The sequence below is a fragment of the Salvia hispanica genome, chromosome 2, assembly GCF_029641045.1.
Source record: "Salvia hispanica isolate PSC_SH4W2 chromosome 2, Shi_PSC_v1, whole genome shotgun sequence".
In the NCBI taxonomy this organism is placed as follows: Eukaryota; Viridiplantae; Streptophyta; class Magnoliopsida; order Lamiales; family Lamiaceae; genus Salvia; species Salvia hispanica.
The window spans coordinates 211,272-486,695 of NC_142693.1; the positions used below are offsets into that span (position 1 = coordinate 211,272).

The window sequence follows — 275,424 nt, forward strand, 5'->3', positions numbered from 1 at the left end:
TAACAGGTAAATTAAGTTTAAATATAATCATAACGTGAAGTACTTTAAATTATTAATTAAGCTTTACTTTTATTTTTCGGATTCCTTGTTGTTTTTGCAACTGTTTTAATTTACATCTAATTAGACATGGTTTTTTGAGTTTATTTTCACTATTTATATTTCTTCACCGTGTCACATTACTAAATTGATCTACATGTATAGAATGCATCATCAGTTGCATCAGATTTCTATAATTAGATAACAAAATTAAATATTCAAGATATGATAAATTCTACACATCTATTTCAACATTTTAAATTTACAAATGTTCACTTCTTCTTACATGGTATTCATCATACCCGAGGTGACTGAATGATTAACTGGATATCGATAGTTCCAATAAAATTAGTATTTTTACACAAAATTATGTTTCTTATTCATTTTTATGAACAACCCATGTTACCCGTCTCATAATAATAATATAAATTGGTAATAATAGTTATAGGGTAGTACTTTACATTTTGTCATTGTCATTTTGATATGTTAGCTATTTAAAGACACATTTTTTTCATTCTTAATAAATGGATTACTTTATAAACTCATTCCACACACATTCTACTATTCTTATTAAATTAATAATATATAAAAATGAGATTTATATTATATAAACATTTACCCATTTTCTTTGTAAAATTAAATAATTTTTTAAAATTCGTGCCAAATCAAAATGCGTCTTTAATCGGTAGATGAAGGGAGTAGTAAATAAATAATTCTCCTATAAACGAGACTTTAATCGGCAGACGGAGTAGTACTAATAAAACATTGGGCTTTTTCAGCGTAGTAGGCTTGTAGGGCCTAATTAATTTTGCGTAAAATATAATTTCAAATATAGCTAAAGTTTATATAGGCCCATTGGTGACATGAGGCCTTTTTGATCTATATATTGTATAATTGATACAGGAAAATTAATTCGAATTTATATGATAAACCGAGTACTATCAAATGCATGCTCTTCCCTTTCCTATTCTTATATAGTTTTTACACATTAAAAGTTATTATTATACTCATAATATATAATTGAGATTATTAAAAGGAAATATTTTACTAAGTAAGATTAGAGTCACTTTAAAAGTAGAAGTTATAGTATTAAATTGGAGGTTATGCATTGAAAGAAAAATAAATATTCCTCGGTCTCCTAAAAATAGAAACTCTTATTTTTGGTCCATTCCTAAAAAATAAAAACTTTATATTTTAAGAATTTTTTTAATGAGGTGAAATACATTTTTCACCAATATATTTTTCCATCGATCTCTTTTTTGCTTTACTAATTTTACATTAAAATTCGTACTATTTAAAAAATGAAATTGGATATTTTATTAAAAGTTAATGATTGGGTAAAATTTAAAAAGAGAGTTTTCCAACACATTACTATTTTTCTTTGCTCGAGCGTACTGTTTGTACGGGCATATTCTGCTTCCTTAATCGTGAAGTAAAAATATTTTTGTCTCTTTCTATGCTTTTCGATGTATGGAGTTTCTTTCATCATGTAGAATGGACCATAATACTGTATTTGTTAATGATATAGAAAATCCCCCCTTTTTTCATAGCACTAGCATAGAAATTGAAACTATTAAGCAACAATTAATATACCCTCAATTATCAATAAATTATGTACCCCTTGACTATCTTAATCAATAAAAAGTGTAAATCGACAAAGAATATTGAATCATTTTTACTAAGAAATCTCACATCGTACCACTAACAACAAAATGCTAATAATATGGATTAATAAACAAAATGTCAATAATATGGCATTAATAAGTTTCGAAGTAATAAAGTTCCATTTATCATAATGTATCACTGAACTAAAACATAATTATGATGAAAAATCACAATACTAAGTATAAAAAACTAAATCAAACCAAAAAATGTAAAAGAATGATCAAATGACATTGCTCATACTTCATTTTTCCTGATCTAAATTTATTAAAATAATTTATCCCAAAATTGACTCTTTTGTAGCTTAGTGAAAATTGTCTTATACTCCCTCAGTCCCATAAAAATTGAGTCGTATTCCTTTTTACTCTGTCCCAACAAAGTTGAGTCATTTCCTTTTTTAACAAAAGACAAAACATCTAATTACTCTTACTTTATTTCATTATTTACTTCACTCTCTCTTATATTTCCTATTTTTTTCATCTCTTCTATTTATTTAATATAAATTCTTAATCTCCGTGCCTAAAAATTTTGTCTCAACTTTTATGGGACGGAGGGAGCATGTGCATTCAATAAAATTGTACCGTACGAATCTCACTATCTCTATGCACTTTTAAATAAATAATTTATCCCAAAATTGATTTACCACACCTTAATATTATTTTAATAGTAAAAGTAATAAATATTTATGATCGCGTGTGGAAAAAAGAAGAAATTGAATAGACCCGCCCTTTACATTTTCCAAGACATTTCTCTCACCTTTTCCACAGACTTTTCATTTTCCCAGCTTTTTTTAAATCCATGATCAAAACCCTCCAATTTCTCACACTTGTAGTGGAAGGATCGTGCTCAAGCAACTATACGTACGGAAGATTCTCTGGTTGGTAGCATTTTCCACAAATACATTTTGTTTTCATCTCTGAATTTCGTTCAAAAAACTACCATTCATGCACGTAAATGCGTTATGTTCATGCCTTCTGAGTTAATCTTCATTTTCTGCAGAATCTGTGTGAGAAATTGAAGCTAAAATGGAGGAAAACAGTGCGGGAACTGAAAAGCGCTCATGGCGTAAAGATGATTTTACTGATTTGCTGTTTTCGTGGTCCTTGAAAGACATTTTTGACGAGGATCTGTACAAACATCAGGTGTGTGAGTTTCTGTAGCTGCGGATTGTGAATTTTGCTTTTGTTTTGAGTTGATTTACTTATGTATGAAGTAAGTATTTAGTCTGAGCTGTTTTCTTAGTCAATGCCCTCTCAATAGGTATTCAGCACGGGATAACCGGAATCGGACTTATACTCAGCTAGTGTAGACTTTTGTGCTTGCTTTCTTTGGTTTAATTTTAATCAGCTAGTGCTTAGTGAACGAGATGTTTTTCGATATGTTTTTGGGCTTAAGAAGATACTATGTCTTGCTGATGTTCTCGATATGCTTCTTTCATGGCTGGTTGGCTTAATAAGACTCAACACGTTGTCTGGTGAAGCTCCGGTTCGCACTGTGTATGCTGTACTACGGTACTAGTAATGCATGTATGCTTGGATGAAGAAGAGAGGTTTAACTACTTGCTTTTTTGTCTCTTAGAAGATGATATCACTTTTTGATTGTTGATAAATAGATATAACTCGTGATCGATACTGCTTCTCTACATTCATGAGATGGATGGATATGTTAACTGCTCAGTTTTAACCTCCTTTGATTTCAGTTACTAACTTTCTATTTATGTACAGGTGGAGAAGATTCCAGAGGTATTTGAAAGTGTGGATCATTATCTTTCATCATTTGATTTCCCTCTGTTAGAAGAAATGCGAGCTGCAATCGCTACTTCCTTGGAGACTGTTTACAAAGCTCCTTTTGCTGAAGTGGTTTCTTTCAAAGTGACAAAACCAGACACACTTCTGTATAATGTTAAAGTTGACAGCTGGAGAAACAAGATTAGTGATCGTGGAAAAGAGCCTTACAGAACATTGCCAAATGATCTTGTACTCCTATCGGATTCAAAACCTGAAAGTGTTTCTGACTTGCAACGCATTGGAACAATGTACACCTTTGCATCCGTAGTTAAAATTTCTGAGGATGAGATTGGTGACAGTTCATCCTGTGAATTCAAACTTAAAACCACAGGCATGGCTGATTTAGTTGATCAGAAAAGCAAGTCTCTCTATGTGGTATACTTGACAAACATAACCACTCACAAAAGGATATGGATGGCATTAAGAATGCGCCAAAATCTGAAGATTATTGAGAAAGTATTAGCCAAGAGTGACCTGGTACGCTATTTTACTGATCTAAAAGCTTTATGGATCTCTGAAGTTATTATACCACCGAAAAATTAATTTGCTGTGAAGGATGTATAGTTTCTGTAGACACCACATATGATAGTGATAGCAGTTGTTGTACTTTGGTTTCCTTAACCAATAGTCAGGTCTTTATCTTCATCTCCAAATTATCTTTAATGCTTTGATGTTCTGTTTTTGTATTAGTGTTGTTGCAAATATTTTGTTTTTCAATTGGTTAAACCTGCATTGAATTAATCTACTTGGTAAATCTACATTACTCTACTTCCATCTATTTTAATTAGTTGTATGTTTTTGAACAGGCCAAGGAAAGTTGTGAATTGTGCCCTAAAAAATTTCACAATGAAGTGGAGGAGAAGTTTCGATCAACGTTATTATCCAAGTCAAATGAATCACAACTTGGGGCAATCCGGGCCTCCATATGCAAAATTGGATGCAATCACCATCCATCCGTGGAACTGATATGGGGTCCACCTGGCACTGGCAAGACTTCAACTTTGAGTACCTTGCTGTATATCCTCTTGGAAATGAATGTGAGGACCCTCATATGTGCTCCCACAAATACTGCAATTACAGAGTTGGCTTCTCGTGTGATGACACTTGTGAGAAATTCAGTTAAAACTGAAAGTGGAAAGAGCTTGTTGACTTGTCCTTTAGGAGGCATGCTCCTGTTTGGGAATAATGATCGTCTTAAAGTTGGCTCCGACATCCAGGATATCTTTTTAGATTACCGGGTTGATAGGCTTACGGAAATCTTAGTGCCACTAACTGGCTGGATGCATTGCATTTCGTCCATGCTTGATTTTCTTGAGAACTGTGTCTCTCATCATAGAATCTTTGTGGAAAATGACAAGATCCACTCCGTAGAACATTGTGGTGGTGAAGCTGTGCAGTCTGGAACAAAGTCACTTTTGGATTATGCCAGAGATCGATTTAAAACTTTAGCGTCGCCATTGAGAAATTGCATGCTGACAGTTGTCACTCATTTACCAAGAAGTTTTGTTGATAACGGGAACTACCAAAGCATAATGCAACTTATTTCTCTTCTTGACTCGCTAGAAAAGTTGCTGTTTGAGAACAATGACATTACATCTAAGGATTTGGAGACTATCTTCACGGAACAAATACTGACCAGTTCTGAATCCTTTATTGACACAACATCCTTACAATGTGTCAGAAGCCAGTGTCTGTTCAGTATAAAATCTCTTCAGACTTCTCTTAGTAATCTTGGCTTTCCAAAAGTATTTGGTAAAAGTTCAACTGAAGAGTTTTGCTTCCAGAAAGCTTCTCTGGTATTTTGCACTATATCATCCGCATTTAAGCTACATTCGGTTAATATGGAGCCCTTCCAGTTACTGGTCATTGATGAAGCAGCTCAGGTAAAGGAGTGTGAAACAACCATTGCGTTTCAGATCAAAGATGTGAGGCATGCTATCCTGGTAGGGGACGAGATTCAATTGCCAGCAACTGTATCAAGCAAGGTTTTCTATTCAGTTCTTATTTTTATTAATTGCATATTTTGTACTACTTCTGACAGATTTCTTTTTCAGTAGAAGTTTATCAATAATGACAATGATTTGGTTATACGCAGCTGTCTGAAGAAGCTGGCTTTGGGAGAAGTTTGTTTGAAAGATTAAGCTCGATGGGACATCCCAAACATCTACTTAACGTGCAGTACAGAATGCATCCGTCAATAAGCTGGTTTCCAAATTCAAATTTTTATCAACACCAGATATTGGATGGACCTAATGTGCAGAGCAAAAGCTACGAACGATCATATCTTCCAGGGAAAATGTTTGGTCCCTATTCGTTCATAAATGTCCGTGGTGGAAGAGAGGAGTTGGATGATGTGGGGGTTAGTAAAAGAAACATGGTTGAGGTCGCAGTGGTTGTGAAGCTTGTCCAGAAACTCCTCAAAGGTACACTTTATATGTCAGTCTATTTCAGGCCAATCAATTGATGACAATATAGGCTACAAAAAATTTAGGCGATTCATTAAAGTGTTGTTGTGTTTCACGAACAACTATAGTAACATATGTTTGCAGCTCATTTGCTTTTTCTTTAAAGCATTTTCCCTATTTCCTCATTAACTGATTTAGTTAATTCAACCTCATAATATTTTTGACACATTTCTCTAATTTATATCAGATGTTTCCATGATTATGGATTACCAACTTATTTATGTTAGTGACATGAAACCCTTTTTAACTTTTTTGTTTTCCCAGCTCACCTGTCTCATGTAAGTGGACATCCTTGTTTCTTATCAATTTGTTTTTGACATGTATCATGAGCAGCATGGAATAGCTCAAAGGAAAATCTCAGTATCGGTTTGATTTCTCCATATGCTGCCCAAGTTGCTGCTATTCAAGATAAGCTTAGATCTAGATATGATAACCTTGAAAGGATTACAGTTAAGGTGAAGTCAATTGATGGATTTCAAGGTGGCGAGGAAGATGTCATAATTATATCAACTGTAAGGTCTCACAAAGGTGGTTCCATTGGTTTCTTGTGTAGTCCTAAAAGAACCAATGTTGCATTGACACGAGCTCGGTAAGGATTATAGTGGTTTCTACATCTTATTTTGTGTCACTTTGTGTTTTGTTTAAAATAGATTATGATCAATCTTTCTCTTTCTTCTAGTCATTGTCTATGGATATTAGGCAATGAGAGAACTTTGTGTAAAAGTGATTCAGTGTGGGAAGAAATAGTATCTGATGCCAAGAATCGGCGATGTTTCTTCAGTGCTGATGAAGATAGCGACATTGGAAAAACTATTATAGATGTCAAAAAGGAGTTGGATCAGCTTGATGACCTTTTAAGTGGCGAGAGTACACTTTTCGAAAATTTAAGGTGGCAGGTACTGGATTATTTATGTTATCTTTAGTATCTTACATTACTCGTTATGTCAGTCTCTTTCAGAAATTGCGCATGTCAGCATCATTGCATCAATAAACAGCTTCCTTACTTTAAGTTGAATTGTTTCAGATATGTCATACTTTCACACCATGCTACCAAACTCTTCTCTGTATATTAATATTTGTGGTGTTTATTACTTGGTTAAGCATTGATCTTCAAACTCTTCCTTTCCTATGATATGTTTTTTAATGTGAATAATGGTTTTGATATTGAGCCATTGACTGTTCTGTTCCCATGTTATAGCCTTTGATTTTTCATGCTGTTGTGCATTACTCCAGGTTTTGTTCAGTGAGAACTTCAGGAAATCATTTCAGAAACTGAGATTTTCAAATACAAGGAAGTTGGTGATAAATTTGTTACTAAAACTCGGAAGAGGTTGGCGGCCTCGGAAATTAAATGTGGACTGGAAATGTGACAACTCTTCATACATCATAAAACAGTTTAAGGTTGATATATACTATGTTGTTTGCTCCATTGACATGATGAAGGACTCCATCTATAAGCAAGTTTTGAAAGTGTGGGACATATTGCCTATGACAGACACCACAAAATTGTTGAAAAGAATTGACAGTATAGCTTCTATGTACACTGATGTTTTCATCAACCACTGCAATGACAAGTTATTTGAGAGGTATGTCAGTCTGTTATGTTATGTTGGATTCCATCGTGATATTTAATGATGTGCACTGTGCATAAATAACTCATCATGTAGTGCATATACATAATACTCCCTTTGGCCTATTAAAAATGAAATGTTTCCTAAAATGGAAACAACATCATCTCTAATTTTGCCTCTCTTCATAAACTCACAAAATAACACTACATAAAATCCCGTGTCGGAAACCAAGTGTTTCATATTTATTGGGACGGAGGGAGTATCTTGGCGCATTACATTTCTGCTTATGAGCATATTGTTGTTAGAGACCGATTTAAGTTATTTTAATTTTTTTTAGGAATTTGGAGGTACCAATGAGTTGGCTGCGCTCTCATGACATACCACGTTTTAAGAATCCTAGTAGCACAAAATCAGCCTCTGGTGAAAGTACTGGCTCTGTTGAATGCAGAACTTATGTTGAAAACTCAAAAGTTAGTGAAAGCCTGTTGCTGATGAAATTCTACTCCTTGTCATGTGGTACTGTAAACCATTTGCTTTCGGATAATGAGGGTAAATGTGTTGATCTCCCATTTGAAGTTACCGATGAGGAGAGGGAAATAGTGCATTTTACTAGAAGCAGTTTCATATTAGGTCGTTCTGGCACTGGGAAGACGACTATTCTAACTATGAAACTGTACAAAACATTTCAGCAGTACTGTGTTGCTTCACGGTATTCTGTGGCAGCTGATGACAATGTGAGTACCACAGATGAAGAGGAAGGGGAAGATGAAGATGATGATGGCAATATGAGTATCAGTGATGAAGTTGATGTTGAACCGTGCCATGGTAGATCCACAGATCCTGTATTACACCAGCTATTTGTCACCGTTAGCCCAAAACTGTGTCACGCTGTTAAAAAGAATGTAGCTCAGATGAAAAGGTGTGTTCATCCCACCCTGTCATCATATCATCTAGTTGCAATTCTACAATCCGTTTACAGCACTCATGTGATGAATATTTTGTACAAAAGCATTTAACTGTCAGCATATTTTTTTTGCGGTATGAAGAAAGGAGCTGTTACACACCCCATTTGGAAGAGCCATTTGCAGTGTTTCTTATATATATTCATCTCCCTATATATATAATGTATATATATTTAGAGTTTAATTTTATCACTAGATTCACTACCCTATCTCTCTCTACATATATCTGGACTTGTATGTTTTTCTAAAAGAGAAGTAGTCATTTACATTACACATCCTCCTAATTTTGAAGTTAAACTTGTTTGAAACTGACCTCCTTGTTCAAGCACCCCGCACTTTGTCTGAAAGACTATTTTTTTATAGCACTGCAACAGCATATGCTTCATTCTTAATAAAAGACTCGACTCATGAGAGATTTACACATGTCTAACTTTTTGCAGCATTGCTACTGAAAACAACTCTGGAGATGACAGCTTCACTGGTATGGATGATGTTGATGAAGTTTCTGAATTTAAAGAAATCCCAGATACTTTTGTTGGCATTCAACAGGAAAAATACCCTCTTATCGTTACATTTCACAAGTTTTTGATGATGCTCGATGGCAGTCTGGGAAAGTCATACTTTCAGAGGTTTCCTTTGGTAAGAGATTCCCCTCAATTCAGAGACAGAAGATCAGTGGCACTACAATCTTTCTTGAGGAATAACGAGGTCAATTATGATCGATTTTCCTCCATATATTGGCCCCGTTTCAATGCCAAGCTGAAAAAGAGTCTTGATGCTTCAAGAGTTTATACTGAGATAATCTCACATATTAAAGGAGGTCCTCTGGAAGGTGGAGCATCTGATTACAAGCGAAGCAGACAGGATTACATATCTTTATCTGAGAGTAGGATATCCACTTTATATGTGGAACAGAGAGAAGCAATTTATCATATTTTTGAGGACTACGAGAAAATGAAGTTAGAACGCGGTGAATTTGATCTAGCTGATTTTGTGAGTGACATTCATCTCAGACTCAACAAAGAAGATCTTGCAGGTGATAAAATGGACTTCGTCTACATTGATGAAGTCCAAGACCTTACAACAAGGCAAATTTCCCTTTTCAGATACATCTGTTACAATGTTGAGGAAGGGTTTATGTTTTCTGGTGATACCGCACAGACTATTGCCAGAGGGATTGACTTCAGGTTTGAGGATATTAGATCCTTGTTCTATAAAGAGTTTGTTATGGGATCTCAAAATCGTGATTTGTCAGGGAAGAAAGAGAAAGGACTTATATCCGATATGTTTAATCTGTCCTACAATTTCCGTACCCATACTGGAGTACTTAGGTTAGCTCAAAGTGTTGTAAATCTTATATGTCATTTCTTCCCAAATTCTATTGATGAACTGCCCCCTGAAACGAGTCGTATATATGGTGAGTCCCCGATTGTTCTCGAGCCTGGAAGTGATGATAACTTGATCATTTCAATTTTTGGACATAGCGGAAAGAGTAGTGGAAAATGGGTGGGCTTTGGTGCTGACCAGGTAATTTTAGTACGGGATGATTTAGCAAAGAAGGAAATTTCCGAGTACATTGGACATCAAGCTCTCATTCTGACTATAGTGGAGTGCAAGGGCCTTGAGTTTCAGGTTAGCAATTTGTTTTATCTTTATTTTGTCATAATACAATCACCTTTAGTTTTACTGATGTTATGATGGATGTAGGATGTTCTACTGTATAACTTCTTTGGCTCCTCGCCGTTGAGTAACCAATGGAGAGTCGTGTACGGATTCTTGAATGAAAAAGATCTTCTTTCTGGGGATTCTGGGAATTCCTTCCCGAGCTTTAGCCAGTCAAAGCACAATCTCCTATGCTCTGAGTTGAAGCAATTATATGTTGCGATTACTCGAACAAGGCAAAGATTATGGATTTGTGAAAACGATGTAGAGGTTTCCAAGCCAATGCTTGATTATTGGAGGAAGCTGTCTCTTGTGCAAGTGAAGAAAGTAGATGATTCTCTAGCGGAGGCCATGAAGAGGGCTAGCACTCCGAAAGAGTGGAAATCACAGGGTATCAAGGTTAGTACATTACCTTTTTTCATCTATTGTTTCTTCCTTCACCATTCAGTATTGGTGTATTTGAGTGTTTTTTTTCTTCTCTCTTTTTATTTTTTGGTACTAGCTCTTTTGGGAGAAGAACTATGAGATGGCGACAATGTGCTTTGAAAAAGCAGGTGATGAGACTTGGGAGAAAAGGGCTAAGGCCTCTGGTCTTCGAGCTGTTGCTGATAGTCTACGCGGTTCAAATTCTGAAGAGGCAGCTACAGTGCTTCGAGAGGCTGCAGAAATATTTGATTCAATTGACCGAGTTGAATCTGCAGCTGAATGTTTCTACGAACTGGGGGAGTTTGAAAGAGCAGGTATTTTACAGATGACATTCATAATGAGCATGTTATTTTTTCATTTTTTTTAGGTTATGCAATATGTTTTCTTGCTGTTAAATTCTCTAGAAAGTAGTTTGGAACCAGGCTGTTCTGGATAAACAGAAAACCAAAATAAAATACCTGTTTTGCCTCTTGGTGGAGTATGGAACCAGGACGTTCTGTACAAATTTAATATTCAACGAGGATATATTGCTATTTGTTTGGCATGATAAATATTTGCTTATTCATCCATGCAGGAAGGATCTATTGGGACAAATGTGGTAAGTCAGAACTAAGAAAAGCTGGTGAATGCTTCTCATTAGCTGGAAAATATGAACTTGCTGCAAAAGTTTATGAGAGTGGGAACTTCTTAAGAGACTGCTTATCAGCTTGCTCCAGGGGGAAACATTTTAGCCTCGGTTTGCAGTATATTGAGCAGTGGAAGCAGGACGCACTGTCAAACAGCATAATAATGGCTAAATTTACGGAGATTGATAGAATTGTGCAAGAGTTTTTGGAAAATTGTGCTTTAGAGTGCCACAAGGCAAAGGATGCATCACTGATGAGGTTTGTTCGAGCCTTCTGTTCCACAGATTCCAAACGAAACTTTCTAAGGTCATTGGATCGCCTTGAAGATCTTCTGGTTCTGGAAGAAGAGTTAGGAAACTTCAATGAGGCTTCTGAGATTGCGAAGAGTCTGGGACATACTCTGCGTGAGGTTGATCTGCTGGAAAAGGCAGGGAAATTTAATAATGCTTGTTCGTTAGCCTTTTCTTATGTTATTTCTTGTGTTCTGTGGGGATATGGAAATCGAGGGTGGCCATTAAAATCATTTCCTCAGAAAGTGGAACTTCTAAACAGAATGAGGTCAGTTGCACAAAAGGTTTCTGGAACCTATCATGCATCAATTTGCGCACAGTCCAGCTTTTTGTCTTATGATAACAAGAATTTGTCTGAATTGCTGCATTTTTACAATGCTTCAAAGCAATATGGAACTCCAATTATTGAAATTCTTGTCGTTCGAAAACTTCTAGAAGTACATTTTCAAGTGAATGCTACCAAGTATGAGTGGGAACATGAACTTCTGCTGGATCCAAGGTCGTTTTCTCAGAGAATAGGGGTGAACCAAGTCTCCGGCGGATCACTTGTTTACCTTTGGAACTTGTGGAAGGTACATAGTTTAGAGATATTAGAATGTCTCAACAGACTTGAAAAGAGTGATTCCATCGAATTACTAGGTGTTGTTGGCTTCTGTTTTCATTACTTTGGACTGAGGTTGCTTGATAATTCCAGCTTTGCCTTTCACTTGCTGAATCCTGATGCTGCTTGGGTAAAACCTGTTGAGGGTTTCATTCGTTGGAACAAGAATGTGGCGACTTTAGAAGTTCGTCATTGTGCATCAGCGGCTTGTAAATTCTGGGTACAAGAATTAGTTTTTGTTGGACTTAAAGTGTTGGAGGCTCTTCATCGACTTTATGATTCCACGATGAAGCGCTTGTCTATGCACTGCAAAAGTATGTGTCTACTATACATTTTTGACATTGCAAAGTTCTTCCTGGATTCCAAGTTCTTTCATTTGAACTTTGGAGATAGCAAGAAGCTGCAGGGTTTTGTGGAGCAATGCACTGAGTACTATTTTAATTTCCCTTTGGACCCTCGAGAGTCCTTATCAGAAAACATGATATCTTTGAGAGAAACTGAACTTTGCAGGAATTTACTTGAAGAGAGTGTTATCAGAAATATTGCTGGAGGGGGGGAACTTACAAGTGGGCAGATTGGACGGGTAGTGAAGATAATGCTGGGTAATGACAAGCTGAAGCATGGTTTCTATGATAAAATTTCTGAAAGGCTTTCAAACGGAACGCCTTGGAAGTCATTCACTGAGAATATCAGGGAGCCTATCGAGTACGATTCTGCCAAGGAATCTAAATCTGGCGAGTCTTTTGGAAATGCATCACATTCACAGCGTGTGCAAGAATCTCCACTTAGGTGCTCAAGGGAAGCTTTGGGTCAAGTGCTGCTTAGAGCTTTGGTAGAAACTTATAAAATCAGTTGGAGGGTGTATGACTATATATCTCCACACTGTTTCATTTATCTTGTGGAAAGAATGTTGATCCTGGCTCCTCTTCCAAGCGGCTTCTTTTTCACAACGAAATCCTCATTTGTTGAATATTTGTTAGGTATGCCACCGGATGCCAATCCAAAAACTAGCTTCGCCACACACAGCAATTCTCGTCCTGGTATCATGATCGACTTTGTTGGCCAAGTGGTTGATCAATTTCTTTGTAACAGAATTGAAACAGTAGAATGGATAACGAAATCTGGCATCAATTGCAATTCTTATCTTCCTGTTCTCCTTCTGAGATCGCTCATGATTCTGTGCGTGTTGTCTATAAATTGGGGCTTAAACTTTGATATATTCAATCAGAAGATGTCTCGACCTGATATTACAAGGCATCTGCCAAAGGTGTTCTATGATGCTCTTCGACCTAGAAGGCGAGGTTATATTCAATTTGTTTCAGCAGTTTCTACTGCTTTCAAGCTTATTGGTGATCCTCTTGTCATTGTGGTTTCGGACGACATCACTCGCAGCTTCAGTTATCCTGGTGCGGTCCTACTCGACTTGAGGTCATTCTCTTGCAGAGCTGATATCATGAAGACACTGTTTCCTAGGAGTACAGCAGCATCTGATCAACCTACTATGGTTGAAGGAAATGTGACTGAGCCTAGCGGTATAGTCACGTCTCCTGTAGTTAGCAATGAAGATAAGAACACTGTCATGAAATCTTCAGAAATGGTCTCAGCGACTGCTTCAAGCTCAGGGAATGGATATGGGAATTCGCTAATAAACTGGGAGAAGGTAATATGAATTTCATTTTGATCTCATAGTTCTTGGCTAATGTGGATCATGTAGCTGATTTGTAGTCTACTTTTCAGGTGGAACTGGAGGGGCATACAAGCTTGATCACTCATGCTATTGAAAGTGCAGGTGTCGACTCCAAGGAGAAGGGCGATGACAAAAACTGTGACGGCGATGCTGAAGATGAAGATAGTGAAACAGAGGATTCAGCAGCAGTGGAGGTTGAATCTGATCCCAGCAACACGGGGAAAGGAAAGAAGAAGCAGACAAAGAAAGGGAATTCAGCAGCTGAGGAAGTAAAGCCCAATCACAGCAACAACAAGGGTAAAGCAAAGGGTAAGAATAAAGGCAAGTCAAAGAAAGGAAAAAGGAGGTAAAAAGAAGTAGCCCACTTTTTTTTTCATTTCCTTATGAATGAATGTCTTAATATTGTGACAGACTGCTGTAACTAATCGGATATATCAGTAGCTTTTGTGGCTTGCATTTGATATAAGTGGTTTTTGGTGCTGTGTAATGATCAACATTTTGTTTAGTTGTCCATATTGATATTGTCATTGTTCAGTGCTTTGTTATTATCTTATTCTAGTTGAGTTTTCAAGTACTGCAAGGTGGGGAAAAATGCATAATAAAGAGGTATTATGCTTAAATTTTTATGTAAATTATGCATAAAGAAACTTTATTTATATACATTTTCATTTATGTCATAGTTAAAGTAGTAAAATATCCAATTAAATAAAATGTAAGCACGCACTGAAATACTCCTTCTGTCTCAGATAATTCGTCCCAGTTTTCTATTTCGGTTCGTCTCACGTAATTTGTTTCATTTCACTTTTACCATTTTTTATAGTGGATCCCATATTCCACTAACTCATTACTACTCACATTTTATTATAAAACTAATATATAAAGGTAGGACCCACGTTCCATTAATTTTTTCTAACTCATTTTTCGTTACAATTCTTAAAACTCGTGCCCAGTGACCCGAATTATCCGGGACGAAGGGAGTATATAGCACTCCTAGTAAAACGAAAATTAATCTCTCTCTCTTCAAACCCAACAAAGGATTGATTTCCAGAAACAAACTGAAAAAAGTTCGTTTCCCTCTTGATCCTGTTACTGTAAGGTTTGACTCAAATTTCGCCTTTAAGCTCTAATCTTAACATGGTTTGTATTGATTAATGTTTCTGCTGATTCAAATTCCAGTTATTTTGGGATTGCGTAATGCAATTCAATACGCTCGAAAATGGAAAATTTCGATTTGTTGAAGTTCAGTACGTTTAGAAAAGCAGTAGCATAATTTCAAAATGATGTGTCTCGGGCACCAACTGTTTGATGAAATGCTTGTTAGAATGCCCTGGCTACTAAGTTACTCCACAGTTTTTTATTTGAGTTCAAGATGTTGGGATCCATATCTTCTGTAGCACGAGCTGCTTGTCCTATTTAAAGAACTCTTGAAAATTTATATCCATAGCTACTAAAGTAAGTATTCTGTGATGAAAAAGATTTTGTAAGCTGCAGGTAGGCATAAAGCTTAATGTCTCTGTCAAATGGCAATACCAGTGCTCCGGTCTTTCGTCAGAGCGTCTTCACTTCTCCGTTGTTCTATCTCTTTCAGGTATATTTCTCTTTCCACCAATCTATGTATACGAATTATAATCTGCGATTATTGTAGCTTAGTTTTCTTTGGGGGCGTTTACTATGAGTGATAGGATAATTCGATGGAATGTAGGATTGATCATTTGAGGATTAGATGGTAGAACAAGTGCAAGATTAATCAATCCATCAACTCATTCATTCCATCACTAAAAGTAAAAGCTCTCTCAATGTATTATGTTATCGCTGTTTAACCATCAGGCAAATCCTTCGGAGACAAGAACCCATATTTACTCTCTTGAGGCAACCATCTCAACTGCATTCACACTCAATTAGTTCCCAACAAGTAGTTTGGTGCTGGCAACGGAGGTGCATCACTCATGGGTCAGTAAACGTGGTAATATCACCAGAAGGAAAGCCTAAGTTTGAGACCCACGAAACTGATCCCCCCAAAAAGGAGAAATGGAAGAACAAGAAGAGACTTAAGCTTCAAAGGATGAAAGAGAAGCAAAAGAGAAAGGCTGCCAATAAGAGAGACCCGAGACGGCTTGGAGTCAAAGGAGACAAAAAACGAAAATTTGCCACTGCTGAGGAAAGGATTAAGTACAAGCTTGAACAAGTATATGCCCATCATTTCTTAAAGAATCAAAATTTTGGTTGTTATATTTGATTTTAGCAATTTAGTGTTTCTATTTTGATTTATTGTTCAAAATAAGTTTCAATGATGATAAGCTCAGGCAAACACCCTCTAAGTCTTCTTGTTTATCTCATAACATGAAAAATTGGTTTCAGGCTAGAACCAAGGAAGCCTTGTTGATTGAAAGGCTGAAAAGGTATGAAGTTGCCAAAGCTCAGGGACCTATGGTTAAACCCGAGGTATTGACTGGCGAGGAGCGCTTTTATATGAAGAAAATGGCCCAGAAAAGGTCCAACTATGTTGAAGTAGGAAGACGAGGAGTCTATGGAGGAGTGATCCTAAATATGCACATGCATTGGAAGAGACATGAAACTGTTGAAGTCATCTGCAAGCCTTGCAAGCCAGGCGAAGTGCACGAGTATGCAGATGAAATCGCTAGGCTAAGTGGTGGAATCCCAATCCAAATCATCAAAGATAACACCATAATCTTCTATCGTGGCAAAAACTATGTGCAGCCGAAGGTCATGTCACCAATTGACACACTCTCAAAAAAACGGGTATGCTGCTCAAAACTACTTGCTTTAGTAAGTCCTTGTTTGCAGAATAATACATTAAGATGTTCAACAGGCACTGGAGAAATCAAAATACGAACAATCACTCGAGTCTGTGAGACAGTTCATTGCTATTGCTGAGAAGGAGCTAGAACTGTACTACCGGCATGTTGCACTCTACGGTGGTCCAAATGACAGAGATCCCAAATCAATCTTGGATCCTCCAAAGGTCATAGGTTGTCCTAATAAAACTACTTCATTGACTTCACGAGAACTATCGGAGGACGAAGAGTCTTCACATTATTTGAATTGTGAAGGTGATGCCATGCTAAGTGAAGATTTGACTTCTTGTGATGAAGGTGCAGATGAGAACTGATTTTCAATTCAAGAAAAGTGTTTTGATCTATGACTTTGAGGTCATCACCATCAGATTATCAGCTTGAACATGAAATGAATTAGCATGGTGATAGAAATATTTATGATAATTTTTTGAATCATGGATTGCTTCTTTTGTTTAGTTTAAGTAGGTAATTGATGTTTGGGTATATATAACCTCTTTAGATCAAAGTTTCTCTGTTTTTTTGAAAACAAGATCACACACAGTCACAATTATTACTAGTATTATTTAGATTTTGTTTTCAAATCTTAACTGGACCCTCTTTTTGGGTATCTAATCCTTCAACTTTTATTCTATGTTTGCTTATAGTATATGCTATCACATCACTGATTGATAGTACTAGTTAAATAATCAACCAATAAAATTATATTACTCCATGGGTTATTCGTTTCAAGCAGACATCAAAGTATTTTTAAAATCATTGTTGTTAGAATACTGTCTAACCAATAAAACCATTGGCTTCTTCTATCAGCCAACAGAAACAGCTCATGCTATAATACTACTAGAATATATCAAATGCTATAAAGTGGACATAAAAAACTCCATTGTCAATCAACTAGGATATTCGTACAATTTTTATTCATAAAAATAGAGCAAGTTGAAAAGGACTAGGCAGTTTTTCTAATCTTTCAAATTCAAACGAGTATATAGAAAAAATTATATGGAGTAGAAACAACCCGTGCGTATTTTATTATTGTAAATATTACGTGTATTTATAGATGTTATCTCCGGAGATTGATCAATACAAAAATGCATCTGAATACAAGATTCCGACCAAATCTGACTATGAGATTTGACAATCTTATGGTCAATAATTAATCAAAAACGCGGAGGGTCATTATAAAGCAGTTTTAGGTCATATTATAAATTTCAGATTTGAGATCATGTTAAGATAATTTTAGGTCATCCTTACTATAATCACCAAAAAATACACTAGCGATGACCTATCTGCATGATTGGTTCTACATTTTCGTATTAAGATTGATTTTTGCAAAGATCAAAGCCATGTTATCTCCGCCATAAATGGTATGTATAAAATCCTGTCACCATTTAAGTATATGATTTGTTCATGTGATACAAAAATATACAGTAAGATATTACGTAGTTGGTAGTTGGTACTTCTTGTTAGATTTTCAAATTATATTCATAAAATAAGAAGCATTATTACTTCAGTTCAACCTAATAACCTATTCCTTTACGAAATCCATATTTTTATCGAATATCTTCGCATCCAATATTTCTAAATGCCAATCCCATAAATAATAGAAAGTGATTAAACTAAATATCCAATTATCCAAAGTTATCCGATATGGTATAACCGTATAACTATAAGTTATAATGATATCTTTTTTTCTTCTTCCATAAATTGTTATTCTACAATTATTAATGTTTATATTATATTTGTTTGTGTTAAAATGACAACTCCTCTTAAAATGACACTGTGACATTACTTATACATCAATATTATAAACGCTACACAACAAATATAATAGTGTGTCGGATATTGCTGGACAAGAAAAATTGCTGGCCGTCTTTTTTGGGATTTTTTTTTTTTGCCATGTGACAGCTTATTATTCGTCCACATGTACAAATGATTGGCTAGGAATGATGGTATTGTGTTATTTTAAGGGGTGGTGACACTCTAACATGCCCCTTGTAAGGAGTCTAACGTAATGACAAAATAATATTTTCAAAAACGGAAAAACAGGTATACTAAAACTCATAGTTATATCTTTTTATCCAAATCATCCAACAAGTCAATGACAACACACCCAATTAAAAGGAATTTTCCAATCCAACCAACTACCCAACTATATTAACCTTCGTCAACATTTAATCACAAAAATATCTCCACCAAAAATGAAAATAAAATTGGGGAAATGTAACACAAAAAATCACCCCACAAATTTACATTCCATTATTAAATATTTAGTGGATTATCCATGTTTTTCGCCACCCAATCAATTAACAACCAAAAATCTAAATAAATAAATAATCCATTCTCCTACTCTATATAAACAACCATTTCTCTTCCTCCATTTTCCTGTCTCAAACACACACACTCCAGCGTGAAATTACACACACTTACGTACACTACATATTCATTTTTTCTCTCTCACTTCAACAATGGCGAATTCAGGTGCCGGCCAGGGATTGATCGTGAGCTTCGGCGAGATGCTGATCGACTTCGTTCCGACGGTCTCCGGCGTGTCGCTGGCGGACGCGCCGGGCTTCCTCAAGGCTCCCGGCGGCGCCCCCGCCAACGTCGCCATCGCCATCACCAGGCTCGGCGGGAAGGCCGCGTTCGTCGGAAAGCTCGGAGACGACGAGTTCGGCCAAATGCTCGCCGGGATCCTCAAGGAGAACAAGGTCTGCACCGAGGGCATCAATTTCGACAAGGGCGCGCGCACCGCTCTCGCGTTCGTCACCCTCCGCGACGACGGCGAGCGCGAGTTCATGTTCTACCGGAATCCCAGCGCTGACATGCTCCTCAAGCCGGAGGAGTTGAATCTCAATCTCATCAAATCTGTGAGTCTATTTGATTTGATTTTGATCTGATCCAAATTACCTGCAACACGATATATGTGTGATTTGATCTCAATCTCAGAAGGATCTGATTGATTGGATCATCCATCCTATATGTGCATACGTGTTTCTGCTATGATCTTAGCTGAATTTGATTTTTCATGGTTGTTTGGATCAATAGATCTCATTTTCCAGCAATTTTTGTTTGCATTTGCTATTGGATTTGGATTGTGACGGTGGTAGGTGAATCTCACGCGCATCACGGTGTATAATTTTGACTAATTGCTTTTTAGGTTCCAAAATAGCATTCGTTTTAATTAATTGTGCCATGAATGGTTGGATTAGTTACCCACATTAAGATTGGGGCCCACATTTGGTTGCTGAAATTGAGATCTCTTCAATTTTCTTTGCCGTGAACCTCTCTAGTTTTCTCCATTGACCAATTTGATTCTAATATATCCACTTATCCATTAGTTGTAATTTGTAAATACAAACTATAAATTTGATACTAAAATTAGCTTAATCCATGATTTTTTTTTTTTGGTATGTGCAGTCATAAGCTTCTTTTATTCATTTTATAGAGTTTATGATTAGAGCATGATGGATACAAGTAACAAAATGTCCAAGAGTGATGTGATTATGTGAGCTCTTTCTCACACACATAAAATTGCCTCAAGAAAATAACTATTTTGTTGTCATCTGTTTTTGTTCAAATCTGATTGCTACACACACAAAATATCTGATTTCAATGATATAGATAAGCACCGAGTTCATTGTATTTGTGAGTCACACTGCTACCAGTATTTATCAGAATGGGCACTATCTTGGACAATGAAATTCTTCTGGAATATCTTTATATGTGGCGTTAGAATATTGCTCAACCTTTTGTCCTTTTATGCATAGCATTGAAAAGGGCAATAGACTTTAAATTTTTCCCTCAGATAACGTTGGTGACTGTGGAACTGCCATATTCCACCAATTAGGCCGCCCTAATCATTCATTTATAAGTCATTGATTGATGCACTAGCTAATTAATTGCAAGTGGTGACATGTGTTTGATTTGTATAGGGCAAGATTTTCCATTATGGATCAATCAGCTTGATTGTGGAGCCATGCAGATCAGCCCACATGAAGGCCATGGATGAGGCAAAGAAAGCTGGGGCCTTTCTCTCATATGATCCCAACCTCCGCCTGCCACTGTGGCCGTCGGCCGAGTATGCCAAGGAGCAGATATTGAGCATCTGGAACAAGGCCGATTTGATCAAGGTCAGCGACAACGAGCTTGAGTTCCTCACTGGAAACAGCAAGATTGATGATGAATCTGCAATGTCTTTGTGGCACCCCAACTTGAAGCTCCTTTTGGTCACACTTGGAGACAAGGGATGCAAATACTATGCAAAGGTATGCTCTCACCTAACCTTCTTCATAATGTAGTTGGTAGGCTGAATTAATTAGTCATAATGACCACACCAAATAGAGTGTCTTATCAGTGGAGACAAGTAGTAGGTGTTTTCTTTTGCGGCAATTTAAAAAGGACATGAAAAGCAGCTCATGAAATTTTATAATTATTGAGAAAATGGCCCCTAATAATGCCCTTAATTTGCTGATGCAAGAAGCCATGTTTTTTTCTTTGTATTGGTCCCACTCGGCACCCTGTTTCTGAACAGTTGTTTTTGAAACTTATTTATGAAGGTTTACTGTAAACTGTAGTATAATATTTCTTCTCGTTTACTCATATCTTGGAAGGTGTGAATCATGTGATTTTATGTCCCAATACCCAGTTCTTGATTTCAACCTTTTAAACAAAGACTATTACTACTCCTGTACTCCCTATGAGAAGGTGAAGGGCCAATTAATAGGGTTTGATATTGGAAATATTATGATTTATTTATCTAGTTCTTGATTATTATTCGCTGGCTATAATTAATTCTTAATCTTTTTTATGGGAATTAGAACTTCAAAGGATCTGTGCCTGGCTTTGGTGTCAAGGCAGTTGACACCACTGGCGCTGGTGATTCTTTCGTCGGATCCCTCCTCGCAAAGATAGTTGATGATCTTTCCATCATTCAGGTAAATCCCCGCTACATAATCCTATTTCTATATATTGTGCTTGCACGATATGTACGAGTATAACAGGTCCGTCTCTCATCTGAAGTTAGATCCGACCCTAATCATCCCTCGTGCAACATGTGCAGGATGAAGCAAAGCTGCGGGAAGTGTTGAAATATGCATGTGCGTGTGGCGCCATAACCACAACCAAGAAGGGTGCGATCCCAGCTCTCCCCAACCACTCTGAGGTGCTTGAAGTGCTCAAAACTGGACCAAAATAGGCACCAGAATATCTGTCTGTTTATTACAGTTTCATTTTGGTTTATTAGAGTTTCGAAATGGTGGTTTAACCATAAACCATATTTTTCTCTTTTGCAATTTTACTTTCTTTTCCTGAGTTTAGATTTCGCACATTGTAGTGAATGCTGAGGCAATTCCTAAACTGTGAGTAGTTATAAATAAAATGTAGCAACCTATATATTTCAGCCTTTTTCTTTAATAAAAGGTACACTGTCAACAATTTTGATACCATTAATTTAAAGTTAGAAGATTTTACATAAAGAATATGACTGCGTTTAGCCTACAATGATTTGATTATAAAACAAAATGCTTCATTGATCATGTGATGTTTAGTCTACAATTATTTGATTATAACAAACTAACATCAAAGTGATCAAGGGAGGGGAAAAGGGTCTAGCTCAAATCCTCCTTGTTATCAAGCTGAATTTTATGAATAGGCAAAACTTCGCATGTAATTCAATTGAGACAAAAGTGATGTCCTTGTCAATATGTATGAGTATATTATTTTATCCAAAGTTTCAGCCATCACTATCATCTGAAATATTTCTATGTTATCTTGATATACCAGAATATTCTAATCCAGGATATACCTATACAGATAATATGGCATGAAGCAGCCATTAAATGTCACAAGTCACAACCAAACTTCACCAGATTGATAAAACTATACAAGTACAGTAATTAAAGACTGTTAAACAATAGGATTAACAAATACTCCTAGTATTAACTACATCATTATGAGCACATCCAATGCCGATATAGTGGCAGAACACGTCTCTAAAAGTCAGTGCTATAATTCGGAGGCAGATAAGAGACTAAGATTACTTCTTTGCACAAAATAGAGAGTAGCAGAAGGCAATCACTAGGCAGGAAACAAAAGCTCATCAGTTTCATTATTGCGTTTTATGTGTCTCAACAAGATCTGTTTTAATTGGATCTCATATAAGTAGCCAACCTTGGTAGATGCAATAGGCGATTTAAAAAATCTAGATTATCATAACATTGCACAAGTAAATAGTAATTGAAACTCTTCCTATCTTCTGCAAAATACGTACACAATGGTGTGATATTGTCACAGAGCAATTGCCTGCGGATAACAACCACTAACCTCCATATGTAGAGATCCCCAGATGTGCTTGCACTTCTCCCACCTTTCCTTCAAGGCAGCCAGAAATGACTTTGCCCATGGTTCATTGCTTCCCTCCAGGCTCAAGTCATAAGGCACTGTAAAACTGAAACAGGAAATTTGTTGAAGCGATTATTGAACGTTAGAGAAACTCCAGTTTGAGGCCGTTATGAATCAGAGACGTGCTGGCCCATAAAGAAAAGATCATAAGAACCTCTCTCTCTGGAGCTATGAAGAACTCATTTTTAGCATCTTTTGCATCATGAGAATTGGCTTATGTGATGCTACAATAGAACAAAAGTAAAATGGGCAATAAAAAAATGTTGATTTGCAAAGGGATTGTATTAAAATAATCTGTCAGAGGTTCATGCAACGGGCAATAAAACAAAATGTCGATTAGCAAAGTAAAACGCCCACCTCATCAGTTCTTCTTTCTGATTTACTTTGCTTGATGAGTTAGACCTATGTCAAAATTTCCATAATGGAAACAACATAACATTAGCTCTCACTATATTTGCAAAAGTCAGAACTAGCTATTATCAAAGTGGGAACAACGATACCTGGTGACATATATTTGATAGATGTGAAGAGACTTGGAAGAGAGATTATAAACAGCACGCTCAATGTGGTCCTTCCCAAACAAATAAACAACAGGGTAACCAAGCAGCCATCTGTAGTAGCATTAAAATCTCCATGAAACTCACGGGGAGGTAGGCAAACCCAAAAAAAAAAGCAATGTGTATGCTAATCATGCTAAACTTACATCCTAAACAGGAAAATGTCAAGTACTTTAAAAATAATTTTTTAATAATATGATGAATATGAATCACCAATAAACCAAAAACAGAAGCATTATCGGATAAAAATCAGATAAAATGTACATTAGGGATAAAAGTAAAGAGTTACCTACCCGTTAAGCGTTGGGATGGTTACATCACTTTCCTGAAGGCAGTAGCTTAGATCGACCATCACAGGAGATTCAAAATCAAGAGAGGACCCAATGTTGTGAGTTTCTCGTCTTTGAAAGTGATCACCGTTTACTCCATCCGTGTGAAAAACAGAGGAGAACAACTTTTGAGCTGACAGAAACTGCATCATTGCAGGGCTTTCCTCCGCCTGTGTCATCATCTGGAATCAACCATCGAGGCGTTATGCTATATCCACAAAAGATACACCCAAAAAAATGACAGTTTGTCAGAAGATAATATTACCTTCGGAGGATCAGTTTCGAGGTCCACAAAAAGCACCGCAGTTTCCAAACTTGATTTGACGAAGTCTGCAAGTGCTCTGGCCTCGACCAGATACACCATGTCATCTACTACCAAGACGTGCAAAAGCTTACATATCGAGGACTCCTGCGAGTTCAGCATATACATGAAATAAACGATATAGAACATCACAGTTCGTAAACACATGGATGAACCAATTATATCAAGCTGGTAGAACACTGAATTACCTTCTTGCAGTGTTCAACAAATGCACAAAGATTATTCCCCAATTCAGGCATCTTCCCACCATAATCTACCATGATGCAAGGTCTCATTCTTGAACACAATGCCAAAATATCTGCATATAGAAGTTATATCAACCAATCAGCCACTCACATGCCCTAATATCCCATTCTCCAAATAATACTCAAAAAGCCAACATATCTGCATCTATTCCACAAAATTGCACCAATTCAAACCAAAAAAACAACGAAGGACCAATAACGAAACCGTAACTTTGAGTTTCCCCAAACCAACTAAATAAATAGATGAAAAGCGAGCAAGCCATCAATCGATCAATTCAATAAAACAAGGAGCTTCAAACGGCAATCAACTTGAGAAGAAAATCAACAAAAAACAAGGCAATTACCGATTTGAAGCCGAGATTTAGAAGAAGGCTTAAGCCTCCATTTAATTTGAGAGAGAGATTTATCAAAAACCCTCAACACTTCTTCCAGTTTTGCTGCGTCCATTTCCAGTTTTCCGAAACAGAATAACTAACAGTGTTTTAGTTAGTGCAATATTCTTGATTTTTTTTTATTTTACATATAATTAACTCTAGTGTGAAATTCTTTAGTTTTATACAATATGATTATTTATGTATTGCGTGGTCTATATTCTTTAGATAATGAATGGTCTTAATATGAAATTAAATAATCAATAGTTTAACCATTGCTAGAATAATTTTATTAGGTAGAATTATCCTAAATTATTCATTTAAGACTAACTTAAGGTGACAAACACTTTAATATTAGTTGATCATAATTTTTATGAAACATTAATAAACAAATGAAAATATAAAAAAATTACATTAATAGCAATTAAAGATAATTGTTCATATTAAAATATCCACATCATAATTTGTCCTATTTAAAAAGCACTACAACCTATTTTTAGTCTCACTTTCCTCCCATAACAAAGTTAATCTCAGATAATTTTGGATCCAATCTAAAGTAACTGAAACAATTAAAAGAAGGAAAGAAAAAGGGTGCATCAAGAAAACTAATGTAAAAGAAAAAAACTCATCTACAAAGTAAGAGTCACAAATAACATCATTTAGCTACATTATGCCCTAACTAAATAGTATACATGAGCTCCTTTTTATGACATTCTTGTGATCATCAAGATTTCAACCAAGATCAGGAACTCTGAAGAACTCCTCCTCATCATCATCTTCAACTTCAGTCCTCTGCTTCTTGAAAGGATTGTACGATTTCGGCTGTCTGAAAGAGATCATGTGAGAACTCGGAAGCTGAGGCACCTCTGCTGCTGATAAAACCTCCGGACATACTTGCTCGTCAAAGTAGCTAATGTCCGTGAGCCAGTCGATCTCGTTGAATTCCTTCTGATCAACACAAACATTTGGCCAATATGAGTGAACGTTCGTGATCCAGGATTAGTACTAGTGTCGAGGACATTCGGTTCTTACCTTGTTTGGTGAAGAGTAGTCAGAAAGCTGCAGCAGATCATCAACACCCCACGACGAAGATGTGATTCCAGAAGCATGGATTGGGGCAGTATGTTGTGAGGTTGATTTTGGGGGCTTTGGATCCAAGTCACTCTTGACATTAGCCTCGTTGCAAGCGTTGGCTAGAGCCACTCTGATCCCGGTTGCTAAGAAGCGTTGGTGGTTTGCAGCGTGGCTGTTGGCTGAATGGATGGGCTCGTCACAGTCCTTGCAGAAGAGTGCCCTGTCCTCGACACAGAATATGAAGGCCGGCTTGTCCTACATTGTGCTCAAAGTTAGCACGCGGAGTAGCAGATAAGACTTATAGTCTTGTTATATCCAAGAAACAAGAACTAATCAAAAGAGTTTTGATATAGCAAAGAAGTTAATTCTCTTCATCCAAACTTTAAACTCCAATGATCAAATCATGCTATTCTTATTATTCCTGTTGCATCAGAGTTTATGCAAAGGGATCATAAGCTACATAATTGATGTATTCATTAATGAATCTTGGCATATTTCTTATGTTGGCGATCTAAATAGCATAGCATCTTGGTGTAATACTATTTTAGATTCAATTGAAAGAGGTGTGTAACTATAACATCAAATAAACAAAGCATGGCATATATGCAAATCCAACCCAAAAATGAATCTTTAACATCTTTAACATCTTAAAACCCAAAAATGAATCTTTAACATCCTAAACCATCCTAAACCCTAAACCCAACCCAAAAATGAATCTTTAACATCTTAAAACGACACAAAAAAATTAAGGTTATCAACCATGAAAACAACCAAAAAATTGAATCTTGAAACCAGCAACAACACAATCAAATCTCACAAATCAAAACAACTCTCAAACCTCATAAGTAGTTATATGACTAAAAGAAAAGGATTATGAGATTGCCATACTTGGCAAATATCACAGCGAGGGAGCTTGTTGGAGAGGCAGTGAAGAAGAAGCCTCTGGTGCTTGCTAGCAAGCTTGTTCGCCGCGTGAACTTCGACGTCGCATTTCGCACACAGCGCCGCCTCGTCGGCGCAGCAGATCACCGTCGCCGCCGCCTTCTCACACGCATCGCACTGAATCTTCATCTTCTACTCGACCCTCAAAGATCAAATTTTTACAAACAAAAAACAATCTTTTTTCAAAAATTTAACAGATATTTGATGAGAGATAGATAATAGATTAAAGGGTTGTTGTCAAAACTCAAAGGGGTCTATTATTCAACAAAATATATGCTGAAATCAAGAAGTGAGACAAAGAAAAGCTCAAGTAAGTGAAGTAGTGTTTTCTACTTTTCTTGGATGAAAAAGAGCATAAAATGAGTGATGAAAAAAAAGCACAAGAATGTTTGATTGGAGGAGAAGTGAAGAGGGAGATAAGGGTTTAGATTTTGTGTATCAAATGCTAGAACATAGTTGAGACACCGCGGCAATGCATGGGAAAAAGGGAGAGAAAATGCATTTTTTTTTTGCATGTATGGCTATGGTTGAAGGAGTTTCTATTAGTGGCCATATTTATTTTGATGTTATTTTAATGAAGTCATTATTAATACTGGTAGTTTATTATTTGGTGACCAATTTGCATGGTCATTAAATGGCTCAAGCCTACTTGCATCACATTTATTTATTCAAGGGGACAGGGTTGATTGCAGGATCTGGAGAATGTGAATTTTCTCACTATGGGATGATGAAGGCATATAGTAATATATATTGAGGCAAGATATAAAGTAATTTGAATTGAGCAAGAGTTCAGTTATTTTATTATAAGAATAATTTAATGGAAAATTAGTTTCTATAGTTATATATCTCATATCATTTCTAGTTATAATCTAGAACTCATATGATAAAAAAAAGTTGCTCTCTGTGTTTGCTGTTAGTTGACACAAGTTAATATATTTTACTAGTACTATATTAGTAGTAGTTTATTGTAATAATAAAATATGAGGGAGATGAATTACTAAAATGTGAGATTCGTTGTCAAAATTAAACAAAAGAAAGTAAATATGATATATGAATGGACGAACTGAAAAGGAAACTTGTCTAAAAAAATGGCGAACAAGGGAATATTTACAAGCAAAAAAAATCAAACTATTGATTTGTGATTAATGTACATGTAGATATACCTTTTTAATTTACTTATGTAAAATACACTAATTACAATGAAACATATATAGACAATCCCAATATTTTTAGGTCTCTCAATGTGATGAGAAGCTACATAGGCAGCATCATGCAATTTCAAGTCACCGTGCAAATTTCAAGTAACTATCGTGCAAGTTTCAAGTCACCGTGCAAATTTCAAGTAACTATCGTGCAAGTTTCAAGTCACCGTGCAAATTTCAAGTCACTTGAAAAAATAAAAAATTCTTGACTTAACAATCTGTTTTTATACACATTAATTATATACTCCCTCCGTCCGCCATTAGAAGTCCCGATCACTTTTGCGTACTCGTTTTATAAAAATGATAATAAATAGTTAAAGTGAAGAAATGGTAAAGTAAGAGAGAGAATAATGTTGAGAAGAACATTTGCATAAACTAATACGCATTCTGCAAATATAAAGTTGTTGAGAAAGATTTCTACCAAGGGATCGAAATGACCGGAGATGGTCCAATTTCTCTATCACCAAACAATCATCATATCTGTATCTACTCTAATATCCCCGAATTTCTTCCTAGTAAACCAAAGGAATGCCATCTGCGTCCTATTCTATGTTTCAAGGAGGAAGTATTTGGTGAGCTCAGAAAGTGCCCCGAGATGCTGAAATCTAAAGGGGAGTGTATAGCCCGAAATTGTGATGGACTGCCACTTGCAATTGCAGTAGCTGGAAATAGTTTGGTTGTCTCATCCTCAACAGAAGCAGCCAATAGTCTGACAGTGAAGTGGTGGAAGGCAGTGTCTGAGAATGTGATAATGCATGTTACAGATTATGGGGATGGACTACGTGTTCTTGAGCGACTTGAGTCAAGTTACAGTGAACTGACTCCACGTATGCAAGAATGCTTCCTTTATTTGGGAGTGTTTCCTGAAGGCCATGAGATCCGTGTTCAGACATTGGTTCGCTTGTGGATCGCAAAAGGACTTCTACACGACCTGGCAGAGATCTTGAAGAATATGCAATGCATATTTTGGGTGAAACTGAGGTTTAAGGATTTGCAAAGTTTGGAGGAAACTGTGGAAAAATATTTGCATGATCTTGTTGACAGGAACTTAGTCATGGTTGTTAAAAGATACACAGACAGCCATATTAAGACACGTCGTTTGCATAAAGTAGTATATGCATTCTACAAATACAAAGCTGGTGAGAAAGATTTCAAACAAGGGATTGAAATGACCGGAGATGGTCCAGTTTCTCTATCACCAAACAACCATCGTCTCTGTATCTACTCGATATCCCCGACTTCCTCTCTAGTAAACCAAGGGAATGCCAACTACGTTCCATTCTATGTTTCAAGGAGGGAGAGAAGGTTGTCCTGGGTCGTAAGAGAAGTTCCGGGATCCACAAATGGTTCAAGTTTCTCAGGGTTCTGGAGTGCAGATGCGTCACTTTCAAAAGCTTTCCCTACGAGCTGAACTTGCTTATCCACTTGAGGTACTTGTCTCTATCTGGTGATGAGATTGATTCCATCCCAAAAGCTATATCTAGGTTGTGCTACCTTGAGACTCTGGTTGTGGACACCAAGTCATCCTCTCTTCAATTCCACCGCATTATATGGAAGATCAATCAGCTGCGGCATTTGTTGACAAAAGCAGCCATCGTTGTTCACACCCCACGGGAAGTTGAAGTAGCCAGATACCTTAGGACACTCAACAGATTGGCACCTTCATGTTGCACAAAAATGTTGCACAAAGGATGTGTTCGGAGGGACATATTGGGTTTACCAACTCTCAAAAGGCTCGCACTCTCAGTTACATTCTTAAAATAGAGTCAGTGAACATATTGGGAAAGATTGATAGGCTTGAAATTCTTAAGTTGAGAACAATGCGTTCGTTGGAGACTCAGCCACAGCCATACATGCAAAAAAAATGCATTTTCTCTCTCTTTTTCCCATGCATTGCCGGTTAGTATAACTAAGTAGCATAATAAAACACGTTTTCAAGTCACCGTGCAAATTTCAAGTATCGTGCAACTTTCAAGTCATCATGCAAGTTTCAAGTCACTGTGCATTAAAGGATGTTAAACATAAATCGGCAGCTTTGTTATCCTCATGTCGTGATTTGAGTTTGAAAAACTCCGGATACTCAAGGTTCGAGATCTATTTGTCGATAGCCTTTAATTGTTATGCCATTGTCACAGGTTTGGATGAACTAGACATGCAAGACAATTCGAGTTTTCGGATGTTAAATAGTGTATGTAATTCTCCTTAGCGATAGTGATCTACAAGTGCATAAAATCATCACCTTAAAAGTGTATAAAATGAATAAGACTACAATTTAATTTGCAATCTATAAATAGAGCTTATATTTCCTCAACAAGCCCTATACATATTGCGCTCGTTAATTTGGTTTTTTGATTAGTTTCAACTCACATTATTGTTCAAATACATTACAATCTATAAATAGGGCTTATATTTTACGCATTGGCATCACACACACACACACTAGCAATATATTGATGTCTGATTTGTCTATAGCCTTAGTTGTCCTATGTATAGTAGCTATTTCAAATATATTGTTCTATATCCTGATAAAATGGAAAAGAGACTGTTTCGTCTAAACAATCATGTGAAATCAGTACAAAATGATGCACTTAGAGAAATTTCAAAGGTAGACTAGTTTATGATTGAAATCCAAAAACAATAAATGTGATATTTGGATATACTATGTTTTAATATTTGAGAATATGATATTGTCATTCTATGATAAAATCACCATTTCATTTTTTATATTATAACCAGGATGTTGTATGAAATTTTGAATATGAGGAGCCATTTTATTTAAAACTAGTATCAACCCATGCGTATTTTCATCAACCAAGAATTGAAGAAGTCATCAATTTCAAGAAGAAATCATCAATTTCCTTTTCCTCTTCTCAACTATAAATGAGACGAACAAGATAAGCATGACATTATTAGTGATTTATCATAAAACCTACTCCCAAACCACATAATTCCACACACCAATCTCATGATCAATTCCCCCATCCCTCTCTTATGGAGTAATACTTATACAACACTCTAATCCTACCACAATCAATTTACACTAACCAATAAAAAATCTCGATCATCATCATTTCATGGAGAAGAGAATACATCTCTTGCAGCACCCCTACATTATTCTCTTTTTACTAGCATTGAGTTTTATAATGATGGACCCTTTCGGGCTGAGCCCGATCGCGGGCCGTGACTTCCAGCCCTTGAGAAACGACATTGCTCCTTACAAACAAGTGATGAAGAGCTGGCCTTGGGACGACCGGAGCCGTCTAGGGCTAGGCAATCTGCTCTTCAAGAACGAGACTTTCGGGCCCGAGTCCCTCGAGTTTGACCCTTCGGGCCGAGGCCCGTATTCGGGTCTGGCCGACGGGCGCATTGTGCGATGGATGGGCGAAGGTGTGGGTTGGGAGACATTCGCCCTCGTCTCACCTAACTGGTAAGCCGGCCCGGCCCGGCCTGGCCCAATCGAGTCCGGTTCGGTATTGGGCCGGATAATTTTAAATTTTTGACATGTCTAATTAGTCAAAATTGTTGACCATTAGCATTGCACATACTATTTTCTAGGACGGAGAAAGTGTGTGCGCAAGGAGTGGACTCAACGACAAAGAAGCAGTGGAAGGTGGAGGCGGAGTGTGGACGGCCTCTCGGGCTGAGATTCGACGTGAAAAGCGGGGATTTGTACATCGCGGATGCTTATTATGGGCTCATGGTGGTGGGAGCCCAAGGTGGCCTAGCAACACCACTAGCAACACATGTGGATGGCCAACCAATTCTTTTTGCTAATGATCTTGATATTCATCAAAATGGTTCCATTTTCTTCACGGATTCGAGCACAAGATACAATAGAGTGTAAGTTCTTAAGATCAAGATATATTTATTTATGTGTACATATATTTTGGTGATGAAATTGGAAGATTAATTAATGTAGGGATCATTTCTTCATACTTTTGGAAGGGGAATCAACAGGGAGAATCTTGAGATATGATCCTCCTACAAAAACTACACACGTAGTTCACCGAGGATTGGCTTTTCCTAATGGGGTGCAGTTGTCTAAGGACCAATCTTTCCTTCTCTACGCCGAAACTACCAACTGCAGGTGATTCCGAGATCAAACTCCATTATTTGCGTCCATTTTAAAACTCATGTGACTATAAAAATATTGATTAAACACCACTACCTAAATTCTCTTATCGAAATAGAAACATCTCAATTGCATTTTAAGTTTTTTTTTTATGTTTTATGTAGTTATTTGTCGCAAAAATATTGGATACACTATTGCACGCTGTAACCACTTAAAAGTGTAGGATCATGAAATATTTCTTGGAGGGGCCAAAGTCCGGCACGGTAGAGTTGGCCGCAAACCTTCCCGGGTTCCCGGATAACGTGCGGATGAGCGAGAGAGGGGATTTCTGGGTGGCGATAGATTGTTGCAGAACGGTGGTGCAAGAGATTCTAATCCACTATCCGTGGATGCGGAGCCTCTATTTCCGGCTGCCGGTTCCAATGAAATACCTAGCGCAATCGGCCGGAAAGCCGATGTACACGATGGTGGCAAGATTGAATGGAGAAGGAGAGATCTTGGACGTTCTTGATGATAGGAAAGGGGAAGTGATGAAGCTTGTGAGTGAGGTTAGAGAGAGAGATGGGAAATTGTGGATTGGAACTGTGGCTCATAACCACATTGCCATGGTGCATTACACTTTGTAGAACCATTCTAGTATCTTAATTAGATTATTTTGTGTTTTTTCCTTTTTTTTTCTTAATTTTTGTGTATCATGTATTCATGTTTTGATATTCATGATCATGGTGGTAGCTAGGCATTATTTATGGAATAATCAACTCAATTTACATGAGCACTACTAGCATCTGAATTACTACTAATTATTTAAAACTAAAAAGAAAAATTACATAGACAAAAATTCGAAGCTTATCCTAATATATTTAAATAAAACAAATCGTATCTCCACGTGTTTCCACATCCTATTCTATTTATCCAACTTCTATTTAACTTCGATTTCTAGATTTAATTTTTTTTAATCATATGGATTAGTATTCAAATATAATCCTAATATAATCCAAAATCAATAAGATTGAAGTGTACACGATTCTATGCTGAAAAAATTCATTTGTTTCTATACTGATAAAGATTTTCTCCCTCGAATTTTCCATGTAAATAGCTGCAAAGCTAACATTTTTGACAGCAAAATCAATTCTTTGAATCATGCTCAAGCTCATCTCTTCCAAATTCAAACCATCGAAATCCCTAACCGGAATTCAAATTTCTCTGTTTCACCATCTCTCCAGCACCTCTGCTCACTCGACTTCATCAAAGACTGCACCTTTCAGTCGAAATTATTCTGGGTTTTGGCTGTCTAGGTTTTTCAGTCGAGTGAGGAGCTTTTGCAGCGAATCGGTGGGGAGAGAGTGTTTGAATTATGACGTGGTGATTGTTGGGGCGGGACCTGCTGGTTTGTCAGCTGCAATTAGATTGAAGCAATTGTGCAAGGAAAATGATGTTGATTTGTCTGTTTGTGTTGTGGAGAAGGGGGCTGAAGTAGGTATGAAACTAGCCATTTGCTCATTCAAAATTTTAAATTTAAAGAAATATTGAAGCAGTTATAGATTATGCTGGGGATTGAGAAAGGTAGAGAATTGCTAACAAATTGAACCTCTAAGCAATCTGATTAAATGGAGGTTATATATATGAAGTGTGTTTCTAATCAGTAACGATTTGTTATGGGATATGCTCAAGCACAGGCAGCCTCTGCTTTTCTGTTCTTCTTTGTCATTAATTCCCTCTGTTTTGTACACTAGGTGCTCATATACTATCGGGGAATGTTTTCGAGCCTCGAGCGTTGGATGAGCTTCTGCCAAATTGGAAACAAGAGGAGGTTTGTGTGTTTTTCTATTTAAAAAATATGTTTTGGAATGTAGCTTTTCAAGATTATAAAAATTCTTTAGTTGGGATATGAATTTTATGACTTGGCTTGTGAACATTGTCTTCCTAGCTAGTGGGAAAACTACAATCCAGTTTGCATGAATTGCATTAGCATTTAGATAACATCTTCCACACTGGAGAGGAAAAATGAATTCAAGTAACTTCTGACAATTTTTGCTTCTTCTATTTCAGTTGACAAACTTTCAATCTTACTGATAAAATCTGACCTTATTGTGTGACAATGATAGAAAAGAATATTCTTTTGGTTTTTTGAATGATATTGCTACATATTAATGGTCTTCGTTGCAATGTTTTAATTCTAATTATCAACACAACTTCCAGGCACCCATCTATGTCCCTGTTTCGTCTGATAAATTTTGGTTGCTTTCTAAGACTCGAGCTTTTTCCTTACCATCTCCATTCGATAACCGAGGAAATTATGTCATAAGGTAATAACCTTTGAAGCCTCTCCCTTAAACAAAGTCTTTTTTACTGTATCTTCTCATGATCTTGTTTATGGTAATATGAATCATTGGAACCATGTACCATCCAATGAGAAAATAAAAGTTCATGATCATCAGCTCTACAATCAGGGGAGACGTGATCAGACTGAATTTATATTTCAATATGTAGACTAATTTAGGAACTGTTGCTTGTGACGCATATATTAATGTGAAGCTAGTTCTGCAGTTTGAGTCAGCTGGTGCGTTGGTTGGGTTTGAAGGCTGAAGAATTAGGAGTTGAGATATACCCTGGCTTCGCAGCTAGCGAGGTACTTATTGGTTGGGGCTCATCAATGTTATGTTCGTTAGTTTATACTCTCACTCTATCAATTTATTCTTCAGATCCTATATGACTCAACTGATAAGGTAGTTGGCATTGCTACCAATGATATGGGAGTGGCTAAAGATGGCTCTAAAAAAGACATTTTTCAGCCGGGTGTGGAATTAAAAGGCAAGTCATGTTGTGTACACATTCTTCTTCATGGATATGGATCTTTGGGTGCGGGGTACCATACTGTGGATATTGCAATTTTTAGATATAGCATATGTATTGTGCAATAGTACTGCTTCTTATAGTATAGTAGTAATAAACACTGATATCATATCACAATTTGCTCCGTCTTAAAATGAACAAGTAAATGGTTGTCTCTGGCACTAAGCATCTCGTTGTCTTGTGCTTGATGCAGGCCATGTGACTCTATTTGCAGAAGGCTGTCGAGGGTCTCTATCAGAGGTAATTCTAAACGAGCTGTTATCTGTATCATTACCAAGAATATCTTGGCAGACATATGGGGATGTAAATTGATTTGAGATCATATGATACACGCAGAAAGTGATAAGTAAGTACAACTTGCGAGAAAAAGGGCACGGGCAACATCAGACTTATGCTTTAGGAATTAAAGAGGTATATATGCAGCATTCTACGCGAGAGAGCTCCATTTTCCTGCTGAACCTTGCACATTAGAAGGTCTATTATTTTCTGGTTGTGAGCTTCTCATTATCTTCTTACATGCACCTCATCTTTGTATGCTTGTTGCTACGAGCCTCCATAAAAATGTTCTCTAAGGACAGTTCAACAGTATGGAAACATTGACACTGATAAAATTCTTTTGTATATACGAAAACGAGATGTATTATTGCATGCCTTCTAACTAGTAATCCTCCAGTATGACACTAAAACATCTAGTTTAAGAGCTGTGAACCAACAATTTTGCTTCCATTGTATCCATGAAACGAACCTTGTTCCTTAGATTATTAATTTGTCAGGTTTGGGAGATTAATGAAGACAAGCATCATCCTGGCTCTGTGCTCCACACCATAGGCTGGCCCCTGGATCCCAAGACCTATGGGGGATCTTTCTTGTATCATATGAAAGATAAACAGGTAGTTCTTAAGCATCAACATTTCATACAGACAGAGAAATTGTAAATTCCAATATATCAATAGCTTTTATTTGCTAGCATTTATTTTAGTTCCAAGTTTCCCATGATTACTGCATGCCACTTGCGTTAATCGTATCCTCCAAATTTGGGTTTCTCTATATTTTTCCTCTCCATAGGTTGCTCTTGGATTTGTGGTTGCCTTGAACTATAGCAATCCCTACTTGAATCCTTATGAAGAGTTTCAGGTAAATCTTTACCAGCTCGTTCGTATTTATTATTATAGTGCTTCACACTGGATTCATCAACATACAAAAATTTTTGCTTAAAGCATGCTTACTGATCTTTCATGAGAGTTCCGAATATGGTACTGATCTATCTTTATTCTCTCTTTCTCTTTCTCTTCAGAAATTTAAGCATCACCCTGCAATCCAGCCTCTCCTTGAAGGAGGTACTGTCCTTGAGTATGGTGCTCGAACGTTGAACGAAGGAGGCTACCAGGTGAATCAGGAAGTTCATTCTTCTCTAACTTTCAATGAAACTGGACATGAAAAACAAAAGAAATAACAAATAACTGAAGAATTGAAACAATCAATTGTATTGTAGTTTTATATGGTCATTAGAAGAAAAGTTCTAATGTTCAGAAAATAAACATTATGTGTTTCCAATCAGGTTCAATTAAAATATGATGTTAGTTATATTGCAGTCCATACCATATCCAGTTTTCCCTGGTGGAGCAATCATCGGATGTTCGGCTGGTTTCCTGAATGTACCAAAAATAAAAGGATCCCACACTGCTATGAAATCAGGTATTGATCTATTATTTATTTTTAAAGCTTCATCTGATGGACTTTGCTGGAAGAGAAATCATAATAAAAAATCTTTCATATTTTTCGTTAAATTATTACTCCTATATTCCAAATTTAAAGATAATGAAAAGCTTCCCACTGTATATGCTTTGCTCTTTACCTTAGAGCGCAACTATATATGTCAATCTAAATCTCTCTCTTCTTCATCAGGAATGCTAGCTGCGGAATCTGCATTCCGAGCACTTCGCGAAGGCTCATCATTAGAAGCCTTCTGGGACAGTTTAAAAAGTTCTTGGATATGGAAAGAGCTTCACAGTGCAAGAAATTATCGACCGGTGAGTGTAATGATTTGTTTAAAAATAATTATTTGAGGGAACTAAAATATCTCTTACTATTTGCAGGCATTTGATTATGGTCTTTATCCTGGTCTAGCACTAAGTGCTTTGGAACAGTAAGATTAACTATTCCTTTATTTCATCAAAAGCTTCTTTGTGAAACGTTGTTCTAGACTTGTCGTCATGTTTTATCTGGTACGTTACCATCTGTTTGGTGCTTCCTTATCCAGTTATATAATGAAGGGTAGATCTCCATGGACACTGAAGCATGGAAAACCTGATCATGAGGCAACAGATGTAAGGTCTTTTCTGACGAGATGTAAAATTTCATGGGGCTAATAATCATGAATCCATGATTTATATACCTATTTTTCCTTACCTATTAAGTGAAGGCGGCGACTATGCTCTTTACTTATTCTCGTCATACTTGAAACTGCAGGAAGCGCAGAAGTGGAACCCGATTGAATACCCAAAGCCTGATGGCGTTATATCTTTTGACGTACCAACATCTTTGTACAGGTACCCTCTCTCTCTCTCTCTTTCTGTCATATTATATCAGTCATGTTTGAACTCTGCTATGACATGGTTTCCAATTTCTATTTTCAATTTCTTTCAGGAGCAGTACAAATCATGACCACGACCAACCAGCTCACCTTCGCCTGAGGGACCCAAAAATTCCTGAACTTGTAAACTTGCCCGTATACGCTGCACCTGAATCAAGATATTGCCCAGCTCGTGTGTATGAGTAAGTACACTTAATAACAAAATCATCCAATCCGACCCGTTTTATCTCCAGTCCTCGTTGATGATCCTTGCACGAATCATAGGTACACCGCAGATGAAAATGGCCGTCAGAAGCTACAGATCAATGCTCAAAACTGCCTGCATTGCAAGGTACAGTCGTTACTAATTCGTATGCTCCATACATCGTTAGAGCGTATCAAGAATCTTCCAGAAACAACTCAACGTGAAGTTGCTACCATGAAAAAGATGCACCGATGATGCTATCATAATGTTGTGATTCTTTGATAAAGTCGTTCTAGTTGATGAGTTCGATTATTCTTTACGTTCTGCAGGCCTGTGATATTAAGGACCCGAAACAGAATATCGAGTGGACAGTACCGGAAGGCGGCGGAGGTCCCGGATATACAGTCATGTAGGCAGTTTGCTGTTTAATTTATGGTACAATTAGATCCCTAACAAGGTTGTGTGAACTAGTGTTCAATTGAACTTACATGATGTAATAAACTGTTAATTTGGAATTTGATCAGTGAACCACAATTTACATCACATCTGGTTTCCCATGTGAGAAATTTTATTGCAATTTTTGTATTCTATGTTGCACGTTAGTTAGTGTGTTCACTGTGTGTTTCCATATTTGCAATGCATTTTTTTGTTTTATTCAAGTATGGAATATGAAATATTTGATTCAGTTTTGATGTGACACATGCACATGTAGTTAGGCATATTGTAGGTCAAGCAACGCATATATTCTACCTACTATAAAAATAAAAATTAATGATTTTAACTGACTATACCTAAAAAGGTGCTGAAATATTGTTGTTTACTAAAAATAAAAAAATTGAACAGAGTCATGTGAAGTAAATAAGTTTTACTACTAAACATAATACTCGAAACTCAATACACTAGGTGAGAGTAATGAAACAAATATGGAGCAACTCAAATTGAATAAACTGCCTACTGAAACCAATATTGTGCATTTTTACCTAAACAAGACTAACAAAGTAACTGAGCTAAGAGATGACAACAGAGATTCATGACATATGCGGCCTTCTGCCCAAAAAGCGTGCTTGTTTCCATGTCTAGTCCTTCGATGATGAGTCTGGGGCACGGTCCTTTTCCATAGAAGATTGCATAGAATTTCTAAGCTTCATATCGGCCGTCTGCGATTGCTGCTGCTCCTGCTGGTGCTGCATCTGTTGCTGCTGAAACTGATGAAGTTGACGCTGCTGAAATTGGTGCTGCTGCTGCTTCTGTGAATGTAGCTGGAGTTGCTGAAGTTGTTGAGCCGTCAGCAATGTGTTCATTGTGTGACTGTTGGAGAAATATTGCTGATTAGCTCCGTAGGATGCAGGAAAGTTCATCATAGCTCCGCCATTAGACATTGGCTGACCAGTTAGAACCTTGAGATGCTGAATCTCTTCTTTCAAAGCGTCGTTCAAAGCTGAAGTTCAAGTGAAGGAGAATATCTGTTAGCTTTTATTGTGTAGGATGTGAATTACATATCAACTCGGTTATTCAATCTTCAAATAATATAAGCATTAAACCAAAATTCTTCCCTCATCAATCCTATGACAGTTCATGCCAAAGAGTAACATCAATCTATTCTTCATTTTTTATTTTTCACCTGATTCATGTTTACTTCTATGACATTAGTAGTAAAGAAATCCAAATAGATTTTATACTTTGGAAGATCAACAAATTCTCTAGAGCAAGCACTTAGAAAAAGATTTCTTAAGAAAATTAAATTCAGCAATGATTTGATGCATAGATGACGAAATGGTCAAATAATCTAACCACTCAAACCAACATACTAAGATTAGCAAGAGTAAATTATCTTAGATTTTAAAGCCAATACTCTACTTCCTTCCCAGCCCCATTCTGCATCTTCTTATTTCAATTATTTCAAGAAAGCTAGATAGGAACGAGTGTGCAAGAAACAAAAGGATAAAATGTACTATTGAATATAGTTAAGCGTAGATATTTTTACCATCTTGTAAGTGCACTTGTTGTTCCATTGTCTGCAACCTCAGTTTGAGTTCACTATTTTCAGCTGTAAGACCATTGGTATCTCTCTGCTTAAAAATGTAAGACACAATTAACATTCTATAGATATACTGATTACACGGGCAACAATATTAGAAAGAAAAAACACAGAAACATGCATGATTGCACGAGCAATGAATATAATAACCAAAGAGAAGAACTGTGCAATTCTGTCATTTCAGCTAAGCCAAATCCCATTCATTTCCAGATAACACATTGCATACCCAAACATAAAACCCTAACCAATTTCTGACACAGCAAATTATTCATTAAACTCTTCCTTTCAGTCCTCTTATTTACATAATCCATCTATTGTCTAGAGGTGAAGTTTCAGTCAACAAGCATATGCCTCAGAAGATGTACCAAGTTGTTTCTTTTTTTCAAGGGAGCAGGAAAGTGGGATTGATTATTGGAGCTCGCAGCCAGAATGAACTAATAATTGATGCAGTAAAGAGGCTAAAGTCACCTGCAGTAGAGTTAACTGTGCGGACAATGAAGTTGCTTCTGTTTGCAGAGTCTGTACTTTCCTTTCAAGTTCAGCTATGTATCTCATTTTACGTTCCTTTGATCTTGCTGCTGACTGCCTATTTGCCCAAATCCTGTTAGAAGAAAGCATAAGACATGCTGGTCAGATAAAATAGCACAAGGATATTAAGGCTATCTCCTCGTAATGGCATATTCTTATGAAACTTAACTGTTAACATTCCTATAGTAACTGACACGCTAACTGCACTGTAAGACATAAATAGATGGCTACTGGCAATTCAGACAATGAATTGAATTGGCAATATTCTTCACATTCTTAATGTTGAAGGCATGATGTTATCTTCAACTAAACACAAACAGTGATGTACATAACTGTAATACAAATTGACTAAACCTGAGAAAGTACGAACAAAAAATTAACATGGACATGCAGGATGCAAATGGCATATTCAAAATTTGCAAATTTACCATGCAAAAAAGTAATGGAGTCAGAATGAAAATGCTACCTCTTAGCACGCTTTGGATCAATAAGAGCAAGCTCAGCGAGCTTAGCAGCAGACATGGCCTTCTTAGCATCAGCAGAAACGGGATCTTCTGAACCAGACATGAGCATCTCTGACTTAATAGTAGTCGACCCATCCATGGACTGGCTATGCTGATGCCTAATCCTCGGTTTTTCAGATAAAGATTGACCAGCTGCTCCCAAGGGACCAGATGAAAGACCTTGCTCCGCTGTCATTGCATTAGACGACTCGCCAACTTGGAATGATGAAGTTGCAGATGTAGAATTGAACTTATCCATGTCAAGATACATGGAAAGCAAGTCATCCTCCGTGTCATCAGAAAAAGAAGGCCCATCCAAGCCACCAACAACCCCCAAATCACTGTCAAAGCTAATATCATCCGGAAGTGTAAGAATCTCAGAGTGAGCACGACGATGACCAATATTCTTCGGTGGATTGTCGGGCATGCGGCTTATATCATGACTAAATTGCCTAGAATCCGACTGCATACCATGACCAAAATGACCCTGCTCTGATGAACTACCTGGTCCCAACGGAGGTAAACTCGACGTACCAGATTGCTCCAACTTTGCACTGTAACTACTCCCAGGTGGAGAGAAAACAGGGTATCTCCCCGACGGCGGAAGTGCGTGAGATTTATCCTTATCCATCATCCACAATCTCTAAAATGCACAATCTCCAAAACCAAACAATTTTACTTTGAAAGCCAACAAGCTCAGAAGACTAAAGACGAAGCAAATGCCTAACAATCTAACTCTTCGAATTTCTCGGAAATGACTGCCCCAATTTGAAAATCTCCTAAACTGGAACCAGCCAAGTAAAAACCCTAAACAAGTAAAATTTCTATGTTAACAATAATACTTGAAAAAAAATCACCAGAGCAGCTCTAAATTGCAAATCCTAATCACAAATACAACCAAATCACATGAACTCAGCTAAAGATCTGCTTACTCAATGAGCTTCAAACACACTTTTTTACACAATTAAATAGAGAAAGCTCACAGCATTAAAACATGGAATGCGTACATGAACCACAGAAAGCACATCCATATATTAATAGAAAAAGCAAGGAAATCCGGAAAAAAACCAAAAGACATAAGAAAGTGCTTACGACAGAATAATTTTCTAATTCGTTTTTCTCTCTCCGTGTTTTTTCTTCGAGATTAGATCTCCAAAAGAGGTGAAGTGAGGGGAATCCAGAACAGCTTTATCACATGAGAAATAGAGAAGAGGAATCACATCTCACATGGTGAGGAGAAGATTAGGAAGCTTCAGAGAGACGATGAGTATATACATACAGAATATATACACACACACGGAAAGACACACAATTATGTGTCTATCAGTGTGTGTTTGTGTGTGTATAATGAAAATGGATCGATTATTTTATAGTGACGTGCTGATATGGGCAATGGGTATGGACAATCGGCCCGATAAAATACTCCCTCCGTCCCGATTAAAAGTCGCATTTTTTTTATTTCAGTTCGTCCTCAATTAAGAATCACACTTCATTTTTACCATAAATACTTCCTCTGTTTCATAATAATGGAAGCGTTTCTTTTCGGCACGGAAGTTGAGAAAAATTGTGTAAGGTGAGTTAAGTAAAGGAAGAATAAAATAGAAAATGAAAAAGATAGAGAGATGAAGAGAGAAAAACGTAAGACAGAGTAAAATAAGTATGGAAAAATGTGTTGACTTTTACTAAAGGGAAATGACTTTATTACTATGGAATGTACCAAAATGGCAAAATGACTCTATTACTATGGAACGGATGGAGTAGTAAGTAGGTCTCATATTCCACTAACTTAATTCACTCACATTTTATTAACAAACCAATATAAAATAAATGGATCTCGCGTTCTAGTAACTTTTTCAATCAACTTTTCTTTATTGTTACATTGTTTTCAACCAACTTTTCTTTACATTTCTTAAAACTCGTGCCCAGTCAAAGTGTGACTCTTAATCAGAGACGAAGAGAGTATTTCTTATTTCATTTTTTAATTTTTATTATTAAAATACTATAGTATTTCCTCTATTCAAAAAATACAAATGTTATTAGTATTTAAAAGAAAGTATTACATTTTACATATATTAATGGTGTTATATTTTCTTAAAAAGAGTGAGTAATTGCTTAAAAAAGATGTCATAATATGGGTTAGTTGAAAAAAATTGAAGAAGAAAAACACAATAATTGATTGACCTTATTTTGTTGTTGGAAATTTTTTATAATTGTTAACGGTTATAATATGATTTTTTTTTATTTTGTATCCATATATTCACACCCCAATATTAACAAGGAATCAAAATAAATGATGTACCTTACTTCTTTTACAAAATAAATGAGTATCTCGGGATTAAGATTATGTTGTTATATCGTTCTACTTTGCTACTATAAAACAAAATTTTGAATTGCTATTATGATAGTACAGTATAGTAAATTGCAACAAGGTTAGTAAATTTGAAAGTGGTTCTAATAATTATTGGTTTCGAATTGTTTTCATGTGGAATAAATTAATAAACTATATTTAATGATTATGAGTTGTAAATTAGGAATGTAGTTAAATGATTTCAAGGGGTGGATACAATCATACGACGAGAACAAGATGGAATATTAACGCATGCCTATTTTACGGCATTATTTTTTAAATTTGAATTAGCTATTTGGGTAGGTTAATCATGAGTGATTTAAGACATGATTGTTTGGTATTATCCAATCTAATTCAAAGGATTTCAAAGGTATAGTATTAGTTATGTTCTTAAAAAGTTATGCCAATCTTTATCAATGTCATACTGGTGGTTAGTAGACAGAATTAAAGGTATAGTATTAGTTATGTTCTTAAAAAGTTATGCCAATCTTTATCAATGTCATACTGGTGGTCAGTTGTCAGAATTCTGTCTGAGAAATTAGTCTGATTCCTTAAATTTTAAATTTTTGTGTTTGTTTTGGTTTTTAATTAAATTAGGAAAATGATCAGAATCCGAGAACAAGGAAAATTAGTACAACTTTCTATGATTCTGAATCCTAACTATTCTTAGATATTCTTTTTTCCAATATTAGAACCCATATTTAAACTATCCATCATAATAATAAATATAATAACATAATTATTATTATTTGTAATTAATAATATATTAAAAAATTTATATTATTAAATTTTTTTTATAAATAAAAAATAATAAGTATATTTTTAGTTTGACGTTTAAATTAAACGTAATTTAAAATCTTGATATTTTTTCCAAACACAAGAAAATAAAGTTATTAGAAATCATATTCTCAGGAAATCATTTTCATTGTCAACTCTACTTTCGTTAACCAAACATGGCCTATTGAGTAAAATTCAGATTCTTAGTATTATACTTAAAAATTTGGTATATCATTTATAAATTTTAACTAGTTTGTTTGCTTATGACATTTATAATGTCGTCCACAGCAATTATAGAATGATTTAATTAGAACCAACTGGATATATACATTAGACCTTAGTTAGTTAGAAATAATAAAGTAAACATTAGTAAATTGCATCTTAGTTAGATACTACTATAAATTATTTTAATCAAATATTTTATTTTAGATGATTGAGTGACGTAGTCACGTAGGGTCGCGTATATATAATCTTTAATATCCTTTTTCATTCTAACCCTTTTATATTGAATTTATTGGACCCATGTTTACTTTGTTGTATCTTACTTATTTTATTGGGTCTATGAATTAATATTTCATTGTTAAAAGGAGATTTTTAATCAAAAAGTTATTCAACGTTAATTCTTGCCTATATTATAGTAAAAAATGAAATATTCGTTCTTGGCTTCTGAATGCAATTTTAAAAGTTACATATAAATTATTACTATACTATTAAGTTGCTACAAAAGCATTTTAATTCATTAATAACACGTTTGAAAATACAGAGTGAACCGAAATATTATTATAGGGAATGGTTTTTTATTTAGTTCATCATAAGTGCATTGTAAACTTGTAGTTCACTATACAAACATTTTAGTTCACTGTGAAATCGTTTAGTTCATAACACGAATTTGAGAACATAGAGTGAATCACAAATATGCTAAAGTATGGATGCATACCGGTGAAATAAACCGATTCCACAATAACAAATGCATACCGGTGAAATTAACCGATTCCACAATAACAAATGCATATCGGTGAAATAAACCGATTTCAAAGTTGAATTTTTTTTACCCCTTCCTTCAATTGTACATATTTCTTAGTACACATTGATTATTTTAAAACTGATGCACGAGGTATGGATGAACTGCTCTATCTCCAAGAATTATTGTGGCATAGCATGAAAGTTGCACGATCTTATCTCTAGTTATTGCAGACAATGTAGCGACTCTTCCTCTGTTTCGAAGCTTGTGAGGCTTTCTACATTTCGAATCTACTGAAATTTTAACTTATGATTACTCCACCGACACTGTTTCGCTGCAAACAACAAAATATCCAACTAGGCTTCACAAATTGTCTCACACATTTGTCCATTTCCTAGCATTTTCAAATACTCTGCAAGTCGACAAACATCAAAGAGGAGAGATTTGCTTGCATCCCCTTTCACGTCAGACGGCTTGAACCGAGCTCTCACTCATCTCACAAGCGCTTTTTTCTCCTAATCTTATTCGATGATCGAAGAATTCAACAGCTTCAAAACATGTGTCTAGGAAACGACTCTGTCCAATCCCACTGGGAAGCAGGAAAGGAGAGGTAACCATCAGATGTAACATATAATTAGACAACAATCTGCATCTTTCACGTTTAATCTCATCGTCTGCAGATGTCTCTGTGGTATGAAAACATATATCTGTAGCCATGTGCCACAAGAGAATGCTCTCGTCTAATTCCACATCATTCTCGTTGAAAGTATTTGTTTCTCTCAAACCTTTGGTCGACCCAGTTCTTATGCATCCAATCTTCTTCCTTAGCATTTTCTCTTATCATCTTACCAAAAATCAATTCTTTTAAATCAGCATCCACAAACCACAGGTTCACTCTTCCAAATGAAGTACTTGTCGATAAACTGATGAATCCACTTGACTTTACTAGACATCGGCATGTAATGAAGACAGTGTTTTAAGAGGTTGCACTGTCCCACTGAATTAGACCATCGCTTCATTGTCGGCCCCACGTGCACCATAAAACTGTATATTTTTTATAAAAATCTGGACTACTTTAAATACGGCTTCTTTGTCAAGCATCGCTCCAAGAGAATCATCATTCTATCAGATAGGGAAATCCTAATAAGCGCATAGACTTCAAGAAAAACGGCACTCGCCAACAAGGTAAAAGTGATGATGACATCTGGTAATGCATCATGTTCTTGAAGAATAAGGCCAAGAAGGCGAAGAATGTAGCAATGGTGATTGCAAAACTGAGATGGCGAAGTATGATTTCAAATAAGGAGAAAGCCAAAGGCAACTTAGTATAGAACAAGTCGAATGCCAAGCCTAGTTCAACCTCAACTATGAGGAAAACATCATCCCATCGCAAGTCCTTGAAGTAAGAAACACTGATTTCCCATCTTGAATGCTAAGAGTCGTGTCCCCAAACAACTTTTTGAATGTTTTGAAGAAAGAATACGCCACAGATAAGATGTTAGCAATTCTTTCATAATCCTCATTGACTCCATCAGGAAGATCCTGTGACTCGATAACCGATGACGAAGGGATGGTCTCAATATCTCCACCAGCACCCCCTGCGACAATAATGGGATAATGTTGATAACTGACGACAACGAGGCACCTCTTGTGACGTCAATGGAATGAGGTCAGTTTTCTCAATCGATACTCTGTAACTGTATTTCTCACTAAAAACAGCATCATCAACAAGTTTCGCGAGGTTGGACCCAAGATCCGACTCATCCGATTGAGAACCACGAATCTAATCTTTACTCGTGGCGAAGAGAGCCAACTTCTCTAGCCGAATTTGATGAGCCCGACAATGAGAATCAACAACTATAAAATGTTAAGGCTGAAGTTGGAGAGTGACTTCATAAATTTGTAGAGCGTGGTGATAACTTGGAGGGTTAGACCGAGTAAGTGTCGAGGCCAAAGCTCGTTGTCGGCCATAGCATAGACAAAGATGCTGTCGGGGCCGCCGAGGTGCATCAGGAGGAAAGGAGCCACATACTCAAGTTGTCGAGCATTTCTCTTGACCTATTATTTTGATCGAGAATGGCTTTAGACCTTTCCAAATGAGGTACAATCCTCCCATACTCAAGCATCCACCTTGTTACATTTTTCCTGTCGGTAAATTGTTTTACATGCCACAATATACGGAGAGAGAACTGTTCAACTATGCCTCGTGCATCAGTTTTAAAGATGATCAGTGTGTACTAAGAAATAGTACAACAAAATGAAGGGGTAAAAACACTCAACTTTGAAATGGGTTTATTTCACCGGTATGTGTTTCTACAGTGTTAATAATTCTCATTATTTTGAAACCATATTTCCTTAGCATGTTTTTAATTAGTTCAGTCCTAATGACATTGTCTAACTTAGAACGTTTTTTGTGATATTTAAGATTGACATGATTATGTATATTAAGGCTTCCATTGACGATTGTGCTAGAGGTCGACTACCTTCTATGGATTTAGTTGAATTTTGAGGTCCCTAGATCAAACAATGACATCAACGTGTTCAACCACTCCGATGACTTCAACAATATTTTATATGGTAAAACACCAATAATATTCTTCACGGCCAACGACCGACTCTAAAACATGACGTAGTATGTCGACCTTCGTGAAGATGCTTTACATGCCGCAGGACCTCAAACGTGTTCTTTTTGCGGTTAAGCACGAGTTTAGGCAAAAAAAAAGTAAGAGTTTAGGACATTTGGTCAAGATTTGACAACAATTTAGTGGCTACTTTTCCACTAAAATTCTATTGTTGGCTTCTTTTACTGTTTGAATTTTAAGATTATATGTATTTTATCGTTTATAACAAGTATGATTTTAAGATTTCAATTATGTAATTTTTATTGAGTAAAGGTCATTTTGGTTATAAACGCATGATACGAATTTGGTCCAAAATATTCACTTTTTGAAAAACATATCCATAACAAATGCAATCCTTGTCGGAGTGGTTCTTTTTAAAATTCCGTAAAAGAACTAACGGTTATTCTATTGTGCAATTAGCGTCGACAGTTAGTTTTTTTACGGAACCGTGAACAAACTGACTACTTCGGCGATATTTTCATTTGTTAAGGACCTGTTTTTCAAAAGGTAAATGTTTTGAGCTAAATTCGTATTTTGATCATATATTTAGTACCAAAATTGACCTTAACTAAAATTTATTAAAACTTCATTTTACAAAATCAAATAAAAAAACTATTTTCACATTAAAATATGCATTTCCTTCAAAATTTGAAAACCATTTCACTCTACAATTTTATATAAAACCAAATGAAAGTATTTTTATAATAAAAATATGCAATTTATTTGGAAAATAGAAGGCCATTTCACACTTCAACTTTTAAGACTATATTTTTAGGATATTGAGCTAGAAACACAATGTATTTGATTATTTACTTATTTGTATTATATATTCAAGATTACTTTTAATTGGTATGACCATTGTGCAATTAACTATAATTTCGAGGCTATTAAGTTAGAATATCAATAAATTTTGTCTAAAGTCAACTGACTATGCAAAAAAAAGTAGACTCATGAGTTGACTTCACTCCAATAATTTAAACTACAGTTAACACTTCACAAACAAACATTGCCAAATTGAGGCTAGAATTGATGACAGTGCTCCGAAATTATTGGTGATTAAATATGGAAATTCGCATGAATCAGTTTCTTCTGCTGTTGTTAACTTTCCAGATTGCTATCGACTTCGCTGTATCGGAAATCTTTTTCGAAGAGCGTTTTGAAGGTAAGCTAGCAATGATTTTTGCTCTCTAAATTAAAGCGTCGTCCACAAAAATTTATATAATCGGAACAAAATCATGCGATTTTTCGTCTTAGCGGTAGAATTTAACTATAGTTTTTATGAATCGATGCTGCCTATTGCTATTAGGTTTATATCACCGATGAACTAGAACACATGACCATGTTGAAATTGTGTGATTTGTTTTTCAATTTGTTTTGATGTTGGTGTTTGATGATTTGAAGATGAGTGGAAAAGTAGGTGGGTGCTGTCTGATTGGAAAAGGAGTGAAGGAAAAGCGGGTACATTCAAGCACACTGCTGGAAAATGGCACTCTGATCCAGATGATAGAGGTATAGTTTGTTTGTGTGTGTGTGTGTGTGTTTTTAGGTGTTTGGTAGATATTATATGAGATAGTAATTAGAGAGTATCTATTAGTTATGTTTGGTTCTTTTTTGTGAGGCAGAATGAATGCACAATGGTATATCATTGTATTATGTAGTGCATTCGCAATACGTATAGTCCTTGTTTATAGTGAAGAAGACGAGGTAGCTAGTGTTGAAAGATGAGCTTGACACAACTAATTGGGGAAAACTTATACTACCAACACGTGTTGAACATTATACATATTTTTGCATCTCCCTTGACGTGAACATCGGTTCCATGTGATGATAACAACACTATGAGGCTAACTTACAATCCTTGCTTTACCGTAGAGAATTGTGTGACTTGAAACAAAGAGGGGCGCTGTTGAGAGAGCAGCTTTGGCTGTGGGCATTAGTCGTGTGAACACTTCTATTCTAGTATTTTGGGTGGCATTTATTCTTTTATGCATTCATGTCGTGGAGGAACCAGTCAATTGTTTACTATGAGATTTGTAGCTCTATCTGATATGATATAGCTATCTCGAGCAGGTATCCAAACGTATAAGGATGCCAAACACTATGCCATTTCTGCGAAGATACCGGAGTTTAGCAATAAAAATAGAACCCTTGTGTTCCAGTACTCCATAAAGTTCGAGCAAGACATTGAATGTGGTGGCGGTTACATTAAGCTTCTCTCTGGCTATGTCAACCAGAAGAAATTTGGCGGTGACACTCCATACAGGTCTGTTATCCTTATTGACTGTTTCTTATTTTTTCATGATTTATTGCGAATGTGGCTCTACGAACATGGTCTAATTTTAGCATACATATTAGTTTAGCCTTTATTTTTGTGTTTCTCATGTATGTGTAATTTATTGTATACAGCATGGTCATAGGAAGTTGATACTATTTTGGAATGAAAACTTAAGCCAGAATTTATTAATTCTTCGATAGTCATTTTCTTGTTTACCCTCTCTGCATGTGCCTATTCTATCCTTTTATTTTAACTTAGTGCTGATATCATCGGCTAACTATTAATCCTTGTGGTTGCCACTATCTACGTGCAGCTTGATGTTTGGACCCGATATTTGCGGCCCTCAGACCAAGAAGCTTCATGTCATACTTTCATATCAGGGCCAGAATTATCCAATTAAAAAGGATTTACAATGTGAAACCGACAAATTGACTCATTTCTACACATTCATCTTGAGACCTGATGCGACATACAGTGTCTTAGTTGATAATCGTGAAAGAGAGTCTGGAAGCATGTACGATGACTGGGATATCCTCCCACCTCGCAAAATTAAACATGTCCGTGCAAAAAAGGTACCAAAAGATACCCATCTCTATTCAGTTTTACACACATACTTCTGGTTTCTGATAGAGCAATAGTGCCTTTAGTGAGCACCCTAAACGCTATGGTTTTTGCAGCCAGCAGATTGGGACGATAGAGAATATATTGACGACCCTGATGGTGTCAAACCAGAGGTATGTTACTCCTAGTTATGCTTAGACTGTAAAATGTTGTATCCAGTATCCTCCAGCTAGGACTTCGAGTTCCCAAATTCATGAAGCATTTTGACAATTGCAGGGTTATGATTCTATACCAGCTGAAATACCTGATCCAAAAGCTAGAAAGGTTTGTCGAGCGTTAAGTTGTTCTATTGACAACGTTTACCAACTTTTGTTATGATAGCTTAAGCACGAATACATTGCTAGCATCGATTGTCGTTCCTTGTAGCATTCCTTCAACAATGTCTCCCTCTAACACTCTCTTGTAAGATAAGATTGGTATTAACTGCTAAGTCTAATGTATTTTCGTTGGTAGCCTGCTGACTGGGATGAAGACGAGGATGGAATATGGAGGCCGAAAAAAGTACCCAACCCAGCTTATAAAGGCCCTTGGAAGCCAAAGGTACTATTTCACTTACTTCACAGCCAAAGTTGCTTATTAATTTTAAGAATTTAGATTCTAAACTTTCTTTACATGTTACTTCAGAAAATCAAGAACCCGAACTACAAAGGGAAGTGGAAAATTCCTTGGATTGACAACCCTGGTAGGCCTCGACTATACAAGAAAATTTCATAAGCTGGTAGCTTGATGCTGCCACAGCTCTTTCTACTCGTTGTTATTTACAGATCTTGAGTGGAAATATCTACAAAACAATCAAGTGCACTTCTAATCTTCTTGATTTCTTGCCACAGAATTTGAAGATGACCCCGACCTTTATGTGTTAAAACCAATAAAATATGTTGGTATTGAAGTTTGGCAGGTATAATGCTACTGACTTTACTTAATACTATCAGATTTTTTTTTCAGTTTGTGTATATATGAAGAATATGATATCTCATTAGTAATTTCACATCTTTATCATGCAATATGTAGGTGCAAATAAATGTCTTAGACATATGTTCAAAGAGCCTTCTGTTGAGGGTTCATTGCACTTGCAGAATATATTCATACACATCACACCGTACTCTCACACTATCTCGTTGCAGGTGAAGGCTGGTTCAGTGTTTGATAACATATTGGTATGTGATGAACCACAGTATGCAAAAGAAGTTGTTAACGAGATACTGGCAAACAAGGAGGTAAGAATGCTTTTAGATTGTCGATACTTGCACGTTGTTGTCTTGATTGCTAGTATGATGTTGTTCGGCTTAAATACCTCAGATTGAAAAGGAGGCGTTTGACGAGGCAGAAAAAGTGAGAATAGCAAATGAAGAGGTAGTAAGTTTCCGCACAACTTTTAGAACGATGCAATCACAACACCTTCTACAAATTGACCCTTATTCTTCTGATAAAACTGTCTGTGCAGGACACTAAAAGAACAAAAGAGGAAGACAAGGATCATCGACGACGTAGAAGGGTACGCTGCTCTATCGCCTTCGCTCGTTTCTCTGACTAACTAATCACATAGCTTTTACTTTTTGTGCATACATTTAGTCAGCATACACTAACTTACTCATTTCATAATTGATCATCTTTGTTGTTGGTTGATTTAGTGAACTAGTTTGTAATTACAACTTATTAAGTATTACTTGAATCATTTTCTTGCAGCATGATCCTGATGATTACTTGGATGACTACCATGTCAGCTCTCTCTCTCTCTCACACACACACATCAAACACACAGTCATGCAGTTTCTTTATGAAAGCTTATTGTCATCATTTTCTTGATTGCAGGATGAGCTTTAAGTTATGCTTCCAGAAAAAATCCTTTGGCTTTTATGGGAATGCAGTTCAGAATTTATAGTTTCAGATTCTAGTCATTTATACAGATAAACTTTTAAAAACTTATTCTGATTTAACTAAATTATCCACCTGAAAAGGTGAAGATAATATGCATGTATAAAATAAAATAAAATAAAATGCTACTAACCCATGAGAGCGTGCTCGCTCTTTATGGCTTAATTTATAATAAAATTTAGATAATTATGATTTTGAGTAGAGAAAAAGCTAGTCGCAATCTGTATTTACTATACAAATATTTTTTGTTTAAATGAAAACGTATATTCGCTATATAAATACCCTGAATTCGTATCTAGAAAGATAAGGTTTTAGAAGTGAGTGTGTATTAGCCAACCAATAAATACAATTGATTTTGATCATGACATCACATAAATATTTATATTTTCATAACTACGTAATTTCTATTTAAATCGACCTAAATTTCGTTTTCGCAGGGTCGTTCTTCCTGGAATTATCATTTTCAATAAATTAATATTACAACTATACTACAACTGCACATCAAAGTTTAACTATATACCAAAATTTCAACTCTAATTTAAAGCACTTTTCCTATGTATATAAAACTCTCTTTGTCAACTCATAAATTTGAAAAGAAAATAGGAGTAATCCAAGTAGGAGACCAAAAATTAAAAATACAGTTGTAGTTAGTAGGTGGCCAACAAAGTCCAATAGCTGTCAAAATTAATATAACCCCACATTCTCTTTACTCGATGCATATTAAAATTCCATAATTGCACATATTTTTTCACTCATCTGAAACTATAATAAAGAACTTGTATTATTATTCATCAAGCTTCTAATGTATGCATTTACCAATTAATGTTTTCACTATAATTTTGCTTCCTTTTTTTGTTTCTAAAACATTGGTTTAATCCAATATCACAAACATTTTTCATTTTTTTGTTTTAGGTCCTCAATGTTCTGCAATAAATATAAATTTAGGGACTTACAAGAAATCCACTAAAAAATTATTTTACATGGATTTAGAGGCTTTGTAAATAATGAAAAACTTACTATAGCAGGGGAATCAAATGCTAACTAATTCTCAATCCAGAACCTAGAACTTCAATATTATATTGGAAATTTCTTAACATATAGATATAACTTTATCAACATAACATGTAAATTTAAATCTCAATACAAAGATATAATTTTATCAACACAAATCTATTGAGAAAGTTTTGTCTTTGTGTTGATAATTTTAATACATAATATTGAGATAGTTCTGAGTTCTGGATTAGAAGATTGGTTTTATTTTAACGCGACCCTACTATAGTATATCTATATCTATGCATACTTATAATCTATATATATTATGAAACATGATTATTGGTGAAAAAATAAATTTCAAAAAAATATTAGACACCACCACCATTATGTAATAGCAAAATGTAAAGAAGTTGATTTCTCAAACAAGTTTTAAATCTCTATGATCTAATTTATTTATATATTTGACGTGGATTTGTTAATTGCTTGTTTCATGCTATTGATAAAAACATAGTATAAAATATTGTTAATTAGTATGATTTGCTGACATAAATTTATTTTAGTTTTATTTATATTACAAGCTAAAAGAGTACCAATAACAATGAATAAAATTATACTACTAAATTTATCAAAAGATTAATAAAAGCATAATCAAAACACTAATAATGATAAAAAATACTCTATATTTAAAGAATTAAAAATAAAAATATTTTAAAATACTAAAATCTTTATAAACAGTAATCTAATAAATTACTCTCTTTGCCTCAAGATAGTTGAATTGTATTCCTTTTGAATTGTGCCAAAATAATTGTATCATTTTTCTGCCAAAAAAATTATTCTCTTTTTTATATATTTCCTCTTTTTTCTCACATACTTTATTATAGTAGTAATATTTGGTAATCCTTTATTAAAAAAAAAAAACTAGTATGCAAAAAATGGTAATTATAAAAAATAATTATAATTTACTCTTCAAATTAAGTTACTTTTATCATTTTATTAGTATTTTGTAAATCAAATTTGCTATGGTATACTTAAATTGTTGCTATACACACCTATGGATACGATCATATGTACAACAATATTATTATTCATATTTGAAACGATATTGATTATATTTTTGATTCTATACATTATTATCAAGTATATCATCGACTGTATAACATTTTCTACATTTCATAATGAAATTTATTATTGAGATAAAATTCACAACTTTAATTTTTTGAATGATAAATAAGGCTTGTATCGCCAAATAATGAAATAAATTTCAAATATATATGGCATTCCCTGTCATTCTATAGATCAGATTCACCTCTCTCTCTCTCTCCTGAAAAATATTTATGATTTAAAGTTTAAAGAAAGTAAGTGTAATTATTGTTGGTTGTGCGGTGCGTTTGAGTGTGGGTGTGATATCCGCGTCGTTTCTCTCTCCTACCACTCACCAAAAAGCTAGAAAAGGCGACTGTGTCATGACTAGAAGATGCAGATGATCCTCTCCAGAGCTGTACCCAAGGCCATGGCGTCCTTCCCTCACTCCAGGCCCAGGGTCTCCTCTTTTTTCCTTCTCAATTTTTGTTTTGTTTCAGTTTCAGTTTCAAATTCCCCTTAATTATGTTTTCCTTTACAAATGTCTAAGATTGTGAGTCTTATTTGGGGCTTATGGTTCACACTGTATTCAAATTCGGAAACGAAATGGCGAGATGTGTTTAGCGATTTGAGCTATAAGTCTTCTCCTTTTGTTTTAGGTTTTTAATCGAGGGAAACCGCTGCGATCTAGTTCATTTACGCGTTGTTCGCGTTCAATTGTTCGCTGATTAGGTGTTTATGTGGGGATCGTTTAGTGGATGGAGAATTGTGAATGTGATTCGTGTTTTACGTTTTCGTATCTGTGAGAAAATTGTCGGTTTGGAGTTTTACTGGAAGATTCTTTAATCAGTGATTCCGATTTCTTTTAATTTTTATTGTTTGCTTGTTTATTTGTTTATTGTTTATTGTTTTGGCTTTTAGCTGAGAGGAACGACTATGATGATTGATGATGTATTTGTGTTTCAGATACTGTTTACATATTGCTGTTCATGTATGGTGAAGTGAGTACTCATTCTTAGGTAGTGTGATTGATCATTGTGTTCGTGTAATGTTTAACCCCGTTGTTTGGTAAATTATGATGATTCGTAAGCTGGAGGACTAGATCATTGGTTGATTGTTGTATCATTTTTACCAATTTTTGCTTGCTATTTTATCATTATTTGAGTTTTAGTGTAGGCAGCCATTCTGATGTTTGTGTTTGAATATCATGCTTATGCATTTCTGACCTTTGTAAGTGAAATGAGTTCTCAATTTTGCATGTCTTTAACTATGATTTTAGATTCATTCACTAGTTCATGATATTTGATCCTTTTCGCATTCTTTTGTCTTAGTTATCAAGTTTGATTTGTGAATTAACTGTTTTGCCACTCAAGATGGCTGTGCCTATTGGTATTAGAAGTATGCGTTTGATTGTATATCTGAAGCTTGTCTTTAATATTTTTGGTTTGGATATTAATGACTACTAAGCTTTGGGCCTCATTTGGGATTCTTGTTTTGTATGTTGTTTAGGTAATGGAATGCAATTGTAGTTGGTTTTTAAACTCTAATTTTGGTTTCAAAGTCAACTTCTCTGATCCCTTTGCTCTAAATTACAACCAAGTGGTATTTCCTTTGATTTGCCTAAATCAGTTTGTTGTATTGTCATTTCAGAAGGAGCTATGTGTGTGGCCCGGAATGGGACAACTTTGCCTTAGAAAGAATCTTTTGTATGGATTCATGAGGCTTTTTTCAATGCCATTCAAAACCCTACGCAGTGTTAGCCGGACAGTTGGAGGAGTTTCAAATTTTTGCAGTATCACAAATATGTCAAACAGCTTGCAAATTGAACTGGTGAGTATGGTGTCTGAAGTTTCAGTACAATCTATGATTAAATAATAAAAGTTGGCTCATTTCATGATGGATCAAGGAAGAGATTGTCTTTTGCCCAGAGTCTTATAGGAACACTGAACATATGATTTTGACCTTATTGCTTTCGAGGGGTGGGTAAGCCGAGGGCAGTGTTGCATTTGTCTCTGTTTTTTACCTCAAATCAATTTCAAGAGACATAGAAAGAATCTGTTTGTGTGCACTTTTGGCAACTAAGTGTGATGTGTTTTTTATTTTTATATACCAAACAATTGTAAATATCTTACTTATTATTCATTTCTCATAGGTACCTTGTCTTCAAGACAATTATGCTTATCTTTTACATGATATGGACACTGGAACTGTTGGAGTGGTTGATCCTTCGGAAGCCGTTCCTATCATAGATGCATTGAACAGAAAAAATTGGAATTTGAATTACATACTCAACACTCATCATCATTATGATCATACTGGTGGTAACCTGGACTTAAAAGAAAGGTATGGTGCAAAGGTATGACACACTCCACCTTTGGTAGCATTTGACCATCAAAATGAACAACCAAGTATCATAGAAATACAAAATAAAATCACATTAAATGGATGCCTATCAAATCAAACACATTCTATTATTACCTATCGATTGTAACTCAACTGATTATAACCTATCAACTGTACTGGGTATGATGTTTTTTTGGCATTATTACAAATGTGACTTTTGGTTCTTATACACCTTTTGTAAATTCTGGGATGCTTCAGAATTTTTGCCTACATCTGCAATGCAAAACTTGGGTTATCTCATCCTCCAATAGGATTTTACGAAAAATATAGTGTGGCTCTAGATGAACCAATTGATAGGTGGGAAACTAAGCTCCCTAAATAACTTAATCTACTTGTTCAAGTGTGTCTATATAAGTGGATCTGTTCTTAATAAGCTAATTACTGACCCTGACAATCTTACCATGCATGATAGTCAAAGTAGCAGTTAGCACCCAACTTCCAGAGGTGAATTTTTTACTAATTTTATATAGAATGTTCTACCTTAGAATTTGTCACTAGTTATTACTTTTAGTAATTAGTTATAAGGGTGAATATGTGTTACTTATTTGCTAGTATTTCTTGATTATCATTCTTTAATGAAGTATATCAGAGCCACATCTATATATTTATGTAGGTTATTGGTTCTGGTCTAGACAAGGAGAGAATTCCTGGCATTGACATAGCTCTGAATGATGGAGACAAATGGAAGTTTGCAAGCCATGAGGTGCTTGTGATGGAGACCCCTGGCCACACAAAAGGTTATACTTAAATGCTTCACTCATTAGCATCATGTGTCGTTAGTTGAAGTATATCAGCTGTAAAGTTTTTTCTGAGTTCACTTGCCCTTTTTGTTTAATTAGTGACATATCTAGGTCTTTGTTTTGAGCCCTCCCATAAAATTATTAGAAAGCAGATTGCATGTATTATGTTTGGATATAATCATTTGCAGTTTTTGTTCCTAGTGGGTATGGTGCTATGTACTGTTTTAACTCAATCACTAAGTACGGTGAGGACTGAAAAGGAGGTGTTGACATTTCTTTCTATTTTGTTTGTTCTCAAGTACAAGCAGGCATTATTTTCACGATGTTGCCTTACCTATTATTGTTCTCTGCAATCAGGTCATATAAGTTTTTACTTTCCTGGATCGAAGTCAATTTTCACTGGAGACACTTTGTTCAGTTTATCATGTGGTAAACTTTTTGAAGGGACTCCCGCGCAGGTAATTATGATGACTTACGTTTCTTGTAAGGTTACAATATTGTTTCATTTACTGTTCAGTGTTCACATCCTTTTACCTGTATCAACTTGCGTCCAAGTGCCATTAGTGATACATATCTGACTGGCATCCTGTGCATTGCTTCTTATATAGATGCTCTCTTCCTTGCGGAAGATTGTGGCGCTGCCAGATGACACAAATATTTACTGTGGTCATGAATACACATTGGTAAGTTAACTTCAAATCTTTTATGATTGGCCCAAGATACAAAGGAAGAGGCTTGAGTGCCCTCCTTATATATGTGTGCCCCATGAACTAATTGCTTCTTTTGTGACTATTGGCGTGACATGTTGAACAGAGTAATTCAAAGTTCGCCCTATCTATAGAACCTCAAAATGAGGAGTTGAAGTCTTATGCTTCCCTCATAGCTCACCTCCGTAATAAGGGCCTCCCAACGGTATTTCCTGTAGCCTTATTATTTACACTAAGTTTTCTATAAAAATACTGGTGGATACTTTGCTATGTTTTTCGTTTTGCGAGTTTTTTTTATCATATTTTTTACCTTTGTCAATGCACATACTCTTCATTTATTGAATCGTGTAAATAATTTTCCAGTATAACGCTATGAACTCTATATTATAGCATAGCCGCACACAAATTGATAGGGTAGGTTACTTTTAAGGCAAAGGGACAAGATTGTTAATCTGATTAGAGCCGTGGAGTTTTAGTTTCTCTGAGACAGATTTACTCCCTTTTCCGATTACTTTCTACAAAACATTTTCACTGGCAGCATGGTTTCTCTCTAAATTGTCTGTCAAGAATCTCTCTGATATTCTTATGTGCACCAGATTCCAACCTCATTAGGAAACGAAAAGCTGTGTAACCCGTTTCTTCGTACGTCAAGTGTGGAAATTCGGAAGTCACTCAAAATACCCGAGTCTGCAGATGATGCAGAGGTGCTAGGCGCCATCCGCCAAGCCAAGGACAACTTCTAGAGTCGATAAGGTGACTGGAGGGAGGTATATTACCAGCGACACTGACTTTTCTAGAAGTCTGCTAAACTCGATTCGTGGAGTGAAGACGACTCATACTGTGGCATTGTTGGAGAAAGAAAGTGGTGACATGGACAGAGTAATGTATGTATAAGGTAGGTCCTTTACAGTGTGTTGTTGGATCCCAAGCTCTGATCGAACTTTGCTTTGTTTGGAAGGCAAGAATTCTCTGTTTTTATCAAATGATGAAATATCGGGTTTCTCTTTTGCCCCTCTGAGTTGGTGGTGTGTAACTTTGGAAAATAAACTTAACTCTTTCTTTTTTTAAATTAAATATATTACTTACCTCTATTGAAGATCAACGAGTCTGAAAATTAAAAATAAATTTCTTATTATTATCATTGTCATTTAAAATTGAAGAGTAAAAAAGAATGCCCCCTTTTTCTACTGGAGGAAAAAGAAAATGGAATCTATGCTGGAAAGGTTACTGAAATCTTCAACGCAAAGGAATATACTGGAAAAGGCAAATGAAAAGTAGGTAAAATGGTTATAAAAGTAAATACTACGAGTGAACTACAAAAATGGTCCCTGGACTATGGATTTATCTCGCCCATAGTCCCTGGACTTTAAAAATATCGCCAGTAGTCCCTGGACTAAGGGTTTATCTCGAAATTGGTCCTTTTGGCTTTTTTTGGTACGAAAATACCTTTTGATATTATTTTGGGGGGTTTATGGTCTTTTTACACTTTTAACATTTTAAATCTGATATTATTTTAGTTATGTACTAACTTTGATATTATTTCAAAATTATCATTCTTCTTTCATTTTGTTATCCTTCACTGAATTTTTTTTTATTTCAATATTAGATTTAATTTTATAAAATTAAATTTAATATTTAGATTTTTTAAATATCAATAAATTTTTTAATGAAAACTATTAATTCATGGACACTATAAATATTGATTAAAACTATTAATTTTTGTTATTTAATATAATATTCAATTGAATTGAAGAAGTACAGAAAAATAATATTAATCATGATGGAAAAATAAGAGTTATTCTATTTAGCCTCCGTTCGGTTGTTATAATTGCTTGTGATTAAATATTATGAAGTTGACTAAAAATTTGATCCTACTTTAAATTTTTATATAGGAGTATTTTTGTTAAAATTTTCTAGTAAATTTTGATTGTTTTCAAATTAATAAACAAAAATTATATTAGTCTTACATTAGATGCATATTTATTTCAGAATAAATTGTGTTATATAATCTATTTATGATTAAAGCTATTTAAATATTGATTAAAACTAAGGCGTTGTCATACCTTATTGATTACATAGTACTATACACTATCAAATATTGATTATAACTATTAATTTTTGCTATTTAATAATTTTTATAATTAAAAAAATTTATTGATATTTAAAAAATAAAATTTAAAATTTTGTAAAATTAAATCTAATATTGAAATTAAAAAAACAAATTCAGTGAAGGATAACAAAATGGAAGAAGAATGATAATTTTGAAATAATATCAAAGTTAGTACATAACTAAAATAATATCAGATTTAAAATGTTAAAAGTGTAAAAAGACCAAATTGCCCAAACCCTCCAAAATAATATCAAAGGGTATTTTCGTACCAAAAAAAGCCAAAAGGACCAATTTCGAGATAAACCCTTAGTCCAGGGGCTACTGACGATATTTTTAAAGTCCAGGGACCATTTGTGTAGTTCACTCTACTGCTAGTATAATGAAGAAAGCATGATTTGTTGAATTTGTTCACCTAATTTGAAACTTTTTTGCTACGTAATTTCTTATTTCAATGAAACCAACCAATCAAAATCATAGGAAAATATAATCATCAAACCAAAATCTTCTCTCTTAATACACATTTTTTAATTGTGGGATGATATTTAAGAATGACTTTATGTACAAATTTCATGAAATTGGCATGGAGTCCTTTGAGTACATGACTCAAAACAATGATTTCAAGTTGTTATAGATTATTACTCTTTTTTATGGAACTTAAATTATCATTAAAAAAAAAAGAACTTTTAAAAAGTAGCCAATTTTTTTTTTTCAATGTAACAAATTTTGTTACCTATAAATATTGCACAAAGAAATTTCCCAATTTGCAGATACAATATTCCTTCAGATATACTCCCTCCGTCCCCGAATAAGAGTTACTAATTTCCATTTTGGTCCGTCCTCAATTAAGAGTAGCACTTTATTTTTACCATAAATGGTAAGTAGATCCCACATTCCACTAATTTTTTCAATTAACTTTTTTTTACATTTCTTAAAACTCGTGTCCGGTCAAAGTGTTACTCCTAATGGGAGACGAAGGGGAGGAGTAATCAAATCCAATTTGCAGATAATACAAAAAGGAAAAAGTCCAATAAAAAATTAAGTCCAGTCGACCGACCACTTGATTCCGGTGGAGCCTACCACACAAGATCCATTCCTCCCCCACCCCTCCATTATTCTCTCTCTCATCTCTCTCCCATTCTATTCCACTCCGATTCTCGATTCATCCGCGGCCGATTCTTCGAAAATGCCGAAAGAAATCGGTGATTCGACGGACAAACACTCGAAAACCTGCGTCGTTTTGGGCGGCCGGGGATTTATCGGCCGCGCATTGGTGGAGCGCCTGCTCAAACTCGGCAATTGGATCGTCCGAGTCGCCGATTCTCATAAGTCTCCGGAGCTCAAGCCTACAGAGCCGCTCCTATCCGATGCGATCGCCTCCGGCCGCGCCGCTTATTTCCAGGTTGATGTGCGGGATAAATCCCAAATCGTGGAAGGTACTCATTCTCAGCTTCAATTGGAGTTGCATTTTTCTATATGATTGATACGTAATGCTCGTGGAAGGTTCAGTTTAATGATTGTATTTGGAGTTTGAATGGATACGTGTTGAAGGTTTCGAAAATTCAGCAGAAGATACTAGGAATTCAGTTTATCTAATAGATGAATATGGATTGTACAGTTATACCGTTTAATTTGGAGCTTTTTTGTTGGGGAAGATGACTCTACTGTACTTCTACATTCCACTTGGATATTACAATCTTGATAGAAAGCAATCTCTAGAGAGAATTTTGTTCACTAAAACCTTCCCAAGCTGCAGCAGTATGTCTGTGAGAATGACTAACAAGATACTTAATACTCTCGTCATTGGAAGAAACAACTACTTATTGCTTTTATTCATTTCTAACAGTGAGTTTGGAAACTAATTGTCTATGCAGTTTTGCCTTGTCTGTGATTCTGTGGTTCATTTTATTCTTTAGTTCTTCTTGATCTTGCTCAGTTTTGTTCTTCATCTCATTAGACATTTTCTTATGTTAAGGCCTCTTCTATTGCTGCTTAGTAACACCTTTTCATATCTGTGCAGCTTTGAGAGGAGTATCGGTTGTATTTTTTACTGACTCTATGGATATATTTTCCCAAGATTTTTATCTTTGCTACAAAGTAATCGTTCAAGGTAATTTCTCATTTTCCATGTAATGAAATAATTATGCGGTCTACTGGCATTTCATCTTGTACTAATCCTTATTTGTCACAATTCTTCAGGTGCTAAGAATGTAGTGAAGGCTTGTCGAGAATGTGGAGTGAAACGGCTAATATACAACAGTTCTGCTGATGTAGTTTTTGATGATGTACATGACATACATGGTGGAGATGAATCCTTGCCATATTCTGGGCAAGTATGTGTCTTAGCGAAACTCCTTGTCTCTCTCTTCTACTCTCCCTCTCTCTCTTAGTCACATTTGTCGCGAACATATGCTGCAGTTCTGGGATATGGTTGCTGACCTTAGGACTCAAGCTGAGGCGCTGATCTTGTCTGCAAATGGTGCTGACGACCTCTTAACTTGTGCTCTTCGTCCTTGCAATGTATTTGGACCTGGAGACCCGCAACTCATACCCTTGCTGGTGAATATGGCTAAATCCAATTGGGATAAGGTGCGGAAGCTACATTACCTTCTCACAAAGATTTTGCAAAAGATATTATTTATCTTCCAAACACTGTTTTGTTCTGCATTGAGTAGATGCCACGTGTTTCTCTTGATTATTGACTACTGAATGATCAGTTGCATGCTTCTGATCATCTTTCTCTGCTATTTCCCTATTGCACGTTCTGTATTATTAATTGAGTTAGGTATGTACTTTTTGGAATTAGTAATAGGCTTTCTCATTTCAGTTTATTATAGGAAGTGGAAACAATGTGTCGGACTTGACATATGTTGATAATGTTGCTCATGCTCATATCTGTGCTGAAGAATCTCTAAGTGCTCGGATTGATACTGTGTCTGGAAAGGTATCTTCAAAATTTGAGCCCTTCTTTGTTCTGTCAATGATCAATCACTCTCATTTGTTGTGAAATAGTGTTTTGTGCTGATATATATTTCAGGCCTTCTTTATAACAAATCTGGAGCCAATGAAGTTTCGGGAATTTGCATTTCTTTTCCTTGATCGTTTGGGGCACCCGAGGTACTATTCTCTCATTGAATGCTAGATGCTACAAACTTCCCAAAATGGTTCCTCTCTTCTTAAGTTCTTCACAAGTCTCATAGATGCATTGAGGGTTTTGTCTAAACTCTTGAAGATTTTGAGCAGGGAGAATGGCTGTTAGACCTTATGAATTAATTTATCAGAAAATATGACCATCATAAGAGAAGTAGTCTTTGGTGGATGAAACAATTAGATGGTCTAATCTTTAATCAGTTGGCTTTGAATATTTAATGTTGTTATTGAGCAAGTTTTCTTGGACAAAAACTTCCCTTTGATATGAAAGGTCTAGTTTCCTGATGAATGAAACCTTTTCAGTTAATAACTTTCTCACAAGTAATCAGTTTCATACCTTTTGCATTCCTACTTCCCTTTCCTTTTTCTGCTAACTGGCAGAAACCGAAGTCCTCTAGCCTCCACCATATATTTATACCTTTTTCCCATCCCCCACTTTTCATAACTAGAAAGTTAAACTGTAGGTGTTTGCTTGTAGCGATATATGGACAACCTCTTGTGCTGATGGTTTCATATCACTTGTGTTGCAATTTTGATTTATTGGCCTGCAGTTGGGATGAATGTTTTTATTGTTTGATCTATAGCATTTTACTTATCTGGTTGCAGGCCTTTCTTTAATATTCCACCTCTCGTAGCTGAACACATATTTTCTTTAATAAAATTGCTTCATCGGAAGTCAGACTTCAAAAAGCTTGATCCTTCTATCTCTATTTACAAGTTAGCTTCATGCACGAGGACATTTAGTTGTCTTGCTGCTCAGAAACATATTAATTACTCACCAGTTGTTTCCCTGAAGGTAACATTTTCCATTCTCTCTTTAAAAACATCTCCTACTATAATTTGTAATAAGAAAATTCGCTTTTCATACTCGCTTTTGATGTACCTAGAAGAGCTATATACTAGCTTTGTTGCTCAAATAATATTGAAAGTTTTAATTTTCGAACTTGTGAAGGTTGGTTTGGTCTTATCTAGATGAGTTGATGAAGTAGTCCCCAACTGAAGTAGGGAAAAGTAGATGAATTTTACAACTTGCTCAAAGAATATTGCTTTGCAAGGTGTACTTGCAAGTCCCACTGTCCCACTAATAATTTCGTCAACAGGATAATCAAGTTATTCCATGTTCAACTCTTGTCGACTCTTCTCTATAATGATGACTGATGACTTGGCTGTGAATGGCTATGAGTATATGTGTATCGAGATAGATATATCAAATACTCATGCTAGCTGGTTGTCTTGAGAAATGAATGGCCCCATACAAGTCTCTGAGGGTGTTTTTGGATCCTATATATCAATACACTTACAAAATGAACATGGTAAAAATTAAACATTTGGTCCCCCTAATGTTACAAATTCAGAACTTATTACATGTTCATCTATCTATAGAGCTAGACTGAGTCCATTTATTCTATATCTAAGCAAGTTGTTGTGAGAATTTGGGATGGGTTGGTATTTTATCTTTAAAGAACTAAAGTCAGGTCGAACATTTTGAATTTAAACTGCTATGTTTTAAGTCACTCAATTTTGTCAACTCTTTTATTTTTCATTGCATCAGTGCATCTTACATCTACAAAATGTTTATTGACGCTTATATTTCAGAATATAGATCTTTGTCCGCTATTGTGTACAGTTTTTCTTGCTTCTGGAATATGGTTCCTAGAATGAAGATTTCCTGTTTAACAATCTATGCCACCAATGTACTTGTCCAGTAGCTTGAGTATGTTGATCACCAAATAAATGCCTTAAAGTGGGGACTGTTGTTTGTCACAGGAAGCGATGACACTAACTGTTGATTCATTCTCCGACGTGGCCATAGAGCCAATTTTTATGAGATACAGATGCAGCGATGAACCATCAAAAATAGAAAAGCTGTTAGGCGGTGGACAAGGTTGGTTTTATTTCCCGGTCCATGGTATTACAAAGCAGTCATATATTTTGTTCTTGACTTTTAGGTTTCTTCAATTTGTCAATTCAATTAGATGATGTTTGGTAAATCAGTGGCCTTGCTAATTCAACTGCACTGTCTCTTATCATATAAAATAATGTGTTACTTGAATCTTTAGCTTAATGGATAGCATAAGCCTTTCCTTTCCCTCTATAAACTGAAGTATCTTAACTCCCCCCCCCCCCCACCCCTAAACAACAAAGCGCCCACACGCTTTTGGATAGATGCCACATTCTCTGTATGGGATGCAATTAGGTATTGCGGAAAGAGATGTGTAAATTTTTTTTATAATCTCTGCCACGTTGGTGACCCTGTGCTATTTTGCTGCAGTTGCTGATATTTTGCTGTGGCGTGATGAGAGGAAGACCTTTATAAGTTTTGCATTGCTTGGTTTTATGTATCATTGGTTTTTCCTGTCTGGGAATACTTTTGTTTCATCTCTTGCCCAACTGCTGCTGCTAACCATCATATTACTTTGTGGGCACCATGTGCTACAGTTGTCTGGGTAAGTTTGATGTAACTATCCTCTTTGCTTGTCAGATATCTCGCTGGTAGTTTCTTCTCTTGGATATGAGGTTGTTTTTGCTGCGAAGATTAATGATGTTTATTCTTCTATATAATGCCATAGCAATGTATACAAATGTTCATTATCGTACTCTGGTTTTGGACTTTTTTCTGAATTAAACAACTGCATCTGATTGATTGGCAGGTTACAATTTTTTCTACAAATAAATCAAAATACTCAGCACTATTATCACTGAGTGAATATACCGCGTAATTTCAATATCATTTTTTTAATTGAAATCATGTTCAGTTATTTATAACACATGCTCTACAGATATGGATCCACAGTTCTTAGATTACCACCATCGTGTTTTGAGATCTCAGAAGATAAAGTGAGAAGCTTTTTCTTCACGATGAAATGTATGTGGGATAAGGTGGAGTTCCTGATCAAGTCATTGGCTCAAGGAGAAGATTGGCTTATCTTTTTTAAGGTATGTATTTACTGAACTTGTCCTAGTTTGAAATGGTTTGTATAAGTCCAAAATGGTGAAAATTCAGTCCTTTGCAAAGACTCAGATGATAGATGTGTTTTTTCCAATCAATATACTTTCTTGAATAAGCATTTGGTAACATGCCTTTAATATACGAGCGTCCTCTGTTCCTAAATTGCTCATGTTGATTTTTTTTATATTTGATTGTTCGTGGGGGTGGAAGTTGCTCACCTAACTGATGAGGCACACATTGCTTGGGTCATTTTTATCATGTCCAGTGTAACCAATCGCTAATGTAAAATGTAGATAGCTTTAATTTGTTTTCTGTTGATTACAGGTTGCATCTTTCATGTATGTTTTCAAGTGGATTGTTTCCCAGTACTTGGTCCACGCCATAGGTCTTGGTACGTCGCGGACAGCAGTGCTATTTCTTTTGATCATACGCGCTTGACTTGGTTTCAATTTTTTATATCCTTTAATGATTTCTCTTCGTGGTCAATCAATTGCAGCTTTGATCTTTGTGTTCAGTATGTGCTTCGTGTACGAACAATACGAGGAGAAGATTGATGAGATAGCAGTAATCATATTCACGATTGCCAGTAAGCTAACAATCTTGCTGGCTAGCAAATTGCCAAAACCTAACTCTACCTACAATCCGTTGACGGAGAAGGGATCTAGCCGTAGTTTGTTAGATGAAAGGCAATAAGATCTGGGTCACGCCCCGTCGTTTTGTAACCTTACTCTTGTAACTCTGTAACAACTTTTGTAGATATATAGTTTAGCTTCTTTAGATTACAATGGTATAATACTATCATAGATATCCTAAGATTTGAATCTCTTGCTTGAATTCGTGGTGTCACTAGTATATTTCTTTAGATGATTGGTGCAATTTCAAATAATATAATGAAATGGTCATTTTATATGCTCGGAGTAGTGTATAGATATTGAGGATAATATGTTATGACGTAGTGTATAAAGATAGTGACTAGTGAGTATAATATGTTGTGTAGGAGTAATATATAGGAGTAATATTTTTCTTCGGCCCGAAAATAGGACTATATGGACTTATTTACTATACATTATTATTTGAAAACTATATTATATGATTAATTTTTTGATCATGCATTGCAAGGGTAGTGTTACAATGCAAACCTATATATGGCACAAACTCCAAACTACGATCTGGACCATTAGAAAATATCGACAGAAAATGTCGACACAGTTTCAACACATTTTCAACAAAGCATCATTCGTTGACATTGTGTTGACATTTTCTCTTGATATAATTTTGTCATCTGTTAACATTTTCAACGGTTCAGATTATAGTTCGAAATTTGTATAATATTTAGAGTTTGCATTTGATTACATCCCTACATTGCAACATAGTGTTTAATGAGACAATCTACATTTATTATCATCGTTAAATTATCTTTAAACTAATACTATAATTTTTGTAAAAACTAATATTAATTGAGAGAGTTATTGTAATCTAAGGTTTTAAGATAATTTTGAGAGGAGAGAAAATGATTATGTAATGCTACACGTCAATTATCCACCATTTTTAACTATACATTGACTAAAATACCCTATAAAATCCAAAAAATAATACTCTCGGTTTATCAATTTCGGGCGTCCCGCTTTAGAAGTCCCGGTTGGGTTAAACTAATAAAAACTGCCTACAAAGTAAGTAAAAAAGTGTTAAAAGTAAGTATCAACATCCAGTTCAACATTTATTTATTACACATCCAATTAAAAGTAAGTCCCAACATGCACTACAACATTTATTTATTACACACTCAAACAATTTCTTAAAACATGTGCCCGACTCAATCGAAACTCCTAAAGTGGGACGAAGGGGGTAGTTTTATGGAATTGACAACATATTTTTTGATTGTGTGGTCTAGATTGAATTATATGGTTATCATATTAATTCTATTTGTCATTCTAATGCACCCATTTAACAATATTTCATAGTAAAATTTTATATCATTCTCAAATGTGACATCTCTATTCATGTTTTGGATTTTCATACTATTAGATTTTATATATAATTTCGGATTTTTAATATTTTAGATTCAGATTTTTGGTCAATTTGGATAGGATTAGATTCAATTTTCAGGGTGTGTTTGGAACACGGAATTGGAATTGAATTGGAATTGGAATTCTATGGAATTGAATTGAGTGGAATTGAATTCCAATTCAATTCCAAATCCATCGTTTGGTATTATTACGGAATTAATGTAGAATTGTATTATAATTCCAAATCCATTGTTTGGTTACTTAAAATTGACATAGATTTGAAATTGATATGAATATTTTTTAAATAACCTTCACTATCTTTTGATAATTACTATCACATTCACTTAGATCCATATATTATAGTATCATACGCATAAATTAAATTAATAGATCATTTTTTTTTCTTATCTTCTAAAGCTAAATATAAATAATATCAGTACGTAATACTATATATAATAATAGAAGCAAACTGATTAATTTTGTAATCTAAGATACTATATATAAATATAGTAATCTAAAAATCATGGAATAAAAAGAGGTACAATAAAAAGAGGTACTACTAAGGTTGAGTGGTAAAAGAACAACAATAAAAAGAGGTACTCCTACTACTAAGGTTTCAACAATACATTCAAATGTACTATTCTTCATAGACAAAGTCTCCTAGATTAAATACAACATATTAAATTCAAATAAAGTTCAAATTGAAGTCACTTATCAAGTTGCGCTTTAAGCCACCTGTACTTCAACTCTACCGGTATACCCACAAATGTATCGAATAATATGCCATCGTGCATTATCAAATCGAGAGCCTTGATCAACTGCGTCTCATCCAAAACAATCGTCTTCAACTCGGCTAATATTTCTTGAGGGTTCATCTTTTTTTGCTTTTCTATAATAAGCTTCTTCTCTTCTATAAGAAGCTTTTTCTGCTCTATATCAAGCTTTTTCTGCTCCACAACAAGCTCAGACTTATTCTTTTCCACCATTAGATAGTCACTAAAATCAGTACTCATTCGTTGCACACAATCAGATATGACCTTAGTCGATGACGCTTTCTTCTTTGATCCTAGAGAACTTGAGGAAGATGTTGTCTCCTTTCGTTTTTTTCGGGCCACCAAATCTGCCATAGCACTAGCTTCTTCAACACTCATATCGAGTGATTCTCCAACGGTAGCAGAATCAACCTCAATGTCAACCTCCTCATTAGTATTTTCTTGAAATGTTTTCGAACCTTGACCATCAGCACGATCTTGAGAGAAAAGAGCACAAATATCATCCCAATTCTCTACAACAATTCGTTTCCTATAAGGTGCAATTTTTGGATTTGCCTACAAAACAATAACAACCACAATTAACTTCACATACACCAAAACCTCCCAATTCCAGAAAAATAATTGAGAGAAAGTTTTAACTTTCACATAAGTGAGTAGATGCATACAAGTCATACTGCAAATTTAATTCCTCTCCTATTGGAGCTGCTCCATATATATTTAATAGTGTGTGTACCCAAAGTTCTATCTATTGTGGACATGGTAAGGAAATACATCCATTTATATTGATATCACTAATCATTGTGCCTCTAATTCATCCCATCATCATAGATATGCAGCATACAGTAGATGCATGACTATGATAAGAATGAGTAGATGCATACAGTAACTAAAATCAATAGATGCATAATTTGTGGCTAATAATCCGAAAGCTACTATTTGCTGTAATAATAGCTCTGGCTACATCCAAATTGGTCTATAAAGAGTTAGCAACAGTTGTCTATGGGATGAAAAGCTATAGCAACCAGAATCAAAGAAAACAAAAGAAGACATTGTTAACCATGTCTGCAGTTAACTGATACAGATTCAGTTGGAGCATATATATGTGAGGGAGCAACACTGGATGAACCACAAGAATATACTGAAATAAATTACCTTTAGTCGTTCATTCCACACGTTTTCATCATGAACCACAATTCTACCCGTTGTGTTATCCCATGTGATTGGACTGCCAGAATTGCATGACATCAACACTGGATGCAAGATATCATGATGTTTCTCCCAAGTCTTTAAACGAGCTTGAATATTTTGCTTATCAACCTTCACGTTTAGATTCACCCGAAGTGCATTTATGGCAGCTGTCCAAGCGGTAGACTTCCAAGCTGATTTTCCATCAAGCTTGTTTCCTTGATTAATTTGCTCTATAAAGCTGGCTCCAAGAATTTTATCCATCTCGGGAGTCCACGTCAAATATTTTGATTTCTCTTTCAATGCTTGTGACTCAGCAGCCATCTACAACAAACAAGAAAGGGCATGCAAATCAATCGGACACAAAAGTAAAAAAATTTAGCATATTTTATCCGAATCAAACAACGTCAACTAAATCCTATTGTTGTTCTTAGTGTGCACACATGAGAAACACAGTATAATATGGAGTATGATTTACAATTCCTGGATTTTCTCATTGTAAAGTAATAGGCCATAGTAGATATAAATTGAAGTAATAGTACCATAGCAACCGAGAGAAGAGAATGACTTCTTGTGAGGATTACATCATTAGCCAATACATACAGAATACAATCCAGTAGAGTTACATCAAACTAAACCTAGACAAGATAATGTCACTGTTTGATCAAAACGATTGCAAGGGTAATAATCCAGTTTGTAACTAGTAAACTAAACATATACTACAATTCACATTACTGAAGAAAGATAAAATCCAAGTAAAGCTTATAGCCATGCTTTCATATTCTAAAATCCAAGTAAGTCATAAATATATTTTGCTAAAGAAAAACGTATAAACAGATACAAAGTTAACCAATAACTCAAGATAAAGAAAGACCTACAATTCAACTACATTTTTAATTTGGCAAAACTTTCATCACAGAATTAAAACGGTAAAGGTTGCAAAAAGGATATACCTGGTGTTTGGTTAAACGGCGGCGGATAGCGCGAGTCTTCTTAGGGCGGAGATCGAGAGACAGATACTTTTTGTTTTTGTAGGCTTCTCTAAGAGCAGATTTCTGCTTCTGCTTCTACAATTTTATCAAAGTTGTAGTTGCTGAGAGTAGGTCTCTGACATCGAACCTGAATTTTCACTCCTTATGAGACTCACCTTACCACAATTAGCACACGAGAGTCGAGACAACCCAAAAGCCAAAAAATTAACCATAGCTAACAACTAAATTGAGATCTGAAAAAATTAACCCAGATAGAAACCCAAAACCCAAAAACGTCGGCTAAGATAAAATCCAAAACGTACAATCGAGATCTGAAATTTTTTTGGAAGATTAATTTTTTTTTTGAGATTTAACAGTAAATACAAATTCGCAAATTCAAATGCAAAAACGAGAAAATACGCACCATAAATCTGAACTTTTGATTGGGAATAACTCTTGTGAACAGCGATAGAGGCAGCGATGGAGGCAGATCTGCAGAGAAGGGAAGAGTCGAGAGAGAAGGGAAGAGTCGCGTCGCGAGAGAGAAGAAGAGGCGGAGAGAGTGGGGAAAAAAATTATGACCTGGTTTTTTTTATTTTGACCCGAATTAGATCCGCGTGTTTTTTAAGTTTGACCCGGAAATTGAGATTTTAGAATTCGAATTCCTTTACTGAGGCGTAGAATTGAAATTATAGAATTGAAAATTTTGGAATTATAATTCAATCCTAATTCTATAATTTTTTGTGTTACCAAACAATGGAATTGGAATTGGAGACTCCAATTCCAATTCCATAGCTCCAATTCCATGTTCCCAAACACACCCTCATAAAAGTTTAGATTTTTAGAGCGGATCAATTTAGGTAAAAAAACCGATTCGAAATTCGAATGCTCACCCTAAGAAGAAAAACAGCTAATAAATAAAAATGTCAAAATTCAAATAACCCAATATTTGCAATTTTAAAATAGATATATAAGATAAGTATATATGCGAATGAGTGTTACAAAAGGCAGCGTTTTTCAAATCAGCTCAGCTCTGAAAGCCCTAATTTACCTCGATTCCCTCTTTCCTCTCTCTCAACCTCCGTCGATCTCTTCCTTCCGTTTCCGCCTCATACTTTTTCGATTGGATTCAATTCTAATGAGGCCGGCCGGGATTCCAGCTCAGGGCTACGGCGGCGGCGGCGATGTGCAGCGGGAGAACCCTCCCTCGAACAATCTATGGATCGGTAACGTGTCGCAGGACGTTAGTGAGGCTGAGCTGAAGGCGCTATTCGAGAAATACGGCAAAATCGATAGCGTGACGACGTACTCAGCTCGCAACTACGCATTCCTGCAGTTCAAGGAAATGGAGGAGGCGAGATCCGCGAAATTGGCTCTCCAGGGCTTCTATTTCCATGGAAGTTCCTTAAAAATCGAGTTTGCGAAACCGGTTGGTGAATATTTATTGATTAATTGGTTTCAGACTTTGTTGTGTGTAAATTATTATTCGGATTTCAAATTAGTTGGTTTTGCTGAATATGTTTCTGTACTTGAGCTGAATAGAGCTGGATTGGATGCCAATTTTAACCGTTTTAGGTTTTTAATAAGCAACTCTGCCTTTTCCTTTGCGTACGTTCCAACACGTATAATAATTCAACTGTGGATTTATATCATTATAACTTGGTTGCTATTGAAAAAAAATATTTTTGTGCATTTGCTCGAAAACGTGATTTTCCTGGTGACACGCTCAATATAGGCAATTAATTGATAGGAACTATTGAAACATCTCATCACATTATCTTATAAGCAAATGTTGGAACACACAATAGGATAACGTTGGGTATTGTACTCATATTAATTTGATTGAGTGCCTAACCTCTAAGGTCTTTCATTATTATACATTTCAAGTCAACTGAAGAAAAAATTGGTTCACAAATGCCCACTGTATTCATTTATTCCCTACCAGAGTAGAGGTTATAATATATACCAACCAGTGCATTGTCTTCTTTATTTGTACAACTCTATTTTACCTCCTCGAAAACAGTTGATAATTAAGACACAAATTTTACTTTTGGAATCTATCTATTTCAGTGTAAAATTGTGAGTCCTTCTCATTTGCTAATATACTCAAATTAATCGTTTACAAGTTGTAAGCCTGTGGAACTATAATAGTTAGGCTTTTCCAATGAAAAGAAATCATTATATTGTTCTTCAAAGAGTTTCTAATATCATCATCCAGCCCTACAAGCTCTCTTTACGCGATTACTAACAGTCTTTACTCTGTACAACATAAAGGGTGGATTGGTTTGGAAGATATAAATTTTAACGTGGAAATTCGTTGAGATATGTTTTACAAAGTTATACTGCTCTGACAGTCTTTAACCCAAGTTACCCAACATAAGGGAAAATGCTTTTCTGATAATATAATGGCGATGTTGAATGAAAAATATGGTTCAGATGCTGAAAGGATCTTGAGTTTGAGAATACTGAGAGAATTTTGAAAAACAACATGATAAGCATATATCAAAGCTATATGTAGTTTGACAATGATCACTGATGGAAAAATAGTCTCCCATTAAGAAAAAGGAAGTATTTTCAAGTTGCAGCAAATTATTATGTTCTTTAATTTGATAGATCTTATGGAAGTCATAAATGGAAAAATTCTTCTGCTGCTCTTCAAACACAAAGCATTCCTCAACACTTATCCAATTGGTACAACTAACTAAAACACAAACAATGAGCTGAGAAAAATACATTCGATTTGTGGTCCTCATCCCAATGACATTGATCACTCATTGACCAATATAGGCCTTTTATCTTGCTAATGACTTGTTTGTCATACATGATGCAATTGGCTAGGAAAACATCTTGTTAACTTCCGTTTCAATTTTATCAAGACTAGATAATTTTATTTTTGCCTTCATACATGTACGCGCCTTTGCCAATGACTCAATTTTGGGCTTCTTTAGAATGAATGTTGGATGTTGAGGGAATAATAAGTTATGAACCAGCTCTCTTTGGTGGGTAGATTCCTCATAGTGACCAATAATGAAGTTTGATTGCGCCTATGGCTGATTCCATGTTCAATAAACTGCATTAGTACGTGTTTATAAACATTTTCCATGCAGAGCATTGAGCTCTATATCAAAATGCCTGAATATATTAAATTGATGCTCATTACCAATCTCGTTATATCTAATTGCCTAGAGATATATTCAGAAAACATGCAGGTTTTAACTGTATAAGGTGTGTTTTGCATGACCTGTATTGTTGCTGCTTGTGTAAATGATAAAAGAACACCGTCTAGGTCAATCTCCTCTTTTTGAAGTATTACGTAGGAAATCTATAAACATTTTGCTATGTATTGTGTTTCGTTGTGCATTTCTCTCTTTGCTGCCAATAATACATTTTTGGAATACTTGTTGAATCTCTTCTCTGTGCAGGCTAAACCTTGTAAAAGCTTGTGGGTGGCTGGAATAAGTCAATCTGTTTCCAAAGAAGAACTGGAGAATGAATTCCTCAACTTTGGAAAAATCCAGGAATTCAGGTTCCTCAGAGATCGGAGCACTGCTTATGTTGATTATGTTGCACTGGAGGATGCTACCCAGGCACTGAAGACAATGAATGGGAAACAGATTGGTGGGGCTCATATACGTGTGGATTATCTCAGGTCACAGTCTTCCAAAAGAGTAAGTTATTTTGCCACGAGTTGTTCCTGTGATTCTCTATTAACTTTTCATATTAACCACAAGAGTCTTTCTCTTTTATCTACTTGTCATTGTTTGGAACGTGTATTTAATCTCTTAGCATAATGTTCATTCAGTCCTTTACTGACTGAAACACGGTTTCTCTTACAAATCTTTACAGGAGCTTGGTCCAGATGCTACTGGTAGGAATATGTGGATGGGACATGATTCCATGAGCAATTATTCCGACCCTAATCTTTCTGGGACCAAAAGGAAAAATGTGAGTGTTAACTTCGGAAATTCTACCAGTGCATTAATGCATGGGACTGAATAATGCTGATGATACTGAGTAGTCTACTCATCGTCTCTGCATGTGTACATTATGTTGAGTCCCTTGATCTTATAATTTGTTAACACTAACCGTAGACTCAGTTTCTAAGAACATGTTTATAGTGTTAAGTTTGCGGTGTATGCGATTGTGGTTCCCTTCTCACAATTGATTCAATTATTTACTCTAATGTTGGCATTGCAGCAATTCCTTCCATCTGGATTGCAATATGGAGATGCACCGCTTAGTAAAGTTCTATGGATAAGATATCCTCCTGCCGTTGTTATTGAAGAAGATATGCTCCATAATGCCTTCATTCTATTTGGGGAAATAGAGAGGATTAAGACAATTAGTGACAAGAGCTGTGCTTTCGTAGAGTTCAGAAGTGTCGAAGAAGCAAGGCGTGCCAAAGAAGGATTACAGGGAAAACTCTTCAATGATCCCAGGATATTAATTGAGTACTTTAGTGGAGAATTTCCTGGAGGGAGAGGACAATTTAGTGAATATGCACTTCAACCAGGTCAGATGGACATTCTTGGCCTTAACCATACCGCTTTACTAGGCAATAATCCTGGAATTCCCTCCCTTGGAATTCGAGGAGCGGAGTTATATGTGAGGCCACCCTTAGGGCCTCATAGTACGTTTGAATTACAGAACCCTAGTCCCAAAACATTGATGGGAGGGCCGTCTTGGAATAGGTTATCTCCTCCACCTGGAATAGTTTCTTCTCCGTCAATAGGTTTCAATATACCAAACAGGTCCGGGCCTGGTACAATGGACGTTTTTGATGCTAACCATTTTCAAAGGGACTCCAAAAGGTCAAGGTATGAAACAGCTTTACCTTCAGAAAGAGCTGAATTGGATGAGCCTTATGGACTGCCTTTAGCTAGAAGTAGTGGAGCATCTGGTTCTATGACAAGGGGCATGATTGGTGGGCCCGGCCAGCGTCATGCTGAACATGATTGCATATGGAGGGGTCTTATTGCAAAGGGTGGCACACCTGTTTGTCATGCTCGATGTGTTGCTCTAGGAGACGGCCTTGCTGCTGATCTGTAAGTGACTTATGACCAATTCTACCATTTGTTTACTAAAGATTGTAAGAATACAGCTTCATGGTTGGCATGATGCTTCTTGAATCACTTCTACAGATCTTTCTGTCATAAAAATGTCGTTTAGTTTACAGGAATGGATAGCCTACGATTTATCAACTATTCTGTTAGAAGTTCAACTAGGTTTATTATCTTCTTGGCTTGCATATTCCAGCATCATATGATATAGTTGGTAGCAACCCACAACCTGCAAAATTTGGATGCTCTTTAACAAGCAACTAAACAATCTATTTGCAATATTTCATGTAGTTTTATCATTTGTGATTTTGTACATTATGTTAGTAAGTTTTTATGCTATGAATTAAAACCCATTCTCTCTTTCTCTCCCTATATATCCTACATACCCAGCATGGGCACCTTCTAAGAATCTAGTGTTATTTGGCTTGAAAATGTGTATGGTGTGGAATTTCCGTTGATCTGTGTGTTTCTTAATTTTCAACATTGTAGTGCACAGTAAATAGGTTAAGTTTAGAATTGATGAATATTCGTGAGATCGTTTTTGTTCCCTTATCTGATCTTGGATTTTTGTTTTGTGCAGCCCTGATGTGGTTAATTGCTCTGCACGAACTGGATTGGATTTGCTGAGCAAACATTATGAGGATGCTACTGGGTTTGATATTGTGTTCTTTGTACCCGATAGTGAGGAGGATTTTGCTTCGTATACAGAGTTCTTGAGATACCTTGGTTCAAAAGACAGGGCAGGAGTTGCGAAGTTAGATGATGGGACAACCTTATTTCTAGTGCCTCCATCTGATTTCTTGACTAAAGTTCTAAAAGTTTCAGGGCCGGAACGTCTTTATGGAGTTGTTCTCAAATTTTCTGATGTAGCTCCTAGCAGCGCTCCCACTAATCCGCAATTAAGTCATCCTCAGTATGCAAATCCACACAAATTGACTGTTCCACATACTGGATATGCTCCTAATCAATCAGAGAAATGGCCTTTGGATAACAGTAGAGTTCTCCCTGAGGATCCAAATATGTTTCCAAAAGTTCCTACTCCTGTAACTGGCTCTTTTCCTGCACACTCTGTTCCCCCAGCTACAGTTGCAACACAATCTGGCTTAGCTTTGACACCTGAACTCATTGCAACTCTGACATCACTACTTCCTCCAAACAATGCTTCTTCTGGTTTACAAACTGCATCATCACTGCAGACCACCTCTACGTTGGGTGCAGCATCACATGTTGCTGGTGGTCCTGACAATGTGGCTCCCTGGAAGCATGAGCAGCAGTTGGTAGGTCAGGCCAGTCACCTCTTGCAACAGCTAGGTAGCCAGATCAACCCACAGTTGCAACATCTGCAGGCATCTCAAACTGCTCATGCAGGTGCAAATGCAGCTACCCAGTTCCATCAAATGTACATTCCAAACAGCCAGATGAATGATCACCCAATCAATATGGCGACTCAAGGTGCTGCTTCATCTAAACCAGTAACACCTGTTTTTTCCTCGCAAAGTGGACATGATATCAACCCATACTATCTACAAGGGGTTTCTCAGGATGTCTTGAGGGGTCAGGGGATGGATAATGGAAAAGATGCTCAGAGGTTGTATAACCCATCTGTTGTCCAGCAACCGGGTTATCCTATGGCTTCACCGAATCAACTTAGTGGTGTTCCCCAGCCACAGCCGTATATGCCGTTACCTTCTTCTGGAATAGAGGCAGCACATCAAAGTCAGCCGCCTCAGGGTGCTCCTCCATCTGGGGCAACCCAGGAAAGTGCCGAAACAGAGGCTGACAAAAATGAACGTTACAAGAGTACACTTCTGTTTGCAGCTAATCTTCTCTCCCGAATACACCAACCATCGGGTAATCAACCGGGGCAGGGTGCAGGGAGTCATTGAATGCCCTTTCTTCATCAGGTAATATTATTCACCTTCATTTTTGTGTCTTTCTTTTGCTTTTTTATGAAGGGTATGACTCTTCAATCATTTATTTCATGTTTCCAACCATGTTCGTGATGGTATTTCTTTCATGTGCTGCCTCTCACATTTTCATGTTCAATAACCTAGTAGTAGGGTAAGGTTCTGAGGGTAAATTGCCAGTTAGGAACTTGTAGGAGTGTGCTCATACATATATATTATGTCCATCTAATATTGGGGTAGGGTGGTGGCTGATATGACCCTCTTATGCGGTTATATCTTGAGCAGTGTGCTCATGTCCATGTTTTAAAGGTCATTTCCACCCTTGCAGTCTGTAATAGCAGCACTGACACTAGAGATTGGCCCAGTGATGGATGTGCAAGAGTTGTTTTGGGCCTCTTGGCCTTATCAACTCTTGATGTTTGCACGCAAACATAAAGAGTAAGATGTAGTCATAGAAGGTGTCGTAGTTTGTTTATATACTCATTTTCTTGCTTAGTAGTTAGTATAGCGTCTGGCACTGGATGAGCAATGCTTGGATATTATTTCAATCATGCATATAAGATGTTGTTCACCTCTTGATGTACTAGAATACCTAAGAGATTTTTTTGTGACTATACATGTGAAGTAAAAAATGGGGAGTCTGGCTATTTGTAATAGCATTTGTTTCTTCTGCATCTGATTCTAGAGCAGGCCGAAATTTACTCAGTGAGAGGTCAACAATGTATTGATATTCCTGTTAGTTGTGATTATTTGGTTTTGAATAATGGATAAACCATAAGTCATATGTGGGCAAAGTTGAGTCATTTACAAACTTATAAGTAGTGAAAAGGAGTTACTCCTATTAAATTGGGTTGGGTGACTGTATTATTCATATCAGAAGACACATTATCTCTAGAGTAATTACCTGCTTTGACTGAGGTCCTCGTCCTCTTGATCTGTGTTCTCTATGAATCTAAGAAGTCACTTTTCTATTTTAATGCCATTGCTGGAACAATAATATTTTATGTGAATTATGACTTAGGTAGTAATTTTAACGTTCACTATATGTTTGATGGTTTCCTTAATTTTTATGAAGATCTCATGGTATGTATGGTTATAATACTTGCGAGTTAATTTTTCATTGATGGTCATCTCAAGTGCCAGGCTGATATTGCTTGGTGGACATTTTAAACCAGTACAAAGGATGTGAAATGCCGATTCGTAGTTATGTGCTCCCCACTTAGTGATTTAGTTGTCGTTCGTTCACTGTAGCCATGGACTAGAGAGCATAGCTAGATTGCTTAAAGTGCTGGGATAAGAAGGCTACATGTAGGTAGAGTTTTTAGGCCAATTTTTAAGTCATGCTTTGAGGTAGGAAGGTTACATGCTTTCGAGGGTCGGGTTAGGTATCTGTTGAGGGGATTTTGAGCCAACGAAATTTATCATCTGCATCTTCTCAACATATTTTTATTTTGATATCTTTACCACACTATATGTTACTATATGGTAGATATGACTTCAGTGCCATTTCACTATATACTCCACCTTAGGTCATTTGGATTTTATAGTAAAAATATGCCATATAGGTCATGCATGTTTTGCCCCCTTCCTCTTTTTTGTCTCTTTTAGTTTTCAGTTACTGATTTTAATAGCTATAGTAATTTGTATTTGGAAATTGTAAACCTACTTTCACTAAATCTGACATGATTTCAATTATGTGTTTTCTACTCAAGTATTTCCCATGAAAACAAACTCCAACCCATTTAAAATATACATACACCTCCTAATTAAGTGCCTCGCATAACTGAATCGCCAATATCAATCAGAGAAGCAAAAAATGAGTATATTATATAGTAGTATCAAGAAAAACGTGTACACAATTTTCTCTACTAGGAAAAAATTCAAACAGAATCCTTCAACAGCATAATCCCGTGATTAATAAGTACAACTTTTTACCTTTAAATTGTTTTATTTAATTGACTTTTTTCCTTTTTAGATAAAGAACCTCGTCCTTTAGTCCGTTAGTTCCCTGCTACGTACGCGACCCTTACAGCGCCTTTTTACTAAATTACTGGCAATTAAATGAGATTATTAGGAAATTATATATTTTTTTAAAACAAAAAATGAAAGTTGAGCACCCAACGTAGCTGCTCAGTTGCAAAATTGTGCTGGTCTGGACTCGATATCGTTTATGATTATTGATACATTAGACAACACTACTAACGTATAATCTGAAAATACTGAAACTCCAACATATAATTTATTATTTAAATTAAGATTTTTATTCCTATGAACAAGCGTTAGAGTCAAGGCTAACAACTGCAATCGGAGTGATGATAGAGCTGGAGATGTTTTATTTTTATTTCGTGAAATAATTCGTTCAAAGTCTATACGTCTACGTGCTCAACTAGCGTTAGGTAGTTGAATTATGTTACTGGTTTTCGATAAGTGGTTTTTTGACAAAATTAATTGAGTGAAGACAAAATGGACTTGTATATTTATTTATGTCACGCTTTTTTCAATGTGAATTTCATCAAACATAAAAGAAATTTTCCAAGAGTTATTTACACAAAAATTAATCGGTCTTCTTTCTCTCTCTCTGTTACAGAAAAATTAAAGTGGGTAAACTGTGATGTGGGTGTAGGATGCGAGGCACCAGTCGAAGCAGCCAAGGCAATGTCGATGACGCCGTTATTCATTCCTTTTTCCCTCTCGTTTTGCTGGTTCATAGGAGTTTTACTTATGCAATTTTCTTAATTTTTCCGTCTCATTTGGTAGTTTGTACAACTATAATATAACTGGCTTATATGCCCTGCTATCCATGGACTATTTTTTCTTTTTATGTGAGTTTCTACATTTTCTCTTTCACATTAAAATTGAAAAAATGATACCATAGCTAAAAGTTTGATAGTTGATACCTAACATATATGGCATGATAATGTTCAAATACAAGAAATCGTTGGTCTTTAACGGTATTAGTAGAAGTTCACTCTATTTTAATTTTTAAGCTGACAAGATATGAGAAGTTTTAATGCAATTATGTATAATCCGTTATGAAATTTCAAGTGCTAGAGATATATTTTAGTGTAGGGCACAACTATGGATATATTTTAAGATTGACTATCAATTTGTAATTTCTTAAATTTGAGACTACCAAAAAAATAAGATACATAAAAATTAGGGCAGAAGGTGATACTTGTCAAACATTCGCACTACATTTCTTCAGTTTTGTCATTTTTGCATAAACATATGACAGAACAGATATTTAAAAAAATCATGTATTTTTTTTTATCTATGTACCTTTTTTTTAATGAAATGAATGAATTTTTCCGTATATGTCTCGTAAATTTAATTCCGTAAATGTAGTTGTTTTTGAATTATTTTTATTGCGACTGGCCTATTTGAGTAAATGCTGACGTGACAGATGGATTTTTAGTGCTGCTGACGTGGCAGGGAGAGAGAGTGACTGACCTATTCTTATAGTGGATGCTCTAAAAGACCCGCTATTGAATATAAATTTATACACAAATTGGGAAGTAGTATAAAGATCGTTCCCAGCCAAAATAGCCCTAGATACGATGAAATAAAATCATAAAATAAATTAAAAAAATATTTATTGAACCTATTAAAAATTCAAAAAAAGTGTTGGGATACGGATTGAACTTACTCAAACAAGTAATGTAAAGCACACTTGAACGATTACGTGGTTTGGCAAGAAAATGGCTACGTCCACAGAGAAGCCTAATGAAGTTTATTGTGCAAATTGAATGCTCTTAACTAATCACAAGCAAGAGCTCTAATCCTCTCAATTCTATGTGTGTTTCGTTGTGTGTGTATCAGTTACAAAATATCAGTGATGAGCTAATATATGAGTGTACAAGTGGGAAAAACCAACTAATCTTCAAGTCTCTAAAATATTAGTTCTCAACCAAAATATTTGCAAGGGAACACCTTCACAAATACAAAATTAGCCTTAAATGCTATATTGGCTATGAATTTAGACCCAAAATGAGCAGCAGCATTAGCATATACGACACACTAGAAAATGTTTGTGCATTGCTCAATAATTTAGTGCTCTTTTGGCTATAAAAACACTGTCTTATCTTACTTATAATCTTATATATTAAACTACCTACATACCAGTATTAATATTTGATGAAACACGTACAAATACACAATAGAACATCCAATTTGTGTTATACAACATGTTAATTTGCAATTTACAGTCTCAACAGCTAACGGAAAACACTGCATTTTGGGAGCAGAGCAATGCAGCTAAATGGAGAAATGGATAACTCTTGACATTCCTACAACAGAAAATGAGCAGAAATGTCTGAAAGACATTGGTATCCACATTCTCTTCAACAAAAAGCAAAGAAAGAATAGAGAATTGCAATGTGAGGTTTCTTACCAGTAAACATTAAGTGTGGTTGAGCAATTAGAGGCAGCCATTCATGAAACTCACAAGAGTTCTCCTTCTTCCTTCAATGATTAATGGAGACAGAGATAAATCAATAAGTCAATGAAAGTCACCATAATCTGGCGAATATGTATTAATACTCACCTACTATTTCTCCATCAATCAGAATGAAGTTGATATGGGAAATGTTGGGCCATTGGGAATAATCAGCTGCATCACTTTGTTGTTCAACACATATTTCTGGGCAGCCCCTAATAGCTAACCATTGAAGTGATGTGAGGCCCCGCATTGCACGTAGACTCCTTAACTTCTTGCAATTAAATATATTCAATCCCCATAGAGATGCGAGGTTCCCAAACCATTCAGGCAACTCTTCCATTCCATAATTCTCTATCTTTAACATTGCAATAGAGGTGAGATGTTGAATTGATTCTGGCAAACTTCCCCAAGCTTCCCTCCCTTTCAATTCTAATACCTCAAGTGAGTGGGAGTTGCATCTTTGCAATAAGACTTCAACGGTCTCCATAGATCCCTCCATACTAACATCTATTTGTAACCTATTTTTGGAATAAGTGGCCATAAATTGAGAAAAACCAATAATTTCTAATTGTGTTAGACGAGGATATTTTGGCAAACAATCAATTATTCCAGGTAGATTGTTTAGGCTACTTATATTATTCAACACCAATACCTCAAGCAAGGATCCTACCATTTCACATGGAAAATACAGCAAAGCTTTGCATTTACAAATCTCCAACCTTTTAAGACATACAAGGCTTCCTTGTGATTCTTGTGCACCAATGTCTGCTACCCGTTCCAAATTTGGACAGTCGCTTATAATCAACTTCTCCAAAGAATTGAGGGTGCCTAGACCATCTGGTAGTTCTCTCAAATTGGAACACATTCTTATACTTAACTCCAAGAGATTGGAATTGTTATAGAATAACCAATTTGGGAGATATTCCAGATCATCTATTCCTTCTATCCAAAGCTCTGTTAGCAACTTCAATTCTGTCTTGAATATGTATGTGAAAGGCATGCTCCCACTCCCCTTGATTATCAAACTTTTGAGGCATGACCACGAATAATTAGGAAAACTCATCAACTGCTTGCACTGAGAGATCTCCAAGTGTTGGAGGTTAGGAAATACCTTCACATCACTTGCACCTGCAGATTTCACTTCTGCCCACTCTGTCAGCTGAGGCATGTAATGCAATACGCGTTTTTCAAGAGATGGAAAAACACTACGTGTCTCCTCATTCACTAATCCATAGAATGAAGAATTTATGGACTTCAAATTTGTCAATTCTCTTAAATAGAGAGACTTGAGATTTGGCAATTGCCCAACCATTGGGATTTCTTCACATTCTGAGCAGTCGGAGAGTTTTATCTCTATCAACTTGTTAAGTGGAACCCAACAACCTTGACAAACATTTTCAGTTACCATATTTTGAGTCCAGGATGGAAATCTTTTTCCCTTGAATCCTTCAATATCCAACTTCTTCATATTAGAGTGAGGTTGGAGGCCTTCCAACACATTCTCATCATTTGTAGCTTCAGCTTCTCTATGCATGTTCCATGTCAAACGCAACTCCAATATTTTTGACTTGTTAGATAGACATGCTTTCTCAGCCTCTTCCTTGTTTTCAACCCTTTCAAGGTTAGAAATTTCCAATTTTCCTTTGAGACCATTCAAACTCCCGAGCTCTTCGATTTTGCATCCGTTCTTGTCGCAAACAATAAAATACTCTAGCGTCTGGAGAGAAGTTAAACACCCAATCTCAGCAGGCAACTTTGTTAATGAATTGATATAAAGATGCCTTAAATTAATCAAGTACTTCACATTTCTAGGCAGCTCCCTCAATCTTCGTGTGCCTGCATTTAATGTTTGCATCTGATGGAGTTCACCGATCCAGTCCGGCAAGTATTTGATACACGTCGATGAGATATCAAGTTTCCTTAAATGTATCAACTTCCTTATCGAAATTGGCAACTTATCACAGCAATCATCTGCAAGAACTAAAACATGTAGATGCTCGAAATCTGCAAACTTGTTACGGTAAATGTCTCCCTCAAACAATAATGTCCGCAAATATTTTGCCACTTCTCTTGGAATTCGACTTTCTTCATCATGAATCATGTATCTCACTCGGCTCCCACTTTCTTTATTATTAGAAGAACCTGAAATTGAACATGCGAGATCATGCACAAGATCGTGCATCACACAACTCTTTACATTTCCATAATCATCTCTTTCTGCAACTTGTAGTAGAGAGTTGTGCACAAGAACTTTCATAAATTTGTCGCCTAAGCACTCCATCTCACTGCTTCCATTAGCTTCAAGAAATCCTTCTGCCATCCAATACTCAATCAGTTCTTGACTTTTGATTCTGTGACCTTTAGGGAAAAGCGAACAACATGCAAAACACTTTTTGAGTGACGATAGAGACAAATTTTCAAAGCTCAACTTCAATATATTTGTGATACGATCCCCTTCATCATGTGAAAGCCAGTTCTCTTCAATCGAGAGCCATTCTTCTTCAGATTTATTGTATAGCGCTCCACCGACTACATTAGCAGCTAATGGCAAACCTTGACATCTTGTTGCAATCTTCCTCCCTATGGCCTCAAACTTTGATGGAATATCATGTTTTCCAAAAGTTTTGGCTTTGGTTATTGACCAACAATTTTCGTGTGATAATCCTTTGAGCTCATGTGTATGAAGTGATTGCATAGTTGAAGCAACTTCCATATTTCTGGTGGTAATAACAATTGCATTCCTCTTGGTAGAAGTAACACCAACCAAAGAATTGATAAAATCATCCCATTTGGGACCATCTTGATTCCAAACATCATCCAGAATCATAAGATAAGTTTTATCTTTGAAAGCTTTTTTAAGCCTTTTCAAAATATCCTGCCTACTCTCAACCTCAACTTGACCATGAGAATTCTTTTTCACAAAACCTTGCTTACTCTCAACATCTTTTTTCAGAAAATCCTGCCTACTCTGAACTTCAACTTGATCAGAAGAAGTGTTTTCGAGAATATTTGGGTTACTCTCAACTTCAACTTGATCAGAAGAAGTCAACTCCTTGAGGATTTTCTTGAAAATAATGATTGGATCAAAAATTTGTGAAACATGCACCCAAATATGTGATCCAAAGAGAGTTTTTATCTTTGGATGATGGAAGACATTCCTAGTCAAAGTTGTCTTCCCCAATCCTCCCATTCCCACAATAGCAAAGATAGAAATTACACGTTCATCAGTTGTGGTACTAGTGTTAATATACTCAACTATTTCTGACACCAACTCATCTCTTCCAACGAAAATTGGATCATGTGAGAAGGAATCAGTTTCAAAAGCAGCATGAGGCAATTTTGGCACATCGTTGGCAAGCCTCTCTTTGAGGCCAAGCTCGGCTCCCTCTTTTCGAACATACTCCAAATTCTCATTGATTTCTTGGATTTTAAGAGCTATGTCTCTCGGATGCGCAATATGAGTGAAGGATGAGAAGCATGAGAGTACCTTTTCTTTCATGGGCTTGATGGACTTGATTTGTTTGGAGAGAAGATGATAGTTGAATTCATCCAAAACGTTGTCAGCATCAAACGCCACATCTTCGAGCTTCCTCAGCCAGCTTTTGACAGCCCCACCGGGAATGGTACGGCTCTCAGCATCGTTCAACAATTGCTGGATCGTATCTAAACTCCCAGCTAGCTTTGCTGCTTCTTTGTCGAGACCACGGATTAGTGAGATCTCTGTCTTGGAATGGTCAATGAGGTTTTGAACTAAAACTTTAATGACGGCGGCGACAGCTTCTCCTTCCATTGTTTGAGTTTGTAACTGATTCAGAAAGAGAAATGGATGATTGGTATAGAGTGAAAGACAGAGTAGGAAGAGAATGTAGTACAGTTTACAGCCTTTCATTCAAGGTAGTTTGATTTCATTTTCTTGCATTATTTCAGTTCTTATCGACAACTACTCCCTATGTTCCCCATTACTTGACATAATTTGACTTGACACGGATTTAAAGAAATGTTGTGAAAATTGGGTGGAAAAAATTAGTGAAATATGAATCATACTTTTATATATTAACTAAAAAATAAAAAGTATGAGTGTCAATTAATTGAGGACGGACGAAAAAGAAAATTGATGAAGAAGATAGTCTTGATTATCTGTTAGAAAGGTTGGGCAGATCAAAGGGCCTCGGAGTGTTGGGAAAGAAGTCCAATGACTATGGAAGGCACACCTCAACAAAGCCACTGGCTTAGTTAGTAAAATTAGGGATTTGCGTATTTTTTTTATCATTGTTTTCTTTTTCTTGTTCATTAAGTTAGTTTTTAGTATTATAAATAAGAGTTATTGTAATCATCTGAGAAGGTAATCAAGAATATGTTCATTCTGTTCTCCAAAGTGAGAAAATCGTCTTGCTCGATGGGCACTCGCGCCCGCGACAGACATTTATCAATCGCTAATCAGCCCGATAGGAGGTTTATCCTATCAAACTGTGACATTTGTGGCTAAGCCAAAATCCGGCCCTCCGCGGATCTTTGTTAGAATATTTCCTCTTGATTACCTTGTAGTATTATTAAATTTTGTATAACTTTATTATGAAGTTTGAGCTTTCTTATTAAATTGATACAAAAGAAGTCAGAGGACTGATTGATACAGGAACACATCCGATAGGTAAAAAAAAAAATCATCAATAACAAACATTTACGATAACAAAAATACGTCTCAAGTTTTATTCAAGTAGACTAATTGGCCATAACATTTTTTAACGTAGAAGTCTGCATCTATCAAGAATGCAATAACCCTAATGATTTTTCCATTCTTATAGCATTTATAATAACTAATTGACAAGTAAAACTAAATAAAAAATCACAAACCAGCAAAGTAAAGAAAGGCCAAGATCTCTCAGATGAATGGGTAGAACTATTAGCAGACATACCTTACAGTTCTATCCTTTCTTCTTCTTCGTTGCTCTTGTAGATGAATATTGTGAATAGGCAATGAAATTAGTTTTCTCCTCCTTGGACATGATATATAATACTTCCTCCGTCCCGCTTTAGCAGTCCCATTGACTTTTCTGTCATCTTTTCGTAAAAATAATAAAAAATAGTTAAAGTGGAGAAATGGTAAAGTAAGAGAGATAATAATGTAGATAAAACTCTTCTCTATATTATTCTCTTTCTTAATTTATCATTTCTCTTTTTTAACTATTTTTTATCATTTTCAAAAAAAGAGGATAGAAAAATCAATGAGACTGCTAAAGCGGGGACGGAGGGAGTATAATATTGTAAATATTGAATTAAGTGGAGTACTAATATATTTGGCATTGCTTAGTTGAAGGTATTGAAAGTGCCAAGATTCCCAGCTGTCATTCAACATAATTAAACATAAATTAATTACTAGTAGATAGGGGCTTAAATGTCAACTATGGCGGCAGTTTTTAACGACGACATGCTCCAATTATTGCCCCTAATAGCATTTCCAAGAGAAATACTTCCTCCGTCCCAATAAATATGAAACGTTTGCTTTTCGGCATATGATTTTATGTAGTGTTGTTTTGTGAGTTAAAGAAGAGAGAGTAAAGTAAGAGAGAGGGAAAAGTAGAGATAAAGTTATTTCTATTTTAAGAAACGTTTCATTTTTAATGGGACAACCCAAAAAGGAAAACGTTTCATTTCTAGTGGGACAGAGGGAGTATAAAATAAGCTCACAATAATTAAAAGATGAAAAATAAAATAAAATAAAGTACGACATTAGGAAATAAAATGACAACTTGATCGCCTAACTAATTCTGGAGGCGCTCCGGAGGCTTGAGATGCTCTCTTGGCCTTAGTATTCTTCCTTCCGTGACGGTTGCCGCTGCCTCCGGCTGATCATCCTCTGTCCGTGGCGTGGACTCCTTCTCCACCTCAGTCGCCACTGCCGCGCTGTCCTCGTCCTCAGCCGGTAGGGTTGTAGGATCCGTATCAGGCACTCACTCATCAAACTCTTACTATGTTTTCTCCTTCTCTCTTCTTCAAGTATTCTCTTTTTAACTATCAAACGCAAAAATGATTAATGGACAAAAGGTGAAATCTATAAGTCAATATAATGTGGTGGTGAGGAAATAGACATGTAACTGTTTCTATTAAAAGGAAACAAGAAAATGTATTCATACTCACCTAGTTGGCGTCCATCAATCTCAATGTGGTATAAATGGGAAATGTTGGGCCATTGAGAATCAACCGCATCACTTTGTTGTTCAATACTTATTTCTGGGCAACCTCTAATATATAAGAAAACACGTGACGCGAGGCCCCGCATTGCATGTAGACGCCTTAACTTCTTGCAATTATATATACTCAATATATGTAGAGATGAGAGGTTCCCCAACCATTCAGGCAACTCTTCCATTCCATAATTCTCTATATGTAACTCACCAATAGAGGTGAGATGTTGAATTGATTCCGGCAAATTTCCCCAAGTTTCCTTCCCTTTCAATATTAAATAAAAAAGTGAGCGGGAGTTGCATCTTTGCAATAAGCCATCAACGGTCTCCATGGATCCCTCCATACTAACATCTATTGTTAACTGATTACTATCAAAAGTGGCCATAAATTGAGAAACACCAGTAATTCCTAAGCGTGTTAGATGAGGCAATTTCGGCAGACAATCAATTATTCTAGGTAGATTCTTTAGGCTACTTAAATTCTTTAACACGAATACCTCAAGCAAGGATCCTACCATTTCACATGGAAAGTACAGCAAAGCTTTGCATTCACAAATCTCCAAACTTTTAAGACATGTGAGGCTTCCTTGTGATTGTTGTGCACCAATATCTGCAACTCGTTCCAAATTAGGACAGTCCCTTATAACCAACTTCTTCAAAGAACTGAGGGTGCCTAGACCATCTGGGAATTCTCTCAAATTGGAACACTTTCTTATACTTAACTCCAAGAGATTGGGATTGTTATAGAATAGCCAATTTGGGAGATATTCCAGATCATCTATTCCTTCTATCCAAAGCTCTGTCAGAAACTTTAATTTCGTCTTGAATATGCATGTTAAAGGTATGCTCCTAGTCCCCCTGGTTCTCAAACTTTTGAGGCATGACCCCGAATGATTAGGAAAACTCATCAATTGCTTGCATTGAGAGATCTCCAAGTGTTGGAGGTTAGGAAATACCTTTACATCACTTGCACCTGCAGATTCTACTTCTGCCCACTCTGCCAGCTTAGGAATTTTAACCAACGCGAGCCTTTCTAGAGCTGGAAAAACAATACGTGTCTCCTCATTCACGATTCCATAGAAAGAAGAATTTATGGACTTCAAATTTGTCAATCCTTCTAACCAGAGACACTTGAGATTTGGCAACTGCCCAAACATTGGGATTTCTTCACATTCTGAGCACTTGGAGAGTTTTATCTCAATCAACTTGTTAAATGGTACCGAACAACCTTGTTGAGACACATTTTCAATTACCATATTTCGAGTCCAGGATGGAAATCTATTTCCCTTGAATCCTTCAATCACTATCTTCTTCAGATTTGAGTGTGGTTGAAGGCCTTCCAATACATTCTCATCGTTTGGAGTTTCACCTTCTCTATTCGCATTCCATGTCAAAAACAATTTCAATAATTTTGACTTAATAGATAGATTAGCTTTCTCAGCCTCTTCCTTGTTATCAACCCTTTCAAGATTCGAAATTTCCAGTGTTCCTTTGAGACCATTCAAACTTCCAAGCTCTTCAATTTTCCATCCATCTTTCTCACCAACTTTAAAATACTTTAGCGCCTGGAGAGAAGTTAAACTCCCAATCTCGGCTGGCAACTCTACACCATCATCAATGTAAAGATTCCTTAAATTAATCAAGTACTTCAGAGAACTAGGCAGTTCCCTCAATCTTCCTGTACATGCATTTAATGTTTGCAACTGATGGAGTTCACCAATCCAGTCCGGCAAATAATTGATAATCGTCGACGAAATATCAAGTTTCCTTAAATGTATCAACTTCCTTATCGAACTTGGCAACTTATTACATTCATGATCTACAAGAATTAAAACATGTAGACACTCGAAATCTGCAAACCTGTTACCATAAATGTTTCCCCTGATCAGTAACGTACGCAAATATTTTGCCACTTCTGTTGGAATACAACTTTCTTCTTCATGAATCATGTATCTCACTCGGCTCCCGCCTTCTATAATATTAGAAGAACCTGAAATTGCACACGCGAGATCATGCACAAGATCGTGCATCACACAACTCTCCACATGTACATAGTTATCTCTTTCTGCAACTTGTAGTAGAGAGTTGTTCAGAAGAACTTTCATAAATTTGTCACCTAAGCATTCCATCTCATTGCTTCCATTAGCTTCAAGAAATCCTTCTGCCATCCAATTCTCAATCAGCTGCTGACTTTTGATTCTGCGACCTTTTGGAAAAATCGAACAATATGCAAAACACTTCTTGAGTGACGGCAGAGACAAATTATCAAAGCTCAACTTCAAAATCTTTGTGATATGATCCCCTTCATTGTACGAAAGCCATTTCTCTTTGATCAAGATCCATTCTTCTTCAGATTTATTGCATAGTGCTCCACCAACTACATTGGCAGCTAATGGCAAACCTTGACATCTTGTTGCAATCTTCCTCCCTATGGCCTCAAACTATGATGGAATATCCTCTTTTCCAAAAGTTTTCGCTTTGATTATTGACCAACAATCTTCATGTGATAATCCTTTGAGCTCATGTGTATGAAGTGATTGCATAGTTGAAGCGACTTCCATATTTTTGGTGGTAATAACAATTGCATTCCTCTTGGTAGAAGTGACGCCAACCAAAGAATTGATAAAATCATCCCACTTGGGACGATCTTGATTCCATACATCATCAAGAATAAGAAGATAAGTTTTGTCTTTCAAAGCTTCTTGAAGCTTTTTCATAATATCTTCCCTACTCTCAACTTGATCAGTAGAAGTTAAGCATTTGAGGATTTTCTTGAAAAGAATGATTGGATCAAAAATTTGAGAAACATGGACCCAAATATGTGATCCAAACAGATTCTTTTGTTTTAGAAGATGAAAGACTTTTCTAGTCAAGGTTGTCTTCCCCAATCCTCCCATTCCCACAATGGCAACGATAGAAATTATACGTTCATCAGTGGTGGTACTAGTGTTAATAACCTCAACTATTTCCGACACCAACTCATCTCTTCCAATGAAAATTGGATCAATAGTGAATGAGTCAGTTTCAAAAGTAGGCAAAGTTGGCACATTGGTGGAAAGCATCTCTTTGAGGCCAAGCTCGGCTCCCTCTTTTCGAACATACTCCAAATTCTCATTGATTTCTTGGATTTTAAGAGCTATGTCTCTCGGATGCGCGATATGACTGAAGGATGAGAAGCATGAGAGTACCTTTTCTTTCATGGGCTTGGTGGACTTGATTCGTTTGGAGAGAAGATGGTAATTGAGCTCATCCAAAACGTTGTCAGCATCGAAGGCCACGTCTTCGAGCTTCCTCAGCCAGCTTTTGACAGCTCCACCGGGAATGGTACGGCTCTCAGCATCATTCAACAATTGCTGGATTGTATCTAAACTCCCAGCTAGCTTTGCTGCATCTTTGTCGAGACCACGGATTAGTGAGATCTCTGTCTTGGAATGGTCGATGAGGTTTTGAACTAAAACTTTAATGACGGCGGCGACAGCTTCTCCTTCCATTGTTTGAGTTTGTAACTGATTCAGAAAGAGAAATGGATGATTGGTATAGAGAGAAGGAGAGAGCTGGAAGATAATGGGATAAGGATAAGTGGTCTGAAGCAGTATAGTTTACAGCCTTTCATTTCAAGATACTTATGCTTTCATTTCTTAAAAAATCTAGAAAATTTTGAAACAACTAAAATTTTAAACTAAAACTAGTAAAATAAAAAAGAGGAAAACTAGTTAAAACAATTAAAAAAGAAAAAATATAATGGAATTACTGTTAGTTAGTGAATTATTAGATCCATGTTATTAATTATATAAATCGTACTCTTTCTGTCTATCATTTATAGTCTAATTTTGACTCGCTACGAATTAACTTTGTGAAGAAAAATGAAAAAATAAATTAATAAAATGTCTCACTTTTATACATTTGTTTTATAATAGAATTTGAGTTTAATAATTTAGCTGAATGGCGGGAGGCTCTTACCTAAAATACAGAAGAGTAAATGAGACTTTATATAGTTTAATCCGAAATGATAAAATATGTCATTTTTTCACTGACAAAGAAAGTAAGTAAAGTGATGTATAAGAGTAATATATTACTATATGGTAAACAAAATTAGTTGTGGATTGATGACAATTTAAATTTTATTTAATACTTGCCAAACATATTCGAACTTCATACATGTCTTCAGTTTTCTCATTTTTGTACGAATACACGACAGAAACATATGTAAACTCATGAGTAAAATTATACAAGTGGAGAGTAACAAATCTATGATCATTCCTTCTTTACCTCCCCAATCTAAATGGTCACCCCCTACAAACAATTTTTTTTCCATCTACTTCCTTCATAATCAACTGCATATAAAACGCAAAAAATGATTAATGCTAAAAAAAGAAGTCACAAAAAACATTATGCCAAACAAACTCAACATATATCTATATAGAGAGAGAAGGGGCGCACTATGGTCCATAAGACATATTCTCTCAAAAGTCAAAGCAAATCTCAGCCCTTGGATTCTTATATTGGATGGTTGTGATCATAATATCCGAGCTACATTATTACAGTAGAAGTGTTACATTATTAGCCGAGCTACATTATTAGACTACACAATCTACATTATTAGACCAAAACGCGTTATATTATTTTATATTATTAGTTGAGCTATATTATTAGACTATACAATCTACATTATTAGATGACACGTAACATTAATCTAACGGTTTCATCACAAGATCCAATACCTGAGATTTGCTTTGATTTTTGATAGAACATCAATTATAGACCTGATCACATCCCAGCGAGAGAATATCAAATGAGAAAAGAGTTTTTACTTGACAAATGAAAATACATGTATAAACACTCAAAATACATGAACAAGATAAATATTTTTTGTCATTGCATTTCACCCCATATGTATATGTGGAACAAAATAGCTATCATTTTTTATGTGAAAACATGCTGGGGATACTATTTTGCAATTTACAGTCCCAAAAGCAAAAGGAAAATATGTAAAAGAAGGAATGGAGAATTGGAATGTGATCATGTGAGGTTTCTTACCAGTAATAATGAAGAAAGGTTGAGCAACTTAAATGGAGCTGTTGTTCATTCTCACTCTTTAGAGGCACCCACTCATCAAACACACATGTTTTCTCCTCCTCTCTTTAGAATAAGCTATATCAACTACCAAACACAAAAATGATTACTATAAATCAATAATTCAGTGAAAGTCAAAGTAAATAGAGATGTAAACAAGAAAAGATATTCATACTCACCACCAACTGTCTCCATCAATCTTGATATTGGGGATATGTGAAATGTTGGGCCATTGGGAATCAGCTGCATCACTTTGTTGTTCAATACATATTTCTGGACATTCGGATATATGTAACAGTTTTAGTCTAGTGAGACGCCGCATTGCATTCATAGACGGTAGACGCCTTAGTTTCTTGCAAAAGCATAACTCCAACTGCTCTAGAGATAAGAGATTCCCCAACCATTCTGGTAACTCTTCCATTGCAAAATTCTCCAACCTTAATATGATAAGAGCATTGAGATGTTGAATTGATTCTGGCAGATTCTCCCAATTTTCCATTCCCTTCAGCTGTAATACTTTAAGTGAGTGAGAGCTGCTGCATCCTTGCAATATGCCATCAACCGCTTCCATTGATCCACTTCTACTAGCATCTATTTTTAACAATGTCAAGCTACTTAAAGAAGGTGGGATCTCTACTAAACAAGTGGTCTTGAATTGAGGAACACCAATAATTGTTACTTCTTTTAGATGAGGCAATTTTGGGAGGAATTCAATGAGACTGGGCAGGTTCTGTAGGCTACTTAAACTATTCAACTTCAATTTCTCCAACGACGATTGTAATATATCACATGGAAAATACGCCAACGCATTGCATTCACAAATCTCCACATGGCGAAGCAATCCTCGTGATTGTGATTGTTTTCCACCACTATCTCCTATCCGTTCCAATTTTGGACACTCCCTTATAAACAATTCCTCCAAAGAACTGATGTTACATAGACCATCTGGTAATCCTCTCAGATTGGGGCACTTCTCTATCCTCAACTCCCACATTTTGGGATTGCTATGGAATAACCAATCTGGAAGATATTCCAGATCATCTATTCCTTCTAGCCAAAGCTTTGTTAGTGACGTTAGTTTCCTCACAAATATGTTTGCTAAAGGCTTGTAGCTGACAATACTCCTCATAATCAAATGTTTGAGGCATGACAAGGAATGATTTGGAAAACTCATCAATTTCTTGCAATTCTCAATTATCAAGTACTTGAGGTGAGGAAATACCTTGGCCTCACTTAATTCCACTCCTTCCCACACTGCAAGATTAGACATTTCACCCAACTCAAGTGTTTCCAGAGCTGGAAAAACACTACGCGTCTCCTCATTCACTAATCCATAGAAACGAGAATTTATGGACTTCACATTGCTCAATCCTTTCAACTCGAGAGACTTGAGATTTGGCAAATGCCCAAACATTGGGATTTCTTCACATTCTGAGCACTTGGAGAGTCTTATCTCAATCAACTTGTTAAGTGGTACCCAACAACCTTCACCCACATTTTCAACTGCCATATTTTGAGTCCATGATGGAAACCTTTTGCCTTTGAATCCTTCAATCACTAACTTCTTAAGACGAGAGTGAGGTTGGAGGCCTTCCAACACATTCTCATCATTTGTAGCTTCAACTTCTCCACGCATCCCCCATGTTAAACGCAACTCCGATAGTTTTGATTTGTTAGATAGACTTGCTTTCTCAGCCTCTTCCTTGTTTTCAACCCGTTCAAGGTTAGAAATTTCTAGTTTTCCTTTGAGATCTTTCAAACTTCCAAGCTCTTCAATTTTGTATCCATCTTTGTCGCCAACTTTAAAATACTCCAGGACTTGGAGAGAAGTTAATCTCCCAATCTCGGCAGGCAATGTCAGCTTCATAGGCCACTGAATATAAAGATGCCTTAAATTAGTCAAGTACTTCAACGTACTTGGAAGTTCCTCCAAAGCTGCAGTATCCGCATATAACGTTTGCAACCAATAGAGTTCACCAATCCAATCAGGCAAATATTTGATCTGCGTCGATGAAATTACAAGAATTCTCAAATGTATCAACTTCCTAATCGAAATTGGCAACTCTTTACATCCATAATCAGCAAGTATTAAAACATGCAGACGCTTGAAATCCGCAAACATGTTACCATAAATCTTATCCTCGAACAATAATGTACGAAGATATTTTGCCACTTTTTCCGAAATAGGACTTGATTCTTCATAATGAACCATGTATCTCACTCGGCCTGAAGAGCCTAAAATTGAACATGCGATGTCATGCACGAGATCATGCATCACACAACTTTCCACATTTCCATAGTCATCTCGCCATGCAACTTGCAGTAAAGAGTTGTGCATGAGAACATTGAAAAATCTGTCTCCCACACACTCCATATCATCATTGCTGCCATCAGTTTCAAGAAATCCCTCTGCCATCCAACACTCAATCAGTTTCCGCCTTTCGATTTTGTGACCTTTAGGGAAAATTGAACAATATGCGAAACACTCCTTAAGTGATGGTAAAGACAAATTATCAAAGCTCAACCTCAATATCTTTGTGATATGATCTCCTTCAACGCGCGAAAGCCATTTCTCTTCAATAGATAGCCATTTCTCTTCAGATTTATTACGCAGTACTCCACCAACTACGTTGGCAGCTAATGGCAAACCATGGCATCTTTTTGCAATCTTTCTCCCAATAGTCTCAAATTCCTCGGGAAAATCTTCTTTTCCAAAGCATTTTTCTTTGATTATTGACCAACAATCTTCGTGTGATAATCCTTTGAGCTCATGTGTATGAAGTGATTGCATAGTTGATGCGACTTCCATATTTCTAGTGGTAACAACAATGGCATTTCCATTAATAGAAGTAACACCCAACAAGGCATTGATAAAATTTTCCCATTTGCGAAGATCTTCATTCCAAACATCATCAAGAATTAGAAGGTAGGTTTTATCCTTCAAAACCTCTTCCATCCTCTTCATAATATCTTGCCTACTCATCTCAGCTTCAACTTGATAAGGATTCAACTCTTTGAGGATTTTCTTGAAAAGAACGATTGGATCAAAAATTTGAGAAACATGCACCCAAATATGTGATCTAAAAGTAGTCTGTCCCTTTAGCTGATTAAAGACTTTCCTAGTCAAGGTTGTCTTCCCCAATCCTCCCATTCCGACAATGGCAAGGATGGATATTACACGTTCATCAGTTGTTATACTCGTGGTAAGAATCTCAACTATTTCCGAAACCACATTATCTCTTCCAACAAAAATTGGATCAAGAGTATATGAATCAGTTTCAGAAGTAGCATCAACCAAAGTGGACACATCGCGAAGCCTCTGTACGAGGCCAAGGCCGGTTGCCTCTGTCCGAATGGACTCCAAATTCTCATTTATTCCTTTGATTTTACGAGCCATATTTCCGGGACGTATAATTGGATTGGAGGATGAGAAGCATGAGTGTATGTTGATGGGCTTGGACTTGATTGGTTTGGAGAGAAGATGGTAGCTGAGCTCATCCAAAACATTGTCAGCATCGAAGGCTACGTCTTCGAGTTTCTTAAGCCAGCTTTTGACAGCCTCACCAGGAACAACGGTACTCATCTCTGCATCGTTCAAGAATTTCTGGATGGTATCCAAGCTCCCGGCTAGCTTTTCTGTTTCTTTCTCGAGACCTCGGACACGTGAGATCTCTTTCTTACCATGTTCGACAAGGTTTTGAACAATAACATTGACAATAGCGGCGACTGGTACTACTTCCATTCTATGTTGATAACAGATTGTGAAAAGAAAGAGAGAGACAGAGCATAATTAGGAATCTAATCTATGCATCTATAAAGAATGCAACCTCATTGCAATAACAACGTTTTGTAATAGCAACATCACAAATCAACACCTCTAACTCAAATCCATTTATAGTAAAGCTAAATAAGAAAATCACTAATCAACAAAGTAAAAAAAAAGATTAAAATCTCTCAAATAAACTGATACTACTATATCATTAATTGGTAACGAACAAAAGACATCCCAAAGATAAAAATATGCCTAAATTAATATAATAACATTAATTCTAAATTTCTAATGGTTTGTACATACCTTAGTTCTTCTCAATATCTTTTCTGCTTCTTTTTTTTCTTGGGAATGAATACTTATGGACGGACCATGGATCTTGTTTACCCCTTCTGTAGATGATATATATATCTGATTGATATATTATTGGTGATTAGTGGTTTAATTGTCAACTACGGAAGCAGTTTTCAATTACAACATGCTCCAATTATTGCTGCGCGATTAAGAAGGTAGTAAATGTCAAACTTTGAATTAATTAGATGTGCACAGTACATGTATAAAATGATACTACTACTACTACACCACTATATATGGCACATCAATTTATAATTAATATAATGACGTCGCCAATTAACACATGAAAGATAATCCTCACTTTGAGAAAACATAATGACTCGACTGAATACCTAATTCATTTAGAGAGAAAGGAGATGATTTTAATAATATTCTTATTCGTGTCACACATATTTATAGATTTCGATCGAACAAACAAAACATGGAAACGAAAGAAGCTTATAACTATGCACGGCCATAACATTAATGTGATACAACGATGAGATTGATACGGATCTTTTCCACCAACGATGCTCTTTTATGCTCTCTGCAATTCTACTATTAGGGGGTGTTCAGTTTGCAAGATTGTATCCGATATTAAATTTGTAATGTGTTCGGTTCAAAAGATTCAATCCTAGATGGATAATCATGGGATAATTAATCATATTCATAGCTAATCCCATGTGACCAAAATAATCTCACAACTCAATCCTAGATTATATCTTGATCATATTTTATGTTGAAAACCGAACACCACCTATATGTATTAATCTCTAAGAATATAAACATGATACAATGGTCGGATGGAGTCTATGAGGCATTAGGGTCGTGACTCGGTCGATGTATGAGGCTCTGGTGACAGACCAGATCAGCAGGTTCCCAAGAATCGGTAGCCGAAGAGCCTTTCAAGATGGACACCTTTTCTTTTCATATAAGCTTTCTTATCCCTCTCTCATTATAATATCCAATTATCTTTTTCTTTACTTACACTCGATAACTTTACCTACCATCTCGTGCCATTCATAACGAGGGAGTATTATTTACCGAGATCGACACGTGTCAATAAAATTTGTAAAACATACCAAAATCTCAAATATGTGCTTTCCATCAACAAAAAGTGTGTCCATCACACAAATTAAACTTAGCTATTCCTATATTGGCGAATTCAGTAACATGACAAAAAAAAAATGATGTAACTTTGAGTTTTATCAGTACAGTCCGTAAATACACCAGTAATAATTTCCGGTAAGCTATTTCTAAGTTTCAAATACTTATTTCTCATTCTTTAACAAAAAATAAACAAGGAATATATTGAATCACGAATTTCGTCACCAATACTCGCAAACCAGTTGCAGAATATGCACTCAGATCAATAGAATGTGCTAACCGAGAGGCGAAGTAGTTAGGCGGGCGATGAAACAGCCTCGATAGCGCTGCCCAGCGGCCATGCTGCTTCGACCAGTGAATTCTGATATTTAACTTTTTTCACCAATGTAATCGTTTGCCATGGATCAATGCCTGCCACACGAAAGACACAGTCAACAGTTTCACTTGTATTCAACCTGTGCACGTGTTCAAACTAACCAAAGCATGGATGCAGTTACTCACCTAATCCATCAACAAGCAGAGTAACCTGATACACAAGGTCCATGCACATGAATGGAAGGTGTTCTGGTTTCACACGAGGGTACGAAGCCTTGGCATCTTCAAGACGAGTTTGACACGCTTGTTTAGCTGCTTCCTCAAAATCAGATGGACGAACTGTTGCAGCAGCCAGATTTGGGTTGATAAAACCAGCCTACACAGGAGAATTACCATGATTCAGTGACAGAAATGTGCTAATTGTGTCAAGCGGACATTTGTAGAGGGTGTTCTTACCTCAGCAGCTCTGTCGAAGAAAAATGAAGCAACGAATAAGTTCTTCAGGCCATCGCCTCCCCCGCCATTCCAGACACCCCCAAACGTACATTTCATATGTGTACAAGATTCATTGACTTTTAGAGCCTTAATAGCTGCCTCCCGACATTTGCTGTGGCTGGAGCCAGAGGGTAAAGCAGAAGCCTTGTACTCTGTTGGCCCATATTTGTAAGAACCTAGAAAATGAACCATATATCATCACCAGTTCCTAAGCATATTACACATTTTCAAGTAAGCTTGTTCTACACCAACGACAAACAGAAATCAAGATAAGATAAAAATACTATATCAAGTAGGCTTGTACAAACCATCATAGCCCGCAAGTAGACATGGATTCTCAGATTCTTGACTAGTTTTCAAAATCTCAGCTCGAGCAGCCAATAACCCATAATGTAGGTAACTGCAAGTCAAAAATATTGACCCCATAAGAAAGAAATGGTATCAAGATCATTTACTCTTATCATAAGAGCAAGAAGTACCTTGCTAATGAAAATACATCACTACTCAAACGATCAGTAACAAAGATATAAAGAAAAACAACCATGATTAATAGCATGCATGAAGGCCGAGAGGTAAGAGTAAATAAAAACATTGAGGACTACGTACCTGTGAATATAAAGATAATATTTTCTTCCCTTGAGATACATTTCCTGCACGTATGACTCCTCTCCACCAGATACTTTAGGAGCTTTAGCAGCATCTGACTCCGAGATGGCATATGCCATTTGAACAGAACCACCCCCTAGATCAACCACTCCAACAGTACCGGAGTACTCTTTTCCCAGATTTCCCAATAAATAGTTAATAGTCACCTGTAAACATGTAACCGTATCGACATTAGTTTTCAGATGCCGAAGAGTTTAGCACTTGAAAACTGTATATAATTTGCTGGTCATTCTGCAAGTGAGGATCATGTTAAGCTAGTCGAGTAAACATACTTAACTTTAGCTTCCTACAAATGGCAGATAACAATCAACTCTTCACTCAAATGGAATATAAGATAGTATCTCTTGACATACCCATTGGTAAGCACCTTCCTGATTGCCATCCAAAACTGTGACCCAGTCATCCTTCGATTTAAATGAGCTTTTTTTCCTCAAATAATCCCTCACCTATGCAAAAGTTTAGAGGAGTAACTAGAATGAACTCTGAGAAAGGCAAAAAAAGAACAATTGCAATAAGAATTTTGGAGCATGTAATTACTGCTTGTAAAATCTTGTCAGATGCATCACCTTCCAATTGCCTTAGCCCAGCAGTAGCCTGCATGAACATTATTGGTGCAACTCAAATTTTAAGGTGATACAAGGACATAAGAGCTATTCATGTATACTTAAGCAGAAAATGACATTCCCTACCCCAACTTTAACCGGTGTGATGGCCCGCAGCTCTTCAGGAACTGCTGCTTCAGCCTTTTTAAGTAGTTCTGATAGTGATTTTGCAGCAGCCTCAGAGTCCTTTGCATATGCACTCAGACCCGGTGACAACTACAGATGACAGTCAATATCCAGCATAATGTTAGGAAGAGAGAGAGAATATGAGATGCATAGGCTCTGAAAAAAAGTAAAATTGTTTATATCCACTAATATATATGATGCTTTGACTGATTGAAACTGAGGCTTTACACAACAAATTAAAAGTATATGTGAAGGACATAAATTATGATAATTGCTACTAGGTCTTGAATTCTAGCACAACCTATGTAGTGAATACTTAATATTTTAGTAGGAGCCCAGCTCAACATTCTTCTCCATGTCCCATAAACTATCAGAAAAGAAATATTTTGACTTCACTACTTTTCACGTTTTTTCAAGGTATTGGATGTGTTCCTAAACAGAAACAAGAGGGCCCCACCTAAGAAGATGCTTCTTGTTTCAAAAGGAAAAGGGCAGATCAGAGACACAGCAACCCCAACATAGTCGATAATTCGATACCCTCTCCTAATAAGATAAATGAGTCCAGAATTATCATTTCTTTGCTGATCCCTTCAATCATTTGCCTGTTCTACATCATAATATCACCCCCCCCCCCCCCCCCCCCCCTCCCTCCATGAACTGCACCATCACCCAAAGAAAATATAAGTATCCACTATCTAAAGTTAGAGGTATCTATACATCACTGAAACATTCTTCCACTATACCTATTCTCAGTCAAAAGTCTCATTAACCAATTATTCAACCCAGGTGAAAATTTTGAAACAAACACAGCTATAAGAGAAGGACTATAAAGATAACCTGCACAAAAAGCTCAAGTTCGTCTCCCATGGGAACAAGATCTAGCTGCTTGTTAAAGCAGAAGACGTGCACCCGACTGCCAGAACTTCCAGCATCAAAGATAACCGCGTATTTCTTAGACATGAATTCGGGCGCAAACTTTCGAGGGATAGAATCAGGAGACGACCTCGAGGGCATGAGGAATAGCACAAATGTAATCAGCAAGAGAGGGACAAAAACCAATAGCATCGCACCACGCCATCTCTGGAACCTGTCCGAAAAGGTCTCGTGCTGCCTGTTTCTCTTCAAAACCTTCTCCATCTGAACTTGCTGCTGCGCATCCAAAAGCTCCGCCGCAGACGGCGACCGAAACCGAATCTGGCCGTTCCCCCCACCAGACTTCAACGGCTGACCGTCCTGCACCGACTCCAGCTCTTCCGGCTCGACGCCTTTCCCTTCAAATCAGATACTCAACTTGTAGAGCTAAGAAAGCAGAAAGATGAATCAAACAGAGATTCATTCTTTCAAAAGTTTCAAAGCGATAAACTCTAGACTCAATGCTTACAAAATGATTTAGCTCCTTCCATCCACAACTCCACCCAATCCACGCGGATCCGTCTGGATGCAAACACATTCAAGCTAGATATCAACAATCTCGATCGAATCAACCAAATCACACAAAATTAACAAAACAACAAAGCGAATTCGATTCCACATTGCAAAATCACTCCGCCTACAATACAGTTCGGGATCTACCAGGATCTAGCCTCATTCCTTCCAATTTCATAAATCCAATTGCACCTCAACCAAATCGATCATTTGCATTATGGAAATTATTAAATTAAGCTAAAAATGAACGGCTGAATTGATTAGAAATGAAAAAACCACCATATCTGAATAGATAACTGACCTGAAAATAATTCGATGGAAGCAGTCGAGAGAGGATCTCAATCTCTCTCCTCTCCTCTTTCTCTAGCACAACAACACAGAGGAAAGACTGGAGATTGCTGCGAAGTGTTAGTTTTGGAGAGCGTGCATGAACATTGAGTTGAAGAAGACGCAAAGTGAAGGGAAACTTTAGATTTGTTTCTCTGAATTTTTTTTCTTATTTTTCAAGCAATTGGTATATTTTAATTGGATAGAAGATGATCCAATCGTCATTATACGATTATTTATTTTCATTTTTCGTAGTATTAAATTTGACAAAATTTATTTCAAAGCTTCATTTACTAGTTCCTTATTTTAGTGGCTAATATATCTAAGAGCATCTCTAACAGTGGACGTCGCGGTAGGACGTCGCGGAAGTCCTACTCGACGTCTACCACTGTGGAGCAAAAGGTAGGACACGCCCGTCCCCCGCGCCCGTCGGATGTCCTCGGATATCCTCGCGACGTTCTACCTGACGTCCGCCATTGTGGAGGGGATCGGACGTCCGAGTTAAAATTAAAAAAAAAAAAATTAAAAAAATACGGCTCTATATATACGGCTTGTTAAATTTCGTAAATTTGAAACGTATAAATTGAATAATTGTGATTTTATTTTATTGCGGGAAGTCCTACATTGTGCAGTGGGATGAGAAGTCCTAGTGGGAAGTTCTAGTGACGTGACATGAGGTTTTTGTGGGAAGTCCTAGTGGGAAGGGCGCCAGCGGAGATGCTCTAAGACTACTTATATTACGTGGGTAATAGGGGGTGCGTTAAAATGCTAACTTTTCTTAAATTGCTAACTTGTTAACTCATCAACGTAGTGCATTAAAAATGTCAATACGATTAAATTAAAATGTCAACACATAATTTAAATATCAATGTGAAGATAATGTATTAAAATATCAACTTAGATTTATGTTGACAGTTCAGTATCATCGTGTTGACATTTTTAATACATTACAAGGATGAGTTAATAAGTTAACAACTTAAGAAAAGTTAGCAACAGATCACACCCCTAGGGTAATTATTTAAAATATCGAACTATGCAAGACTTATTTTTCTTTCATTTTGAACTAAAGAGATGAGATGGGAAATGAAACTTGGAATTTAGGACTTAAATTTGGCTAATTTTGATAGCACAACGCTTTTAAAAATTCTAGTTGTTGTCAATAATTTAGTTATTCTTAATAAATTGTCTAGGACTTTGATTAGCATTTCGTCTAAAATAGTGATATAAAAATTTATAGCTCAAGTGGTCAACTATCAATATTAATACTCCTAGTTATAGGAATTGATAAATACAATAAAAGGTTCTTAATGCCTTAATGGTTCTAGCAATTTGACTTTTGCACCAAATTTCTAATAATTTTAGCATTGCACAAAGCCTCAGTTTTATGAAGGTAACTTTTTAGTTTAAAATGAACAGGTCTGAACAAAGAAAGCGAGGGCAAAACAATGCAAAATTCAATCTAAACACCCAAGGCATGTATTGATCACAACATATGTTTTCACTACAAATGAGAGTAATTAATTTCCATCAAAACAGTCTTTCAAACAAATACCGAGAAAAGCTCAAGCTAAATCCCGTTCGACATGCTACAACTCTCCAAAGGCAGAACGTTCCACCTTCAAAGGTCCAGCACACTTAGACCTGCAAATGCAGCAAACAAATTCATTATGTTTAGCAATTAAGATGCACCGGTAATAGCAATTAATACGATTTCGAAAGGAGATAAGGTGCCACAAAGTTCTTGTAAAAATATACAGATAGTAAGAGCGATGCTGAAAAAATTATACCTGGTGGAAGGGATTGCTTCAACTTGTCGGCCTTCTCAAGGTCAAAGACACAGAGGGTGTAGAGGTATTTCGAGCACCTGACCTTGAACTTGACAACGTTTTTGCTCTTCTTGATCTTCACGGACTGTGCATCCTTCCTCCTGGCTGTGAGCAGGAAGTCCTTTATCTCGTGAATCTGCTTCGGCTGTAGACAGCAAGAGTATTGAACCAGAGCCATTAGAACCCAAGGCAATATAAAAAATCGAAACCAATACATATATACAACAGCTATTCAGGCGTATAGAACCGAGAATTGCCTCACGAGGGCAGAACAAAACTTAAATACAATACCACCAAAGCAAAATCAAGTATGATAGTAATTCTTAAAAGAAGAAAGGACACTCTATCAATCTATGATCTTCACAAAAAAGGCTCACCAATGCAACAGTTAAAATAAGGAGTACAATTAGGGGGTGTTCGGTTGGCAAGACTAAATCTCATGATTAAATATGTATCATGTTTGGTTCATAAGATTGACTCCCTCGATTTAATCATAGATGGATAGTCTCATGATAATTAGTCATGGCAACCGAACGCCACCTTAGAGTTTAATACAACTAATATGAGAAAAATGTGCTGAATACAAAAGCAAAGCTATAATAGTACATTGCTAGAATCATAAGAAAATCATGTCGAATACAAAAATCGAGCTAGCATATTGCATCGACACTAACAATTCAAAACACACAGCTTCACTAACTCCATTTCCCCCTTTTTAACATAATCAGAAACTTTAAACTGATAGCTGCGAGAAAATATCAATCTGTTACCCTTCACAACAAAATCAAGAGCTTTCAGCATAAATCCAGCTTATCACGCTTGAATCAAGCTCAAATCACACCGTTAAACAATACTAGCAAGATCAAAACGCATATTCATATAGATGGCAGCTGCAAATCAAATTATGAGCAACAAAACGGCACAGAAAAATCAAACAACGTGAATCAAAAGAAGAAACGAACAGATTTCAGCTCAATCGATGCAATAAATGAAAATCGGTAGATTGAATCAATGGAGATTACCATTTTGGGCAGGATGGCGGATGCAGGCGAAGAAGAAGAATGAGCCAAAAACCCTAATTTTGAGGAACGTTGATTTGTGCGAGCTTTTATATATATATATATATATATATGAAACCTTAATGGGCCTTGATTTATCGATTGCCCAGTTTGTAACAAATTAGCCTTTCTTTAGGCCCGTAACAAACTAACCTTTTTTTTTTATAGCCCAAGTTTGATATTTTTGTGATTTTTAGTCTATATTTATGATAATTATATAAAATATTAGCTCAAGTTCAAATTTGAATCAGTTGGCGTTAAGAAAATGCTTTTGTTTCATCAATTGCTCTTAAAGAATTATTAAAATTATAAGTTTGTACGTAAATATTATATTTCAAATATAAATATCAAATAAATTATTACACCAATATATGTTAAGTGGATTAAAATAATATAAAATAAGAAAGATAAATAAAAAGTAGGAGAGATAAGAGAGAATGTAGGTGAAGAAATAAAGTAAAAATAATAAAACATTTTATTTATTTTTTTAAAAATCTTAACTTAGTCGAAAAGGAATACTCTCTCCGTCCCACATAATTTGGGACATTTTGACCCGACACGGGTTTTAAGAAATCTAATGGAAAGTGAGTTGAAAAAATTGGTGGGACGTGGGTGCTACTTTTAAAGTATACTCCCTCCGTCCAATAAAAGTTGAGACAAAACTTTTGGGCACGAAGATTAAGAATTTATATTAAATAAATAGGAGAGATGAAAAAAGTAGGAAATGTAAGAGAGAGTAAAGTAATGATGGAATAAAGTAAGAATGATTAGATGTTTTCTCTTTTGCTAAAAAAGGAAATAACTCAACTTTGTTAGGACGGACTAAAATGGAATACGACTCAACTTTTATGGGACAGGGGGAGTAATAAAATGTGAGTAGGAATGAGTTAGTGGAATATGAGATCCACTACCACAATAGTAAACGTGAAGTGTGTCAAATTATGTGGGACGACCCAAAATAGAATACTGGGTCAAATTATGTGGGACGGAGGGAGTACAAATTAACGTAGATGGGGCAGAGGAAAGTAATTTTTTTTTTTAATGTTTTAATTTGGCAATCTTTAATTTGAGAAACCAATATCAAATTTGTTCTCATCTCAATCTCAATAACAAACCCATCTTATTCCAATATATCTCTATCGACATATATGAATATAAATATGCGAGTTGCAGTAGGAGTTGGACTCCTAGTTCTAGTATAACTCGATTATCTAATGTTGATAGGATTTATTTTTCGCATATAAATATAAAGGATACAGGTTCGTATCACTATCTCCACCCCTTCTCCCCTCATAATCTCTTGACAAAAAAGATCATTAGCAATGATCGACGACGTATGGGCAGAGATTTTCTTACATCTCCCCGTGCAATCCCTCTTGAGATTTTGAGCTGTCTGCAAATCATGGGGCAACATCATCGATTCTCAATCTTTCCGAAAACGGCACACTCAAAACGACAACGACAACAAACCAGACGACATGGTATGTCTACAATTTAGTTTCCCCAATGTTGGAAACCGAATGCTGCAGGAGCTGTCAATAAAGCTCCTACACAACCACAAGTCAATAATGTCACATGCGGATGACTACTATACCGGCTTCTCGTTTGGCAACTCGCCTCCCAACAGTCTAGGTAGGTTTGTTGGACCGGTTAAGGGTCTAATATGCATTAACCCTAATAATCCCGAGTTGCGCACAGTTGTATGCAACCCTTTTCTAGGCCAACTCGAGATTCTCCCACATTTAACCTATTTGCATCCCGACCCGTGCCAGATATGGTGGCATGATGTTGCTTTAGGTTTCCACGAAGATTACAAAGTAGTGCAACTGCTCTTTTGCAAGCGACACCAGTGTGTCCATGCCCAACTGTACTCAAGAAAGACAAACTCTTGGACGGAGTTTACTGCAGACCGTCTCCGCGTCCTTGATGGGCTACACCATATCCCTTGTATTCCAATAATATCGCGGTGCAAGAATGGCTACTTTTCGCACTGGTTCGTGCATAGGTATAACGACGGAGGAGCTATTGTGCTTGCGCCAGAGATACTAACCTTGGATATGAGGAATGAAGTGTTTCGTACAGTTTGCTTGCCGGCGAGTCCTGTTGGTATGGGTAGTATTATCTTTGCGGAAAATGAACACTCATTTCGCCGCTTTGATTTTCCTTCTGTTGATGGAAGTGTTATTACGGTGGGCATTAATGAGTCGATATGTGAAGGAAATGTATTGAGATGGAATCATGTGATGAATGTGGAAGTACCCTTCTCCGATTATAAGATGCCACTATGGCAGCCTGGTTGGGTGTTTTTTTATCAAACAACGGGCGGCGCGTTAGTGTATGATTCTCGTGCACGCAAATTCATCTGCAAGCATGCAATGCTGCCTGAAGGGTCCAGGATTGTTGAGTACAAAGGGAGTTTCGTTTCACCTAAGAATTAGTTTCACCAAGTCTTATGTTTTCTAGGATTATTTTTCTTCTATGAATGTCTTTGTTAACTAGTATCATTTGATTTTAGGGTTTTGATTCATTTTTCAGATTATGCATGGTTTCTTGATTTATTTTAGTTTTAAATTAAAGTACTTTGTTAGGTTTTCTTTTTTGATGGTTTTGAATATCTATTGATCTGAAAAACATTCTAGATTGACAATTTTGACATGACACAAACACACGTAAAAGTTATGAGTTAATGTCAACTTTATCGTGTTCTTATCATTATTGGATTGATCTGATAAATACACGATCTAATTTCGTGTTGGAAAGGAATTGAGAAGTCTGGAATATGAAGTTCTGACGCTGAGACCATGACTATCTTAAGGTCAATGAACTCATTGAGACCACACTTAGTTTTTTCTAAATAATGAATTTAATTAAATAATATATGATGTAATAAATAATCAATGTAAGATTAAGCATTTTAGATTAATGAAACTAGTTTAGGGGTAATGAATAATGAAATATAAATAATGAATTGAATTAAATCATAATATATAATGATATATAATATAAAAATAAATAATAATTGTAAGACTAGTATTTTAGATTAATAAAACTAGATCATGATATGCCAGTGCAGTCTCAACTCATGGGTTGGCCCGAATAGTTCGCTAAATTTAGAGGATTATGACATCTAATTTGACACCTCATTGGTGATTTTTATAATATAACTAACTAAACCAAAAAAAACCACCTTCAATTTTATGTTGCCCCGTCCCTTGGTAAGTGATTCATATTCTTTTTGGGACGGTAAATGAGTCAATTTATTTTTTGACACTCTCTCTTTTACTTTTTTCTCTCTACTTTATTCATTTTTCATTTAACTAACAAAGACTCCATTTTCTTAAATACTATCATGTTGAAAAGAAATATATCTCTCAGGGAGGGACGAAGGGAGTATTAAACAAGCATATATATTAAATTTTAATTAATATAATATTATTAAATTTAATTAGAAAATTTGTATTTACCATGAAAAATATTATAATCTCTAAAACGTGCTTTAAAATTTCTCAAAATTTTTTTTGTTTTTTATTTTATTTATCCGAATCTTAAATGAGTCATGTTTGAGTTTGAATATATATCTCAAAGTTATCATAATCAAACGTTCTATATCATATAAATATGGCCAATTTTCATCATTATGTATTGAATTAATCACATATCAATTTTATCGATAACAATCTGATTAGCCCATTGGACTAGCCCAAACCCGAGAGTTTGGAGTTAGGGTTTAATATTCATAACCAGATTGACATCCCTAGATTAGGTGTAACAAACAAGGAATTATAATCATAATATTACATGAATATAAATAATAAATGTGATTAATAATTTAGATTTATAAAACTAGATAAGGTATGATAAATTTCGTATAAGAAATTCTCAGACGATGATGATAAAATTAGATTAGAGTTTGCATGTTAATAAAATATAATACAAAATTAAATTAAATATTATGTTAGTAGCTCTCACATTAGGAAAAAAATATCTATCAAAATTAGAGAACTAAGAAAAATATATGAATTTATTTTTATGAAATCGTCTCATTTATAGATCTGTGACTACAAACACATTCATTTATAATAAAGATCTTCAACCATATATTTAAAAGAAAACATGTTTTTTTTTTTATTATTATTTGTTACCCACTCGGTTTTTTAATTAAGCTAAGTAAATATTATGTAAATATATATGTGTCACGCCTCTATCAATATTATTGTTATCCACTCTGAATAATTCGAGCATTACAATAGAACACACAACAATGAACAACGATGTGTTTACCGAGATTCTGTTGTGGCTGCCTTTCTTATCACTTTTGAGATTCCGAGCTGTCTGCAAGATGTGGAGTGACCTTATCTGTTCTCAATCTTTTGGAAAACTACATACTCAAACTCATTACATGACCAACACCAACAATAACAATCCAGACGATATGGTATATCTACAATTTAGTTTGCCTAATGATGAAGTTGAATTACGGGACGAACTGTCGATAGAGCTCGAATGTAACGAGAAGTCAAAGTCATTGATGTCGTATAAATCCGACTACTTTAATGGCTTCTCGTTAAACTACTGGGACGACATCAGCGATTACCTAGTAAGGTTACACGGGCCGGTTAGGGGTCTAATATGCATCAACTGCACCTTGAATCCCGAGGCTCCCGTGGCCATATGCAACCCTTTTCTAGGCCAACTCAAGACTCTTCCTCTTACAACCTCGTGCGCTGCAATTGGTTTCGCCGAAGATTACAAAGTTGCTGCAATTGGTTTCGACGACGAAGATTACAAAGTTGTGCAGCTGTTGTCATGCAAGAGACATCGGTGCCTCCATGCCCAGTTGTATAAGAGAAGGACGGATTCTTGGAGGGAGTTGACTGGAGAGAGTGTCGTGCTCGATAATCAAGAATTCGATTGGGTTGACCCCATACAGTCGCGGAGCAGGAATGGCTACTTTGCGCACTGGCGTGCTCATCTACTAAATGGTGCTAGTTTGAAGGAGGTTATACTGACTTTCGACATGAAGAATGAAGTGTTTCAGACAATCACATTGCCGGAATGTGAACCTGATACTTTGGATCATATTTTTGCAGAAGACGAGCACTCGTTTCTCAAGTTTGTTTTACCTCATCCGTGTTGTAATGCTTTTGAAGATGATAAGTTAGTGAAGGTTTATGAGTCGATATGTATAGGGAGTGAATTGAGTTGGATTCCAATAATGAATGTTGAAGTACCCTTTTCTCATGTGCCTCTGTTGAGGGTTGGTTGTGTGTTTTTGGATGACGGAGATGGTGCGGAAGTTGTGTATGATTATCATGCGCGCAGACTCATCGGACGCCATTGTGTGGTACCCTTGGCGTTCGTTGAGTATAGAGGGAGCTTCGTTTCACCTTGATCATCTCTCATTAGTCCGTTATATATTTGATTTATAAGGCTTTGATATGCCTTTGCCCTTTGATATGTGTCCATAGCACCCTTTTGTAAAAAATCCTATTTAATATCACCTCGATATTATATAGGGATAGTGTCAAGCTTGGTTAATAGTCAGATGCACTATATAAAATTGTATCTTGGTTAATAGCAAGATACAATAATTGTATTTTGGTTAGAATTTAAAGTTGTTTCGATGTTTAGTTAGATAGTCAATTTTAATATTAATTCAAAACATGTTTGACTTGCCATATACTACTACTTTTATATAGTGTCAAAATAATTTGTACTACTAACTAGCTTCGGGTAAAAATTATTTTAAACAGATTTCATGCTTAAAATCCCATGGGAGTCGGAAGAAAAGAACTAAAGGACCAAATAAATTTCATTGATTACATGTGAAGAAATTGAAACTTCCTTTGCAATTCGATTGATCTTCTTCTCGCTCTGTCCAATTCTCAAATACCTCTGAATTCACGCACACATCCACCGCTGCTAATTAATCGCATATATTTTGAGCCCTCAAAGGAGAGCATTATATTGGGTTGGATTACCTCTAAATCTATAAACTTGTACTACAAATTTTCAATTAGGAGCTTATCGTTTATTTGTAAACTAATTTGTTGTGTCCGAGATCTATTATAACTCGGTGTCCTTTTAATTTACATCAAAACATCTCTTCGTTTCCAAGTAATGATAGGATTTACTTTTCCTCTATAAAATGCTTACTTTTGTAGTCTTCAATGTTCAATCTAATTTGATGCAATACAATATATTTCTCGAGCGTTCACTATATCATGGGCTATGCATCTCTTGTCAATGCCAATGTTAAGGAGGGTCGTAGCACTATCTCGAGCCCTTCTCGCCGCACATCTCTTGTCGTTGACCCCGTCATTCAAATCAACATCGATGTGTTGATAGAGATTCTCTTGTGTCTTCCCGTACAATCTCTCTTGAGATTCCGAGCTGTCTGCAAATCTTGGGGTCACATTATCGATTCTCCATCTTTCAGAACACTGCACACTCGCAACAACAAATCAGATGACACGGTCACTCTTCAAGTTTATGCGACCAACTTTTCGCAGAACAAACTGTCGATAAAGTTCCAACACAACGGGAAGTCATTAATGTCGTATGAAGCCGAAAGCTTAACCAATTCCTCGTTTAAATTAGTTAGGGCGGTTAAGGGTCTAATCTGCATTAACCCTAATAAATTTCGGGTGCCCATAGCCATATGCAACCCTTCTCTAGGCCAACTCAAGCTTCTCCCACTTACCACCCCTTCCACTTCCAACTCCTGTGGAATATGCTGGCGCGAGGTTGCAATTGGTTTCGACGAAGATTACAAAGTTGTGCAGCTGATGTCGTGCCCAAAACACCGCCATGTCCTCGCCCAAGTCTACTCAAGAAGGACAGGATCTTGGAGGGAGTTGGCCAGAGATGATGGCGGCCTCCTTGATACCCTACATTCTTTCTCGCCTTGTCCCATAAAATCATGGTCCAAGAATGGCCACTTTGCGCACTGGCGCGTGTATCGCCTCAAGGTGGGAGGTCGTATTGTGCAGAAGATACTAAGCTTGGACATGAAGAATGAAGTGTTTTATACAATTAGGTTGCCGGCGGATTATACTTACTATTATGATTCGATTTTTGCAGATGATGAACGCTCATTTCGCCGCTTTGTTTTCCATTCTCATACGCGTCTCGGCTTAGTGGGGATTTATGAGTCGAGATGTGAAGGAAGTGAATTGAGTTGGAATCATATGATGGATGTGGAAGTACCCTTCTCTAACTTGGACTTTGGGGTAAGTTTGTGGAGGAGTGGTTGTGTGTTTATCAAATATTGTAGGAGCTTGTTTGTGTATGATTATCGTGCACACAAATTCATCTGCAAGCACGTGCACCCTGCGGAGCTCGTGGGGATTATTGAGTATAGTGGGAGCTTCGTTTCACTTGAGAATTAGTCTTACTTAATTTCGTGATTTTGTAACTTGAATTTGCTTCATGTTATTGTGGTTTATGATAGTACATGTTTCCGGCTTGTGATATATAGATGTTTTTATTGAACACATACCATTTTCTATTGGATACATAATCATAATATTATACTCCTATATAATAGGAGTAGTAGTAATAAGTAAGATAAATATGGAAAGCAATCAATATAATTAAAGCCTAATTGATTACTGATTATTCTTTCCAAGTACGTATTCATATTCAACCCTATTTGATATTGCAGTATAAGGCCTTTTTCAAGAAATATGGCAAGTGAATACGTAAATATTATGAATAATAAAATATATAATATGAAATTGTTGTAATAAAATATTCCATATATTATGGGCTATGAAATTGTTATAATAAAATTATGGGCTCTAGGTCCCTATGTAGGTCCGCCACTGAGTCCATATATTTGTATCTGATCTCATTCTCTTCTCTGAATAACAACTGTTCTTCCTTATTCTGTCATCTACCATTGTTTTGCCATGTAAGTCTTCTTCACTTATTTTGCATTTAAGTGTACTACTGAGATGGTGGTGAATTTTCTTATATAGTTAATTTTCATGATGATGATGATAATGGGATAATACAATTAGAGTATATTTTAATAAAATACTACATCCGTTCATTAAAAATAGTCTTTGGTAGTGAGTTTCTTATATGTAATTGTTCTCTAATTAATAAGTATGTATCTTAGAAATTACTCCCTCCGTCCCTGATTTAGAGTCACATTTTGACCGAATACGAGTTTTAAAAAATGTAAAAAAAAGTTGGTTGAAAAAAACATTTAACTTTATTCTACTTTGAGTATTTGGACCTCATATTCTATCAATTTTTTACACTCACAATCCAATATACAGCTAATATATAGATTAAATAGGTCACACATTCTACGCACTTTCTCTCTTTGCTTTTCTTCACAGAGTTGAACAATTTCTTAAAACTCACCAAGTCAAAAGACTCTTTAAATGGTGGACGGAAGGAGTAGTATGTAAGGAGTAGTATGTAAAGACTCCTTATATATTATAAATATGTAGGATACAAAAAATATCTTGAAAATGAGAAAATAAATCAAATACTAACAATATATGGAAACAGTAATCAAACAAATCAAATTAAATCGTATGCAGAAGATATAGCTAAATCATAAATAAGATATTTTAAATTCATTGAGAAAATTAGATTGAGTATATAGAATAAATGTCCTTACAATGCAAAATTATGGATGACATTGTCTCCTTGATTTTTGTCATTGCATTGCTAACACTATTCCCCTCTCTGAATAATTCTAACAGCACAATCAAACACATATCAATGATCAACGATGTGTGGACAGAGATTCTCGCGCGTGTGCCACCGGAATCTCTCTTGAGATTCCGAACTGTCTGCAGATTCTGGCGTGACAGTATCGATTCCCGGCCCGAAAACTGCACACTCAAAACGACAACAAATCACGTGACATGGTTTATCTACAGCTTTGTCAACCAAGGAAACAAAACGAGGCATGTCTGGAAGTACGTTTAGGAGCTAAGGAACTGTCAATGAAGTTACAACACAAGAACAACAACTCATATGAATCCGACCGATTCACCAGCTACTTGAAATCCTACTGGCCTTGTCATGTTGTAGTTGGGGAGGTTAAGGGTCTAATCTTCATAAACCCTCATGATTTGAAGGCGTCATAGCCATATGCAACCCTTTTCTAGGCCAACTCAAGATTCTTCCGCCCTCCTCTAGCCCCTCGTGTGATATAGACTTCCGCAACGTTGCAATTGGTTTCGACGAGGATGAAGATTACAAAGTGGTGCAATTGCAGCATTGCGAGAATCATAAGTGTCTCCACGCCCAACTGTATTCAAGAAGGACAGATTCTTGGAGGGAGTTGGCCGGAGACAACCGCATCATCCTTGATGATTTGTATAATGTAGGGATTAAGCCCATAAAATCAAGGTGCAAGAATGGCAACTTTTTGCACTGGCGGCTGTTTACAGATATACTAAGCTTGGACATGAAAAAAAATGAAGTGTTTTGGAGATTCAGGTCGAGGCAAAATTTTTATGTAAGTTCCATCTTTGCAGAAGACGAGCACTCGTTTCAGGGCTTTGAATTTAAAAATAATGGATTTAATATTTATGAGATAACATGTGAAGGAAGCGAATTAAGTTTGAATTATGCGATTGCTGGGAAAGTACGTACGTCTAACTCTGAGGTGCCTTTGTGGAGGAATGATTGTGTGATTTTTGAGGATGTATTGGGCACGTTTGTGTATGATCAGGGTGAACACACAGTCATAAGCAAGCATTCGGGGCTTCCCAAAGGGTCCGAGATGGTTGAGTACAGAGGGAGCTTCGTTTCACTTGAAAATTAGTTCAGTCCAAGACTATTCCAAGAATGGCTTTTTTTTCTATGAACTCTTGTTAATGTCTTTATTTTTTGTGAGTGTTTTGATTCATTTTTTAGATCGGCCATGGTCACTTTATTATTTAAGTTTTAAACGAATTTCGAAGAATGATCGTTTTTTATGTTTATTGTTTGGATATGCTAGACTTGAAAATTATTCAATGTACATCGACTTGGAAATCAGAATTTTGAAATTAGGAAAATAGAGAATCTAATCAAAATTATAGAATGTTGCATAATGTATTATTTTCCTTGTATAAAATATTAACCATAGAAATTTAATACTACTACTATGAAATCCCACGAGATATACATACCAAAATATTTAATTCTAGGGTTCTCTAAAGGAAAAACGTATCTATATACTAATATAGATGTATCTCGCGTCATCAATAATACTATCCCTCTCTGAATAATTGTATCATTACAATCAAACACAAAGCAACAATGAACAGGGATGTGTTGACAGAGATTTTCTCGTATCTGCCTACACAATCTCTCTTGAGATCCCGAGCTGTTTCCAAGTTCTGGCGTGATGTTATCGATTCTCCACCGGATGCGGTATATCTACAATTCCGGTTGCCCAATGATCAAAATCGGAAAGAGCTGTTGGTAGAGCTTCAACACAACGGGAGGTCATTAAAGTCGTACGAATCCAACCACTTGGACAAGTCCGCGTTATCTTACTCGCATATCAATGATCAAGTTGTGTTATCGGGGACAGCTAAGGGACTTATCTGCATCTATCAAAGTTATCCCGATGAGCCCATAGCCATATGCAACCCTTTTCTAGGTCAAGTCAAACTTCTTCCGTCCTCTTCCAACTCCTCACGTGACATATACTGGCAAGATGTTTCAATTGGTTTCGACCAAGATTATAAAGTTGTGCAGATGTTGTGGGGTCGTTGCGCCCATGCTCAGCTCTATTGCAAAAAGAGAAATTCTTGGAGGGAGTTGGCCGGGGACAGCGGATTTCCTGTTGATCTACACTGGGCTGACCCTATAAAGTCGCAGTGCAAGGATGGCCACACTCTGCACTGGTGGGCGGGTTATGTTTCGAAGAAGAAGAAGAGGAGGATTATACTGAGTTTGGACATGAAGAATGAAGTGTTTCGGACAATTTCATTGCCGGATTCGCGGGTTGGTACAAATTGGGAAGAGATTTTTGCAGAAGATGAGCACTCGTTTGTCCGCATTGTCTTATCTAATATATTTACCAGTTTGCAAGGTAATATATCATCGAAGATTTATGAGTCGAGATGTGAAGGGAGCGAATTGAGTTGGAGTCATGTGATGGATGCTGAAGTACCCTTCTCTCAAAACGTTCCTCAGTTGAGGGCGGGTTGTCATGTGTTTTTGGTCAACCCAGATGAGTTTTTGGCACGGAGTGTCGTGTATGATTATCGTGCACGCAAATTTATCGGGTGGCATTACTTGGAACCCACAGTTGTTGGAGTTGTTGAGTATAGAGGTAGCTTGTTTTCACCTTGAGAGTTATTGTTTGATCTGTTTCGGTTTTCAACATGAAGAATTTCAAGCAACCATTGTTTTATACTTATGTTTCAATTCATGTTTTCTTTTTGTCTTGCCTTCCAATCAATGGGCGATCTCCACTAGGAAGAAACCCTTTTAAGAAGAAGACTAAAGTTCATTTTTGGTCCCCTACATTTGCTCTAAAATTCTTTTTGGTCCCTTACATTAAGTTTGTGATCTTTTGGTCCCAAACATATTGTTTTGGTCTAAAAAAGTCATTTTCAGTTAAAGTTAACGGTCAAAGCAGTTGACCAACTTAATAATTTAATTATAATCTAATTAACTTAATTAATTTAATATTAAATTTTATAAAATATTTTTTTCCTTCAAATAAAAATTGATCAAATTAAAAGAAAATTTACTTTGCTCATTTTTCTATTATAAATAATAAATTATGCAAACTAATTAACTTTCCATAAATCTATCACAAAGTTTTAGCGATAAATTAAGTGCATAGCAAGTATAATACGGAGATTATGTATGAATCAAATTCATATTGAAGATAGGCAAAACAAAAAAAAAAAAAAAAAAGAAAGAAAAAACAAATTTTCTGCAAACAGAGGTAGCTAGAGCATTTTCGATGATAAGGACGATACATTCATTATAAGTTGTTTGTAGCAAAAAAATGGTAAATTAAAGGCATGAAAGCTCCCCTCTCAATAGCATCCTAGTTAGCATCTCCAAAAGTAAAATCCTTCAAATATTTGTTAGACCAGCTGCACTCTCTTGACATTATATAGCTCTGCCACCAGCATGTTTCCATACCCGAGCAGCTCCCCCAGCGGCATCTTCAGTTGCTTGAACGCCGGTGGCCCTTCCCGAGAGTTCACCGGCTGCTGGTGCACTTGAAGTTCCAGCCCGCCCACTTGAAGTTCCAGCCAGCACACTTGAAGAAGTATGCTTATTGTACATATCAGCAACTGAACTTGTACATCGTGACCTGTTGTGACCCGGTTGATAACACAAGCTACAATGTTGTGGACGATTACGCCTACGCTTCTTCCCACATTCTGTGCATGATATAGATTAACAATATTTTAATTAACTAGTGTAGGTAAGCAAGTTAGTAAGATTTGAATAGAAAAGGTAACTACCTTGTGTATCTTTGGGGTTGCTAACTTCATCAACACGTTCTGATTCAAGAGGAATGAGCTGGGGACATTTCCTCTTGTTATGACCCTTTTCACCACATTTACGACATGTGTAGTCAGACATCATTCCACTCCTAGACATCTTCTGCACTCCATTCGATAACTCACATATTTTAACTTTTCTTGTGTTCGCCTTTTTGTTGTTTATCTCCCTTCGTTCTTCAAATGTTTTTTGCCTTGCTCCTTTTGGACGACCAGGAAGTTTGATGATTTCAGGTGGGACGACATCAGGCTTTGTCGTCTTAGGCCATAAGTCAGGACCTACAAAGGCATAAAACACAACATATTTACTTGATTAAAGAGTGGTTTTTGGTCGAGGACAGCTGAGATTTTGTACCTTCAACCGGATAAATAATAGGTTGGTAAACCTTTTGAAAGCTTTCTTTTGAGTAACAAGTATCCACAAATTGATCCACCGTCTCACATGCCGTCTCTATGGCTGCAATTGCGTGATTACACGGGATCCCTGTGAGCATCCATCTCCTGCAACTACATGTTCTATCCCTCAAGTCAACCACAAATTGTTCATTCCACTTCGTATTCACTTGGTAAATCCAATCTCCAGCCTCCCGCACCATGCATTCGCCGGTCTTCTCTTTTAGTTTCTCAATTTTCTTCCTTATCTTCGGACCAAAACAGTCTTGTATCCTTGAAGCAAACTTCCTTCTTGTTGTGAATCTATCCATCATGTACATTCTTATACACTCCAACATCCCATACAATGGCTTCTCTCGAGCAAATAGCAACACCCTATTTAAGCATTCAGAAATATTGTTCACGAGGATGTCACATTTCGCGTGATACTCAAAGAAAGCTCGACTCCAATTCTTCTTGTTGGTGTGTTCAATCAACCACTTGTATGCTCCCTCATTCATGTCCTTAATTTGTTCCATTTTTTTCTCGAAGTCGTGAATGTTACTTGATCTTGCTACCTCCCAAACCTTATCTTTTAATTCACTGCCAGGAAATTGTTTTTTAAGGTTGTTGTGCATATGCCACACACACATTCGGTGTTCCGCATGCTCACAACAATTCTTAATTGCATTGATAAGTCCCTATGAAAAGAAAATTAGGATATTTATCAATATGATCTTAAATATACCAACTATACAATATAATATAAATAACAGTCATACCTTTTGTCTATCTGAGATAAAAGTCCACTTGCTGGAATCAATTATCTCCAAATCCTTTACCAAAAGCCTCACAAACCAACTCCATGTATCTGTATTCTCAATCTGTACAACGGCAAATGCAATGGGAAATATTTGGTCATATGGATCCAAACCAGTGGCTGTCAAGAGAATACCCTTTGCTTGTCCCTTGAGATGACACCCATCAAGTCCAACAATGCGTCTACAATGAAGTTTGAATGATGTCTTACATGCTTCATATGCTATATAGATAGCCTTGAATTTTTGATTTCCGTCATCCAGTGGTTGGGTAGCTAACACCACAGTACTGCCCGGATTTGACCTTAACAATTCTGCTTTGTAGTCATGCAATCTTTTGTATTGCTGTATCAAATCAGCTTCAATCAAAGAACGTGCATGTTTGATAGCACGTTTCGCCTTTCCTGAAGTGATTGTGATTCTCATGTCTTGATGCACCTTCTCAATGAATTGCCCAATGCTCATCCCAGGAAAAATGCGAATGTCTTCTTTATATTTTTTGCTAAGATATTTGGAATTAGCACATCCATGGTTTGAAGAAGAGCCACCACAAATGTGTTTATCCCTAAGACGTGCAACTTGCCAGTAACCATATGTATTCCTATTTCTGATTGAAACATACCATGGACATGCAACCCTATTCTTACCATGGAGCACAGATTTGCAAATTGCGATGCAACGTGCATTATCATTTTTCTTAAAACGTAATTTTTTACCCATCTTCACTCCTTGATGGCGAATCAGTTCGGTGAAATCTTGCTTTGAAGTAAATCGCAAACCAATTTCCCACTTGACATCATTGAGATCAATCGCCGGATTGTATCTTCGAGTTTTCACTCTATAGTCACCTTCTAAATCTTCCCCAGAACTTGGTGAATCGCTAGGAAGGTTCTCACTTGAACTTGAATCGCCTTCAGTTTCATCACATTTCCTTGTTTCCATCTCACTTACAAGCTTCTTCCAAGATTCCACCTGACTCTTCATTATTTCATCTTCATCATCATCAGTTAGATCATAATCACTATCTACAAATGGACGTTTTTCACTAGTATTCTTCTTTGTAGTAGCAACTGACTTCTTCTCCTTCACTTGTTTTTCATGTTCTTCGTCACCACTAGCCATATCATCTTCACCATCATTCACTTCCAATTCAGTTTCCTCTTCACCATCAGTCACTTCGACTTCCACTTCAGTTTCTATATCAACAGCAGCAACTTCCTCTTGTGTTAACTGGCTCACTAGCACGGCACCTTCTGCAACTTCATCACCATCATGTGCTGGTTCAAGTTCATTCACAACATATAAATCAACCACTCCTTCTTTCAGTCCTATTTCTGACATCTCCATAGAAGATTGGTTGTCGAAAAGGCGCACCAACCCTTCATTCATATTCATATGCGATTTTACAAAATAATACTCCAACCAAGTAGTATCAAGTCCTTTTTTTTCAAGCACGTCATCAACTTCTAGTTTGGACCATTTATCCGGATCACAATTGCTTATGCATTCAACTAAACCGTTGTAATGCACCCGAGTTGTGAATTTACCATCTGCATAATACAATGAATTAGTTCGACACAGTATTAAACATATACAAAGTAGTCCTAAACATGTAAGTACAATGTTCAACTTAGTCCCTTTTGACCTGTCACATAAAAATCCAATAAAATCAACCAACATTCCATGGACTATACACTACTTTCTACTCATTCAAACAAAAAAATTTACAACATCATGTGCACCACTCTTATTTTCCCTAATAAAATTATATTGGTAAATTCCAAAGAAATAAATAAAGAATTGAAATTAAGTAGAGGTTTTGTTTCAGAAAAGCTACACAAATTTACTTGATAATACTATATTTACAGTAGTATAATAAATCAAATTCTAATATTGAACCCTAACCAATTGAACTGACCTGTGTTCAACGGCTGTAGAAGATTTGGCGAGGGAGGCCAATATCTCGGCGGAGGAGGATTTCGCAGAGCAGAAGGATATCTCGACGGAGGAGGCTTTCGCGGCGGAGAACGATTTCGCGGTGGAGGAGAAGGAATTCGCGGCGGAGGAGAAGGATTTCGCAGAGCAGAAGGATATCTCGAAGTAGGAGGCTTTCGCGGCGGAGAACGATTTTGCGGTGGAGGAGAAGGATTTCGCGGCGGAGGATGAGGTTCGACGCCACCGCTACAGTTAAACCAGCCCTCCATGTTCGACGCCCTGGAGAAGATGATGTGGGGAAGACGATAGAGATTTTTAGAATAGGGTGAAATTTTACTAAGTTAAAATTGGGGAATTTGGGGAAAGTGGGTGTGAATGGATCCGTATACTCTATTTCTTGAAAAACAAATTATCTTTTAATTTATATAATAATTAAGCTAATTAAGTTAATTAGATTATAATTAAATTATTAAGTTGGTCAACTGCTTTGACCGTTAACTTTAACTGAAAAGGACTTTTTTAGACCAAAACAATATGTTTGGGACCAAAAGATCACAAACTTAATGTAAGGGACCAAAAAGAATTTTAGAGCAAATGTAGGGGACCAAAAGTGGACTTTAGTCTAAGAAGAATGAGATAGTAAGTATTTTATTTTTTAATCATTTTTTATGAAATCATTCTAGTCATTGATCATGAAATGCCAATTAACATCAACGCCTTGCAATGCAATCGATCACCGTAAAACTTGAAATGCTTGTATACCAAACTTGAAATACTTGCATACCTTGGATAGCCAAGATAATGATTTGGTCCCATCACATTTAGACTCCTTTGAGTTTGATTTTCAATGTGTATTCATAGCTGGGAGTGCTTGCTAAGATAGAATCATATTATTATAGATACGGGACATTGTTATTCTTTTCAGTCAACCAATCAATGAATATCAATTATCGCCTATTTTGTTATTTTTTCTTTTTCTTGCATTAAAACCCTAAATTTACAAGGGTCATCCGGATTTCGCCTCCCGGGACTTCTTAATATCTGTTTTCGGCATGCATCATACAAGCTAAACCACGTCGCATGCATATACAAGCTAAGCCGACAAGCCAAGCCTCAAGCAGGCAATTCAGACTTCCATTGGGACTGCAGAATCCCATTGCATCCCAAGTATAGATTGGCTCAAAGCATTCACATGTGTGTCAAACTGCAACGAGTCAGTTTCTTTGTAGATCCATCAAAATCAATGAAAGCACCAATTGATACAATCATAAATATGAACGATGCTAAGGAAAAAAAAGTTCTACTTTCAACCTCCAGAAATTTGAGGCAAATACGAGGCAAATATGAGACTGATTTGTGTAACATAACACAAAGAGAATTGAAACGCCAGCAATGTGGGATGAGCATTTGGATTTATAATTCTAGAATTATACGAAAAGAAATTATAATTTGAATTTGTTCATAATTATTTTATGATAATTTTTTTGTTGAATTTGTATCTAACAACCAACTAATTACTCGTGAAATCATAAAAAAAACACATTAGTTGAAAATCATCAATAATTGTACTACATACTATAAGCAACCAAAATTTTCCTCCGACCAAGCCAATATGAATTTTTAAAAGCCAAAATACATTCTTAGGTCCTTATACTTTAGTCAAAATGTTCATTAGATCCTTGTACAATTTTTTCGTTTTAATAGGTCCTTATACTTTTCACAATATTTTTAACAGGTCCTCGTACATATTTTCGTTTTAGTAGGACCTTATACTTTTATCATAACTTTCATTAGGTCCTTGTACAATCTTTTATTTATGGACTATTTTACATTTATCTTGGATAATAATCTAAATTTAATTAAACTTAATGAACTTTTTAATATTCCATTATTTAACTTAGCATAGTCTTTAAAGATAATATCATCTTGTTATCCAATAATCTCAATAACTTGTAGAGAATAATAAAAAGATTAACCGTGATGATTGAAGATTAAAATCGAATTTTTTTTAAAATAACTATCCGAATTTTCAATTGATTATTTATATTTATATTGAAAAATATGTTTCCCTGAATATTTATAATCATAAGATAAGTTAAATAATAAAATTAAAAGGTTCATTAAATTTAATTAAATATAAATTATTATCTAAAATAAAAGTGCAAGAATATCTTAAAATAAAAAATTGTATAAGGACCTGATAAAAGTTATGATCAAAGTTTAAGGATCTACTAAAACGAAAAAAATTGTACAAGGACCTAATGAACATTTTGATTAAAGTATAAGGACCTAAGAATGTGTTTCGCCTTTTTAAAATCACATGAAAATAAAAAGTTGACCAAATTGTAATTTACATATTTTACCCTTTTTGATTAATGGTAGTGATCAAATGCAAACTCTAAATATTGTACAAACTCCAAACTATGATCTGGACCATTGGAAAATATCAACAGATCATGAAATAAGAGCATCTCCAGTGGTCGGCTAGCCACCGGCTAGCCGATTCGTCGCGCTAGCCGGTCGGCTAGCCGAACCATTGGGGCCGGCCAGAGCGAAATCGGCTAGACGACCGGCTAGGGCTGGCCGATCGGGGGGCGCTGGCCGATGCGCTGGCCGATCGGCTAGCCGCCATTGTGGCGGCCCGATCGCTAGACCCGATCGGCTAGCGATCGGCCAGCGCCTATTTTCGTTTTTTTTTTTTTTTTTTTAAAAAAACCTATATAAACGCGATTTTAGTTTCATTTTCATTTGCACCACTTGTTTTAACGAGTTTTCTATCTCTCTAACTTTCTGTACAAGAGTATCATCGAGTGATGAGTAACGCGGGTGGTAGCGGTGGTGGTAGTGGTAGTGGTAGTGGGGATGCTGAGGAGTACGCGCGGAGGATGAACGAGGCTATGAATGCCTACATGAACCGCCAGATGGAGCGGTACATGCGTATGGTGGAACAGCCGGCGATACCTCGCCCTCCACGGGTTGTCCACCGCCGAGCAATGATTGATCGGGATCACGCCGCTGCACATCAGCGGCTGTACGACGACTACTTTGCAGAGAATCCGCGGTTTCCCGCCAACATGTTCCGGCGGCGCTTTAGAATGCGCAGGGAGTTGTTTATGCGCATCGTTGGCGCATTAGAGCGTCGATATATGTGTTTCCGCTTTAGGCACGATGCGGCTGGCAAACCCGGCCACACCCCTATTCAAAAGTGCACGGCGGCGCTCAGGCAGTTGGCCTATGGAGGCGCGACAGACATGTGGGATGAGTACCTCCACATCGGTGAGACGACAGCCCTGGACTGTCTGAAGGATTTCTGTGGGGGCGTGATTGAAATATTCGGTGAGGAGTACCTTCGAAGCCCTACTCCTGAAGATTGTCAGCGGCTGATGCAGATGCACGGGGAGCAGCATGGGTTCCCCGGGATGTTAGGCAGCATCGATTGTATGCATTGGGAGTGGAAGAACTGTCCGACTGCCTGGAAGGGGGCCTACACGACCGGCTACAAGTCAAAGAATCCCACGATGATCCTCGAGGCCGTAGCTGACTACCGGCTGTGGATCTGGCATGCATATTTTGGAGTAGCCGGGTCGAACAACGACCTCAACGTCCTCAACTCGTCTCCCCTCTTCAACGAGAAGTGTCAGGGCGTCGGTCCAGCCGTCTCATTTGTGGCCAACGGCAACCGGCATGATATGGGCTACTACTTGGCGGATGGGATATACCCTCGGTGGCCGGTCTTTGTGAAGACGATCAGGCAAACGACCGACGAAAAGAAGGCCTACTTTGCGCAACGACAGGAGTCGGCGCGCAAGGACGTGGAGCGCGCATTTGGTGTGCTCCAGTCTCGATGGGCGGCAATTAAGGGTCCCACGCGTTTGTGGGATGTCGGATGCGTTTCCGAAATAATGTACGCCTGCATTATCCTGCACAACATGATCGTCGAAGACGAAGGCGCACAACTGACTAGTTGGGCCAATGACGATGAAGCAGGTCCAAGCCACGGAACGGCCACCCCTAGTGTACGACAAGGGGTTCCTCTCGATGAAGCCGGCCGCCTCAATGAATATGCCAACATGCGCCAAGTGAATGCTCATATTCAACTCCAAAAGGATATAATTGAAGAGTTGTGGGCACGGAGGATTGCACGGCGATAGGTTTTTTTTCTTTAGTATGTACCTTTTGAAATGTAATTTTTTTTTTAACTTTGTATTTTTTTGAATGAAATTAATGAATTTTTCCACATATGTGTCGTAAATTTATTTTCGTAGTTCAATCGTAATTTTAATTCCGTAAAATGCAGTATTTTTTGAATTATTTTTTTGCGGCTGGCCTATGGCTGGCCTAAATCTGATGTGGCAGGAGGATTTTGTAGTGCTGCTGACGTAGCAGGGGAGGGAATGGCTGGGCTATGGCTGGCCTATGGCTGGCCTATGCACCACTGGAGATGCTCTAATAGCAACAAAAAATATCAACACAATGTCAACAGTTGATGTTATGTTGAAATTGTGGTGACATTGTATTGATATTGTGTTGACATCAAAATCTGAAAATTTTATATTGTGTTGACATTGTGTTGATAATGTGTTGAAAAAGTTTGAAGTTTGTACAATATATGAGTTTGCATTTTATCACTACCTTTTGATTAATATAGAAATGTTTTAAAATGTAAAAAATAAAAATAAAAAGAAAAAATAAAAAGAAAATTTGTAAAACGGGTTGACTCCGACCAAGTAGTGCAGAACAGTTCGTCTCTACTCTTCTAAAGGAATTCAAAAGGTGAAGCGCATCAATGATGCGAACAAGGATTTTGTGGTTTGGTGTAGGTTTCGCCTCTGCTTCTGGAGCAATTGCGCAGCTTGTGCTCAAGGATCTCTGGACGGATCGCGCTTCCCTTGCTTCGCAGGTGAGAATTTCATGTTGCTTATCATTTAATTCGAATTTATCGAAATTGATAGGTGATTATATCGATTTCTAAAGTAATCAGCTGTTAATGTGTGTGCAGGCGACGGAAAAGTTCGATTCGTTGGATGCGCGAGTGTTTAATCTGGAGTCTGTGATTTCCAGCAAGCATACTTCACCTCAGGTTTGGTTGTTTGTTGCTGTAGTTGCTGTTCGAGGTTATGTTTTTGAATTGAAATTTTGTTTGCTGTTTTTCTAGAATGATACTGCATTGCAATAATTATGTGAGAAGCTAACTGGAGCTAATGTGTAGGGACAAGTACAATTTTAATGTATAGTATATTGAATGTTGAAGCTTGAAAGCAAATATATATCTTGATTTGGCTCTCTGTTTAGTTATGTGTTGGTTGGTTCTACTACTCCCTCCGTCCCGGCTAAGATGACAGCTAAGATGACACATTGCTTAGCCGGCACGGGATTTTAGGAGTTATTGGTTAAAGTGTTTAATTGGAGAGAGAGGAGGTGGGTGTAAGTATTAAAGTAGAGAGATGAAGAAAGATGGATATTTTAATAGGAGTGAGAAAAATTGGTTGAGTGTATTAATTGGAGAGAGAAAGTTACCAAAAAAGGAAATGTGTCATCTTAGTTGGGACAAACTAAAAAGGAAAACGTGTCATCTTAAGCGGGACGGAGGGAGTAGTATTTATCACATATCTGCATATTAAAGTGTTAAAAAGTTGGTTTTGAAGCGAAGCTATGGATTGCAGAATTTTTTGTAATGTCGTGAAATTTGTGTATTGAAGAAGTGATCAAGTCTTGTGACTTGAGTGAAAGGCATTAGGGAGGGACAGTTCTTCTCTTATATGAAGTTATGAACTGCAATTGTGGTTGTTTGTTTGTTCATATGCTATGTCCTCAGTGAGTTGATCTTATGCATGTAGAAGTAGAAATCGCAAAGTAAGTGGAGGAAAAAAGGAGAGAGAGGTGTGTGGATAACAGGGATAGATATTCATCAACTATAAGGATGTGGTGTACTGGTGTGTGCCTGACCTTAATTACAGCTGAACCCTCAGTGGTCGAGGAAAATTCAATCTTCGGCACTGATCTATGTTTTCTATAATATACACCATCATGTTATCGAATATATGCTTTCTGATGTTGGATTCAAATAGATTGTGATTTCATAGACCGTGGTTTCTCATACCATAAGCATACAAACTTTTAGTTTTCCTTGGGTACTTTTGGTTTATCTGCAAAAAACTTACAACTATTATATTTCTTGTAGGATGAAGGGAATCTTGGATGAAGGTTCTGATTGTTTGCAGCATATGCATATGATCCTACAGCTGTTCTACTGTTCTTTCTGAAGATTGAATGTATTTACATTACTTTTGAGACTTTTGAATGGCAGTGATCTACTCATATCCATCTTGACTTTGTCACATACATTATGCTGTCAATGTCATCTAGTATGTTATAATTCGATATGGAATTCATCAACTTGTCCTTTGTGATTTTGATTATTAAATCATTAATTGCTCTCCTATGTTGCAGTAGCATGGGTAATCTGTTTTACGATGATGTTGTTTGAAAATTTAGTCCCTCATAACACATAAGTGACATGTTGCATCCAGATTCTAAGGATCTGGAATGATATCAAATTCCAGCATAATATAACTGAATTAAGAAAAGAAAAAAGATTTAGACTATTTGGATCATTCTCGAGTGCACAGAAATTTGGCTGCCCACTCAAAACAACACAAGGCAGCATAAGATATTCAGCTGCTGCATTATATGGCTATTGTGCCAACTGCCAAGTATCTGAACACAATGGCTGAGAACAAATTACTTTTAACTATTTTAATTGAAATTTCTACATGTCAAAAGTCCTACTATGTGCTAGAGTGTTAGTGCCTATATAGCTGTTGTGAAATTTTCTATCGTCTCTCTGATACATTGTCATTCACATGACCCAAACAGTTATATTTCATCGGCAGGGGAAATTTTTACAACTTGACATACAAGGGGTTTCTATGTGTACAGTCATTAGGTTGTTAGCATCTCTTATAGTTTTTCTATGATTTCTACTTATTGATCTGGACCATCTTCTGAGTCATCACCTGTATGATTTGTTGCTCCACTTTCTATGGTACCACCATTATGAGGGTTGATTGATCCACCCGATGAGTGATGAGTTTGGTCATGGTGTTCTTTGATTGTCCAAATGGGAACCAAGATCACTAGCACCACTGACAGGAACAACAATGCTGACCATAGCAATCGTATGTATCTCTTTAGTGGCTTGCAATGTTTGTTAAGAATTTCGGACAGGGCATCCTTGACTGGCCGACAGTCAACAAGGCCTTCTATGTTAGGATATTGATCGAGTAATATTTGTATAGAAGTGCAGTATGCTCCTATTGAGTTGTAGTAATCTGCAGGAACCAGAATTCCTCCATTACATGTGGTCTGGGTATCAGGACAGGCTATCTGTTTTATAACCTTCAGAAGCAAGATATCTGTTCTTAGTTTAACATCACCCTCAAGAGAAAGTGCTGGTCTTGGTGAGTCTCTCTCTCTCTCTCTCACACACACACACACATAAAAGAAGTTGGGAGCTTTGATGTGAGTGCGTAAAGTAGATTCAGTTTTCATAGGTCCCCGTACCTTAGGAATGTCTCCTATGCGCACAGATGTGTTTGGACAGTTCCATGGCTGGTAGTCATGTGCAGGTGCTGGGGAGAAAGGATTGCAAATCTGAATAATTCCTCCATATGATATAGATATATTTTCGTTTACCTGCAATAGTTGATCTCAAGAATGTAAGCCACATAACGTTCTCCTTTTCCTTTGCACAGGTGGTATGATAATGATATCAGGGAAAAAATTTCTAAATAATTAAAGAAAAAGCAATGCACTAGGTCTTCCACGAAATATATCATATACATCATGAATAGTTTGAATCTCTTAATGACTTAACAGGGAACTGAGATCACCCCAGAATCCATTATACCAGTTGATTGCCATGAAAGATGAAGTCTTATTGCATTAATAAGATTGCCATCTATGGCTCGATGCCAAAAATATTCTAGTTAAAATTTCTTCAACTTTCTTTCATTCACAAGTTCAAATGTTGATAGGTTTTGTTAAATAGTTTTTAATTGGACTTGAGCACCTTTGAACTATACTTGCAAAGGGTTTATAGTTTATACCACCTAATAAATTACCATGACAAATAGATGAACCAAGAAACCTTTGTATTCATGCAGAATACATTTCATATAACTGCTTTTCAGCTTACCTTATTCACTAAGTTGTGTATCCCTTCAGTAACATTATTTAGCATGGGTTTTGCAGAAAGCAATTGCTCACAGGGTAGAATGGGACTCAAGCTGTTGTTATAAGGATTCCTCTGGAAGCCTTCTAGTGCTCTGCATGTGTCTCCCGTCAGGCTGAAAGTTTTTATCCCTTTAGTTGATCCGATTGACATGTGTATGCAAGTCAAATATTGTACTACTAGAATTTATTTTTATCTAGATATATCCATACATCACATCAATTGTTTTGGAGCTGGGAGGTGAAAACTTACGTTTGTAGGAAGAAGCTTATCCCAAAAAGCAACCAACAGAAGAAAGTTAACATCCAGCAAACTGCTATTAATCTGCAATGGGGTAAATCTGTGTTAGAAATTATTTCATTTTAATCAAATGAGTATTCTTTGTATTGATTCCTTGAGCTTACACTTGAAAGGGCCTCTGAAAGCTTGAAACTCCAAGTGCTGTAATTAACAATAGCATTTTGTGAAGAAAAGGAAAATGCAGGAAAGAAATCATTATTGTTATGACTATTGACAGTGTTCTTTTAACAAAAGATTGATTTGTTTTAACACAACTCGTCTTTGGAATCAGAGTAGCAGCTAGGTGCTCATTTGGCCTTACCTAAGAGAGAGATTACGACAAGTAGTGTAAGTGTTATCGTCACTGTTGTCATTGCGTATCTGTCAATACCAGAAAGTAGTAATCATAGATCTATATTGACCTTGGATTAACATAAAACAGGGGGAGCAATGAGAATATATACGATATTTTCAGGCCCTTTTGTATTAAGTTCCTGTTCTTGGATGCATGTGTTTTTATAGCAGAACCCTGAGTTTCGAGCTTTATGGTTGTTGAATTAATTAATTGCTTGTTCTTTTCATCCATTTGTTGTTGTTGCAAATTCTGGCTTATTTCCTTCATGGCTCCAGTTATGTTGAATATTGTGTCAGATGCGCCATCTGCTGTGTCAAGAAGAATTTCTACCACTGTCTTTGCTCTGGAATGAGACTTTGAATTACCTCCAAAAGCCAAGCCAGAGGCCGTTCTGAAATGATAGCAGCAGGTATGATGTTTTTTTCGTGTAATTAGGACTTCTCATTGGAAACGCAACTTTTATAGCTTCGCTTCTATTTACTGTTGTTGCCATGTAATAAAGAGTAACCTGATGTGCCTATTACTTACACTGCAAGGAGCGTACAGAAACTAGCCAAAATAATAGGTTGTAAATGATACTGCTCATAACACGATGATTTGTTCTTGCGCTTTCTGCTCGTCCTGAAGCAATCAGTTCTTACCAAAAGAAGAATTCCATATCCTAGACCGCATAGGAGCCATATTAGTGCAACAGCATACCCGGGTATGCCTGTAAATGCCGTTGACTGCACAACAGAACATATGCTGTAAAATAAGTCAACTTTTCATTTTCGTTAAGATGAAAGGCGTGGGAGCAATAGCTATACCAATACTTACACTCCAGTAGTGGTCATTTGTAACGTTATATCCTCCTCTGTATTTCTTCAATAAATTTAAAGGGTCTGCTCTAACGGTTTCTTTCATATATGTCGTCCCTACTGAGGTCACGTTCGATCCTGTTAAAATTCGTCCTGAAAGGTTGAAAGCGTTCATGCATAGTTTATAAAAGAGTTTGTGCAGAGGTTAAAAGCTCCTAAAGTAGAGAAGCAAAGGAAGAGATGAATCAGTCACCTGCTTCAGAGCTGGAAACTCCTGTGAAGCTCAAGGCAAACATCCCGAGAATCACATGCTTTGCCATCCTTGTTCCACGAAAGGTTCCCATTTCTTCTACCTATCACTGATTTTCTGCCAATATTTTATTGTTTGGATAGGAAATTTAGAGGATCTTTGCCTCCCCAACTTAGACCATGAGAAATATAGAAATGCATGCTCAGAGTTTTCCATCACTCAACGAAGTAAATTGGAGATAAGCTAACTCTGTTTAGGGGGCGTTTACTTTGTGGGATATGATTGATAGATAGATGAAGACAAAGTGTACTTTTAATGTGAGATACAGAGACTGAACCATACTAGGTGAATGCCCGACTTAGAAAAAAAATGTTAAGAAAAACAGCTTATAGCTTTATAGAATTAGGTAGTGTGGCATATTGTAGATAATTCACCAAGATGAGGTGTTCGTATCGATTTAGGTGACTGAACATTTTTCTCGTGTTTAAGCTTAGGTGCCGAAAATTGGGAGTATGAAGTGAGTAGGAACGAATCCGTAGATATGCCTATTAATGGTATTTTGGTACTTGATGCAAATCTATTAATGGTATGTTGCCATGTTGGTACATAGATGCTATAATAAATGGTGTTTTATTTGCATTATACGTCGTCAATGCATGCCACGTGTATAGATTTTGAAAGAAGGAAGCAGTCAAAAAACTCACTCGGAAAAGAACTGCTACTCCTTTTTCCTCTGAGCTCGCGTTTCTTGTCGTTGATTATGAAGTTTTGCTCAGGGAAGCCGATGTGAGTACCTTCGAATAAAATAAAATGGGTAGGAATTGATCAATGTATTCCATCGATCCAGTTAAACTGGAATCGATAGAAGATCTTCATTTTTCACAAAAAATGAAAAAACAAAAGGGAAAAATATTATCACTGGCCATTCCTTATATCTTTTAGGGGAGAGGTTTATGCATGATGAAGAAAAGCTACAAATAGAATTATTGAGTAACAAGTCACTAAATATTATTATTATTGTAATTTAGTGTGTAATTTGCTTTCTGTGTCCATTTCTCAGTTTTGACTTTTAAAAGTAAGTCAGTTAAAATGTTTTCTATGTTTCCGACCGGAAAATGTGTGAAAAACTGATTAAAACATCTTTCGATTTTTAAGGATTTTGTAATATATTCACTACTTGAATTTGTTGGATTGTATTGTCAATTGTTTCCATAATTCTTTTAAGTATTCAAATATTCTGTATTAAAATAATACACACATATACACACCAAGTTTTTTTTTTTTTTTTTTTTAAAGTTATTTACAATATCATACTAATTATCAAAACCATAAATTCTTATAGAAGGGACCAATTCCAGAAATAGATGTGAAAAACATTCAACGCAGCATATCATCCTAACAATAATGTCGAAGAAAATAGTTGTTTCATACCAATTCAAGAACACCATCCTTAACAAATGTACCTTATACAGATAATATAAATAAACCACCATTTTCAACACATTAAAGATTGGTTATATCTGAATCTAAAAGGTTGGTGCATATGATAGAAAAAATAATTAAAAATTTAAAAATTATATTTTTCATTAAAAACAAGAAGATAATCATACCAGCTCATAGTGTATTGGATTGTTTTATGCAGATTCTTTGAAACAAAGGAATTATCTTCCCTGGCTTCTTGATTGAGAATCTGCATGTTGTTCCCATCCCTTTGTCAACAACAATAGGAAAAGAAAAACCAAAAATTAAAGGGTGAAAAGTTTGAAATTTGAATGGTAGAGAGGTAGTTCAATTTTTGTTTGGGTTTATATAAATAGGCTAACATTTTTTTATGGAATTTGAAAAATAATAATGAACACAATGTGATTTAATTTTCAGAAATATATACTAATGAATACTACAACTGAAAAAAATTACTAACAATAATAAAACGTACAATAATAAGCATCATCGATTGAAATATATTAACCAAGCATGTACAAAGATTAGGTAATCAAATGAATTAAATCTAGTTTTATTCCAATATATTATGCGTTTTAATGAAGCATGTGAAAAGATTAGGTATTAGTTTATTTCACTCCAATGCCTTGCATGCATGATCATGTGACCAACCCGGCCCGAATACCGATCGGGCCCGCCCGAAATGTACTTTGCTCGTCGAATTGAGTCGGGTCGACCTTCGAGCCCATGAAATCATGGCCCAATTTACCAAAAAATCATGGCCCATGAGTAGTAATAAACACTCATCTCCAACAAGTACCAAAATTATGTTAAAAAGTTGCAAATCCAAGTACAGAATTGGATTTTTTTTTCCATGGTGTAATGTTACACAAATCCAATTCATCCATACCATGTCACTATTATGAATCAACTCAAAAATTCAACGTTTCAAGCTACAAAGTATACTCCAAGAGATTTGATTCAACCATTTTCAATACATTCAGATGTTAATTACCTCTACTGTCAAACAAGATAGCAAGAGACACGTCGAGCCATCTATCTTTTTTGTCGTCACGAGCATCAGCAAAGTCAGGCCGCGCACAATCTGCAGCTTCTCGATGATCAGTGGCTCGATCATAGCTGGATAGGGAAGTTTGTCAAGGGAAGGATGGAGTTTGCTAGCTCTTCGTTCAGCTTCGGGAGCTGAGGCATTCTCTTCATCACTGGCCCCATGCCGTTCAAGCTGCAGTCGATGCATACATTGACAAAAGATTAGAAAAAAAATGCATCAAATGAAAGTCAAGAACCATACTTGCAATCAAGAAAGTAGTGTAAATCAAGAGAATGATGGCCTACTTGTTTAAAATTTTAAAGATGTTATCTCGAGCTTGGCTCAGAAGCCCGATGTTGTCGTGTATCTGCAAAACACGACAGTGAGAGAGCATACATTAACTGCGTATAAAGTCAGGAAGTTTAGAGGTTGATTAAACATCAAGATTTTACCTGATGAGCTGAAAGATTTGCTGATATCTGTTTGAAAGTCCACGCGTTATGCTGAAGAAGCTGTCGAGTGGCTCCAGTCACATCTGTCGACACAAGAGTAGATTTTGAATCTTCGACATTTCATGCGTATTGATATAACTTTGGAGGAAAAAAGATTAGAATTTGGCTAATATTTTGCAAAAACACAAAATACAGTACAGAGTACTATGAAAGAAAAACAGTGGAAATAAAGCAGAATTGAAGCATAGATAAGCTAACCATTGTATGAGATGTTGTCTTCATTGCAATTGGAAATCATTCCCGAAGGTTGAGTTGGACCCGATTGGATGGATAGTCGAGAAGGCTTTGCAGTGGTGTCGATGTACTTTTCCTGACAGAACGCAATATATTCATCAAGCCTCAAACGTCTACTTATAAAGTATATTAGAGGAAGTAAAATGGTTAAATAGGAGCTAAATAAGCTCTAAATCATTAGGAAGTTGGAGATATGCATAAAACAGAATTTGAGAGGCACGCGCGAAAAAGGAAAAAGTCGATTCTCTGCTACTTCACATTGTTAGCAGCAGATGAGAGAATGAACTTGAGGGAAGTAGTATACCTTTCGATCTTTGCTCTTCCTTGCATTGAAATCGTCTTTCCGTCTCTTGCTGATTTCCTTCTTCTGCAGAGTCGAACGAATCAATCAAGATAGCTACGCTAAAATGAACAATATGCCAATGAATTCATCACACCAACTACTTAAGACTATATGCAAGTTCAATTTCTAAGTTTCTGAGTTTTTAGTTATAAATACGGAAATTTTCTTTGATAACATAAAAATGAAATACAGCTATGCCACTTTGAGAAGACGAATAATACTCACAGTCATCCATCTGCACCTCAAAGCCACATCTCGAACGGTCTTGTTCTTTAGCTGCACAGCAATCTTTGCATAACGGATGATGTTCGACTCTGTGGCATAACTATAGGAAATCAAAAGAATCAGAATGTGTCTTTGAGGCAGAAAACAATATTCTACAAAGCAAAATTTCAATTTAATAGAACTGTGTTTCTTGATTTTGCTACAAAATGTGGAAATTGAATAACAAATTGTTTCTAGCCTTTGATTACTAATAAATGCTGCCAAATATGCAGAGAGACTCAGTGTAGATTATGCAGGATCCGAGGAACAGGATGGCGTAAGTACTAACAGCTGAAACGACACGATAACAACAAAACACGATCTCTATATGTATGATTTTCAAATTGGGAAGACTTCATAACAAAGAAACCATCGACAGTAAAACCGTGAATCAAAACGTGCATCAGAACATCGAATCTCCGTATCTCAATCTCTCAAGATATCAAGAAACCATGTAAATATCACCCAGATGCAAATATCTTCAAAATAGCAGAAATTCTAAAGATCAAAGAAGCATGAAATAAACATTTCAGCACGTGTTTAACTCTCACAGGCAATTTGGATACACATCCTACACATCAGATCACACTATCACAAGAAGATAAAGCAAACATCAACCAAAAGTTGAAAAGTAAAGGAAAAAAAAAAGAATAGAAAGCCAATAAAATGTTCAAAAGCAAACAGGGAAACTTAATTCCAAAGAAAAAGATAAAAAAATCACCACAAAGTTCTCCAAGGCTGACCTAGAAACATCCATTTCACTATTTCTGTCTTATTAGGAAAACAAACCTAAAAACCTAAAAAAAAAAGATAAAAAAGAAGATGAAGAAGATCCCAAACCACACTCAGTACAACAACAACACAACATACAAATCTCCTCTTAACAAAACACAGCAAATCAAACGCAACATTTTTTAAAAACATTATATCGCCTTCATCCCTTCGAACCGCACCAACTCTTATCACAACAAAACAAATCAAGATTTACTCAAACCAAACACACACACACACAAACACAAGAAAAACAGCAGAAAAATCCCAAATCCCAAATCCATATCCATAGCAAGAAAGATGCAAACTTTCCTATAAATCTTCAATAAAGATGCAACCTTTCTCACAAATCATCAACAAAGATGCAACCTTTCCCACAAATCTTCAACAAAGATGCAACCTTTCCCACAAATCATCAATAAAGATGCAATCTTTCCCACAAATCTTCAACAAAGATGCAACCTTTTCTACAAATCTTCAACAAATATGCAAACTTCCCCACAAATCTTCAACAAAATCAAAACCAAAAAACACAAAAAGGGCCTTACTTGGACAAACCCTCCTCCAAAAGAGCTTGCTCTTCAGGAGTCCAATCCATGGAAATGGTCTGCTGATGCTGAAAAGTTGGCACACCCCACTCTCCATGCACAGAGCTTCCATTGTAGGAGGAAGAAACAGAGTTGTGAGCTTGCTTGTTAACTCCTTCTTTGTAGGTCCCACTTGAGCTAGCCATCATAACAGAAACATGCACCAATAAAGATCAATTTTTTTTTGCTTTTTTTGGATTGAAATCAATTTTTTTCTGATCAAGATTGTTGGTGTGCTCGAGGGGCTCAAGAAAAGAGGAAGAACATGGAACAAGATTGGTTTTTTTTTTTGCAGCTCAAAGATTCTTGCTGGGAGAAATTGGAATGGTGGGAAGGTGAAGACTGAAGAGGGGAAAATAAAAGTAAGATGGAATCTGAATTATGAAGTGCACGTAGAAAAAAAAAAGAAAAGAAGGAAAGAAAATTAAAGTATGGAAATACAAATGGAAGCTACTTTTTGTGTGGCTATTTATATATTTTGGTAGCACGCGTGTGAATAGAGAACATCTCTTCATATATGTATGCACATGACACATATGCACATATACATATATATGTGTGTATACACATAGAGAGAGAAACATATCTTGCTCTCTATTAGTGTGCTATCATTTAGTCTACGTTAGCATTTTTTTCAATAGATGAATCATATTCGTAAGATCTTATACTAAAGTATTAATTTAGATTAAATGTTTTTGGTGATCACATAAGATGTTCACATGTATAAAAAAAATTAAATTAGGTATAATTGTTTATCTTTTTAAAAATTGATTGACTTGATTTGTTGTTGTTTTTTTTAATATCAAAACCAACCGAATAAATGAATAATTAGTCTTATTTTGTGAGCGAACGAATGCTCAAAACGACATTATTTCAGCACTACGCATAATTTTATTTCAAGGAAAATGAATTAGGGTTTTCTCATGACATAATGCATGTGCCTTTTGTTGTTTTCCAAAATGGAATTTGACAGTGGGATAGGAAAGAATTTATGGGTTTTGAGAGAAGAGGAAAAAGATTTTTCCTTTTGAGAAAATGGGAAAGTGGGGGCTGACGCAACGACAGCATAGCATCTATGGGATTTTATTTAATTTTGTTTAATTTGATATAAATTTATTTCCTTTATAAAAGATGATAGATTTGGAGTATTCTTTATACTTTGTCCTGCGTAGTTATTATTGGCCAGGGGAAAAGTGTCACACTTTAAAGTCTGGTGCAATGTACTTTTAATATTTATGTGGTGGAAAAACTGACATTTTCACTCACTTTGTAATGATATGAACATCATTGGACTTTTGTTTATATTTATATTTTAGTTTTTCAAGAAGTAATCATATATTTTTCGTGGGTTTTTAGTCGTTTAATTGGATTTAGTCTTCTAAGTTTGACGATTTGAAGAAAAAGAAAAAGAAAACTATTATGGTTTGACATGGTGGTTTTACTATAGTTGCAATCGAGATTTTCGTCGGTGGACTCATTGACTATTTAGAGAATGAAATTCTGAAACAGTTGCTCGGGATATGAAAACTTTCACACAAAAAAATGACATACTATTATTTTAATTATTATACTATGAGAATGAATCGATCCTACTTTTGATTCTCGAGTTTTCACACTTGAAAATTAAAATTTAGGGTATATTTTCAAAATCACGTTTTGCAATATTCATTGTAAAAAAAAGATGCTAAATGTCTATGTAACACTTGCTGAAGTGGTGACAATCGTTTTGTTGAGAATAAATATAAAAACATAAATCAAAATATTGGGAGCCGTTTATAGTATTAAGGAATTTGAATCAATTCTCATATTGACAGTTTTGTTGAAAGCAAGTCTTTCCATGTAATATTATGCAGAATTTATAAATAAAAATATTGCTAGTTATTTTTGAATCATCGATTTTACAAAAGAATAAAAACTATTTAACAAAGAATATGTATTTTAAAGTAAGATTGTTGAAATAAATAAAAGATGCAATGGTGCATTAACTCAATGTTTATCTTGTAGATTGATGGGATAAGCACCAGCTTTTTCTTTGTTTTACCGATTGGAATATTTTGAATTTTGATGCTTTCAAACACCCAAGAATAATGTTATACTAAATGTTATTAAAGTGGCTAACAGAATACTAATTAATACATCATGCTTACTTAATATGTTATATTGCAAAATTATTAAAAATGCTTACTTGCTTTAGACATAAAATAATAGACCTTTCAAGAGACAATTTTTCATGTTTTTGTTATGTACTATGGTTACTTTTGATTATAATATTAAACGCAAAATACAGATTTTCTTATATTTAGATTATATTTGTATTTTTTTCCATTCATTTTTGAAACATAATACTCCCTCCGTCCGCCATTAGAAGTCCCAGTCACTTTTGCGCATTCATTTTGTAAAAATGATACTACTAAATAGTTAAAGTGGAGAAATTGTTAAGTAAGAGGAGAATAATGTTGACAAGAGTCTTCTTATCATTATTCTCTCTCATACTTTACCATTTATCTACTTTAACTATTTGTTATTATTTTTACAAAACGAGTGCGCGAAAGTGACTGAGATTCCTAACCTGCACCAACAGTGCATTAAAAATATGTCAGATTATAGTTCCAATTTAGAGTATAGTATTATATTTCCAACGAGAGGCTAATCCGAAAGTAATTTTAAAACATTCTTTGATCTCAAATGGTATTCTGATTCACAAATTAATTAATTACGCAAACCCATGCTTGAATTATTTATTTAAGCAAAAAGAATCCATTTTTTCAAGTTTAATTTAATTTGCAATGGGTAATATAAACTCCTCGAGATTTGTGTATGGTTAAACTAAATATTCTTTTTGTATTTTATATTCCTAGAGGAACCCGAAGAATTAAAATTATTTATTTAATCATTACAACTGCAAGATAAGGTTGTATACTGGTTGAATAGTTAAATATACTGGATAGTGATAAAATGCAAACTTATATATCGTACAAACTCAAAATTCCCCAACATAGCTTCAATACAGTTTCAATACAATATCAACACAGTGTAAAATTTAAGATTTTAATGTCAACACAGTATCAACACAGCCTCAATCATTAACAACCATTGAAATTTTGTTGACATTTTCCTGTTGATGCTTTCTTGTGATCTGTTGAAATTTTTCCATAGTCCAGATCATAGTTTTGAGTTTATACAATATTTAGAGTTTTCATTTGATCATATCCTCATATGGGGGTATATTAATTAAGAATATTTATGTGAAATTGATTTTGCAAGCATGTGACTCTTGAAATCTTAAATTCCTTAAAATGATCATGCATTGACATGTATATATACATTGACCATCAATATTAAAGACAGCCAATGTCTAGATCTAAATTTACAGTTAATATTATTAAAATTCATTGGGAATGACCAACTGTTGAAAGAATACAAATCTGCAAAATGCAGCTCAATTGGTGGTGGATTTTAAATTCTTTAAATTCACTGTCTATAAATTATGTCCTTTTATTTATTTTAAGGAACCTCAAGGTGATATATATTCATGATCATGTAAATATATTAACAAATAACACACATTTCTATTTATGTCATTTTTCCATTTTTGAAGTATATATACAATATATTATCCTATTTAATATCTCCATTAATTCATTTTATCACACATGGAGACAGTGTATACATTTATTTAATTAATAAATTTAATTGGCATTTTTTGTGCTTTTACTTTTAGATATATTATGTGCAAGCTAGAGTTGGTCATGATATATTCTAAATGATTGTTTTTTCATATGTCTATGTCTCGTACCTACATAAGTTGTCTCATCTTCATATTTTGTCCCACTAAGAGACAGATAGTCACTATTGTTTTTAGATTTATATAAAATCATTATGTACTTTTTCAACTTTTCTTTCAGTTCTTCTATGTCAATATAGCTTGGTACAAGCTCCTACGCATATAGATAAATGGATAAATATAATCTAACTTTGAAATCAAATATGGAGTTATGAAGAATTCGAAGATACAAACAGGATTATAAAATGTATAGGAAATTGTGATCGTTCTCGTCTATCATTCTAGAAAAATAAAATACAAAGCCATTAAAGCTATTTTTTTTGTAAATAATAGTAGTAATAATAATAACAATAATAATTTAATAGTCTTATTTAACACTCAAAAGTCAAATCTTTGTAGTACATTATAATCAAATTATGATGTGATTATTCAAGAGAGCGGATGATTTGACTCCAATGAATGGTATAATATTCATAAAATAAATGTACATTTTTAAGTGAATTAAATATTTTTTTTAAAGATCGCATTATTTTGAAAAGTGTTCGTAGCCAAAAAATTCATCAACAATAGGCCTATCCAAGTTTTTTGACCAACTTTGAATATGGAGAAAAATACACAAACTTTTAGCATGTAGTCAATTTTCCAAAAAAATCAAATTTCGTTCAAATTAAGTCAATGATAACATGTTGGAATGTCCAAAATGATGTCGACTTGATTTGATGTGGCATGTCGAAATATCTAACTAGACCAAAACGATACCATTTCATTAAAAAAAATACATAAAAATTCAAGACATATAAAAAATCTACTTAATTAATTATCTAAAATGATGTCAATTTGTCATTTTAACATCATTTAAAATTGCCATTGGATGATTTAATTATGTCATATTATTTGAACGTGCGAAATTAGCCACACAGAGTATTTTTTCCACTATATTTAATGTTTGTGGTAAAAATATGAATGGGTCTATAGTTAGTGTATTTTTTAGCTATTAGCCCTTTGAAAACTAGGCCAATAATCAGGCAATAAAATATAATTAATCATTTTATTTTAATCTTGTCTTAACTACTAGGGAAAACATAGGTAAAAAGCAAGTATTCTTAATTAGGATTGCCGGAGCTCAAAGCAAAATTAAGTGATATGTATTGTCACAATCTTTCTCTGTCATGTATAAATTAATTAATTCATCCACAACACTAGCTAGATTCGGTACCAAATCACAATCGGTCATAGGATTTGTAGCACTAATTAACTTCTATATAATATTGTTACCTAAGTCATAAAAATCATTTTTCTATTTTTACCATTTTTGCCAGCCACAGCCTCGTGGTATCGATATGTTTATTTGTGAATTACAAATAAGTTTATTGAGTATAATTATTTGTATTACAAATGAAACATGTCGTGATTGAAAACAAATAGAGCTCGTTTGATAAGTTAGTAATGCATAGATATAAATACTTATATGATTATTTCTAAGTGTTTAATATCATAGTTAACCTATTATGTCAATCCGTGGTTTTCTCTATGGCCCATTCGAGCCGACAAATTTTTCCTTAAAATACAAAGATATGTATCTCACAAATTTGGTCGGATAGCATTTCTACCTCATTTATTATGATTTATTAATACAAAATCTAGATAATTTCTTGTCTACCAAACAACAACGAAAAAACCTTCATCCGAGCTTATCTTGACACGAAGTCCGCATTTCTTATCTTATTTAACAAATCTTGTTATATCTCGTCTTTATGTTTATTGTGATTAATTATTAGCCCGATATGTTTCAAGTGTTAACGAACTTTTAGGTCAGAATAAACATGTAACATCAGAAACAAAGTCATGTGATGTAATAATTATTGAAATGATAAATAGTTGAGTGAATTAGTTGTTACCCAACTATTCGTAAATCTTCATAATTTTTTGCCCAAAATAGAAGATGATGTGTTCAAACCAGAATCATGCTAACAGAAATTGAGTGAAGTGTTCTTTAAAAAAATGTTCTTTTTCATTTTCTAGTTATATATTTTCATCATGCTCAAGTCCAATTATTTATAAAATTTTCTTATAATTCATCAAGTTACCGGAAATGTCTATTGAAATTTAGATCAAACATCCTCATTTGTCTCTAAAGATTACAACTTTTTCTTCTCTTTTTCATGTATCAAAGAATTGAAATTGATTAAATACAGATAGTACACATCGGGGGTGTTCGTCTTGCAAGATTGTATCCGGGATTAAATTTGTTGTGTGTTTGGTTAATGAGATTCAATCCCACAACTCAATCCTAGATGGATAATCATGAGATAATTAGTCATGGCTAACCCCCTATGACTAAAATAATCACACAACTCAGTCCTAGATTGTATCTTGGTATTATTTTATCTTGCAAACCGAACACCTACATCAAGTATATATAATCTTCTCCTTCATGTAAAATCCTCACACAAAGAGAGAAATCAAACATAACACAATATCTTAATCCAAAAGCTGAATATATCAACCACAAAATTTGATGCATACACTTCCAATTAGAGACCAAACTTGCTACCAAAAGCAGCAAAATTTGACAAGGAACGTCCATTGTTTGTCGATCTGCTTCTGTATCAGTGCCTGCTTTTCTTTCCATTGCTCCTTCCATGCTTCTTGAACTTATTCCTCTTCCACTTGTCCACTCCAGCGGGCCGGTTTTTCTCCTCAATCTCCCTAACTTTGCGTTTCCTGCATCACAATGGCGGAAAGCAAGACGAATTAGCAGTCTAGTCGATCATGGCTGGCTTGATTTTGTTTACATCTTTTAAGTAGCAGATGTAGATTGACAGGCAATAGGCATGACATGTTCCGAACTTCACATGAATGAGTACAAGCTTTCTTGATGAAAAAAGGCAACACACTACAACAATATGCATGCATCACTTTTGCTTTTTACGCATTTTAGGACGAACAGGACAGGTGAAGTGCACTGCATAACAAACATCACATACCTATATTGGTGGAAAGTGCTGTCAGCAAGAAGCTCATCAGCAAGAGTGGCTTTTCTCTCCTTTTTAGTAAGTCTGCCAGAGAAGAACTCGGATGTCGACTCTATCACAGTACCCACCTGATAAATTAGCAAATAGCTCAATCAATAACCACTAGAGTATTCGGGAGAAATGGAATATATCACTGTTGATAACATTAGGGGTTAGGCTTGCCTGGAAATACTTGGGAAGTGTTTTTGAATCTCCTTTCTTATAGTGCCTCTTTGGATCTATCACACTTCTTAACTGCAACAATCAACGTCTCAATTTTGATCAAGAAATTAACATTTCTAAATTAATTGCTATAGATTCATAAAGCTGCACATGAAACAAGGCTTTTGCATGCATAAAAGATCACACACACAAAAACAATTACACTAGCAAGTAACAACAGAAAATCATCGAGCAACTACCCAGCTTCACATGATAAGAATTGGCTGATAAAGAATAAATAATTGTGAGAATACACGGGAAAAAGACAGGTATCAGAACCTTCAATAGCTGGAGATCTTTTTTAAGCTCCGGAGTTATAGTTTGTGCGGGCATATCAAACCTGTCACAAACATATGGAAAGCTCATATTACAAAACGAAAAGCGTTTAGGCCCTACATAAATAAGCTAATGGAGTTTAAGGAGGAAATAGAAGCGTTGAGTACCAATTCTTTCCAGCAGTGTCCTTTACTTGTTTCCTAGCCATTTTGTTCAGCTTTCTGGGATCATTGGGAGGAACGAAAAGGCCATCAACGAGCTGAGATTCAGGTTTATAGAGGGAACCTTCATCAGCCAGACTTTTTTCCTTTTTGGTTGTTGAAAATAAATCGAGTTTAGGTTGCCACGAAAGCCCTACAGCTGCCTTACTCTCAGAGTCAGACATGCTTTTCAGTGAAAACCTTTTGTTTGCAACTGCAAGAACGAATTCTAGCGTTCATATGGTTGACAACAACAACAACAAGAAGAAGAAGATACACATTGGTATTTCAAGTAAAATTGCTAACAGAGCAACAGCCAGCTCGCCCAGTTATAGAATCAATTCATGGCAATCAAATTAGCTTCATTATTGCATCAAATGATTCAAATATATGATGGAAGATTAAATTCGAGCTGAAATAAATGACGAGCACAGTGTAATTTCATAGTAACATAAAGCAACATATAAAATCCTAATTACAAATTGATGCGCAGCTCACTATTAACTGGGACAACACGAAAGACTACCCAACGAGACACTCTTCTTAACATTTCATCACTAGTCAGTATAGCCACTTTCAATGAGCTGAATAACACACTATATTCCGACCAAGCCACATCTAAAAACTCTATAACTCCTTAATATTAAGCCAAACATCCATATTTTTCTACAAAGATAATATTTTTGCCTTTCTACCTCAAAATCTAGACCACTTTAGCTTTTCACCAATACATCACAAACTAAAAGGACATAAGCACAGATTTTTTTCCATCTCTAAAAAGCAAAACTGGGGCATATGAGTTGTATTAACACTCTAATGAAAGCACCTAAAAATCAAATTTTACTCAACCAACTCCAGATAGCTGCAAAATTAAGCAGAATAAGTGAAATTACAAACGAAACATACATTAGATATTCCAATTTAGAACATAATAACGAAAAAAACCTATCCTACTTGGTTCAAAATCGCTTTGTGAGGATCAAAACCTTAATTAATTTTAGGGGAACTCGAACCCTTACGCGACGGATTTTGCTAGGGAGCGAGTAGCTGGTCTGTGACCGGCGGCACGGCGGCGGTGTGGGTATCGGCGGCGGCGGCGGATTGTGGCAAGGTTTAGGGATTTCCGGTTGAATAGACGGGGGATTATCTTCATATTTCCAGCGTTTATATATGTCGGATACGGGTATGGATACGGGTATGGGTACAAATACGGGCGGGTCTGGAAAGTGGATTCAATAGGCCCGCCCCATTTGACCAAAGCGGGTTAGCTCAAGAAATTCTACTTCAATTGGGAAAAGGATATGTTTTTAGCTTTATTCTGAAAAGAATAAAGGTCAAATATGGTCCCTAACATATAACCGATTTATTAATTTGGTCTTTAATATTATCTTTTTGATTATTTGGTCCCTCACAAATAAATTCGGTCCTCACTTAACAGAACCGTCAAAAAATAGACGGTGATTGCAATTTGACTACACGATTTCTCATCTTTCCCTGAAATTCACAATCTCACAAACACTCTCCATTCCACGATCGGCAACACCACAGTTTCATATCAACTGCAAATTCAAGGGAAGAGAAACAGAGGAGCACGACCAATCTCAGATCCAACCTTAGGTAATTTGTCTCCACCATTTCTTTCGAATTTTCAAGCATACTCAAATTCTTTTGACATAAATCATAGGGATCTCTTTGTCCTCCACATTGATCACCACAATTCAAGTTTTGACAAAAGGTATAAACCTCCCCTCTCAATTTACCAATTCATAGCATATAAATCAATTGAGAATCGAAAACATAACTCGAACAAATAACACAACCAATCGAACACCTCCACGGCCAAATCGAAAATTGCGAAAAGAACATAATTTTTGTAAAGAGAACTTATCTTTTGGGGTGAATGCGGGCATTTTTGGGTTTGTTCGAGTGTTGTCGGGGTTGTTGAGCGACGGCGGCAACCTCGGATGAAGAGTAATCGGCAGTAGCACTGGCGGCGATGGCTGCTCGGAACAGTAACAGCAGCGGCGCTGTTCAGCCGACTGTTGGTGGTTGCACCGTCTATTTTTTTACGGTTCTGTTAAGTGAGGACCGATTCGAGTCTGAGTTTATTTGTGAGGGACCAAATAATCCAAAAAATAATGTTAAGGACCAAATTAATAAAACAACCATATGTTAGGATCCACATTTGGCCTTTACTCTTTTGAAAATTTGATATATCTAACAACATAGTATAATGTCATCATATTTTTTCTATGCATAACCTTTTAGAAAATAATTTCTTTTTGTTTTTACATTGAAAAATAGTGGATCTCGACCTTTTCTTATTAAATCAAAGGTGGTGGTGTTGTGGTATTGTGAAAGTCATTTTTTACTATTGGAAAATACTATGAAAAATAGTGCCCCAATTTAATAAGTATAGAGAAAAAAATGCAAAATAATTTCAACCGTTTAATTTTCGAAAATGGTGAAGTTATCATACTTAATTTGAATATAATGAGTTTTAATGCATTATTTGGTATGGGTCATATGATATATTTATATGAAATTTATATAATCATAATTGACGTAGGTGAGACATGGAACAATGACACTAGAATTTATTATTACCCTTTTATTGTATAGTTTTTCGATTAAAATTAAGAGATATTTTGAAAAGAAAGAAGATAATGTCGAACAAAACATATGAGTACTTTGTCAAGTCCCTTTCACTTTAGCATATAGTAGTATTTTGAAATTGCATTTGGGGTTTTCACTTTAACATGTTTAAGATACGAATCGAATCATAGGATATGGAGTTTGAATGTTATCACACGACGAAAAATATTAAATAAATTTACTTGCACTAAGCGATGAAGTGACATATGTCCATTAACTATGGTCTACTTTATAGAAAGCAAATAATAAAAATAAAAATAGACCAATCATATCATATGTTCTTAGATCATATACTAATATAATGTTGGTCACAATCCTAGCCATGATCTAGTATGCTAGAAAGACCCTTTCGTGACATATTGTACACACATAGAGGATAGAGACATCTTTTATGGTCTCACAAAAATATTTTATATAAAGAGAAAAGAATAAACATGTTGTTTAATAAATATCTAGATTTATTGTGAGTGCATGTCCATGTAAGTGGATGAGACACATCATAAATAAATAATTAAAAGAGTAATGGGCACCTTTCAATAGTTAGGCACAATAATTTACTCCAAATAAAAGTAGAATTAATAAAGAGTGGAAAACTTTCTACATGTAATTACTTCGTCTAAGAAAATGGACTACACATGATTCTATTAGTATATATATTTCTTTAATAACTGGGATAGTTTTGACATGATCAAAAATCAAAATTGAAGATATAAACCACTCTTTTCGAATATAAGCAACATTTTTTCCATTTCCAGTGTCTATTGTCCTAACCTGCATCACCATTTTGAGGAAACCTTTTTTCAAGTGTCTAATGTTCTAGCTTGCATCACTTCGTAGTCCTTCAACGGAAACAAAAACGAAGCCACCTATAGAGCTGAAACCGACAGTAAGCGTCAGCATGACTGAGATGGTGGTGAATGCAAATATCAATATTACTATGTTATAACGAGATCGTGCCAAAATCCAAATTCAGTCATCTTCATAAGGGAATGATAATACAGCAGATATAGAACACGTACGAACACAGATAAAAGATTACGATACCTTCAGAAAGATGGGGAATGCTCCTTGGAGGCACACAAACAGGCATGATTTTTATTTAATTTTTGTAGGCTAACAGTTCCTCCAAGGGTCTATGAAGAGAAATAGTTGCTACCCAAAACATTAATTCTCAAACATTCTGCAGGGACTCAAGGCTCCGAGGAAAAGTATCTCTAATGTATCGAAGATCAGAATTTAACTCTCATTCTGAGCTGCTGGACTCCTACTTTTGATAAGCTGTTTCAAGGAAGACGGAAAGATTAGCACGGTAGGGATGAGTGGAAGAACAGAAACAAGCTAAAGATGCTTGACACTTAAATTAAGCCTCTGACATAGTTAATCATGAGTGGTTTTATACATCAGAAGATATATCCATAGAAAATATATAGCTTTACAAATGAGGGAAGGCAAACATTAATGCTTCGAATTTGGAGGGGTATCTGCGCGATGCTGCAAAATCAGGACTCTAAGCCATTTTTGTCTCAACTTACCAGTGCTGAAATGCAGTTATTTAAAACAAAATAAATTGCAATAAACAAAAAAGAAGAGTACCAAGGTTGAATTTAGATTTAAGAGGTTGATTGTAGGATAGTTAATTCAAAGGACTCAATGTAAAAGTGAAGATCAAAATCCACCTACGTCATTTTTAAAAATGTCCAAAATGGGCAAGCTTAGAATGGGTCGATTTCAAAGAAAATCATTTTTCAAACAAAACCATAAAATTGATTTGCAACAGTGGTTCTAAAACCAGTCTCCATGTCCTTCCATACAAACACATCCTTTATGAACTCCAGGTTCCAGAAAACAAGATATAAGAAAACTGTGCAGATAGATGACAAAAATAGCACAGGCAACTAACTGGACCAAGTACCAACCTTGTAAAAGTACTTTTTCCGTAGTTTGATGGCAGTTTGTACACATCTCTTGATTCTGATCTTCAATATATTATCATTAAATATCTGTAAAATGTTTCAAGTAGGATGTGAGACAAGAGTGAGAACAGGATTCTGATTTTCAACATATAAATATATTATTCTTAAATATCTGCAAAATGTATCAAATAAGATGTGAAAATCAAGAAAAAGAACAGAGTCAACATGTGTAGAGACTGATTTGCCATATGCAAATATTCAATTAATACACGACCTATTGAAGCACCCTAAAAGTTATCAGCAAAAAATGAACCCTATTATGCCGAGGAGGGACAATCATATGGAAAAGGAAGGGTATTAAACAAGGAAACAAATGCTCTATGCATCTAGAAGAAAAGGAAACGAATGAGAAAATGCAGGCCACAAATTCTATATAAGGCCAACTGCAAAAAAAGAAATGGAAATTGACAGGGAAACAAATGCTTTCAACACCCAAAAGCAAAGGAAATGAATGAGAAAATGCAGAGGCATAAAACTATGTGTGAGGTCAGCCACGAATAATGTTACAATGCATTCTAGCTAAGCTTCCAAAAAAGCACTGTATCATCAATGAAGGCCTAAACCAGATATCACAAATTGTACTAATATGCCAAACAGATAAATATGAAGAGCTGGAAGAGGCATTATTACACAGACTAAAGAATTTAAGTCACGTGCCTTTATTAGATCATCAATTGAATGAGTTTCTCTGATTATTTTGTTACGGTTCATAACGAGAATAGCCGCTACACAGAAAACAGGCAGTTCATCATCACCATTTTTTGTTGATAAAAGGGTACGGATATGGAATTGTTCATTCCTCGACCAGAACGGCTTTCCCAACCCACAAAAAGGTGTGGTGGATCCAGATCCAATCCCTGTGTCGTCAGGCATGGGACACTCTGCTGTCCCATGTTTTTCTTGTATCCCAGCCTTCGGACCAACATTGTTACTATCAGAGCTATCTTCTCCTGATTCAGCCTCGGTTTCTTTAGGTAAGTGTATGGACAATACATCCAGGTGGTTGTCATCCAGAAGACAGGTCAGGGACAGATCAAAATCAGCAGCCCATATCATCTGAGAGGGAAAAACAACTAAGTGTGAGAAAATTAATTTGTGAGTTATCTCTTTCAGACATACTCTCTAATGTAACCATCCCACCTTATCTTTTGCAATAACAAAAAAAATATCACTGTCTCAACAGCATGTTCATGATCAGATGATACAAGATGGTAATGATGCAGAAATTTAGGCACAGACCTCCCACATACAAAGAGCTTCATTGAAGGATAACTCCCGGCGGAAGAGTACCAGCAGCATGCGGAAAGCAAAGTGAAGGCTTTCAGCACCTATGTGAGACAAGTGAGAAAAAATTTCCCTGTCTGTAAGTTCTAAAATATGCCAGAGTGCTTGCAACTGCTTCATGACACCGGTTGGCCCTTCCATTGTAAAGTTTTCACGCTGAAGAACATTGATATTTAGCAAACAAAAGGAGTAGAAATTCATAAAAGGCAAAGGTGAGTATAAGAAAATCTTGACATATATGTACCATTCTCCTTATGAGCATCTCAAAGCACCAAAAAGCATCGGCATCATCATCAAAAAGAACCACAAAAGGGGATAATAAATCACTCATCCCTGCAGATCAGAAATATTCTTATGTAAATGCTATGTCCATAACTAAAATGGATGATATGGTGAAATAAAAAAAGAAGTAACATGTGACCTTGGCAATATCCTGTTCCAGGATCAACCCATGCATAAACAGCAAGAATATCCGACATTCTAGCTAAATTTTTTGGGTCCTCATAAAACTCAAGATGGCTATCTGTTCTGACAACATCAACAACTGGGGGGAAGAAGTTTTATTTAGCCCCAGGAAATGATAACATAGGGTGGTTAACATAATTCAAAAAGGATAATGAAAATCAAAGTACTTTTTTTTACCTATTCGGTGCAGTGTCCAAAGCCATTCAGAGACTTTATCTCCATTAGCAGATCCTCCCTGGGCTGTGTTTACATATTTGGCAGGTATATCTGGTACATCTGATATCCTAATTTTGTGCTTTGGTCCTTTGCATTCCACATCATTTGACCGAGGCGACTCACGCGTGTCAGGGAGAATAGTTTCACCATTAGAATTAGTGTGTGGAGAGACATCATTAGATGACAAACTATTTAATTCCTCTATAAGATCTGCATTATTTTCAATCTGAAAACTGTGCATATGATCATCTTCATATCTCAATTTACGCCTAGTTGAGTTTGTGTGATCCGGAAACCTAACTGCATCACCGTCTTTGTTATTTTTGTCTTCAAACAAATTAGTAAAGGGTAAAGCTGGGAAGTCCAAATAACTTTCAGATCCATAATCGGAGTCATGTGGTCCATACGCATTTGGGGAACTGTAATTGCATGGATCAGGAGAAGGTGGATAACTAGAGGAATCATATGCTCCTCCCATGGTGCTTCTTCGGACAGATACAAGGTCACCATAATCATTAGAGTTTTCCTCCAAACATGTATCAAATTTATCTGTACAGCTTCCATCTAAAGCACAACTAACATCTTTGCTTTTCGAAATTCGTTCAGTTTGATCTTCAGCATCCCTTCTTTCTTCTTGAGAACTCAGCCTCATATCCATGACTTTAGACCCTACGACATAAGCCAAGGAACCAGTTCCTATGCTAGAGTGCATCACTTGACATTCCTTAACAAGGTCTCTGTAACGTTCTCTGCGAAAGGTTTGCGGTTAATTCAAAATGACTTCAGAAATGACTGGAAACAGAGATAGTACATCCTAAATTAGACTACAAGATAAAACTCTTTAAAACCTATTGAATGCAAGCAGTCAGTGCAGGACCTGAGCACTCAGCACAGAAGAATAAGACACATCAAAAGTGCTCGATTACTTTAAACTATAAAAGGAACAAAAGAGTGATGTCACTAGCTTAGCACTAAACTGGTGTTAAAAGTATTCATTACCTCCTAGCAGCTCTTAATTGCTTCCTATGTTCAGCAGTGCTGCTCAATGAATAACAACCCAAAAGAAATTCCCAGACTTCAGCTCGTATGGAGGGATCAACACCCTGACATTAAAGTACAAAGAGACACTTGATTACTTAATATATAGGTTTTGGGATGGACCACTGTAATCAATCTCACTAAAAGTGGCTATAGACATTTTTAGAGCTTATTTAGCCATAGATATAACAAGGCACTCCAAGAGTAAAAAGGTAAAAGAAAGCCAGGCCTGAAAATTCAGTGAAAGAAAACATTCATGGTAAGTTAAAAGAGATGGAAAAAAACTATAGAGAGCATAGTATTGGTATTTAAATTATTAATAGGAAAAACTACCCAATACAAAATTAGCCATGGGTCTACACTCTGGCAAGGATATCTATAATAAGACAGCAGAAATAGGAGATGGGAACCTGCAAAATCATATTTGACTTACCCCCAAAATGATTAGCTTCAGCACTTTCCGGAAACCAGAAATTTTTCCATTGCTGTCAAAGGTTGACTGCCACTTATCTGGCTTAAGCATCTTTCCTGCCTGTATAGTCCAAAAATCAAAAGAAAGGAAAAGTTGATTGTAAGAATAACACCAATCCCAATATATAATCCTAAACCTACAATACCAAAAAGATACACCCCATCAACATGTACCTGCTTGAGTCACAACATGATAGAACAATTGTGTTTTTGAAACTGCTTATGATCAAGTATATCTAGAACTTATCGGCCACTTAAAGTTACGAGATTTTCCAGGTTACCACCAGTAATAACTTAGCCAATGATCAACATGCAACATGATATAACTCATACAAACATGTACAATTTTCATCTCAATACATAACTGACAGAAGGAAAAGGATCATACAAAGCCTATACCAAAGATAAGATACAACAACTCATATATATTCGTCATGATCACCCTGCCCGAGTGTTCAGCATAATCATCCAGTCATTCAGATCAAGTAATAGCATTTCTTGCAACATGAAGAAAAGTGCTGAGATTCTTACAGTCGACACAACCTTTAATGGTGACTGATATAGACAAGGCTCCCCAATATCGCGCACAATCGAACTCACTCTCTGAAAACTCACTGGAGCTACGCATTTCCATTGCCTCTCGCCTGCGTCGAAAGACATCACCTAAACCCCACTCCCCTCTATTCTCACCTACAAAGTATTAACTCCTCAGCTTATCACTCTCCTCCAACCGTATCATCAACTGTTCATCAGCAATTCATTAATCACAATTTCCATGAAAACCATAAAAACATCACAAATAAGCACAAAAGCAGGAGATAATCCTTACATTATCACTCAATCGCAATTTTCGACTCGATCCTACCCGATCAGAAATAACTGCAATCGGACACAAAATCAGATCTAATTTCAACAACATATCCAATAAAATCAGCCACAAAACTGAAACATCACTGCAAACAATCTCAATAAGGTTTTAAAAAACCCTAAATCGCACTCCTTCACAGAAATGATCGTTTTAAGATGAATTGCAATCACAAAAAACGCAAATATTTTGGGGGAATGGATGCGAACACCTAAACCGGAGAAATGCAACAAAGAGAAATGCACCTGCTGAATGCGAAAATTGAAAAATCTCTGACTAACAGAGATTGAGGAATAGCGTTTACGACCTCAGGCGCCATTAACACGCAAAGATCGTTTCTTTTTTCTTTCTTTCTTTTCTTTTCTTCTCTTTCCTTTTTTTCCACTATTTTTCTAAATTAGTATATAATTTTATATATTAAATAATTTTATATATCAATCATTTGTAAGTAGAAAGTCTAAAATGTGGAATGCTATATTTTTAAATTTTTGCATACACAAAAGGTCAATTTGAAATGACATTCTATAATTTAAGTAAATAGATCTTAAATTATTGTTGTTTGTGTGATTCTATAAATTGAAATTTTTTATTACTTTGTCATATTTTATGCTAATAGAACACTCATATAAATATATAATTTTCGTCTCTTTGTTATAGAACTTGTTAACTGGTCCAAATAAATAAATACAACAAATTTCAAAGTGGCGATATAATATTTAGGGGATCTATTATTCATCAAAATAAGGGTAATTAGTTAGTATATATAAAATATTTCACCAATATTTCGAATTAATACAAAATCCAGAAATTGAATTGGGTGAATCAGATCGTGTGTTAAATTACTGGCTAATTAAAGCCATAACGTAAAGGTATATTGACACCTAATATCATGAAATTTTTTAAAAATTGGTTTTTCCCATGAACTTTGAAATTGACAAATAATATTACGAATTTTACCTCGAGTTTGTTATTTCTCACTAATGAAAAAATTACGGCAAATAATATCATGATACAATTTTTTTTTTTAATTTCTCGATAACAAATTCGAGAGTTCCAAGATTTTCAATCTTTAAGAATAGTTTTTATTGAAGTACACCCTCCAAATTTATTCTTCAGTCTATTAATATAGTTGAAATATTTTTATTGATAGAAAATAATATATTAACGGTAAAGTTTGTTATTGTACTTGAATATGATACACAGAAAACACAAAATATACTGTAATTATTTTGCATCAAATTAGCATGGGTTCAAATTTTGATTTACCTATTAGTGTAATTAATTTTAATTATACTGTCGAGTCTTTCTTTTTCTCACATAATGGGGTCAAGATTCTAAATTAATTGCTATTTGTCCTTCCAATGATAAATTGTCATTAAAGGATGAAAATAAGTGTTCGAAATCTCTTATCTTTATCTGCTTCAACAACAATATTAATTTTGTATAATTATTTCTTTCATTATTCGAATGTGACAACACCATATTTAAAATTTTGAAATGTTAAAAAATGGGCTATTAAATTTGGGCTTCACTCATATAATTTAATTTTATATAACAATAGTATTGGGTCATTTAGTGGATGTTGGGCCCAATAATACGGTTTATGGAAAAATTGAGGTAAAATAAAAATTTAATCGCAAACTCCATATTTAAGTGGAAGCTCTAACATCAAATATATTTTAAAATATTATTATCTATAATAATTAAATTTAATGTAGAATTAGTTATATTTTATATATAGCCTGACTGTTAAGTAGAGTTGCAAAAAATTGACATAATTGCAAATTTGGTTTAGAAAAATAATCGGGATAGAATATAGTGTGAAATAAACGGTTTGAAAAATTTTGCAATTTTTTTTAAAAATAATATCGTATTTTTAAAATTGTATTTTGAGCATCTACGACTTACCGTAGAAATATCTTCGGACTTACCATAGAAATATCTTCAGATTTGACTTTAGAAATATTCTTCAAAATATACATATTGCAAGTCATTTTCAACTCACGTAGAAAAACTTTAAATATTGGTTTTATTGGTATTATTACGACACTTAGTGTGTGTAGTACGATTTGTATTATTATAGTCTTAAACTAATTAAACTTTGATTAAGATGTGTGAGGTTGTTAGGATGAAACAAAAGATATTTTGAGATATTTTTCGCATATAGTTATCAAAATATGTAAATAGAATTTACATGCCCTACAATTTTATGTAAAATGGTCAATCGAAAACTTTTATCAAAATCGAACGAGCTCAAGCCGTGCCGACGTCGATGAGGAATGTTCAGAGCCTTTGTCCTAGCGGCAAGAAGCTTAGACATCAATGTATGAGGTGCCGAGTTGAAGCTCTCTTGACATCAATTGTAATTTTCTCATTTTTTAGGAATTAATTTAAAAAAAAACTAGTTTATTTATTTAATGACTAGGAAAATTGTATAAACTTATTGAAGACAACAACTTGTTGATTATAATATTAGATGCCAATTATTTGTTCCACATATTGCAACATTAATTCCAGATGCATGCATTACATAAAGTTGATTATTTAATTAAATAATTTCTTCTTTTCCCAAAGAGATAAATATACAATATCCAAAAAAATTAAGACCCATAATTATAGAAACATTATTAGTAGTATTTTTATACGATAGTGATATATTGCATAGGTGGATTGTATGGCTCCATCAGCTTGCATAAGAATCTATGACTTAGGTAATAATTTATTAGTGATAGTGAATTGTCATATATGAATCCTACACTAGTTAAGCTTTTAATAATTAGTAAATGGCCTTTTATAATTATTAAATGGCGTCACGTATGAATTTAATATATAGAATAATGGTGTCACACACTCAAAGAATGGTTATATATGAGTTGCAATCACACTAGTATTTTATTTGTTTTTATATTGGGTCATTGTGTGCAATTTATTTAGCATGGTTTTGTCATCATGTGTGATTGTGTGAATGACTAAACTTATCCATAACACACACTCATATGGAGTAGTATAATTATTATAGGTAATTTTAACAAAGCCCAAGATATTTGGAATGATTGTGGTTGCAATAACATCGACATTTTATGTCGTGGATTTATCACATAGTAAACTATTGATATTGTTGTCTTTTTTTGGTAGCGTACTAAGCTATTGATGTATGTATAATTATTTGACTTAGTCAGTAGCATAAATAATAACATGTCAAAACAAATATTATATGACAAAAAAGTACTATCATTCTATTTTAAGTGTTGATTAAATAGCACCGATTTATCTGAATAATTAAGGTGATTTTGTATCACATCAGTTTTAGTTTTGGCCATTATGAGGTAATTACAAAAACAAAAAATTACTAGTATTAATTTTATATCTCAGTTCCAAAACTATTGGACTAATCAAGTCAATAAAAATGGTAGCATAGCCAAGACTTCACTTAACAATGTTAATTCTTAAATTAAAACTAAATTAATTTACAAGAATCTAATAAATCTTTAGAAATCACATTTTGTTTATATATATTCTTGATAAATAGCAATAGCATAGATATAAAAATGAAGACATATGGTTTAATTAGGGGTGGGGAGTTATACCGAAATATCAGAATACCGGACTTACCGTACCGAAAAAGTACTGAAAATACCGATTTTTCGGTATACCGTAGTTTTTCACTATTCCCAACGCGCTTGAAGCACACCGAATCCTCACTCCACGTCCTTCCGTGCAGACTCCTGCTTTGCCGCAAAAACTCTCTCCTTGCACCCGTTGGGCAGGAGATCATCTTCAAGAAAACTGGCCAACTCGGGTAAATGCCGTTGGCTAAGTAGTACCCCATATGATGTTGTCATCCGTTGGCAGTGAAGCTGATAACCGGACCGTTGCCATTTCATTGCTCGGTGAAGAGACTGGACGAGTTCAGCACATTGATGTCGTTGTTAGACCCCGCCACGCCAAAGTGAGCATGCCAATTCCAAAGACTGTGTTCAATGATTGCTTCAAGGATCATCGTCGGGTGGGTACCTTTATACCCACTAGTGAATTGGCCTCTCCACGCTGCAAGACAATTCTCCCAGTGCATACAATCAATACTCCCTAACATTCCAGGAAAGCCGTGCACCGTTTCGTGCATCCGCAGCAGGTTTTGGTAGTCTTGGGCATTCGGCTTGCGCAAATAATCGAAGGCGTCAATAATGCCCGCACAAAATTTTACCAAACACTCCCGGCCAGTTATATCCCCGATGTGAAGATACTCGTCGAACATGTCCGCCATAGTGCCGTATGCTAACTGACGAAGCGCAACCGTGCACTTCGTCAGCAGGGATGGACCCTTTCTGTGGGGCGCATCTTCCCGCTGCTGGAAGTACTCGTCGCGCGCCTCCAACGCGTGAACAATCTGGAGAAACAGCTCTCGCCGCATCCTGAACCGCGGCGAAAAACCGGCGCGCCCCACCGGGGATGTTCGGCGAAGTAGTCCTCGAACAGACGTTGATGAGCTAGGACATGCTCTCGACGGACGGATGTCCGTCGGCAGATGGGCCTCGGGACCTGCTCTTGGGCCTGCTGTTCGGCTTGCTCTTGCTCTTGTATTGCACGAATACCGACGAGAATCTGGTTCCCGTAAGCAAACATTGCACGTTGCATAGACCGACCAATATCTTCCCCGGAAAACATTTTGGAAAAGTGAGTGAAAGAGATATTGCAATGGAGAGAGAGTTGAGAGAGATGTGTGAAAAATGAGTGAAATTAAGGTATATTTATAGAATTGAAAAAAAAAAAAAAATTAAAAACGCGTTGATCGGGCGCGACCCTGCAATGGGCACCCGATCTCCTGCCCAATGGATGCGGCGCGACCGAATTCTCGGTCGTCCTCGGGCATGCGCGACCTCTGCAATAGATGCCCGATCATGCCTGAGCCCGATCTCGGCCGATCGGGCGTAAGATTGGGCATCCATTGTGGATGCTCTAAGTATGAACATGCTAGCCAAAATGACTGCTAATTTTCTAATACCAATAATTACAATAAAAATATACAATCAAAATTTGGTTTTTTTAGAAAAAATGTAATTTATTTATACATTTAATTAAAAAAATATAGACATATATATAGTATAGGGAACGTTCATAATATTATGATATTTGTGTATAATTTTTTAAATTTTTTTGAATTATAAAATATAATTAATGCATATTTTATCCAATAATTAACCTAACCTAGCAAATTGTCGACATCAATGCGCAAGCAAGACGCCACGTTGCCACATAATTCTTTAGCGCCTGATATTTTCTAAGTTTGAGCGCACTAAACAATTCTAATCACCTAATTAATAAAATGATAAAATAATTAATCATTCAGACATGACGTGACAGCTCAGCCCAAGATTCCTATCAGTGCAACGCGTGGTTGGAATCTAAAAACCCGCTGGATTCCAATTTCCAAGAATCGAGGAAAGATCCCGTCATTGCTGTGCGATAGCGACTGCAAATCTGACTTTGCGAGCTCGAGCACTTTCCCAATTGTTAAATCCAAACCCAGATCAATCAAACAGGGATGAATCTCCAAGCAGAGAGAATCAGCCATTAATGCACTCCACATATTCGACAAAAAGTCTTCTCCAGCTCCTCGTTTTACTGTACGTTTTGATTTCAATTGTTTTATTCTCTCTCATTGATTTGCAATATTTATACTCCGAAGGAATATTCTCGTTGTTTGTTTCGTTTTTGTATTTCTGCAAATAGTTTAAAATCGAAGAAGATCAGTTATTTGATAGAGAGTTAGAGAGTCATTTCTTGTATTAGATCAGATCAAAATGAGCATGTATTTGTAAATTGGGTAAAATCCACCAATTTGAGTTGATATTAGTTGAAGGTATGAGCTTTTTGATACATAGCAGATTGATTGAAAAATTAGGGCTAGAAATTGGGGGAAATGGATGGGAGATTTTAATCTGTAGTAAATATGATTTATTAGGATAATAGAGCTAGAAATTGGGGGAAATTGCTTAGAAATCTTTGCTTTATATACTAAGCTTCCATTTGTTGGGTACTTATAGATGGAAGGTACCGTTGCACTGGATTCCGACTACTTCTCGAGCTGCATTGTCGAGCTGATGAACTATGAGGAACACGATGAATGGTCAATCAGCTTTAGTAACTTATCAGATCATATGTTTCCCTCCACGAATTTATCACCCTTCGATGAAGTGAACTCGATGGAAGGAGGCTACGATGACAAGGTGTCGTTTGAAGGTGGTGCGATGGCGTTGCAAGAGATGGACAAGGATGGCATCAGTGATCCGAACGGGAAGATGAATAAGTGCTCGAAGAAACGTGACGTGGAGAGAAGTGTGATATCAAGGCCTCTTAGGCCATCTCTGGATGAGAAGCTGCTGAAGGCGTTGCATCTCTGCATACGTTCGTTCGGAGAGGGTGCTCTGGCCCAGGTGTGGGTCCCACTGAAGAATGGCGACGAGTGCGTCCTGACCACGGCTGGACAGCCGTATTTACACGACGGGCGGCTGTGTGAGTATCGTGAGATTTCCAGACTGTTTTCTTTTGCTGCTGAGCCCGAAGCGAGCACTCTTCTTGGGCTTCCCGGCCGTGTCTTCACCTCAAAGGCTCCGGAGTGGACTTCGAACCTGATGTACTACAATAAAGCTGAGTACTTGAGGGTGCAGCACGCGGTTCATCACAAAGTTCGTGGATCTATCGCTTTACCTGTGTTTGAGGGTGATTCAGATGAAAGATCTTGTTGTGCTGTTCTTGAAATCGTAACTACTGAGGAGAAATCTAGTTTTGATTCGGAGATGGAACATGTATCTCGTGCTTTACAGGTTCGTTCTGTTCCCCTTTGAGAGAATTGCATTCGTTTAACTAAAATTCTACTGTATATTAGTAAGAACTATAGAGAGATAACTCCTTAATCCTCTGTTTTCGTAATAGGCCGTGGATTTAAGCAGCCGACAGTCGTCACGCCTTTCTCCGCAGGTATCAATTGATCGAAGTATAATGTCATAATCTCGATTCACTTCATGAATACAATGTTTTATCTCTGCAGAGTCTCTCGAGTAATCAAAGGGCGGCATTGGCCGAAATCAAGGACATCTTGTATGCCGTTTGTCGTTCTCATCGCTTGCCACTCGCCTTAACATGGATCCCTAATGAGACAGCTCAAGTACTTTTCCTTGAGGAATCTACCTGCTACTCGACCGACGAGCGTATGGAGGGATTCGTGCACACTTGCACGAATCACTTCCTCGAAGAAGGGAAAGGTCTAGTTGGAAAAGCTCTCAAATCGAACAGACCCTTTTTCTACCCCGATGTGAAGGAGTTTCATGTAAGTGAATATCCGCTAGTTCATCACGCTCGAAAACTAGGCCTGAGTGCTGCTGTTGCTATCAGGCTAAGAAGTAGTTACACCGGTGAAGACGACTATGTTGTAGAGTTCTTTCTTCCGGTAGACACAAAAGGGGATAACGAGCAGCTTCTCTTGGTTAGAAGCCTGTTGGCTAATGTTGAGACAATCTGCACTAGTCTAAGTAAAGTTTCAGAATTCGTCGAGGAAACGAAGACTGAGCAGACGGTTATAAACGATGTGTTACACTTACACTCCACCAAAAGATATTCTAAACAGGTAATTGCCATCAAGTCTTTGGTCTGCAGAGTTCCTTTCAATGATAATGTGATTGAATTGTTTCGTTTCTTGTCTAGGCAGAGAAGAAACGAAATACGAGTGAGAAGAACATTAGCTTGAATGTTCTTCAGAAGTACTTCTCCGGAAACCTTAAAGATGCTGCAAGTAGCCTTGGTGGTGAGTGATTGTTTTTTCTTTTTGTGATATCATTGTTGCATAACCGAAACATGTAGAGAAATTGTTGAATACTCGTTTCATATTTGGAAGTCTTGATGAGGCCTTACTTGATTTCGTCCTAAATCTTTGTAGTGTGTCCTACAACTCTCAAAAGGATATGCAGGCAACATGGAATCGCTCGATGGCCTTTCCGCAAAATAAAAAAGGTCGATCGGTCTTTGAAGAAGATACAAGGCATGCTTGAATCTGTTCCAGGTGTAAATCTCGACTGTGGTAGAAATCTTTTGCTGAGCGGTCGATGTAGTTTGTCTGCACAATCAGATGCCGTTGTCGAAACCACAGCAGCCCATGTAGTCATTGATGTGGAAAGGGAAGAAGAATGTCTTCTAGATACGGAAGATGTATCGAACCGCGGTGTTGGCGATGGATCCAAGTTGGCTGCATTAGACATGAGTACATCATGGCCGGATAGTTTGAACACGATGCCTTGGTTGACTCCATCAGTGGATCCTCATCCACACGATCCATTCCTTCCCCAAGCTGGGAACAGTGGATGGAAAGCATGCTCCGGTAATGAGATTGACAAGAAGCAGGCATCGTCTGACGTGACTGACTCGCCATACATCTCTGAATCTGTACCAATGATGAACGTCAGTTCATCAAGCTCTGGTAGTCTTGATGAAACTACAAATGTGAGGAGAGATTCTGCCATAATCACTGTGAAAGCTACGGACGGAGAAAACACGGTGAGGTTCAAGTTTGAGGCATCGGCAGGGTGCTTTGAACTGTACACAGAGGTGGCGAAGAGGTTTGAACTTGGAACAGGGGAGTTCCAGCTCAGGTATCTTGACGACGACGAGGAATGGGTGCTGCTGGTAACTGATTCGGATCTGGTTGAATGTGTCGAGGTGTTGGAGTTGCTTCAGACTCGTACGGTGAAGTTTCGGGTAAGTCGAGTCGAGGAAGTAAGGTGCAAAAAATAGTTTCTCGACAGACAGAGGGCTGCTCATGTCTATATGTTTACTTCATTATATGTGAATATCTTGACTGTTCCCTTAATATAAAATACAACTAATTCAGAAGTAGCCGTGTTTGAGTTTGAGATTATCCAACATCTATAATACATAGTCCATAATACGGTATATATTCACGTTTTCACAAGGCATTCACAATATAATTGAAAAAGAAGGACACAAGGCTGTTACTCCAATAAAAAGTGTGAGGCACACCACAAATGAAAACCATCACCAAATATAAGTGACAATAATCTAATAGTCAACAAGACCAAGACATAAATGCAAAACATAGGATCTTGTTCTACAAAACACAACAACAAAATTAATTCAAATTGTCAAACTTTCTCAGTATGCAAATTCGACACTCTGTTGGAAATTTTAATTTGCAATTTTTGGTGTGAAGAGGTAGAGGAAAACATATTAATAAGTAAGACTAGAATTGGAGATGATGTCTCAAACAAATGGAACATATCCACATTCTCTACAATCATATAAATATATCAATCAAAGAATATGGAATCAATTGAATCTTACCAGTGTGAATTTGAAGAAATGTTTGATGCACAATGATTCCTTCTTCACCTCCTCGCTCTTTGGAAGCATCTCAAACTCAAACACAAATCCTTTCCCCTTTTACTTTCTTCGTCTTCAGCCTCTTCATCTTTAGCTTCAACTTCAGCTTCACCATCTTTAGCTTCAACTTCCGCTTCTTCTTCGACTTCATCTTTAGCTTCAACTTCAGCTTCTTCATCTTTAGCTTCAACTTCAGCTTCTTCATCTTTAGCTTCTCCATCTTTAGCTTTAAATTCAGCTTCATCTTCAACTTCATCTTTAGCTTCTTCTACTTCAGCTTCATCACGAAAATGTTGTGTATTATAAATATAATCTCGCTGAGAGGAAAAGTAGCGTTCAATTAACCATTTTGGGATAAGTGTGTGCAACTTAGACTTGCAAGTTTGCAATTAAACCAAAACATTACAAGTTCATATCTATTTGACTTTAACTAAAATTTTAATTCTTACATTTTTTTGGCCTTTCCAACCACAGCACAAAAAATCTGCATATTTGTTTTTTCATAATCACAATCCTAAAAATCATTGCCAGCCAAATGAGTCATAGATGATAATCAGACCAAGAATTTACATAAAAAATCATTATCCAAAAGTAGCATTACCACAAACCATAGAGAACAGAGCCAGAATAAAAAAGAAAAGAAAAATCACAAAAGGCCATCACACCATATTTTTGTTACATGTTTTCTGCGGGGGAAAGCATGGAAAAATATTATCATAAATTGAATCATCTAAACTACTATATCACTTATAAAACACAGGACACCATCTTCTATTCCAAAATGAAGTTTCACTTTCATATACTACTTCAACTATAGAGGACGATGACAGGATCGTTTTTCAAATTCCTCATGTTAAAATACATGTGACAACAATCTAATTATGAAAGATCAAGACATGAATATTGTTGAAAGATCGATAAATTATTCATTCAACTTGCTTGCATATTCAACTTTGTACATGCCTTTAAATATGCTAGAGAAAACTATTAACAAGGCAAGATTTGCCCTCATTCCTAAAATAAGAGAGTATATCATGTTGCCTAATTTACATGATTTCTCCCAATCTTTTTCTTCTAAATTGATTTCTTGATTTCTTTCCAACACTCCCCCTCAAGTTAAGTAATGGGACCCATTCTTAACTTGTCCAATACTTCATGAAAGCTTCTTGTATTAACCGCTTTTGTGAGTATATCCGCCAGCTGATCTTCAGATCTCACTAATGGGAGTTCCACCGTCTTGGCCTCTATATTGTCCTTGATGAAATGCCAATCCACCTCGACATGTTTCGTACGATCATGTTGGACTGGATTCTCAGATATGTTGATTGCCGCCTTATCATAGCAGAACAACTTACACGACTTCGGTGATTTTAAATCCAGTTGTGTCATCAACTTCTTCAGCCATATGATCTCAGTCAATCCACTCTTAATACCTTGACATTCTGCTTCAGCACTCGACAAAGCTACCACTTTCTGCTTCTTACTCCGCCATGTGACAAGATTTCCTCCAACAAAGGTGAGGTAGCCAGCGGTCGACTTTCTATCATTTGGGTTCCATGCCCAATCTGTAAAGCCATGAATCTCCAAATGGCCATGATTTTCGAACAGAATTCCATGATCTGCTGTCCCCTTTAGATATCGAACAATTCTTAGAGCTGCCTCCCATGAGCTACTTGAGGCGCATGCATGAACTGACTAAGCACTCCCACTGATATGCTATGTCAGGTCTGGTGTGGGATAAGTATATTAGTTTCCCTATCAAACGCTGATATCTAGTCCGATGAGTAGCTTCAGCTCCTTCGACTATCTGCAGACCGTGATTTTGAACCATAAGAGTATCTGCTGGCTTACAGTCCAGTAGTCCTGTTTCAGTCAAGAGGTCAAGAACATACTTCCTCTGACTGATGAAGATCCCCTTTTTCGATCTTAGTACTTCTATACCCAAGAAGTATTTCAGAAGTCCCAAGTCCTTCATTTCAAATTCAGCAAACAAGTTCTTCCTTAGTTGACCCATCTCCTCTTCGTCATCGCCTGTGAGAATCATATCATCCACATATATGATTAGACATGTAATCTTCCCCTCTCGTTTCTTTAGGAACAAAGTATGATCAGAGTTGCTTTGCTTGTACCCATATTTCTTCATTGCCTCTGTAAATCTCCCAAACCATGCTCTAGGTGATTGTTTCAGCCCATATAGCGTCCGCTTTAATTTACAAATTTTCCCTCCTTCGAATTCCCCAACAAATCCAGGAGGTGCTTCCATATAGACTGGCTTCTTCAGTTCCCCATGCAGAAAAACATTCGTTACGTCGAACTGATGAAGTGGCCACTCTCTTTCCGCTGCTATCGAGAAAAGGACTCGAATAGTATTCATCTTTGCCATTGGTGAGAATGTGTCGGCATAATCAACTCCATAAGTCTGTGTGTACCCCTTGGCTACTAATCTTGCCTTATACCTTTCAATCGACCCATCTGGCCTTCGTTTAATGGTAAGACCCATCTGCATCCCACAGTTCGGACTCCATCAGGTTCACACTTCCCATGTATTGTTCTTCATTAGGGCTGCATCTCTAAAAGCATTGCCTTTCACCAGTGGGCGATCTTCATGGCCTCCTCGACCGTGTATGGAATCTCCTCTTCTTCATAGAGGGTTACCTCGAAAGCCCTAGCCATCTCTGTTAGGTTTGCTTTAGCCAAATTTGCCATAGAGTATCGACTCTTCTTACTTACTCTCTCAGGACTATATCTCTTAGCCGGAATCCCACGAGTAGTCCTTAAAGGGAGTATGTATCGGCCAGTATCACCATCAACTGCTGCATTCACATCTACACCAGACCCGTTAGGTGGAATAATTGTACTATCTGAGCTAGTTTCAGGAATTACCTCAGATATCACTGGAGGAGGTGGAGGAGGACTGGATTGAAGCGTAGGCGATTTAGGAGGCTCTACAGTAGATGTGATCGGCTCGACGGTGACACTAGCTTGCTCTGTTTGTTCCACGATCGAGTTGCTTGGATATGGCACAGGCAAACTAACTGAGGGGTCGAATTATTTCACACTCCCCCTGACCAGTGCTCTCCCCCTAACCCCGAGGTTGGGTGTAGTAAAAATACTCGCTTTCAAGGAAATTACAATTCATGGTTGTTATAATCTTCCTAGACCCCGGTGATAACAACGATAAACCTTTTGATTTATCCCGTACCCCAAGAAAACACATTTTAAAGCACATGCAGAAAATTTACACCTTTCGTGTTTTGGCACATGCACATAAACCGAACAACCAAAGATTTTGAGCGGAAGAGTGAGGGGTGTAGGAATATCAGTTAGGGATGAAAGAATTTGTAAAGGGGTTTTCATACCTAATATTTTAGTAGGCAGCCGATTAATAAGATAAACGGCAGTTGCAACTGCTTCTGGCCAAAGGAATTTAGGAACATTTAAGTCGAAGAAAAGGGCTCTTGTGACCTCTAAAATTATCCTATGTTTTCGTTCAGCTACTCCGTTTTGTTCAGGAGTGTGGGGACAAGTAGTTTGGTGGACTAACCCCTTGTTTTTGAAAAAAAATTGTGTTAACAAATTCCCTACCATTATCGGATCTAAGGATTTTAATAGTGGTTTGGAATTGTGTTTGGACCATCGTGAAAAAAAAGCAAAATTTTCAAAAACTTTAGATTTATTTTTTAGAAAATATACCCAAATCAATCTAGTGCAATCATCCAAAAAATAAGAAAGTACTTGAAACCATGATCTCCTAAAATAGGAGCCGGACCCCAAACATCAGCATGCACTAGAGAAAAAATTGTCTCGACACGAGTATCACTTGATCTAAACGACTGTCTGTGGCTCTTTGCCAAAACGCAAGATTCACAAGTAATATCTTTAAAATGAGAAAATTTTGGAAAAAGCAATTTTAAATAACCCGAGGATGGATGCCCCAGTCAGCGGTGCCACAGCCAAGCTTCCCGATTTGCAGATCCGTGAGCAAGCATTGCGGTGCCACCTTGTTGAGCAAACTCATCCACATAATAGAGGCCTTGACGCTCAGTGCCACGCCCAATTATCCTCCTCGTCCTGATATCGTCTAATACACAGAAGTTTGGATGCATCACTGTAACACTCCGGAATATATAGTATTTAAAATACTATATAGTAAGAAAATTTTGTCAACTTAGAACCAAAGTATATATTTTTTGTTAAGTTCTATGCATTTAGAAACATCTCATTCATAAGAAAAAGTCATGACCTTAGTTGAGGATCTTTGTTGAAAGGTAGAATTTAGATTTAAGGAAGAATTGTTGGGATTGACTAAAGTTTATTTCATGATAATTGGGCCTGATTTATTGTTGCAACTGAAGCCCATTTGATCTAATTTTTATTTCTTCTAAACCTTAGGTCCAATTTTATATTAACTATAGAAATTGCTCAAACTTATCTCAAGCTACCAATTAGTTTTAAACATTTGGAAGGCCTCTAAATTAGATTAGTGTACTGAGTGTACATATGTAGTGACGTGAGTGTTTAGTAGAGAGATCAGAATCAAAACATTAGAAAAAGAAGGAGAAAAGGGAAAGGGGAAGAAAAAAAAAAAAAAGACCAAGAGGTATGGATTATAATTTCTTCACAAAGTGGTCATCGTTTTGCCAAACAAATTAGTTAAATCCCATGGAATTTGTACCACAATTCTTCCTCTTGCTGTATAGGTTAGTTAAGTATTCCCTGTTTCTGGATTTTGGTCAAAAATTTTGGGAAAGAAAGGGGAAAGGTCGCTGCTGTTTCGGTTCGCCGCCGTGCGACGCAGCAACCTGTTCAACCCTTTCCTTATGTGAAATCATGGATTTTTCATGTATTTTTATATCACGTTGAACCTATTCTGATAGGCTTCGAGAATCTTGTCTCGGGTCTTCATTTTGATATTGTTTGATTTACCGTTTTGCTGTCGAAAGTTACAAAAAAGGGAAGGGAATAGTTTTGTTATGCCAAAAAAATAAAATTTATAATTTGACTCCATTTTAAGAGTTCACTGTGTTCTATAATAAAGAAATAAATCCCTTTTCATTTTCTTTTTGATTCTTTTTGAACACTCTAAACTTTCAAATCAAGTTAGTAGCTTGACTTAGTTTGTCAATATCTCTTCCGCAGTTCGAGACAAGCTTAGTTGCAAATGATCCCATCTACTAGGAAATTCCTAACTTATTTAATTTATGGACCTACACTAGAATTCTAAGTTAGAATTACAAACTTTGTAGGTCGAGACGAGCTGACAGGATAGGAACTCTTCACACATATTGCACTGTACTCTGAGATCGTCAAGGTGGGTTTTTCTATAACTCAAAACCATGTTTTAAAATGCCATGTGAAAATGATAACTGTGTTTATAACATTGTTTACAAAATGATTGGATATTTGAGACTTCAGGCAAGAGGAATTCCGAATTTCAAGCATAGACGGTTTACTTTGTGACTAAATGTCTAGATAAGTAACCGTAAAGTATTCATGTGATCACATTGAGTCTCTTATCCAATGAAGAAGGGTAAACTTCGTTATAAAGTGTGTTTATCGTTGTTTATTTTTAAGCATGAAAGTATGTTCGAACGAATGTAATACCCACTGAGTGTTTTCTGGCACTCAACCCAAAGATTTTTCAAATGGTTTCAGGTGCTGTAGATCAAGCTGGGTGAAGACTAGCTGTTGGTGTGGATTTAATGGTGACCACGATGTTATGTGGATTTTTGCTTAAATCATCCTTAAACTTGGGTTTGGATGCTACCAATTAAATATCCTAGCTACTATTTTGTAAAAGGAAGAAAATAACCAGTTTGAAACTTAGGGACATAGTTGGCTAGTGAGTTGTTAGATTGTATAAACAAATATTTTGGTATGTATATAGAGGTTGACTGTAAAGCTTTTGAATACGTCGTCTAGTTGGCAAGATATCTTCGATGTTGGCATTTTTTTGTTAGGTTTATATAGAGGTAAGGACTTGAAAAAAAAAAGAAGCTATGTTGGAGTTGAATTCAAACTTGAAGTGGAGGTGTTGTCTATTTTGAAATTTTATTTTGAAATCAGCTGAACTTTTCAATTAATATTTATCATATAAGAATGTAGGTAGGTTTTAGTGACATCTCTATTCTGCTGAATTGGGGCGTTACAATCACTAATGTATAGTTTAATTCTTTCGTCACATGGCTAATAGACATGAGTTTATGGGACAGTTTAGGCACGTAGAGACAATTTCTGAGTTTCAAAGTAGGTGAAATTTCAATGGTCCCACTTCCACCCACAACAGTTAGTTCCCCATCAGCAGTTTGTATATGGCTTTTGATTGCTTCATCAAATTCAGAAAAATAATTTCTATCATAGGACATTGTATCAGTAGCTCCGCAATAAAAAATCCACTACTCTCCTTAGGATCAATTTTATTTTGGGTAACACAAGCAATTCCAATATGTTCTAGGGGTGCAAAACATAACTTTATCGTCATAAAGTTATGATATTTAGTAGAATTCCCTAGAATATCTAAATTTTTATGGAGAAAAATCTAGATATAAAATATTAAAGAAATCTAGTAGAAAATTCTAGAATAGGAGATGTATGCCTATAAATATGTGATAATTGCACCATTTTGAGAAGTTGAACAGAGTGACAAGTTGAGAAAGTTTTAATTTTATCTCAGTTCTAATTCCTCAATTGAGGGGAAGTTGCGCAATATGTCAACAACAAATCCCATTAATCCCATCATACTAACATCTATTTGTAAGTTTTTACGACCATCATAATAAACGCCCAATAATTGATGAATACCATAAAATCTCAAACGTGTTTGGCGGGCCAATTTCGGCAGACAATCAATTATACCAGGTGCATTCTGTAGGCTACTTAAATTCTCCAACACCAGTGACTCGAGCGAGGATCCTACCATTTCACATGGCAGATACAGCAAAGCATTGCAGTCCTCAATCTCCAAACTCTCATGCAATAACATCAGGGATAAAAATGAGTACAACCGTCAAATTTTCTTGATATGCATATTCTTCACCTTCTTCAGCCAAACCTGTTAGGGACATTTTAATTTGATATTTACTATGTGAAGCTGTAAAGAAACTAGAATTGGAGATGATGTCTAAAACAAATGGAATATATCCACATTCTCTAAAATCATATAAATATATCAATCAAAGAATATGGAATTAATTGTTAGTGAAGCTGAATCTTACCCGTCTGAATCATAAGAAGTGTTTGATGCACAATGATTCCTTCTTCACCTCCTCGCTCTTTGGAAGCACCTCAAACTCAAACACAAATCCTTTCCCCTTTTACTTTCTTCATCTTTAGCTTCAGCTTCTTCTTCAACTTCAGCGTCTCCATCTTTAGCTTCAGCTTCTTCTTCCATTTCATCTTCAGCTTCTTCTACTTCAGCTTCTTCAGTTTCATCTTCGATTTCTTCTACTTCAGCTTCATCACGAAAACATTGTGTATTATAAATATAATCTCGTTGAGAGGAAAAGAAGCATTCAGTTGACCATTTTTGGATAAGTGTGTGCAACTTACTCTTGCAAGTTGGTCTACTTTAAAAAAGATTAGCTCCAAACTAGTTGCAAATAAACCAAAACATTAAAAGTTCATATCTATTTGACTTTAACTTAAAATTTTAATTCTAACTTTTTTTATGTTTCAATCACAACACAAAAAACCTTCGTAATTATTTCTTCTTAATCACAATCCTAAAGATCATCGCCAGCCAAATGAGTCCTAAATAATGTCTTAACATCCAAAATTATTATCCAAAAGTAGCATCTACCACAAACCATAGAGAACAGAAAAATCACAAAAGGCCATTACACCATATTTTTGTCACAACAGTTAAAATACATGTGACAGCAATATAATCGTCAGATGAAAGATCAAGACATGACAAGAGACAATCAATCCAAACTTCATAAATACCTTACGTTTTTCAATTTTCATGCAATAATAATGTGTAAAATGAGTACAATTGTCAAACTTTCTTACCACACGAATTTTGGCTTTGTTTTCGCTTCAAGAAATTTCTCCACAATTTCTCCCTGCGCACTTCATCATCTTCTTCTTTCACCACTCCTGCCATCACACCATTTTATTGTCAAATGTTCAGTGTTGGAAAGCATGGAAAAATATTTATGACACTAATATAACATTAAATATTATCATAAATTGGATTTAAAAAGGTGGGAAATGAGTGAAGAAAATCACCCACGTTACAAATTATGTGAAAAGATTAAAAAATTGTTGAAAAATATATATATCTTCCACTTTCCATCAAAGAAATACTACTCAATCAAGATAATTTTTAACTCAAAATTGATATAATCAGTATACATTTTTGCAATTACCATAAAGGTGGGGCACTTTTGTTAAAATGGTAAAATAATGAGGAATATTTACCCTAAAAAGACCCAAACTAGTATCATCGAAATAGAAACAAAACAAAGTTTTATAAATCTTTAAAGTGAAATGGAGGTGAGGAAATAGACATGCAACGGTTTGTAAGAACTAAAGAAACAAGAAAAATATTGATACTCACGTTTTCCATCAATGTCGATGATGGCGACATGGGAAATGTAGGGCCATTGGGAAATGTCAAAACATACTTGTGGGCAGTGTGAAATACTAAGCCAACTTAGCTTAGCGTTGCTATGTATCACATCTATGGGTAGACTCCTTAACTTGCTCCAATTACTTATGTCCAACCATTCTAGGGATGACAAGTTTCCCAACCAATCAGGTAACTCTTCCATTCCAAAATTCTGCAAATATAATTTTTTCAGAGCAGTGAGAGATTGAATTGATTTCGGCAGACTTTCCCAACCTTCACCATTCAAATATATAAACCTAACTGGGGGAAAGTTGCATCCTTGCAATATGCCATCAATAGTCTCCATTGATCCCAACACACCAAAATCTAATACCAGGCTACAACTACCACTGCAATTATCAACCGAAAATGTATGAACACCAAGCAATCTCAAACTTGTTTCACGGGCCAACTTCGGCCGACAGTCAATTATCTCAGGTACATTATGTAGGCTACTTAAATTCTTCAAGCTCAGTCTCTCAAGCGAGGATACTAGCAGTTCACATGGCAGATACACCAAAGCATTGCAGTCCTCAATCTCCAACCTTTTAAGACATGTGAGGCTTCCTTGTGATTGTTGTACGCCCATATGTTCCAAATTTGGACACCATTTTATAGTCAACTTCTCCAAAGAATTGATGGTGCTTAGACCGTTTGGGAGTCTCCTCAATTTGGGGCAATTCACTATCTCCAATTCCAATAGATTTGGATTGCTGTCGAATAACCAATTTGGGAGGCATTCCAGATCACCTATGCTTCTTACACAAAGGTGTGTTAGCAACGTCAACTTGGTCTTAAATATGTTTTCTAAAGCCCTGTAGCTCCCAATGTGTCTAATAGTCAAATTTTTTAGAGGCGGCGAGGAAAGAGCTGGAAAATTTGTCAATTGATCGCAAATTTCGATCTTCAAGCGTTGGAGTTGAGGAAATATCTTAACTGATTCTGTGTGTACCCACTCTGTCAGCCTAGGCATGTTATACAATATGAGCTCTTCAAGAGCTGGAAAAACAATACAGTGGGATTTATGGGAAGAAGAATTTATGGACTTCAAATTTGTGAATCCTTCTAACCACAGAGACTTGAGATTTGGCAACTGCCCTAACATTGGGATTTCTTCACATTCTGTGCACTTTATGAGACTTATCTCAGTCACATTGTGAAGTTGTACCCAAGAGCCTCGAGGCACATTTTCAACGGCCATATCATCTGGACTCCATGATGGAAATCTTTTTCCCTTGAATCCTTCAATCCTTAACTTCTTCAGATTTGAGTGAGGTTTAAGGCCTTCCAACACATTCTCATCGTTTCTACTTTCCCTTTCCCTTTCCTTTTCACTTTCACTTCCACTTGCACTTCGATATCCATATTGATGATTCCACTTCAAGTGCAACTCCAATAACTTTGACTTTTTATGTAGATTTGCTTTCTCAGCCTCTTCCTTGTTACCAACGTTTTCCAGCCTAGAAATTTCCAATTTTCCGTTGAGATTGTTCAAATTTCCGAGTTCTTCGATTTTGTAGCCACTCTTGTCGCCCACCTTAAAATGCTCTAGGGTTCGAAGAGAAGTTAATAGCCCTATCTCGGCAGGCAAATCTATAACATAGATATGCCTTAAGTTAATCAAGTACCTCAAAGTGCTCGGAAATTGAAGGTGCCCTTGTATAAAATCTACCTCTGCTCTCAATGTTTGCAAGTGAACCAGTTTACCAATCCAATCCGGAAGACATGCAATTCTTGTTTCGTTAATATTAAGAACTCTCAAATGTATCAACTTCATGATTGAACTTGGCAACTCAATGACTCTACTACTTCCAAAAGTTAAAACATGAAGACTTTTGAACTCTGAGAACATGTTACCACAAAGGTTATCCATGACCAATAATGTTCGCAAATATTTTGCATTTTTTTCCAAAACACCCTTTGACTTGTCTTCAAGGGACATGTATCGAACTGGGACGATGTCAGATGCATCTTGTGAACCACCTAAAATAGAATATGCAAGATCATGCACAAGATCGTGCATCACACATTTCACCCCGCCATAATATCTTCTTGTAATTTGCAGTAGAGAGTTGTCTAGAAGAATATTGATAAAGTTTTCTCCCACAAATTCAAAGTCATTATTTCCATCAGCTTCAAGAAATCCTTCTGCCATCCAATACTCAATCAATTCTTGCTTTCCAAATCCGTGACCTTTAGGAAAAACAGAACAGTATGCAAAACACTTCTTGAGTGATGGTACAGACAATTCATCATAGCTCAACCTCAATATATTTGTGATATGAGCTCCTTCATTGTGTGCAAGCCATTTCTCTTCGATTGAGATCCATTTTTCTCTAGATTTATTGCGCAATACTCCACCAACTACGTTAGCGGCTAACGGCAAACCATTACATCTTCTTGCAATTTTTCTCCCAATGGCCTCAAATTCCAAAGGAAAATCCTTTTTTCCAAAGCTTTTCTCTTTGATAATTGACAAACAGTCTTCCTCAGATAACTCTTTCAACTCGTGTGGACAATTTGGACTCACAGTTGAAGCGACCTCCTTAATTCTAGTGGTAACAACAATAACATTTCCCTTAATAGAACTAACGCCCAACACGGACTGGATAAAATCATTCCATGCGGGACGATCTTGATTCCAAACATCATCAAGAATAAGAAGATAAGTTTTTTCTTTCAAACTTTCTTCCAACTTTTTCATAGTATCTTGCTTACTCATCTCGGCTTCAATTTTATGAGGAGCCACCTCTTTGAGGATTTTCTTTAGAAGAGCCATTGGATCAAAAATTTGAGAAACATGCACCCAAAGATATGATCCAAACAGATTCTTTTCTTTTAGAAGATGAAAGACTTTCCTAGTCAAAGTTGTCTTCCCCAATCCTCCCATTCCCACAATAGTATGAATAGAAACACGTTCATCAGTTGTGATACTAGTCGTAAGAATCCCAACTACTTTCGACACCTCCTCATCTCTTCCAATAAAAATTGGATCAAGAGTGAAACAGTCAGTTTCACGAGACACATCAGGCAAAGTGGGCACATTGGTGGCAAGCATCTCTCTGAGGCCAAGATCCGCAGCCTCTTTGTTAATGACCTTCAAATTCTCATTGATTTCTTGGATTCTAAGAGCCATATTTCGGGAGCGTGAATATTTAACGCATGGTGAGAAGCACGAGAGTACCTTTTGTTTCATGGGTTTGATGGGTTCGTTGGGCATGATGGGCTTGATTTGTTTGCAAAGGAGATGATAGTTGAACTCATCCAAAACATTGTCAGCATCGAAGGCCACGTTTTCAAGCTTCTTGAGCCAGCTTTTGACAGCCTCACCGGGAATAATACGCTTCTCTGCATCGTTCAAGAATTTCTGGATCATGTCCAGGCTCTCACTTAACTTTTTTGCTTCTTTTTTGAGGCCTCGGACAAGTGAGAACTCTTTCTTGGAATGGTCGATGAGGTTTTGAACAAGAACTTGAAGGACAGCGGCCACAGCTTCTCCCTCCATTCTTTCAGCTGATGATAACTGTGACACAGAGAAGGTTTAGAGTTTAGGAATGGAAATGTATTATTGGTGCGATGAGGAAAAGAGAGTAGAATTGGAAAAAATTACCAAATCTGAATTTTGATTACTGAATGCTAATACTCCCTCCGTCCCTAATAATTCATAACCAATTTGACCCGGCACGAGTTTTAAGAAATATAATAGAAAGTGAGTTGAAAAAGTTGATGGTATATGGATCCTACTTTTATATATTAGTTTTATAATAAAATGTGAGTGTAAGAGAGTTAGTTGTGTAGGGTCCACCATCAAAAATGGTAAAAGTGAAAGGTGACAAATTTTTAAGAATGGACGAAAAAGGAAATAGATAGCAAATTTTCAGGGACGGAGGGAGTAACATAATTGAATTATACAGACTACAGTACTATTAAATTTAGTGGTCGAATTAAATTGTGAATTATATGGGCTGGGCCTTTGTATTCTATTGGGCTTCATGTCAAGTTAATAAACTCGATTCTCCCGCTAGCTATTTATAAGCCAATACGGGCCTGAAAATTATTGTAACGACGAGTCTCCTATTAATGCTATTTAGCAACTTGAATTGATTTTATTCAAATAACTATTCCTTCCATCCCAAAGTTAATACATTTTATTTTGTCCCAATTAAAATAACATATTCTATTTTTAGTAATTTTCTCTCTACAATTAATATGCACAACCACTTTTTTCTCTCTTCAATTAAATGTTCCCTTTGTCTGCCATTAGAAGTGTCAGTTATTTTTGCGCACTCGTTTAATAAATATGGTAATAAATAGTTAAAATGGAGAAATGGTAAATTAAGAAAGAGAATAATGTTGAGAAGACTCCTAATGGATAGACCGTTGAAAACAAAATGAGTTTTGCCCTGGGCTCCGAGACATATGGGCCTTTTGCTTGGGCTTATTGGTTGGTCCATCCACAAACACCCAAAAGGTATGAAGTATCAAACTTTGGTATATCGTAAAGTACAAGTTCAATATACCGAAAGATCGGTACAATAACGACATTGGAAATTCTCCATACCGAAACTTTGGTATAACGACATTTGGTATATTGAAACTTCTGATATGGTAAAGGTATGGAATTTTGTCTGACCGATATTTTTGATATGGTATACTGCGTAACATTTTCATTTTCAGTACTATATACCGTACCGACCCGCCCCTATACAAATATCTACATACGCAAAGACATAAATCCAAACTAAAAAATTATTTAGATTTTACCTTATTCTTACTCCGAATTCACGCTTATTTTCAACAGTCTCTCAAATTAATTTAGGTGAATCACGATGCTTTACTTGTTAAGGATATCTTCGAAACTTATGGAATTCACCTTTGGTCACAACTTTAAAACTGTTCCTTCAGACCTCACAAAAGGTAGGGCTGGAATTTTTCACTTTGTGAGGTCTCCCAATGTCGACATGACACAGAAACTTGATATAAACATGCAAGAAGTTGGTTTGGGTCATTAAATGGTCGACCCAATAAAAACCCGATGAATTTGGGTTGGGTTGGGTTAGCCCTTTAGAGATACTCTCTATGTCCACTAGATATCCTACAGTCAAATAAGAAACATTACAACCAGAATATCAAGTCCTTTGATATATATACGCTGATTTCTGGTAGTATTATTATATTATGTACAATTGTGTGATGAAGTTTGAACTTGATTCTAGGAGTTGCTCGGTTATTGAACTTTTATGAGTTGATGGTGATGGTTTGAGACAATACTTAGACTTGTTATAATGGAATGAGGATGAACTTAATCAAGGGATAGACTGCTTGTTTGATTGCTCTCATGAGTTGGATTTGATGAGAGTTGATCGAGTAAGTATACGAGTAGTCTTTTTTGTAAACGTACAGTCTTGTCTATCTTGCTCGAGGACAAGCAATAAGACTTAAGTTTGTGGATATTTGATGTTAAACATTTTGATGTCCCGAGAGGCAAACATTTCACCCGACTTGGTCGATTAGGTGAAAGGATTTAAGTCCATTTCACCTGACCGGATGAAATGTCATGACACTTGAGGTATGATTTTTTCATTCTTATAACTAAATGAAAAATCAATAGCATACATCCATTTAAAGTAAAACTACATAAATGAAAAATCAAAAGCAAGAATTTGTAAAACTATTAGGAGACATACCTTAGAGAGTTCTTCTCAATATGTATTATTCTTCTCCTTTGCTCTTGGAGATGATTATTGTGAATAGGCGATGGAATTAGCTTTCTCCTTCTTGCAAATGATATATATCTAATGACTCATAAATATTAATTTTATATACCCACTAACTCCGCCACTGTCGTGAAGGGATAATTCTGCAATTAAAAAATTATTAAATGTACAACTTTGAATTAATTAGTGCAAGCTATACTAGAGCCCGTTGTCACAAATATAGTAGTATATCATAAAGTTGCTAATTTTTTATTTAAAAGGATGTTTCCACTGATTAACTTTTTCTAAACACGTTCAAACTTTTTCTAAAGTCAGTCAAATAAAGGGTTCAACATTAATTTTATATACCCACTACACCGAATTTTAAATATAAAAGAGAAAACATATATTCCTTTTTAGATATTTTACAATAAATTACTAGAATATCACTCTCTATCACTTTAACTTTTCTTTTTCATTTTCTTATCTTTCAGTCCTGCCGACAACTCCTTTTTTGTTTTAAATTTTAAATGTATTTGTCGTTTGACAGCCAAATGAGAAATTAGTCAATTACCAGTCTACTCAAATTTTGTTAACAGGGTCGTGTATCAGATTAAATAGTATGGTGAGTTGAATTAAAATAAAAGATAAATATAAGTACTTATATTATAAAAGCTAAACAGTCTTTATTTCTTAAATGGGTTTGTCATGAGAAAAAAATGGACTTCTGAGTATATATAACTTGTAATATTATTTATTTTTATTTTGAAAAATGTTAAATTTCATTATAATAGTAATACAGGGTCATCTTTTAGCATCACAATCAAAAATCAAGACCAAATCTTCACCCTTAAATCTTAAAATGAGTGGTTGAGATTAAATCTTACGAATCTCAATAAATAGTAGACAAAATCTCAATACAGTTTTATTGAGATTTCACATGCATAATGTTGAGATTTTACATGCATAATATTGAGATTTTTTTATGTATTTGTTGATAAAAAATATGTTACGAAAACTGAAACAAAAATCATCAAATTTCATCATCCGAACGTCGTCGGAACATATGCAAGTGAGATATCGTTAGAATCCTTATAAAATTACTTTTAATTTGATATATTTTTTGCTAAAAAATAATATATATTGAATGAGTTATGTACATTTAAAGTTTTAATAAGAGAGAATTGACATTAATACCCTTCAATTTTATTTAATACTCATTCTAATCTAATGGTTAAAAATTCGTCTCAGTTTTTGATTGCTAATTAGTTAGCAATTAATCACATCCCTAGTAATACATACGTATTTAGTTGTCTTGCTTCTTTTTTGGTTAATTTCTTATAAAATCATGAAAAATAATCGTTTCTAGTTTATTTGCTTCTTTTAAAATTTGTACGACATATCATAAAGTTTAAGAAATTTCTTTTTGAGTTTAAATAAATTTTTTACATAAAAATACTAAAGCTAATTACATAATTAAATTATACTAAAAATTTTGTGGGTGAGTTAAATTGTGAATTATATGGTCTGTGCCTAGTTTTTGTATCTATATGGGCCTTAGATTCAGGTGAGTGGGCCTCATTATTGCAACAACATCTATAATCTATAGTCCATAACACACTATATCCACGTTCTCACAACTCATTCAGAAGAGAATTGAAAAACAAGGAAATTAAAAGAAAACAAGAGCGACACTTAGCTGTTACTCCAGTAAAAAGTGTCAGGCAAACCACAAATGAAAACCATGAATCCATCACAAAATGTAAGTGACAATAATCTAATAGTCAGACGGAAGACCAAGACATAACTACAAACACATAGGATCTTGTTCGATAAAACACAACAAAATCAATCCAAACTGTCATTCAATAACACCAGGGATAAAATGAGTACAACCGTCAAACTTTCTTGGTATGTAATTCGACAATGCTCTTTAAACAAGTCTCTGCTTCTTCACCTTCTTCTGCCAAACCTGTAAGGTAATTTTAATTTGCAATTTTTAGTGTGAAAAGGTAGAGGAAAACATATGTAAAAACATGACTAGAATTGGAGATGATGTCTTAGACAAATTTTATATATCCACATTCTCTACAATCATAGTAAAATATATATCAATCAAACAATGTGGAATTAATTGTTGGTGCAGCTGAATCTTACCGGCGTGAATTTGAGGAAATTTGCAATGGACAATAGTTCCTTCTTCACCACCTCGCTGTTTGGAAGCATCTCAAACTCAAACACAAATCCTTTCTCCTTTTACTTTCTTCTTCTTCTTTAGCTTCAGCTTCTTCGTCTTTAGCTTCAACTTCAGCTTCTCCATCTTTAGCTTCGACTTCAGCCTCTTCTTCAAGTTCATCTTTAGCTTCAACTTCAGCTTCTTCTTCAACTTCATCTTCAACTTCTTCTAATTCAGCTTCATCACGGAAACATTGGGTATTATAAATAAAATCTCGTTGAGAGGAAATATACGTAGCTTTCAATTAACCATTTTGCGATAATTGTGTGCAACTTAGTCCTGCAAGTTGATCTACTAAAAACTGATTAGCTCCAAACTAGTTGATGCAATTTCGAAACATTACAAGTTCATATCTATTTGACTTTTAACTTAAATTTGAATTCTAACATTTTTATTGGCCTTTCCAATCACAGCACAAAAAACCTGCATATTTTGTTTCTTCATAATCAAAATCCTAAAGATCATTGCCAGCCAAATGAGTCCTAATTAAATACTAATATTTGGACCAAGCATTTGCACCCAAAATTCTTATCCTAAAGTAGCATCCACCACAAATCACAAAAGACTGAAACATGTGAAATATATATCATCCATCAATTAAAATAAAAGAAAATACACCTTTAATATAAAAAAAGAATAGTAAATACGCACCTGCAGGGTTACCCGAATTCAGCAATGCACGTATTTCCGTGAACGGCATATCTGTAAAATACAACAGATGATACTAATGAGATGCAATTGCAAAAAAGAAGGCAGTTAAATCGAAAATTTAAAGGATGGGTATAAAGCTAAAATAATTACTGTACTACATAAAATTGGATATTTACACTATCATCTAAATTTAAACAACACAAAAGGAGTAAGTGAATTTCTGAAAATTAGAATTTTGACAGATGTAGTCTCACATATACTGTAATATTGTTTCTATAGAAACAAACAAGAATTCAAAGATAATTCATACTCACATATTTGTTCTCCATTAATGATATACAATCTTTTGTAATCCCAGCGACACCTTGCATTCATACACTTTAACCATTGAGGTAAGCTGTCCATTACAATAGTCTCCAACTCCAAGTTATAAAGACTAGTAAAATGTTGAAGTGATTCCACCAGATTTACCCAAGTACTAACTTTGATCCCCTTCAATGTTAAACGTCGAAGTGAGTGGGAGCTGCGTCTGCATGCTTGCAATAAGGCATGAACACTCTCAATTGATCCCCCCATACTTGCATCTAATTCCAACCATTCCAAGCTATTAAAAGAAGGTAGGATATCAACTAAACAAGTGGGCATGAATTGAGGAGCACCCCTAATTATCAAATCTTTTAGATGGGGCGATTTTCGGAGGCACTCAATTATTTCAGGTAGATTCTTTAGGCTACTCACACTGTCCAACAACAGAGTCTTGAGCGGGGATCCTATCATTTGACATGGAATATACAGCAAAGCATTGCATCCCCAGATTTTCAAGCTTTCGAGGCACTCCTTTATAATCAACTCCTTCATATGTGGACACCCATATATATCTAACTTCTTCAAATTTGGACACTCCTTTGTAATCAACTCCTTCAAATTTGGACAATCACTTATAAACAACACATTCAAATTTGGACACTCCTTTATAATCAACTCCTTCAAATTTCGACAATACCTTATAAACAACGTATTCAAATTTGGAAACTCCTTTATAATCAACTCCTTCAGATCTGGACACTCATATATATCTAACTCCTTCAGATTTGGACACCCCTTTATAATCAACTCCTTCAAATTTGAACACGTCTTTATCTTCAACTTCATCAAACTGAGGCAATCAATTATTCCAGGTAGATTCTCTAGGCTACTCATACTGCCCAACACCAGTTTCTCGAGCGAGGATCCTATCATTTCACGTGGAAATCCTTTCAATTTGGGGCAGTACTCTATCTTCAAGCGTTGGAGCTGAGGAAATACCTCGACGTCACTTGATTCTACTTCTGCCCACTCTGTTAGCTCTACCATTGACGCCAATTCGAGTATTTTGAGAGCTGGAAAAACAATACGTGTCAACCCATTCTCTAATCCATAGAATGAAGAATTTATGGACTTCACATTCCTCAGTTGTTCCAATCGGAGAGTCCTGAGATTTGGCAACTGCCCCAACATTGGGATTTCTTCACATTTATAGCAGTGTACGAGATATATCTCAGTCAAATTGTTAAGTGGTACACAAGAGATTTCACCCACTTTTTCAACTTCCATCTTTCGAGTCCATAATGGAAATCGTTTTCCCTTGTATCCTTTAATCCCTAACATCTTCAAATTTGTGTGAGGTTGAAGCCCTTCCAACACATTCTCATCTTCACTAGTAATTTTACCTTCTCTATTTTCACCCCATGTCAAACACAACTCCAATAATTTTGAATTGGCAAATAGACTTGCTTTCTCAGCCTCTTCCTTGTTATCCACCCTTTCAAGCTTCGAAATTATCAGATTTCCTTTGAGATCATTCAAACTTCCGAGCTCTTCGATTTTACATCCATCTTTGTCACCAACTTCAAAATACTCCAGTGTTTGGAGAGAAGTTAATCTCCCAATCTCAGCAGGCAACTCTACACCATCACTAATATAAAGATGCCTTAAATTAGTCAAGTACTTCAAAGTACTTGGAAGTTTCCTTAAAAAATAATTCTCTGCTCTCAATGTTTGCAAGTGAACCAGTTTACCAATCCAATCCGGAAGATATTTAATTCTCGAATTGTTAATATCCAGAACTCTCAAATGTATCAACTTCATGATTGAACTTGGCAACTCCTCAACTGTATCACTTCCCAAAGTTAAAACACGAACACTTTGAAAGTCTGAGAACATGATGCTATGATCCATGGATAATAGAGTCCGCAAATATTTTGCATTTTGTTTTAGGACATCAATTGAATTTTCTTCAAGACTCATGTAGCGAACTGGGGATATGCCATCTGCATTATGAGAACCGGCTAAAACAGAAGATGCAAGATCATGCACAAGATCGTGCATCACACAACTTTCCACATTTCCATAATAATCTCTTTCTGCAATTTGCAGTAAAGAGTTGTGTAGAAGAACATTGATAAAGTTGTCTCCCACAGATTCCATGTCATTGCCTACGAGAAATCCTTCTGCCATCCAATACTCAATCAATATCTGCTTTTCAATTCTATGACCTTTCGGAAAAATCGAACAATATGCAAAACACTTCTTGAGTGATGGTAGAGACAAATTATCAAAGCTCAACTTCAATATCTTTCTGATGTAATTTCCATCATCTTGTGAAAGCCAATTCTCTTTGATCGAGCGCCATTCTGCTTCAGATTTTTTATTGTGTAGTACTCCACCGACTACCCTGGCAGCTAAAGGCAAACCTTGACATTTTTCTGCAATCACCGTCCCAATGGCCTCAAATCCCAAAGGAACATCCTCTTTTCCAAAGGTTTTCTCTTTGATTATTGACCAACAATCTTCGTTTGATAATCCTTCAAGCTCGTGTTTATGAAGTGCCCCAACAGTTGAAGCAACCTCCTTCTTTCTTGTGGTAACAACAATCGCATTACCCTTAGTAGAAGTAGCACCCAACAAGGAATCGATGAAACCTTCTTCCCATGTGGGAAGATCTTCATTCCATGTATCATCAAGAATCAGTAGATAAGTTTTATCTTTCAAAACTTCTTTTAGAATTTTCGTAATATCTTGCTTACTCATCTCAGCTTCAACCTTTTCAGGAGCCAACTCTTTGAGAATTTTCTTGAGAAGAGCAGTTGGTACAAAAATTTGAGAAACATGCACCCAAATATGTGATCCAAACAGTTTCTTTTCTTGTAAAAGATGAAAGACTTTCCTAGTCAAAGTTGTCTTCCCCAATCCTCCCATTCCCACAATGGCATGGACAGAAACACATTCATCAGACGTGATACAATCGGTAAGCTTTTTAACTATTTCTGACATGACCTTATCTCTTCCAATAAAAATTGGATCAAGAGTGGATGAGGCTGTTTCACGAGCAGCATCAGGCAAAGTGGGCACATTGGTGGCAAGAATCTGTGTGAGGCCTAGGTCAGCAGCCTCTTTGTTAATGACCTCCAAATCCTCATTAATTTCTTGGATGCTAAGAGCCATACTTCGGGAACGTGAAAAATTAACACATGGTGAGAAGCATGATAGCACCTTTTGCTTCATGGGTATGATGGGCATGATGGGGTTGATTTGTTTGCAGAGGTGATGATAGCTGAACTCATCCAAAACGTTGTCAGCATCAAATGCAGCATTTTCAAGCTTCTTGAGCCAGCTTTTGACAGCATCACCGGGATTAGTATGCTTCTCTGCATCGTTCAAGAATTTCTGGAGGGTACCCAAACGCTCAGTCAGTTTTTCTGCTTCTTTTTTGAGGCCTCGGACAAGTAAGTAGTCATTCTTGGCTTGGTCGATGAGGTTTTGAACAACAACTTGAAGGACGGTGGCCACAGCTTCTCCCTCCATTCTTTCATAGAGAAGGGAGATAAGAGTTTAGGAATGGAAATGTAATATATAACAATTACCACAGTGAGAAGAGCTTAGGTATTTTCAAATCTGCTTTATGAATTGTTATTCAAAATTTTAAATCTGCATATATAACAATTACCAAACCAAATTTTCACCGACAATTAATGCAAGTTTATATGGGCATGCCTGATGAAAATTCTTAACTACTTAAATTAAATTATAAAAATACTATCAAATTTGAATTTGATTAACAAATACTACCTCCGTCCCCCAAAATTTGCTACACTTTGACCCGACACGGGTTTTAAGAAATGTAATGGAAAGTGAGTTAAAAAAGTTGGTGGAATATGGGTCCTACTTTTAAAGTATTAGTTTTATAATAAAATGTGAGTAGGAATGAGTTAGTGGAATATGAGGTTCACTATCAAAAATGGTAAAAGTGAAGTGTATCAAATTTTCAGGGACGGACCGAAATGGTAAACTGTATCAAATTTTTCGGGACAGAGGTAGTACTAATTACGTGGCACATGGGTTATAATAATTTAAAATTTTGAATTGTTTTGACCGGGCCTATCTTTGTTACCTATTTGGGCTTCAGTATGTTACGGGCCTGAGAATAAGATTGCCCAGTTGCGGTGATTGGGGCTTATTATTGGAATGAATTTCATACTACAATTTCACATGTTGTTCTATAAATATTTTTACTGATTCTATTTAAATATATCACTTTTGTAGCACTTAATACTTTGTTGATACAATTAGATTAAGTATAAAACACTATTCCGAAATGAAGTTCAACTTGTATGCCACGACTAGACATGTTCGTCTTTCCACATTATTAATTATTTTAATATCAGATCGATGACAATTTTTATTTTTATTGTTTCTATTTGAACATGATTAGAGTTCGGGAGTTATATCCGCTTTAACATTATCGAGCTCGTGTCAAATTCCACCTAAAGTCGTCAGAGGAGGATGGGCCTGCGACTAGTATGTCATTAACGGGAGATGGATCTTCGGCTGTGTTAAAAAACATAGCAGAGGCTGTTGTGGTTAAAACGCACAGCAATGCTCATGTACACGCACTCCATGCTATATACATTCCTCTTTTTATACTCACACTTGTTATAATGTGCATGATAATTGCACTCGGGAGTATTTAAGTGAAGGAACTGCAGTATTTACATTGATATTTCCATGATTGGTTTGGGTGAGAGTTGATTGGGTCATTTTATGAGTCGTTATTTTTGTGGAACCTATTACCTATGTACGTAATGTCTATCTTGCTCGAGGACAAGCAACAAGACTCGGACCGCATGCATTGCATACAAAGATCACGGCCCATGCATTTTGATGTCTCAAGAGTCGAACATTTCAATCGACCAGGTGAAAGAGTCCAGAACATTTCACCCGACTGAATGAAACGTCACATATCATGACACATTTCCACTTTTGGGTGATTCTATCTAGGTTTTCACAAAATATGAAAAATCTTTTAAAATTCCAGTTTTAGGAAAAACGAGTAACCATTTTGCGGGTTTGAAAACGCGAATAGGCTACGCGTATTTAAACACGCGAAACAACAACGCGTGTTTTTATCTAAAACTCAAGCAAATTAAACATAAGTATTGTTGCACAATTTGTTAAAGTCGTCACCAGTTTTTTGTGAGGGTGCAGGCTCGGACCCTAACTCCAACAAATTTCACTTTTACACTCAAGTATCATTCAAACTCATTTTGAAAACTATTTTTTTTCAAATATTTTGAATAACTCTTATTTTGTATGATCACTAAATTTTTTCTTCAGTGCATAAGAGTAAAAAACTAACAAAATTTCATGTATATATATGAGATCAATTATATATATGATAATTTTTAAAATATACGTTTTTAATAAATTTACAAAATTATAATTTCTTCTGTTTCTTTACCCATCTTGGTAAATTTCATTTGAAATTATTTTGTAAATATTTATTTTTCAAATATATATTGAATAATTTACATTTATTAGAAAGATGTAAATTTATATTATTGAGTGTACAAAAAAAAAATAACAAATTCTCATTTAAAGTTAGTTGAAAATATTTTAAACAATTTTCATTTTTCAGAAATATCCAAATTTATTTTCTTGAGTGATAACAGCAAAAAATAAAAATTTTACATTTATATGATTAACATAATAGTTAAATAATTTAGAGTAAAAGGAAGAAAATAATCCCTTTAGTTATGTGGAAAAAATTGATGGAGGAGGGACCACAGTCTCACATAAAACAAATGAGTCCTTAACCAAAATTTGCTTTCAAACGTGCGTAGCTGTTTCGTGTGTTTAAAAAGTGTACCCAGTCGCATTTTTAAACACGCGAAACGGATATTCGTTTTTTCCTAAGCCGGAATTTAAAAAAAAGGTTCTCATTTTGGAACCTATATTGTGTAGTCTCCCCAAAGTAGAAAAATCGACACTTGACTAGTTGACCTTTAAATTTTTTAATGAAGATCTCTGCATATGCAAAAACCCTAGCGCAAAAGTATGATTTATTAAACTTGTGGCATTTATAATAATCAAATGACAAATCAACATCATAAATCCATTTAAATTTAAAACTAAATCAAAAAATCACAAACCAGCAAAGTAAGAAAGGCCAAGATCCCTCAATGAATGGGTAGAACTATTAGGAGACATACCTAAGAGTTCTTCTCAATATATTTTCTTCTTCCTCTTTGCTTCTGCAGATGAATATTGTGAATAGGCAATGAAATTAGTTTCCTCCTTGCACATGTAATATGATTAGACTGAATTAAAATAATACTCCCTCCGTTCCACTTTAGGAGTCCCGGTTGATTCAGGCACATGTTTTAAGAAAAAAATGTTTGAGTGTGTAATAAATAAATATTGTAGTGGATGTTGGGACCCACTTTTAATTGATTGTCCAATAAATAAGTGTTGTAGTGGATGTTGGGGCCCACTTTTAACACTTTTTTATTAGTTGTAGTGGATGTTGGGACCCACTTTTAACATTTTGTAGGCATTTTTTATTAATTTGTGTCAACCGAGACTCCTAAATCGGGACGCCCAAAATTGATCAACCGGGACTCCTAAAGCGGGACGGAGGGAGTATATATTTGGCATTGGTTACTGAATCGTTTGGCAGTGCCAAGATTCCCAGCTGTCATTACCACATAATTAAACATAATTAAAAAATTAGTCAGTGGCTTAATTGTCAACTCCAACATAAGACTCCAATTTTTGAGGTCATGAAATAAGACTCCAACATAAATATAATAAATAACAAGTGTGAATGTACAATTTTATATATATGAACACTCAACTATTAATTTTATATACCCACTTGACATTTTAATGTCATCGTGTTGACATTTTTAATACACTACATTGATGAGTTAACAAGTTAGCGACCAAAGAAAGTTAGCAATTTTTCACACCCCTATCCATTAGTACCACTAATAAAATTTGAACCCACTCCACACCTCTCCCCAACATGAAAGAACAAACAAAAACATGATAGCGTGCTCTAACAACCTATGCTTAAAGTTCATTACTCTTTAATAATATACTTAGTATAAATTTTTAAATTATTAAAATATATTAAGAGAATATCTTGGCTACTCTCGATTTCAACTTGATCAGAAGAAGTCAACTCGTTGAGGATTTTCTTGAAAAGAAAGATTGGATCAAAAATTTGAGAAACATGCACCCAAATATGTGATCCAAACAGATTCTTTTGTTTTAGAAGATGAAAGACTTTCCTAGTCAAGGTTGTCTTCCCCATTCCTCCCATTCTCACAATGGCAACAATAGAATTATACCTTCATCATTTGTGGTACTAGTGTTAATAACCTCAACTATTTCCGACACCAACTCATCTCTTCCAATGAAAATTGGATCAAGAGTGAGTGAGTCAGTTTCAAAATTAGGCAAAGTTGGCATCTCTTTGAGGCCAAGGTCGGCAGCCTGTTCATGAACGTGAAATATTAACGCATGAGAGTACCTTTTGTATCACGGGCTTGTTTTGTTTCCAAAGGAGATGATAGTTGAACTCGTCCAAAACGTTGTCAGCATCGAAGGCCACATTTGCAAGCTTTTGAGCCACCAGTTGACAGATCCACCGGAAGTGGTACGCTTCTCTGCATTGTTCAAGAATTCCTGGAGGGTACCCAAAGCACAATCAGTTTTGCTGATTCTTTTTTGAAAGTTGAAACCTTACACAAGTAAGAACTCTTTGAGCTGATAATTGTTTGAGTGAGAAGGGTTAGTGTTTAGGAATGGTCTATTGGTGCAGTGAAAGGAAGAGAGAGCTTTAGGAGTAAATAGAAATGGATAAGATTTGAATGTTTAGAAATGGAAATGGTCTATTGGTGCATGAATGGAAGAGAGAGCTTTAGGAATAAATAGAAATGGATAAGATTGAAGGCTCAAGAGCTCACAGCCTATCATTCTAGATCACACTCGTTTAACAATGTTTATTTACAAAATGTAAAGTGTGACTTCACATATAGTTTGGTGAGTTGGGTTAAAATATAAGATAAATATAATACTTTAATTAGTTAATCTGTGATATATAAAAATAAAGAAATAAATTGCATAAAAGAGGCAGCCAACTTTGTACATGACAGCTCGATCGACAAATTCATAATAGGGAAACTGCACATCGTCAAATTGAAGATCAATAGAAAATATCAATATATAAAAGGCATAGTGATAAATACCAGTGTGTGTTTGTGTCTTTACTTACATTGGAAATGGCTACAGTCTCCAGATATTCAAACATTTTCGTGGTTATTTTCACAAAATATCACTATACATTGACTATGAATGAACACAATTGTAAACCAAAGTAGCGCTAAAACAATTAATTGCAATTTTTAATCGTCTTTTAAAAAAACACAATTAAGCACGTAATGTAAACAAAATAGATAAGGAATAACTGAACAAAAGACAAATGAAAACATGAGAAGAAAAGAAAGATACCATTAAAAAGGAAAAAAAAGAAAAAATGAGAAGAAAGAGAGAAGAAAGCTATTACTATACATGATAACAGCTCAACATATACACCAAGGCAGCTCCCATCACAAATCTAAACTCTTCTTCACAGACAATGTGGCTAACATCAAAAGATACACACCTTTGTTAACCTTGCAAGCAGACAATGAACTACTCCTGCTAACAGCTGGATACAGTCGGATGCTGTTATCTCGTAGGTGGTTGGATAGGTGGGATACATGGGAGGCAATGAACCACCCGGAAAGGAATAATGAGGAATAACAGCCGGTGATATGTCTATGGGTTTAAAGATATCACTTTTAGGTGGGCTAGCTAAAAAGAAACTGAAGAGACGTCGCTGGGGGTTTCCGTCTCTAGAGCCAGCACATCACTAATGCTACACAGCCAGACAGCAAACTGTAGTAACCAATAACACCAAGAGCCTGCAACCAGAAGAAACAGGCATGATCAACCACAACATTTTAAATTGTTTGTGTTTTAATTCACATTAACTAAATAATAATGGACTGATTTGCAATATCTCATTAACTTTGGAAGTAACATCATATTTGGTTTTGTTCCCCATATATGGTAAGTATTGTTCCGTAGAAAAACCCTAAAATAGATTTGAGTTTGGTGTATGGTTGTAGTAGTTTCTATACAAAAAAAATTTGACACTGCTCTAATACAAGTCTATGCTTCCTCTCATTCTGCCAAACCTGTTGGGAAATTTTAATTTTCCATTTACAGTGTGGAGAGGTAGAGGAACATATATGTAAAAACATGACTAGAACCGGATATGCTGCCATAGAAAAAATGTATATATGCATATTCTGAAAAATCATATAAGAATAGAAACAAAATGAGGAGCAGAGGATGGTTGGTGAAACTAAATCTTACTAGTGTGAATTTGAAGATATGTTTAATGGATAATAATTCTTTTTTCATCTCCTCCCTCTTTGGAAGCACCTCAAACTCAAACACAAATCCTTTCCCTCTTTGGTTTCTTCTTCTTCTTCTTCTTAATCAAAATATATATCATCCACTATTTTCCATTAATATAAACAAAAAATTTTAGAGAATGCTAGTAAACACTCACCTGCAGGGTTACTCGAATTCAGCAATGTACGTAGTTCTGTCAACGGCATCCCTGTATAATACAGATGATACTAATGAGATGCAATTTCTATCACTAAAGTCCAGATTGTGGGGATAGGCATAAAAAATGTGGCTATGTAATTGTTTCTATAAAAACAAACAAGAAAAGATATTCATACTCACATATTTCTTCTCCGTTAATCACGATATTGAAAATGCTGACACCTGGGAAACGCCTTGCATTCATACGACGTAACCATTGAGGTGCTTTTCCATTCCAATAGTGTCCAAGTATATCGCTTGAAGAACAGTAAAATGTTGAAGTAATTCCGGCATATTTTGCCAACCTTGGATCCCCTTCAATCTTAAACGTCTAAGTGAGTGGGAGCTGCTTCTGCATGCTTGCAATAAGGCATCAACACTCTCAATTGATGTAACAGCCGCTTTTAATATTACCTTTTTACGTTAAGATTTTTGTTTTGAGAAGGCCTTGAGTAACTACCGTCTTTGTTTTGATTGGTTGCGATTGGAAATAGTGAATGATTAAATGGTTGTTGGTTAATTGTGTGGTGAAAGTAGTCGACGAGAATGACGTGTGATTCGTCAATGGGAAATTTGGGCGATCGTTTTCAACTACTTGGAATAACGTCCAAATTACTAAAATAACACACCACAATTTAATCAATGTTCTAAAATTAAATATTTGGGCCTATCACTTTTATCTATCTTGTCTTAGCCCATTTATCTTATTTCAATTTCAATTGGGCTACTTTTATTTAATTCCAATCCATATTTAAAAATCTGCAGTCAAATCCTTAGTCTAACATAATTTCTTCCTTCTCCTAAACCCCTACTACACGTTTCTTCACCAATACATACACTCCCTAAAATCTCTCCATCAACCAAATATATCAATATCTATCAGTTTTTGGTGTATAAATATTCCGCATTCATGATTCTTTCACATCCAAGTAACATCTGTGAGAAACCTACTGCAGTTCTTCTTCTCCACTCCAATAAAGGTATAATTTTTACCTTTAATTCAGTGTATACAAATTCTGTGGATATTAAATCCATAGCACCATATTTTCCTGTCACAGTGGAGAGGATTAATCGAGTAACCTGTGAATCCAAATTTTCTCATCAAATCCAATTTGGTCTCTTCATTCCAAAGGTATACTCCCTAATTTTTTAGAAATCCCCTGCTATCTAACATTCAAACATTCACATTAGATCACGGGTCGAAGCTGGAGTATATTGTTTGAATGTTTCTGCAACTTGTTGAAAGACACTCTGCTCCCAAAGTTTCGATCTTTAACGCGTTAGAAATTGTCTTTGCTTGTCTTCAATTCAATTCCTGGAAATATTTCTGCCTGACCATTAATAAGTGAAATCAAACAAATAGAATTCTTTAACAAAAGATTAAGAATGAAATAAAAAGGAGAGGGAACTTACCGTTGGGAGTAGCAGCGCCAGCGACGGTCACTGGCAATGGGGAAGAAGAAGATATGAGAGTTGGGATTTGTTACTGGTTTGTGTTTTGTAGAAGAATGGAACAGAGTGAGAGACTTGCTGTGTTGAGAAAGAGAAAGAGGTGTTAAAGTAGAGTTGAGACTTGATAGAGAGACGTGTAACTTGGGAGTATTTATGTTGAATTCTTTTAATTAGTGACTATATTCATTTAGTGTTGCGAAGGGAGTATTTACGTGTTGATGGATGGGAGATTCTCTTTTCCTTTTTAAGTATAGACGGTGATGTGAGAGTATATTAATATATATGTTGCTGACTCCTTTTCCTTATTTTAGTTTTAATGGATTTCTTGGGAACCATATGAATTGGACTGACCCATTCACTATCTAGGACCGAGTATATAATGCCTAGTGAAAGCAACTTCAAGATCTCCTTCATTATCTCTTTCCGCATATTGGAATTCACCTTCCTCTGCGAATCTCTATGTGCTTTGGCTCCTTCCTCCAACCTAATATGGTGCATGCAGACATCTGGACTTATCCCCACCAAATCTGTAAGGCTCCATCCAATAGCCTTTTTGTTTTTACTCAGCACGGCCAGTAGCCTTGCCTCTTGTTCTTCAGTCAGTCCGCTATTGATGATCACAGGGAATGAGTCTTCCTCCCCAACGTAGGCATACTTAAGGTTTGCTGACAACTTTTTTAATTCCACTTGTGGGGGTAGTGTGTCTGTAGGTAGAGGGTTTTTCATAGAATCCCCCTCTGGCTCTACTTCACTATCTGAGATTTCTTCCATACTGGCTGGTAGTAAAGCCCCTGCGGCTCCCGCGACCTCTGACTGTTGACAGAATTCCCTAATTGCTCCTTCGATCTCCTCGTCAGTCAATCCCCGGTTACTGATCAGATCGCACCATGCAGCTGCTTCCACATCAGCTTGTGCATACACATCCAAGGCTTGGAGTCTCTCTTGCAATAATTCGGTCTCAAGAAATTCTTGGACTAGGGGGTCAATAACATCAACATAGCATAGATTTTCAGAATCTATTGGTCTTTTCATGGTCTCATTGATGTCAAAAATAAATTTCTCACCATTAAAGTCAATACAGATTGTCCTTTCAGACATATTTACAATTGTCTTAGCTGTCCTTAAAAACGGTCTTCCTAACAATATCCCGCTAGACTCCCTAGCCTTTGGTTCACTCATCTTAATCACATAAAAATCAGCAGGATAATTAAAGTCTTGTATTCTGACCAACACGTTTTCTAACAACCCCTCAGGATTTATACATGACCTATCAGCCAGTTGGATCAACACCCTAGTGTTTGACAACTTTACTCCCTTTAACCGATTATAAATGGATAATGGCATAACATTGATAGATGCTCCTAGATCACACATTGCATGCTCGATTTTTACATCCCCAATTGTTATGGGTAATGTGAACATACCTGGGTCGGCTCTCTTGGGTGGTAGTTTCTTCTGCACAATAGCTGACGCTATCCCTTCCACCATGATTTTTCCATCCTCTTGTGCCTTCCCGGCTATGAATTCCTTGATGAACTTCCCAAGCGGGGGTAGTCTCACGGCTTGGAGGAATGGTATGGTAACATCCAGCTTCCCGAAGATTGACATGAAATCCACGGGTTTTCTTTCTTCCTCTTCGTAACAAATCGATATGGAAACGGTTTATCCCCTTTAGCCTCTTCAACAAGCCTCTGCGGACTTTCCTTTGGTGCCTCCTAGGTTCGAGGTCCCCACGTGGGTATTGTTTCTTCAAGGAAATTACAATTCACGGTTGTTATTCCTAGACCCCGGTGATAACAACGATAACCCTTTTGATTTATCCCGTACCCCAAGAAAACACATTTTAAAGCACATGCAGAAAATTTACTCCTTTCGTGTTTTGGCACATGCACATAAACCGAACAACCAAAGATTTTGAGCGGAAGAGTGAGGGGTGTAGGAATATCAGTTAGGGATGAAAGAATTTGTAAAGGGGTTTTCATACCTAATATTTTAGAAAGCAGCCGATTAATCAGGTAAACGGCAATAGCAACTGCTTCTGGCCATAGGAATTTAGGAACATTTAAGTCGAAGAAAAGGGCTCTTGTGACCTCTAAAATTATCCTATGTTTTCGTTCAGCTACTCCGTTTTGTTCAGGAGTGTGGGGACAAGTAGTTTGGTGGACTAACCCCTTGTTTTTGAAAAAAATTGTGTTAACAAATTCCCTACCATTATCGGATCTAAGGATTTTAATAGTGGTTTGGAATTGTGTTTGGACCATCGTGAAAAAAAAGCAAATTTTTCAAAAACTTCAGATTTATTTTTTAGAAAATATACCCAAGTCAATCTAGTGCAATCATCCACAAAAATAAGAAAGTACTTGAAACCATGATCTCCTAAAATAGGAGCCGGACCCCAAACATCAGCATGCACTAGAGAAAAAATTGTCTCGACACGAGTATCACTTGATATAAACGACTGTCTGTGGCTCTTTGCCAAAACGCAAGATTCACAAGTAATATCTTTAAAATGAGAAAATTTCGGAAAAAGCAATTTTAAATAACCCGAGGATGGATGCCCCAGTCAGCGGTGCCACAGCCAAGCTTCCCGATTTGCAGATCCGTGAGCAAGCATTGCGGTGCCACCTTGTTGAGCAAACTCATCCACATAATAGAGGCCTTGACGCTCAGTGCCACGCCCAATTATCCTCCTCGTCCTGATATCGTCTAATACACAGAAGTTTGGATGCATCAGTAATGTATAGTTTAATTCTTTCGTCACATGACTAATAGACATGAGTTTATGGGACAGTTTAGGCACATAGAGACAATTTCTGAGTTTCAAAGTAGGTGAAATTTCAATGGTCCCACTTCCACCCACAACAGTTAGTTCCCCATCAGCAGTTTGTATATGGCTTTTGATTGCTTCATCAAATTCGGAAAAATAATTTCTATCATAGGACATTGTATCAGTAGCTCCGCAATCAAAAATCCACCACTCTCCTTAGGATCAAAATTTTATTTTGGGTAACAAGCAATTCCAATATGTTCTAGGGGTGCAAAACATAACTTTATCGTCATAAAGTTATGATATTTAGTTGAATTCCCTAGAATATCTAAATTTTTATGGAGAAAAATGTAGATATAAAATATTAAAGAAATCTAGTAGAAAATTCTAGAATAGGAGATGTATGCCTATAAATATGTGATAATTGCACCATTTTGAGAAGTTGAATAGAGTGAGAAGTTGAGAAAGTTTTAATTTTATCTCAGTTCTAATTCCTCAATTGAGGGGAAGTTGCGCAATATGTCAACAACAAATCCCATTAATCCCATCATACTAACATCTATTTGTAAGTTTTTACGACCATCATAATAAATGCCCAATAATTGATGAATACCATAAAATCTCAAACGTGTTTGGCGGGCCAATTTCGGCAGACAATCAATTATACCAGGTGCATTCTGTAGGCTACTTAAATTCTCCAACACCAGTGACTCGAGCGAGGATCCTACCATTTCACATGGCAGATACAGCAAAGCATTGCAGTCCTCAATCTCCAAACTCTCATGCAATAACAGGGATAAAAATGAGTACAGCCGTCAAATTTTCTTGATATGCATATTCTTCACCTTCTTCAGCCAAACCTGTTAGGGAAATTTTAATTTGATATTTACTATGTGAAGCTGTAGAGAAACTAGAATTGGAGATGATGTCTAAAACAAATGGAATATATCCACATTCTCTAAAATCATATAAATATATCAATCAAAGAATATGGAATTAATTGTTGGTAAAGCTGAATCTTACCCGTCTGAATCATAAGAAGTGTTTGATGCACAATGATTCCATCTTCACCTACTCGCTCTTTGGAAGCACCTCAAACTCAAACACAAATCCTTTCCCCTTTTACTTTCTTCATCTTTAGCTTCAGCTTCTTCTTCTATTTCATCTTCAGCTTCTTCTACTTCAGCTTTTTCTTCAGTTTCATCTTCGGTTTCTTCTACTTCAGCTTCATCACGAAAACATTGTGTATTATAAATATAATCTCGTTGAGAGGAAAAGAAGCATTCAGTTGACCATTTCGGGATAAGTGTGTGCAACTTACTCTTGCAAGTTGGTCTACTTGAAAAAAGATTAGCTCCAAACTAGTTGCAAATAAACCAAAACATTACAAGTTCATGTCTATTTGACTTTAACTTAAAATTTTAATTCTAACTTCTTTTTATGTTTCCAATCACAACACAAAAAACCTTCGTAATTATTTCTTCATAATCACAATCCTAAAGATCATCGCCAGCCAAATGAGTCCTAAATAATTTCTTAACATCCAAAATTATTATCCAAAAGTAGCATCTACCACAAACCATAGAGAACAGAAAAATCACAAAAGGCCATCACACCATATTTTTGTCACAACAGTTAAATTCCATGTGACAGCAATATAATCGTCAGATGAAAGATCAAGACATGACAAGAGACAATCAATCCAAACTTCATAAATACCTTACGTTTTTCAATTTTCATGCCATAATCATGTGTAAAATGAGTACAATAGTCAAACTTTCTTACTGTACGAATTTTGGCTTTGTTTTCGCTTCAAGAAATTTCTCCACAATTTCTCCCTGCGCACTTTATCATCTTTTGCCGTCACCACTCCTGCCTCATCACACCATTTTATTGTCAAATGTTTTCAATGGTGAAAAATATTAGTATCACACTAATATAACATTAAATATTATCATAAATTTAGGTTTTAAAAAGGTGGGAAATGAGTGAGAAAAACAACACGTTACAAATTATGTGAAAAGATTGAAAAATTGTTGAAAAATATATATCATGCACTATTTTCCGTCAAAGAAAACACACCTATAATATAAACAAAAATATAGAGAATGATACATATGCAAAACATAACATATAATATTTATCCACTGTAAAATTGTGATAGAATTACTCGATATATTAAGTGTGCTGTGTGCAACTTAATTTTGTAAGTTTGTCTGTTTATTATTGTTTAAATAAAAATGTCCCACCGGTAATTGCAAAAAAAATTACTCAACCAATATAATTTTAACTCAAAATTGATATAATCAGTGTACATTTTTGCAATTACCATAAAGGTGGGGCACTTTTGTTAAAATGCTAAAATAATGAGGAATATTTATCCTAAAAAGACCCAAACTAGTATCATCGAAATAGAAACAACACAAGTTGTAAAAATTAATAAAGTGAAATGGAGGTGAGGAAATAGACATGCAACAGTTTCTAAAAACTAGAAAAATATTGATACTCACGTTGTCCATCAATGACGATGAAGGTGATATGGGAGATGTAAGGCCATTGGGAAATGTTAAAACATACTCGTGGGCAGTTTGAGATAGTAAGGTCTCTTAGCGTTGCGATGCTCTGTATCACATCTAGATGCCTTAGCTTCTTGCAATTACTTATATTCAACACCCTTATGTCTGACAAGTTTCCCAACCAATCAGGTAACTCTTCCATTCCAAAATTCGACAACTTTAATTTTTGCAGAGCAGTGAGAGTTTGAATTGATTCCGGCAGACTTTCCCAACCTTCCCTCCCCTTCAATTCTAATTCTTCAATTGGGGGGAAGTTGCATCCTTGCAATATGCCATCAACAATCTCCATTGATCCAATCATACTAACATCTATCTTTAGGCTACTATGACCACCATAACTATAACCAAAGGCCGAAAATTGAGGGACACTAAGAATACTCAAACTTGTTAGACGGGGCAATTTCGGCAGACAGTAATTATCTCAGGTACATTCTGTAGGCTACTTAAATTCCACAAGCTCAGTGTCTCGAGCGAGGATCCTAGCAGTTCACATGGCAGATACACCAAAGCATTGCAGTCCCTAATATCCAACTCTTTAAGACAGGAGAGGCTTCCTTCTGATTGTTGTACGCCCATATGTTCCAAATTTCGACACTTTTTTATGATCAACTTCTCCAAAGAATTGAAGGTGCACAGACCATATGGTAGTCCTCTCAAATTGGGGCATTCCGCTATCTCCAATTTCAACAGATTGGGATTGCTACCATACGGTAGTCCTCTCAAATTGGGGCATTCCGCTATCTCCAATTTCAACAGATTGGGATTGCTGTCGAATAACCAATCTGGGAGGCATTCCAGATCATTTATTCTTTTTATGCAAAGTCGTGTTAGCAACGTCAACTCAGTTTCAAATATGTCTGCTAAAGGCCTGTAGCTATCAATGTATCCAATAGTCAACTCTTTGAGAGGCGACCAGAAAAGAGCTGGAAAATTCGTCAATTGATTGCAACGTTCGATCACCAAGTATTGTAGGTGAGGGAATAGCTTGACGTCACTTACGTCACTTACACCCACTGATTTTGTGTGTACCCACTCTGTCAGCCTAGGCATGTCATACATTTTGAGGCTTTCAAGAGCCGGAAAAACAATACACTGGGATTCATGGGCAGAAGAATTTATGGACTTCACATTACTCAATTCATACAAATGAAGAGATTTGAGCTTTGGCAACTGCCCAAACATTGGGATTTCTTCACATTTAGAGCACTGGGAGAGTTTTATCTCAACTAACTGGTTAAGTGGTACCCAACAACCTTGAGACACATTTGCAATTACCATATTTTGAGTCCAGAATGGAAATTTTTTTCCCTTGAATCCTTTAATCTCTAACTTCTTCAGATTAGAGTGAGGTTGAAGGCCTTCTAACACATCCTCATCATTTGTATTTTCACCTTCTCTATGCTCATCCCACACCAAGTGCAACTCCATTAACTTTGACTTTTTATGTAGATTCGCTTTCTCGGCCTCTTCCTTGTTACCAACCTTTTCCAGATCAGAAATTTCTAATTTTCCTTTAAGATCGTTCAAACTTCCGAGTTCTTCAATTTTGTGGCCACTACAGTAGCCCACCATAAAGTACTGTAGGGTTTGGAGACAAGTTAACCGCCCAATCTCAGCAGGCAACTCTACAGATTTGTAAACATAAAGATGTCTTAAGTTAATCAAGTACTTCAAAGTGCTTGGAAGTTGAAATAACCCTGCTACATAATCTACCAGTGCTCTCAATGTTTGCAAGTGAACCAATTTACCAATCCAATCTGGAAGATATGTAACTTTTGATTCGCTGATATCAAGAACTCTCAAGTGTATCAACTTCATGATTGAACTTGGCAACTCAGTAACTGTACTACTTCCAAAAGTTAAAACATGGAGACATTCAAACTCCGAGAAGGTGTTACCATAAGTGTTATCCATGGATAATAACGTTCGCAAATATTTTGCATTTTTTTTCAAAACACCCTTTGACTTTTCTTCTAGGAACATGTATCGAACTGGGAAAACGTCAGATGCATTACAACCACCTAATACAGAATATGCAAGATCATGCACAAGATCGTGCATCACACATCCCACCCAGTCATCATATCTTGCGGTAATTTGCAGTAAGGAATTGTCTACAAGTATATTGAAATAGTTTTCTCCCACATATTCCAAGTCATTATTTCCATCAGCTTCGAGAAATCCTTCTGCCATCCAATACTCAATCAGTTCCTGCTTCACAAATCTGTGACCTTTAGGAAAAACAGAACAATATGTAAAACACTTCTTGAGTGATGGTACAGACAATTCATCATAGCTCAACCTCAATATATTTGTGATATGATCTCCTTCATTGCGTAAAAGCCCTTGCTCTTCGATTGAGATCCATTTTTCTTCAGATTTATTGCGCAATACTCCACCAACTACGTTAGCGGCTAAAGGCAAACCTTTACATCTTCTTGCAATTTTTCTCCCAATAGCCTCGAATTCCAATGGAAAATCTTTTTTTCCAAAGCTTTTTTCTTTGATAATTGATAAACAATCTTCTTCGGATAACACTTTCAACTCGTGTGGACAATGTAGACTCACAGTTGAAGCTACCTCCTTAATTCTGGTGGTAACAACAATAACATTTCCCTTAATAGAACTAACGCCCAACAACGACTGGATAAAACCATCCCATGCGGGACGATCTTGATTCCAAACATCATCAAGAGTAAGAAGATATGTTTTTTCTTTCAAATCTTCTCCCAGCTTTTTCATAATATCTTGCTTACTCATCTCAGCATCAACTTTATTGGGATTCAACTCTTTGAGGATTTTCTTGAAAAGAGTGATTGGATCAAAAATTTGAGAAACATGCACCCAAAGATGTGATCCAAAAAGATTATTTTCTTTTAGAAAATGAAAGACTTTCCTAGTCAAAGTTGTCTTCCCCAATCCTCCCATTCCCACAATGGCCAGGATAGAAACACGATCATCAGTTGTGATACAAGTGGTAACCTTTTCAACTATTTCTGACATCACCTTATCTCTTCCAATAAAAATTGGGTCAAGAGTGAGTGAGTCAGTTTCACGAGACACATCAGGCAAAGTGGGCACATTGGTGGCAAGCATCTCTTTGAGGCCAAGATCAGCAGCTTCTTTGTTAATGACCTCCAAATTCTCATTGATATCTTGGATCCTAAGAGCCATATTTCGGGAGCGTGAATATTTAACGCATGGTGAGAAGTACGAGAGTACCTTTTGTTTCATGGGTTTGACGGGTTCGTTAGGCATGATGGGGTTGATTTGTTTGCGGAGGAGATGATAGTTGAACTCATCCAAAACATTGTCAGCATCAAACGCCACATCTTCGAGCTGGTTGAGCCACCTTTTGACAGATCCACCGGGAATGGTACGCATCTCTGCATCCTTCAAGAATTGCTGGAGGGTACCCAAACGCTTAGTCAGTTTTGCTGCTTCTTTTTTGAGGCCTCGGACAAGTGAGAACTCTTTCTTGGAATGGTCGATAAGGTTTTGAACAAGAACTTGAAGGACGGCGGCCACAGCTTCTCCCTCCATTCTTCGAGCTGATATTTGTTTCAGATAGAAGGTTTAGAGTTTAGGAAAGGAAATGTAATATTGGTGCAATGAGGAAAAAGAGAGTAGAATTGGACATGCTTTTCATTTTCTTTTGCTTTTGCTTGTAATTCAATCCTTGTCGACAACTTCCATTTTTTTGTTTTATTTTTTAAAATAATCATTTCTAGTTTATTTGTTTCTTTCAAAATTTGTACGACAAATCATAATTTTTGTATTATTTTTGGGCCTCATGTCAAGTTCAATATACCGAAAGATCGGTACGATAACGACGTTGAATTCTCCATACCGAAACTTTAGTATACTGCATAACCGGTTATTTTTGATATGGTATAATGCGTAACATTTTCAGTATGGTATACCTTACCAACCCACCCTTAATCCAAATGTCTACATACACAAAGAGATAAATTCAAACTAAAAAAATTATTTGGATTTTCACTCATTCTTACTCTGAATTCACGCTTATCTTCAACATTCCCTCAAATTAATTTAGGTGAATCACGATGCTTTACTTGTTAAGGATATCTTCGAAACTTATGGAATTCACCTTTGGTCACAACTTTAAAACTGTTCCTTCAGACCTCACAAAAGGTAGGGCTGGAATTTTTCACTTTGTGAGGTCTCCCAATTTCGACATGACACAGAAACTTGATACAGACATGCAAGAAGTTGGTTTGAGTCATTATCCGGTCAACCCAATGAATTTGGGTTGGGTTGGTTCGGGTTACCCGTTAAGAGATACTCTCTGTCCGCTAGATTTCCTAAAGTCAAATAAGAAACATACAACTAGAAAATCAAGTCCTTTGATATATCTACGTTGATTTCTTGTAGTACAATTGTGTGATGAAGTTTGAACTTGATTCTAGGAGTTGCTCGGTTATTGAACTTTATGAGTTGATGGTGATGGTTTGAGACAATACTTAGACTTGTTATAATGTGACAGAAAGTTAGGTTGAAGGCCTTCAAAGCCATAGCTAGAAAATGAACAAGGCTACTGTATTGCATAAGGATGATTGTATTAGATGATGAATTTGAAGATCAGTACGTCCCATTATATAGGGAGAATTTCTACATGTCAAAGGTATACTTTGATTTGATTGAATTCTATCTATGGAATGGATCACTAATTTCTTGCTTGTTATCTTCCATAATTTCTGTCAAAGATCCCTGACTTCTTGCTTGTTATCTTCCATGATTTCTGTCAAGGATTTCATTGCAGTGCCAGCTCTATCCAACTCATCATTCATCTTCAACTCTCTGATTCCATCGTTGAAGATGGCAAGGTTTACACTTCCCCTCAATTCGATGGAGGAACGAGAATAAACTCCGAGTTTATTCCGCAGACGAGAGAAGAATTGGTGGCTCAGGGGCTTTGTGAATATATCTGCTATTTGATCTGTGGTCGGGACATGGCGAAGGTCTATCATTTTTGCTGCTACCTTGTCTCTTACAAAATGAATGTCCAGTTCGATGTGTTTCGAACGAGCATGGAGGACAGGATTTGAAGCAAGGGCGATAGTGCTCATGTTATCAATCCAGATGATCGGACAATGAGGAAGTTTTATGCCCAATTCAGTGAGAAGCGAGGTGAGCCAAGTTATTTCAGAAACGAGGAGTGCAAGGCTGCGGTATTCTGACTCAGTGCTGGAACGAGATACAACCTTTTGCTTCTGTGAGCACCATGAAACCAAATTACCCCCAAAATAAGTGCAGTAGCCAGAGACCGATTTCCTATCATCGGGATCCGAAGCCCAATCAGAATCACAAAAGCCAGTGAGATTAAAATTAGAGGCACGAATGTGGATGCCATGATTAACTGAGCCAGCAAGGTAACGGAGAATTCGCTTTACAGCTTTCCAGTGTTGATCAAGAGGGCACGCCATAAATTGACTGACCTTGTTAACAGAGAAGCTGATTTCCGGCCTTGTGATTGTTGCATACTGTAATGCACCAACCACGCTTCTGTAAAGCTTACCTTCGACAAAAGGATCACCATCATGCTTGCTAAGTTTCGAATCAGAAATCATAGGAGTGGGGGAAGCTTTGGCACTGTCCATCTTGACCTTGAGCAATAATTCCTTGATATAGGCTGCTTGACATAGGTGAATTCCTTGAGAGGTTTTTGAAATCTCCACACCGAGAAAATGGGATACCTCTCCAAGATCCTTCAGTGAGAACTTACTGTTAAGCTGCTTAATCACAAGTTGTATGGCCGACGGAGAAGAGCCGGTGATGAGCATGTCATCAACGTAGAGCAGGAGATAGATCACTTCAGAGCCAATCTTGCGAAAGAAAAGTGAAGTATCGGCCTTAGACTGAATGAATCCAAGACCCATAAGCACTGATTGAATGGTTAGAAACCAAGCACGAGAAGCTTGTTTCAAACCATACAACGCCTTATTGAGCTTGCAAACCACATTAGGACCACCCTGTTCAAAACCGGGAGGTTGACGCATGTATATTTCTTCTTCCAAAGAGCCATTTAGGAAAGCATTGTTTACATCGAGATGAGTTATCGACCAGCCAGATGAGACTGCTATACTTAGGATGAGACGGATGGTATTTGGCTTTACAACGGGACTGAAGGTATCAGTGAAATCGAAGCCTGCTTCTTGTGAAAAACCTTGGGCCACGAGGCGAGCTTTATGGCGAGCAATTGAGCCAGACACATGCTTCTTAATTCGAAAGATCCATGTGCAACCGATCAGATTTTTGCCCGGGGGCAAAAGAGTGAGGATCCAAGTCTTGTTGCGGAGAAGGGCAAGAAACTCGGCTGTCATAGCTGCTTTCCAGATTGGAATAGATAGAGCTAGGCGGATGGAACGAGGCACAGTGGACGAAGGATCAATTACACTGATGTGAAATACCTTTGGCTTGAAAATGCCTGCTCTAGATCTAGTCACCATGTGATGAGTGCTAGATGGCTGAGTTATTGGGGAAGGTGAGGAGGATGAATCTGTGGATGGTGGATCTTTATTAGGTGGTGGTTGAAAGGTGGCAGCAGGTGGGGAATCTTGATTAGGTGGTAGTTGAGAGGTGGGTGGTGGGGATCCATGTACATGATCAGGAGAATCATGATCTGAGATGTCCATATGTGAGTCAGGAGGGGAGCTGAGAGGTATAGGAGAGTTTGGAGGTATAGTAGATGGTGAGACGGATGTGATTGGAGAATCTGGAGTGAGCACAGGTGCAGGTGGTAATGAGGGAAAAGAGAGAGGTAGTGAGGGAGGTATAAGAGGTGACGGTGGGATTTGTGATGGGACGAAAGAGAGTGGTTTTTTATGAGGAAATGTGTATTCATCAAACAAGATGTCCCGTGTGATGACAACTTTGCCACAAGGAAGTAAAGCCTTATAACCCTTATGAGAAGAGCTGTACCCAATAAAGATTGCAGCATCAGATCGAAACTCGAGCTTGTGATGATTGGTAGGGCGAAGATGTGGATAGCAGAGGCAACCAAAGGTTTTTAGCAGTGTATAATTTGGCTTTTTGTGATAAAGTTTTTCATATGGGGACATATTGTTGAGAGTGGGCGATGGGAGCCGATTGATGATATATACGGCTGTGGTGAAAGCATCATCCCAAAAAGATGTGGATAGCCCTGATTGAGCTAGAAGTGCCAAACCCATCTCAGTGATATGTCGGTGTTTCCGCTCAGCCATCCCGTTTTGTTGGGGAGTATATGGGCAGGAAACTCGGTGTACAATCCCTCGAGATTGAAGGAGGGATGAAAGGCCCCTGTATTCACCACCCCAGTCAGATTGGAGAGCCTTGATTCTTGTATCAAATTGATTTTCAGCCAACACCATAAAGTGTTTGAACACATCAACAAGCTCAGATTTGGACTTGAGTAGATAGAGCCATGTATAACGACTGAATTGATCGATGAAGTTCACATAATATTTGTAACCATTTCTAGAACTCAAGGGGGCAGGACCCCAAACATCACTATGTACCATTTGGAGGGGAGCAGTGTAAAGAGAAGAAGAAACGGAATATGGCAGACGGTGACTTTTAGCAACACAGCAAGGATGACATAATAAACTTGATTTCATAGATGAGAAGGGGATATTACAACTATGCAAAGTCTTTTCAACAATATTGAAAGCACAATGGCCAAGCCTTTTGTGCCAAAGATCTATGCTAGATGTAGTAGATTTAGGGAAAGCAGTAGAGTGTCCTAATGAAGAAGTATAGGCGACTGGAACACATTTCTTCAACTGTGATGTAGGAGTGGATGATAAAGTAGCAGCAGGCTTGTGGAGATCAAACTTGTAAAGGCCATTCTCAAGGGAGCCCTTGAGCAAAATTGATTTGGTGACCTGGTCCTTCACGAAACAATAAGAGGAATGGAATTCAAAAAACACATTATTATCTCGAGCAAAGTGGGAGACACTCAGAAGGTTCTTGGTGACTTTAGGGACAAGGAGAAGATTTTTTAGCAAAAGAGTTCTTGGTGAAGAAGGAGATGATTTAGCAATAAACTGACCTACGTGAGAAATGGGGACCCCGTGACCATCCCCAAGGTGAAGATTATTACCTCCATTGTATTCAGAAGAGGTGGTCAGATTGTTGAAATCATTTGTTACATGATTGGTGGCACCAGAGTCGGGATACCAGGAGGACATGTTGTCGCCACTGAAATTAGTTTGAGAGTAGTGACTGGGGCTTCCCCTTGTCTGCACCAAGTTTGCCGAAGGAGGTGGTGGTACATGCTGCGGATTGAAGCTGGACTGTCTGGGCTGAGATGCAGCTGCTGGAAAATTTTGTTGGTACCTGTACCAGCACCTATCTGCCATGTGTCCAGGTTTCTGGCATAGTTGGCAGGTGGCTCGATTGCCGCGACTTCTGTAGCCACCTCGACCTCCACGACCTCTGAAATTGCCACCTCCACGGCTACCTTCCCCTCGATTGAAGCTGCTCCCATAATGGCCAATAGTGTTTTCCTTTCTTGGAGGAGGAGCCTGAGATAGGTGAGCAGTAGGTTGAGATCCATCCACATTGATGGAGAGGCTTTTGGTGGATTCGAGCCTGGATTCAAAACTCAAGAGAAGTCCTGTAACTTCTTGAACAGACCAGGTTTCACCTTTGGATGTTATCGTCACCATCACAGGATTGTATTCAGCTCCGAGGCCACTCAAGATGTGAAGAATTTGATCCATCTCCATGATTCGACATCCCGCTGATCCAAGCATATCACATATGCTCTTGATTTTGTTGAGGTATTCCATCATTGTGAGGGAATCCTTTCTTAAGGTTTGTAGTTGGAGTTTGTAGTGCATAATTTTTGCTTTCGACTGGCTGGCGAAATTCGTTTCAAGAGCCGACCAGATCTCCCTACTCGTGGTCAAACCCACCACGATCACCATTGCACTTTCATCAAGAGAAGATTGCAGCCATGCCGCTAGGCGCTGATCCTGCTGGTGCCACACAAGAAAGCTCGGATTTGGCGACATAGTTGACGATTCTGTTGTGACCACCATTTTTGGCGGAATAATTTGCTCTCCCATGAGATACGGTTCGAGTCCGTATCCTCTAACAGTGGCTAAGACTTGTTGACGCCAGATCAAATAATTGCTATCGGATAATTTTGTGGATATCGGGTGACTTTGCGGAAGCATAGGAATGGTGGGGATGTTATTTACTGAAGTTTGTTGTGTTGGGCTAGAGCTGTCACTTTCAGCCATATTTCAAGGTAGAAGAGATTAAGGTGAAGGAAGGGGTCAAAGCCTAGGTACGAAACCTAGGCTCTGATACCATGACAGAAAGTTAGGTTGAAGGCCTTCAAAGCCATAGCTAGAAAATGAACAAGGCTACTGTATTGCATAAGGATGATTGTATTAGATGATGAATTTGAAGATCAGTACGTCCCATTATATAGGGAGAATTTCTACATGTCAAAGGTATACTTTGATTTGATTGAATTCTATCTATGGAATGGATCACTAATTTCTTGCTTGTTATCTTCCATAATTTCTGTCAAAGATCCCTGACTTCTTGCTTGTTATCTTCCATGATTTCTGTCAAGGATTTCATTGCAGTGCCAGCTCTATCCAACTCATCATTCATCTTCAACTCTCTGATTCCATCGTTGAAGATGGCAAGGTTTACATAATGGAATGAGGATGAACTTAATCAAGTGGATACACTGCTTGTTTGATTGCTCTCATGACTTGGATTTGATGAGAGTTGATCGAGTAAGTATATGAGTAGTCATTTTTGTGCATGTACTGTCTTGTCTATCTTGCTCGAGGACAAGCAATAAGACTTAAGTTTGTGGATATTTGATGTTAAACATTTTGATGTCTCGAGAGTCAAACATTTCACCCGACTGGTCGGTGAAAGGATTTAAGACCATTTCACCTGACCGGATGAAATGTCATGACACTTGAGGTATGATTTTTTCATTCTTATAACTAAATGAAAAATCAATACCATAAATCCATTTAAAGTAAAACTACATAAATGAAAAATCAATAGCATGAATATGTAAAACTATTAGGAGACTTACCTTAAAGTTCTTCTCAATATCTATTCTTCTTCTCCTTTGCTCTTGGAGATGATTATTGTGAATAGGCGATGGAATTAGCTTTCTCCTTCTTGCACATGATATATATCTAATTACTGATAAATATTAATTTTATATACCCACTAACTCCGCCACTGTCGTGAAGGGATAATTCTGCGATTAAAAATATATTAAATGTACAACTTTGAATTAATTAGTGCAAGCTATACTAGAGAGTAATATAGTATATCATAAAGTTGCTAATTTTTTATTTAAAAGGATGTTTCCACTGATTAACTTCTTCTAAACACGTTCTAACGTTATCTAAAGTCAGTCAAATATAGGGTTCAACATTAATTTTATATGCCCACTACACCGAATTTTAAATATAAAAGAGAAAACATATATCCCTTTTTAGATATTTTACAATAAATTACTAGAATATCACTCTCTATCACTTTAACTTTTCTTTTTCATTTTCTTATCTTTCAGTCCTGCCGACAACTTCTTTTTTGTTTTAAATTTTATATTTATTTGTCGTTTGACAGCCAAATGAGAAATTAGTCGATTACCATACTATTCAAATTTTGTTAACAGGGTTGTGTATCATATTAAATAGTATGGTGAGTTGAATTAAAATAAAAGATAAATATAAGTACTTATATTATAAAAGCTAAACAGTCTTTATTTCTTAAACGTGTTTGTCATGAGAAAAAATGAACTTCTGGGTATGTATAACTTTTAATATTATTTATTTTTATTTTTGAAAAATGTTAAATTTCATTATAATAGTAATACATACGTATTTAGTTGTCTTGCTTCTTTTTTGGTTAATTTCTTACAAAATCATGAAAAATAATCGTTTCTAGTTTATTTGCTTCTTTCAAAATTTGTACGACATATCATAAAGTTTAAGAAATTTCATTTTGAGTTTAAATAAATTTTTTACAAAAAAAGTACTAAAGCTAATAATTAAATTATACTTAAATTTCGTGGGTGAGTTAAATTGTGAATTATATGGGCTGGGCCTAGCTACTTATAAGCCATACGGGCATGAAAATTGATGGCTTGGTTCTGGTGAGTGGGTATCAAAGCTATTTATCAACTTGAACTGATTTTATTCAAATGAGTAATATCATACTCCCTCGTCTCATGATAGTATCAACTTTGAGATTGACACATATTTTAATATAAAATTAGTAAAGTATAAGAGTGATCAAAAGAAAAAATAAAATTCATCTTACAAAAGAGAAAAAACTTGTCAAAAATAGAAGGTGACTAATTTTAGGAGACACCCAAAATGGAAAAGAATTACGTGATGTAGTGTGTGACAGAACAGATCTTATTAGTTACTTATTGGAGGATTAATCCGATGGCTGCTCAAAATTGGTTACCAGGAGCGCGAATTCGAAGGGATTATGATTTTATGGAAAAATGGTTTGTAGCACTGCGCTGCATAGCTGTCAGCGCCAATTGTTCCGACATGATCTGTCCGGCATGACCCAAATCAAAATCATGAATCCATCACTACATATAAGTTCAACAACAAAATTAATCCGAACTTCTTAAGTACCATATATTTTACAATTTTACAATCCGAACTTGGGACAGAGAAGTTCCAGCTCAGATATCTTGACGACGAGGATGAATGGGTGTTGAGATAAAAAGAAAAAATAGATGAAATTGTATAATGCATGATATGGTTCATATTTAAGTTAAAAACAATGAAAAAAAGGTTGTCATATGAATATAGACTATTTTTTTATGAGAAGGACGAAAAGGAACTATGACCTATTTATTTATTTTTATAACTTTTGGATAAAGTATAAAATCATAAAGGGTGTACTTTCACGTAGATATGGACTGGACACATAAAAAAAAGTCAATTGGGCCTAACTTTGACATATAATTATGGGCCTGAGAATTGATTGGCCCGGTTCGGGTGATTGTGCCTATAATGAATTTCATTAATATATTGATCCAATCAAAGTTGTACTTCCTCACTCCACTATCAATAGCGACAAAAAAAATTAGTAGTTAAAATAATACAGTATTTATGGAGAATATGGCTTCTTTATTAGAACTAATTTTTGTAGATGTCGCAAAACAAAAAAATGACTATTAATTGTAGGTTGAGAGGATACTATTTATCTAAATGTTAGTACATACAATTGATTGTAGTAGAGCTTTATCACATTTTTTTGGTAAAAGATAATGGGCAACCTAACAAAACAAACTAACAGAAAAAAGAAACACTTAAAACTATTATATAGCAACCAACTTCTTAGACTCAACGACATAGTTTTTGAAACAAGAATTCAAATAAAACTATATCACTTTATAGCACTTAAACTATTGTTAGTATGTACAATGAGTAGATATAAAATGCAGGATACCATCCTCTAACTATAGGATTATGATGGGATCGTTTACCAAATTTCTCTAGTCGAAATTCAAGCAATGTGTTAGGTATTGACAATCTCCACCCAAACTCTATATTAATAGTATGATATTGAGCATTCTTAATACAATAGTCTTATTCTTTTAAAACTTTAAATAATTGTGAAAGACTAGTACTATTCATTATAAATCAAATTATGCGTCTCTAATTTCAATCCAAAAGCTTATTACGACAATCTACTATGATCCAACATCTAAGCAGTGCTGATTGCTCCAACACAATCAAAACAAAATCAAGATTCCATCACCAAATATAAGTGACCATAATCTAATAGTCTGACAAAACACCAAATATAACTGCAAAACATAGGATCTTGTTCGATAAAATACAACAACAACAAAATCAATCTAAACTCCATGAATAGTAGTACCATACATTTTACTTCATGCAATAAAACCAGGGATAAAATGAGTACAACCGTCAAAATAACTACAAAATATAGGATCTTGTTCGATAAAATACAACAACAACAAAATCAATCCAAACTTCATAAACAGTACCATTCATTTTACTTCATGCAATAAAACCCGGGATAAAATGAGTACAACCGTCAAACTTTCTTGGTATGAAAATTCGACACTGCTCTAACACAAGTCTCTACTTCACCTTTTTCAGCCGAACCTGTTGGGAAATTTTAATTCATCATTTATAGTTTGAAGAGGTAGAGAAACTAGAATTGGAGATGATGTCTCAAACAAATATATCCACATTCTCTATAATCTTACCTGTGTGAATTTGAAGAAATGTTTAAGGGATAAAAATTCTTTCTTCACCTCCTCGCTCTTTGGAAACACCTCAAAGCCAGACACAAATCCTTTCCCATTTCTTCTTCTTCTTCTTCATCTTTAGCTTCTTCTTCTTAATCAAAATAAAACACGAAAAATATTGTGTATAATAATTATATAATCTCGTGGAAAGGAAAAGTAGCGTTCAATTAAAACCATTTTGGAAAAAGTGTGTGCAACTTAGTTTTGCAAGATGATCTACTAAAAAGGACGAGCTCCAAACTAGTTGCAATTAACTCGAAACACTACAAATTCATATCTATTTGAATTCATCATTAAATTTTAATTCTTACATTTTCTTTAGTGTTTTAAACCAGAACACTAAAAATCCTGCATATTTTGTTTCTTCATAATCAAAATCATAAAGATCATTGGCAGCCAAATGAGTCATAATTAAATACTAATATTTGGACCAAGCATTTGCATCCAAAATTCTTATCCTAAAGTAGCATCCACCACAAATCACAAAAGAGCATCAGACCATATTTTTATCACATTAATAGTATAATAAATAGCATATTATTATTATTATTATTATTATTATTATTATCATTATTATTATTATTATTATTATTATTATTATTATTATAAATTTGAGTTAAAAGGTGAATTATATATCATCCATCAATTAAAATAAAAGAAAATACACCTTTAATATAAAAAGAATAGTAAATACGCACCAGCAGGGTTACCCGAATTCAGCAATGTACATAGTTCTGTCATTGAATACCCTGTATAACACAAGAGATGATACTAATGAGATGCAATTGCAAAAAAGAAGGCAGTTAAATCGAAAATTGAAAGGATGGGTATAAAGCTAAAATAATTACTGTAGTAGATAAAATTGGATATTTACTATCATCTAAATCTAAACAACACAAAGGGAGTAAGTGAATTTCTGAAAATTAGAATTTTGACAGATGTAGTCTCACATATACTGTAATATTGTTTCTATAAAAACAAACAAGAATTCAAAGATAATTCATACTCACTTATTCGTTCTCCATTAATGATATACAATCTGCTGCTATCCCAGCTATGCCTTGCATTCATACTCTTTAACCATTGAGGTAAGCTGTCCATTCCAATAGTCTCCAATATTAAGTGTTTAAGAGCAGTGAGATGTTGAAGTGATTCCACCAGATTTACCCAACTACTACCTTTGATCCCCTTCAGTTCTAAAGATATAAGTGACCTGCTTCTGCATGCTTGCAATAAGGCATCAACACTCTCAATTGATCCCCCCATACTTGCATCCAATTCCAACTGTTCCAAGCTATTAAAAGAAGGTAGGATATCAACTAAACAAGTGGGCATGAATTGAGGAGCACCCCTAATTATCAAATGTGTTAGATGGGGCGATTTTGGGAGGCACTCAATTATTTCAGGTAGATTCTTTAGGCTCCTTATATTCTCCAACCACAGAGTCTTGAGCGGGGATCCTATCATTTGACATGGAACATACAGCAAAGCATTGCATCCCCTAATCTCTAAGCTTTCGAGGCACTCCTTTATAATCAACTCCTTCAGATCTGGACACTCAATAATATCTGGACACTCCTTTATAATCAACTCCTTCAGATGTGGACACTCGTATATATATAACTCCTTCAGATTTGGACACTCCTTTATAATCAACTCCTTCAAATTTTGACACTTGTCTACACTCAACACATGCAAATTTGGAAACCCCTTTACAATCAACTCCTTCAGATTTTGACACTCCTTTACATTCAACACATTCAAATTTGGACATCCCTTTATAATCAACTCCTTCAAATTTTGACACTCCTTTATAATCAATTCCTTCAAATTCGGACACTCCTCCTTTATAATCAACTCCTTCAAATTTCGACACTTCTTTACATTCAACTCCTTCAAATTCGGACACTCCTTTATAATCAACTCCTTCAAATTTGGACACTTCTTTATATTCAACTCCATCAAACTGAGGCAGTCAATTATTCCAGGTAGATTCTCTAGGCTACTCATACTGTCCAACACCAGATTCTCGAGTGAGGATCCTATCATTTCACGGGGAAATCCTTTCAATTTGGGGCACCTCTTTATATCCAAGCGGTGGAGCTGAGGAAATACCTTGACGTCACTTGATTCTACTTCTGCCCACTCTGTTAGCTCATCCATTGACTCCAATACGAGTATTTTGAGAGCTGGAAAAACAATACGTGTCTCCCCTTTCTCTAATCCATAGAATGAAGAACTTATTGACTTCAAATTAGCCCATTCTTCCAAACAAAGCGTCACGAGATTGGGCAACTGCCCAAACATTGGGATTTCTTCACATTTATAGCAGCGTACGAGATATATCTCAGTCAAATTGTTAAGTGGTACACAAGAGATTTCACCCACTTTTTCAACTTCCATCTTTCGAGTCCATAATGGAAATCGTTTTCCCTTGTATCCTTCAATCCGTAACTTCTTCAAATTTTTGTGAGGTTGAAGCCCTTCCAACACATTCTCATCACTTGTAATTTCACCTTCTCTATTTTCACCCCATGTCAAACACAACTTCAATAATTTTGACTTGGCAGATAGACTTGCTTTCTCAGCCTCTTCCTTGTTATCAACCCTTTCAAGCTTTGAAATTTCCAGCTCTCCTCTAAGACCATTCAAACTTCCCAGCTCTTCGATTTTCCATCCATCTTTGTCACCAACTTTAAAATACTCCAGTGTTTGGAGAGAAGTTAATCTCCCAATCTCAGCAGGCAACTCTACATCTTCATCAATATAAAGATGCCTTAAATTAATCAAGTACTTCAAAGTACTTGGAAGTTTCTTTAAAACATAATTCTTTGCTCTCAATGTTTGCAAGTGAATGAGTTTACCAATCCAATCCGGAAGATATTTAATTCTCAATTTGTTAATATCAAGAACTCTTAAATGTATCAACTTCATGATTGAACTTGGCAACTCCTCAACTATATCAATTCCCAAAGTTAAAACACGAACACTTTGAAAGTCTGAGAACATGATGCTATGATCCATGGATAATAGAGTCCGAAAATATTTTGCATTTTGTTTAAGGACATCAATTGAATTTTCTTCAAAAATCATGTATCGAACTGGGGATATGCCATCTGCATTATGAGAACCGGCTAAAATAGAAGATGCGAGATCATGCACAAGATCGTGCATCACACAACTTTCCACATTTCCATAATCATCTCTTTCTGCAATTTGCAGTAAAGAGTTGTGTAGAAGAACATTGATAAAGTTGTCTCCCACAGATTCCATGTCGTTGCCTACAAGAAATCCTTCTGCCATCCAATACTCAATCAATATCTTCCTTTCAATTCTATGACCTTTCGGAAAAATCGAACAATAAGCAAAACACTTCTTGAGTGATGGTAGCGACAAATTATCAAAGCTCAACTTCAATATCTTTGTGATATAATTTCCTTCATCTTGTGAAAGCCAATTCTCTTTGATCGAGCGCCATTCTTCTTCATATTTTTTATCGCGTAGTACTCCACCGACTACCCTGGCAGCTAAAGGCAAACCTTGACATTTTTCTGCAATCTCCATCCCAATGGCCTCAAATCCCAAAGGAACATCCTCTCTTTCAAAGGTTTTCTCTTTGATTATTGCCCAACATTCTTTGTTTGATAATCCTTCAAGCTCATGTGTAGGAAGTGCCCTAACAGTTGAAGCAACCTTCTTCTTTCTTGTGGTAACAACAATCGCATTACCCCTAGTAGAAGTAGCACCCAACAAGGAATTGAAGAAACCTTCTTCCCATGTGGGAAGATCTTCATTCCAAATATCATCAAGAATAAGTAGATAAGTTTTATCTTTCAAAACTTCTTTCAGAATTTTCGTAATATCTTGCTTACTCATCTTAGCTTCAACCTTTTGAGGAGCCAACTCTTTGAGAATTTTCTTGAGAAGAACAATTGGATCAAAAATTTGAGAAACATGCACCCAAATATGTGATCCAAACTGATTCTTTTCTTGTAAAATATTAAAGACTTTCCGAGTCAAAGTTGTCTTCCCCAATCCTCCCATTCCCACAATGGCAAGGATAGAAACACTTTGATCAGATGTGATACATGCGGAAAGATTCTCAACTATTTCTGACGTCACCTCATCTCTTCCAATAAAAATTGGATCAAGAGTGGATGAGTCTGTTTCACGAGCAGCATCAGGCAAAGTGAGCTCATTGGTGGCAAGCATCTGTGTGAGGCCAAGGTCAGCAGCCTCTTTGTTAATGTCCTTCAAATCCTCATTGATTTCTTGGATGCTAAGAGCCATACTTCGGGAACGTGACAAATTAACGCATGGTGAGAAGCATGATAGCACCTTTTGTTTCATTGGTATGATGGGCATGATGGGGTTGATTTGTTTGCAGAGGTGATGATAGTTGAGCTCATCCAAAACGTTGTCAGCATCGAATGCCGCATTTTCAAGCTTTTTGAGCCAGCTTTTGACAGCATCACGTGGATTAGTATGCTTCTCTGCATCGTTCAAGAATTTCTGGAGGGTACCCAAACGCCCACTCAGTTTTGTTGCTTCTTTTTTGAGGCCTCGGACAAGTAAGTACTCATTCTTGGCTTGGTCGATGAGGTTTTGAACAACAACTTGAAGGACGGTGGCCACAGCTTCTCCTTCCATTCTTTCAGCTGATGATAACTGTTTTAGAGAGAAGGTTTAGAGTTTAGGAATGGAAATGGATTATTGGTGCAATGAGGAAAAGAGAATAGAATTGGATATGCATTTCTTTTTCTCCTGCTTTTAATACAATCCCTCCGTGATGAAAATTCTTAACTACTTTAATTAAATTATACTCTCTCCGTCTCCCATAATTTTTCATCATTTGACTTGGCACGGGTTTTAAGAAATGTAATAGAAAGTGAGTTGAAAAAGTTGATGGCATGTGAGTCCTACTTTTATATATTAGTTTTATAATAAAATGTTGTTGGCAATTGAAATTAAAAAATATAATATATGACTGTCCCACATCGGTGTCAAGAGAAAACTGAAACTAGTATATAAGTCTCATGGGCCCTCCTCCTATCACCAATTGGTTTTAGGATGGAACTCATGGATTTCTATCATGGTATCAGAGCGGGTCGCCGATTGTGGGTCAAATTTAACTGACCCAGCACTATATCTGGGCCGAAACAAAAAAAATGATTGATCCAACAGTATATTTGACTTAAGAATATGGGCCAAGTGGTCCAACCGATCGAAAAAAAATTGGGCCGATTGTCCAATCGACTAGAAAAAGTCGTGGCTTATCACACGACTGCAGCAAAGTCGACGAAGGAGATGATGAAGATCTTGGAGGATATGTATCAGAAACCATCAACGGCAAACAAGGTAAATCTGTTTAGACGATTGTTTAATTTAGAATGCAAGAGGGAAAGGTTGTGCAACAACATCTCAACGAGTTTAACATGATTACTTCGCAACTGAATCTCAACGAGTTTAACATGATTACTTCGCAACTGAACTTTGTTGATATTAAATTTGCTGATGAAATTCATGCCCTAATTTTGCTATTGTCCCTGCCTGAGAGTTGGGCTGGCACAGTGACAGCAGTTACTGATGCAGAGACAAAACCTGACAGTTAATTGAGTAAAAGATCGATGATTGGTGAGGAAGTTTGCCGGAAAGAATCAGGATCTTTTACTTCTGGTTCAGTATTGAGTACAGAATAGAGAGGCAGATCAAAAGGAAGGCAAAATCGTGGAATATCAAAATCCAGAGGAAGGAGCCAAACCAAGAAGGATTTGGATCGAATTAAATGCTGGAATTGTGATGAGTTTGGGCACTTTAGAAATCAGTGTGAGGCACCGAAGAAATATAAGAATATGGATCAGAAAGATAAGAATATTAGCAAACGCTACCATAGCAGATGACGATGGCGAGGCGTTGGTCCTAAGTGCGAGTAGTCCGATGGAATCGTGGGTATTGGATTCTGGAGCGTCGTTCCATTCATGCAGCAATGTGGAGGTAATGGAAAATTACGTTTCTGGCGATTTAGGGAAAGTATATCTGGCTGATGACGAGCCCTTAGATATCGTGGGAAAGGGAAATGTGAAGGTAGTGACATCCAATGGATCCGTAATAAAACTGAATGGAGTCAGACACATTCCTGGATTACAGAGAAACCTGATTTCGATTGGGCAGCTTGATGCAAAAGGGTACACGGTAACATTTGGCTGCAGCAATTGGAAGATTACCAAGGGAGCTATGATAGTAGCTCGAGGTAAGAAGGAGGGTACGTTGTATACCACAACTAACTCCAAAGATTGCATTGATCTTGCAAGTGAAGCAAATAATACTGATTTGTGGCATTGTAGTCTTGGCTACATGAGCGAGAAAGGGATGAAGATAATGTCCTCAAAAGGTTTACTGCCGGGCCTTAAAACAGTTGAAGTTGGCCTATGCGAGGATTGCGTGTCTGGGAAACAGAAAAGGGTGAGTTTCTCAAGAGGAGGCAGAAAATTGAAGATGCTGAAGTTGGAGTTGGTCCATAGCGATCTATGGGGACCAGCACCTGTGAAGTCCCTAGGAAGCTTTGAATATTATATGACATCCATCGAAGACTCCACTCGAAAGGTATGAGTTTATTTTCTGAAGAGTAAATCTGATGCGTTTGATACTTTCAGGAAGTGGAAAGCCCTTGTTGAAACTGAAACTGGGCTGAAGGTGAAGTGTCTAAGATCTGATAATGGAGGAGAATATGAACTTGCAGAGTTCAAGGAGTTTTGCACAGAGAATGGAATTCGCATGGAGAAGACTGTGAAAGGAACTCTACAGCAGAATGGAATCGCGGAGCGCATGAACAGAACATTGAATGAGCGAGCAAGATGCATGAGGTTTAAAAGTGGATTGCCAAAGAATTTTTGGGTAGATGCAGTCAACACAGTTGCGTTCCTAATCAACAGAGGTCTATCAGTTCCGTTGGAGTTTCGAATACCTGAGGAGGTTTGGACAGGAAAAGAGGTAAATCTAACTTACCTACGTATCTTTGGTTGTGTTGCTTATGCTCATCTTAGTTCTGTGTAGAGATGTCGTTTTCAATGAACATGTATTATACAATGATAGATTGGAGACGTCGAGTTTCGGCAGTTTTGAGCCCCAAGTAGTCGAGCTAGACATCTCAAACTTGAGTGGGAGCAAGGAGAGTCAGAACGCTGAAGAGGTGTTTGAAGAAGAACCAAACACTTCACCACCGATTATTCCGCTGCCTTAACAGACTAAAGAGCGACGTGCACCTGATAGGTACTCGCCCTCTAATTTCTATCTGTTACTTACTGATGGTGGTGAACCTGAGTGTTATGCGGAGAAGGCCTTGATAAACGAAGGTGGAAAATTGCCATGGATGACAAGTTTGCCTCTCTTCTCCTAAATGGCACATGGGAGCTTGTGGAACTTCCAAAAGGGAAAAAGGCATTGCATTGAAAGTGGGTCTATCGAATAAAAGGTGAAGCTGATGGTAGCAAATGCTACAAGGTTAGGCTGGTTGTCAAGGGATTTGAGCAACGATACGGTATTGATTATACGGATGTTTTTACTCCTGTTGACTGACTACTATTTGTTTAGTGTTGAGTATGGTAGTTGCAGAAAATCTATTGTTACATCATATTGATGTAAAGACGACATTCCTTCATGGTGATTTGGAGGATGAGTTGTACATGACACAGCCAGAGGGATTCGTAGTAAAAGGAAAGGAAAATCTCGTGTGCAAGTTGAAGAAGAGATGTATGGTTTAAAGGAAGATCCAAAGCAGTGGTACAAGAAGTTTGATGGATTCATGATGGACATTGGCTATAAAAGATGCTACGCTGACCATTGTTGTTACTACAAAAGGTTTGACAAGAGCTATCTTATCCTGTTATTATATGTTGATGATATGTTGATCGCAGGAGGTGATCCAAAGGAGATGGATAAGTTGAAAAGGAAATTGTCTGAACGATTCTCCTAAAGATCTTGGAGAGGCTAATCAAATTTTGGGCATGAGAATCGAGCGTGACAAGGCGGCAGGAAAATTGTATCTTTCGCAAGCTGCTTACATTGGTAAGGTTTTGAAAAGATTCAGCATGGATAATTCGAAGCCAGTAAGTGTGCCTTTGGGCAGTCACTTCAAGCTGTCGAAGAAGGAGTCGTCGAGTACAAAAGAAGAACGTGTTGAAATGAAGAAAGTTCCTTATGCTTCAGCAATTGACAGTATTATGTATGCGATGGTGTGTACGAGGCCTAATATTGCACAAACTGTGGGAGTAGTGAGTCGGTTCATGGGTGATCCGAGCAAGCAACAGTGAGAAGCAGTTAAATGGATCCTTAGATACTTGAGAGGTACTACAGAAAGAGTCTTATTTTTCAATAGAAAGAATGTCGAGCTGGCAGATTATGTGGATGCAGACTTGGCGTCCAATGATCTTGATGGGAGAAGAAGCACAACCGGGTATGTATTTAGTTATGGTGGTACTGCTATTTCATGGACTTTTAAGTTGCAGAAGACCGTTGCTTTGTCTACTACGGAGGCTGAATATGTAGTTGCGACAGAGGAAAGCAAGAAGATGGTATGGTTGCAGAGTTTCTTAGATGAACTTGGGAAGGAGAACAAGCGTAGCAGACTCTACAGTGATAGTCAGAGTGCTATTTTCTTGGCAAAGAATCTAGCGTTTCATTCTAGGACAAAGCATGTGGAGTTGAAGTATCATTACATTCAACACCTAGTGGAGATGAAAATCCTGCAACTTGAGAAGATACTTGGAAGTGAGAATCCAGTAGACATGTTTACTAAGGTGGTGAGCTTAGAGAAATTAAAGCTATGCATAGCTTCAATTAGCCTTGGAACTTGAAGAGAAGGTTATGCGATGCTAAGCGGATGCAGGGATGAGATCACGAGGATATGGTGGCGTAGGAGTTGTTAGTCTCCAAGTGGGAGATTGTTAATTATGGAGCTTAAAATATCTCCTACCATATTTAGGATTTTTTTTCCTTGAAGTATATTTCCTTGTGATTGATTTATTCCATAGAAGATATTTCCTTATGGAATATGTTTCCTAGAATTAGGGCTCTCTATTGTGCTTATAAATAGAGGTGTTCCCTCATTGTAAAATCATCCTAAAATTATATAGTGAAATCCCTGGCTTGGCATCGCCCCCAGACGTAGATACACTTTGTATCGAACTGGGCAAACAATTCGTTGTGTTCATTCTCCTTTATATTCGTGATTGTCTGTGTTTATTTCCCAACAACCATAGCATCCAAAAATCCATGATGCTCGACCACTATTTCTACGAATAAAGTGGCAACATAGGGGCATCAAACTTTGAGGGAAGAGCGTCGAAGTGAGCATATTTTGTGATGTGGTTGATGACGACCATAATCTCATAGCCAAACCATGAGACAGGGGTACGCGAATTATCAAGTCCATGGAATTCTCCTATCAAACATGGTTCAGAATTGGATGTGGTTAGATGAGGCCGTGGGCTTTTTGTGTGAGTACTTTGTTGCTTGGAAGTGGTTAGAAGAGGCCGTCCACTTCTTGTGTGGAGAACCTTGTTGCTTGGCACTTGGTGAAGGGGATGGATTACATGAGAATGGGCCTCACGTTATTAGAGAGAGGGAAGTTGTAAAAAATATATAGAATGTGATAATTTTATGGGACATCTTAAAATGGAAAATGTCCTTATTTTTATGGGACGGAGGGAGTATTATCTTTTGTAATTTTGTGATGAAGTTCGAACTTGATTAATCTAGGAATTAATGGGTTATTGTACTTTATGAGTTGATGATAATGGTTTGAGATGAGAGGGACTATACTCAAACTTGTTGTAATGTGCATTATAATTGCACTCGGGAGTATCTAAGTGAAGGAAATGCTGTATTTACATTGATATTTCCATGAATGGTTTGGGTTTGATTTGATGTGAGTTGATCGAGTCATTTTATGAGTCGTTATTTATTTTGGACCTATAAGCACGTAATGTCTATCTTGCTCGAGGACAAGCAACAAGACTTACGTTTGTGGTTATCTTGCTCGAGGACAAGCAACAAGACTCGGACCGCATGCATTGCATACAAAGATCACGGCCCATGCATTTTGATGTTTCAAGAGTCAAACATTTCACTCGACCAGGTGAAAGGAGTCCATAACATTTCACCCGACTGAGTGAAACGTCACATATCATGACACGTGACGGTGTTTTTCCACTTTCGGGCGATTCTATGTAGGTTCCCAAATTAGGAAACTTTTTTTGAAATTCCAGTTCTGGGAAAAACGCGTAACCATTTTGCAGGTTTTTTTAAAAACGCAAACGGACTACGCGTATTTAAACACGCGAAACAACAACGCGTGTTCTATCTAAAACTCAAGCAAATTAAACATAAGTTTATTGTTGCACAATTTGTTAAAGCCGTCACCAGTTTTTTTTGAGGGTGCAGGGTCGGACCCTAACTCCACCTAATTTTACTTATACACACAAATATCAATAATGTTATTAATTTAAAATATTTACCGTCAATATCATTCAAACTCATTTTGGAAACTATTTTTTTTCAGATATTTTGAATAACTCTTATTTGTGGGATTATCAATATATATTTCTTAGTGCAGAAGAGTAAAAAAATAACAAAAATAACAAAACGGATATACGTTTTTTCCAAAGCCGGAATTTAAAAAAAGGTTATGATTTTGGAACCTATATTGTATAATCTCCCCAAAGTAGAAAAACCGACACTTGACTAGTTTACCTTTAACTTATTTTATGAAGAACTCTGCCTCTATCAAGAATGCAATAACCCTAGCGCAAAAGTATGATTTATTAAACTTATGGCATTTAAAGTAAAACTAAATCAAAAAATCACAAACCAGCAAAGGAAAAAAGGCCAAGATCCCTCAATGAATGGATAGAACTATTAGGAGACATACCTTAGAGTTCTTCTAAATATCTTTTCTTCTTTCTCTTTGCTTCTGCAGATGAATATTGTGAATAGGCAATGAAATTAGTTTCCTCCGTCTTGCACATGTAATACTGATTAGATTGAATTAAATAATACTACCAGCTGTCATTACCACATAATTAAACATAATTAATTAATTGGTGGGTAATCAGTGGATTAATTGTCAACTATGGCCCAGTTTTTAATTACAAGATGCTCCAGTTATTGCTCCCTAACGTGCTATTTAGAACAATGTAAATGTCAAACCTTGAGATCAACTAGATCTACAGATATTTAAGTATATAACCTTATGGTACATCCAATTTTTGAAGTCATGAAATAAGACTCCAACATAAATATAATAAATAACCAAGTGTGAATGTATAATTTTATATATTCGAAGACTAAACTATTAATTTTATATACCCACTAGTACCACTAATAAAATTTGAACCCCCTCCACACCCATCCCCAACATGAAAGAACAAACATAAACATGATAGGGTGCTCTAACAACCTATGCTTAAAGTTCATACTCTTTAATATTATACTGAGTATGAATTTTATTAAAATTATGATTAAATTTTTACAATTATTAAAATATATTTTCGTACCTCATGATTAAGTAATTAATTTTTTATTAATATCAAGCAAATACTTAAATTTTTTGAATTCTAAGATTTGTTATCCAAACAAAACAGAAAATCATTTATGTTATTAATAATGTTATTATTACTTCAAAATATCAATTTATTTACCGTCAATACCATTCAAAATTATTTTGAAAAATATTTTTTTTTCAAATATTTTGAAATATTAATTTATTTCTTAAGTGTATAAGAGTAAAAAAAAATCATGAATATGAATTTAGAAAAAAAAAAAATCATGAATATGAATTTAGAATATAAATTTAGTACAGGTCTCAAATAAAATAACAGAATAATTATTACTTCCATTTCTTTAGACATCTTGGCAAATATCATTCGAAATTATTTCGTAAAATATTTACTTTTCATTTATTAGAAAGATGTAAATTTATTTTCTTGAGTGCATTGAAAATAAAAAGATACTATTATTTATATGAGATCAATTATATAATTAATGTAAATATAAAATAATTTAAAGGTACATTTTGAATAATTTTAATTATATAGAAATATTTAAATTTATTTTCTTGAGTGACAACAGCAGGAAAAAAATTTATTTATACGATTAACATAAAAGTAAAAATAATTTAAAGAGTAAGAATATCTATCTAATCATATCATGTGGAAAAAGTGATGAGGGATTCAAACCCACACTCTCATGAATCAAACGGAGTCCTTAAACCATTTAAAGTCTACAATGCGATAGCAAAATTAAAAATCAACAGCATAAATCCATTTAAAGTATAACTAAATTAAAATCACAGACCAGCGAAGTTAAAAAGGCCAAGATCTCTAAGAGGAATGGGTAGAACTATTAGGAGACATACCTTATGGTTCTTCTCAGTATCTTTTCTTCTTCTTCTTTGCTCTTGTGGTTGAATATTGTGAATAGGACACACATGATATAGATCTAATCACTGATATAATATTGTATGCATTGAATTAATTAATATATTAGGCATTGGTTAGTTAAAACTTTTGAAAGTGCCAAGATCAGTTTTTAATTAAAAAAAAATTAAAATATTTTAAGTGTAAAATAAGACTCGGCTTATAAGAGAGAGAAAATTTACCAAAATAGAAGGTGACTCATTTTGGGAGACACTCTAAAATAGAAAAAAATTAGAAGGTGACTCATTTTGGGAGACGCTCTAAAATAGAAAAAAAGAAGAATATTTTTATGAGACGGAGGAGTTTCACTTTTTATGTAATTTTTTTGTTTTGCTATTAATCGTCATATAGGCATAGGATCGAATTCCTAAACTTCTTGCTTTAGGGCATCCACAATGGGAAGCCCTAAGCGACGCCCTATGCACCGCCACGTCAGCATTTTATCCTCCTCCTATTCCACTTGCAGTGAGGCGGACTATAGCCCGCCCTAAGCGACGCCCTAAACATTTTATCTATTATTTGAATATTTAAATACTTCAAAATTTGGAAAACTAACTTCATTTCATTAAAATTCAAACATTACAATACGAAATAAAAAAACTACAATTTCTCAACGGCGGCGGTTGCGGTTCCAAACTTCTTCAATCATATCGGTCATGAGTTGAGTATGATCTTGTTGGTTGCGCATTGAGGCCTGTCGCTGTAGAACCGCACCGAAGCCAGTCGGTAATCCTTGAGTGACAGGCGAGGTCGCCGTGCTGGAGCTAGATCCAGCTTCATCATCCACCCAATTGGTGACATGTCCACGTTCTTGTTCGACTATCATGTTATGCATGATGATGCACGCATACATGACGTCGGCGATGACTTCCTTGTACCAGAAACGCGTCGGACCTTTGCCCACTGCGATTGGAGCACCCCAAATGCCCGTTCAACATCCTTCCGGGCAGACTCCTGCTTTGCCGCAAACAAGACTCTCCTCTCACCAATTGGGCAGCTGATCGTCTTAAAAAAAACAGGCCACCTTGGGTATATGCCATCGGCCAAGTAGTACCCTATATGATGTGTGCGGCCGTTGGCAGTGAACTGAATGGCCGGACCGCGACCCCTGCACTGATCGGCGAATAGGGTGGACGAGTTGAGGACGTTGATGTCGTTGTTCGACCCGGCTACACCAAAGTAGGCAGGCCAGATCCAGAGGCGGTGGTCAGCAACGGCTTCTGGGATCATCGTCGGGTGACTGCCCTTGTAGCCGCTAGTAAATTAGTCTCTCCACGCCGTCGGGCAGTTCTTCCACTGCCAGTGCATACAGTCGATGCTCCCTAGCATCCCAGGGAAGCCGTGCACCGTCTCGTGCATCCGCATCAGGCTCTGACAATTATCAGCAGTCGGGCGTCGCAAATATGTGTCGCTAAAAGCCTCCACAACTAACGTACAAAATTTCTTGAGACATTCGCGGCCAGTTGTATCCCCGACGTGAAGGTACTCGTCGAACATATCCGCTATTGTGACGTAGGCCAACTAGCGGATCGCAACCGTGCACTTCTGCAACGGCCTAAGTCCGGGTCTGCCAATCCCGTCTTCCCGATACTGGAAGTACTCATCACGTCCCTCCAACGTGTGCACAATGCGGAGAAAAAGATCTCGGCTCATTCTAAAACGTCGGTGAAAAATATTCGAGCCCCACCTTGGATTCTCGGTAAAATAATCTGCGAACAGACGTTCGTGCACTACGTCGTGCTCGCGGGGGACATACATCCGACGTCGTATCGGGCGAGGGACCCGCGTCTCCGCCGCCGCCGCCTGCTCCCGCTGCATTCGTGCCAAGCATTCCGCCTTGGCTTCATTAACGGCACCGAATAAGGCTCGAGTCAAGGCCCGTCTGCAGCCATCCGATGTACTCAAATCGTAGTCGTCGGGATTCATTTTTGAGACGATGAGAGAGAATAATTGAAGAGATGTGAAATTGGAGTGTGTGAAATGGTAGAGAATAGTAGTGTTTAAATAAGAAATTTAAACAAAAAAAAAATAAAAAAAAAATGAAACGCGTTCCCATCGTCCGCGTCGTCCACGATGGCGGACGATGCGACGGATGATGGGTATCCTCCGCGCATCGTCCGCGATGCTGCAGTGGCGGACGATGCATCGTCCGTCCCATTGCGGATGCCCTTAGAGACAAGGTACCAAACCACCACATCAATCATATTTGTTGAACTGTATGCTTTAGGGATAAGATATTGAACCACCAACCAATTTGTTGAACTCTTTATGGATGATTGATTTCAAGCAAATATTTAAATTTTGAATCTCTGCATTTCCTTGGGTATTTTCCAATCACAGTTCTATCAGCTATAAACTTATACCCAAAATTGGAAGTAGCATAAAGATCATTCCCAGCCAAATTGACCCTAAAGATGATGAAATAAAACTCTGTTATGAAGACGAATTTTCCCCTAACTTTATTGTTTCCTGTTTTTCAATTAAGAAAAGAGTTATGCACACCATTATCACATAATGTAAACAAAAAAGACTGAGAGCAACTAATCAAAAAACAAAAGTAAAAGAAAGAGAGACATTTAAAAAAGAAAAAACACAAGATAGAGAAACAAAGCTATTATTACTATACATCATTAAACAATCTCAACATATACCCGAAGCAGCTCCCATCACAAATCTAAACCTCCCTTCACACACAAGGGCTCAAAACAACATTGCACCCAACACAATGGAAACAAAGATATCCGCCCCAACTCCATGGCACCCTGTGTTTGACAACATACTTGTTCAAATCTTCGAAAAACAAAGGAAGCCATATGAGACGATTCGTGCAGAGAAATACTCACCAGGATTGCCCGAATTATGTGTTGCAGGTAGTGCAGGCAACAATCTGTATAACAGAAAAACTCAGATTCTGACCTTGGAGACTGAAACCTTTTAATTCCACATATCACAAAGCTCATAAAGATTTGTCATCACACTAGCCTTCTGCAGCATGGCACCAGACATGGTTGCACATATAATCAGCAATTGGATATGCTGTCTTAAACAAATTGTATTTATCCATAATATCGACAATCATATAAGAAAAGAATAAAACCGAAGAATAGGGGATTGTTGGTGAAACTGAATCTTACCAGTGTGAAGTTGTAGAAATGTTTAAATGGAAAACAATTCCTTCTTCACCTCCTCGCTCTTCGGAAGCACCTCAAACTCAAACACAAATCCTTTGCCCTTTTACTCCCTTCTTGTTAACAAAATAAAACACAAAAACAGTGTAAATAATCACATCGTGAAGAAAAGTAGCGTTCAATTGTGCACCTTAGTCATGCAAGTTGATCTACTGAAAAAATTTAGCTCCAAACTAGTTTCAATTAAATCGAAACGCTACAAGTTCATATCTATTTGACTTTTTACTTGAAAAATTTGAATTCTAACATTTTCATTCCTATTTCAGTCACAACACAAAAAACCTGCATATATATTTCTTCATAATCACATTCATAAAGATCATTGCCAACCAAATGAGTCCTCAATAATATTAGGACCTAGAATTTACATCCAAAATTATTATTCAAAAGTAGCATCTGCCAATTGAGAAAAAATCTATGATACAAAAGATAAAGAAAAATATACAAGATCATCATACATTTTATTTATCATGTGTAATATAAATTGGAGTATTTGAAAAAGTGAAAAAATGTGAAAAATATATATCATACATTATTTTCTATGAAAGAAGATATACCTACAATGAAAACAAAAATATAGAATAGTAAATACGCACCTTGGTTGCCCGAATTCAGCAATGTACATAGCTCTGGTAATGGAATATCTGTAAAATACGACAGATGATATTAATGAGATACAAATTACTATATTACTAGTATTATATAAATATAAAACATGATGAATATAACATCCAGCAAAACAGAAAATATTTTTTCACTGGAAATTGTGACAAAAATTACTCAACATATGTTATTTTCGTTGCGAGGAACATTTTCGGCTTGATTTTGTAAGCTAGTCTACTTAAAAGGAGAGTAAAGTATTTGATGAAAATGTCTCACAGTTAAAAGTGACACATAAAAATATTATGCCGAAAAGCAAATGTTTTACATTTAATGAGACGGAAGGAGGACTTGTTTCAATAAAACAGAAAAAGAGACATGCAACCGTTTACAAATATTTCGATATGTAATTGTTTCTATAAAAAAAAAATTAAGAAAAGATATTCATACTCACATATTTCTTCTCTGTTAATCATTCTGAAACCGTAGCGAACTTGGTACTGCCGACTTTCATTCATACGATGTAACCATTGAGGTAACTTTTCCATTCCAACAGTCTCCAATACTACAAATTCAAGAGCAGTAAAATGTTGAAGTGATTTCACAAGATCTTCCCAACAACCTTGGATCCCCTTCAGTGTTAACGTCATAAGTGAGTGGGAGCTGCTTCTGCATGCTTTAAATAAGGCATCAACAGTCTCTGTTGATCCCCCCATACTTGCATCTAATTCTAACACTTTCAGTCTACTGAAAAGAGGTGCATATATATCAGAACAAGAGGTCATCAATTGAGGAACAGCAAATATTTTCAACTCTCTTAGATGGGGAGATTTCGGGAGGCACTCAATTATTCCAGGTAGATTCTTTAGGCTCCTTATATTCTCTAATTTCAATCTCTCAAGCGATGATCCTATCATTTCACATGGAAAATACTGCAAAGCATCGCATCTATGAATCTCCAACCACGTGAGGTTTCCTTGTGATTGTTGTACGCCAATATCTTCTTCTACCCGTTCCAAATTTGGGCAATCCCTTACAAACAAAGCCTTCAAATTGAGGGTGCATATACCTTTTGGTACTCTTTTCAATTTGGAGCAGTTTTCTATCCGCAAGTATTGAAGGTGAGGAAATACCTTGATGCCACTTGCACTTGCTGATTCTACTTCTGCCCACTCTGTCAGCTCATCCATCGACTTCAAACCGAGGCTTTCAAGAGCTGGAAAAACAATACGTGTCTCCCCATCCACTAATCCATAGAAGGAATTCACAGACTTCACATTCCTAAATCCTTCCAGCTGGAGATCCCTGAGATTTGGCAACTGCCCAAACACTGGGATTTCTTCACATTCAAAGCACTCACTGAGACTCATTTTAGTCAAATTGTTTAGTGGTACACACGAGGTTTGACCCACTTTTTCAACTTCCATCTTTTGAATCCATGATGGAAATCTTTTTACCTTGATTCCATTGATATCTAAATACTCCGAATTGAGGGTGCATATACCATTTGGTAATCCTTTCAAGTTGGGGCAATTCCTTATCTCCAAGTGTTGGAGCTGAGGAAATACCTTGATGCCACTTGCACCTGCTGAGTCTATTTCTGCCCACTCTATCAGCTCATTCATATCTATCAATGTGAATTCTTTGAGAGCTGGAAAAACAATACGTGTCTCCCCTTTCTCTAATCCATAGAATGAACAATTTATGGACTTCACATTCCTCAGTCCTTCCAATCGGAGAGCCGTGAGATTTGGCAACTGCCCCAACATTGGGATTTCTTCACATTCCGAGCAGTCTATAAGACTTATTCTAATCAATTTGTTAAGTGGTATGCAAGAGCTTCTTTGACCCACTTTTTCAACTTCCATCTTTTGAGTCCATGATGGAAATCTTTTTACCTTGATTCCATTGATATATAAATACTCCAAATTGAGGGTGCATATACCATTTGGTAATCCTTTCAATTTGTGGCAATTCCTTATATCCAAGTGTTGGAGCTGAGGAAATCCCTTTATGCCACTTGCACCTGAGTCTATTTCTGCCCACTCTATCAGCTCATTCATATTCATCAATACGAGTTCTTTGAGAGCTGGAAAAACAATACGTGTCTCCCCTTTCTCTAATCCATAGAATGAACAATTTATGGACTTCACATTTCTCAGTCCTTCCAATCGGAGAGCCGTGAGATTTGGCAACTGCCCCAACATTGGGATTTCTTCACATTCCGAGCAGTCTATAAGACTTATTCTACTCAAATTGTTGAGTGGTAAGCAAGAGCTTTGACCCACTTTTTCAACTTCCATCTTTTGAGTCCATGATGGAAATCTTTTTCCCTTGAATCCTTGAATCCATAACAACTCCAAATTTGTGTGAGGTTGAAGGCCTTCCAACACATTCTCATCATTTTTAGTTTCACCTGTTCTATATTCATTCCATCTCAAATGCAAATACAATAATTTTGACTTATCAGATAGTCTTGCTTTCTCGGCCTCTTCCTTGCCATCAACCCTTTCAAGGTTATGAATGTTCAGTGTTCCTTTCAGACCATTCAAGCTTCCGAGCTCTTTGATTTTCCATCCTTCTTTGTCACCAACTTTAAAATTATTCAGTGTTTGGAGAGAAGTTGATCTCCCAATCTCGGCAGGCAACTCTACATTCCAATGAATATAAAGATGTCTTAAGTTAGTCAAGTACTTCAAAGTACTTGGAAGTTGTTTTAAACAATATACACTTTCTGCTCTCAATGTTTGCAAGTGAACCAGTTTACCAATCCAATCCGGAAGATATTCAATTTCTGTTTGGTTAATATCAAGAACTCTCAAATGTATCAACTTCATGACTGAACTTGGCAACTCAATAACTCCATCACTTCTAAAAGTTAAAACATGAAGACATTTAAATTCTGAGAACATGTTACCATATATGTTATCCATGGACAATAGAGTGCGCAAATATTTTGCATTTTGTGTCAGAGCATCACTTGACTTTTTTTCGAAAAACATGTACCGAACTGGGGTTATGCCATCTGCATTATGAGAACCGGCTAAAACAGAAGATGCAAGATCATGCACAAGATCGTGCATCACATAGTTTACCGCATATCCATAACGATTTCCTTCAGCAATTTGCAGTAATGAGTTCCGTATAAGTACATCGATAAATTTGTCTCCCAAAGATTCCATGTCATTGTTTCCATCAGCTACAAGAAATCCTTCTCCCATCCAATACTCAATCAATTTCTGCCTTTTAATTCCATGACCTTTAGGAAAAATCGAACAATATGCAAAACACTTCTTGAGTGATGGTAGAGACAAATTATCAAAGCTCAACTTCAATATCTTTGTGATATGATCTCCTTCATCACGAGAAAGCCAATTCTCTTTGATCGAGTACCATTTTTCTTCAGATTTATTCCGCAATACGCCACTAACTACCCTGGCAGCTAATGGCAAACCTTGACATTTTTCAGCAACCTCAATGCCAATGGCCTCAAATCCTAAAGGAACTTTCTCTTTTCCAAAGGTTCTTTCTTTGATAATTGACCAACAATCTTCCTTTGATAATCCTTCAAGTTTATGTGTATGAATTGCACTCACAGTTGAAGCAACCTCCATACTTCTGGTGGTAACAACAATCGCATTACCCTTAGTAGAAGTAGCGCCCAACAAGGAATCGATAAAATCTTCCCATTTGCTAAGTTCTTGATTCCAAACATCATCAAGAATAAGAAGATAATGTTTATCTTTCATAACTTCTTCCAGATTTTTCATAATATCTTGCTTACTCATCTCAGCTTCAACTTTATGAGGAGGATCCAACTCTTTAAGAATTTTCTTGAGAAGAACAATTGGATCAAAAATTTGAGAAACATGCACCCATAAATGTGATCCAAACCGATTCTTTTCTTTTAGAAGATGAAAGACTTTCCTAGTCAAAGTTGTCTTCCCCAATCCTCCCATTCCGACAATGGCAAATATAGATATTACACGTTCATCAGTTGTGGTACTAGTGTTGATAATCTCAACTATTTCCGACACCAACTCATCTCTTCCAATGAAAATTGGATCAAGAGTGAATGCATCAGTTTCAAAAGTAGCATCAGGCAAAGTGGGCATGTTGGTGGCAAGCGTCTCTTTGAGGCCAAGCTCTGCAGCCTCTTTGTTAATGGAATCCAAATTCTCATTGATTTCTTGAATTCTAAGAGCCATATTTCGGGAACGTGAACTACCAACGATTGAAAGTACCTTTTGTTTAGTGATGGGTTTGTTTTGTTTGGAAAGGAGATGGTAGTTGAACTCATCCAAAACGTTGTCGGCATCGAAGGCCACATTCTCAAGCTTCTTGAGCCACCTTTTGACAGCCCCACCGGGAATGGTACGCTTCTCTGCATCGTTCAAGAATTCCTGGAGGGTACCCAAACGCTCAGTTAGTTTTGCTGCTTCTTTGTTGAGACCTTGAACAAGTGAGAACTCTTTCTTCGAATGGTCGATGAGGTTTTGAACTACAACTTGAAGGACGGCAGCGGCAGCTTCTCCTTCCATTCTTCTTCGAGTTAATTACCTATAAAATCATGAAAAGAATAGCTCATTTCTTTTTTGTTCTCAATATTTCAAAAACTGAGTGATGAAGTTTGAACTTGATTCTAGGAGTTAATGGATTATTGTACTTTATGGTTGATGATGACGGATTCGGTTTGAGATACAATAGACAATACTTAGACTTGTTATAATGTGCATGATGATTGAGATAATTAAGTGATAGACTGCTTGTTTGATTGTTCTTTTCGGTATTTGTTAGTATGTCTTGAATATGTATTGTTTGCTGCTAGCCAAACGGGGGTCTCTGTTAAGGATCATATATCCCTAGCGCATCAGCAGAACGAAAAATACCAAATACTGATAAATCCGGCACCTGTGAGGGTCGGCGGAGATATAATAATCTGGGCGGTTGTGTGCGGGGCTTCCCGTCGGGCAGCGGCATCGGATGTGAAAGAAAAACGTGCGACTCTTTAGGCTCAAATAATATTGAATTTCTTCATTGAACAATAAAATGATACTCCCTCCGTCCCCCATAATTTGTCACCATTTGACCGACACGGGTTTTAATAAATGTAATAGAAAGTGGGTTGAAAAAGTTAGTGGCATGTGAATTTGTTACGACCTCAACAACCTCGCCTACTGCATCTGCTGCAGAGACGAGTCCAGCTTCCTCGTCAACTGAGGAGACGGTAGAGGAGAATGGAGGTGAGGAGAAGATATCAGGGGAAGACGTGTTAGCAGAGGAGAGCGTAGCGACCAGGACGCTGAGGCCGCGGGAGCAAATCAAGCGACCGGATCAATATCAAAACTTCGTTGCCAAGTAGGCGCCGAAGTATGGAGAGCAGTAGAATTAGGAGTTAATTAAATTAAGCGTTTTACTTGCTTATTGTTATTTTATTTTATTTTTGAACTTAATTGGGTCGAGTGTTTTATAAGCTCCGTCGGGTTTTCTTTGTTGGTTCTTTCCCGATGAATAGGACTAGGTCGAACTAACCCTAGGGTCTTAGATATATAAATAGGGCTATTCATTAATTCCGTCATTCAATTAATGAAGTAATATTTTGCCCACATACTTGTGTGATACACAAACAACAAAACCCTTCACGCTGCCGACGGAAATCTCTTCCGCGCCAGCAATCTATCCGTTTTGTTTCAGCCGCCGATCCCAAGCTTAGGGACGCAAGAATCGTGTGTTGTTGGTTCGTGCCAGGAATTCTTCGTTAAGAAAATCATTATCTTAACAGGATCCTACTTTTATAAATTAGTTTTATAATAAAATATAAGTGAAAATGAGTTAGTGGAATATGGAGTTCACTACCAAAAATGATAATAGTGAAGATGCCAAATTTTTAGGGACGGACGGAAAAGAAAATAGGTGACATAATTTTCAGGGATAGAGGGAGTAACAATCTATCCTATTTATAATACTAGAATACTAATATCCTAACTTATTGAATAAGAAATAAATTTCTAAATATAAATGAGAAAGATATGATGAATAAATAGAAAACTAAATAATAGAAATATCCTATGATATATGATCATATTAGTCTCGTTGTGCCCTAAACTCCTAATTGTTATGATGGGCATAGCCCGTCTCGTGCGCCTATTTATATAGAAGTAGAGCATATAACTTTGTACTCCGAAAACAGTCTGAATACAATCTGTTCTCCTTTCCTGCCCGTGGATGTAACCAACACAAAGTTGGTGAACCACGTAAATCTGTGTCTTTTTACGTTTCTGTTTGTCTCGATCATACAATTACTTTATATTCTATCTTGACATTATCTTTGGGGATGAATAGAGTATTTATATTGTTATTTCCCTTTTTGGTTTGAGTTTGATACGACGAGAGTTGATCGAGTCAGTTTAGGAGTTCTTATTTTTGTGGAATCTATGCATGTACAGTCTATCTTGCTCAAGGATGTCAACTGGGCTGGACCCGGCCCAGGTCCGGTGTGTGTCGGCCCAGGCCCAGCCCATCAGTGAAACAGAGCGGGCCTGGGCTGGGCTCAATAGTTGAAGTGGGCTCCATCTGGGCCGTTCTTTAAACCCAGGCTCGACTGAAGCCTAGGACCATCTTATGCTTGGCCCAGGCCCTGGCCCAGCCTAAGACCGGCCCATCAGAGGCCCACCTTATATAATTAATATTTTAAATATAATTAATCATTAATAATAATAATAATATATTTCCAGATTTATGCACGTAATCTTGTACATGAGTCATGCTAATATTCTCTGTATTGTTCAAATTTTATTAGATTTCACCGAATAGATTTAATATGTACCCAAGTTCTCAACTAAATTCACATGAATACAATATTTCATCTAGACTGTATACAATTTTTTTCTTATATTTATTTTTGTCCAAGATGTATAAAGGATGATTGTGAAGTTTATTATTAAAAATACTACTCATATCTTGGTATTCAAACCTCAATCACTAATGAATAACTATGCAGTATAATTTTTAAAATTTATTATTTAATTTTTAACTAATAATATCATCTATTTACAATAGTGATTCTTAATGTGAAAAATGATAGAAGTATAAAGTCAGTAAATGAGCTTAATCATTATTTTAATTTAGATTTCGTGTAATTGAGACATAATATTTTTAGAATCTCTTTTATCTGCATAAATTAAAAAATCAAATAAAGCCCAACCTAGACCGGCCTGGCCCACTTGCCAAGTGGGCTTAGGCTGGGCCGGGTTTAGCAAAATTAATAAAAGTCTGGCCCAGCCCAGCCCAGCTTAGACATGGGCCTGGGCCAGACTGGACAAAAATATAGATGGGCCTTAGCGGGACTGAGCTGGGCCGCCCCGGCCCGGCTCGGCCCACTTGACATCTCTACTCGAGGACGAACAACAAGACTTACGCTTAATGTTTTAAGAGATTTTAACGTTGTTTCAGACTCATAACACATGTTATTTCTCTCTATAGGCAGTGAATCTGGGTGAAAACAAAGCTAAGACACCCGGAGACGCAAAAAAGAAGTCAGAGGTGACGGACAGCATGCATTGCATTTAGAGAAAAAAAATTTAACACTCAAAGTATCAATAATGTTATTATTATTACTTCAATTTATTCACCGTCAATATCATTCAAAATTATTTCGAAAAATATTTTTTTTTTCAAATATTTTGAATTATTAATTTATTTCGTAATTGTATAAGAGTAAATAAAATTCATGTGTATGAGATCAATTATATGATTAATGTAAAAATTAATTTAGAATATAAATTTAGTCGTAGGTTTCAAATAAAATTACAAAATAATTATTACTTCCATTTCTTTAGACATCTTAGCAAATATCATTTGAAATTATTTCGTAAAATATTTAATTTTCATTTATTAGAAAGATGTAAATTTATTTTCTTGAGTGTTGAAAAATAAAAAGATATTATTTATATGAGATCAATTATATAATTAATGTAAATATAAAATAATTTAAACGTACTTTTTTGAATAATTTTTATTTTGTAGAATCATTTAAATTTATTTTCTTGAGTGACAACAGTAGGAAAATATTTTATTTATACGATTAACATAAAAGTAATAAGTATAATTTAAAGAATAAAAAGAATCTATCTAATCATATCGTGTGGAAAAAGTGACGAGGGATTCAAACCCACACTCTCTCATGAATCAAACGGAGTCCAAAAACCAACTGAAATTTTACAGGGTAGTTTTATATCTTTCACTCAGGTTTTATTTAAGTATACAATGCGGATAGCAAAATTAAAAATCAACAGCATAAATCCATTCAAAGTATAACAAAATTAAAAATCATAGATCAGCAAAGTTAAAAAGGCCAAGAATATCTCTGAGACGAATGGGTAGAACTATTAGGAGACATACCTTATAGTACTTCTCAGTATCTTTTCTTCTTCTTCTTTGCTCTTGTGGTTGAATATTGTGAATAGGCAGCGGAATTAGTCTTCTCCTTCTTGCACATGATATAGATCTAATCACTGATATAATATTGTATGCATTGAATTAATTAATATATTTGGCATTGGTTAATTAAAAGTTTTGAAAGTGCCAAGATCAGTTTTTAATTAAAAATTAAATGTCAAACTTGAAATGAACTAGATTCACAGATATTAATTAAAGTATATAACGTGTGTAGGTCTGATTTTAAGGTCTTGAAATAAGAGTCCAACATAAAAATATAGTCCCTCCCTCATTATTCGTCTACTTTTGTCATTTTCATCCGTCCCTCATTAACTATTCACTTTCATTTTTAACATGAATGATAAGTAAGCCTCACATTTTACACTAACTCATTTTTATTAAATTTTATTATAAAATTAATACTCCCTCCGTTTCTTCATAGTTGAGTCATTTTACCATTTCGAGAAGTTTCTTCATAGTTGAGTCGTTTCCTTATATGGTAATTTTTTCCTCTCTCTTACTTTACTCTCTCTACTTTATTCACTTTATACTTTATTCTCTCTACCTTTTCCTCTCTCTTACTTTTTTATCTATTTATTTAACACACCTAACATTCATTTCAAAAACTCCGTGCCGAAAAGTTCCGCCTCAACTATGAAGAAACAAAGGGAGTATATAAAAGTGACACTTATATTCCACTAACTAGTTCAAATCACTTTTCTTTATTTTTCTTAAAATTCGTGTCAAAATCAAAATGGACAATTATTAGATGACGAGGGAATTAATAAATTACAAGTGTGAATGTACAATTTTATACATTCGAAAACTGAAATATTAATTTTGTATATACTCACTACACTAAATTTCATTTTTGGAACCCCACCCCCACCCCACCCCACAAACAAAACATGATTTACCATGCATGCTCATTGCAACTTAGGCTACAAGTTCGCTACTCATTAACATATTTTCGTACTTCATAATTAAGTAGTAATTAATTTTTTGTTAAACTGATAAACTCATGTTTTAGTCGGTTTAATTGGTATGTTGATGTTCTTAATGTTGAGTTTCGATGCTTGAATTGTCTATTTCCAGCCAATTAACCTATCTTTTGGAGTTTCATGTGTTTGTTGAAGTGTTCTAGGATAAATAGATAAAAAAGAGGCAAAATTCCGACCAATCGTGGATAGGAGGCAGCAGGGTCTCTAAAAGTGACACCCGGCCGGGTGAGTTTTACCCTTATTAATTCTACCCGGCCGGGTAGGACCTGAAGAACAGAAGAAGCCGAAAATGGTCACCCGTCTGGGTGAATTTACAGCACTAAAATTCCACCCGGCCGGGTATGTTGAAGACAGCGTTAAGAGTCCAGAAAGGGGTCGAAATCAGCCACCCGGCCGGGTGAATTTACAGCACTAAAATTCTACCCGGCCGGGTCAACCAGTTTGACGCGTTTGACTGCTGAAACGCGATTTTTGACGGAAAAATGAAGAGAAAAAGGCTAGGGTTGGATTGTAGGCGATTCATTCATCATTCTACCGCCTACCACACAATACACACTTTCCCAAGAACACTTTGAAGAGAGATTTGAAGATTGAAGACTACAAATCGAGAGATTGGAGTCTCTAATCCATAGAATCGTTCCACAGGAGTATTTATTTGCTTTCTTTGATGTATTCGATTGAATCTATTGTTTTGATTTTCATGAAGAACATGGGTAGCTAAATTTATTGTGGAGTTTTGGTGAAAACTACAATGGATATTTGTGATTAATTTAAGGACTTCTTTTGATTGCTTAGCTCTTGTGATTCCTTTGTTCATTCTTGTGCCTTTTCAATTCAATTGCTTAGCTACCAATTGAGTTTGTTACCTTTATAGTTGTAATCGAGAGATACCTATCTAGGTTTGATAAAGGAGTGAGCATCACTTTGATAATCTACACTCGAGAGAGGGGAACCTTAGTGAGGGCTTGGGTCTTTTGTTCTTTGGAGTTAATCTAAACATATTAGAAGGAGACTTCGATATTAAGGGTTAATCAACGGGGTGAGTACACTCGCGAGGGGGCTCAACCTAGACTAGCGACTTTCCTAGTAATCCTAGAGACATAAAATGGGTAATCGAAGTTGTTGAATCAATCACAATATAATTCCATTGTAGTTGGATCCAAAACTCTACTCTCCTCTTTGTGGTATCTTTTCACTTGTGCTTATTTCCACTTGTTACTTTTAATTTCTTTTCATTGTTATATGCTTATAGTAGTGTTAGAACAAAACCTTTTCTCTTGGATTGTCTAGATAGTAATTGATATTTGTTCGTGGTACTTGAGTTGATACAATCTTGTCTCTGTGGGATACGATACTCTTGCTTGCTAATTGCTACACTAGCCCCGTACACTTGCGGGTGTTATTTGTGTTAAAATAAGTTGAGTCATAAACTCAAGCAAATATTTAAAATTTTTTAATTCTAACATCACCGTTGACGTTGTTAGTGATAAAATGCAAACTTATATATTATACAAACTCAAAACTACTCAATACAGCTTCAACACTATTTCAATACAATATTAACACAGTGTAAGATTTCAAGATTTTAATGTCAACACACTATCAACACAATATCAACACAACATCAATCATTGACTACCGTTGAAATTCTGTTGACATTTTCCTGTTGATGCTTTTTTGATGCTTTTTTGTGATCTGTTGACATTTTTGAATGATCGAGATCATAGTTTTGAGTTTGTACAATATCAAGAGTTTTGATTTGATCACATTCCTTCGAAGCAAAAATTTAAATGTTTGTTAACACACAAACAATGTAGCATCTAAATCCTAAATTGCCAACCAAATTAGCTAAAACAATTAAATACGGTTGTTAGTCGTCTTTTAGAAAACACAAATAACCACACCATGATCACAAAAAAGATAGGGAATTAAACTGTTTAAAGAACAATAGTAAAAAACGATACCAATAAAAAGAAAAATGAGAAGAAAGAGAATAACAAAACTATATACACGAAATCAGCTCCCATCACAAATCTAAACTCTTCTTCACACACAAGGGCTAATATTATGAGCTAAAAATATGCTTAAAACTTAAAACAGTAATGAACCGAACATAAAAATTGAAAGAATATAAACAAAGAGACCCGCGGCATCCTGTGTTCGACAGCGTAATTATTCAAATCTTCGAAAAACAGAACGAAAAGAAACAACATGAGACGATTCGTGCAGAGAAATACTCACCAGGATTACCCGAATTCTGCGATGTCGGTAGTGCAGGCAATGACATCTCTGCATAACAGAACATATCTTTTAGAGAGTGTTCGTTCAAACAAAGTAAACAGAAGGAGTGATCCGAACAGATCAAAAGACACTCTAACCGTTACGAGACATTGAGAATTTTGATATAACTTCCACGGCAGTTACCGGTTATAAATAAGATAGCAATATCAGTACAATCATCATAGTGTGTTCAAACTCTCAAAAGGATATGCAGGCAACATGGAATCGCTCGATGGCCTTTCCGCAAAACAAACAGATGCGGTTGGCCAAACTGATAGGACTGGAGATCCTATCGAGTTGTAGAGCACCGGAAATTTATCGATCTTGTGAGTAACGAATATCAACCCTAACGTGAGGCTAGGGTTTAGAGAGCAAGAGATGAGAAAAAGCGTTGTTTATTACTTTAATTCTCATAGACTCAATCTATGGGAATTCTATTATATATATAGAATTCCCCCTACTTGATTCGGACTTACGATTCGGGAAAGAATCAAGAAGAAAACCCGAAAAGATTTGACTTAATCATAAAAGTAAATAATTCTGCAGAATAAGGAAACAAAATAAAAAACAAATCAAAAACAAATCATATCTCTAACTGCAGTCGTAATCTCGATATCTGGCCGGTCCCGGAGCTTCTCTTCTCGGCCTGTCCTTCTTCACTACTCTGTTCTTCGCTCTGCCTCTCGGAGCTGACTTCCCATCGTCGCCCAACCCCGAGTTACCCAGCTGCATGGGCTCATGTAGCTGCCTCATCATCAGACGCTGCATTGGTGATTAGGGTCGTATCAACTCCCCCTCGCTTAGAAACGACCTTGTCCTCAAGGCGCAAATTAGGAAAATGAGATCGAAGAAGCTCCTCCGGTTCCCAAGAAGGCGCCAGACCCGCGTCAGACGACCACCGAACTAGCCACTGGTCTTGAGGTATCCGATCCACGAGGACCTTACGCTTCTGAGTAGCTTCAATCGGAGTATCCAGTGGCCGACTCCGACTAACCTCTGGTGGTAACTCCACTCCCACGGACTTATGAGGCACGAATGCCTTGAGCAAAGAGACGTGGAAGACGTCATGAATCCTGCTATCGGCTGGCAGCTGAAGCCTATACGCCACCTCCCCGATACGTTCAAGGATCACGTACGGACCATAGTAACGACGAGAGAGCTTGTTGGAAAGGGGTCGTCCCACCGACTTCTGACGATACGGCTGAAGCTTAAGAAGGACCGAATCTCCCACCTTAAATTCGACGTCCCTTCTTTTCCGATTGGCAAATTCCACCATCGACTGTTGGGCGCGTCGAATGCGCAGCTTCAAGGTACGCAGAGTCTCCTCCCGCTCCGCCAATAAATCCGCCACCTCGCTGTTATGGGACGGCCTCGCATAAGTGTCAAACAAGCTCGGCGGCTCTCGGCCATAAAGGGCCTGAAACGGGGACATCCCAATACTAGAATTCACACTGCAGTTTAGCGCAAGCTCTGCCCAAGGCAGGAGGGCGAACCACCGTTTTGGGCGATCATAAACAAAGGCCCTCAAGTACTGCTCCAACGCACGGTTCGTCACCTCGGATTGGCCGTCCGTTTGTGGATGGTATGCGGTCGTGAACTGGAGTTTCGTGCCGCTAAGAGAAAGCAACTCATCCCAAAAATCACTCATAAAGATGGAGTCACGATCCGAAAGAAGTTTCTTCGGAAACCCATGTAGCTTGACCACAGTATCGACGAAGAGCCGGGCAACGGTAGGTGCATCAAATCCCGATCGTAAAGCACCAAAATGTGCATACTTCGTGAGACGGTCCACGACCACCATAACGGCTGTATACCCGAAAGAAGGGGGAAGCCCAACTATGAAATCCATGGACGCCGCCTCCCACACCAAGTTGGGTATCGGTAACGGCTGGATGAGACCGTTGGGTTTATCACGAACATATTTCGTAGCCTGACACGTGAAGCAAGCCGCTACATAATCACGCACGTCACGACGGAGGCCCTCCCAATAAAACAAGGACGATACGCGGGCGAAGGTACGACGCTCCCCCGGATGGCCCGCCGCCGGCGCATCGTGGCATTCCTCCAAAATCGCCTTGCAGATCGCCGAATCCTTTCCGACGAAAAGACGCCGCTTGAAGTACAGCAGCCCATCCGCGGCTGTCACGTGCGGCGGGCCCGTCCCGGCATCCACCGCGGTGTGCAACTCCACCAGATCCGGGCGCGACGCATTTTCAGCCCGGAGCACCTCCAAAACTGCCGGCATCGGGCGCGTGTAGAGCTGAAAAATTCCCGGGACAGCGAGGTCGGTAATATCATCCTGGCGCGAAAGTGCATCAGCCACCTTATTCGCTGCGCCCGCCTTATATTCGATGGAAAACTTAAATCCCATTAGCTTCCGGACGTAGAACTGTTGATCGGGCGTCTGCACTACCTGAGACAGTAATTCCTTAAGACTCCGCTGATCACTCCTAATTACGAATTCCCGACCCAGCAAGTATTGACGCCATTTTTGCACCACCTCCACAATGGCATAGAGTTCTTTGTGAGATCCAACTCTTTGCTAAAATAGGCTATTGGATGGTTCTGCTGCATCAAAACCGCACCAACCCCAAAATCTGATGCATCCGTCTCAATCACGAACGGTACTGAGAAATCTGGTAGACGGAGGACGGGCGCCGAACTCATGGCGGTCTTCAGTTCGACAAAGCCCCGTTCGGCGGTCTCAGACCATATGAATGCGTCCTTCTTCAAGAGTTCAGTTAAAGGAGCCGCAATAATAGAGTAATTTCTGACAAACCGGCGGTAATACCCGGTCAGACCCAGGAACCCTCGAAGCTGCTTGACGGACTTCGTCGGTGGCCAATTAACCATGGCATCGATTTTGGCCGGATCAGCGTGCAATTCTCCCGCCGCAATGATATGACCGAGATAATCTATCGTGGCCACACCGAAAGCACACTTGGACTGCTTAATAAAGAAAGAATTGGTCTGCAGGGTCGACAAGACCTCCTTGAGGTGGCAAATGTGATCGTCCATTGTATTGCTATAAACCAGAATATCGTCAAAAAACACAATGACGAACTTGCGGAGGAACGACTGAAATATGCTGTTCATGGCGTCCTGGAACGTGGACGGGGCGTTTGTAAGCCCAAAGGGCATCACCAGAAACTCAAAATGCCCATCGTGAGTGCGGAAGGCCGTCTTGTGGATGTCGTCAACATGCATGCGGATCTTATGGTATCCGGATCGGAGATCTAGTTTAGAAAAAATCCGGGCAGCGTGCAGCTCATCAAAAAGTTCGTCCGCTGTGGGGATTGGAAAATGGTCAGGTGTTGTCGCGGCATTCAATGCACGATAATCCACGCAGAAACGAAAAGTCCCATCCTTTTTGCGAATTAATAAAACCGGTGACGAGAATGGGCTCGTGCTCTGCTGTATTACACCTTGGTCGAGCATCTCACGGACCTGTTTCTCAATTTCCGTCTTCTGAAAGTGCGGGTAACGGTATGGCCGCACATTAATTGGTTTGGCCGAGGCTGGTAGATGAATGCGATGGTCCCAGCGGCGAGAAGGAGGGAAGCCGGTAGGCACGGCGAAAACCGGTTCAAAAGCATTCAGAGTGTCGACCAATAGGGGATTGACCGGAAGGACCGGTGCTTTATCTGTCACAGCTGCACGGTCGACCTGAAGGAGCTCAAAGAGTTGGGCATCCGGGTCGTGAGCAATCAGAGAGAATAGACTGTTGCACGATATACGCCGCGGAGGCGTGTCCTCCCCTTGCAAGCAAACCGGCCCCGAGGCGAGCTCAAATTTCATCTGCAGTGTCTTGTAATTCTTAGTAACATCACCCAGATCCTGGAGCCACTGAACACCCAGAACTACGTCTGGCCCTTCGATTGGCAAGAGGAAGAGGTCAATACTGAAGGAATGTCCCTGCAATATAACTGGTGTGCTTAAACTCACATAGTCGCAACGCATAGAAGCACCGTTTCCAACAAACACACGAAAAGGAGAAATAACATGGAGAGGAAGACATAACCTTTCTGCGACGGAGGGTTTGATAAAGTTATGTGTACTGCCCCCGTCAATCAGCACGGACAGAGGTGAATCATTGATGCAGCCCGTGAGACGAATCGAGCGAGGTTTAATCTTTGGCCCGATGAAAAAAATCCTCGACACATCCCCCGTGATAGCCATGTTAATCCCGTCCTCGTCGGTGTGGCCGGGAATGAGGTCGATTGATTCCGCATCCTCACTGTCAGCGCCCAAAAGGACGTAGAACCTCTTTGCGCAAACATGCTCCCGAGTGTACTTCTCCGGGCAGTACCAACAAAGGTTTCGAGCTGTCCTGTCGGCTTTCTCAGCTGCAGATATGTGAATTATTGGGTAGTCGCGCGGGTTACCTTCCCGCTGCTGCTTCGGCTGGGGAGCAACCGGTTTTGGGCCTTCAATCAACTTCGTTCCGGTGGCGGTGGTTGCTGCAGCCGTGCGCTGATCACGGCGCTGCCACTGTTGGCGACCGCCAGGCTGGATCGGCTGAGCGGCGGCTGTGCGGCAGGCTGCCAGTTGCTGGGAAAGGGCGATGGCGTCACTCAAGGAAGATGGCCTTCGTGTCAACAACTCATGTCTTAATGAAGAGGCCAGTCCGGCGATGAAGAGGGACGTCAAAGTGCTGTCGCCGACATTCGAGACCTTTCGGAGGAGGGGTTCGAACTCGGCAAGGTAATCCTCCAGAGAGCCGATTTGTCGCAAGGACGCGAGGCGGCCAACATAGTCCTCGTAGAGATCAGGATCGAAGCGTCGTTTGATATCCAACAAGAAATCCTCCCAACTACGACCTTCGTTGTTAGACTCCCAAAATCCAAACCACTCTGCTGCGGCGTCGTCTAACAAGAATTCTGTGAGGTAAAGCCGGTCCGCCAGGGATGTAAAATTATGATTGTAATACTTCTGGACCTTTTTAATCCATAAATTGACCCCCTCACCACTGAAACGCGGGGGTTCGACCTTAAGCTTCGGCCAAGCATCCGCGTCAAATCCAACTGGTTTGACGAGGACAGAACGAGGCAGCGACCACCCACGTGGTTTCGATGCCGTCACCGTCGCCGTTCCCTCTGGCGGTTTCTTCCCCAAGTCCTCAACCGCAATCTGTAATCGTGTCATATGGTCTTCGACGCTCCTGTTGAGAGACGTCTGGTTTCGCTCGAACGATTCATGGGCGAACCGATTGGCCAGGATCTTCTTTTCATCGTTGGCAAGCCGAATCGTCATGTCATAAATCATTCGTCCAACTTCGTTGAGGGTGAACTCCGTGGGCGGCGTTTTGGTAGACGGGGAACCCTCGTCCGCGGACATCCTGAACGACGGTGGGGGAAGAGTGCGTCAAGAAAGAACCAGTTGATAGGACTGGAGATCCTATCGAGTTGTAGAGCACCGGAAATTTATCGATCTTGTGAGTAACGAATATCAACCCTAACGTGAGGCTAGGGTTTAGAGAGCAAGAGATGAGAAAAAGCGTTGTTTATTACTTTAATTCTCAATGACTCAATCTATGGGAATTCTATTATATATATAGAATTCCCCCTACTTGATTCGGACTTACGATTCATGAAAGAATCAAGAAGAAAACCCGAAAAGATTTGACTCAATCATAAAAGTAAATAATTTTGCAGAATAAGGAAACAAAATAAAAAACAAATCAAAAACAAATCATATCTCTAACTGCAGTCGTAATCTCGATATCTGGCCGGTCCCGGAGCTTCTCTTCTCGGCCTGTCCTTCACTACTCTGTTCTTCGCTCTGCCTCTCGGAGCTGACTTCCCATCGTCGCCCAACCCCGAGTTACCCAGCTGCATGGGCTCATGCAACTGCCTCTCATCATCAGACGCTGCATTGGTGATTAGGGTCGTATCACAAACCTCAACAGCCTGTGTAGAACGTCATTGACGTCAAAAGGGAAGAAGAATGTCTTCTAGATATGGAAGATGTATTGAACTGCGATGGATCCAAGTTGGCTGCATTAGACGGGAGTCCATCATGGCCGGCTAGTTTGAACACGATGCCTTGGATGACTCCATGTTGGGAACTGTGGTTGGAAAGCATGCTCCAATTGTACGACTGGTACGAGCAAGCAGGCATCGTCAGACATCTCTGAATCTGTGCCTATGATGAACGTCAGTTCATCAAGCTCCGGTAGTTTGGATGAAACTAGACATGTGAGGAGAGGTGCTGCGATAATCACAGTGAAAGCTACGGACGGAGAAAACACGGTGAGGTTCAAGTTTGAGGCGTCGGCAGGGTGCTTTGAACTGTATTCGGAGGTAGCAAAGAGGTTCGAACTTGGGACAGGGGAGTTCCAGCTCAGGTATCTTGACGACGACGAGGAAGGGGTGTTTCTGGTAAGTGATCCAGATCTGGTCGAATGTGTCGAGGTGATGGAGTTGCTTCACACTCGTACAGTGAAGTTTCATGTAAGTCGGGTCGAGGAAGTGAGCTACAAAATATAGTTTCTTTACAGAGAGGGAGTTATTCATGTCTATATGTTACTATTACTTCAATATATGTCATATGTGAATATCTTGACGGTTCCCTTAATATAATATGATTATAAATAAAAATACGACTCATTCAGAAGTAGCTGTGTGTGATAGAAATTAGTCCACACTGTCATGCTATAACACCAGGGATAAAATGAGTACAACCGTCAAATTTTCTTCGTATGCAAATTCGACACTGCTCTAACACAAATCTCTGCTTAACCTTCTTCAGCCAAAACTGTTGGGAAATTTTAATTTGCCATTTACAATGTGAAGAGGAAATCATATGAATAAGCAAGACTAGAATTGGAGGTGATGTGTCAAACAAATGGAATATATCCACATTCTCTACAATATAATCATATAAAATATATCAATCAAAGAATATGAAATTACTTGGTGCAGCTGAATCTTATCAGTGTAAATTTGAAGATATGTTTGATGCACAATAAGTCCTTCACCTTCTTGCTCTCTGGAAGCACCTCAAACTCAAACACAAATCCTTTCCCCTTTTACCTTCTTTAGCTTCAGCTTCTTCTTCAACTTCAGCTTCTCCATCTTTAGCTTCAACTTCAGCTTCTCCTATTTCAGCTTCATCATGGAAACATTGTGTATTATAAATAAAATCTCGTAAAAGGAAAAGTACGTAGCTTCAATTAACCATTTTAGGATATTTGTGTGCAACTCAGTCTTTCAAGTTGGATCTACAAAAAAAAGATTAGCTCCAAAATAAACTCGAAACATTACAAGTTCATATAATTTGCATTCTAACATTTTTTTGGCCTTTCCAAAAAATCTGCATATTTATTTCTTTATAATCACAATCCTAAAGATCATTGGCAGCCAAAATGAGTCATAGATGATATTTGGACCAAGAATTTATATTCAAAATTATTATCTAAAAGTAGCATTTACCACAAACCATAGAGAACAGAGACAGAATAAAATATCACTTATAAAACACAGGGCACCATCTTCTATTCCAAAATGAAGTTTCATATACTAATTCAATTTTCAACTATAGAAGATGATGACAAGATCGTTTTTCAAATTCCTATAGTTAAAATACATGTGACAACAATCTAATCGTCAGACGAAAGATCAAGACACGAATACAACACATGGGGGTTTTGTTTGATACTAAAATACAAGAAACAATCAATCCAAACTTCTTAAATACCTTACGAATAATCATGTGTAAAATGAGTATAATTGTCAAATTTTCTTACTGTTAGAATTTTGGCGTTGCTTTCGTTTCAAGAAATTTTTCCACAATTCCTCCCTGCGCACTGCATCATCTTTTTCTGTCACCACTCCTGCCTCATCACACCATTTTATTGTCAGATGTTTTCATTGGAAAGCATGGAAAAATATTATCACACTAATATAACCTTAAATATTATCATAAATTGGATTTAAAAAGATGGGAAATGAGTTAGAAAAATCACCCACGTTACAAATTATGTGCAAAGATTAAAAAATTGTTGAAAAATATATATATCCTCCACTTTTCATCAAAGAAAACACACTTATAATATAAACAAAATTATAGAGAATTGTACATATGCACCGGGATTACCCAAGGCAGCAATGTTAACATATCTATTTAATCAATGTAATATTGTGACAAAATTACTCAAAATGAGTACATTTTTGCAATTACCATCAATGTAATAAAACAACACAAGTTTTATAAATCTTGGTGAGGAAATAGACATGCAATGGTTTCTAAAAACAAAAGAAACAAGAAAAATATTTATACTCACGTTGTCCATCAATGATGATGTTGCCAATATGGGAAATGTAGGGCCATTGGGAAATGTCAAAACATACTCCTGGGCACCCTGAAATATCAAAGTATTCTAACTTAGCGATGCTCTGTATCACATCCATGGGTAGACGCCTTAACTTCTTGCAATCACTTGTTCTCAACACCTCTAGGGATGACAAGTTTCCCAACCAATCAGGTAACTCTTCCATTCCAAAATTCGACAACGTTAATATTTTCAGAGCAGTGAGAGATTGAATTGATTTCGGCAGACTTTCCCAACCTTCCCTCCCCTTCAATTTTAAATCCCTAATTGTGATGCTGGATCCTTGCAATATGCCATCAACACTCTCCATTGATCCCATCACACTAAAATCTAATTCCAGCCTATTAATAACACGGTAATTATCAGCCAAAAATTGAGGAAAATCAAGAATTCTCACCCATGTTAGACGGGCCAATTTCGACAGACAGTCAACTATTCTTGCTAGATTCTGCAGGCTTCTTAAACTCTTCAACACCAGTATCTCGAGCGAGGATCCTACCATTTCACATGGCAGATATAGCAAAGCATTGCAGTCCTCAATAACCAACTCTTTAAGACATGTGAGGCTTCCTTGTGATTTGTGTACGCCAACATGTTTCAAATTTGGACACTCTCTTATAGTCAACTTCTCCAAAGAACTGATGGTGCATAGACCTTCTGGTAGTCCCCTCAATTTGGGGCATTCCGCTATCTTCAATTTCGATAGATTGCGATTGCTAACGAATAACCAATTTGGGAGATACTCCAGATCATTTATTCCTTCTACACAAAGCTCCGTTAGCAACATCAACTTGGTCTCAAATATGTTTGCTAAAGGCCTGTAGCTCTCAATGTATTCAACAGTCAACTCTTTGAGAGGCGACCAGAAAAGAGCTGGAAAATTCGTCAACTGCTTGCAACGTTCAATAGCCAAGTATTGGAGGTGAGGAAATAGCTTGACACCACTTACACCCACTGATTCTGTGTGTACCCACTCTGTCAGCCTAGGAATGTCATACATTTTGAGGCTTTCAAGAGCTGGAAAAACAATACTTTGGGATTTATGGGCAGAAGAATTTATGGACTTCACATTCCTCAATCCTTCTAACCAGAGAGACTTGAGATTTGGCAACTGCCCAAACATTGGGATTTCTTCACATTCTAAGCAGTGTGAGAGACTTATCTCAATCAAATTGTCAAGCTGTACCCAAGAGCCTCGAGCCACATTTTCAACGGCCATATCTGGATTCCATGATGGAAATCTTTTTCCCGTGAATCCTTCAATCTTCAACTTCTTCAGATTTGAGTGAGGTTGAAGGCCATCCAACACATTCTCATCATTTCTAGTTTCATCTTGTCTACACGGATCCCACACCAAGTGCAACTCCACTAGCTTTGATTTTTTATGTAGATTTGCTTTCTCAGCCTCTTCCTTGTTACCAACCTTTTCCAGATCAGATATTTTCAATTCTCCTTTGAGATCGTTCAAACTTCCAAGTTCTTCGATTTTGTAGCCACTCTTGTCGCCTACCCTAAAAAACTTTAGGGTTCGGAGACAAGTTAATCTCCCCATCTCGGCAGGCAAATCTACCAATTTTTCAATATAAAGATGCCTTAAATTAATCAAGTACTTCAGAGTACTTGGAAGTTGAATGTTATCTACTTCTGCTCTCAATGTTTGCAAGTGTATGAGTTCACCAATCCAATCCGGAAGACGCTCAATTCTTGATCCATTAATATTAAGAACTCTCAAATGTATCAACTTCCTGATTGAACTTGGAAACTCAATAACTCCATCACTTCCAAAAGTTAAAACATGAAGACATTTGAACTTTGAGAACATGTTACCACAAATGTTATCCATGACCAATAATGTTCGCAAATATTTTGCATTTCTTTCCAAAACATCCTTTGACTTGTCTTCAAGGAACATGTATCGAACTGGGGAGATGTCAGATGTATTATGAGAACCACCTAAAACATGACATGCAAGATCATGCACAAGATCATGCATCACATATTCCACCCCGCCATAATATCTTCTTGCATTTTGCAGTAGAGAGTTGTCAAGAAGAATATTGAAAAAGTTTTCTCCCACAAATTCCAAGTCATTATTTTCATCAGCTTCGAGAAATCCTTCTCCCATCCAATACTCAATCAATTCATGCTTTTTAAATCTGCGACCTTTAGGAAAAACAGAACAGAATGCAAAACACTTCTTGAGTGATGGTACGGACAATTCATCATAGCTCAACCTCAATATATTTGTGATATGAGCTCCTTCATTGTGTCCAAGCCATTTCTCTTCGATTGAGATCCATTTTCCTTTAGATTTATTGCGCAATACTCCACCAACTACGTTAGCAGCTAACGGCAAACCTTTACATCTTCTTGCAATTTTCCTCCCAATATTCTCAAATTCCAACGGAAAATCCTTTTTTCCAAAGCTTTTTTCTTTGATAATTGACAAACAATCTTCTTCGGATAACTCTTTCAACTTGTGTGGACAATGTGGACTCACGGTTGAAGCGACCTCCTTAATTCTAGTGGTAACAAGAATAACATTTCCCTTAATAGAACTAACGCCCAACAAGGACTGGATAAAACCATCCCATGCGGGACGATCTTGATTCCAAACATCATCAAGAATAAGAAGATATGTTTTTTGTTTCAATTCTTCTCCCATCCTTTTCATAATATCTTGCTTACTCATCTCAGCTTCAACTTTTTCGGGATTCAACTCTTTGAGGATTTTCTTTAGAAGAGCCATTGGATCAAAAATTTGAGAAACATGCACCCAAACATGTGATCCAAAGAGATTCTTTTCTTTTAGAAGATGAAAGACTTTCCTAGTCAAAGTAGTCTTCCCCAATCCTCCCATTCCCACAATAGCGTGAATAGAAACACGTTCATCAATTGTGACACTAGTGGTAAGAATCTCAACTACTTTCGACACCTCCTCATCTCTTCCAATAAAAATTGGATCAAGAGTGAAACAGTCAGTTTCACGAGACACAACAGGCAAAGTGGCCACATTGGCGGCAAGCATCTCTTTGAGGCCAAGATCAGCAGCCTCTTTGTTAATGACCTCCAAATTATCATTGATTTCTTGGATTCTAAGAGCCAAATTTCGGGAGCGTGAATATTTAACGCATGGTGAGAAACATGAGAGTACCTTTTGTTTCATGGGTTTGATGGGTTCGTTGGGCATGATGGGCTTGATTTGTTTGCAGAGGAGATGATAGTTGAACTCGTCTAAAACGTTGTCAGCATCGAAGGCCACGTTTTCAAGCCTCTTGAGCCACCTTTTGACAGATTCACCGGGAATGGTACGCATCTCTGCGTCGTTCAAGAATCCCTGGAGGGTGCCCAAACGCTCAGTCAGTTTTGCTGCTTCTTTTTTGAGGCCTCGGACAAGTAACAACTCTTTCTTGGAGTGGTCGATGAGGTTTTGAACAAGAACTTGAAGGACGGCGGCGGCAGCTTCTCCCTCCATTCTTTGAGCTGATAACTGTTTCAGAGGGAAGGTTTAGAGTTTAGGAATGGAAATGGATTATTGGTGCAGTGAGAGAAGAGAAAGTGAGATCTTAGGAAACGATAAGGATAAGATATGCTTTTCATTCAAGATATGATTTTCTTTTTCATTTTCTTATCCATCAGCTACTGCCGATAACTTCTTTTTCTTTAAATTTTAGTAGCCAAATGACAAATGTGTATATATCTAGTCAAATTATGTTTCAACGAGAAAATTGATCAAATTCGTTAAACAATTTATTTGCGAATGAAGTGAAGTGTGACTTAAGCTACTTATAATGGTGAGTTGATTAAGATAAAAGATAAATATACGTACTTATATTAGTTAATCAGTGATAAAAAAAAAACCAAACAGTCTTTATTTCTTAAACGTGTGTGTCATGAGGAAAAAAAAAGGACTTGGTATATACTCCCTTCGTTCAAAGGAAGATGACTCCTTCCTTGAGCGGCACGAGATTTTATGCTTCTTTATATTGTGTGTTAAGTGGATAGAGTAAAATAAGAGCGAGTAAATAAAGTAGAGATAAAAGTGTTTTCATTTTAAATAAGGAGTCATCTTGGTTTGGACAAATAAAAAAAAAATTGAGTCATCTTCAATGGGATGGAGTATAATTTTTGCATCTCCAAAAAAAGTGAGTATAATTTTTAATACTCCCTCCGTCTCACTTTAGGAGTCTCGGTAACTTTTGCAAACCCGTTTTATAAAAATCATGCTAATAAATAGTTAAAGTGGAGAAATGATAAAATAAGAGAGAGAATAATCTTGTTAATACTCTTCTCGATATTATTCTCTCTCGTACTTTAGCATTTCTCCACTTTAATTATTTATTACTATGATTTGTACAAAATGGTTGTATAAAAGTGAGCGGAACTCCTAAAGTGGGACGGAGGGAGTATTATTGACTCGACTTATTTTAACACAAGTGATACCCACAAGTGTACGGGGCTAGTGTAGCAATTAGCAAACAAGAGTATCGTATCCCACAGAGACAAACTCGTATCAACTTAAGTACCACGAACAAATGTTGACTACTATCTAGAGAATCAGGAAATGTTTGGTTTTGTTCTAACACTACGAAAAGCATAAAATGAACAAGTAAATAAATAAAAGCAAATAAACACGGAGTGAAAAGATATATGGAGAAAATTGTAGAACTCAAGGATCCGATGCACAATTCTAAGCTCTTATCCAATCAAACTGTCCTACCTTTTGGTGTCTCTAGAGTTACTAAGTCGACCACAATTATAGATTAAACCCCCTCCCGAGGTGAGAAACCTGTAGATTAAGTGCTAGGATTGAAGTCCCCTTCTAATCCTAAAACCCCTAACTCCTAAAAGCTCGATTAGGTCAAAGACCTCACTCAAAACCTCAACTCTCCCGAGTTTTATTGCATTAAGGTGTGAATTATTCCTATTTCCAGATTAATTATTTCATCTCCCGATTAATTTAATTAATCCTACACAATCAAGTGGTGATCAAGCAATTGAAAGGAATAAACCCAAGAATAATCAAATAACTACAAGAGCAAGGTAAGAACAAGATTAATTGGATAAAAACTATGAAATTAATGCATCATCACCAAGAATTCTACAATAAGGTGTTTAGCTATTCATGTTCTTCACAAAAACCATGCTTGAAACAAAGAATCCGAACAAAAACATGAAAGAAAGATACTAAGAACTCCTGTGGAACGAATCTATGGAGAGAAGTCTTCAATCTTCCGATTTGGAGTCTTCAATCTTCAATTCTCTCTCTAGAAATGTTCTTGGGGGTGTGTGTGCGGTAAGTGTAGAATGAATTTCGTTCCTTCCAACCCTAGCCTTTTCTTCTCGTTTCTTCCACTTCAAAAATCGCGTTTTCAGCTTTCAGACGCGTCAAACAGTGGTACCCGGCCGGGTGGAGTTTTTGAACTATAAATTCACCCGGCCGGGTGCCTCCTTTCTGCTTCAAACTCTACCCGGCCGGGTAGACTTTAAGTGATGTAAATTCACCCGGCCGGGTTCCCCCTTTAGAGGCCCTGCTGCCTCCTATCTTCAATTGGCCGGATTTTTTGTCTCTTTTTTATCCATTTATCCTATAACACTCAACAAACACATGAAACTCCAAAAGACAGGTTAATTGGCTGGAAATAGACAATTCAAGCATCGAAACTCAACATTAAGCACCTCAGCATACCAATTAAATCGACTAAAACATGACTTTATCAACTCCCCCAAACTTGAAACCTTATTTGTCCTCAAATAAGAAGAAGAAGATCACAACAATAAACTCATACAAGAGGTGAAATTGGGCTTTGCTTCAGATATAAATTTAAAAGAATAGCGGCATGAAAATATGCAAAGATCAATCAAACATTACCTTGAGTTACTGTCTCGTGTATCACTTGGTTTCAATGCCCTCACAGGTTTATGAAGTGTAAAAGGTTTTTTTTTTTTTTTTTTTTTTTTACTTCTCTCACTCTCAACATATAGAGGCTCAATATTGACCACTCAAATCAAAATACAAGAAGTGTTTACCATAGGCTTGCTCAAAATCAAACATCTCCTCTACTAGAGTGTGAATGTGAATCTAAAATCAGAAAGGACTTTATTAAGGTTGTAATGTGGCTCTTTGGACGGTAGGGAAATTTTAGGCTAAGTGGTTGAAAAGAATACGAAACACAAGTACCACATATTGAATCTCCCAACAAAAGACCGCTTCTCAATACAATTCTCAGATAAGCACGACTTTGTCATCTTCTTCCTCCCATCCGATCCCCACTTATTTAGAGACCCAACCAAAAGCTCCTCTAGACTTCGTCTAGCTTATACCTCCACTATTATTTTTTTTTTTCTCCTCTAGACTTCGTCTAGCTTATACCTCCATTATTATTTTTATTTCCCATAGGTGCTTCCAAGTTTGTAGACTTGTCACTTTTGAGAGTGACTTAACAGTGAATCAACAACCGACACCTGTTTTATAGGCTAGGAGGGTTGACTAAGGGTACGACAATTTACACACTTGTGAAGGGCTAAACAATGAATGCCTAACGTCATCTCCTAAATTCACATTCACTTTGTAGACTTGAAAATGATTAGGAGCAAGTTCTAGAAACAACAACAAGTACTTGATAGAATCACACCGAAACGAAAATTAGGCTCAAAGCTCACTGGGAATTGGCATTGAATCAAGCAAACAAGCAATTCACTCAAAAGCAATCGATACCAATTAAGCATATTCTCGCCATTTTCGCAAAGCATTATTTTAGACAACAAAAGAAATCATCATAAGCGCCCAAAAATAAACACCTCACAAGTATGGATAATTATACGATCATTACATCCCCATATTCAAGTCCCACAGGAGGGACATACACAAATCAAATAGAAACAAAAAAAGATAAACAAAATAGTTCACAGAGCAACGACCAATCAATAAGTTCATCATCACCAAAGATAGTGGGGGAAGCATCACCAATCCACGTCAGAACCCCCCCCCCCCCCCCCCAAACTTATTCAATGCGAAGGATAGAATAAGTTTGAAGAGGAGTGGCTGGTGTGGTTACCTCTACTCAGATGGAGGTTGAAACCTCGCATAATAAGCTTGGTAGAAGGCTTGTTCCTCAGCCCATCGTGCATCCCCCTGAGCTTGAAGGTGCTCAATCCGCGTCTCACATGCCTCCAGTCGGGATTCTTGACGAGCCATCATCAACTGGTACTCCTGGCGCCATTGTTGCATGAACTCCCATTGGTTGTTTTGGCCCATCTGCAATTACTGGATCCCCGAGGTAATGTCTGCCATTCGCCTTTCCCTAGAAGGGCGGCCTATTGGGCGACTTCTCTTCGGTCGGCTGCTCCCTTCTGGCTCATGCCCTGTAGCCTCCTCGTCTTCATCTTCGTCCATTTCCTCTTCAACTCGGGTAGGCAAGGGTTCATCTGGGATCTCTGGGCGTTGGAGTAAATGGGCGCCCACACGCATGGGTCGCTGGCCTTCGCCCTGGGGGGGATCACTCTCTATCTTTGCCAAATGGGCATCCGAGTTCATCTTCCAATTATCCTGATAAGTCCACCCCCCGACAGCAGTAAGTGTAGGGTCGGGGAATCGGAAGAATGTCTTCGGGCCTAGGATGAAATACCCGACGCCCCTACTGTCTACCGTGATCATACCGGATTTCTTCAAAAACTCCCAATCAATGGACATTGGCCCCGAATAGGGCTCCCGCTCCTCCACATCGACCTGAAAATGGAGGGCCAGACGGGTGACCACATCCCCACAACATAGTTTCCCACTCTTCTTCTTTGCTTGTCTCTCCAGGTGCTTAATCATGTAATATCCGATATTGATCCGCCGGTGGGCTAAGATGCCCCACAGAATGAATAGTACATCAGAAGATATGCTGCCCAACTCCTTGTGAGCGAATGGGAAACAAACTAAGGCCTTGGCCATGTACCTTAGTACCGGGTTCCGGATGGAGTTTATCTTTGCGTGGGAGGGAGCATAAATAGGACCCTGGCTGGACGTGGCCTCATCCAGTGTGATGCGGCCCCAGAAATCATTCCTGTTATAGTCCTGAGGCTCTTCAATGTAGCCTTCCTCATTGTCATCGAGCAAATGGAAGATGGAGTTGAACTCCGCCAACGTGAGTGTGTGCTCGACATTGTCCAGGCGGAAGGTGATGGAGGCCAAGGTGCTATAGCTGTAGTTCAATTGGAGCGTGGACATGAACTCCAAAGTTAGGACCTTATATGATCCATAACGATGTGCGAACAGGAATTTTAGGTGTCCCGCTTCCACAAGAGTTTCCCACGATGTTTGGATCCCCATGTCCGTGATCAAGTGGTCGACCGGGTACCGGGAGGGCATGCTATCCAGTGGTGCAAGAGCTGCCCAGCGTGCTTTCTGCTCCTTGCCCCTTAATGTGACATTCACATTCCGGGGGTTAGCTAGGTTGACCATGTTTGATGTACCTGAAATAGACCACAACAAATAGCTAACTCCCCCAAACTTTCGTCCATAAACAAAGATTTTTGAATGCTGGCAAGATAAAGTGAAAATAGGAAGATAGACTCAATTCCTAGAATCAGAAACACTAACACCAAGCAAGACATATAGGGTAGGCCAGCAAGTAGGATATTAGAAAGATAGACTCAATCTCTAAAACCCATGCTACAATTCCGTCAAATTAGGGAGATAGACTCAATCCCTATGGCTCACAAAACTATCACAATTCCCCCCCCCCCCCCATTATATAGCAAAAGCTCAAACAATAACACCACAAGCAATTCAATTTCACACAAGCATGAGTTTCACATCCATCATCAAGTATCAACTCAATTTCAAGAACAATGTAACACCAAAATCCATCAATTCATAGTCAATCTTCACCTCAAGAAAAATTCACGAATTAACACCATAGCTCTTCACAATTCAACTCATAAGTGCAATTAACTTCATACCCACTACAAGAATTCACAATACACACATGAAGAATAAAGATAAGAGGAGTGAATCATACCTTTGGTGCTTAATAGCAGAGAAATTTCGAAAATTTGCCTCTTCTATGATTTCTTGAGCAAAACCCCCAAAATAATTGAAGAAACTCCTCTAAATCACAAGTAATGGTGATGTGTGGGGTGAATTTGAAGTGGGTGTAGTGATTGTGTGTGAATTGGGGGAGAAATTTTGGAATGGAAGGGGGGGGGGGGACGCCGGTTATTGAGAACAATTGAAGAATTTCGAAAATTTCTTACCTTTTAATAGTCCTAGGGCTCGCGACGCAGGACCCGGCCGGGTAGAATATTTGAACTACAAACCCACCCGGCCGGGTGTCATATTTAGAACACCTTCTGGACTCCGCGACAGACCCGGCCGGGTAGGATTTTTGAACTATAAATCCACCCGGCCGGGTGCCGTTTTTCGACCCTATTCTGGACATTTCCACCTACCCGGCCGGGTATAGTTTATGAAGTGTAAAGCCACCCGGCCGGGTGGCTCTTTCTGGGCGGTTTCTGCCTTTTTGTTCTGTTCGATCCGTTTTCCTTGTAAAGTTCGAATTCCTACACAAAACCCAACACCATACCCAGCATAATACCAATTCCGGCTTCTAATCAAGAGAAGTACTCTAAAGAAAATTAAGAAAACACACCAAAGACAAAAACCAACAAAAAATCACATACAAAAGCAATAAAAATTACCTACTAGGGGTTGCCTCCCCTATAGCGCAACTTTTTACCGTCGTATGCTCGACGCTTCCTTAAGCTCATTGGGCGTGTTCCAATGTGAGCACGAACACCTCTTCCTTGTGCTCATAGCTATGGAATTTCTTCACATTTTGGCCATTAGCTGTGAAGATCCTCCCATCATCTCCTTGAAGCTCTATGGCTCCATTCTTCATCACTGTCTTCACCTTGAACGGCCCTGACCACTTAGATTTTAACTTTCTGGGAAAAAGCTTCATTCGTGCATTAAAGAGTAGCACGGAATCTCCTGGGGCAAACTCCCTCTTTTCTATCATCTTGTCATGATAAGTCTTGAGACGCTCCTTGTAGATGGAAGAGTTCTCAAAGGCTTCATTTCTGAATTCATCAAGAAGGTTGAGGTGAAGTTGTCTCTCCTTCCCCGCTTTGTAGTAATCCGCATTGAATTGCTTCACTGCCCAATAGGATTTATGCTCTAACTCCACCGGGAGATGGAAAGATTTGCCAAACACCAATTGATATGGTGACATGCCAATCGGCGTCTTGTACGCCGTCCTATATGCCCAAAGAGCATCATCGAGCTTCATCGACCAATCCTTCCTATTAGCATTCACTGTCTTCTCAAGTATCCCCTTAATTTCTCTATTAGCCAACTCCGTTTGACCATTTGCTTGAGGATGATAGGGAGTGGTGATTCGGTGCTTGACACCGAATTTTTGCAACACGAGCTCGAGCCACCTATTCTTAAAATGGGACCCCCCATCACTAATCAACGCTCTTGGAGCCCCAAACCTTGTGAAGATATTCTTCTGGACGAAGCTAATCACAACCTTGGAGGAGTTGGCGTGCGTGGGGATAGCCTCTACCCACCTCGAGACGTAGTCGATCGCCAAGAGTATGTATTGATGCCCGGATGAAGGTGGAAAGGGACCCATGAAATCGATCCCCCATACATCAAAAAGCTCCACCTCCACAATAGTCGTCATGGGCATTTCCTTCTTCTTCGAAACTCCTCCGGTTCTTTGACACTCATTGCAATGGAGTACAAAGGTTTGACAATCTCCATAGATACTTGGCTAATAAAGGCCGCACTGGAGCACCTTCATCGCAGTTCGGTTTGCTCCAAAATGTCCTCCACTAGGACTAGAGTGACACTTCCTCATCACATGTTCCAATTCATCGTTGGGAACGCATCTTCGTATCACCATGTCCGCACATCGCCTAAACAGGAACGGCTCATTCCAAAAGTAGAACTTGACGTCGTGAAAGAACTTCTTTTGATATGACTTGTAGTCCTCCGGAATGATCTTTGCCACCAAGAAATTTACAATATCTGCAAACCATGGAGATGACCCTTGAGCATAGAAGAGATGTTCGTCGGGGAATTCTTCATTGATGGGAACCTTCAAATTTTCCCCTTCAAAACAGTGCTCCAATCTCGACAAATGGTCAGCTACCACGTTCTCACATCCCTTCCTGTCTCGAATCTCTAAATCAAATTCCTGTAGAAGCAAGACCCATCGTATCAGTCTCGGCTTGGCATCCACCTTGGCGAAAAGATGGCGGATGGCGGCATGGTCTGTGAACACAAGAGTCCTCGCCCCAATGAGATAGGGACGGAACTTATCAAACGAATACACCACCGCTAACATCTCTTTCTCGGTAGTAGTATAATTTGCCTGTGCCGCATCTAGGGTCCGACTTGCATAGTAGATCACCCTGAAAATCTTGTCTCTTTTCTGGCCTAAAGCAGATCCCACGGCCACATCACTAGCATCGCACATGATCTCGAACGGTTGTGACCAATCCGGTGAGATGAGCACGGGTGCACTCACAAGCGCCTTCTTCAATGTCTCGAAGGCCTGCAAACATTTAAGAGAGAACTCAAACTTGACATCCTTAGCAAGTAAATGACATAAAGGCCTAACAATTTTAGAAAAATCCTTAATAAACCGCCTATAAAACCCGGCGTGACCAAGGAAACTCCTCACGGCCTTCTTGTTGGATGGTGGTGGCAACTGCTCAATCGTCACTATCTTAGCTCTATCCACCTCAAGTCCTCCTGCAGATATTTTGTGTCCGAGCACAATGCCATCTCTCACCATAAAGTGGCATTTCTCCCAGTTGAGCACCAAGTGTGTCTCTTCACATCTCTGTAAAACACGGGTTAGATTCTGTAAACAATTATCAAAGGAGCTACCAAAGACGGAGAAATCATCGATGAAGACTTCCATTATATCTTCCACCATGTCGTGAAAGATGGACATCATACACCTTTGAAAGGTGGCTGGGGCATTGCAAAGGCCAAATGACATCCTCCTGAAAGCATACACACCATAAGGACAAATAAAAACAGATTTGTATTGATCCTCTGGGGCAATTAAGATCTGATTATATCCGGAGTAGCCATCTAAAAAGCAATAGTACTCATACCCTGCTAACCTATCTAGCATCTGGTCAATGAATGGGAGGGGGAAATGGTCTTTCCTAGTCGCGGCATTAAGGGCTCTATAATCTATGCATACTCTCCACCCGGTTACCAACCTAGTGGCTATCATCTCATCATCTCCCCCTTTTACTACTGTCATCCCACCCTTCTTAGCTACCACTTGGGTGGGACTTACCCAATCACTATCCGAGATAGCATAAACAATCCCGGCATCCAACCACTTAAGCACTTCCTTCCTCACCACATCTTGCATTATCGGATTAAGTCTCCTTTGGTTTTGAGCTTTGGGTTTAGACCCCTCTTCTAGAAGAATTCTATGCATGCAAACCGTAGGACTTATCCCCTTAAGGTCCGAGATGGACCACCTAATTGCACCCCTATGCTTCCTAAGCACTCTAAGCAATTTATCAAGTTCATTAGTAGTGAGTGAAGATGATACAATTACCGGGTAAGTAGCATTCTCCCCCGAGAAATGCGTACTTAAGGTGTGACGGCAACGGCTTCAACTCCTCTTTCTTTTCCTCTTTCTTCTCCTCTTCATTCGGATTCTTCAACGGTAAGAATTTCTGTCGAAACCTAGGGATCTCCTCTGCTGAATTGAGAGCACCTACAAAGTTTAACAAATCAGTATTAGGCTCATTAACATCATTATAGTAAGGAGAAAAGATAGATTGCGATAAGCATCGCTCCAACTGGTCTTGTGGTGAGATGGCTTGGGCCACCTCCTTTACACAATCATCGACCACTTCAACCATGTTGCAGTGCTCCACTCTCCTTGCATCTTCATCATCATGCCTCTGCATTGCATTGTAGATCAAAAATGTGACACTCTTATCATTAAGTCGGAGTGTGAGCTCTCCCTTCTGTACATCGATCATTGCCTTCCCTGTAGCTAGAAAAGGTCTTCCCAGTATAAGAGGAACATTCCGGTCTTCCTCCATATCAAGCACCACAAAATCCACAGGGAAAATGAAATAATTGACTTTGACGAGTATATCTTCAACAATCCCCCTTGGATACGACACAGATCGGTCGGCCATCTGGAGTGTGATGGTGGTGGGCCTCAGAGTCCCGATCTTCAGCTTCTTAAAGAACGAGAACGGCATAAGATTAATGCTCGCTCCCAAGTCACACAGTGCCTTGCCCACTTGGCTATCTCCCACTATGCATGATATAGTGAAGCTTCCAGGATCTTTCATCTTAGCGGGCAATTTCTTCTGAATAATGGCACTACAGCTTTCCGTCAAGTTGACGGTCTCGTGCTCCACCCATCTCCTCTTCTTGGAGATAACATCTTTCAGAAATTTGGCGTAACTAGGCATTTGCTGCAACGCCTCTACCAACGGAATGTTGATGTGTACCTTCCTGAAAATGTCAAGAAATCTAGAAAACTGATCGTCTAGCTTCTTCTTCTGCACCCGCTGTGGGAATGGAATTTTAATTTCAGCTGGGGGTGCAGGTATCACAATGTTCGCTTTGGGAGGCGGTGCTTCCTCCGCTGATTCTTCCTCTTCTTCCACTACATCCTCGACAATCACCTCTTCTTGTGAGATCTTCTCCTTCTCTGTAGGCATGGTTGGACCTTCATAGCTTTTGCCATTCAGCAGATTGATGGCCTTGCAATCCTTGCAGTCCTTGGGATTGACAATAGTATGTGAGGGAAACTGGCCCGGTTGATGTTGAATACCCACAGCCTGTGATATCTGGCTCATCTGGGTATCGATGCTCTTCATGTGAATGCCCAGGCTCTGTACGTCTGTCTCTACCTGCTTAAGTCTCTTGTCAGAGTTGGCCATAATCTCTCCAGTCTGCTTCATAAACGTCATCAAGACGTCTCCAAGCTCACTCTTCTTCGGCTCAATGATTTGTCCGTTCGACACTTGAAACCCCGGAGGTGGCTGCAAGGCGTTGTGTGGATTCCCATAAGACAAATTGGGGTGTGCCTTATTCCCAAAGCTGTTGAAGTTACCACCCCCTTGATTGTGACGGTAGTTGTTGTTGAAATTTCGATTGCTGCCGCCTTGGTGCACGTAATTCACCTCTTCATTCTCGAGTCCTGTTGGCTCTGTTTCCATGCTGCTGAACTTGCTAGTCAAGAAATCCAGCTGCTTGGACATCATGTCCATCTTGTCAACATCAGATGCAGACGCCACCCTGTAGGTTTTGCTTCTCTCATTTTTCCACCCATCATCATTGGAAGCCACCCTCTCAATCACCTCTAATGCCTCGTTTTCTCCCAACCTAAGGAGTGACCCCCCTGCGCTCATATTCAATTCGCGTATTGCCTCCGGGGTGGCTCCTCTATGGAAAGTTACGATTTGTTGCCCCGGGCTTAACCCGTGGTTGGGGCATCTCTTCATCAGGTGTTTGAATCTTTTCCATGCTTCGTGAATATTCTCTTGAGGATGCATTGCATAAGAGATGACTTCAGCTTGGCGCTTCAGTGCCTCGCTCGGTGGGTAGTACTTATCCAAGAATAGCTCCACCATTGCATCCCAAATCTCGACTGAGTTGGGATCCATGCTATCGTGCCAATCTCTCGCATCATCCTTCAAAGAAAAAGGGAACAATCTGAGGCGAATCTGATCATCGGCGACCCCGTTAGCCTTCACCGTGTTGCTAATTTGTATGAACTTGGTCAAGTGCTTGTTGGCATCTTCCGAACCTGTTCCACCGAATGCATGTGCTTCCGCCCTGTTAATCAATCCCGGCTTTAACTCAAAGCTGTTGGCCGCAATCCCGGCATTATTGATCGGTGGGTTGGCGACTCGTCTGTATGCATACAGATTCTGCACGGGTTGAATTGGTGGTCTCGCGTTTTGCTCATCCAACTGCCTCTGCATGTTAGCCATCTGCTCACGAAGTTGTCGAATAACAGGATCCTCATTGTTGTTGTCCGCCATTAGGATTGGAGAATTGGGCTCGTACTGTATGGGTGACGGAAGTGGAGATGGATTAAGAGACGGAGTTCTCTGGACAGGAGAAGGTAGACGCCTATGATCGGGTGAAGATACCCGAATCCTTTGGTTTAACCTCCTCTGTGCGTTCCTCTTCCTGTTGGATGCTTCGATCTCAAGATCGATTGGCTCTAAAGGTGGACCTTTAGAACGCGTGTGCATACAACCTGCCCAAGGAAACACGAAAATTAGAGAACTCAAAATTAAAAAAAATAAAAATAAAGCAACTAAAATCTAGATTAGTAATCTCTATTATTATCACGATACTAATAGGGTTCAGAATAACATAATTAAATTATTAAATTTCGTTGTTGAGTTATATTGTGAATTATATGGGCTGGGCCTAACATTTATTTTCTTTTGGGCCTCATGTATGTTAATAAACTTGATTCTCCCGCTAGCTATTTATAAGCCAATACGGGCCTGAAAATTGAGGGCCTGGTTCCGGTGAGTGGGCCTCATTATTGTAATGAGTCTCCTACTATTTATCAACATGAACTGATTTTATTCAAAGGAGTCATGACTCATACTCCCTCGCCTCATAAAAATAGGAACTCTAAGAATGACATATATTTTAATACAAAATTAGTAAACGTATAAAAAAAAATTTTAAAAAAAATGATTAGAGTATTATTAGTGGAAAATAAGATCCACCTTATCAGAGAGAAAAAACTTACTAAAAATAGAAGGTGACTAATTTTAGGAAACACCCAAAATAGAAAAGGAAGAATATTTTTATGAGTCGGAGGGAGTATCACTTTTGTACGTGGTTTTTTTGTTTCGCTAGTATTCCTCGTATAGGTATAGGATCGAATTCTTAAACTTCATGCTTTAGAGACACGATAAAACCACCACACCAATCATATTTGTTGAACCTCATGCTTTGGGGATAAGATATGAAGCACCACACCATTCATATTTGTTGAACTCTTTATGGATGATTGATTTCAAGCAAATATCTTTGGGTATTTCTCAAACACCATACTATAAAAGATCTTCTATTAGCTACAAATTTATATCCAAAATTGGAAGTAGCATTAAGATCATTCCCAATCAAATTGGCCCTAAAGATGATGAAATAAAGACGAATTTTCCCCTAACTTTTTTAATTTCTGCTTATTCAACTAAAAAAAAAGAGTCATGCACCATAATGTAAACAAAAAGGACAGGGAGTAACTAATCAAAAAACAAAAGTAAAAAAAACATAACATCTAAAAGGGAAAAAAAAAGATAGAGAAACATAGCTATTAATATGCATCATTAAACAAGCTCAATATATACACCGAAGCAGCTCCCATCACAAATCTAAACCACTCTTCACACAGAAGGGCTCAAAACAACATAGCACCCAACACAAAGATTGAAAGAATGGAAACAAAGATATCCGCTGTGTTTGACAACATACTTGTTCAAAGAAGCCATATGAGACGATTCGTGCAGAGAATACTCACCAGGATTACCCAAATTCCTGCAACATTGTCCCATAGATCACAAGTGAAGCTGAAGCCAGACGAGTTGTAATATATCATGTCTGCAGGAAGGCTCCCGAGCAAACATCCTGCAAATTTGATGACCACAATGTCATGAGAGATTATAGAAATGGTGTATTATTTGGAAAATGGTTTGGGTACAAGCAACAAGTCTGTTCTCAATATATATTCATATCGATATGCAGTAATGAGTTATCTGAGATCATAGTAAAAGATGATCGATCTATAATACTAGTATTGATCAAAAGAGAGCATAGAAGGGGTGCGTATGAGTACCTTCTTGTCCATTGGCTGCTCCACCAAAGAGCAAAACAGATAAGAGAGCAACAAAGCTCATAAGTATTCACTGAGCTGTAACATCATGGACTCGCTGCAGCAACATTGCGGCATTGGTTGCCAAGGTGACTCAACAGCAGTGCAGCACCAATTGCTCCAACATGATCTGTTCGGCACACCCCAAATCAGAATCATGAATCCATCACTACATATAAGTTCAACAACGAAATCAATCCAAACTTCTGAAATACCATACATTTTACAATTTTCATTCAATAAAACCACGGATAAAATTACTACAACCGTCAAGATCTCTTGATATACAAATTTCGACGTTGTTTGCAAACAAGTCTCTGCTTCATCTTCTTTTGCCACCATTTTACGGTATAAGAAATACGTACACACTACACAGACGACATTCCAAACCTGTTGGGAAATTTTTAATTTGCAATTTGCTACACAGACACATGCATCCATCACTAAATATAAGTAAAGTGACAGTAGTCTACCAGTCAGACAAAAGACCAAGACATAACTACAAAATAAAGGAGCTTGTTGGATAAAATGCAACAATAATAAAATCAATCCAAACTTCTTAAATACCTTACATTTTAAAATTTTCATTCAATAGTTATGGATAAAATGAGTACAGCCGTCAAACTCTCTTGGTATGCTTCATCTTCTTCTCCAAACCTGTTGGGAAATTTTAATAGTATGCAGTTTACAGTCTGAACAAGTAGAGGAGAAAGCATATGTCGAAACATGGCTAGAATTGAATATGATGTCTCAAACAAATTTTAGAAAAAATATCAGTTAAAGTATATGAGATTGATTGTTGGTGAACTTAAATCTTACCAGTGTGGAGTTGAAGAAATGTTAATGGATAATAATTCATTCTTCACCTCTCAAACACAAATCCTCCGTCATCCTCCACCAGAGTCCTAAGCTTTCTGGTATAACTGCTTTATATTGCGGCAGTGGCTAGCATCCTAATAAAAACACAAGTAGGAACGAAGCTGAAACAGAGATGATGAGAATTTAGTATCTTTGTAAGGCTTCACTCACATTTTTCAACATAAGTACAGTTAGCTTTGATTTCAACACAACTACAAAAGACTTTTAAAAAAAGCACATTGAATCCACATATCTAATTTGAATCCTGTTAAAGTAATAAAAGACTTATATTTTGGATTGAAATTTTATACTGATTCACTTTCTTGTACTAAGGATGTAGAATAAACAAGGGAAGATTAGACTTACAATTGAGCAATGGATCTAAATCTTGTGACCATTGAAGTAGATGAGGGTGTGACTTGACAACTTGTTCCTCTCAGACTCAATCGGTAATTTTGGACAATCACGAATGTGAAGCTCCTGTAATCTGGTGAGGCTCTGCATTGAGGGAAGACCCCTCAAGTTTGTAAAATCAGAGAGGCATAACTTTGTCAGAGATGAGAGATGTCCAACCCATTCAGGCAATGCTTCTTCTCCAAAACCCTCCAACTCTAAACTATGAAGAACCTTGAGATGTTTAATTGATTTTGGCAAACAATCCCATATTTCTAGCCCTGTCAAAGTTAGTTCTTTAAGTGAAAAGTGACAGTTTTGCAATATGTTGTCAACTCTCGCATCAATGGCCACTCTATTCTCTTTTGACCAAGGCCGCTCACCAGCATCGATCTCCAATTTTTTCAACCTGCGAAAAGGACAAACATTGCCACTAGAACTGGATGTGAACCCAGGGACACCAGCAACGGTCAGTTGTTCAAGAAATTGTGATATTTCCAAGCAACCAAGAAACCTAGGTAGATTCTGAAGGCTCTTTAGCTCCACCACAGACACTTTCTTGAGCAAAGGCGCCAATGGCTCCACCATTTCCACCAGCTCATGGCAATCATGAATCTCCAAACTACGGAGGGATGTAAAGCTCCTCCCACCACTTGGATACGCTATGGACTTCAGATTTCGACACCCTCTTATAGTCAACTGCTCCAGAGAATCTAGAGCGTGTAAACCATCTGGTAATGCTCTCAACATGGGGCAGTACTTTATATCCAATTCAGAGAGCCTATGAGTTTTACGGAATAACCAGTCTGGGAGACATTCCAATTTGTAGCAGTGGTGTATCTTCAAGGATTGGAGGCAAGGAAATACCTTCACTTTATTGGCAACAAATTGTGTTGGTACCCTCTCGCTCAGCTCAGCCATATTTAACAGTGACATACTTTCAAGTGATTGAAAGATGACTCTGTCGCTTTTGCCAGTCCTAGAAAATAAAGAATTAATAGACCTCACATTGCTCAATTTGCTCAATCTAAGAACTTTAAGATTTGGCAAGTCCCCCAATGTCGGAATTTCTTCAAATTCTTGGCAGCTACTCAGTGTTATCTCAATCAACCTGTCAAGCCTCCTTTCAACAATCCATGATGGTAATCTTTTGCCTTTGAATCCTGCAATCTTTAACACCTTTAGCTCTTGGTGAGGTTCGAGGCCTTCCAACACAGCCACAGCCTCATCATCCCTTTCTCTCTTGTTTTAGAGAGACTCGTCTTTTCTTCCACCTTCCCCATTTTCAGCCCATTCTAACTCCAAGGTGCTTATTTTTTGCTTCTCAGATAACTTTGCTTTCTTTGCTTCTTCAGTGTCAGCTACCTTTTCCAGATTCTCAATAGATAGTAGTTCGAGATTGTCCAAACTCCTCAACTCTTCGATCGTGTATCCTTTCAGCTCGCCCACTCTAAACTTGAGAGCTTGCAGATTAGTTAATCTCCCAATCCTAGGCAACTTTACACCACTCTGAATATAAAAATACGTACTCAAACGTACTTGGCAGTTCCTTCAAAGGCCATGTCAATGCATACAATTTCTGCAAACCATAGAGTTCACAAATCCAATCTGGCAAATTTTCAATTTGTGTTCTTGAAATATTAAGATTCCTCAAACATATCAACATACGAATGGAACTCGGTAACTCTGTAACTGTATCACAGTCAAGAGTGAGGAATTGCAAATATTTGAAACCCGAGAAGACGGTGGTTTTAATAATTTCACCTTGGAAGATTAACGTGAACATGAACCCAAATATATGATCCAAAGTGAGCCTCTTTCTTTAGATGACTGAAGACATTTTTGGTCAAGGCTGTTTTCCCCAATCCTCCCATTCCCACAATAGCAAGGATAACAACATGTTCATCGGTTATCATACTAGTCGTAAGAATATCAACTATTTCCAACATGACATCATCTCTTCCAATGAAATTTGGATCAAAATCAAATGGGCCAGCTTCAAAAGTAGGCAAAGTTGGCACATTAGTGGTAAGCCATTCATAATATATATCCCCATTTTCACAACTGATTCACAATAGAATTGAAGGAAATTAAAAGAAAACAAGAGAGACACTTAGTTGTTGCTTGTTACTCCAATAAAAAGTGTCACTGTCAGGCACACCACAAATGAAAACCATTAATCCATCACAAAATGTAAGTGACAATAATCCAATAGTCAGACAAAAGACCAAGACATAAATACAAAACATAAGATCTTGTTCGATAAAACACAATAACAATAACATCAATCCAAACTGTCATGCAATAACACCAGAGATAAAACGAGTACAGCCGTCAAACTTTCTTGGTATGTAAATTCGGCACTGCTCTTCAAACAAGTCTCTCCTTCACCTTCTTCAGCCGAACCTGTAGGGAAATTTTAATTTGCCATTTACAGTGTGAGGAGTAGAGGAAAACATATGAATAAGCAAGACTAGAATTGGAGATGATGTCTCAAACAAATTGAATATATCCACATTCTCTACAATTATATAAAATATATCAATCAAAGAATATGGAATTAATTGATGGTGAAGCTGAATCTTACTGGTGTGAATTTGAAGAAATGTTTGATGCAAAATAATTCCTTCTTCACCTCCTTGCTCTTTGGAAGCATCTCAAACTCAAACACAAATCCTTTCCCCTTTTACTTTCTTCTTCTTCTTTAGCTTCAGCTGCTTCTCAGCTTCTTCAATTAACATTGTGTATTATAAATAAAATCTCGTTGAGAGGAAAAGTACGTAGCTTTCAATTAACCATTTTGCGATAATTGTGTGCAACTTAGTCTTGCAAGTTGATCTACTAAAAACTGATTAGCTCCACACTAGTTGATGCAGTTTCGAAACATTACTAGTTCATATCTATATGACTCATTGCCAGCCAAATGAGTCATTCATGATATTTGGACCAAGAATTTACACACAAAATTATTATCTAAAGGTAGCATCTACCACAAACCATAGAGAACAGAGAAAGTAAAAAATATAAGAAAAGTAGAGTTCAATTAAAACCATTTTGGAAAAAGTGTGCAACTTAGTTTTGCAAGATGATCTACTAAAGAGGACAAGCTCCAAACTAGTTGCAATTAACTCGAAACACTACAAGTTCATATCTATTTGAATTCAACATAAAATTTTAATTCTCACATTATCTTTGGTGTTTCCAACCAGAACACTAAAAAACCTGCATATTTTGTTTCTTCATAATCAAAATCCTAAAGATCATTGCCAGCCAAATGAGTCCTAATTAAATACTAATATTTGGACCAAGCATTTGCACCCAAAATTCTTATCCTAAAGTAGCATCCACCACAAATCACAAAACACTGAAACATGTGAAATATATATCATCCATCATTTAAAATAAAAGAAAATACACCTTCAATATTAAAAGAATAGTAAATACGCACCTGCAGGGTTACCCGAATACAGCAATGTACGTAGTTCTGTCAATGAATACCCTGTATAACACAAGAGATGATACTAATGAGATGCAATTGCAAAAAAGAAGCCAGTTAGATCGAAAATTGAAAGGATGGGTATAAAGCTAAAATAAGTAGTAGTACTAGATAAAATTGGATATTTACTCTAAAGGGCTAGTACTATCATCTAATTCTAAACAACACAAGGGAGTCTCACATATACTGTAATCTTGTTTCTATAAAAACAAACAAGAATTCAAAGATAATTCGTACTCACTTATTCGTTCTCCGTTAATCTCGATTTGCAATCTGTTGTAAACTGTGCGACGCCATGAATTCATACTCTTTAACCATTGAGGTAAGCTTTCCGTTCCAATAGTCTCCAAATTCAACTCAACAAGAGCAGTGAGATGTTGAAGTGATTCCACCAGATTTACCCAACTACTACCTTTGATCCCCTTCAATTTTAAACGTGTAAGTGAGTGGGAGCTGCTTTTGCATGCTTGCAATAAGGCATCAACACTCTCAATTGATCCCCCCATACTTGCATCTAATTCCAACCATTCCAAGCTATTAAAACAAGGTAGGACATCAACTAAACAAGTGGGTATGAATTGAGGAGCACCCCTAATTCTCAAACGTGTTAGATGGGGCGATTTTCGGAGGCACTCAATAATTTCAGGTAGATTCTTTAGGCTACTTATATTCACCAACCACAGAGTCTTGAGCGGGGATCCTATCATTTGACATGGAACATACAGCAAAGCATTGCATCCCCTAATCTCTAAGCTTTCGAGGCACTCCTTTATAATCAACTCCTTCAGATCTGGACACTCATATATATATAACCCCTTCAAATTTGGACACTCCTTTGTAATCAACTCCTTCAAATTTGGACAAAAAATTATCCTCAACTCATTCAAATTTGGACACTCCTTTATAATCAACTCCTTCAAACTCTGACACTTCTCTATATACAACTCCTTCAAATTTGGAAATTCCTTTATAATCAACTCCTTCAGATCTGGACACTTGTATATATATAACTCCTTCAAATTTGGGCACTCCTTTATAATCAACTCCTTCAAATTTGAACACGTCTTTATCTTCAACTTCATCAAACTGAGGCAATCAATTATTCCAGGTAGATTCACTAGGCTACTCATACTGTCCAATACCAGTTTCTTGAGCGAGGATCCTATCATTTCACGTGGAAATCCTTTCAATTTGGGGCACTCCTCTATCTTCAAGCGTTGGAGCTGAGGAAATACCTTGACGTCACTTGATTCTACTTCTGCCCACTCTGTTAGCTCATTCATATATGATAATTTGAGTTTTTTGAGAGCTGGAAAAACAATACGTGTCTCCCCTTTCTCTAATCCATAGAATGAAGAACTTATTGACTTCAAATTAGCCCATTCTTCCAACCAAAGCGTCACGAGATTTGGCAACTGCCCAAACATTGGCATTTCTTCACATTTATAGCAGTATCCGAGATATATGTCAGTCAAATTGTTAAGTGGTACACAAGAGATTTCACCCACTTTTTCAACTTCCATCTTTCGAGTCCATAATGGAAATCGTTTTCCCTTGTATCCTTCAATCCATAACTTCTTCAAATTTGTGTGAGGTTGAAGCCCTTCCAACACATTCTCATCACTTGTAATTTCACCTTCTCTATTTTCACACCATATCAAATGCAAATGCAATAATTTTGACTTGGCAGATAGTCTTGCTTTCTCAGCCTCTTCCTTGTTATCAACCCTTTCAAGCTTTGAAATTTCCAGCTTTCCTTTTAGATCATTCAAACTTCCGAGCTCTTCGATTTTCCTTCCATCTTTGTCACCAACTTCAAAATACTTCAGTGTTTGGAGAGAAGTTAATCTCCCAATCTCAGCAGGCAACTCTACATTACCACGAATATGAAGATGCCTTAAATTAGTCAAGTACTTCAAAGTACTTGGAAGTTTCTCAAAATAACGATTCTCTGCTCTCAATGTTTGCAAGTGAATGAGTTTACCAATCCAATCCGAAAGATATTTAATACTCGATTTGTTAATATCAAGAACTCTCAAATGTATCAACTTCATGATTGAACTTGGCAACTCCTCAACTGTACCACTTCCCAAAGTTAAAACACGAACACTTTGAAAGTCTGAGAACATGATGCTATGATCCATGGATAATAGAGTCCGCAAATATTTTGCATTTTTTTTTAGGACATCAATTGAATTTTCTTCAAGACTCATGTATCGAACTGGGGATATGCCATCTGCATTATGAGAACCGGCTAAAACAGAAGATGCAAGATCATGCACAAGATCGTGCATCACACAACTTTTCACATTTCCATAATCATCTCTTTTTGCCATTTGCAGTAAAGAGTTGTGTAGAAGAACATTGATAAAGTTGTCTCCCACAGATTCCATGTCGTTGCCTACGAGAAATCCTTCTGCCATCCAATACTCAATCAATATCTGCCTTTTAATTCTATGACCTTTCGGAAAAATCGAACAATATGCAAAACACTTCTTGAGTGATGGTAGAGACAAATTATCAAAGCTCAACTTCAATATCTTTGTGATATAATTTCCTTCATCTTGTGAAAGCCAATTCTCTTTGATCAAGCACCATTCTTCTTCAGATTTTTTATCGCGTAGTACTCCACCAACTACCATGGCAGCTAAAGGCAAACCTTGACATTTTTCTGCAATCTCCATCCCAATGGCCTCAAATCCCAAAGGAACATCCTCCTTTTCAAAGGTTTTCTCTTTGATTATTGCCCAGCATTCTTTGTTTGATAATCCTTCAAGCTCATGTGTAGGAAGTGACCTAACAGTTGAAGCAACCTTCTTCTTTCTTGTGGTAACAACAATCGCATTACCCATAGTAGAAGTAGCACCCAACAAGGAATTGAAGAAACCTTCTTCCCATTTGGGAATATCTTCATTCCAAGTATCATCAAGAATCAGTAGATAAGTTTTATCTTTCAAAACTTCTTTCAGTATTTTCGTAATATCTTGCTTACTCATCTCAGCTTCAACCTTTTGAGGAGCCAACTCTTTGAGAATTTTCTTGAGAAGAGCAGTTGGTTCAAAAATTTGAGAAACATGCACCCAAATATGTGATCCAAACAGTTTCTTTTCTTGTAAAAGATGAAAGACTTTCCTAGTCAAAGTTGTCTTCCCCAATCCTCCCATTCCCACAATGGCATGGACAGAAACACATTCATCAGACGTGATACAATCGGTAAGCTTTTTAACTATTTTTGACATGACCTTATCTCTTCCAATAAAAATTGGATCAAGAGTGGATGAGGCTGTTTCACGAGCAGCATCAGGCAAAGTGGGCACATTGGTGGCAAGCATCTGTGTGAGGCCTAGGTCAGCAGCCTCTTTGTTAATGACCTCCAAATCCTCATTAATTTCTTGGATCCTAAGAGCCATACTTCGGGAACGTGAAAAATTAACGCATGGTGAGAAGCATGAGAGTACCTTTTGTTTCATGGGTATGATGGGCTTGATTTGTTTGCAGAGGTGATGATAGCTGACCTCATCCAAAACATTGTCGGCATCGAACGCCACGTTTTCAAGCTTGTTGAGCCACCTTTTGACAGATCCACCGGGAATGGTACGCATCTCTGCATCCTTCAAGAATTGCTGGAGGGTACCCAAACGCTCAGTTAACTTTCCTGCTTCTTTGTTGAGCCCTTGGACAAGTGAGAACTCTTTCTTGGATTGGTCGATCAGATTTTGAACAACAACTTGAAGGACGGCGGCCACAGCTTCTCCCTCCATTCTTTCAGCTGATGATAACTTTTTCAGAGAGAAAGGTTAGGGTTTGGAAATGCAGATGAATTATTGGTGTAGTGAGAGAAGAGAAAGTGAGATCTAAAAGGATAAGAAGTGATGTACGATGAGTTCAGAGCCTTTCATTCTACAAATGCTTTTCTTTTTCATTTTCTTTTGTTTCAATTCCTGCCGACAACTTCTTTTTGTTTTTAATTTTGTTTTGTCTTTTGACAGCCAAATGAGATATGAAAATATCTATTCCGTTTTTGTTTCAATAAAAATTTGATCAAACTTGGTTAACAATGTTTATTCACGAATGAAGGGAAGTGTGACTTTAATCTATATCACTCGTGTATCAGATTCATAGGAATATGGTGAGTTGAATCAAAATAAAAGATAAATGTAAGTGGAGTACTTATATTAGTTAATCAGTGATAAAAAAACTAACCACTCTTTAACTCTTAATCATGGTTGTCATGAAAAAAATGGACTTGGTATATGAAACTTTTTAATATTATTTATTTTATTTTTTTAAAAAAATGTTAAATTTCATTATTTTAGTAGTATAATATATGTATTTAGTTGTCTTGTTTTTTTTTTGAATTGCTTATAAAATCATGAAAAATAATCATTTAGAGTTCATTTGCTTCTTTCAAATTTTTTACTACAAATCATAAAAGTTTAAGAAAATTCTTATTGAGTTTAAATAAGTTTTATATAAAAATACAAAATCTGAATTTTGATTAATGAATGCTAATAACATAAATTAAATTATTAAATTTAGTGGCCGAGTTAAATTGTGAATTATATGGGCTGGGCCTAACTTTTGTATTCTTTTGGGCCTCTTGTCATGTTAATAAACTTGATGGCCTGGTTCCGGTGAGTGGGCCTCATTATTGTAATGAGTCTCTTATTAAAGCTATTTATAAACTTGTATTGATTTAATACTTCCTCCCCATCATTCTCTCTCCAATTAACTACATTAACCAATAACTTTTAAAATTTCAGGCCGACTAAGAAATGTGTCATTTTAGCTAGGACGAAGAGAGTACTTGTTGACATTTGCATTTCAACGAGGTCTCCCTCGTTGAAGACACGAATGTCCTCATAGCCCCATCTTGTGAATTAACTGGAAAACATCATAAGTGAGTGTGTTGGTTAGAATGTCTGCCAATATGAATCAAACATGATACAGCTATACAAGAGTGGAAAAGATTTGAATACAGTTATAGAAGAGTTGGTCATGTGTCAAAGAAGCCAGGAGATTACAAATTGAAAGTTGTATTAGAATTTGGAAGGTCCGAGTATGATGGTGACTAGCATTGCAGCACCTAAAGCATCAACACCCACTCTTGCCAACTCCCAACCAACACTTTGTTCCTCATCGATCCTGCGTTGCATATCATGCCAACCAAATGAGCAGACTTCAATAACATGAGATTCGAGTTCTAGCTTAGGTCCTTAGTTTCGCACTGAACATCGATAATTTAAAACTTCAGTTATAATCATGAATTATCATTAACATCATATGCATATACGTTCATGAGGGGGTTTCATGATATATAAAGTAGATCTCTGTATTATAAAGTTTGGTTCCTAAACGAGTAGGCGCACAAGCACAAACACATAAAAGGCATATTTATAAATACCAGTGTGTGTTTTTGTGTCTTTACTTACATTGGAAATGGCTACAGTCTCCAGATATGCTACGAAATACGAAAGAATTAAAATCCATGAAGCCGTAAACAGCCACTGTGTTGTTTCTGGTAAGTGAGCGACAGAATGCTGGATTCTGCAAAGTGTCATATTAGAAGAAACGTGGTAAAACAAGAAGCATACGTGCGTGAGAACGAAAGTAATTTCCAACGTAACTAAAGAGAATGATCCAGAGACTAGCCTGGAATAAGGATCCCATGTGATTTTTATCTCTTGATTCTCAGGTTATCTGTCATGCAAGAGCGAACGATAAGACAAAGACGATTAGATTAGTCATATAAATGTTAGTAATTCTCAATTAGTTTAGCAGAAAATTAAAAGTACTTACTTTCACCCAATAACGATCTTTCCAACACAAGCTCCCATCTACCTGAAAGAGTTTAAGAGGAATAAATGTTACAAATTTACAATGTCAACTGGAAATATGTTAAAGCCATGATTTCTGCAATTATCATAAAACATGTCGCTAGTTAACAACTAAGTTTTTAATCATGACTTTACAGTTTGCATCTTGTAGGGGATAGGGAGAAATAACTCATAATAGAAACAATCGAATCAATGCGAGATTCAGCTGCCAGAAGAGCAATCAAACACAAATAATAGTATTGATCAAAAGAGAGCATAGAAGGGGTGTGTATGAGTACCTTCTTGTCCATTGGCTGCTCCACCAAAGAACAAAACAGATAAGAGAGAAACAAAGCTCATAAGTGTTCACTGAGCTGCAACATGATGGACTCGGTGCAGCAACATTGCGGCATTTCTTGGCAGAGGTGACTCGACAGCTATGCAGCGCCAATTGCTCCGACATGATGTGTTCGGCACACCCCAAATCAGAATCATGAATCCATCACTACATGTAAGTTCAAGACCAAAATCAATCCAGACTACTTATATACCATATATTTTACAATTTTCATGCAATAACACCACGGATAAAATTATCAGTACAACTGCCAAACAAAACAAGTCTCTGCTTCATCTTCTTTTGCCACCATTTTACGGTGTAAGAAATACGTACACACTATACAAACAACATGCCAAACCTGTTGGGAAATTTTTAATTTGCAATATGCAACACAAACACCAAGACATTCCATCACTAAATATAAGTAAAGTTACAGTAGTCTAATAGACAGACAAGAGACCAAGACATAATTACAATATATAGGAGCTTGTTCGATAAAATACAACAACAATAAAATCAATCCAGACTTCTTAATTACCTTACATTTTACAGTTTTCATGCAATAGTCATGGATAAAATGAGTACAGCCATCAAACTCTCTTTCTATACAAATAAAACAAGTCTCTGCCTGCTTCATCTTCTTCTCCAAACCTGTTGGGGAAATTTTAATATGCAGTTTACAGTCTGAACAAGTAGAGGAAAACATATGTCAAAACATGGCTAGAATTGAATATGATGTCTCAAACAAATTTTAGAAAAAATATCAGTTAGTATATGAGATTAATTGTTGGTGAACCTAAATCTTACCAGTGTGGAGTTGAAGAAATGTTAATGGACAATAATTCCTTCTTCACCTCAAGCTCAAACACAAATCCTCCGTAATCCTCCTCCAGAGTCCTAAACTTTCTGATATAACTGCTTTATATTGCGGCAGTGGCTAGCTTCCTTATAGAAACACAAGAAGGAACGAAGCTGGAACATAGATTATGAGAATTTAGTATCTTTGTAAGGCTTCACTCACATTTTTCAACATAAGTATAGTTAGCTTTGATATCAACACAACTACAAAAGACTTTCAAAAAAAGCACATTGAATCCTCATGTATAATTAGAATCCTATTAAAGTAATAAAAGACTTATATTTTGGATTGAAATTTTATACTAATTCACTTTCTTGTACTAAGGATGTAGAATAAACAAGGGAAGATTAGACTTACAATTGAGCAATGGATCTAAATCTTGTGACCATTGAAGTAGATGAGGGTGTGACTCGACAACTTGTTCCTCTCAGACTCAATCGGTAATTTTGGACAATCACGAATGTGAAGCTCCTGTAATCTGGTGAGGCTCTGCATTGAGGGAAGACCCCTCAAGTTTGTAAAATCAGAGAGACATAACTTTG

General features: G+C 36.8%; 41 protein-coding genes, 2 long non-coding RNA genes, 1 other non-coding gene and 1 pseudogene across 73 annotated transcripts in view; 16 read left to right on the forward strand and 29 right to left on the reverse strand.

The window, feature by feature from the left end:
* The first annotated feature begins 2,474 nt into the window (after window positions 1–2,474).
* On the forward strand, window positions 2,475–14,323 carry LOC125204542 (uncharacterized). Of its 2 annotated transcripts, none has more exons than XM_089064552.1 (14): window positions 2,475–2,575; window positions 2,698–2,840; window positions 3,423–3,962; window positions 4,292–5,470; window positions 5,581–5,908; window positions 6,284–6,539; window positions 6,630–6,846; window positions 7,184–7,536; window positions 7,859–8,440; window positions 8,924–10,115; window positions 10,191–10,544; window positions 10,648–10,885; window positions 11,146–13,748; window positions 13,826–14,323. In XM_089064552.1, the coding sequence occupies exons 2-14, from the start codon at window positions 2,724–2,726 to the stop codon at window positions 14,123–14,125; spliced, it is 8,259 nt and encodes a 2,752-aa protein (XP_088920678.1). In that variant the 5' UTR covers window positions 2,475–2,575; window positions 2,698–2,723; the 3' UTR covers window positions 14,126–14,323. The 2 variants fall into 2 exon arrangements, with proteins under 2 accessions (XP_088920678.1, XP_088920679.1); XM_089064553.1 differs by having other exon boundaries at window positions 6,732–6,846.
* A 399-nt stretch (window positions 14,324–14,722) lies between these two features.
* LOC125212761 (RNA-binding CRS1 / YhbY (CRM) domain protein) lies at window positions 14,723–17,026 on the forward strand. 2 transcript variants are annotated; one of them, XM_048113019.2, is made up of 5 exons: window positions 14,723–14,871; window positions 15,267–15,363; window positions 15,603–15,960; window positions 16,134–16,535; window positions 16,606–17,026. In XM_048113019.2, the coding sequence occupies exons 2-5, from the start codon at window positions 15,296–15,298 to the stop codon at window positions 16,903–16,905; spliced, it is 1,128 nt and encodes a 375-aa protein (XP_047968976.2). In that variant the 5' UTR covers window positions 14,723–14,871; window positions 15,267–15,295; the 3' UTR covers window positions 16,906–17,026. The 2 variants fall into 2 exon arrangements, with proteins under 2 accessions (XP_047968976.2, XP_047968968.2); XM_048113011.2 differs by having other exon boundaries at window positions 14,727–14,871; window positions 15,251–15,363.
* A 1,881-nt stretch (window positions 17,027–18,907) lies between these two features.
* LOC125201359 (fructokinase-2-like) lies at window positions 18,908–21,986 on the forward strand. Its single transcript, XM_048099435.2, has 4 exons — window positions 18,908–19,455; window positions 20,521–20,853; window positions 21,406–21,522; window positions 21,648–21,986. Exons 1-4 carry the CDS (start codon window positions 19,054–19,056, stop codon window positions 21,780–21,782), a joined length of 987 nt encoding a protein of 328 aa, XP_047955392.2. The 5' UTR covers window positions 18,908–19,053; the 3' UTR covers window positions 21,783–21,986.
* Window positions 21,987–22,664: 678 nt separating this feature from the next.
* LOC125201626 (uncharacterized) lies at window positions 22,665–24,943 on the reverse strand. Of its 2 annotated transcripts, XR_016135338.1 has the most exons (8): window positions 24,785–24,943; window positions 24,384–24,493; window positions 24,139–24,282; window positions 23,838–24,055; window positions 23,488–23,598; window positions 23,345–23,389; window positions 23,142–23,211; window positions 22,817–23,033 (listed from the first exon to the last, which is right to left on the reverse strand). XR_016135338.1 is itself a non-coding variant. In XM_048099815.2 (7 exons), exons 1-7 carry the CDS (start codon window positions 24,885–24,887, stop codon window positions 22,874–22,876), a joined length of 891 nt encoding a protein of 296 aa, XP_047955772.2. In that variant the 5' UTR covers window positions 24,888–24,943; the 3' UTR covers window positions 22,665–22,873. The 2 variants fall into 2 exon arrangements, 1 of the variants encoding a protein (XP_047955772.2); XM_048099815.2 differs by lacking the exon at window positions 23,142–23,211 and having other exon boundaries at window positions 22,665–23,033.
* Window positions 24,944–25,403: 460 nt separating this feature from the next.
* Window positions 25,404–27,264, reverse strand: LOC148931261 (B-box zinc finger protein 25-like). Its single transcript, XM_089064275.1, has 3 exons — window positions 26,774–27,264; window positions 25,844–26,140; window positions 25,404–25,759 (listed from the first exon to the last, which is right to left on the reverse strand). Exons 1-3 carry the CDS (start codon window positions 26,954–26,956, stop codon window positions 25,544–25,546), a joined length of 696 nt encoding a protein of 231 aa, XP_088920401.1. The 5' UTR covers window positions 26,957–27,264; the 3' UTR covers window positions 25,404–25,543.
* A 1,198-nt stretch (window positions 27,265–28,462) lies between these two features.
* On the forward strand, window positions 28,463–29,793 carry LOC148931262 (putative late blight resistance protein homolog R1C-3). Its single transcript, XM_089063775.1, has 2 exons — window positions 28,463–29,334; window positions 29,406–29,793. Exons 1-2 carry the CDS (start codon window positions 28,463–28,465, stop codon window positions 29,791–29,793), a joined length of 1,260 nt encoding a protein of 419 aa, XP_088919901.1.
* Window positions 29,794–31,069: 1,276 nt separating this feature from the next.
* On the forward strand, window positions 31,070–32,873 carry LAP3 (Calcium-dependent phosphotriesterase superfamily protein). The gene is made up of 4 exons (XM_048117826.2): window positions 31,070–31,456; window positions 31,585–31,869; window positions 31,949–32,116; window positions 32,325–32,873. Exons 1-4 carry the CDS (start codon window positions 31,104–31,106, stop codon window positions 32,725–32,727), a joined length of 1,209 nt encoding a protein of 402 aa, XP_047973783.2. The 5' UTR covers window positions 31,070–31,103; the 3' UTR covers window positions 32,728–32,873.
* Window positions 32,874–33,081: 208 nt separating this feature from the next.
* Window positions 33,082–38,274, forward strand: ETFQO (electron-transfer flavoprotein:ubiquinone oxidoreductase). 2 transcript variants are annotated; one of them, XM_048102239.2, is made up of 18 exons: window positions 33,087–33,578; window positions 33,835–33,911; window positions 34,301–34,407; window positions 34,649–34,730; window positions 34,804–34,912; window positions 35,148–35,194; window positions 35,291–35,365; window positions 35,728–35,844; window positions 36,020–36,088; window positions 36,249–36,341; window positions 36,547–36,649; window positions 36,860–36,984; window positions 37,051–37,100; window positions 37,215–37,281; window positions 37,424–37,503; window positions 37,601–37,729; window positions 37,812–37,878; window positions 38,061–38,274. In XM_048102239.2, the coding sequence occupies exons 1-18, from the start codon at window positions 33,242–33,244 to the stop codon at window positions 38,142–38,144; spliced, it is 1,818 nt and encodes a 605-aa protein (XP_047958196.2). In that variant the 5' UTR covers window positions 33,087–33,241; the 3' UTR covers window positions 38,145–38,274. The 2 variants fall into 2 exon arrangements, 1 of the variants encoding a protein (XP_047958196.2); XR_007173440.2 differs by lacking the exon at window positions 38,061–38,274 and having other exon boundaries at window positions 33,082–33,578; window positions 37,215–37,286; window positions 37,812–37,841.
* A 307-nt stretch (window positions 38,275–38,581) lies between these two features.
* Window positions 38,582–42,141, reverse strand: LOC125201698 (putative transcription factor PosF21). 2 transcript variants are annotated; one of them, XM_048099914.2, is made up of 5 exons: window positions 41,893–42,141; window positions 40,764–41,607; window positions 40,238–40,370; window positions 39,716–39,803; window positions 38,582–39,169 (listed from the first exon to the last, which is right to left on the reverse strand). In XM_048099914.2, the coding sequence occupies exons 2-5, from the start codon at window positions 41,432–41,434 to the stop codon at window positions 38,808–38,810; spliced, it is 1,254 nt and encodes a 417-aa protein (XP_047955871.2). In that variant the 5' UTR covers window positions 41,435–41,607; window positions 41,893–42,141; the 3' UTR covers window positions 38,582–38,807. The 2 variants fall into 2 exon arrangements, with proteins under 2 accessions (XP_047955871.2, XP_047955872.2); XM_048099915.2 differs by having other exon boundaries at window positions 39,716–39,800; window positions 41,893–42,140.
* Window positions 42,142–48,498: 6,357 nt separating this feature from the next.
* LOC125205030 (calreticulin-3) lies at window positions 48,499–52,486 on the forward strand. The gene is made up of 14 exons (XM_048103832.2): window positions 48,499–48,668; window positions 48,908–49,015; window positions 49,577–49,769; window positions 50,095–50,353; window positions 50,459–50,515; window positions 50,619–50,666; window positions 50,856–50,942; window positions 51,027–51,084; window positions 51,233–51,300; window positions 51,527–51,619; window positions 51,702–51,755; window positions 51,847–51,897; window positions 52,089–52,121; window positions 52,215–52,486. Exons 1-14 carry the CDS (start codon window positions 48,569–48,571, stop codon window positions 52,224–52,226), a joined length of 1,221 nt encoding a protein of 406 aa, XP_047959789.2. The 5' UTR covers window positions 48,499–48,568; the 3' UTR covers window positions 52,227–52,486.
* Window positions 52,487–54,603: 2,117 nt separating this feature from the next.
* Window positions 54,604–59,218, forward strand: GLX2-1 (glyoxalase 2-1). The gene is made up of 8 exons (XM_048118521.2): window positions 54,604–54,810; window positions 56,001–56,180; window positions 56,503–56,706; window positions 57,367–57,490; window positions 57,851–57,951; window positions 58,102–58,176; window positions 58,307–58,405; window positions 58,797–59,218. The coding sequence occupies exons 1-8, from the start codon at window positions 54,745–54,747 to the stop codon at window positions 58,941–58,943; spliced, it is 996 nt and encodes a 331-aa protein (XP_047974478.2). The 5' UTR covers window positions 54,604–54,744; the 3' UTR covers window positions 58,944–59,218.
* Window positions 59,219–61,410: 2,192 nt separating this feature from the next.
* On the forward strand, window positions 61,411–67,241 carry LOC125216741 (3-beta hydroxysteroid dehydrogenase/isomerase family protein). Its single transcript, XM_048118511.2, has 12 exons — window positions 61,411–61,743; window positions 62,328–62,417; window positions 62,507–62,640; window positions 62,726–62,896; window positions 63,135–63,251; window positions 63,345–63,424; window positions 64,064–64,253; window positions 65,225–65,342; window positions 65,730–65,904; window positions 66,238–66,394; window positions 66,732–66,798; window positions 66,904–67,241. Exons 1-12 carry the CDS (start codon window positions 61,494–61,496, stop codon window positions 67,098–67,100), a joined length of 1,746 nt encoding a protein of 581 aa, XP_047974468.2. The 5' UTR covers window positions 61,411–61,493; the 3' UTR covers window positions 67,101–67,241.
* A 1,775-nt stretch (window positions 67,242–69,016) lies between these two features.
* LOC125194960 (uncharacterized) lies at window positions 69,017–70,655 on the reverse strand. Its single transcript, XM_048093172.2, has 2 exons — window positions 70,339–70,655; window positions 69,017–69,741 (listed from the first exon to the last, which is right to left on the reverse strand). Exons 1-2 carry the CDS (start codon window positions 70,633–70,635, stop codon window positions 69,121–69,123), a joined length of 918 nt encoding a protein of 305 aa, XP_047949129.2. The 5' UTR covers window positions 70,636–70,655; the 3' UTR covers window positions 69,017–69,120.
* Window positions 70,656–72,356: 1,701 nt separating this feature from the next.
* Window positions 72,357–81,130, forward strand: FPA (RNA binding protein). Of its 2 annotated transcripts, none has more exons than XM_089064744.1 (6): window positions 72,357–72,771; window positions 74,765–75,010; window positions 75,189–75,287; window positions 75,540–76,387; window positions 76,983–78,306; window positions 80,897–81,130. In XM_089064744.1, the coding sequence occupies exons 1-5, from the start codon at window positions 72,481–72,483 to the stop codon at window positions 78,286–78,288; spliced, it is 2,790 nt and encodes a 929-aa protein (XP_088920870.1). In that variant the 5' UTR covers window positions 72,357–72,480; the 3' UTR covers window positions 78,289–78,306; window positions 80,897–81,130. The 2 variants fall into 2 exon arrangements, with proteins under 2 accessions (XP_088920870.1, XP_088920871.1); XM_089064745.1 differs by having other exon boundaries at window positions 80,933–81,130.
* A 1,194-nt stretch (window positions 81,131–82,324) lies between these two features.
* On the reverse strand, window positions 82,325–87,807 carry LOC125216254 (disease resistance protein RGA2-like). 2 transcript variants are annotated; one of them, XM_048117917.2, is made up of 4 exons: window positions 87,661–87,807; window positions 82,853–86,552; window positions 82,700–82,770; window positions 82,325–82,595 (listed from the first exon to the last, which is right to left on the reverse strand). In XM_048117917.2, exons 2-3 carry the CDS (start codon window positions 86,535–86,537, stop codon window positions 82,727–82,729), a joined length of 3,729 nt encoding a protein of 1,242 aa, XP_047973874.2. In that variant the 5' UTR covers window positions 86,538–86,552; window positions 87,661–87,807; the 3' UTR covers window positions 82,325–82,595; window positions 82,700–82,726. The 2 variants fall into 2 exon arrangements, with proteins under 2 accessions (XP_047973874.2, XP_047973884.2); XM_048117927.2 differs by having other exon boundaries at window positions 82,325–82,621.
* Window positions 87,808–88,322: 515 nt separating this feature from the next.
* On the reverse strand, window positions 88,323–92,511 carry LOC125204851 (disease resistance protein RGA2-like). Its single transcript, XM_089064121.1, has 2 exons — window positions 88,883–92,511; window positions 88,323–88,756 (listed from the first exon to the last, which is right to left on the reverse strand). The coding sequence occupies exons 1-2, from the start codon at window positions 91,095–91,097 to the stop codon at window positions 88,551–88,553; spliced, it is 2,421 nt and encodes an 806-aa protein (XP_088920247.1). The 5' UTR covers window positions 91,098–92,511; the 3' UTR covers window positions 88,323–88,550.
* On the reverse strand, window positions 91,371–92,420 carry LOC148931264 (putative disease resistance protein RGA3). The gene has a single exon (XM_089063778.1). It carries the CDS (start codon window positions 92,418–92,420, stop codon window positions 91,371–91,373), a length of 1,050 nt encoding a protein of 349 aa, XP_088919904.1.
* A 510-nt stretch (window positions 92,512–93,021) lies between the features above and the next one.
* On the reverse strand, window positions 93,022–98,176 carry LOC125204901 (putative disease resistance protein RGA3). Of its 2 annotated transcripts, none has more exons than XM_089063822.1 (3): window positions 94,188–98,167; window positions 93,967–94,094; window positions 93,022–93,263 (listed from the first exon to the last, which is right to left on the reverse strand). In XM_089063822.1, the coding sequence occupies exons 1-2, from the start codon at window positions 97,742–97,744 to the stop codon at window positions 94,025–94,027; spliced, it is 3,627 nt and encodes a 1,208-aa protein (XP_088919948.1). In that variant the 5' UTR covers window positions 97,745–98,167; the 3' UTR covers window positions 93,022–93,263; window positions 93,967–94,024. The 2 variants fall into 2 exon arrangements, with proteins under 2 accessions (XP_088919948.1, XP_047959632.2); XM_048103675.2 differs by lacking the exon at window positions 93,022–93,263 and having other exon boundaries at window positions 93,967–94,089; window positions 94,182–97,745; window positions 98,078–98,176.
* A 1,102-nt stretch (window positions 98,177–99,278) lies between these two features.
* LOC125208593 (apyrase 2-like) lies at window positions 99,279–103,348 on the reverse strand. Of its 2 annotated transcripts, none has more exons than XM_089063823.1 (11): window positions 103,142–103,348; window positions 102,797–102,849; window positions 102,253–102,686; window positions 101,377–101,505; window positions 101,225–101,281; window positions 101,041–101,133; window positions 100,628–100,833; window positions 100,330–100,421; window positions 99,983–100,197; window positions 99,713–99,902; window positions 99,279–99,622 (listed from the first exon to the last, which is right to left on the reverse strand). In XM_089063823.1, exons 2-11 carry the CDS (start codon window positions 102,816–102,818, stop codon window positions 99,507–99,509), a joined length of 1,554 nt encoding a protein of 517 aa, XP_088919949.1. In that variant the 5' UTR covers window positions 102,819–102,849; window positions 103,142–103,348; the 3' UTR covers window positions 99,279–99,506. The 2 variants fall into 2 exon arrangements, with proteins under 2 accessions (XP_088919949.1, XP_088919951.1); XM_089063825.1 differs by having other exon boundaries at window positions 102,253–102,714; window positions 103,142–103,347.
* A 1,272-nt stretch (window positions 103,349–104,620) lies between these two features.
* Window positions 104,621–106,104, reverse strand: LOC125215987 (large ribosomal subunit protein eL38z/eL38y-like). 2 transcript variants are annotated; one of them, XR_007175330.2, is made up of 3 exons: window positions 106,016–106,104; window positions 104,955–105,138; window positions 104,621–104,808 (listed from the first exon to the last, which is right to left on the reverse strand). XR_007175330.2 is itself a non-coding variant. In XM_089064290.1 (3 exons), exons 1-3 carry the CDS (start codon window positions 106,016–106,018, stop codon window positions 104,786–104,788), a joined length of 270 nt encoding a protein of 89 aa, XP_088920416.1. In that variant the 5' UTR covers window positions 106,019–106,033; the 3' UTR covers window positions 104,621–104,785. The 2 variants fall into 2 exon arrangements, 1 of the variants encoding a protein (XP_088920416.1); XM_089064290.1 differs by having other exon boundaries at window positions 105,956–106,033.
* A 4,379-nt stretch (window positions 106,105–110,483) lies between these two features.
* Window positions 110,484–111,443, forward strand: LOC148931265 (uncharacterized). The gene has a single exon (XM_089063781.1). The coding sequence runs from the start codon at window positions 110,484–110,486 to the stop codon at window positions 111,441–111,443; it is 960 nt and encodes a 319-aa protein (XP_088919907.1).
* Window positions 111,444–112,275: 832 nt separating this feature from the next.
* Window positions 112,276–113,442, forward strand: LOC125205091 (F-box/kelch-repeat protein At3g23880-like). The gene has a single exon (XM_048103910.2). It carries the CDS (start codon window positions 112,276–112,278, stop codon window positions 113,440–113,442), a length of 1,167 nt encoding a protein of 388 aa, XP_047959867.2.
* A 2,884-nt stretch (window positions 113,443–116,326) lies between these two features.
* LOC148931266 (F-box/kelch-repeat protein At3g06240-like) lies at window positions 116,327–117,370 on the forward strand. The gene has a single exon (XM_089063796.1). It carries the CDS (start codon window positions 116,327–116,329, stop codon window positions 117,368–117,370), a length of 1,044 nt encoding a protein of 347 aa, XP_088919922.1.
* A 774-nt stretch (window positions 117,371–118,144) lies between these two features.
* LOC148931267 (uncharacterized) lies at window positions 118,145–121,130 on the reverse strand. Its single transcript, XM_089063797.1, has 4 exons — window positions 119,700–121,130; window positions 118,901–119,618; window positions 118,507–118,824; window positions 118,145–118,422 (listed from the first exon to the last, which is right to left on the reverse strand). Exons 1-4 carry the CDS (start codon window positions 121,128–121,130, stop codon window positions 118,145–118,147), a joined length of 2,745 nt encoding a protein of 914 aa, XP_088919923.1.
* Window positions 121,131–126,395: 5,265 nt separating this feature from the next.
* LOC125200792 (uncharacterized) lies at window positions 126,396–128,066 on the forward strand. Its single transcript, XM_048098562.2, has 3 exons — window positions 126,396–126,570; window positions 126,670–126,750; window positions 127,852–128,066. The coding sequence occupies exons 1-3, from the start codon at window positions 126,457–126,459 to the stop codon at window positions 127,870–127,872; spliced, it is 216 nt and encodes a 71-aa protein (XP_047954519.1). The 5' UTR covers window positions 126,396–126,456; the 3' UTR covers window positions 127,873–128,066.
* A 182-nt stretch (window positions 128,067–128,248) lies between these two features.
* Window positions 128,249–133,821, reverse strand: LOC125205272 (uncharacterized). Of its 3 annotated transcripts, none has more exons than XM_089064470.1 (11): window positions 133,195–133,821; window positions 132,289–132,378; window positions 131,588–131,693; window positions 131,354–131,487; window positions 131,066–131,262; window positions 130,647–130,928; window positions 130,505–130,563; window positions 130,308–130,344; window positions 130,156–130,227; window positions 129,868–130,018; window positions 128,249–129,365 (listed from the first exon to the last, which is right to left on the reverse strand). In XM_089064470.1, exons 3-11 carry the CDS (start codon window positions 131,676–131,678, stop codon window positions 128,655–128,657), a joined length of 1,734 nt encoding a protein of 577 aa, XP_088920596.1. In that variant the 5' UTR covers window positions 131,679–131,693; window positions 132,289–132,378; window positions 133,195–133,821; the 3' UTR covers window positions 128,249–128,654. The 3 variants fall into 3 exon arrangements, with proteins under 3 accessions (XP_088920596.1, XP_088920595.1, XP_088920597.1); XM_089064469.1 differs by having other exon boundaries at window positions 131,588–131,701; XM_089064471.1 differs by having other exon boundaries at window positions 128,249–129,068; window positions 129,234–129,365; window positions 131,588–132,378.
* Window positions 133,822–133,923: 102 nt separating this feature from the next.
* Window positions 133,924–137,203, reverse strand: LOC125200791 (uncharacterized). Its single transcript, XM_048098561.2, has 7 exons — window positions 136,748–137,203; window positions 135,390–135,489; window positions 135,126–135,188; window positions 134,786–134,897; window positions 134,528–134,610; window positions 134,381–134,442; window positions 133,924–134,267 (listed from the first exon to the last, which is right to left on the reverse strand). The coding sequence occupies exons 1-7, from the start codon at window positions 136,933–136,935 to the stop codon at window positions 134,159–134,161; spliced, it is 717 nt and encodes a 238-aa protein (XP_047954518.1). The 5' UTR covers window positions 136,936–137,203; the 3' UTR covers window positions 133,924–134,158.
* Window positions 137,204–142,694: 5,491 nt separating this feature from the next.
* Window positions 142,695–145,420, reverse strand: LOC125201535 (rRNA-processing protein fcf2-like). Of its 2 annotated transcripts, none has more exons than XM_048099691.2 (6): window positions 145,302–145,420; window positions 144,250–144,496; window positions 144,086–144,146; window positions 143,768–143,839; window positions 143,558–143,673; window positions 142,695–143,294 (listed from the first exon to the last, which is right to left on the reverse strand). In XM_048099691.2, exons 2-6 carry the CDS (start codon window positions 144,465–144,467, stop codon window positions 143,180–143,182), a joined length of 582 nt encoding a protein of 193 aa, XP_047955648.1. In that variant the 5' UTR covers window positions 144,468–144,496; window positions 145,302–145,420; the 3' UTR covers window positions 142,695–143,179. The 2 variants fall into 2 exon arrangements, with proteins under 2 accessions (XP_047955648.1, XP_047955649.1); XM_048099692.2 differs by having other exon boundaries at window positions 145,269–145,410.
* Window positions 145,421–147,502: 2,082 nt separating this feature from the next.
* Window positions 147,503–153,640, reverse strand: LOC125201859 (rab GTPase-activating protein 22-like). 2 transcript variants are annotated; one of them, XM_048100141.2, is made up of 13 exons: window positions 153,495–153,640; window positions 153,214–153,263; window positions 152,928–153,126; window positions 152,347–152,445; window positions 151,875–151,978; window positions 150,837–151,624; window positions 150,616–150,738; window positions 150,439–150,527; window positions 150,150–150,350; window positions 149,568–149,966; window positions 148,854–148,937; window positions 147,982–148,215; window positions 147,503–147,811 (listed from the first exon to the last, which is right to left on the reverse strand). In XM_048100141.2, the coding sequence occupies exons 3-12, from the start codon at window positions 153,042–153,044 to the stop codon at window positions 148,174–148,176; spliced, it is 2,046 nt and encodes a 681-aa protein (XP_047956098.1). In that variant the 5' UTR covers window positions 153,045–153,126; window positions 153,214–153,263; window positions 153,495–153,640; the 3' UTR covers window positions 147,503–147,811; window positions 147,982–148,173. The 2 variants fall into 2 exon arrangements, with proteins under 2 accessions (XP_047956098.1, XP_047956096.1); XM_048100139.2 differs by having other exon boundaries at window positions 152,916–153,126.
* A 3,489-nt stretch (window positions 153,641–157,129) lies between these two features.
* On the reverse strand, window positions 157,130–157,660 carry LOC125205293 (uncharacterized). Its single transcript, XM_048104135.1, has one exon. The coding sequence runs from the start codon at window positions 157,658–157,660 to the stop codon at window positions 157,130–157,132; it is 531 nt and encodes a 176-aa protein (XP_047960092.1).
* A 936-nt stretch (window positions 157,661–158,596) lies between these two features.
* Window positions 158,597–162,132, forward strand: LOC125206484 (protein NLP9-like). Its single transcript, XM_048105763.2, has 6 exons — window positions 158,597–158,873; window positions 159,294–160,073; window positions 160,183–160,227; window positions 160,298–160,873; window positions 160,951–161,050; window positions 161,183–162,132. The coding sequence occupies exons 2-6, from the start codon at window positions 159,294–159,296 to the stop codon at window positions 162,031–162,033; spliced, it is 2,352 nt and encodes a 783-aa protein (XP_047961720.1). The 5' UTR covers window positions 158,597–158,873; the 3' UTR covers window positions 162,034–162,132.
* A 5,083-nt stretch (window positions 162,133–167,215) lies between these two features.
* Window positions 167,216–168,551, forward strand: LOC125201009 (uncharacterized). Of its 2 annotated transcripts, none has more exons than XR_007172822.2 (3): window positions 167,216–167,239; window positions 167,886–167,950; window positions 168,295–168,551. It is a non-coding gene; the product is annotated as an uncharacterized LOC125201009 (long non-coding RNA). The 2 variants fall into 2 exon arrangements; XR_007172821.2 differs by lacking the exon at window positions 167,216–167,239 and adding an exon at window positions 167,266–167,339.
* A 10,095-nt stretch (window positions 168,552–178,646) lies between these two features.
* On the reverse strand, window positions 178,647–188,079 carry LOC125201007 (putative disease resistance protein RGA4). 2 transcript variants are annotated; one of them, XM_089064572.1, is made up of 6 exons: window positions 187,686–188,079; window positions 186,361–186,402; window positions 180,148–183,677; window positions 179,834–179,884; window positions 179,104–179,350; window positions 178,647–178,918 (listed from the first exon to the last, which is right to left on the reverse strand). In XM_089064572.1, exons 3-5 carry the CDS (start codon window positions 183,674–183,676, stop codon window positions 179,148–179,150), a joined length of 3,783 nt encoding a protein of 1,260 aa, XP_088920698.1. In that variant the 5' UTR covers window position 183,677; window positions 186,361–186,402; window positions 187,686–188,079; the 3' UTR covers window positions 178,647–178,918; window positions 179,104–179,147. The 2 variants fall into 2 exon arrangements, with proteins under 2 accessions (XP_088920698.1, XP_047954833.2); XM_048098876.2 differs by having other exon boundaries at window positions 179,104–179,359.
* A 931-nt stretch (window positions 188,080–189,010) lies between these two features.
* LOC148931268 (putative disease resistance protein RGA4) lies at window positions 189,011–220,881 on the reverse strand. The gene is made up of 5 exons (XM_089063803.1): window positions 220,840–220,881; window positions 211,126–214,580; window positions 190,033–190,163; window positions 189,777–189,827; window positions 189,011–189,120 (listed from the first exon to the last, which is right to left on the reverse strand). The coding sequence occupies exons 2-5, from the start codon at window positions 214,560–214,562 to the stop codon at window positions 189,011–189,013; spliced, it is 3,729 nt and encodes a 1,242-aa protein (XP_088919929.1). The 5' UTR covers window positions 214,563–214,580; window positions 220,840–220,881.
* On the reverse strand, window positions 193,720–206,847 carry LOC125201003 (disease resistance protein RGA2-like). Of its 3 annotated transcripts, none has more exons than XM_048098869.2 (5): window positions 196,547–200,221; window positions 195,822–195,908; window positions 195,060–195,261; window positions 194,704–194,896; window positions 193,720–193,975 (listed from the first exon to the last, which is right to left on the reverse strand). In XM_048098869.2, the coding sequence occupies exon 1, from the start codon at window positions 200,153–200,155 to the stop codon at window positions 197,000–197,002; it is 3,156 nt and encodes a 1,051-aa protein (XP_047954826.1). In that variant the 5' UTR covers window positions 200,156–200,221; the 3' UTR covers window positions 193,720–193,975; window positions 194,704–194,896; window positions 195,060–195,261; window positions 195,822–195,908; window positions 196,547–196,999. The 3 variants fall into 3 exon arrangements, 2 of the variants coding, with proteins under 2 accessions (XP_047954826.1, XP_088920709.1); XM_089064583.1 differs by lacking the exon at window positions 193,720–193,975 and adding an exon at window positions 206,688–206,847 and having other exon boundaries at window positions 194,495–194,896; window positions 196,547–200,163; XR_016135462.1 differs by lacking the exons at window positions 193,720–193,975; window positions 196,547–200,221 and adding an exon at window positions 206,688–206,847 and having other exon boundaries at window positions 194,495–194,896.
* On the reverse strand, window positions 209,494–211,118 carry LOC148931269 (uncharacterized). 2 transcript variants are annotated; one of them, XR_016135463.1, is made up of 4 exons: window positions 210,923–211,118; window positions 210,611–210,661; window positions 209,871–210,000; window positions 209,494–209,766 (listed from the first exon to the last, which is right to left on the reverse strand). It is a non-coding gene; the product is annotated as an uncharacterized LOC148931269 (long non-coding RNA). The 2 variants fall into 2 exon arrangements; XR_016135464.1 differs by having other exon boundaries at window positions 209,871–210,003.
* A 5,011-nt stretch (window positions 220,882–225,892) lies between the features above and the next one.
* LOC148931270 (disease resistance protein RGA2-like) lies at window positions 225,893–230,714 on the reverse strand. The gene is made up of 3 exons (XM_089063805.1): window positions 226,628–230,714; window positions 226,170–226,217; window positions 225,893–225,930 (listed from the first exon to the last, which is right to left on the reverse strand). The coding sequence occupies exons 1-3, from the start codon at window positions 230,712–230,714 to the stop codon at window positions 225,893–225,895; spliced, it is 4,173 nt and encodes a 1,390-aa protein (XP_088919931.1).
* Window positions 230,715–232,886: 2,172 nt separating this feature from the next.
* LOC148931271 (U6 spliceosomal RNA) lies at window positions 232,887–232,988 on the reverse strand. The gene has a single exon (XR_016136131.1). It is a non-coding gene; the product is annotated as a U6 spliceosomal RNA (small nuclear RNA).
* Window positions 232,989–240,344: 7,356 nt separating this feature from the next.
* Window positions 240,345–243,227, reverse strand: LOC148931272 (uncharacterized). The gene has a single exon (XM_089063807.1). It carries the CDS (start codon window positions 243,225–243,227, stop codon window positions 240,345–240,347), a length of 2,883 nt encoding a protein of 960 aa, XP_088919933.1.
* A 1,275-nt stretch (window positions 243,228–244,502) lies between these two features.
* On the reverse strand, window positions 244,503–249,803 carry LOC125197967 (putative disease resistance protein RGA4). 4 transcript variants are annotated; one of them, XR_007172325.2, is made up of 4 exons: window positions 246,620–249,803; window positions 246,175–246,252; window positions 245,638–245,724; window positions 244,957–244,999 (listed from the first exon to the last, which is right to left on the reverse strand). XR_007172325.2 is itself a non-coding variant. In XM_048096451.2 (3 exons), exons 1-3 carry the CDS (start codon window positions 249,695–249,697, stop codon window positions 244,866–244,868), a joined length of 3,735 nt encoding a protein of 1,244 aa, XP_047952408.1. In that variant the 5' UTR covers window positions 249,698–249,803; the 3' UTR covers window positions 244,503–244,865. The 4 variants fall into 4 exon arrangements, 2 of the variants coding, with proteins under 2 accessions (XP_047952408.1, XP_047952407.1); XR_016135458.1 differs by having other exon boundaries at window positions 244,964–244,990; XM_048096451.2 differs by having other exon boundaries at window positions 244,503–244,990; window positions 246,175–249,803.
* A 3,189-nt stretch (window positions 249,804–252,992) lies between these two features.
* Window positions 252,993–254,956, reverse strand: LOC148931274 (uncharacterized). The gene has a single exon (XM_089064584.1). The coding sequence runs from the start codon at window positions 254,669–254,671 to the stop codon at window positions 253,487–253,489; it is 1,185 nt and encodes a 394-aa protein (XP_088920710.1). The 5' UTR covers window positions 254,672–254,956; the 3' UTR covers window positions 252,993–253,486.
* LOC148931273 (uncharacterized) lies at window positions 252,993–266,397 on the reverse strand (annotated as a pseudogene). The gene is made up of 6 exons (XR_016135457.1): window positions 264,345–266,397; window positions 263,940–264,073; window positions 263,693–263,777; window positions 263,085–263,289; window positions 262,770–262,876; window positions 252,993–261,485 (listed from the first exon to the last, which is right to left on the reverse strand). The product of XR_016135457.1 is annotated as an uncharacterized LOC148931273 (transcript).
* On the reverse strand, window positions 264,360–266,287 carry LOC148931275 (uncharacterized). The gene is made up of 4 exons (XM_089063810.1): window positions 266,150–266,287; window positions 266,040–266,063; window positions 265,646–265,880; window positions 264,360–265,534 (listed from the first exon to the last, which is right to left on the reverse strand). Exons 1-4 carry the CDS (start codon window positions 266,285–266,287, stop codon window positions 264,360–264,362), a joined length of 1,572 nt encoding a protein of 523 aa, XP_088919936.1.
* Window positions 266,398–266,538: 141 nt separating the features above from the next.
* LOC148931276 (putative disease resistance protein RGA4) lies at window positions 266,539–271,734 on the reverse strand. Of its 2 annotated transcripts, none has more exons than XM_089064575.1 (4): window positions 268,109–271,734; window positions 267,820–267,870; window positions 266,959–267,096; window positions 266,539–266,777 (listed from the first exon to the last, which is right to left on the reverse strand). In XM_089064575.1, exons 1-3 carry the CDS (start codon window positions 271,626–271,628, stop codon window positions 267,035–267,037), a joined length of 3,633 nt encoding a protein of 1,210 aa, XP_088920701.1. In that variant the 5' UTR covers window positions 271,629–271,734; the 3' UTR covers window positions 266,539–266,777; window positions 266,959–267,034. The 2 variants fall into 2 exon arrangements, with proteins under 2 accessions (XP_088920701.1, XP_088920700.1); XM_089064574.1 differs by having other exon boundaries at window positions 266,959–267,099.
* Window positions 271,735–272,755: 1,021 nt separating this feature from the next.
* The window catches only part of LOC125201002 (putative disease resistance protein RGA4), an 8,778-nt gene continuing 6,109 nt past the window's right edge, over window positions 272,756–275,424 (reverse strand). The window contains exons 2-9 of one of the 6 annotated variants that reach the window (XM_089064580.1): window positions 275,240–275,424; window positions 274,831–274,995; window positions 274,567–274,674; window positions 273,983–274,188; window positions 273,667–273,708; window positions 273,520–273,567; window positions 273,300–273,414; window positions 272,756–273,012 (exon numbers count right to left, since the gene is read on the reverse strand). The exon at window positions 275,240–275,424 is cut by the window's right edge and continues 3,256 nt beyond it. In XM_089064580.1, the coding sequence (XP_088920706.1) occupies window positions 275,255–275,424 (170 nt within the window). In that variant the 3' untranslated portion in view covers window positions 272,756–273,012; window positions 273,300–273,414; window positions 273,520–273,567; ... (3 more) ...; window positions 274,831–274,995; window positions 275,240–275,254. The other 5 variants (XM_089064577.1, XM_089064579.1, XM_089064581.1 and 2 more) reach the window with 5 other exon arrangements.

Coding starts and splice junctions, on each gene's coding strand:
- LOC148931272 (XM_089063807.1), bottom strand. CDS start 243,227: ATGTCCGCGGACGAGGGTTCCCCGTCTACCAAAACGCCGCCCACGGAG.
- LOC125200792 (XM_048098562.2), top strand. CDS start 126,457: ATGATGCGAACAAGGATTTTGTGGTTTGGTGTAGGTTTCGCCTCTGCT. Junction 126,571..126,669: donor GCGCTTCCCTTGCTTCGCAG/GTGAGAATTTCA, acceptor ATGTGTGTGCAG/GCGACGGAAAAGTTCGATTC. Junction 126,751..127,851: donor GCAAGCATACTTCACCTCAG/GTTTGGTTGTTT, acceptor TATTTCTTGTAG/GATGAAGGGAATCTTGGATG.
- LOC125212761 (XM_048113019.2), top strand. CDS start 15,296: ATGGCAATACCAGTGCTCCGGTCTTTCGTCAGAGCGTCTTCACTTCTC. Junction 15,364..15,602: donor CGTTGTTCTATCTCTTTCAG/GTATATTTCTCT, acceptor TTTAACCATCAG/GCAAATCCTTCGGAGACAAG. Junction 15,961..16,133: donor TTAAGTACAAGCTTGAACAA/GTATATGCCCAT, acceptor AATTGGTTTCAG/GCTAGAACCAAGGAAGCCTT.
- LOC125205293 (XM_048104135.1), bottom strand. CDS start 157,660: ATGCGGCGAGAGCTGTTTCTCCAGATTGTTCACGCGTTGGAGGCGCGC.
- LOC125201859 (XM_048100139.2), bottom strand. CDS start 153,044: ATGTCTTTCGACGCAGGCGAGAGGCAATGGAAATGCGTAGCTCCAGTG. Junction 150,739..150,836: donor TTGGACACTGCACCGAATAG/GTAAAAAAAAGT, acceptor TCTTCCCCCCAG/TTGTTGATGTTGTCAGAACA. Junction 148,938..149,567: donor CAATTGATGATCTAATAAAG/GCACGTGACTTA, acceptor AACATTTTACAG/ATATTTAATGATAATATATT.
- LOC125216254 (XM_048117917.2), bottom strand. CDS start 86,537: ATGGAAGGAGAAGCTGTCGCCGCCGTCATTAAAGTTTTAGTTCAAAAC. Junction 82,771..82,852: donor GATTGATGGAGAAATAGTAG/GTGAGTATTAAT, acceptor TAATCATTGAAG/GAAGAAGGAGAACTCTTGTG.
- LOC148931270 (XM_089063805.1), bottom strand. CDS start 230,714: ATGGAAGGAGAAGCTGCCGCTGCCGTCCTTCAAGTTGTAGTTCAAAAC. Junction 226,218..226,627: donor GATTAACAGAGAAGAAATAT/GTGAGTATGAAT, acceptor CGTATTTTACAG/ATATTCCATTACCAGAGCTA. Junction 225,931..226,169: donor GCTGAATTCGGGCAACCAAG/GTGCGTATTTAC, acceptor TGTAAATTCTAG/GTCCTAATATTATTGAGGAC.
- LOC148931268 (XM_089063803.1), bottom strand. CDS start 214,562: ATGGAAGGAGAAGCTGTGGCCACCGTCCTTCAAGTTGTTGTTCAAAAC. Junction 190,164..211,125: donor TTGCAAGCATGCAGAAGCAG/GTCACTTATATC, acceptor ATGCAGAAGCAG/CTCCCACTCACTTAGACGTT. Junction 189,828..190,032: donor AATGGAAAAGCACCTCAATG/GTTACGTCGTAT, acceptor TGTATTATACAG/GGATGCCGTTGACAGAACTA.
- LOC125216741 (XM_048118511.2), top strand. CDS start 61,494: ATGCCGAAAGAAATCGGTGATTCGACGGACAAACACTCGAAAACCTGC. Junction 64,254..65,224: donor CACCAGTTGTTTCCCTGAAG/GTAACATTTTCC, acceptor TGTTTGTCACAG/GAAGCGATGACACTAACTGT. Junction 66,395..66,731: donor ATTGGCTTATCTTTTTTAAG/GTATGTATTTAC, acceptor TGTTGATTACAG/GTTGCATCTTTCATGTATGT.
- LOC148931265 (XM_089063781.1), top strand. CDS start 110,484: ATGGTATATCTACAATTTAGTTTGCCTAATGATGAAGTTGAATTACGG.
- LOC125215987 (XM_089064290.1), bottom strand. CDS start 106,018: ATGGTAATCTCCATTGATTCAATCTACCGATTTTCATTTATTGCATCG. Junction 105,139..105,955: donor CATCGATTGAGCTGAAATCT/GTTCGTTTCTTC, acceptor TGCTGTCTACAG/CCGAAGCAGATTCACGAGAT. Junction 104,809..104,954: donor GAAGCAATCCCTTCCACCAG/GTATAATTTTTT, acceptor CTGCATTTGCAG/GTCTAAGTGTGCTGGACCTT.
- LOC148931267 (XM_089063797.1), bottom strand. CDS start 121,130: ATGAATATGAATGAAGGGTTGGTGCGCCTTTTCGACAACCAATCTTCT. Junction 119,619..119,699: donor TTATCTCAGATAGACAAAAG/GTATGACTGTTA, acceptor TTCTTTTCATAG/GGACTTATCAATGCAATTAA. Junction 118,423..118,506: donor CAACCCCAAAGATACACAAG/GTAGTTACCTTT, acceptor TATCATGCACAG/AATGTGGGAAGAAGCGTAGG.
- LOC125194960 (XM_048093172.2), bottom strand. CDS start 70,635: ATGGATAAAATTCTTGGAGCCAGCTTTATAGAGCAAATTAATCAAGGA. Junction 69,742..70,338: donor TGTGGAATGAACGACTAAAG/GTAATTTATTTC, acceptor ATTGTTTTGTAG/GCAAATCCAAAAATTGCACC.
- LOC148931262 (XM_089063775.1), top strand. CDS start 28,463: ATGACCGGAGATGGTCCAATTTCTCTATCACCAAACAATCATCATATC. Junction 29,335..29,405: donor GTTTCAAGGAGGGAGAGAAG/GTTGTCCTGGGT, acceptor TCTGGAGTGCAG/ATGCGTCACTTTCAAAAGCT.
- LOC125204901 (XM_089063822.1), bottom strand. CDS start 97,744: ATGGAAGTAGTACCAGTCGCCGCTATTGTCAATGTTATTGTTCAAAAC. Junction 94,095..94,187: donor ATCAAGATTGATGGAGACAG/TTGGTGGTGAGT, acceptor ATTTTTGTGTTT/GGTAGTTGATATAGCTTATT.
- LOC125201359 (XM_048099435.2), top strand. CDS start 19,054: ATGGCGAATTCAGGTGCCGGCCAGGGATTGATCGTGAGCTTCGGCGAG. Junction 19,456..20,520: donor ATCTCAATCTCATCAAATCT/GTGAGTCTATTT, acceptor TGATTTGTATAG/GGCAAGATTTTCCATTATGG. Junction 20,854..21,405: donor GATGCAAATACTATGCAAAG/GTATGCTCTCAC, acceptor TATGGGAATTAG/AACTTCAAAGGATCTGTGCC.
- LOC125200791 (XM_048098561.2), bottom strand. CDS start 136,935: ATGATGGCTAGCTCAAGTGGGACCTACAAAGAAGGAGTTAACAAGCAA. Junction 134,898..135,125: donor GGAAGAGCAAAGATCGAAAG/GTATACTACTTC, acceptor GCGTTCTGTCAG/GAAAAGTACATCGACACCAC. Junction 134,443..134,527: donor CAAATCTTTCAGCTCATCAG/GTAAAATCTTGA, acceptor CGTGTTTTGCAG/ATACACGACAACATCGGGCT.
- LAP3 (XM_048117826.2), top strand. CDS start 31,104: ATGGAGAAGAGAATACATCTCTTGCAGCACCCCTACATTATTCTCTTT. Junction 31,457..31,584: donor GCCCTCGTCTCACCTAACTG/GTAAGCCGGCCC, acceptor ACTATTTTCTAG/GACGGAGAAAGTGTGTGCGC. Junction 32,117..32,324: donor GCCGAAACTACCAACTGCAG/GTGATTCCGAGA, acceptor TTAAAAGTGTAG/GATCATGAAATATTTCTTGG.
- LOC148931266 (XM_089063796.1), top strand. CDS start 116,327: ATGAACAGGGATGTGTTGACAGAGATTTTCTCGTATCTGCCTACACAA.
- LOC125201007 (XM_048098876.2), bottom strand. CDS start 183,676: ATGGAGGGAGAAGCTGTGGCCACCGTCCTTCAAGTTGTTGTTCAAAAC. Junction 179,885..180,147: donor CATTAATGGAGAACAAATAT/GTGAGTATGAAT, acceptor TGTATTTTACAG/ATATGCCGTTCACGGAAATA. Junction 179,360..179,833: donor GAATTCGGGTAACCCTGCAG/GTGCGTATTTAC, acceptor TCCGTGATGAAG/CTGAATTAGAAGAAGTTGAA.
- LOC125204851 (XM_089064121.1), bottom strand. CDS start 91,097: ATGGCAGAAGGATTTCTTGAAGCTAATGGAAGCAATGAGATGGAATGC. Junction 88,757..88,882: donor GATTGATGGACGCCAACTAG/GTGAGTATGAAT, acceptor TGCGTTTGATAG/TTAAAAAGAGAATACTTGAA.
- LOC125205030 (XM_048103832.2), top strand. CDS start 48,569: ATGGAAATTCGCATGAATCAGTTTCTTCTGCTGTTGTTAACTTTCCAG. Junction 50,354..50,458: donor AACATGTCCGTGCAAAAAAG/GTACCAAAAGAT, acceptor TGGTTTTTGCAG/CCAGCAGATTGGGACGATAG. Junction 51,756..51,846: donor TGAGAATAGCAAATGAAGAG/GTAGTAAGTTTC, acceptor CTGTCTGTGCAG/GACACTAAAAGAACAAAAGA.
- LOC125208593 (XM_089063823.1), bottom strand. CDS start 102,818: ATGGAAGGAGCTAAATCATTTT. Junction 101,134..101,224: donor CTGACAAGATTTTACAAGCA/GTAATTACATGC, acceptor ACTTTTGCATAG/GTGAGGGATTATTTGAGGAA. Junction 100,198..100,329: donor TCTACTTGCGGGCTATGATG/GTTTGTACAAGC, acceptor TTCATTTTCTAG/GTTCTTACAAATATGGGCCA.
- LOC125201003 (XM_048098869.2), bottom strand. CDS start 200,155: ATGGAGGGAGAAGCTGTGGCCGCCGTCCTTCAAGTTCTTGTTCAAAAC.
- LOC125206484 (XM_048105763.2), top strand. CDS start 159,294: ATGGAAGGTACCGTTGCACTGGATTCCGACTACTTCTCGAGCTGCATT. Junction 160,074..160,182: donor ATGTATCTCGTGCTTTACAG/GTTCGTTCTGTT, acceptor TTTTCGTAATAG/GCCGTGGATTTAAGCAGCCG. Junction 161,051..161,182: donor TGCTGCAAGTAGCCTTGGTG/GTGAGTGATTGT, acceptor AAATCTTTGTAG/TGTGTCCTACAACTCTCAAA.
- LOC148931264 (XM_089063778.1), bottom strand. CDS start 92,420: ATGGAAGGAGAAGCTGTCGCCGCCGTCATTAAAGTTTTAGTTCAAAAC.
- LOC125205091 (XM_048103910.2), top strand. CDS start 112,276: ATGGGCTATGCATCTCTTGTCAATGCCAATGTTAAGGAGGGTCGTAGC.
- LOC125201698 (XM_048099914.2), bottom strand. CDS start 41,434: ATGATGGATAAGGATAAATCTCACGCACTTCCGCCGTCGGGGAGATAC. Junction 40,371..40,763: donor GATCCAAAGCGTGCTAAGAG/GTAGCATTTTCA, acceptor TTCTTCTAACAG/GATTTGGGCAAATAGGCAGT. Junction 39,170..39,715: donor ACAAGTGCACTTACAAGATG/GTAAAAATATCT, acceptor CTTGAACTTCAG/CTTTGAACGACGCTTTGAAA.
- LOC125205272 (XM_089064470.1), bottom strand. CDS start 131,678: ATGGGAACCTTTCGTGGAACAAGGATGGCAAAGCATGTGATTCTCGGG. Junction 131,263..131,353: donor CAAATGACCACTACTGGAGT/GTAAGTATTGGT, acceptor TCTGTTGTGCAG/TCAACGGCATTTACAGGCAT. Junction 129,366..129,867: donor TACACAACTTAGTGAATAAG/GTAAGCTGAAAA, acceptor CAACTATTGCAG/GTAAACGAAAATATATCTAT.
- LOC148931276 (XM_089064574.1), bottom strand. CDS start 271,628: ATGGAGGGAGAAGCTGTGGCCGCCGTCCTTCAAGTTGTTGTTCAAAAT. Junction 267,871..268,108: donor GATTAACGGAGAACGAATAA/GTGAGTACGAAT, acceptor TGTGTTATACAG/GGTATTCATTGACAGAACTA. Junction 267,100..267,819: donor GTATTCGGGTAACCCTGCAG/GTGCGTATTTAC, acceptor TGTTAATTGAAG/AAGCTGAGAAGCAGCTGAAG.
- ETFQO (XM_048102239.2), top strand. CDS start 33,242: ATGCTCAAGCTCATCTCTTCCAAATTCAAACCATCGAAATCCCTAACC. Junction 35,845..36,019: donor ATCATATGAAAGATAAACAG/GTAGTTCTTAAG, acceptor TCCTCTCCATAG/GTTGCTCTTGGATTTGTGGT. Junction 36,089..36,248: donor ATCCTTATGAAGAGTTTCAG/GTAAATCTTTAC, acceptor CTTTCTCTTCAG/AAATTTAAGCATCACCCTGC.
- LOC148931274 (XM_089064584.1), bottom strand. CDS start 254,671: ATGGTCAACCTAGCTAACCCCCGGAATGTGAATGTCACATTAAGGGGC.
- FPA (XM_089064744.1), top strand. CDS start 72,481: ATGAGGCCGGCCGGGATTCCAGCTCAGGGCTACGGCGGCGGCGGCGAT. Junction 72,772..74,764: donor AAATCGAGTTTGCGAAACCG/GTTGGTGAATAT, acceptor TTCTCTGTGCAG/GCTAAACCTTGTAAAAGCTT. Junction 75,011..75,188: donor GGTCACAGTCTTCCAAAAGA/GTAAGTTATTTT, acceptor AAATCTTTACAG/GAGCTTGGTCCAGATGCTAC.
- GLX2-1 (XM_048118521.2), top strand. CDS start 54,745: ATGCAGATGATCCTCTCCAGAGCTGTACCCAAGGCCATGGCGTCCTTC. Junction 56,181..56,502: donor ACAGCTTGCAAATTGAACTG/GTGAGTATGGTG, acceptor CATTTCTCATAG/GTACCTTGTCTTCAAGACAA. Junction 57,952..58,101: donor TTGAAGGGACTCCCGCGCAG/GTAATTATGATG, acceptor CTTCTTATATAG/ATGCTCTCTTCCTTGCGGAA.
- LOC148931275 (XM_089063810.1), bottom strand. CDS start 266,287: ATGATAACCGATGAACATGTTGTTATCCTTGCTATTGTGGGAATGGGA. Junction 266,064..266,149: donor ATATTTGGGTTCATGTTCAC/GTTAATCTTCCA, acceptor ACTGTGATACAG/TTACAGAGTTACCGAGTTCC. Junction 265,535..265,645: donor ATGGGCTGAAAATGGGGAAG/GTGGAAGAAAAG, acceptor TAAAGATTGCAG/GATTCAAAGGCAAAAGATTA.
- LOC125197967 (XM_048096450.2), bottom strand. CDS start 249,697: ATGGAGGGAGAAGCTGCCGCCGCCGTCCTTCAAGTTCTTGTTCAAAAC. Junction 245,725..246,174: donor CATCATCATTGATGGACAAC/GTGAGTATAAAT, acceptor GTGATGAGGCAG/GAGTGGTGACAGAAAAAGAT. Junction 245,000..245,637: donor GCAACGCCAAAATTCTAACA/GTAAGAAAATTT, acceptor TCCATGATGAAG/CTGAAATAGGAGAAGCTGAA.
- LOC148931261 (XM_089064275.1), bottom strand. CDS start 26,956: ATGAAGATTCAGTGCGATGCGTGTGAGAAGGCGGCGGCGACGGTGATC. Junction 26,141..26,773: donor CTCGCTGTGATATTTGCCAA/GTATGGCAATCT, acceptor AGCACAATGTAG/GACAAGCCGGCCTTCATATT. Junction 25,760..25,843: donor ACTACTCTTCACCAAACAAG/GTAAGAACCGAA, acceptor TGTGTTGATCAG/AAGGAATTCAACGAGATCGA.
- LOC125201626 (XM_048099815.2), bottom strand. CDS start 24,887: ATGGACGCAGCAAAACTGGAAGAAGTGTTGAGGGTTTTTGATAAATCT. Junction 24,283..24,383: donor TTGTTGAACACTGCAAGAAG/GTAATTCAGTGT, acceptor CTGAACTCGCAG/GAGTCCTCGATATGTAAGCT. Junction 23,034..23,344: donor CAGAAAGAAGAACTGATGAG/GTGGGCGTTTTA, acceptor TTCCTGTTTCAG/TTTTACAGTGCCTTATGACT.
- LOC125204542 (XM_089064552.1), top strand. CDS start 2,724: ATGGAGGAAAACAGTGCGGGAACTGAAAAGCGCTCATGGCGTAAAGAT. Junction 7,537..7,858: donor AATGACAAGTTATTTGAGAG/GTATGTCAGTCT, acceptor AATTTTTTTTAG/GAATTTGGAGGTACCAATGA. Junction 10,886..11,145: donor GGGGGAGTTTGAAAGAGCAG/GTATTTTACAGA, acceptor TCATCCATGCAG/GAAGGATCTATTGGGACAAA.
- LOC125201535 (XM_048099691.2), bottom strand. CDS start 144,467: ATGTCTGACTCTGAGAGTAAGGCAGCTGTAGGGCTTTCGTGGCAACCT. Junction 144,147..144,249: donor GACACTGCTGGAAAGAATTG/GTACTCAACGCT, acceptor TGTTTGTGACAG/GTTTGATATGCCCGCACAAA. Junction 143,840..144,085: donor AAGATCTCCAGCTATTGAAG/GTTCTGATACCT, acceptor TGATTGTTGCAG/TTAAGAAGTGTGATAGATCC.